This window comes from Trachurus japonicus, chromosome 16, assembly GCF_045865225.1.
Source record: "Trachurus japonicus isolate A0001 chromosome 16, Traja_1.0".
Taxonomy (NCBI): domain Eukaryota; kingdom Metazoa; phylum Chordata; class Actinopteri; order Carangiformes; family Carangidae; genus Trachurus; species Trachurus japonicus.
The window spans coordinates 13,218,263-13,495,649 of NC_140922.1; the positions used below are offsets into that span (position 1 = coordinate 13,218,263).

At 43.4% G+C, this 277,387-nt stretch overlaps 8 protein-coding genes and 1 long non-coding RNA gene across 18 annotated transcripts; 6 read left to right on the forward strand and 3 right to left on the reverse strand.

Moving 5' to 3' along the window:
• The first annotated feature begins 13,075 nt into the window (after positions 1 to 13,075).
• Positions 13,076 to 59,643, forward strand: erfl3 (Ets2 repressor factor like 3). The gene is made up of 5 exons (XM_085801656.1): positions 13,076 to 13,785; positions 46,278 to 46,512; positions 55,995 to 56,110; positions 56,290 to 57,455; positions 58,080 to 59,643. The coding sequence occupies exons 1-5, from the start codon at positions 13,764 to 13,766 to the stop codon at positions 58,758 to 58,760; spliced, it is 2,220 nt and encodes a 739-aa protein (XP_085657782.1). The 5' UTR covers positions 13,076 to 13,763; the 3' UTR covers positions 58,761 to 59,643.
• An 880-nt stretch (positions 59,644 to 60,523) lies between these two features.
• LOC146971985 (uncharacterized) lies at positions 60,524 to 60,731 on the forward strand. Its single transcript, XR_015037844.1, has 2 exons — positions 60,524 to 60,615; positions 60,647 to 60,731. It is a non-coding gene; the product is annotated as an uncharacterized LOC146971985 (long non-coding RNA).
• Positions 60,732 to 69,348: 8,617 nt separating this feature from the next.
• Positions 69,349 to 107,790, forward strand: cicb (capicua transcriptional repressor b). Of its 4 annotated transcripts, XM_085801660.1 has the most exons (22): positions 69,349 to 69,562; positions 75,772 to 79,807; positions 92,364 to 92,513; positions 92,669 to 92,843; positions 93,441 to 93,552; positions 93,655 to 93,837; positions 93,968 to 94,100; positions 94,201 to 94,373; positions 94,550 to 94,688; positions 95,334 to 95,431; positions 95,532 to 96,573; positions 96,698 to 96,837; positions 97,002 to 97,162; positions 99,782 to 99,972; positions 101,425 to 101,889; positions 102,005 to 102,162; positions 102,211 to 102,423; positions 102,528 to 102,685; positions 102,787 to 102,947; positions 103,596 to 103,730; positions 104,084 to 104,215; positions 105,584 to 107,790. In XM_085801660.1, the coding sequence occupies exons 2-22, from the start codon at positions 75,913 to 75,915 to the stop codon at positions 105,871 to 105,873; spliced, it is 8,304 nt and encodes a 2,767-aa protein (XP_085657786.1). In that variant the 5' UTR covers positions 69,349 to 69,562; positions 75,772 to 75,912; the 3' UTR covers positions 105,874 to 107,790. The 4 variants fall into 4 exon arrangements, with proteins under 4 accessions (XP_085657786.1, XP_085657783.1, XP_085657785.1 ...); XM_085801657.1 differs by having other exon boundaries at positions 102,005 to 102,423; XM_085801659.1 differs by having other exon boundaries at positions 102,005 to 102,423; positions 102,796 to 102,947.
• On the reverse strand, positions 107,763 to 114,934 carry znf526 (zinc finger protein 526). The gene is made up of 7 exons (XM_085801662.1): positions 114,435 to 114,934; positions 113,930 to 114,099; positions 113,049 to 113,144; positions 112,141 to 112,931; positions 111,732 to 111,867; positions 109,134 to 110,738; positions 107,763 to 108,566 (listed from the first exon to the last, which is right to left on the reverse strand). Exons 1-7 carry the CDS (start codon positions 114,745 to 114,747, stop codon positions 108,393 to 108,395), a joined length of 3,285 nt encoding a protein of 1,094 aa, XP_085657788.1. The 5' UTR covers positions 114,748 to 114,934; the 3' UTR covers positions 107,763 to 108,392.
• A 2,272-nt stretch (positions 114,935 to 117,206) lies between these two features.
• gsk3ab (glycogen synthase kinase 3 alpha b) lies at positions 117,207 to 133,696 on the forward strand. 2 transcript variants are annotated; one of them, XM_085801663.1, is made up of 11 exons: positions 117,207 to 117,272; positions 117,376 to 117,564; positions 123,551 to 123,735; positions 123,929 to 124,012; positions 125,384 to 125,494; positions 128,593 to 128,723; positions 128,990 to 129,194; positions 129,541 to 129,636; positions 130,001 to 130,187; positions 130,302 to 130,379; positions 130,753 to 133,696. In XM_085801663.1, exons 2-11 carry the CDS (start codon positions 117,387 to 117,389, stop codon positions 130,818 to 130,820), a joined length of 1,323 nt encoding a protein of 440 aa, XP_085657789.1. In that variant the 5' UTR covers positions 117,207 to 117,272; positions 117,376 to 117,386; the 3' UTR covers positions 130,821 to 133,696. The 2 variants fall into 2 exon arrangements, with proteins under 2 accessions (XP_085657789.1, XP_085657790.1); XM_085801664.1 differs by having other exon boundaries at positions 117,376 to 117,555; positions 123,548 to 123,735.
• Positions 133,697 to 138,851: 5,155 nt separating this feature from the next.
• znf574 (zinc finger protein 574) lies at positions 138,852 to 156,798 on the forward strand. 3 transcript variants are annotated; one of them, XM_085801665.1, is made up of 10 exons: positions 138,852 to 138,975; positions 142,361 to 142,518; positions 147,213 to 148,374; positions 148,470 to 148,684; positions 148,999 to 149,178; positions 149,470 to 149,558; positions 151,816 to 151,922; positions 153,644 to 153,792; positions 154,211 to 154,498; positions 155,746 to 156,798. In XM_085801665.1, exons 2-10 carry the CDS (start codon positions 142,363 to 142,365, stop codon positions 156,343 to 156,345), a joined length of 2,946 nt encoding a protein of 981 aa, XP_085657791.1. In that variant the 5' UTR covers positions 138,852 to 138,975; positions 142,361 to 142,362; the 3' UTR covers positions 156,346 to 156,798. The 3 variants fall into 3 exon arrangements, with proteins under 3 accessions (XP_085657791.1, XP_085657792.1, XP_085657793.1); XM_085801666.1 differs by having other exon boundaries at positions 151,816 to 151,910; XM_085801667.1 differs by having other exon boundaries at positions 147,213 to 148,359.
• A 15,141-nt stretch (positions 156,799 to 171,939) lies between these two features.
• grik5 (glutamate receptor, ionotropic, kainate 5) lies at positions 171,940 to 252,451 on the forward strand. 4 transcript variants are annotated; one of them, XM_085801671.1, is made up of 20 exons: positions 171,940 to 172,440; positions 219,157 to 219,318; positions 221,436 to 221,600; positions 224,538 to 224,635; positions 225,041 to 225,206; positions 228,793 to 228,971; positions 229,702 to 229,755; positions 230,625 to 230,783; positions 231,206 to 231,358; positions 232,529 to 232,633; positions 236,053 to 236,160; positions 238,899 to 239,102; positions 240,002 to 240,115; positions 240,710 to 240,819; positions 241,072 to 241,245; positions 242,881 to 243,046; positions 244,194 to 244,419; positions 247,063 to 247,191; positions 248,067 to 248,188; positions 249,520 to 250,651. In XM_085801671.1, exons 2-20 carry the CDS (start codon positions 219,207 to 219,209, stop codon positions 250,144 to 250,146), a joined length of 3,171 nt encoding a protein of 1,056 aa, XP_085657797.1. In that variant the 5' UTR covers positions 171,940 to 172,440; positions 219,157 to 219,206; the 3' UTR covers positions 250,147 to 250,651. The 4 variants fall into 4 exon arrangements, with proteins under 4 accessions (XP_085657797.1, XP_085657795.1, XP_085657794.1 ...); XM_085801669.1 differs by having other exon boundaries at positions 172,219 to 172,440; positions 248,067 to 248,233; positions 249,520 to 252,451; XM_085801668.1 differs by lacking the exon at positions 171,940 to 172,440 and adding an exon at positions 217,176 to 217,263 and having other exon boundaries at positions 248,067 to 248,233; positions 249,520 to 252,451.
• Positions 252,452 to 259,958: 7,507 nt separating this feature from the next.
• LOC146971991 (nectin 1a-like) lies at positions 259,959 to 263,349 on the reverse strand. The gene is made up of 6 exons (XM_085803325.1): positions 263,268 to 263,349; positions 262,668 to 263,009; positions 262,195 to 262,297; positions 261,260 to 261,291; positions 261,084 to 261,139; positions 259,959 to 260,931 (listed from the first exon to the last, which is right to left on the reverse strand). The coding sequence occupies exons 1-6, from the start codon at positions 263,332 to 263,334 to the stop codon at positions 260,800 to 260,802; spliced, it is 732 nt and encodes a 243-aa protein (XP_085659451.1). The 5' UTR covers positions 263,335 to 263,349; the 3' UTR covers positions 259,959 to 260,799.
• Positions 263,350 to 270,389: 7,040 nt separating this feature from the next.
• On the reverse strand, positions 270,390 to 271,830 carry LOC146971992 (cell adhesion molecule CEACAM6-like). Its single transcript, XM_085802478.1, has 4 exons — positions 271,733 to 271,830; positions 271,309 to 271,638; positions 270,756 to 271,031; positions 270,390 to 270,658 (listed from the first exon to the last, which is right to left on the reverse strand). The coding sequence occupies exons 1-4, from the start codon at positions 271,776 to 271,778 to the stop codon at positions 270,390 to 270,392; spliced, it is 921 nt and encodes a 306-aa protein (XP_085658604.1). The 5' UTR covers positions 271,779 to 271,830.
• Positions 271,831 to 277,387: the final 5,557 nt, after the last annotated feature.

Sequence of the window (277,387 nt, forward strand, 5' to 3'; positions counted from 1 at the left end):
ACAACAGAGGTGTTTTAAACAGACACAGTAATCATGATTTTCCATTTTCAACCTCGTCAAACCATTCATTGACCCCTTGGACCCATCAACCTGTTGCTCCACACAATTTCCGGTTTTCCTTTATATTTGCCACACGTTTACACGTGTGTTATAAAGCAGTAATTCAATTTTAATTAGTGTGAAGAATAAAAGGAAAGTGTTTCCAAGTGGTTCACTCAAGGCCTTTCCTAACAGCCACATAGTACTTCTATGTACCTCACAGTGTAGCCTATAGGACCTTTTACACAGCTTGTGCCAGGCAAAAATAATTAGCCTTATTCCATCTAACTCTTTGTATAAAAGGTGCCTAAATCTAAAATCACACCCTGGGGCGACAATATGCCGACTTGTTTGGTTCAGTGTAAACACGCAAAGTCTGCATCACAAGTGGTCTTTTTGGCAATACAGCAAGATCTCTAGATGAACACATATTTATTCATGCTGAAATCTTCTTTGACTAAGATACTCTCTAAAATTAATGAACGCCAGGACTTTTCCTTGACAGAATATTATTGTTATGCAACAGCAGCAATGAGTCAAAATGTCAGGGTATCTCAGGATGGTTGTTACAGTAGGAAACAAATTTCTCTCTGAGGCATTGAGGAGCATTATAAGTTTCTGTGTGCCGCTGTTAGCACTCTAAATGTTTGACATCACAAAGTTACTCTCCGTGACTGTAAAAGCAGACGATGGCACGAAGCAGGTAACTGGAGAGCAACATATCTGGTTAGGTGAGGAGTCAGTTAACACTGTAGTAATGCTGGACTGCGTTTGGAAGAATCCCAGTAAAGGTGGAACCGGCTACGAATAAGGCCTCAGTGTGTCAGTGGTACGAGAAGACAGAACGCCAGCTGTCAGCTTAACCAGGAACACTGCCAGTGTGTGTGTGTGTGTGTGTGTGTGCGTGCATGTGTGCGTGGTGCCAGTGAGAGACATTGCCAGCGGTGAAGTGCTGCTAGACAGATCTGGTTTCCCTGCCTGTGCAGCGGTGTGTACGTTTTGTTGTGTGAGCTACTGTTGCTTCACCCGTCGACCTCTTGCACTCTCTAAGAGCCACACATGGAGAGAGTGTTGGCGTATTTTACCCAAACTTTAGTGGATGCATTAAAGTACCTCTTCAGTCAGCGTTCAAGTAGCAGAAACTTCTGTATCCATACCAGTACAGTTATAGTCATTGACATAGGGCTGCAGCTAATTATGATTTTTTGAACTTTCGAATATTTGCACTTTTCAAATATTAGACAGTTGTGAAATATATGCAGATAATAGTGAGAAATGACGAGAACAACCGATGTCAATGTGGTTTAGTGGCTGAATAGCACCTATATGTTTTTGTTAGTTAAATTCCAGTAGATAAATTAATCAATTCATTGTTAAAACTACTTCTTCTTCTTTTTACAACTCTGGTGCATGGAAATGAATACATTATCATTGAAATAAAGGTACAGGAAGAGGTAAAAATGAACTTAGAGACAGTGATAGACATAAACAGTAGCTTAATGGACCCAGAAAGTGGTTTCAATACTTCAACTTGCCACAGTGATGCAACACCCCGGGACTCTGTGTCATCAAGGTCGGGTGTTAACAGAGGTGAAACAGGCTCTAAAACCTTTAAACAGAGAAGGCAGAGGAACACAGCGTCTTTCAGCCCAGCGTTATGTCACACTTTGAAAATCCTTGTCCTCAAAAATGAAAAAAAGAAAGAAAAAAGACTGCTTGAGCACGCACTGAGTTTTTTCGTGCCTCGTACTTTGCCTCTGCAGTTTACTGCATAAAGCACAAATAGATCATAATCTCTGACAAATTCTAAGGACAAGGACAACGTCATTGTTTTTACCTCTCTGTTGAAGTTTTGTTTTACTTTAGTTTTGCCAGAACTATTGATGGTCATTGCATCTCCCCCACCAATTGAAAGCTCACAATTCCTTCACAGCAATGTCTTTAAAGACACAAATGAATACATTTTTTTATTTCATCTAACAGCTTCCCTTGAATAGATCGACCTCGTCCTGCCAATAGCATTGTTATACAGTCATTTCATGGTGTGTGTGTGGTTAAATACATGAGGCAGGCATAGCTTCCTAAAGCTTTAGGTCTGGTTATGTCTCATTTTATTCTGTATGTTCTGTTCTTTCTGCCATCTTTGACTTCCTGTCATCTATTCAGTTGTAGTGAAGTGTTTACAATTTGGTGCTTCGGGGTAAATCTAGAACAATAGTGTAATCAGCTTCGCATAAATACACTGCAGCGACACTGTTGATACGTTTCACGGCTTCTGTTTTCATATATTTTCTGTCATCCCCTCTTTCTTCACTGTTAATAAAACACCAAAAGCCTGAATGGAGGCAGGATGCCAACACTCCACGGAAATTAACATCAGAGCGCTTTGGGAGAGATAAGGATGTGACAGTCATTTAGTACAAGTGCCTCCTCCATTTCTTCATCACAACAGTTTTATGGGAACTGTACGTCACTCAGAAACACACACGCACACCAACACATACCAACGCTGGGCACAGCAGGGAAGCCATCCGCCCCCTGAATGACACATCTCCCAGAGCTCCCACTGCCCGGAGAAACCCTCCATAACGCTCACACATTCTCCCTCTGCAGCTCCCCTCAGCATCACAGAGGAAGACTTAAACTTTCCTCTGTGATCTTCACAATAAATGTGTTGGGAGAGATGCAAGTAGCCTCTTGAAAAAGTTAGTGGGTATTGAATGTTGGACTTATTTAAAATACTCCAAAATCAAGTATGACCTTTCACACTTAACGAGAACACGGTTATTTTGTAAGTATTTGTACAGCTGAGTGTTACTGAGGCAGGGTTGTATGAGCAATCAAGCATGAAATATGCAAATTTTCAAAGTTTCAGATGAACAAAGCATCCTGGGAACATGCCAGCACATTAATTCAGCGTATTATATTTTGTTATTTATCCAGAGAGCTCAACTGCAAGTACATCGCCAGCCGCAGGACATTTTAACCACAGGTGAACAACCATGTTTTTGTTTTCACCTGTTTGGTGTTTAACTGACAGAACTTCAATCAGCTATGCACACTGAAAACTTTAAAGCTATTGGTGGTCTTGACAGTGTGAAAACAAGGCTAAGTGTAGGAAAATTCATCAAAGGATACAATGAAAACTGAATGTAACTGTGGCTGCTAATCGGAAAAAAAACAAAAAACAGCTGTTCATCAAACATCAGCTCTCATAGGTACAGCCCATAATACATCCATGGTACAGCCCTAAACGCTACACATGAGCATGCTAACATGCTTAGCAGGTACAAGATTCACCATGTTCCCAAACATGGATGATCCTATTAGCTTGAACATGATAATTAGTCCTCAACACAAACTACAGAAAGGGAAAGACGGTATTTGGACGCAAAACTGAAACAACAGTTTTTCAATTAATCATCAGGGGACCATGGATGTCATTACAAAATGTCATGGCAGTCCATCCTGTTAGCTGCGTCTGGACTGGTTGACATGACCCCCAATGCCATCCCTATAGACGAAAACCAGAAAACTTAAAGTAACTCGGACAGAAATGACGTTCATTTATTACAGTAAAGTAACATTTTGCGATAACACCATCAAAGTGATGCATCCCACCCCCAGCCAGTCAAATAGAAAGACAGATAGACAGATAACATGAGCCCAATATACCATATTAGAACGTCTCTGAATATACCCAACAAAGAGGTCAGTGTAAACCAGTGAGCCAAAACAATATGGCCACTCAAAGATGATGTGAATAATCTCAGCAAGTCTTATCTGATTGACTAATCAAATCAATTGAAGTGTTTCTGGGGATGCAGAAACATGAGGGACCCAGATGGGAAGTGCTTTTGTTCAGTGCTTTGTGAATGCGTTAAGAAAACAGTTGACCATGCAGTGCTTGAAAATAAGGTGAGTTTGTTTGGTTTATTTTGTACCAAACAACATAACCAAACAATATAACATCAGTATTGTATGATTGTGATATTAATTCACGGTTGAATTATCCTTAGTGTTTTAGGTTTGTCACTGTGTTGTGTCCCCAGAATCGCTCCCGGCCATCAGCGATGAGTAGCTGCCTCTGTTCCAAAGGTAGCATCCTGTCTGGCATGAGCTGCAGAAAATATCATGCTGGTCATAACATTTTGGCTCATCATTTTATAGGGCAGCTACAACAACTACTAAGACTGCAAGTTCATTCTTGACCTTGGAACCATAAAGCTTTTCAACCACATCTTTTGCAACAGAGTAATCAAGTCCAGTCAAAGAAGAGTCTAAGGTGAGGTTGAAAAAAGCAAGTGAGGTGATCTTGATTTTTCTGGCACCTTATGAAAATGTTTTGTCTTTGTCAACACTTCATAAAAGGAAATGCTGTCATCCCTCTATCAGATAATGAATGCACACAAACAATGTAGTTAAAATCCTACATGCAGCCAAAGTACAAATAATTAGTCGAACACTTGAATGATGTAAAACATGAGCGTCAAAACCACCACAATATACAATGGCACACACAGGTCAGAAAAAATGAATCAGTGCTACTGTATAACAGCAGCTCAGCTCCCACACTGTGAATGAGCCCACAGCGCGGCACCTCCACAAAGGGACCTACAGTACAGCAACGCAAAAACAATCACACGCGCACACACACAGGCAGGCAGGCGCATACGGGGAAAAAAATCCGACAAAGCAAAGGATGATGGTGATTATGACACATAGCTATGCCACCCACAGTGGTGCCTGTGCGAGGGCAGAGCACATCAAACTGAGCAAGTGTAACACATGCTCTGTGTCAGTCCTCCTCCCCTGCACTGGCATGTAATGTATGACACATAGCTGAACCACCTACAGGCCTGCTGTCTTCATGCCCAGCTGATGATGAGGTGGGGGGGTGGGGGGTGGGGGGACACTGAGGGTACCGGGTCCAAGGAGATTTGAGTTTCTGTCAAATCGTCCTCCGGGTGGAAGTGGGGGTAAAGTAAGTGTTGACACCCAGCTGTTGTGTTTGCTATGTGTCAGTGAGAGGGTGTAAAGGATTGTTTTGGTTGAATTAAATGTTTTGAACTTTAAAAATATCCCCACATATGACCTGGAGTGGGGGGCATGAGTGTACCGTTAAATGTCATCCTTTTGTTCCACACCCAAAGCCAAATGAGTATAGCTGTGTTTGAAACAAGCCTTGGGATGTTGTGTGGCTGCAGGGGCACTTCTCTGTATGTGGTTAGTGCGTAGTATTGGGTGGGTGGGTGGGGGTTGTGCAGGGGGGTTTAGTGGCTGGTGGCCAAGCACCTCTGGGTGATCCAATCTGAAGGGGGGGGGGGGTGACCCTGACTTACCCGGTGTGAGGATGACTAATTGAGGATGAGAGAGACGGGGCAAGAAGCTGGGGCTGTTGCTGGATCTGACCCAGACCTCTTCTGCACATACAGTACATGCCTCAAACACACACACACACACACACACACACACACACACACACACACACACACACACACACACACACACACACACACACACACACAAAAGTTAATCTAATTCTGGACTTGCTGTGACACATATGGATGAGAGAGGGGAGGAGAGAGGAATATTTGTACTGTACAGGGACGAAAGGTGAGGAATTCCGAATTTGTGCTCACATCCTTCATTGTAATGTTGTTATTTTTTACAATTTATCATTTAATTATCTCCAAAAAAAAGAAGTGATGACGGCTGCTGTGGACAACTCCCTCCATCAGTTTGTAACTAACTGACTTTTGTCTAGCACCATCAATCTTAAAATTAGACAATTCACGGACCAGTGAGGCATTAACTGGTGACATACAGTTAGCTACATATGTTTCCAACATTCGTTCATCAAATTTCCTGTACCATAGCGTACCGTGGTTATTTTCCAGTTAACTGATTTGCTGGATGATAATATTCTCAAGTGGCCGTACCTCAGAAACTCAAGTTACAATCATGGACCTAAAATCAACAAATGCAAACAAGAAACGCTTGTTATGCTGATGACATGGAGCAAAGATGCCATTGTTTTAGAGCTGTGTTTCTTTAAAACGGATGATTGTAGTGCTTCCTTACCTCTGATTTGGTCTCCACCAACCCCAGTGGCTTTTTGGCTGGCTAATTGCTCCATTAAGTTCACTGGCTAACTAGCTAGCTGGCTTAAAGTTGCTGAAAGGATTTGTGGAGCTGTGGGAAACTGTAGATACACCATCCTTTTTTTACAATCTAAAACCAGCGATAATGGCTGATTTGCATATTATTGAAAGTAATGTCTGATTGTTATCTGTAGCTGTTCCTTCCTCCTGTCACTCATGATGTTAAATATGAAAGCAACAGGTATAGCTGGGAGGAGGCAATGGTCTACTGAGAGCTTAATTGTTGCTCTCGCAATAAAGGTTGCCTCTCATTCATGCAAATGCAGCATAACTGAAATCAACCGACAGACAAGAGGAAGAAAAGAGAAATGTATGGTGACCCCAAGGCAATTGCACAAAGTGGAAGCAGGTGATGGCGCCGTAAGTCAAACGCAGCGGTTAAGACCGAGAAATTATTTAAATCAGAGATAAGGAAAGAAAACAGATAGGGATGGATGGGAGGAAGAGAGAGTGTGCACTCTGGTCACTGAAGGGGGGAGACGAGTGAAGAGGGGAAGAGGAAGCTCTGTGCTGTGCCAATAGGAAGAGTTTGTTCCTCAGTGAGATACAGGAGACAGTGTCAACACACACGCTGTGCTCAATATAGCTACTGTCACACGGCCAGGCATACCTCGCTCTCCTTTCCAGCCTGACACTTGCACCTTCCTTACCACCGGCTCCTGTCTTGCTCGCACAGACACACTGCCTCACCCACCTCATCCGAACAGGTTACATTCTTCCTTTCCCTCCTCTCAGTCGTCCTCCGCGGCCCCCGTCCATCAATGTCACGTCCCTGAAGCTAAATTAACTGATCTCCCCTTCCTTTGCTCTTTCTCCCCATCTCTCTCCCCTCACTCTCTGTATATATTACAGGCTTGACACCCTGCCAGACACTGGTTTAATATAACAGACATTCTCTGTGCCTTCCACCCCGCTCTCACATTACCCTCTCTTTCCAACTCCCACCACCCCACTTTCATATGGGCACTGGCCGCTTGCTTTTCCATACTTTACCCACCGCAAAAGGAGTTTTTTTTTTTTTTTTTTTTTAGTTGTTGTTCTTGAATAGCTCCCTCATTGCCATGGTAATCCAACAGAAAGAGAGTGTGGTTTTCTGTCTAGGGCCTTGTGGATGAAAATAGAAAGTCACAATGGTTTCTTTAAGTGGCCGTGAATCTAAGACATCAGTCAGTGGAAACTTGGAGTTGCCATGAAGAAGTTTGAAGTGTGTAAATGTGCGACTGTCGTGTGTACAAACGCAGACACATTTCCCTATTTCTCTTCTTCTTCCAGGTGGACTTCTCACTGCCTTCCTGTTGATGCCCCTCTTCCTCGTCTCACTTGTCCTCCAACGTCACCGCCCCGTCCCCCCACCCCCACCCCCCTCGCCCCTATTCCTTCCCTCCTCCTCCTCCTCCTCCTCCTCCACCGCCACCGCCACCACCTCACCGCTCGCTGTGGTAATCCCATTACTCATGTGCGAATACCAGCTGGGGAAGAGAAGGAGTGAGGGAGGGAGGGAGAATGTGGACAGAGGATAACTGTGTGGAGGCCTCGCGACCCAGCGAGACGGTTGGACATCCTGGACGTTTATTCAAACTGCTGTTGAGCAAAGGAGACCGAAAATGTTGACTGACATTACAAATTGTTTTACTGCAGTTTGAGAAGTGTTTTAAGGCAGACCCCTAATGACCCTATGAGGGGTAAGAAGGGGGGAAAAAACAGACAGAGAGACAGAGGGAGGGATATCTGGCTGTGTCTCTGACGGTTGGACTGGCAAGCTTGAAAATAAACAAGTTCTTTGATGACAAAGAACCCATTGACTCTCTTATTCCCTCTCTCTCTCCCACTCCTTATTCTCCACAGCTTTGCTCTCTTTTCCTCTCTCTCTCTCTGTCCTTTTTTCACTCTTGCCATTTCTAAGGGGTGAGGTTGGAGGGTGAGTGTGCTCTGTGTATGTGTTTGTGGGGTGGGGGGAGGCATTAACCGCCACCCTGCTGCACTTGTTGTTTCCCTCAGCTGCCGGCTTTTTCTTTCATCCGGTCTGCTCCCGCTCCTCATGCCTTTCATTCTAGCGACCCATCTTCCCTTCGCCTTTCTCTCCCAGTACTAGAAGTTCAACCTTTTTCTCCTCAAGGTTCCTCTCATGAAGAATTAAAGCTTGAACATGTTTTTAACTTTGCAGGCATTAACTACAGTACAATACAGTCTGAAGTTGATTATGTAAGATCATTCACTGGAAATCAAGTCAAACTTTACTGTAGCTGCTTGATAGACCGGGTGAATGAGAGAGAAACTGAGTGTGTGCATGTGCATGTCTATGTGCGTGTGCTGGTGACTTTGTTCACGTCACAAGTCATAATGAATCATCACATGCCCTATGTACATATTACACCTCTGTTGGTTGTTTAACGCCCCGTCCAGGAATTATAATCGTGCCCGGCTTCCAGTGATTGCTGAAATCAGCTTCTGCATGTACATGCATTGCATATGTGTGTGTGTGTGTGTGTGTGTGTGTGTGTGTGTGTGTGTGTGTGTGTGTGTGTGTGTGTGTGTGTGTGCACTGCCTGTGGTGGCACTGGTTAGTGGGCTACCACACCCATTGTCCATGGTAATTACACTGAGTCGAGCCATCTGTGTTATAGAGGCTCAGAGTAGAGGAGACCCGTATGTGTGCGTGTGTATTAATGCTGACTGGATGACATGTTATGCAGTTGCACCATTAAAAAGGAAATCTGTGTGGTTTTTGAGCTTCTGTACACTAACTTTTTTAACAGTTGTGACAGTCATATCGTCCAGTCTTACTTGGGATGACACATCACTTCGCTCATGTTAAGATGGAGCGGGGAGACGATGGGGGGTGGGTAGTGGTTTGAATCTATATAGGGAAGATATCTGGGGATGTTCACACCCGCACCCACCCAACTGTGAGCATTCACATACACACAAACACTCCAGTGACAAACTCTGCGCTCTCCCTTTCATTCTCTCCGTCTTTCTCTCCAGAGCGTCTGTCTGTCACTCTGATTAGGAACGGACAGAGTCACATAAAGCACCGAGTGGATGAAAAAGGGCGGGATGGGAGATAGAGGGAGTTACGGATGATGTGGAACCAATAGGACAAGGCTCCTCTGTGATACTCTCCATTTGTCAAGCACATCATCAGGCTCACTTGCCAAGTAATGGCCAAATGCATGTGACAATTTAAATAAATAATATGTGAAAAATCTTTGCTGCAGGTGTCAAGATTCACGTTCATACGCAGCCAAGACGTAGCTGTGAGAAATATGTTTCTGCAGCATAGAGACCCATTATGTTTCTGCGTGCTGCTTACAAATTAAATGAAGAACTGTTGGAAAGTTTAAAGTCATACTTGAAATGGTCCTGGGAGTTATGAAACAGCGGTCTCTGTTCTGGGTTGATTTGGGGATGGTGACAGAAGAAGATGCCTGTAATAAAAGTAACTGGATGCTATTTTTGCATAAGTTGGAGGTCTTTATTTCAGTTTTTTTTTTTTTATGTTAGCCACGGTGCCCAAAGACAATTTAACTTCCTGTCAGAAAGTCTGTCTTAGTATTTAGAGAGTTAATTCTAACTTTATTAAAGACAAATGCACTGCAAAAGTCACCATCTGGTAAGAAGAAACATGAAACAGACAGTACGTGCATCAAGTGAAAGACAAATATCCAGTTTTGTCTGCTGCGTGCTTCTATACCAGATGACAAGATCTTGGCATTTTCTAATTAAATTTGAAATCACAATTGTGTAGCTTCAGTTTTGACACAGGTATTCAGATGCAATAAGGAATCTTATTTATGAGATGCGGATAAAAAAACAACAACATATCTCTCAACATGAACTTGTAGCCTAAACTACTGAAGTATAATCAGCTTTGAAAATAGACACTGTTGATTCTTTTAATTGATTTGATTAATGAGTCCATCAACCTTGAGCTTGTAAAGGAAATAGTGAGTGATGAGCGTGAGCTGAGGGAAAAAGAGATGCAGGTATAACGGAGAGGTAGAGAGGATGTGGGGGAGGAACAAGAGGAGGTGTGAGAGTGAGGGAGGGTGGACGGACATATGGAGAGATGGGTGGTTAAAGACGACACGACGATAACGGACGGAGTAGGAGCAAAGAATGGGGGAGAGAAAACCGGAGAGGTGGATGAAAAGCATGAGCGAGGGAGGAGGAGAGGAGGAGGACACGGGTGGGCGAGAGGGAGGGTGTTGAGTGAAGCACTATGTTTATCAGTGTTCAGAATGTACTGTGCTGTAGATTTGTCTGTAAATGTCACCTCCTGTGCTTGAGTTTCAATAGAGTACGCTCACACAAGTCACAACAGGCACACGCATGCACACACTCACTCACATAAATACACAGAAATATCAAAGAGGAAAAGCCATTTGTCCACTCTGCACTTAATCGCTAAATCACACTTATTTGACTATGAGTTGGTTTTTTTTTTCCTCATCTCCTTCTGGAGCTTTTCCTCTTGTCCTCTCTTTGATTTCTTCTCTCTCATCTCTCCCTCTTTGTGAAGAACCCAGGGGATGCTGAAGAGCTCTTCACCACAGCCACAAATACAGACTTTGGGAAACATGGGGAAATGATAGATACGAGGTGGATACACACCAAACCAGGTGATAACACACCACGGCGACAAACAGAGGAACTGTCAGATTACCCTATTGTCAGCCTCTGTGTGAGAAAAGGAAAACATGCAGGCCTCTGCAGTGGCTTTCCTGCTCTGAAGAACAAGAAGACGAGGCATGTGGCAGTTTCCTGAGGGTTCAGCATCCAGTTCTAAGGGGTCTTTTTTATTTCTTCTTTTCCTACGGTCCAGTTTCTTATCAGGCAGAGCAGAGTGGGTTTCCTGAGCCTGACAGAGAATGGTCAGTGAAGGGAGCAGAAATCCTGTTCGTAAATCACACCAGAGGGACACTGCTGCTGTCAGGGGACTTTGTTTACTTTGTTTTTATTACTGCTGTCTTATCCTGTTGACAAGGCAGGGCAGCGGTGTGTGTCACTGATGTAACAACATGGTCAAAAAAAAAAAGCACAAAAACACACATAATGCCCCTCTCCACCTCGCAGCAGGTGCCACCGAACAAGAAAGCACAAAGGAGGAGATGCACTTCACCTCCCATGTATGACGCCACACCCACTCACATGCACACTCATAACACATGATGGCCCGATATCAGTGGCACAAGAGGAAGCAGAAGGTCAGTGTGTTGGAGGTGACAGGAAACACGTCTGGGCATGAGACCCTTTCGCACAATCAAACCACATCGAGCATCTGGACACATGACATGACTGTTTGTCTCTGAGCTCTGGGGTACTTGAGATGCACATGGACATACAGTACATAGTACGATGCACACACTGGATCATTGTACACGTGTGTGTGGGCTATATGTGTGTGTGTGTGTGTGTGTTTGATTGTGAGATTAAAAGCAAGATACAGCTGGTTGACTTCACCGTAAAAAAGAGGAAAGGGGAGTTGATGCTTCATGAGAAAGTGGCAGCAGAACAGGATGCAGGTTCATATTCAAATGAACCACACAGTCTTTTTTTTTTCTTTTTGTTTGTTTTATATGAAGAGGTTCTTGGTGTACATTACTTTGATCTGTAGCCCACGTATTTCAGAAGAAATTCAAATAAGGGTAAAAATGGTTGGTCTAGGGTTAGGGCTGCTGTGGCTGCCAAAATCAAGAACAGTGGCAAACTGTAAACAGTGGCATAGCAGTGCAGTAGTTTTACGACACTGTCTGGCACACTTGAATATTTCCACTTGAGGGGGAATTCTTTATGCATTTACAATTACAGTAACACTTAATGTGGAATTAACAAAGTAGTTATATATGGTATCATTAAGTAGGCTAGTCTACATCATGATGACATACTGCAGGCCTTGCTTGACATGCAAATGGGGACTGAAATATTAACAAAAAGTGATCAGTTATTTTGTCTGAGATATGGTCAAAAGTTTGCACACTGCTCTGGAGGTTTAAAGTTTTCACATTGCACGAACCATAGCTGGCCCTCAAAGTTAGTTAGCCTATGGTGTTAGCAATCATGTTGGCACATACACCAAACTGAGGCACAGAAAAACTTTTATTTTAGATGAATGTGAAAACAGTTTGTCTAGCATCAAACTGTCCTCTCTTTCATCACATGTTGTGTTCAGTGGGCTAAAGGTCCAAGTGATGTAACAACAAGCAAACCAAGTGCTCACATTAATAGTGAAACAGGTTTAGCTTGCTATAATCATCCCTCCAGGATTCCTCACTAATGCTCCAGTTTAAGACATTCAAAACTAATGACACATCATGTTTCAGTGTTCATTTGGGCAACTATTGTTTTCTTACACCTGGAAAAACACAGTAAGTCTGTCCTTTAAATAAAAGTTTGAACTTTTTTCTTTTAGTAGGCTACATTCTTCCCATCACTTAAAACAAATGTAGCACCTTGTGTTACACTTGATTTGATAAGGATAAGCAGTAATACTGAGTTTGAATTTCCTGTTTTATGTGTTAATCACAAAGTGACGCTTTCATATTCAATTTGCCAGTTTAATAAGTGTAATTATCCCAACATGAAGGGGCCTAATTAGAGCCATAACCCCAGATTGACGTAAACGGTCCGCCGTCAGCCGAGCCGCTCTCGCGCCTCTCTCGAATCGTAGGACTCGGATGTGACGTCACCACGGCAGCCCGCTGTGGCGGTCTCCAGGGCAACGCCGCGTGCTGCAGTGAAGCCAGCCCAGGCCCCGGCTCGTGGTGAGTGGGCGTGACTCGCCACGTTACCCCCCACCCCCCTCCTCCTCCTCCCCTCCCTCCCTCCCCGCCGCCCCTCCCTCTCTCCCGTCAGTGTGGGCGGGCCTCGCGCAGAAGAGAGCGAGCGAAACACGACACCCTGAGGACGGAGAGAGGCACGGGGGGAGGAGAGAGTAACACTGAGTGGTGTGAGAGTGAGTGGAGGACTAAAAAAAAAAAAAAGTCTGTAAAGAAAGAGAGGTTCCTCTCTCCAACGTTAATTTCTGTCAAAGAAGTAACGAAGCTTTGCGGCGGGGAGATGTCAAACAGCGGCGAAGATGCGGTCGAGGCGGAGTAAACAGCTCCCGGACAGTTAGCGAGAACTTGTGGAGCGGAGAGAAAGGCTGCTCGGCCGGGACGGTGGGACGGTTGGCCGTTTTTCCGCCGCAACTTGAGCAGATTTCAACGCTGCCAGTAACGGGACAAGAGACGAGGACCAGACAGCGAGGTCTCGACCGCTGAGCCCCGGTGGAAAGCGAGCCCTTTTCGGTCGGTTTGGTCGGTTGGCGGGGAGCCGGAGGGTGAAACGGACCGAGAGAGAGAGCGCGGCGGCTCGACAGAAGCGACGAGAGCCGCTGAAGCGGCAGCGACAAAAGTTTGCCGTGTGTCTTCACCTAGTTTTCCAGATCGGGAACTCGAGGCGAAGGAAGAGGCCGACCGAGAGACTGACTTTCCTTTCCACAAGCAACTTTGTGGGATTCACCCAGTTTGGTAAACTTTATCCACTCGCTGTCTGTCTCCAGCAGCTGAAGCAGAGAGAATGAAAACACCCGGAGATAGTGGTAAGTTTGCACGAATCATGCTGTGAATTTTTTTTTTCTAATCCACCATTGTCTTTTCTTGTTTACCTGCCGCGGTTGTTGTCGCCCAAGCTAACTGTGTCCACAGTGCTGATCAATTAACAAAGCTAGATAACTATCAGCAACCGAAAAAAAACAACAACTAGATAAAATTCAGTTTATTTTACGTTGCTCTCCTGATTAGTGCAATAGCCCATTGTTAATCAAGATAAGATAGTGAAATCTGGTGCAGCTTTAGTACTGTACTCCGATTCTAGAGGAAGTGGTTAAACTACTGTACAGTTGTTACAGCGACATCCTCTGTGTCACCCTGACAACCTAATTTCACCATCCAACACCTTTCAGAGAAGTGACTGAGAATCCTAGAAGCTGTGTGTGTCTATGTGTCTGTGTGTGTGTGTGTGTGTGTGTGTGTGGCTGAGAGATGTGGACGTGTTGATAAGTCTCTTGAAGACTTCTCCTCCTGCTGGTAGTGATGGTTGAGGTGATTGGACCCAGCCAGGTATGCATGGTGCAATCTGATATTAACCTAGTAATTGAGCATACGTTTGTCAGGTACTTGGCCTGTCAGCATGCTGAAGTGAGAGCAGGGGGGGGATTTCCAGTAGTCAGCTGAGGTGTGTGTGTCCGTCTGTGTGTGTGTGTCTAATTCCTGAAATGCTTGCATAAGTTTGTTCTTGCTCTTCTCTGTTAAAGCCACTGCAAATTTTCTGTAGAAAGGAGGAAGTGGAAGTACTTACCCTTTGTGCCAGCTATGCACTTTATTATTTCTTAGTGTCAGTAATGAACTATCTGCATGACACGGCAATTTCTTTTAAGTCACAATGAGTAGGCCTGCTTGGTTTGTTTCAGTTGACATAACTGATCTAACTGGAGCTCGTAAAAAAAGACGATTTTCATAGTCGATTAAGCAAAAACAATGGGAAATGCCAACTATTTGCATAATTCATCCTTTCAAATGAGGGGGTTTGCTAATTTACTGTGTCGTGGATAATTGAAAACTGAATATTTGACTTGTTGGAGAACAAAAAAAGTGTTTTTTATGTCACCTTCAGCAGATTAAAAGTCTTTATGCTCTGTAGTCCAATAGATTATTGAAACACCAAACAAACATGAGCCCTATAACAAGCTTTAAGCACATGGAACCTGTAGTGGATAACATCTTAAAGCACAGTCAATGATTGCGCATGGCCCACTGTGTAAAACAAAATATACATATTTAATGTTAAGTTGTGTTTCCTTCGGGAATAATGTGATGCCTTTCTAAGTACTTACTGGTAGGCATTTGGCATGGGGCCATGTGTGTGTGACCGACAAACTGTGTGGGACAAACTTTTCCACTTGGGATGTTCCCCTCCCCTCCCCCACCCTGTCCCCTCCTGACTCCCGCTGCACCCAGCCTCAGCCCCTCAGCCCTCCACATTCCTGCACACACACACCCACTCTCTACTAGCAGCAGCCCCGAGGAGAGGAGGCTGCCATGACATCACACACCGCATCCCACCACAAGTAGCCCTTTTATTACATCCAACTCAGTGTTTGTGGGGCAGCAGATAGCTTAAGCACTTCTGGGAAGGCACTAAAAATTGATTGCGCCAACGTTACGGGTTAAATGTATGCAGTCGGAGCGTGTTTGTGTTTTGTTGTCAGTTCAGTGAAGGTGAATAACTTTAACATTTCCTGCTTTACTGTGGTTTCTGGTGTTAAGTTAGTGTAAAACATGCGCTGCAATCTGATCAGTCTTATAAGATTCAACTTTTGTGATATTAGTTTCTTAATTAAACCATAAGATGTGAAAAGATTGTGAAAAGTGAAAAAAAATCACTATCTCCTTGACCTCCATTTAATTTTAATTAACCTAACTATTAAAATAACTGACTAATCATTTCAGATCAGATTATTTACCATGTAGAGAAGCAAAAAAAAAAAAAAAAAAGCTCCACATCTCTGTGGTGCCTCCAAGTTTCATCAAGTTATTTATCAGTTATCAAAATTACATTTGATCAATTCTATGTTAATTCACTAATCGATTAATCCTCTCAGACAGCAGTAGTTGGTAAACATAGCATCTCGGTCTTAGAGGCATTATCCAGCAACCGGCACCTTTAAATAGTTGAATTATTGAACTGGTTAATCTGTGTTGTTGTCCTGATCTGTCTGATCTCCTGCTGTTGCTGCGCTTGCAATCAGAACACAGGCTTTAACCCTTAACCTGTGTAGCTCCCATCATTTAGAGTGAACATACTTCAGTGGGATATGTCCAGGATAAAAAATGTAATCATCTCCCTTCCAGGATGTTTGGTGATGTAGGATTACATCCCATACGGTATATAAGCTGCTGCCTCTACGAACTTACCTCATTTTTCTCCATCACCGGACGCATCCTTTGCACTCCTGTTTTCCACAGTCACTTCATTAGCCCTAATAGATGATATGATTTCTGCCGAGATAGAGAACTGATGCGATGAAGCAGGAAATGGCAGGGTTATACTGCGTCTGTTGCTGCTGCTGACAGATCAGTGTTGGGTTTTGTTGTACGGTCGTAAAGTATCCGATTTAATTTTGGTTTCAATCACTGAGGTTTACCTGGTCTTTGTCACTGTTTGACAAGTCTGGGGGTTTGGTTGGAGAGGCAAAGTATTCGACAGGTTGCCTTAGTCAGCAGCAGCAGACAGCGAGGTGGTGGTTTGTCTGCACAACACAGTCACATATCCACCTCGCTGTGTCGCTCAAAGGTTGCGCTAATGATTGATTGAGCTCTATAGTCATTTGGATGTACACACACATTAATGACTGTACTTCTGTATGTCTCTTCTATACCCCCGCCACACACACACACACACAGCACTCTGGCTTTTGTGTTTCACCCGTTTTCCTCCATCCCTCCCCAAGGGTTACAATTTTTCTTCCACCACCTCTGTCTTTCTTTTCCCTCTCCCTCTCTCTCTCTCTCTCTGACGGGATAAGGACTGGTGTGTGTCTTTGTGTGATGGAATTGCATAGTGGGACCCCTGGCTCTGGAGTGGCCATTGTATGTGTGTGTGTGTGGAGTGTGGGACAATGGTGGGAGTGGGGCTGGCCCTGGGGCTGATTGTGTGTGGACTTGTGGGGCCAGGGACCTCTCATTGTACTCATAATGGTGCGGAGTAGCTCATAGTTTGGTGGTGCTTTTGACAAATGAAGAGACGGCACTTGTGTGTGTGTGTGTGTGTGAGAGAGAGAGAGTGTGTGTGACAGTGTGAAAGAAAAAGTGAGGTAAAAGCGGGCATCCTAGTCTATTTTTCATCAGTCACTCAGCTACTTAGTTTAATGATGGTTGTTGTTTTTCCTCTCTTTGTGCTGCGTGCTGTTTCCCCAGAGTGATTGACAAGCTATGGAGCTGTTATACCATCTATTCTCAATGCACACAGGCAGTCTGGCCTTATGATGTGGCAGGGCAGGAGACAAAAGGGTATATAGCTCGTGAGCAAAGGATTTTAAAAGGAAACATTTCACCTTTTCCCCGTGTGGGTTTATGTGTGTGATTGCAAGCATATGCTTTTCAATCTCAACACACAACCACTGTGATGATAAGCGCAGCGATTAGCCTTATCTGCGAAAACTCCCTCGCAGTGCTGACCACAGCAAAACCACTACCTCCCATTATCCCAATACAGTTTTACAACCGGGTTTATGGGACAGTTCCCTGCTGTGATCAGGCTCAGCCAACATGCTTAGGGCCTGAAACAGATGATGTTCCATAACAAAGCTGGTTATCTTCCATCTGAAAACGCAGGGAAATTAAATCAGGTGCCAAGAATTGACTTTGATTACTGGAGTGAACATATTGGGAGTTAGAGAACACTTAAGTGGACTGTGGACCAACACTGAATGCAGGGTTGCATTTACACACACATATACTGTGTGTATATATATATATATATATATATATATATAAATTTGCCAACACATTATTTTGATTTGGTGTCTTAAGTTGTAGAAAATGTTACATTATATTCAACTCAATAAAGATTGACTTTTTTAAAGCCACACAATGACATCTGCCATGCAGCGGTATAGCGTGGCTCACATTTCCGTGTCACCACAACCCTTCAGGAAAGTTTTGATATGGTCGTCTGTGATGCTAAGTTGACAAATGACTTCTGGTAGAGAGAGGCCTTCAGTTGTGGAAATGTCTGTATTTAGCCAGGAATGTGACCAAAGGGAACAATGTGCTCAGCCAGTCGACACTAATAGACCTCCCCACCATTAGTCCTGCGCCGCCCTTGACCAGGGAGATCAGGGAGACCACAGCCAACAAGGCAGCGTTACCCTTGGCGGCCCGGGTGCTTCTGACCGCTGCCCTGCGCCGCTCCTGGCCCATTACCCCCACCTCCACAGTCCCACGCATTAACCTCACATCTGAGCATCGGGTCCTATAGATTATCGACCTCTCAGACCTGTATGATCGGCCGCATGGCTGTGAAGTTACCCACTATAAAGAGCTCCATTTAAAGTTCACTTTCTAACGCAGCAGCAGCAGCAGCACATCTAAATGTTTCCTCGGGCCATATGCGTATATCTTTACTGTGAGTTGAGCCTAGTTTTACTGCAACGCTATTGGTTGTCGCCACAGCATGAACCCATATTGACTTTTATTGGTTATTGGTCAGGGATGGTAATGGTTAGGGATGAGCCTGGATGGGACGAACCGTTGATGGATAACTGTAACACTTTTGAGGAACGTATTTGTGAGTACAAATACACAGAAGACACACACACACACTGCTGCTTTTTATTGGAATTCTTGGACCTCCTACATTCCTGCTTAGAAGGTTAATAGTTGCCGGCTGTGTTGCATTACACATGAGGGGAAAACACAACAGTTACTATCTCTGCAAGCCCGCTCTGAACACACTCGCTCAGTGACTTGCAAAGGCATGCTTGCATTCATATCGACATTTTACTACTTCAGTATAAATCAAATGTACGGCACAATGCTATTAAAATACGGTAAAACCTATTATTAGAGAGAAGTTAGAGAAAAGAAAGTAGCTTTTTTTTTTTTTTAATTAACGCTAGCAGGCTCCAAAAACGTTGCACACACACCAAGGGTATCTTTTCTAACGGGTATCAGACTTCATGTTGAGAATGCGGTGGGGTGTGTTGGTGTGCATGGATTGACCTGCACTGTTCGGCAGCTGTTTGTGTTTGCGCGTGCATGTGTGTTGTAATGTAATATGGGGAGTTTACAGAGCTACATTGTTGTAGAGGTGACTCGGTGGGGCGCAGAGTGGCATGTCATTGTAAAAGAATATCAAGTGTGTATATGTAGGAGACAGAGTTTTCTGGGCGGGCAGCTGAGCTGTGTAACAGGTACTGCCTGTGAACAAAGTGCGTCTACGTCGGTGCTTGTGGGTATATGTATAAAAGCCTCTTGCTGACAACGGCGCCACTGAAACTGATCTGAGTCTGATGACATGCACGCGCACCAGCCGAAGATCAGGTAACTCTACACCTCTGATCCTTCCAGATGAGAGGTTTTATTTTGGATCCTCTCAACACAATGACCTGTCCTTTAGGTTCGAGCCTGGAGTGTCACCTCGTTGCTGGATGGAGTATAATCAGTGTGTAAGCTGTCAAGACCCCAACAGCATCTAGTCACTCAGCCAGTCAGTCACGAAGCCAACTCTTCCTCCGTCTCTCGTGCTAAGAGTGTGGGCCCCTGCACCACCTATAACCACACCACAGACACCTAGCTCGGCTTGGTGCACACACACGTGCACACACACACACACACACACACACACACACTCATGAAAGGTATAGTCGCCTGTAATCCGTAAGCGATGCTTCTGTATACCACTGTGACTGTTTTTGCCAACGGTAAAGGCTCGGCCCCGACTGGTCTTGTAATGTATACTTCTAATCTTCTTAGATTAACCTCAATAATACTGGTCATGCTGAGTCTCGCACACAGCGCGGTTGCTTATGTACACACCAGGCGGGGTTCGAAACAATAGGAAGGGATCGTCTATGTACTGTAAACAGAAGTAGTAAAAGTTGACTTGTAACTTCAAAAGACATTCAGATACTACACATGGCCATTCAGTAAGACTTTAAACCGGCAATCAGGCAGTTGGTGTAGGCAAGTCTTAGCCTGCTCTTGGTTTGCATAAAATTGTGTATATCTGTAGTAATAGTCATTAACAGTATCTGCAGTTTGGCAGATATTGATTTTGACACTGAAGTTTTCCGTGTTTTGTTTAGAAACTTCAGCAGAATGTTTAAACTTTGAAGTTTTAAAATATGTTGTATTTTATCTTGTTAATTGTAGAAGAAGAAGAGACAGACTTTGCCATTTATACACACTTACTTGAATGTAATCAGTGTGGGTGTCTATAAGTGTGTAAGTGTGACAGAGATTGCCTGTCCTGCTGCTACAGGCCCTTTGATTCCGGGAGGTGGTGAGTGGAGCTCCTAACCCCTCTCTAACCCCTTAAGTCCAGTGCAGTCAGCAGACACTCCCTGCAGAAAGGCAGCAGTGTTTGAATAGTTCCTCTGGCTATTTTTATCTGGGAATCTGCCTCTGTGCTGGACCCAGGGAGCCGGGGTGGAGGGCAAATATCTAATCTAATTTCAGACGATGGGAAGTCACCAAAAGGACTTCTGAGCCACTTTTGCATTGTGTCGATATTTTGTGCGCGTGTGTTTGTGTGGTTGGCTGTCGGGTATTGAAATGCTGGCTGGCGCCAAGTAAAACTTTCTCTCTTGTCACCCTCTTCCCCCTCCCGCACTCTCTCTCTCTCCCCCTCACCTCCCGCCCCCCTCCTCCTTCCCTCCACCCCATGTAAGGAATGCAAGATCACGTTTGCAGTTTTCTTTTCAACCAGTCTTTCCTCTTCCTCCGCCTGTCTGCCTTTCACTTTTACAGCTCTCTCGCTGTCTCTTTACCTCGTTTCACTCCGTCCCTCTCTCCGTGTTCAGACTTGTTCTCTTTTGTACGTCAGAGCACATTTTGAACTTTGAGCCAGCTCATCACAGTCCATGTATGTGAGTGAGAAAGTTATGTGCATTTTGAAAGGCAGGGCTTTGGCTGGGAATGCCATGTCAGCGGTAAAATGTGTGTCTTCGTGGGAACAGACTGTTCCAAACGTTTTTTGTCTTTTTTTTTTTTTTTTTAAAGAAAAAGATCGATTCTAGTGTGGTAAACTCTCACTGTGAATATTTTAGTGAATGGCTAGAAAGGCAGCTCTTTGATCATCTGAGCAACGGGGCTATTTGCAGGTGTGTTTACATACAGACACCACATAAATGTTAGTTAAATGGCACCCTGTCCTGTAGGGCTAACAGTAGCAGGCTGCGGTTGTGTGTGTGAGGAAAATAGATAAGTGGAAAGAGGACATCCTCTGCCTTTTATCAGTTGCAACTGCTTGATCTAATTTCAGCCTTCTGGGCAACCCCATACGTAAGCACTGTTCTTTTATACTTGAGATTTAGAAACACAAACCCACGGACTGTCTCAGCTTAAATTAGACCGAGCGATTGCTAATCTACCTCTTGTTTGTTTGAGTCACAGGCCCGTTGGCTGAATGCTGCTCTGTAGCTGGACTTGTGACCTCTGAGACGGATGAAGCCATCCTATGAAGTGTGTGTGTGTGTGTGTGAGAGAGGGAGTGAGACGTGGTGTTTTCATTTGGAGACACACATGCACATGTCCCTGTAGGCGAGTGAAACCTTTTTAAGCATCGATTGACCCTCCCATCCCACCATCCTCTCCTCCCTCTCACTATCGTTTCTGTGTCACCAATCCATGGACTAATACCCCAGTGGCAGCTCCTCTTCCATTAGCCTCCTCCTCCTCTTTCCTGCTCTCTCTTGCTTCATGTCACCCAACCCTTTTCTCTCTTTTTCATCGGACACCCTGATTTACCAGCCAACACGACTCGACGACCAGATTCAGAATGGTTGTCTGTTTTTTAAAATGGCTCAGATAGAGAAAGCAGTCAGACATACATGTATCAGCATTAGTTTGGTTGTTGGTGTTAATTTGTCAAAGAAGACCTGAAAACAAACAGGAGCTGAAAGTCCGATTATTAGACCACGTGTTAGTATAAAGTGCAAGCTTGCCTCAGTGCATGTAGCGCTGATGCATTGCATTGAAACATATGTTCACATGTACACAATTTAACAAACACAGAGGCCTGGACTCCTTCCAAGATGTTTGGTCACGGGCGGCAGGATGAAGTGCAGTGGATTGCACTCTCACAGCAGGACAAACATCTGATTATTTTTCCCACAGGCCATCGTCCTTTTAAATGCTCTTAAGACTTCCTTCCTCCAGGACGTTGGCATTTTCTTGGCTCTCCAGGTGTGTGTGTGCGCGTCTGAGTGTGTCTGTTTCTCTGCTTGTGTTTCTGTGTGAGCTGGCCTCAGAGAAACTGAATAATGCATTGGATCATTGGAAAGGTATTTATAGGAAAGCAGAGCGATTAAACTTTAATGACAAAGCTGGCCATCAGTGCTGCACATCATATAGCATATCGTCCTCCTAAACACGCACAAACACACACACAGAGGCTCGTCTCAGGGAGTTTGTCCATAAGCTAATGTGCCAGCCAGTTTCTTATGCTGTACCACTATCCACTCTTTTAGTGCCTTGACCCGTGCACATCCTCTAGTATTTTGAGACAGTTGTGGCAGTGGTCGTTCGCCGAGGTCCGAGTTAATAATTCATGTGTTAGTGTTGCATGTAGTCAAAGGCGGTGACAGAGTTTTGGGTAAACACCTGTAGGCTGCACCTCTTCTCTCTAGCTGAACAGTTTTACCGCGGTGGCTTCCTCTTTCACTAATCCTCAGTTGCACCACTGTCCTTTTACAAAACCGAACTTCCACCAGATTGGGGAGTTACACAGTGTGCAGACTGAACAGATTGCGCTTATGACTCGCCCCTGTCTCAACAGACATGCCGAAACTCCTCAATTAAAACCAGCTACACATGTTTGGCTGCAGCACCTATCTTCATACATACATCTAATTCTCTTCCGTCTCTCAGGAAATCCCTTAAACTTAAGCAGAATATAGTATGTGCATTTGTTCCATAATTGTTTAACCACAGGGGGACTGGGAGCATGAGCAGTGATCTTGAGGGATTACTTCGATTATTCAATATTATGTTATTCAGTATGATGATTTATTGCAGTTTTTTTAGTCAAAGACTTATGCAGCCTGTGTTTTTAGTTTGTGCGTTTGCTGCCTTTGATGATTATTTGTGTTTGTACATTTTCACGTCTGGCCATCAGTGAAGGAAAAAAAAAAACTTCAATTTACGCCCCTGGTCTATGACATCAAGGTTAAGCAGCTTGCCCAGCCCCCGCTGTCTGTGTGCATATGTGTGTGTGTGTGTGTGTGTGTGTGTGTGTGTGTGTGTGTGTGCCCCAGTGCTTCTGTACAGTAGCCCTGCCCTCAGTCACAATAGTTTTATCCATGTCCATTTTTAGCATCAGATGTGGCCCAGTGAAATTACATAACAACCAAGTAGTTGCGCACACACGCACACACAGTGATTGTTGTTTTAGGGGATTTAAGCTTTTGATGAAGAGAACAGTGAGCTAGATCCCCTGACCAGTCACAGGGTGAGAGGGAAAAGGAAAGTAGGGAAGAGTGGATCAAGAGCATGCAGAGGGATTTACAAAAGCATGAGGAAAGGAGGGAAAGATGACGAGCTAAATAGGGAGAGAACCAGAAAGCACGATGGAAGAAGAGGAAATGGTCAAAAGGGGCTTAGTTATTCAGCCTGGTAGATGGGCAGCGGAGCTCTTCAACCCACACTCATGTCACTAATTAAAACCAAATCTAGTTCATTTGTGTTGTGATTTTAACACGTAAAGCGTGTATGTCTCGGGTACTCTATGGCAGCGAAGAAACTCTATTTAAAGAGATGGAACATAAATCGTGAATGAGAAACGAAGGGGTGAGGAGTGGATGCACTCAAACAGATTTTATCAGCATATTTTCTGTAACATGGCGCGCATGGTTTTTAACTGCCAGCATGTGGATCCGTGGTAAATAACAATACTTTGTATATGTGTTACCCTGGAAACAAGGCATAAATGCAGCATTTTTCACCTGCCAAGACGTGTCAATCAAAATATTGTGCTCTTGACGACAGCCTACAGAGAGAACGCACAAAATAAATGAGAAAAAGTATAGTACCATAGCTGTAATTTTAAGGGACATGCTTTTGGACATATGCACATTAACACGCACGAGGGTCTTTGTAGTTTCTCACACACATGCACATAACATCTCTCACACACACACACACTCTAACACAGCGTAGCCCCCAGCTAGTATCCTCACTGTGTGAGTGGGTGTTGTGTTTGGCGGGTTATTGTGTTCGTCTGGCCCAAGTATTAGCCGGGTTCTGTGCAATACTCTCTCCCTTAGGTTAGTTATGAGAGGAGGCAAAGTAAAGAGGTGAATAGAGAATGTGTAACCTTGTTTCTCTAAATGATTTAGGGTTGGGCAATAAGTCACAACATTTTACCAAGATTATGTTTTGCATATAACCTGTCATTACTAGAATTTGGTTGGACTCCAAAACTACAAACAGGAATGTACTCTTGTAATACTGAATGAAGCCTCATCCGTGCATGTCTGCTGTGACAGTTTGATGTTTGTTTGATGTTTTTAGAAACAGAATTGGTGTTTTAGAAACACAAACCTTACCGCAAATAACCATATTAAAGATAATAGTTTGTGTTTACATCGAATGGAATAACCAGATTTTCTCTAGAAACATATAATTTCATTTAGGGCTGCAACTGCAACTAATAATGTTTTCTTTTGCATCCTTCAACCTTCCGACCAACCATTTTATGTATGAAATGTGAAAGAGATTTGCAGAATCCTCAGTTTGCCACGTTTGTACATGACAAAGAGAAAAAGCAGCAAATCCTGTCATTCGAGAAGCTGGAATCTGAGACGGTGGAGAAGTTTTTAATATTTCTTTAAAAAAAATGACTAACCAATCAATTTTCAAAATAGCTGGTGATTTCATTTACTGCTGATTGACAATTGTTTTAGCTCTAATTGCATTTACGTGTGCACTCAGTTGTGTCTCCACCGTGTGCACAGTATTAAAACAGACATCAGTTACATGTTACAGTGATTTCATAGATTGAGATTCAGATCTGCCTCTCTCCAGCATAATTTGACCAAGATAGCACAATTAAGATTCATTTGCAGTAATTGATATATTTCCTCAGTCCAATTACGCTGCGTTACCAGCAGTGCATGCGAGCGCTCTGATCTTGTGCATGTGTCTGACGTCGTGTTAGTATGTAGATCAGATTGTTATTGTGGAGGTGTAACTGTAAGCCGGTGTAGCTATGATTTCATGGGGAACCCCCGCGCTACCTTACACCTTGGACGGATGATCTGAGCCCTTTTGAATCCATGTGCGGGACAATACTCGGCCTGAATGCTGTCTTTATAATGTCTGTGTTGTAGTCTTTGTGTGTGAAATGTAACTGAGAGGTGTCACCATTGTATGTTCACCCACATGCACCCACATTCCCACCCATACACACACACACACACACACACACACACACACACACACACACACACACACACACACCAACAGTACGGTAGTGCCTCATGTTATGAGTTCCACCGAGCGGAGGTAATCGGTGTGTTTACACTCAGCTCTTACATAACACCTTTCAAGCAGTATACTGATGGAAGGGAGAAAGTTCATTGCTCGCCCTCTCTGCCAGTCAGTCTTTTATCTCTGTGAACGTACTTCCTTCCCCATGGCTCATTCATTTCTCTCTCTTTTCACTTCCTTCCTTGTTGTCCTCCTGTCTCTCTGTCTCTCCTCACACCTTTTATCTTTGTTGGTGGCGGACAGACCTGTGTCTCCCTGAACCCGTGGTTGTTGAATTATGTAAATGTTCATATCATGTTTCGTGAAGGTAGGACATTTCTTGAGATAACACCAGTAGTTGAAGGTGGACGTACAACTTCCTGTGCTTATCTTCAGCCGGTGTCCTTTGTCCCACTCTCAGGGGGCATGTGTCTGGCCATACCTGTCGCTTTCTAAAACTTGAAATGCAACATTCACACCAATTAAATGTGACGACTGACAACAAGCAGTGCTCGTGTGAGATAGGAGCCACCAAATATACTTCTTTCAATAGCGCTTTTTTTTTCTCCTCATTTGTTACATAACTGTTAGTGACACTTTTATATGAACGAGTGCAAGTGAATGTCTGCTGCTTTCAAGCAACCTTGCTTCTCCCCCTTCACAAACACAGCAGCTGGTTCACTTTGCTTTTGAGTGTGGTCATTGGATCAGGTCTACCTGGTCAGACAACAAGTTAAAACCCCTTAAGCCTCAATTATGATACTGTGTCCACTGCCTTACATTTACAGCACTGAACATTAAGCATAAAACTGTACATTGCACATTAAGACTGTGCTCTTTTGAAGCAGTTTGCATCGCGTTCATCACCGTGCATTGCCTTTCTGGCTCTGGCAGGCCCTTCAATCAGCAACGCAGCCCCACTCCCACCCCGAGAGGCCGTAATGAAACCAAGTTTAAATCTGTGATTGACATTAGATCGTGTAGTCTGGTTTTGTGTGTGGCAGGGGGCAGGGATGTGATAAACTGTGGCGGACTGGTCTCTGCCAGCGCAGAGCAGCTGTGTGTTTACTGCTGAGCTCATTGCCCAGTAGAGCGGATTGGCTACCATTGTTTAGGTCGGTGGCTGGCACCTTATGGTACAGTAAGGTTCATACAGCAGCAGCTGTGATGGAGCCTTGTCCTGGTGAAAGGTAAGATGCCTCAAGGCCCCCTCACACACCTCTGTAGCTCTGTCTCTTCATCTTTTTCTCTCTTGCTCTTCATTTCTGTATTTTGCTCTTCTCTCAAGTTACATCATCATCAGCCTTTCTCTCTCTCTCTCTCTCTCTCTTCCTCCCTCTCCCGGGCTCTTGCATAACGTCCAGCTTTATTTGCTCCAGCTGAGGATTCTAATCTTTCCCACGAGGCAAAGCGCGAGAGCAAACCAGGAGAGCAGAGAATAGGAGCAGGGCGAGGCGACCTTTCTGACCCGCCTGTGTGCACGGCCTCGTTAACACAGTCACTCCACCACATTAATGAGATCTGGAGCAGGGTTTTGTTTACAGGCACCAACAACAACACAAGCGTTAAGTGTATGTGTTTGTGTGCTTTGCTTGCAGTAGTAAAGATGGGTTTTTCATCATTTATGCCTCCGGTCTGTCATGTCAAGTGTGTCTGTGTGTCTGCTGGCGCGTGTGTCCCGCCCCCTGCTGCAGCGTCGTAGGTGCGTGGTCTCTCTTGGCAGCCCCATGGTAACTGGGGGATAAGCACTGATTATCTACACAACCTACATTAGGAGCATGTGTGCACACATGCACGCACACACATTTACATACACCTGGGGAGACCATGATTATCTGCACATTCCCCCATTGAAGCCAAATATGCTCATGTCAGTGAGACCATGCGCCGACTTGGCTCCGACCCAGGAAGACAGCATTATTATAATACATGCACACAAGCTTGTGAGTGGATGTGTGTGTGTGTGTGTGTGTGTGTATGTTGCAACTGCACATACTCCATGCAGTGTTCACTGAAGCAAATTGTTCTTCTCTGATTTCCCTCAATCTCACGCACACGCACACACATACAAACACACAGAGGCACAAAGACAGTATGCTGGCTGGCTGGCAGCGACGCCTGTGCGAGGTGAGTGTTACATAAGGCTGATCAACACTACCTAATCAGCTTTAGGAGACATGCTTAACAAGCTGACCAAGTGGGGTGGGGGGTGGGTAGCGGAGGAGAAAGAGCCAGGGAGCAGTTGAAGGGGCGCAAGACAAGGGCAAGGGCACAGGAGCAAGGCTTGATGGGAAAAAACACGAGGAACAACAGAGTGAGGGGCGAGAACGGTTGAGGGAAGACGAGAAGACGGTGACAGGCGGTGACACGGCATGTGTCTTTTGTCCCTGTTTACGATGAGATAAACACACGCACGCACATAAACACCCCGTGCTCTGCCCTCCATGTCCCCCCTCACAGCCCTTTACTATGACGCACAGCTGTGATTGCCAGGATCCTGTGTGTGTGTGTGTGTGTGTGTGTGTGTGAGTGCAGTGCACATTTGCACGCCTGTGTGCATGTCTGTAGCTTTTACATGTTGGACCTGTTGTGTCTCGTTGGACATTTTGGTTCTGTTCAGTCGAGATAAAGGAGGACGATGTCACAGCGCAGGTCTTTGTCAGGGACTTTTCACAGAGACACGTGTTGCCTTCTTCAGTCATAAACCTGATATTCTGTGTTCAACGTGATGAATGTTGAATTTACTGAATCAGCCAGCATGCGTTGTCGTCACTCTAATGACTCACTCCTCCAAACATCAGTCTTTCAGGTTTATGTGCTGGAAAATGAGTCAGTTACCTAGGAGAAGAACAAAGCCTTGTGGCGAGTTAATATTCAGGTTTATGAAGGTGTCAGATGGGAACTGTAAGTTTAATTGAATAAACAAAACCATTATTTTTGTACATCCAGCAAGTGATGATAAAGTTTTGGTCTCTTTTTGGCAAACTTTAAAGCATCTTTAAAAAGACTCCTGAAGAAAAGGAATGCGTTGCAGACTATAATCCCACAGTAAACACATTATTCTCTGAGATTTACTTTGTGTGCATCGCACTCCTTTTACTTGAGATTTGAATTCACTCGTGGTCAGCATGTGAAAACCACAGGCTGAGTGTCTCTTCCCTCTCTCTTTTGTTTTGGACTACAAATTATTCCCATTTGGATGATTGATGTTCATCAGAGAGAGCGAGCACGCTGCCTGCACATTCGTCTGTTCTCTTCGGGGCAAATTAAGCTAAATTATGATGTTTAGTTTATTTCATATTCTCTTTACTTGTGATGGCAGTTTATTGCTCTTGTGGTTGACCACTGCCAAGTAAATGTAGAGGAAAGCGCTCCGAGTCGAAATGACTGTATTTCAGTAATGATGAACATTCGCTCCAGTCGTGACTGTGACTCTGTCTTTACCCCGCTTGTTTTATACCTTTCCTTTTATTTCCTTTTCAGCACTCTTTTTCTTCTTCTTTCTTCTCTCTCCCTTTGACCTTTCTGAGTTTCCTTTCCCTCTCCTCTTAATCCCAAACACACACACACACACACACACACACACACACACACACACACACACACACACACACACACACACACACACACACACACACACACACACACACACACACCTCTTAAAGAATGACTAGCAGATGTAGACAGAGCTTTTTCCTTCATCTAAAATTAGCTGCGATAGAAGAATGGCAGGAAAGCGCACAGGGCTGGACGCACAAACGGGAGGGGTCTGGGTGGTGGGGGACTGATGGAGAAATAGACTAGAAGTGGAGGAAGGAATAGCTTGATGGGACTTGGTGAAGTAGTGTGTATTTTTGGTGCTGTTCACACACACTGCTGACGCACAGGAACCTCCCAGGGCACAGTCTATCGGCACCTCAGACTTTGAATGTGCATGCGCTGCTACGTAATGTTTAACAATTTTTGTGGGTGTGTGAACCAGTGTGAAATAAATTTAAAGAAGTGCCACCAAGGAGCAGCAGGGGTTTGCGTGACTGTTACCCCATTTTTATTCCTTTTTCATAAGCAGTTCTCTTTAATTTGTCAAAGTGTGTCTTGTAAAAGCTCTCACAGCCCCACTTCTGATCAGATCTGTCTGGTGAAGCTGTTAACAAGCAAAGACGACCTATTAGCTCCGCCACCATCATGATGCAATGCTGCTGTGAAACTTCCCAGCCCTAATTTTTTGTAATTACCCATCTATTAGCACCTTTTAAGCTGGATGTTGTCCACAGCTCCATGGCTGCTCTTCCCCCAAACAGCAGGAAGGTGTTAAGGACAACAGCACTGGTTGGTAAGCTGCCAGTGTCCCCTGTTCACCGAGCACCCAAGGGCCCGTTTACAAAACCAGGCCACCAGCCCTCTGCTTCACCCATCACTTATGTTCATCCCTCCCCGGATGATCACATCGTTTGCAAGGAGTTTACAAGCGTGTGTTTGATGGGAGCACAAAGACTTGATCAACAAGTGACACTTTTTTTCTTTTTCTTCTCCAAATATACAAGCACTGAAGGTGTATGTTTTAGTTCTGAAGAAAACCTGAATAACCTCTATACCTAATGCCTTTTTTTGTTTTTCAGAGTGTCTACGTGTATAGGCTACTTTTCTACCTTATACTCATCGTGAATATCTTGTGAACCTAAGCCATCACCAGCACAGTTAGCAGCTGAAGAGCTGTGAGAAAAACATGATTCCCCAGGGCTAGTCACCTATTCCACTATCACCTCTTGTCTGAACAACAGCACGCAACGCATAACAAGAGGCACACATGACACACACACACACACACACATAGTACAATCCACAGATTTCCCATTTGAGGATTGAGCTTTTGAAGATGAGTGTGAATATGTTTTCTGTGGGCCTGTTGTGTCTTAGGGATATCAATGGGAATTCTTGATGTTCAAGTAACATGTAAGATAAAATGAATTTATGTATTTCTGTCCACGAGTAAAATAACAGACTAATACTAAAAGCATTTATTGTAGATAGTCAGGTTAATGGAACCTCTACAAAGCTAAGTGGCACAGTAAAGGTTAGTAGAGGCATCTTTAGAAACATTAATGTGCATAGCACTTGAAACAGTTTGGCAGGGGATGAGAACAAAGCGTTTCTCTCACTTGTAGGTGTTAAATAGAGCCTACATATTTAAAACCTGATTGAAAAAAGCAACGGGGGCTACTGCTCAAAATTACAGTGCCCTGTACTACCCACATTGTAAATTTTAGTTTTTCATTTAAAATAGTAGAACAATAAAATGAGCCTTGAAGGATTTACCTGGAGCTGGTCCTGACTGACAGCAGCATTTAACACATATCAAAGTATCTCATGGCTTAACTAAGCATCTGACTGTGCTTTCATCATGTACCAGCAGGAACTTTGTCTCAGCTGAATATTTGAGTAGCTATTATCAATCAATCAAAATTTAAGTACCAAAACAGAGTTCACACACTACTTTTCATTCATCCAGAAGTTGGACCCACTTCATGTGTTGTTTCAATGAATGCACAACTCTGTTCAGTCCAATGTCAAAATACAATTTTAGATATAGAATAATACAAGCTGTACTATGCTGTATACTGCTGAAAGAAGTAATGACGATTCAATAGTTTGAATGTAAAATATGAATAACTTTTTACTTTTCTCCCGTCATAATTACTGCATCCACTAGAGGTAATCTAACAGTGGGTCGTAATAAGCAGCTTGCTTATATGACCTACCAAACTCTGATAATTAAACCATCGTCTGTTTTTTTCTTTTTCTTTTAAAGATACCCCGTATTGATGCAGCTCTAACATTTTTTTTTACTAAGTTACATATGGACAATGGAAATATTTATTAGAATGGAGTCCATAAATGTTGTTGCTGAATGAGCACACATAAATAAGGTAGGACTCTTGTTTATGTTACTGCTCCAACCAGAGCATTCAGTACAGTGGAAAGTTTAGTATAAATACTGTGATATAAATAGACATTTCTATCAAGTACATTGTGATCCTGGCTGTTTTATAGTAAAGAGATTGTTTGAACAAGAAGTAAGTTAAAAAAAAAAAAAGTGCAAACAATAATTGCCAAATTTTTTCTACTACCTCAGAAGGTTGCAGTCAACAAATGTCTAAATGTCTGGATACGGTTTAGTTGGTCACAGTTGCTGTTGTATGGCAACGTCCAGTTGCTATCAAGAAGGTAAACACTTGAACCAATGCCAATTATCTTGAATATAATGAGGCTATTTCTGGAAACGAGAAACGATGCATGGGAAGTTCACTAAATAGTGAATGACTTGAAGTTTTGCCACCTAGTTGACATCACCTGTCACCTGAAAAGGTGTGAAAATTCACTGTAGAGACAGTTGTGTTTGTTTCATATTGTGTTTTCATTTGAGCAAACGCTGGAGCTTCATGCTTTGAGATATTGAAAGTGACTACCACACTAACAAACAAACAGTGGGACCAAAATTTTTAAGAGTGCGACTAATAATTTTTCTAGGACGCACTGCCCGGGTGAAAATGTAAAGTTATTTCGCAAGCGCATCATCTCTCACATTACATCACATTATATGAAAGTTATGGAGAGCGAGGTGACGTTAAAGGCGACGCAATGAAAAATTTGGGTGCACCTAAAAAATGAAAGTTAGTCTGGAGCCCTGGAGCCTGAGCTTTCTTATCTTTTGTATCCATGCGTTTGTCTTACCTCTGTAATGTAGCAAACTTTGCAAAGGTAATGTGCTTTGCCAGAGAATCAAATAAGATTTTAACTGGAGCTGAAATGACAAGTCAATTAAACAGTCAACAGAAAATCAGCCAGCATTAATTTTGATAATCAGTTAATTATCGACTGTATCCACCTTTTATATGTCATGTAAACTGAATACCTCTAGGGCTGTTATAAAAAAAAAAGGTAAAGACAACTTGTGCCGGCCATTTTTCCCAATTTTTTGCAGACTCACTGACTAATGTAAAATGTAAACTATGATCCACCTCCCTGTTGACGCAGAGTGAACTGGGCATCTGGTCCAGAGGGTTCATCTCTCCCTAACTGCTCTGAAGGTTTTAAGTCATTTCAAGAAAAAAAAAAAACACTGTGCTATGACATTGATCTTTAAAAAAAAAAAAAAAACCAAGACCAGCTCCTTCTAAACTTTTAGACATGTGGTGTAAAGATCAGGTGTCACGCCGCTTTGTCTCTCACTTGCCATTGCGCATCCAAAATGTTAATCCACTGTGGAATGTGTCGGCTTCAGATGGTAGACAGCAGGCCTCCGCGTACGTGTGCTCATGACTCACTTGTCTTTTTTACTTTGTTTCATAACATTGTTTATTTCATAACATTGTAGGAAGAGGACAGGGGGAGAGAGAGAAAAAAAAATCACTAAACAAGTGCTCGCCGTCAAAGAGAGGGAGAGAGCGGCCTCGCTGAGCCTCCTGACGTGCAGCATGTTGTTCCCTTGGATCTCTGTTTAACACAGGCCGGGCTGCCAGCTTGTTGCAGGACGACCCGTGTGCACTGGTTTATACTGGAGGCTTGTTTGCCTTGAGCAGGCTCTGCTTTTGGAGATGATGAAAAAGCTGTCTTGTTCCCGTCCAAGGCTAGTGGACACACAAACACACACACACACTTTATGCACGCACACATTCGCTGTCATGTAGCGCAGAACTCTGTCTCCTGACGACTACCTGTTGCTGGCAGATTCGGCCTCCCCCTCCTCTTTCTCTCTCTCTCTCTCTGTGTGTCTCTTTTCTCTCGGCCGCTCGCTGCTGCCCTGCTCTTCCCTTTCTAATACATGGTCTATTTGAGTCTGTGTTCCAGGCTTGAAAGGATTAATTGCCGTTTATGCTTTATTTTTTTTGTTCTATTCGTTTCTGGGGGGGGTTATTTTTAGGCCTTAAGTGTCTGGTTGCTAGGAGACAGTGATAGGGAGAGAGAGAGAGGGAGAGAGAGGCAGGAGAATGGAGGAGAGTTTGCATTGTGAAGGCTGAATTACAAACACATTCACGCACTGAGTCAGCAGCACTGACGCACATGTTCACACACATAAATATACACACACGCACTTGCTGCTTTAGACTGTAGCTGTTATTGTGGACTTGTTTTTCTGATCCTGTATCTTTTCAGCAGGTCTGAGCTCTGTGTGCGTGTGTGTTGTGTCACTGTCATTTATGTATCTCTTGTTACCTGTGCACCAAAGTGAGTCTGTGATTATATCTACAGACGCAGGATGACAATGCTTCCTTCCTTATTGCACAAGGGTTCAATGAGTATGAAGTGATTTGAATCAAACTCGGTGGCCTTTGTTTTCACCAGATCTCAACCCAGTTGGAAACCTATCTGACGTGTGAGACACCGTTATTCACCATCACAGTAAATGTGGTATCCAGCCCTGAGACTTGCCAAGGAACAATCGCCACTTAGGCAATTACACACGCACGCACAGTCGCACACATACACATATACACTCTGAGAGCAACAGGTGTGTGCAGCGTTACATTCACACCATGTTTGAATCATTCTTCTCTGACATTTCTACATTTGTAGCCACTAACACAGTCTTTCATAAGCAGAACAAGTTATTATTATTATTCCTGTCTATTGCCTGAGTCGGTTTTCATTCTTTGATTCTAGCCAGATTTGTAGTGTTTATCAGAAGTGACATGCCTGACTGCACACATTCACACACGCACGCATTTACACTCAAACACATACAGGAAACAGATCTGTTGTTGTGGTGCATAACAGTTGCTAACATCCTGTCCCGCTATAGTGACACATTCCAGGAAACCACCTCCCAAAAGTGCCACCTGTCTCTTAGACACACACACACACACACACCTTTTCCGCCTCAGAGATAATTATTGGATCACGCCACATCAAATTTACTCCTGTGTGTCAGAGTTCGGTCTTTCACACACTGACCTTACAAATACACAGTGACGTCTGTAGCTGCTTTTTGTGGGTGATCACAGCTGGTCAAAGTCTGGGCAGTGCGGGCAAAATGATTGTGTTTTTTGTTGGTTGTGAATTAAAATATATAGAGTTGACTTGATATAGAAATAATATAATAATATAAATATAACATAATACACAAAAAAAAACACATAAAATCCTCACCTTTTTCAAATAGCTAACACCAAAAATGTTTGGCCATAATCATTTATAAATAGTGTCAGTTGGTTGCCTTAATTGTTTCCACTTTTAAAAAGTAAACTTGTGCAATAAAAGCCGAAATTATTGATTGAGTAAGCGATTAGGTGATAAACTGAAAAATAACCAGGAGCTATTTTGGAAATTGATTAATGGCTTCAGTTTCAGAGGCAAAAACAGTAAACCAATGCCAAACATTTATTGATCTCAGCTTTTCAAATGAGAAGATTTGCCAAGCTTTTGTTTTTGGTCTTACATCTCCGTAAACTGAATATTTCCAGGTTTTGAACTTGAAGATGACCAAACAAGTTTTTTTTTTTTTTTTAAGTGGTTGTGTGAGGCATTATTTTCATTCATAGACCGAAGAATAACCAGCAGATTGATGGATAACGAAACTGTTAGTAAATCCCTAATAGAGTTTTCAAAATGCACCTCATGTAGATATTGAGATAATGGCGTAACATTATTTCATTATCAGTGGCCATATCTCTGACCCTAATTGCTTTTACACACAGCGGTGCACACACAACTGACACGCTCTTTCAGGCAGCAGTGAGTGTGGGGCAGTGCGTTGTTGAACCAGAGGTGAAGTGTCAACTGCCAGTTCTCTGCCAAGCTGTTGGCTGCAGAAGTACATTAACACCAGAGTGCGAGGTGGGGAGGCAGAGAGACGGAGAAGAGAGGCGCCTGTGGCCTGTAACATGGTCGTGTTAGGCCTTAACAGCTTTCCCCTGAAAGTAACTTTGAAGGAAATCATGAAGTCTTCGAGGGGGAAAACGATGACCATGTATTTAAGTTTAGATGACAGTTTTTTTTCAGTTCATTTTTCAGCTGTTGATCAAGAGCAGCGGCTGCTACCCAACAAAAGAACCACTTCCCTAACCATATAAAGCCATATTCGAATGAAAGTGTGGTTAGCTAACTCTCTACGTTTATATAGGTTAGGGTTACAACATTCAGGTGCTTTCAGAGCCAGATTGAAGATATTCTCACACATTTCCCACGCCAGCAATACGTTTACTTGAGTTGGGCTAACAATGATTTACATTATGAACTAATCTGACCTTTATTTTCTCAATAATATGTTAATGGTCAAATCTATGAAAAGTCAAAGTGTCCATCACAATGTGTGAGAGCTCAGGGTGGCTTCAAATGGCCTGCTGCGTCTGTATATATATATATATATATAGAACGTCTCTGATATTTCTGACATATCTTTACATTTATTTAGTCATTGTGGTCTGGTGTGAGACATCGTCTTACCTGTTCTAATCTGTTAGCGCCTGCTAATAAAAGACACCACTTAATTTCAACAGCTAAAATTAAAGGTGTAAATGTTGGTCTCGGTCTTTGCACCGTGGCTTTATGCAACTGCAGCATGTAGAAGCTGTGTGTGTGTGTGTGTATGTGTGTGTATCTTAACCTGTGTATATTCTGAGGAGAGAGGTTAATGTCCCGGGAGCAGAGCGTCACTTTGGTGAGAGTAAATACACCTAACAGCGCCCTGAGAGCAACAAGACTCTTCTCTCACTGACACAATATTATTCTGCTGTTCTTAACACACTCTGGGGAACACACACACACACACTCTCTCCCACCAGGTGTGTTTATGAGAGTGATTACATAGAGAGAGGTTCAGTTGTCCAGCCCACCAGAGCACATCAGGTGCAGTGCCTGGGGGCTTTAAGTGTGTTGTGTGTGTGTGTGGACAGAGCTCAGTATTTCAGTTCACAGTGTGCTTGTCTTACATGCATTTGTGTCTGCCACTGACTTTTGCTCTCTTCAGTCGTGCACACAGCTATCCAGAAAAAGCTGGATAGGTGTGTGTGTGTGTGTGTGTGTGTGTGTTATTGTCTTTTCTCCGAGCTCACTTGTTGTGTGTACATGTTGCTAGTGCCACAGACCGTACAGTGTGTTAAGATGTCCCATGTGGTTAGGTACTACTGGGTTCTCACAGCCTAAGTCGAGCTGTCCCCAGCAGACTCCGTCTCCTTACAGACCAGGTGACCCCGCTCAGGTGATCAAATATTCATGAAGATAGTTTTTTATCTAGGGGTTAACTTTTTTTTTCTTTTCTTTTTTCTTTTCATTCTAAAATAAAACGACCACACTTATTTTGCAAAATTTAGCTCCATAGCTGCAAATGAGGTATTTAACATTCTGTGTTCAAGCACACATTTCAGGTGTTTCAGTGCTTATTGAAATTACCATAAAACTTCCTTCTTGTGTTGTCATGGTAGTGTTATATTATGCCCAAGATAGAAAGGTGGATGTACTAATTACATTACCACACAATGTGAAAATAACAAAAAAAAGAGAGTTTAAAATCTAATCTGTATTTTAATGTTGTATTTAAATTATTGCGTAGTGTCAGACTCCCATTCATTTTTAAGTATTTGTTGGTTAAATATGCAAAACCACTGGTGCAGCATTTAAAATGATGATCTTGGAAATACCAATCTGATGATCCATGATAAAATGCTGAATTAGTTGAGTGTCACCTTTCAGAGCCAACTCTGAGACACACATCGTCCACACACTTGCCTCAGATAATGGATGTTTAAACTTCCCAGTGTAGCAGTTGAGCTAGAGGACTAGATGTGGAGAGCTGCAGCGGACGAGCTCGTTCTGGAGGAGAGGATCCCTATGGACGTGGTGCAGGCCTCCTTTTTTTTCTCTCTCCCTCTCTCTCTCTCTCTCCCTTTCTGGCTCCTCCCTCCTCAATTTCCTGGAAAAGACGTCTGTCTGTTCACTGGAAGATGAGCTATACAGCACCGAGCTGAGAGACCAAACCGTTCATCTTACATCATGTCCTTCTCATTCTCTGCCCCACTTGTGTCCTCATCGCCTCCCCCCCTTCCTCCTTCAGCACTTCTGTACTTTCCCTCTTCTCCCCATCCATGTTGTGTGTTCTCTCGCACACTCTCTCTCTTGCTCTCCCACTGTTGAACAATAACCCCAGTGTGTGTGTGTGCGTGCGCGTGTGTTGCTATTTTTGGCCCCTACAAGGCCACAAAGCACTCTCTTCTCTCCTGCTCTTTCTCTGTTTCTCTCCTCTGCAGCTTTATGGTGAATGAGTGAGAGCCTATAGAAAATGTAGACTGTGTGGTGACCTCCAGGAATAGTTGAGCAGCCTGCGAGGCTTACATGTTTTTTGTGTGTGTTGTGTGTTTAACCCCTCCTGGCTCACAGGTGAGGCGAGCGGCACGTATAGGACCTCCAACAAGAACAAGGGTTAAAAATGAGTCTCTGGATTATTCACAATAACCCACATATCTCCGTAGGATTGTTTCCAAACCACTAAAATCTCCATGCTACGATTAAAAACCACATTGATTAGTCAAGTTGCCTAGTTATTCATCATCGTCCAACTCAAGTTGTACATATTCAAAGTTAAACCCGTGTGAAATTAAAATGGAAACTCAGATCGACAGTTATTCCTCTAATCTGCATCTCTTCTAGCGTTTTCATTGGTGGCGTTTTTTTAACATCCGAGCCCAGCGTTTCTCCTTGAACAGACATGAGCTAGCAAAGAAACACGCAGCCACATGTTGAAACATTTTTCTCACTCTTCCTTTTCTGTCCGAAAATCCACTTTTTAGGCAACAGCACAAAAATATACTCTCAAACCAAAGACTTGTGCTTTGTCTGGTTGGATCTGAAGCAATAAGTGGACAGATTTTTTTTTTTTATTGCCCAATTAATTGGCCATGTATTTTTTTTAATGAACAATAAAGTCAGAACCTCTAGGAAGTCAGATGTTGTTATTATTATTACATGTCAACCCATAGTCTATGATAGTAAATTCAGTATGAGTGCAGTTGACTATAACTGGTGCAGACAACCCAAGATGATTGAAGATCTTATCTTCAGTTTTCGAGAAATTGTGGTGCTTTTTTTTCTTTTTCTTTTTTGCTATTTTCTGACACAACAGTTGAGAGAATAATGGTCAGATACAGAAGAGATAAAGAAAAGTGTTGTACCTCTCTGAAGTTGCTTTTAAGAAGTCCCATTTTGATTTAAAAGTACCTTTTCATCCATTTTTCCCATCAATGTCTTTCTTATAACTTTCAGTAGTGTTTCTTCTGTCACTCTTGTCTGTCTCTCTGTGTCTCACTCCCTCGTCTTCCTCTAGTATTGGCCTAATGAATTTTTAATGGACTTGGTGGGAAGAGTCCAGACACTTTGGGATTCAGGCGAATGGGCTCTGATTACCCTCCTCCTCCTGCACATCCCACCCTCCTCTTTTCCTCCCTCCTCTCACTCTTACTTTCTCTGTCTCACCCTCTAAGTCTTTTATTATCCCTCCATCCCTCCCCTCCACCCCCGAGTCTTGTGTTTCTGTCTCCTCTGCTCGGCGCTTCAGGCGGTTTCACTCATCCAGGCGGCTGTGACAAAGACAAGGCTGAGTATACTTGTGTATGACTGTGCTATAGGCAAATGACTGACTGTCTCTCAATATTTAGTGCTTTTACAGACTCTCAGAGCCGACACCGACCTCGCACCCCCCTCACTCACCCACACACACTTGCACTGGTCGTTTCCCACATCCTTGCTAAAGCTGAGTTGGGTTAAAGTACTACGGTGCCAGCAACTGCCGCTAATGGCTGTTCAGAGGCCCTGGCCCTGTGTAAAAAACCCTGAGTCTGCAACTCCGCTGTTAGTTTGGCACAGGCCTGTCAGTTGATTTGCTGCTGAGTAGGGCTCGCAGTTTTGGGAATCTCTCCTCCTCTTTTCTCACTCTACTACTTTGTCAGACTGCCCGTCTGTCTCTGGCTCCTTCCCATCAGCACTCGCTCTCCTTGACACCTCAGCCCCAAAACATTTCTAACTGGTTGATAAATCTCCGTCTCCTAAAGATATCTATCTTCATAACTTCCAAATCGAAGCTGAGCTAAACTGTACTTCCTCCGATCATGGAGGCAGATCAAAGTATCCTTATCCCTCCTTCTGTCCACAGAACTTTTTTTCCCCCAGTTTCTTCTGTTTGCTTACCAGCAATCCTCTTCGTCTTTGCCTTTACTATTATGTTGCCTGTGTGCACAAACTGTGTCTTCCTTTTGCAGAGCTGAACTAGTGGTGAAAAACCTTAAATTGCCATATAGGATTTAATAGAAAAGTCAGGAATCATGACATTTAAAGAAGTGGAGCCCGAGAATGTTTGACATTTTTATTTGTTAGAAATGACAATTAAATAATTTAGTTGTTGCTTCAACTCTTAGATGTTTTCGCAATAGTGTTGTCAGAGGGGCCTTTGAGAGAACATAAGACAGACAAGACAATAGAAAGTGAAACAACAGATGAAATGAATTATGAACCTTAAGAAATGGGGCAGGAACTCGTATGAAACTGTGCCAAAGTGCAGCGTTCGTCCACAGGCAGACTGGAGCAACATCATCTGTTAGAGTTGCCCTCTATCCAGCTTCAACACTACATTATCTAATCTCAAGACTTTTTGTCTTTTTCACTGTCTTTCATTTCTCTTTCACTCTTTTCTCACTCACACACGCGCACACACCTCCAGTCCTGCACCTCCCCATCCCTCTTGTGTGATGTGAGACAGATTGGAGGTCAGTGTTGGAGACTGGTGTGCGGTGCTGCACATAGCTGGAATAGCAGCAGTGTTAGAAGTCTGCTAGGGGCCTGCCACCGAGATCACACAGAGGAAAGGAGGCATCCGCACTCCTAGAGGGAGGGGGGCGGAGAGAAGGAGGAGGAGGAGGAGGAGGGTGGGGGGGGGGTAAGCAATCTGACCTGGATGACAACAGACTACCAGACGAGCTATGATCTCATCGCTCCCTTAATCCCCCACTCCTCCCCCTCCCCCTCCTCCTCCTCCTCCTCCTCCTCCTCCTCCTTCCTTCCCTCCATCCATCCATCCACCCCCTCTCTCCTCTCCCACTCTTGCCATTGTCTGTCTTTCTCTCTCTTCCCACTCTTGTTTCCCCGGCCTCCCTCCCCCGTCTCTCTTTCTCCTACTTTCCTTTCTCTGTTCTCCGCATGTCCTAGTGCTCACCCCATCTCGTCTTGCCGTCTTCTCTTTCACACCACCCTGCCTCCCCCTCCTCCCTCCCTCTCTCCCATCGTCCTCCTCCTCCTCTTCGTCCCCTCAGCATCACTTTCTACCACCTGCCCCTCACTTGTCCCAACTCGCACACACACACACACACACACAGTTCTTGACGCACTTGCACTCTCTCGAGTGTCCCAGGGCAGAGATTAGGCGCACCCCTATCGTCAACCCTCCACACCAGCTACATTATTGATGCCGAGTCTGTCTATGTGTATGTATATGTGTGTGTGTGTGTGCGTGTGTGTGTAAGAGAGAGTGTGTGAGGCCTGTGCATGCTGTAATGGCTATCTGGTGTCTCTCCTGGGAGGGAGGGGCGTGACAGAGGAAAGGAGCCAAAGAGAGGGAGAGTCGAGGTCAGAGAGGTTAAGTGTGGTGGTGTGTGTGTGTGTGTGTGTGTGTGAGGGGGGGGGGGGCGTTAGGTCATGGATCTGCAGGCTCTTCTCCACTCTGTCTCTCTCATCTTTGTCTTCACACACACAAATTCCGAAAAAATTCCTGTATGAAAATTCTCCCGTTGGGTGCACGGGGCTGATTAAACGTGTGTGTGTGTGTGTGTGTTTGTGTGTGTGTGTGTGTGTGTGTGTGTGTGTGTGTGTGTGTGTGTGTGTGTGTGTGTGTGTGTGTGTGTGTGTGTGTGTGTGTGTGTGTGTGTGTGTGTGTGTGTGTGTGTGTGTGTGTGTGTGTGTGTGTGAGAGATAACTGATCCAGTGTGAGTCAGGACAGCTCAGCCTGGGTTGGACTCTGGGTGGAGAGAAGGACAAAGACACCTGTTCTTGCTCTCAGCATTCCTCTGAACATAATCCCTACCATCTCTCTCTCTCCCTCTTGCTCTCTCTCTCTCTCTCTCTCTCTCACACACACACACACACACACACGAGCGGTCACCAAACTTGCTGTAGCATTGTCCCCAATCTCAGTCTGCGCAGTGTGGTCTCTTTGATGTGAAGGTTTTGACAGGTAAACTGATGAGGTACACAAAGTACCCGTCACCATGACATGCATATGTACAGTACACACGCACGCACGCACACACCTGTGCACCACACTTGTGCCTCTGGTGGTCTACATAGTCTCTTTGGTATGCAGCTTGGCCGATGACAGTGACTCATGAGTCATTTCAGGTGGAGAATGTCCTCTTGCCTCCGTTCACACCCACAGCGCGGCTGCTGGTCCTCCAAGTATTTACAGGAGATCCATTACACTCGCTGACCTGAAATATGATGTGTGTGTATAATGTCCTCTGTGGTCTGTGCCAAAGTCAAAAAGATCATTACAGATGCGTCTTTACAGAAATACCCATGCACACAAAGTCAGTAGCTGCACAAATAATAGAAGCTTACAAGCTGGTAATGTTCTCTCTTTTATTTAATAATATCTTCCCCGTGTCCGTTTGATGAGCTTTGCTTGCTCATTTACATGCAGACAGTCACACACACCCGGTATAAACTCCCAGTACAAAACAGTCATCGACTGTTGGCCGCGGAGCAGCGTCAGTGGAGCAGTTGCCAGCTCAACAGAGGGTCAACAGTTAAGGTCCGGTCAGCATGACTCATTTATTCATCTCACATTGGGAATTTGACCAGCGACCTCTTGACTGGATTTGACACACATCCGTTTTATTTTTTCCAGTTTTGAGACATCTCAACATTGTGCACTGCAGCAGGAGTGTGTGTGTGTGTGTGTGTGTATGTGTAGGGGGGTGAGGTGCATGCTCAGCTGGGCCGGTGTGTTTATAAGAGACCCCGGTGTGTTCTTCTGTGATTATAGTTCATTCAGGTTCGCTCATGCCACAAGTGTCTGTTTGAATGTTTGAGAGACAAAGAGGAGGTGGAGGTGGAGGTGGAGGTGGGGGGGTGGGAAGAGAAAAAGGAAATGAAATGACAGTGAGTGTTGTTTCATTTGCATGGTAACTGCTACCTACATATGCATGTCTGGAAAGTCTGAGAAGTTACACAGACGACTGTTTATGCAGGGTTTTTTTTTTTTACATCCATGGTCATTTCACACATTTGTGATGTTTGTTATAAGCCACAATAATTTCAAAAAAGTAGCTGAGCTGCCTGTACAGCCTGTTTGTTGACTGCTATGGCCCACCTGCTGCTATCTGCATAATAGTCGATGCTGAATAAAATAAAAAAAAATCCTGTCTGGATTTTGGAGATGGAAAATGTGTAGGCAATCTTATGCATAGTTTGAGTGATAATCAGAAATCTTAATTTTGAATCAGAAAACGTCTTCAGAGGACGTGGGACAACTGAGTGATTCATTGACCGTGCCTCGCAAAAACACATCGCTGTGGAGGGAAACCAAGAAACGGTGGCGAGGAGGAATAGTTGGTAGCCTACGTTTTTAATGAGTAAGAAGACTGGAGGATAACTTTCCTTTCAGCCTATTTTTAACTTAAAACTAAAAACAAACCTGTCCCTGCTCGGTCCCTTAACACAACACTAGAGGCAAATTAGCAAAGAGGTAAACTGAATGTTGATGAGTGGCTCCAGTAGCAACACTCAATGTACAGATTCATAGATACAGAATCTGGCAGATGTCGCTATCAACATTATTTAGTGTTACGCAACAGTGACTAAACGGTAAGAGGCGGCTAGTGCGGCAGAGATTATCAGGGCTATCTATCTCCGCCTCAGGCTGTCATCCAGCAAATCCATTGACCGGCCTGCACGTCCATAATCTGATGATTTGGGCCTGTTTGTTTCCCAATCTCCAGCCCAGCCCTTCTCATTTCCTCTGCTGCCATTTGTATGCTGTGCAGTTAAACACATTGCAGGCACTGGGCTCAGTAGCCTTAAACAGAACGACTTGCATGCCCTTTCAAAGTAGGATATAACAGTTAAGTTAACCATTAAAGTGCACAACTGGAAACTCCTGTGCATTGTAGAACGATATCCCTGTCGTTAATACTAAATTCCTTTTTAATCAACATTGACAGTGTCACACCTGTCTTTTTTTTTTGAAAGTGTAGATTAAATTGTTTTGGTTGATTGCATTAGGTTATATTAAGGTTTTTGTAATATTAATCCTCCACAGGTCTAGATACACATGCACGTGAAAACTGTGAGGCTGCATTTTATTGTATTGCATTGCATCAATGAGGTAATTCCAGCCTTCTGGTTATTCAGTGTAATGCGACGCTTTGTATTATTTGCACTTAAAGTTATAAAGTAACATCAGCGGAACTCACAGGTATTAAATGTCCTGTACAGCGACACGTTAGCAGGGTGGATGCCATTTCCTTTGGTGACTCATCTCCTCACTTGTGCATTTATTAGTGCTCTGAAGATGATTGTGGACAAAATAAAAATCCAGCCCAGGCTATATCTGGCTGAATATTACACTGTTTTTGCTGTTGTTGCTGTTGTCGTGTCAGATTTTCTTGACCACCCAGGCAACAGAATGTTAGTGGGAGACTTGCACAAACATTTTCAAACATGCGCACTGGCACGTAAACTCTTTGAAAAACTTGTACATTTGGGCGCACACATGCTCACACAAACAGTCATATACCCACGCCCACAGTCTCATTCTGTGTCTCTTACTCGGCGTTTCCTTCGAGTGGCGGGTGGAGAGAGAGATGGAGGGATAGACAGGAGAGATGACTGGCCATGTTGTTTTCCTCCGGTCATAGGAAAGAGTGACTGCATGAGAGGAAAGAGGTGGAGGAGAGGTGGAAAGGTTTTTTCATGTGCCCCAACTGTTCCACGAAGCCCACTAACTCTACAACTTGTGCCGTTATAGTTTCAGTGTGCGTGTGCGTTTCCTGTGAATAGCTTCTGTGCTGTGGCGGTGACCTAATGACAGTAGAGGAATGTGGCCTGTATGTTGTTGGTATAGGCCTACTTTCATAAAAAAGAAAATGAACGTAAACAAAACAAAGTAAAGCAGACACATTGCTTTCAGTGTAAGATATTGTTTGAAGTGAAATAAAATGGACAAGTAGTGCATAATAATGTAGCATTCTTCAGGAACGTGCCATATTCACCTCAGCTTTGATGGTTGCATTTCTCCCACTTATGAGTTTTAGTTCTTCTCACTTGGGCTAATATCGGGACTTAAAGCAGGCCACTTGGGAACAGTTCAACTTTTCCTTCTCATCCATTCATTGGTGTTTTGGATATATGTTTGGAGTGATTATACTGTTGCAGGAACAGTGACCTGTGACTCATTTCATTCTGCGCTGTACAGATTCAAGGCAGCTGATGTGACTTACAAAAAAAGGGCTTTTTTATCACTCTGGAAGACATTTATTTCTGCATAGCAACATCTCAAGATGCATTTTAGCAAACTTTTCTTTTATTCTTAGTTGAAAGTGGTTCCTTCCTTTCTCTGTGGAGCCCGCTTTCATTGAGAAATGATCATTGTGTGCAAATAAACAATATTGTACGCAGATCTGTGGATGTCACTCTGTGTCAGTTTTCCTTGTTCTTTTTTTCTATCGTCTGAACTTCTATTCCATTCAATCTGTGGTAAAGTTTTATTTTGTAGTCACTTCCATGTAAATTACCTACAGTCTACAGTCCTAATAATCTAAGCAGCTGCTTGGCAATGCCGTTATAGCCTTTACCTTGAGCATGCTTTTATTATTATATCTCCTCAGAAAACTCTTCTCTCTTCTTTTTCTTGTCAGTGTCCAGTGTGGAGCACACGGTGATGCTGCGTACTTTTCTATTTACATAGGTTGAAAGACTGAGTAAAGACACCTGTGAGACAGATGAAGGCTCTTAGGTCTATTGAAGTATCATTGCAGTCATCTTATAAATACCATGTCAAACAGCCACCAATCAGATTGTCCAGGGCATTTTAGAGGACATTGGTAGAATAAGCTTCTTCTTTTTTTTGCTGTTTCTTTGTTTTATTATGTGGGAATATAAAGGCAAGTATGCATGACAAAAGCATTTAATTTCAACACTTTTCAGTGAGTGAAGAACAGGGCTTTGTTTCACTGAGGTGTAAAGCACGCCAGCACTTTTTTGGCCAACACTTTCTGGGCACCTAGATGGTCTTGTAAGATCAAGACAATTAAACACGTCAGGGCATGTTACAGTGCCTCTTCTGCTATTGTTTGCAGGATCTATTAAGCTTATTCACTCCGTCTTCTCTTTAACTTCCTCTTTCTCGCCACAGTGTCAATCCGTCCGACAAAAGAGAAAGTGCTTGTGAATAACCCACAAAAATTGTTCAAAGATCGACTGTGGAATGAAAGAGAAATGCAAAGACAGTGTTGGGGTTGGGAGTGAAAACAGCTATGTGCAATATGACGGAGAACACACTGACTAACTTCTGTATGTGACTCATACTTGACTAGACACTTCAAACCCTCTTTTTGCTTTTTGAACTCTCACATGAAACAGCTACAACCTCTGACTCTTAATTGTAATCCTATCTGTGCCTTTTCTCCTCCTCCCTTCCTTTTGAAGCAGTTTTCTATGGGCTGGATTTCTCTTCAGAGACAAAAAACGCCTCACCTCGGTTCAATCACTTCCCGAAAATATGCATTTTCAAATGAATAGACATGAAGCGTGTTTAGTTTACCGCTCCTGCCTCTCTAACCCTCCGCTCTCTATCTCTCTGGTTCAGGGTTCGCCTTCCCAGACTGGGCCTACAAGCCCGAGTCGAGCCCCGGGTCCAGGCAAATCCAGCTGTGGCACTTCATCCTGGAGCTGCTCAGGAAAGAGGAGTATCATGACGTCATCGCCTGGCAGGGGGACTACGGCGAGTTTGTCATCAAGGACCCAGACGAGGTGGCCCGACTGTGGGGGGCCAGGAAGTGTAAACCCCAAATGAACTACGATAAACTGAGCAGGGCGCTGAGGTATGATGATGACAGAGAAACCTGATGAATATACTTGTTTCTTTGTTTATCTGCATGTGGGAGTGTGTATTCATTCATAGTTAGCTTTGCTCGCTGTGGGGCCCAGCACATAAGCTGCGAGTGAGTCAAAGACCTTTTATGAATCAGCTTCTTTAGAGGTTAGAAAAGAGGCCAGGTCTTCTCTGAAACCAGGCCCGATGAGAGAGCTCGTAGCCACTCATCCAACATCATTATATGGACCTGTAGTCGTAGTGCGTCATCACATGGGCAGCAGACACAAACAGAGCAATAACGGCTACGTACGTTTCCCTATCTAGGGACATCAGTAGTACTGGCTTTCACCTTATGGACAGGGACTGTTTGCTCCTTTTTCTGATGAATCAAAAAGAGCTTGAAGTGAAAGGGAACTGCTTGAATGATGTTGTCTTTTTGTACCTTCAGTAAATGGTCAACAGTGTAGAGATAAAGAATATAAAGCAAGAGAATGATGAGGAACAAGAAGTAGAAAAGGTCCCTAACTACTACACGACCCACAAAACGTCCAATCTGTAGTTGATGCTTGGACCCATGTGCCACCAGGGAGCCAAACTTTCCTTTCTCTGAAGAAGTGAAATGGCTCTGCAAGGCCAAGGTGCAACAGCCAGCAGTGTTTTCACTGAGCTGCTGAAGTGAAGAGGAGTCTGAAGGTAGATCCATCCATCTGTTTACATTCTAAGTTAACCCTCACCTGCGTTCGTGAAGCCCTGAAGTGCCACTCTCAAAGTACTTAACAATTAAGCAAGACGCACTGCAATCTCCTCCGCAGTGGCAACGTGGTGTCTATATGTGAAAAGGATGTATGCACAGGTTGAGTGATCAGAGAGGTGGGTTTCTAGCTCCGGCTGATGTTTAGTGAATGAGGTTACTTACAACTCTTAAAACCACACGGACGCCTTTAAGGCCTCCTGTCATTGTAAAGAAACCAGCTGTAATCTAAACTGAGAATACCACCTGTGACCCTGGAAGCTGATTCCAGTTACAGCACCGACCTGCTGGAGGCATTTCATTCAGACCCACAGACACTGCAGCGTTGGCTCTCTGGCTCTGTTTCACCCAGACGTTCCATTTTAGTCATGCCTGCCTGCCTGCCTGCCCGGGCACTAATAGCACTTAACCAAGTCTATAATGCTGTTGCAAGACTGACCCCTAGCCACATGCCTTCACATGGTATTGACCTGGACAAGTTTAGCTACTGTTATGCTCCAAGTAGAGTTACAACACCGATCCCGTTTTGGCCGGTCTCACCTTTACACCTATTGGTTTAACTTATATCCTAACTCAGCCAAGCTCATTAGCATGTTACGACCGTGATCTGACACAGTTTTGGGAGTGACCAGCTTTAAATTGTAAATATTACATGAAAATATGACTCGTGCAATATTATCTGCTCGTCATTTATGTTGTATAAGTGACCATGGATCAGGATCCATCAGTCAGGTATTTTTGACATCACTCACCATCATGTACAAATGTTATGCCTTGCTTTAGACGCCTTTTCTACAGCTGCTCTGCTGACCCTCCAATCAGGGTTTCTTAAGTATGAGGTAAATCAAATTGAACTGACATGTCAGTAAAGGAAATTGCTTTAAGATCAACAAAATAGGGTATTGCGATGGAGAAAAATCCCATAAAAACAGATAAAATCTGAGCTACACAACAGATGCTTTCTATTGTGTTTGTGGTTTTGGTTTTCATAACCACACATTAGTTTACAATATTTCTGATTACAGAACGATGCATGTAATCGGTTCTGGGGCCATAACAGTGACATCCCTCGGCACATGAAAGTTTCATCATGAAGGCCGTCGGAGTATCCCAGGGGAACTCCTCTCAGCTGTGGGAACATCTCATCGACTTAGTTGCCAGTTTATTCTTTACACTCAAACAAGGCCACGATTAGGCTCCATAAGTCCTTTAAAGAAAGCCACATAGGCCATTGAGCGAGGTAAATGCATTGCCTTACTTAATTTAGGGGTGGGAGAGCTTATGTATGCTCATTTACGGCGGTGAGATTAAGATAACGTCCGTTACAGATGGGATCCTATGGGCGCAGAGGGAATTAACATTGACTACTAATATGTCCCTTCATGTGCTACATTCAGACTTGGAATTTCTGAATTAGAGAGAAAAACAATGTGGATGGGGACACTTGTGGTCAGGCTATGTATTTATAGCATGTCCATCCTCTAGAGCTGTCACAGATTTGGAGCTTAGGCTGCAGTAAGTGCTTATATATAGCGGGTCTTAGTGCCCTCTGATGGACCGGCCTGAGAACCTGATTATCAACAGGTTTTCTACAAAGGGTTTTCCCCTCTGGCACCGTTGTGTGTCCTCATTTAGCCTCGTCCAGCCAGGTCATCTCCCTCCTCCGTGTCTATAAACTGAACCGGGCCACTCCAGGTTCAGAGCCAGGACGACGGTCGACAAAACAAGCAACGCACCCGACGCACACGCCGACGCCGTCGCCTGATTTGACACCAGAGCCGTCGTCAGTCCACCTCGTTGCAAGAGAGACACTGAAATGAAGCCTCTCAAGATGTGCATCAATAGTAATGGGGCGAGAGGATTAATGACACTCAAGATTAATGAAGTTATAAAAGAGGCATGCAAACACACATGTGCTCAGTAACGGTGCCCATATGTAGCAAACTGTTGGATCGCAGGCGCCTCATATGGAGAAAACCTGGAGTCTGCTAATAATGGAGACCACAGTCAGCATGTGGCTATTAGCACACACACACATGCTCTTGTACTTGAAAAGGCCTGTCTGTTTTGAAGTGTTCTTTTTATCACTTAGCCTTTGTAATTATTATTTTTACCTCTATGATCCTATTCTTCCCTGTCTGCCGCGCACATGCTGGAAATTCCCTTCATCAAGACCGGTGGTGTGCATGTGTGTGTCTGTGCCTGTGTGTGTCTGTGCCTGTGTGTGTGTGTCGGCTTTCCGTCGAGGGGACACAGCCTCGGTCCATGCGTCATCTTGCCCTCCCGCTCCCACGGCCGCTGTGAAATTCCCACTCCTGTTGAGAGGATTACACTCAAACTGTGCAAGTGTGTGTTCATGTGCAAATGTGTGCGCGTCACTGTGCACGTGGAGCTGCTGCTGGATAATGAAAAAGAGAGGACTGTCACTTCCTGGTATTGTTTTTTAATTCATTACTAATTGATTTGTTCAGAGAAACACAACCAGCTAAAGTCATACACAGAGAGTTGACGACGTGTGTTGCCGTGTTGATGCAAATTCAGCTCTTTTCCAGTCATCACCCACCTTCAGCTTTGAGGGTCATTGCAGTTTGGCAGTTTTAGTGTGAGTAATGAACGATAGGCAGGATACAATCTTAGACCCTGAGCTGCATTTTAAATAAAGAGGGCTCATGTTGTAGGACAAGGAGGTAGAGCCTCTCCTCAGGTTGCCCCGTGCCACCACCAGCTCGCTCTCATAAACCAGACCTGTGCTGATCGGCAAAGGAGGCCGGGGGAAATGAAGCCTGTTGCCAATCAGTCCTCGCAGAGTGTTGCCTTAATGAGCCTAATCACGCTAAGAGGTCCCAGCTCTCGCAGACCTCCGCCCACCCCGTCCTCACAGTCAGGAGTCCACGTCGGCTCCAACATGGCGGTCAGAGGTCAGTGGGGGGAAACTGCCATGCACAGCTGGCAAAGATTAAAAACACAGCACATGTGCGCATACACACAAACGCACCATTGTACACACACAGACGCTCGCCCATGCATGCTTGCCTGCACACATGTTTGGAGTGTTTGCTTCATTTCCAACTTTCATTGAGCTGTGATGGGCTGCCACAGCTGGAAGATTGCCACCACAGAAAAACACAGAAAAAAAAAAAAGAGTGAAGATTCCTGGGAACTGTGAAGCTGTTTAAACAAAAACCAAAAAAAAAAAGATTTGTTTTATTCTCTGCTGAACCTACACAAGATCCCAGAGTATGATTATGTTCACTCACCCTGATATTCTGCAGCCATTTTAACCTGCTGCACTGACGCTGGCTCTGATGTGCACTGCACTTAACAATTAACCTTGTTGGCCACATCCACATTACATGCAACAGGAAATAGTGCTGCATATGCACACAGCATTACTCACTGAGCTGGCTGGGCCTGTTTAGAGGTCCGAAGGCCTCTCTCTCTCTCTCTCTCTCTCTCTCTCTCTCTCTCTCTCTCTCTCTCTCTCTCTCTCTCTCTCTCTCTCTCTCTCTCTCTCTCTCTCTCTCTCTCTCTCTCTCTCTCTCCCTCTCTCTCTCTGTGTAGCGGTGCATTGTATGGAAACACCCAGGGCCCAAGAGAAAGTGCAGAGGGAGCACCCAGGGACAGTACCACTGTATGACTTTGTGCTCAACCTATGTTTGTATGCATTGTCTTTCCATTGTCTCTATCTGCAGCATGTATGTGTAAGTGTGCATGAGCCTGTGTGTATGTGTGTGTGTGTGTCATTGTCCCTGACTGAATGAGGCCTTTATTTTCTATGAGGGAGGGATGCACACGAGCTGCGCACACATACGCACACACGCCAGATTGTGCTCGAGTACATATTTGCACCCACAAAGCATGTGACCAGTCCAATCGGACCCTGACCAGATCCTCTTCTTCACATACAAACACACATATATTCCATTCCCTCCCCCAAGTCACAACAAACACACTCACACACACACACACACACACACAGAGGCAGCATGTGACACCTTGCTTAATCATACCCGCAGTCCACATCCCTACACAAACACATTTTATTTCCTTTTTGAGACTGTAAACACTCATCAAACCCGGCTTTTACACAAAGCACTCTCACGTGTGCAACTTGAACACACGCACACACCTGAGTGTGAGCAGCTGGTGTGTGTACGTAGAGGAGGATCTGGCTGGGATGTGCGTGTGTATGTGTGTGTAACAGCCAATGCTGACGAAAGAGGTAGAAAATAAACACGGGGCTCATGGGGAGTATTGTAATCCCAACTTCCTGTCACAGTCAGCGCCTATTTACAGCCCAACAATAGGCAAAGCACAGGCTGTGCACGCACACACCAGCGGGTCGGTTCAATTCATTAATTCATTTTTAGCGCTGATGCGTGTGAGTGATACAGAGATGGATTGATGAGCTTGTACACATATCATATTATAGGTTACATTGTGCAGAAAGTTGGTCTTAATAGTGACTGAATACATTTAGTCACCCCAAAAAGTCTTGTTGAAAAAGTAGCATCGTATGATTTGTCAGGTTTGATATTCCTGTTCATGGAGTATAATGTTCATAGCAGTTCTGGAAACATTTTACTCCATGAAGTCATTTCTCAGGTATTAGAGCTGACAAACATGACTGTATAAGCTGTAAACAAACCCATAGGAAAGCCAAAGGTATGTGACACCTGAACAATCACCTGACTGCTCAGCTTTGTCGTCCTGTTAAAACCACTTTTAGCGACATTCCTGTGTTCTGGGATCTTCACAATCACTGTGACGCTACGCTACAACATTATATCCAATAGAGCCGGCAGAAAGAGCTATAAAAGTGAACTTTTTCAAATTAAATTTGCAATAAACAGTACTTTTCCTTTTATACGTTTTTGTGAGATTGCTTTGTCTGACATTTGACTTTGTTGTGTTAAATTAACAAATAGAAGGATTCGGGTGGAAAAAAAAGGGTTTATATTAGTTAAAGTAAGACAATAGAAAAAAGTTTTGATACTGCAGCCAAACATCAGACAATGTGCTGACACCAGAGTAAAACACACACTAATAAATCTTGACCCTGTGGTACTTTCCTGTAAATGTCTTTATATATTACTGAGGTGCTGTTTTGAAATGTCCATGTTCATTCACTGCCATTGAGCTGAGTTGCTGCACTCCCGTGTTTCCCTCTCTCTTCTTTGATCATAATGTTTTGGATCACAGCAGGTCTGTGTAATCGTAGCCTTAATCCTTGGCCTAGAATCACACACAGTAACAACTGAGTTGATAGAAAGCCTCCCCTCTGTTTCCCTGAAGGCTTTGCCTAAATCCATACTTGCATTGATTGTTCAATCTACTCTTTTGGTTAAACAGAGAAGCGGGATAAAGCTGCATCTTACTGGATGGTACACTTTGGGTGTGTGTGTGTGTGTGGGGGGGCATACATGTGTTTGAGTTTGCCTGAATGAGATGGCAGTTATAGAGTCAGGATATGGGAGAGGTGTGTGTATGTGTGTGTGTGTGTGTAAGGCCAGTGCGGTGGGCAGCTAAACACAGGCACTCAAAGAATCTCTTTCTTCTCTTTTGAAGTGAGTTCAAATGCTCTTCAAAGACCGTCTGCCCGTATGACGGCGCAGGAGGAGGAGGGGGGGGGGGGGGGGGGCATGGAGAAAGAATGGGTGACCATGTGCTCTAAACACAGCTTCAGTTACCATAGCTAGGATTACGCAAAGTTGTATGTTGTCCTCTTCCAACTATGCATTTCAACAGTCAGTGTATTAACTGTGTGTGTGTGTGTGTGTGTGTGTGTGTGTGTGCAGCCGAGCGCTCTGAAAATATGAGTTGGCTTCGCTCCCTACTTGTCCAGCAAGCCAGGGTCAGACAGATGTGTCAGCACAGTGATCTTATCAGAGATATTTATACACATATTCATACATCTTTTAAAGTCCACCTATCTAAACTAATGCATCAAACCCTGCTCTTGTCAAGGTTTTAATATTCGGTTCCTATTTGAGAGTCAAGTTGAACTGTCACTGGCACATGGCGATTCCATATGGTAGAAGACACTATATGAAGGCTGTAGCAATATTGTGAAAAGCCACTTAACGGGGCACAGTGCACCATTCTTTTTCTATGGGAAACTCCTAGTAACATAATAATAAAAAAAAAAGAGGAGGGGGTCAAAAGTTTAAAAAGATTTACATTTCCCCCCGAGGCTTGGCAGTGATTTGCAGAGAAAACTGACAACGTCAAAGTGGCGGAGCAGGAGCTTTAGCCTTCACCTGCTGTGGATAAGTTCCTTACTTAAGTTTCTGGGATCCTTCTTTTTTCAAAAGGCACTCGCCTTCACGGTCACAGATACAAAGAAAGATGAAGTGCTGCTTGGCACAAAGTCACGTAAACTAAAGGAGAAAACACTGTAGGCTGCTGCTTATTTACAGCGTTCGCTCACAGGCGACGCCGCTCACGAGTGACTAACAAAAAAGTGGCGGAGGCGACGCTGCGTAGTTGGTTTGGCTTCCTGCAGGTCTTCACAGTTACACTGCATTAGTTTTTAGATGGGCACAAGCAGCATGTCATGAAAATAGGCTTCCAACTACATTGCAACGATGGTGTCTCTGTGTGATAAACAATGTAAACTACTTTTAGACACGTGGGATGCTGTTTGTTTTTCTACCGTTGTAGTCTATTTTTATGTCGGAGCCTCGTGTGGGCCTTAGCGCAGCTTGTTGACTTTTCTATCATCAGCTAATTCGATCACAGTCCTGTTGTGGTTTTTAATTCTGCTCGACTTCCCGTCTGTCTCTGTCCGTCCCCTCGCCCTCCGCTGCTGCTCTCCCCTCCTTCCCCGGCCCTTGTGAGTGTCTCCCCTAGAGCAGAAATTACATGCTGCTTTGTGCTTGGCGTAAACAATGTTTTCAACAGTGCAGGCCTGTCCTGTCTCTCTCCCCTCCCTCTCTTTCTCTCTCACCCTCTCCCATCGCCTCAGGGGACGAGTGAGTGGGGGATAAAGAGGGGGAGGTGGATTGATCAGAGGAAGAGAGAAAGAGAGAGAGAGAGGTATCAGAAGGATAAAGGGAAGAGAGGGGGAGGGTTAAAGTGAAAAAGAGCAACAGTCTGTTCCCAGAGCAAAAACGGCCCAACAAGTCTGTGTAATAAGCATAATAAGGGGGGAGGTGGGTGAATGGCGACACCTCCCCACCACCAAACAGACAGACACACACGCACACACCACCGTCTGGATAACTACCATTCAGTGTAATGATAGTCGATGGGCTCTGATTAACTCAGCATTACCTACATCCCCTGAAGCCCCTATCTTTGCCAGCACACTTCACTTAACTCGTACCAGCAGACACATGCAGGAGGAAGAGAAAGCACAGCGTACGACGGCTATGAAAGCAGGTCGGCACGCAGACATGATGTGCAAAAGTGCAGTCTGGGTAAATCTTGTTTAATAGCCAGGGACGTGTGTCCAAGGGATAGGTGATGGTTTTGGTGGGCAAAGAGGTCAGGCTTGGTTTCTCCTTGACCGACAAACACAGCGTCTCTGTTCCTCTCTCTCCCTCTCTCTCTCCCTCACCCTCTCTCTCTATCTCTATCTCTCTCTCTCTCCCCCCTCCCGCTCTCTCCATCTACTCCTCTTCCCTTCACTCAGTCTCTCTTACTGTGTGAGGGTTGGCAGCCAGGGATCTAGAGGTTACATAAAGTGGATGTGGATCTGGGGAAGAAAGCAGAGAGATGTTACATAAAGAGCTGTAGCTGGACAAAGGTTAATAAAAATGGAGCCTTGTACTGTAGGCAGGAGCCATGGGAGAGAGAAAGCTTGAAAAAAAACACAGAGAGAGAGAGAGAGAGAGAGAGAATGGCCATTACATAAACAGATAAAGATGGGGTGAATTATTGGTGGCTTTGCTTTGGTGTTACATAAAGAGAGGGATCCATCTAGCAAAATGAAAGACAGAATGTGTTATTATGCGCGACACTCATCTGACAAAATCTGAACTTAAAAGACCCGAAAAGATGCATTTCTCTCATTCCCAGCCTTCTTTTAAACAGATGCACATTAGTGAAGGTGCCACACACACACACAGTCCATGCAAAGTAACACATGAGTCACATACACACACACACAACTGTCAAACATGCACACAACTGCTCACACACCCTTGTGCCCTTAAGATCCACACATATCTCAAAGTAGCCCCCACATTTGGCAACATACGTCCACCTCTGATCTCTTTAATTGTTTATCCCCACACACACACACACACAACATCACTGTGCTGCTCTGTAGATCGGTCCATCACTGCCTCTCATCTCTCTGTATCACACACACACACACACACACACACACACACACACACACCCGTCCTGTTCTGGGTCTGCTTTGTGCAAATGTCATACAACACTCTGTAATATCTATCATTAGATTGGGGGGTGGGGTTGGGGGGGCTCCTACTAGATGAAAGACTCATGCTTATTAAAGTGTGTGCCTGAGTGTGCAAGCTCATCTGTCACAGTCTCAGGACTTCAGGAAAAATATAATATTTTATAAAGAGTTGCATATTTTTAATTTAAATGTTTCAGTGTTGCTCCTGTGTTTATATCTCTCTGTGGTATACAGCAAAATCATGACATGATGTGTCAATACTGTTGTGTGTTTACTCTTGTCGTCATGTGTATTTGACATGTTTGAGCATAGTAACTGTTCCAAACAGCTTGAATTTTCACGTTTGTTTTATTCATTTTTTCCCTAGATACTACTACAACAAGAGGATCCTTCATAAGACCAAAGGCAAAAGGTTCACCTACAAATTCAACTTTAATAAACTGGTTCTGGTCAACTACCCCTTCATCGACATGGGCTCCACTGGTAAGCCTGTGTGTGTGTATATGTGTGTGTGTGCGTGCATGCTCACATATCTCCTAATCCTAAAGGGGGATAGCATGATTACATAGGATTATACAAGAGAACATTATATGTTATTTCTCAGTATTCTCCCTCTCTTCCCTCCCCCCCTTCTCCTCCCTCCCTTGTCTTGACGTCTCCAGGAAGCAGCGTCCCTCAGAGCGCCCCTCCTGTCCCCACCGGCGCCGGGACCCACTTCCGCTTCCCTCCCTCGACGCCCTCCGAGGTCCTCTCCCCCAACGAGGACCTGCGCAGCCCCGTCGGCATGTTCAGCTCGGTGGCGCGGCGGATGGCGCGCGGCTCCGTCAGCGACTGCAGCGACGGCACCTCCGTCAACTCGGAGATCGAGGAGGGCAACGCCGGAGCGGGAGAGGAGAGGGGAGAGAGGGGCGTGGGCGGAGGAGGGGGAGGAGGAGGACCCGGCGGCGGCGGCGGAGGAGGGGGAGGCGGCTACCGGAGCATCATCCACCCCCGTCTGTCTCATGAAACCCTGTTCCGCATGTACGGAGGGCCGGGCGCCCACCCGGGCTCCCGCGGCCCCGCAGGGCACCGGCTCCACACGGAGCCCCTGTCCCCCTTCCCGGTGTCTCCTCTGCCGGGACCGGGGGGCGCCGGCCTCCTGGCTCCGCCTCTGTCCCCGGCGCTCTCCATGACGCCCACATCCCACCTGACCTACACTCCCTCGCCCACCCTGTCCCCCATGCTCGGCTCCCACTTCTCCTTCAACCCCGAGGACATGAAGCGCTACCTGCAGGCCCACACCCAGTCGGTGTACAACTACGGCCTCAGCCCCAGAGCGTTCCTGCAGTACCCCAACATCGTCATCCCCCAGCCCCACCGGCCCACCACGGACAAGGCCGGCCTGAGCGGAGAGCGGGGAGCGGCCGAGAGAGCCGAGAGAGCGGCGACGGCCGGAGGAGAGAGGGGAAGCGAGCGGCACCACCATCCACCTCTGGGTCACTCCGCCCACCACCACCCGCACCCGCCCCACTCTGCCCACCCCCACCCCCACCCCCATTCCCATCCCATGCATCACCCCCTCCATCTGGGCGAGGAGCCGCCACACATGTCTCCCTTCAAGTTCAAGCTGCAGCCGCCGCCGCTGGGCAGGAAGCAGAGGGAGACTCAGGGCAAAGCCCGGCAGAGCTCGCTGTCCTCGGGCTCGGGGTCCGGGTCCATGTCATCTACCTCTGGCCTGGGGTCCTCACTGTCGTTTGGGAGCGACCTGAGTTCAGCAAGTGGCTCGGGCCTCATTTCTGCCTCCTCCTCAACACAGTCTCTAAATAGTGCAGGACTTCCCAAGATAAAGGTGAGACACACTGAGATCTGTGCTGTTGGTCTGTGCAGGGCAAATGTTTGACTTGAATCACATCACATGACTTTTTAACAAATAGTTTTCTAAAACATGCTTTTGGATTGTACATATGCTTGAATCATTAAAAGGGAAATGTACAGGTGCATCGCAATAAATTAGAATATCATGGAAAAGTCCATTTTCAGCAGTTCAAGTCAAATAGCCCCAACCAAGTATTGAGTGTATATAAATGGACAATACATACTTTTCAGATGGTCAACATTTCCATATTGAAAATGCTTATTCAAAATTTTTGTCATATTCAAACATTTTGAGATACTGAATTGTAGGTCTTCATTAAATCTAAGTATAATCATCACAATTTAAAGAAATTAGATAAATAAAGACATAAAGTGTTTTATATATAATGTATTAGTTTCATTTGTTGAATTGAATTACTGACATTAATGAACCTTTCTGTGATTTCCTACTTAATTGAGATGCACCTGTATATCTTAAAAATCACTGTTTCTTAAAACTTTGATGAACTAAAATGTTTTACACTCCAATTTAAGTGAGTTTCTCCATTTTTCGTTTTCCTCTTGTGTTCATTATTATCTGTGTTGCCTCCCCGTGCAGGTGGAGCCCATCTCTGACATAGAGTCGGAAGAAGAGGTGGAGGTGACTGACATCAGTGACGAGGACCCAGATGAAAGAGACGAAGAGTTTTTCTCCCCTCGCCACCCCAGAGCCCCCAACCACCACCACCACCACCACCACCACCACCTTGCTAACGGCTCGGCTGCACCGCAGCACCAACCCCACACTGACGAGGACCTGGACGAGGACGTCTTCAAAGCCCCCGCCCCTCCTCCGCCTGGCCTGATGCCCTTCTTTACCTCGCAGCACACACACTCCAACGTGCACCGCGTGCTGCCCACCCTCAAGAGCGAACCCATCGAGCCGGGGGAAAGCAACACGCCCCCGCCGCAGACGGGCTCGGGGGGAGCCCCGCAGACCAAGTGCATCCCCCTGAAGCTGCGCTTCAAGAGGCGCTGGAGCGAAGACCAGCGCATGGAGGCCTCGCAGGAGGAGTCGGACGACAAGAAAGTACGACCAGAGGAGGAGAGGGAGCGAGAGAGGCAAAGTAACGGACAAATGGAGACGGAGGAGGACGGGACAGGCAGTGGAGAGGGGGACAGTCCTCCGCCGCTGGCGTACGAGGGCTCTTTAACCACACCATTGGCCACACACCGGAGGGTGAGCGCAGAGCTGCATCGTGCCACCGCACAGCTGTCCCTGGAGAACAAAGACTGCTGATGAGACTCGCAGCCCAAACACTACTGCTCCAGTAGCACAGGAGGAGGTGCAGGAGTATGTAAATGGTTCCTCTGTAATCCCTCTCCCACACTGACAGACTAGATTCCTGAAACCTCCAGTGAGCTGAGAGCACAGTCCAACATACACACATGTAAAACCAACACCTCAATGACAGCCCAACTCCTGTTTTTGTCAGACCCCCCACCCCCACCTCCACCCCCACCAGTGCTCTGTCTGAATCAGGGCTTTTCTGGGACACATCCTCTGGGAGGAGGGACTCACTCAGACTCAGCCAACCCAGATTCAGTGACTGTACGTACGGGGGCTGACATCAAAGGGATGCTCCCTGACTCAACTTGGCCACGAGTTCACCTCCCACCAGGCCAGTGAAGCTCCAGATGCCCCTGTCCCAGTAGCACAGCTCCTGCCCTCAGCCCCCCCCCCCCACTCCCCTCCCCTCCCACCAGTAGTAGGATCAGCAGCCAGTTAACACTTTCCTCAGGGGACACACACTCCCTTTACAGCCCAGCAACACAACCAGGACGACATGCACACTCTCCCCTATGCTCCTTTTCCTAGAAGACGACAGGACTTTGACAAGTGCCTGTATCTACAACCCACAGCCCTGGAGTGACATGGAAGAGAGCCGAGACGGGAGAGTGTGAGGGGAGGAGGAGTTCTCATCCTTTAACTCATGAGACCTTTGCTGAAAAAAATCACAAGGACGGAAAGGAAAGTGCGTCTCGGACTGAAGCGTGGAGGCTGTCGCTGTTGTCTGACTGACTCTTAAATCTGGCCCACTCCACTCAGGGAAGCCTATTGCTGTATGTTTAGTGGATTCATGCACACAAACACAACGCAAAAAACAACAAAACAACAACAACAGTGAACGGGACTTGGGGACTATGGACACTAAACAGTGTTCACAGTGACGCGAGACCATCCACACACACACACACACACACACACAGACTTTGACTCTCTGGCACACTGTTCTCTCAGAGCTTATGACTTTTTTATAACCTTCCTTCTGTCTCTCTCCTGTCCTGCCCCTCTTTCTCTTGCGGACCACCTGTGGAAAGATCATGACTCCACTCACAGAAAAAAAAACAAAAAAACAACAACAACAGGAGAGTGAGGACAAGCTGCTGAGGGGACCACAAGGGGAAGGCAGCAGGGGGAGGAAGGATTTGAGGAGGGGGGACGGGGGACGGGGTCTCCAGTAACTTTTACCTAAACCTCCTCACCTCACCTGACATGGCTTGTACACTGAAAATAGTTTCCCTCAAGTCCCAGCAGCACAGACTCCTAGTTCACCAGCTATAGCTCCTCTTAACAATCATAGATAGTGTTAAACTAAACCAGCAAACACACACACACACACACACACACACACACATATTTGTACAACACTGCCTTTAGCTCTTAAACATGCTCCTCTCTGTCTGGACCTCCAGCTCTCCTTGTGGTGGTGTCATCCACAGGTCCTCAGTGTGTGAGACTGTCGGGCCTGTTAACTACACGAGTGTGAGAGCCCGAGGGAGCAGAGAACACACACACACGAACACACACAAACACACACTGCCTCTATATGCCTTGTTTTTATAGCATGTACAAAAGTGCAAACTGAGCTCTAATAACACACATGCAGACTATATCTTTATATATTCTAAATGAAATTATTATAGAAAAGTGAGATTTAAAAAAAAAAAAAAAAAAAAGAACCATAGCATTTAAAATGATATGATTGATTCAGGATTTTCTTTTGTAAGTGGATTATATTGAGCGGTCAGTGTCCCGCCACTCACCGAGTTATACAGTATGGAGAGGGGGTGGGCAGAATGAAGAGGGGAGGGTGGGGGTGGGAGGTTGGGTGGGTGGTCGAGGGTTCCGGGGGTTTTCTTGTAAATTTGTTTCATAGAAAAACAAGCCAGAGAAAAAACAGCACAGGCCAGTCCACCAGCAAGGTAACATGAATACAACATAACAGGACTTGAACAGACTGCTAATGATTCAGATGTGTGGTTCACTCTGCTCTTCACTTCATCCGCAGTAGCTTTGCCTCTCTGCTCTTTCCTGTCTGTACAGTCCAGCTCAGCTCATTTTGGGGGTGGGGGGGCTCTCCCCAGCCGGGGCTGTCCTGGCCCCAGGACCCCTATGTATGTATGTATGTATGTATGTATGTATGTATGTATGTGTGTGTGTGTGTGCGTGCGTGTGAGAGAGTGTGTGTGTGTGTGTGTGTGTGTGTGTGTGTGTGTGTGTGTGTGTGTGTGTGTGTGTGTGTGTGTGTGTGTGTGTGTGTGTGTGTGTGTGTGTGTGTGTGTGTGTGTGTGTGTGTGTGTGTGTGTGTGTGTGTGTGTGTGTGTGTGTGTGAGATAACTCATGATGGGTTATTAGTGTTGTAGTAATCCTATCTTTTCTCTAAGGCCAGTTAGCATAATGCTCCTAAATTCACAGCAGCTCTGGATTTGAGCAAAGGAGGGAGAGGGGAGGGGCTTAAAGGGGTTAATCATTATTGTTAGACAGCCCGAAACAGTCAGACACGTGACGCCCTGTCCTGAAACGCCCTCTCCTCAAGCTATGCACCCACACACACACACACTCTCACACTCATGTTTGTGATTATGTTTTCACGACCTGGAGCTTTTTTGTCTCTGCAGCCTGGTTATCCAGGCGTCTGATTGGTTAACGGAGCTCTGACCAGAGAGAGAGGCTTGTCCCCGCCCGCCTGGCCAGCGACAAGACGGATCTATAGCAGCGAACTGTGAGATAGATGGCCTCCAGGCAGTCTGTGTAGCTGAGCTGATCGAATTTCCTCATCAGACCCCTGTGGTCTGGACTGGAGCATGTCACAACACAAACACACGCACACACGCGCACACACACACACACACACTCCCACCAAGTCCTGTGTCTGTATTTGAACTGACAGCTGCCTTATTACTACTTTTCATATCTCAGCGGCGGATGAGGCATCAGTCCACCTGCTCTGCACTCTTTTCCCTCTTCTTCTTTCTGTTTCGTTTTGTCCCTCGCTCCGTTTCAGGCGTTGTCTGACTTCCTGCTAACAGCGCCGTGATCTGACTCAGTCATGATGTCGCGGGGTAAAAACAGATTGACTGGCGTTTGATTGTAACACAGGCTCTCTCTCAACCTCCACAGTCAAAGAGCAGTAGGCAAACAGCACAAAGATTACATTTCTCTATCAAAAGAATAAAAGTTCCTCAGTTTATTTTTTTGATGTCAATATTGCTATTGATTATTGTTGTTGTTGTTATTATTGTTCTCATTGGGTTATTTACCTCTCCTGGCATTATTACTATTCCATGGTTCTGTTAGCTGTTGCTTTTTATGTTGTGTACATCAATTTGGATGATGTGGAAACCCCCAAACTCCATTCCCTGTTTCAAACCTTCAACCCCCTGAACCAGAAAACCTTTTCCTGTCTTTAATTTTTACAAATGTAATATAACTAAAATGTGTAATATTAATTTTGATGCTGACAGACAAATAACACCGGGGACTGAGAGGGAAGAGCAGTGTCGGAGGATTTTATTTAGGGGCAGAGGGGAAGTGATTTTATCTTTTTTGTCATGTATTGTAATTTTTATTTTATAATGTTACCTTTTTTTCTCTCTCAGTCTTGTATATTTTTTCATTTTTTGGGCGGGGAGGAGGGGGGGGTTGTATCATTTTAAAAGAAGAAAAAAGATGTGTATTGTCTATCCTCTCCCTCTTTCAGTCTCTTCTTCTTTCGCCTCATCTCCCCCCTGCAGTTACATAACACTCAGATGGAGAGATGAGAGTTAATACCATGATGTAACATTGAATTTCTCCACTTCTTTCGTGTTTTTTTTTTTCAAACTTGTAATTAAGCTGTAATCAGGGTTAATTAAAACTGGTTAAAACCCAATATGAATCTCCTTGTTTGTTTATGACTGTCTCTCATGCACATCCATATTTGTAAATGACAGATAATCAGAGAGCGGAGTTTTATTACCAGGTTATTTGTAAACAAGGAGATTAACCCCTGACTTTTTGTCTAGTCAACAGCAAGCCGGCGGTTTTATGAGGCCGTTTGCTCTTTCAAGATCATTATAGATTACAATGAAAAACCAAAAGACCTTAAATGACACTGTCGTTTTCAGTAAGCACTTCTGAGAAGTGGTCTCCACACAGCTTCACTTTATAGGAGCAAATATCTTGATTTTCATCAACTTTAGTTATCAAAATGTTTAATTGTGTCACAATGACCTAATCAATGAGTCACCTAATCACTTCAGCTCTAGAGCACTGGCTGGTTGATTGCTGGGTCGGAAGAGTCGAAGCATAATTTGTTTTTGTTGAATATCAAAATTCAGTTCAACCTCTAAACCTGACTCATTAAAATGTTAGTGAAAACCAAAAGACAACACCAGACTATTTCCCAGCCGTAAGCACTGACGCCCTCCCCCCTGGTTGCCTGCCAACAGCCCATAGTCCAAATCATAACCTCATATAACCATTAAAGAAAAGCACTTTGTCTGCAGCACTGCCACCCACCCACCAGCTTCATGTTCACATATTGTCGGACTGAGATGTCACTTCCCGCTCTATTGTCATTTTTAATTTGATATTGTACAAAAGAGGACAAAGAAGAGGAAAAGGAGTCACTGCTCTCGAAGTGTGAGGAGAAACATTTAAAGTAAAAAAACAAAATGCGAGATGAAACTCAGCTCAGCCTCTGTACACACAGAAACATATTTACATAAATGTAAACAATAGAGAACTAACAAACAAAACAATGAACAAAATGACAATAACTTTTCACCATTATGTAAGTAAATAAAATAACTTGATAAATAAGTCTGCAGATTTTTGGTTCAGTCAAGTCCATTTATGTGTTATGCGAGTTGTTGAAAACTTAAATGATATTTCAAAATGATAGGAACAGTTTCATATGAAAAATCTTAATCCACTAAAGCTGAATCAACACCCAAACAACTAAATCAGTTTGTTCTTTGTGTTAATGGGGGATTTCTGGGCTGAAGGACTCAGATGAACTTCACATAGGATTTTACGCTGGAATCACTGTAGGCTAATCGCTTCACTGACGGTTCACGAAACTAAAATCTACTGAAACTTGTGGCTGTATCACGAGATAATTACTGTATGGTGGCAGCATTTCCTTCATTTCCAGGGAATTTAACCTTTTCTGGCCTCTGACAAGTCATTCAAATGACAGAGGAGAACATCACTGTGGTTGAACTCCTTGGGGTCATAGATGGTGTCTCAGTGTCTCAAGCAGACACTCGTTCATTTTAAACAGTCACTAGAGCCAATGAGGCTGGAAACCTCTGCATTAAAGCATTCATCCACACAGACACCTCTGTGCTCCTCATGTCAGTGTGTGATGTATGACTTCATGTAACCTGGTTTTACCTGCTCTGAACTTGGTCAGGGTCACTATATATATAAATACTGTGTGTGTGTGTGTACATAGAGATTCCTGGACCCCACTGTTGACACACCAGACATCCAGGTGCTCCATTCACAGCAGAAGAGAGAGAAAGAGAGAGAGAGAGGGACCACAGGAGCCACTGCGCTCTCTCACCTGTGCCACATCCCTCTCCTCTTGCTTCCTCCGAGCGCCTGCTTTCGCGGAAACCTGCGCTGAGCCTGCTCTCTTTTCCACACATAACCACAACCTGTGCATTGTGCAGACACTGCACAGCAAGAAGCCTTTGTTATTTTCACACACAGGAGTGTTGCATTCACTGTCACATTGACGGTACGCTGAAATACAGGAGGCCTGCTAGTAAGTTTACCACATCCTCCACCATACAGAGAAAAGCTGCACCGCACAGGAGTGATGCACTTTCACAGTGACGGCACTTTGTCACACTGAGCACAGACGAGTGTGTGTGCATGCATTGATGTGGTTTTGTTTGAAGCTCTGGTATACTTGTATTTCCTTTTTTCTCCTTCCTTCCCTCGCATCTTTCTGTTCAACCTACATGACCTCGTCTCATGTAGGCTGATCATGTCGGGCCCCTATGCGTCTCATTCAGGGGACTGAAATATCTGAGTGACCTGAGGTGAGAAGGGTGAACTTCGCTCAGTGACACAGGCTCAACATTGCTTTTATATAAGCCACTGGAACTTAACTGCTTCACTTTGCTTCCTCACTTTGGTCATTTTGCACTGACTGTCTCCCCCTGTTGTCAGAATACTTTACTGCACATGCTGCAGCTGCAAGTCGATAGGGATACAATATTTTCCATTTATTCGATTTACTTTGATATGTGAATATTTGACAGGGGGAAAAAAACTTGTATATGTTTAGTCATTTTAAACAAGGTTTCACCAGATAAAAGATGAGGCAACAATTACCAAATCACATTTCTATGTTTAAAGACATCAAAACAGAACAAATGTATGCTCGGTTATCAGTTTATAGGTAAACCTGTCTGAAACTAATGTAATCTAAGTTTCTGATGATCAGTTTTGGTTTTTGTCTCTGTCATATAGCTTACTGTCACTGAAATAAACAGGATTTACAAAACGATACAACACAATACAACTCGTCAGACACTACAGATTAACACTTGAACACAAACTAATTGTCATACTGAATAGTGTAAGCTATAGTTGAACCAATCTAATAATACCTAAAATGGCCACTGAGATACGTATGAAAAGCCATGTTGAATATGGAAGAGTGGTTGGGCTGGTTTGTGGGTGAGAATTTAATTTATGAACTGAAAGTTCACATAATTTGGTGTAGTAGTATAGAAGAGCACACTTGTATAGTTTATATCCTTATATACAGTTAATGAAACTATGTTAGCCGCAGAGCAACTCGTGTGCAAAACTGAAAGCAACATTTAAAAAATGAAACCTTGAATACTGATGTGATGAGCCTGAGGACTCCTGGTTAAAAAAAAAAAAAAAAAGTTTGGTAAGTGCTCGTTTTTTATCTTGTCTCTAACACAGACTCCTTTTTTCCTCCTTTCTTCCTGCCAGTCTTTCCTTGAGCCAGGTCCCAGGACACCTGTCCATAAGAGTCCTGTCTTCAGCTCCGGGACATGACGTGGACCCTGAGGAACAGCTGAGTGGTGTAAAGTTACTGTGAACATAAAGCACACAGAGCACAAGGGCCTACTGTTCTCCATACTGCAGCTTGTGCAGACGCCAGCTTCCACACAACTGCTGTTACAAGCTTTAATAACACTAGGAGATGTGCTCTCTGTCTTTTCAGACATATATCAGGGTCATGGGCCAAACTGCATCAGTGTGCAGTAGCTGCTCATGTTTCAGAATGACTCCATTCGTGAGCCATTGGTAGATTTCTGTCGTCATATCTCATGTGGTCCTTTTACTTTAGTGGTTTTATTTCCAGGTTTTATACCAGTGTGTGTGTTGGCAGCATTATCCGACTTTACCCTCACAGGCCTTAGCACTCAGGAAGCCAAGCTAGTGCTCTGCAACAGGAAAGTACAAATCTATTCAAACACTGATTAAAGCCACAATGACTGATGATTTGAAAAACCCTTAAATTAACTCTTAAAGACTCACAAGAAGCAGACAGACAACTCTGCTAATGTTTAGCAGATATCCTGTCTATAGTGTCAGCCATCTTAGTTTAGCCCATCATGCTAATATTTTCTAATTGGCACTAAACACAATGTAGAGGTGCAAGGAATATTGATAGTTTAGCAGGTAGTTGGTTGTCATCCCAAAAAGGATAAATTAGCATCTGAAACTAATTTAATTGAAATTCGTGAAGTAGTTCAGACATTTGACCTAAAACCACACATTTCAACTTGAGAGAGGTGCTGGGTTAAAAAGTTGGGGCATCACAGATGTGAGTTAAATTCATCATCGGGGATCCAGTTGTGTTGAGTCTTATTACAGTCCAGTATATTTGTTGAGATGTGTCACTGTGGACTGAGGTGGTGGACTGTCCAGTTTACCCTGCTATCGTTTGGGGGGGGGGGCTGAAACTGGTTTGTCTTTGCTGGATATTTAAATATCCAAGGCCTCATCTGATGACCTGTCTCTGTCACTGTTCTCCAAAGCTGTTTTCACAACCTTTCAGTCCTTTCAGCTTTCTATTTTCATCGCTTGTCTGATGGGGTTTGACGGGGCATGCGTGGTCTGAGTGGAGTGGGTGAGAGGTCAAGGTGAGGGGTCAGAGGTCAGAGGTCATGATAGTGTGAGCATCTGCTTTAAGGAACCCTGAGGTGAGAGACATTCCTGTTCAGGGGTCTGGCTTTTCATGGGGTTACTGTCAGTTTGGACTCAGTTTTACAGGCAAGAGTTATTTCACAGTGATTCTTCTGTGTTTTTGTCCGTTGTCGTCTCTGTACCGATGGCTGGGCTGTCGGCGGAGCCCAGCAGGAACGGAGGCCTCTGCTGGTGTTTGACTGACAGACCAGTGATGAGCGCACAGAGCGAGGGTGAAGGGTGAAGGCCAGAGGTCAGGATCCCATGGAGAGAGAGGGGAGAGTGGAGCTGGGGACACAGACTGAAGGGGGGTGGGGGACTTGCTAACGAGGTAGGGTGGTCCTAGTGGTGGCATGTAGGGAGAAGAGAGGAAGACTACGCTGGAAATAATGACCCAGAGTAGTGGTAGCTAGTGCAAGGCTACAGCCATCAATTAGCTTTCGTTAGCAATATAAAACATGAAGTCTCAGAAAATAGTAAAAAGTGACCATCACTATTGCCTGAGACCCACTTGAGTAGGAATATTCAAATATTTGGCATGTACCAGTGAACCATATTGCAAAGAAAACCCCTTTTATGACAAAATACATTCTCAGGATTGCTGCTAGTTTATGTTCTGTAATGTTTTGTTACAGAGCACTGGTTGATTTCAGGGGGTGGACCCCTGAGGATGTTAGACCTCTGTAAAACCAATGCATCTAGCTCTCATACAGCACCTTACGTTTGTTGGCAGCACAAAGTTATCAAGAAAGACATAATAAATTTACACCACCACCCAAAAATAGGAATGATTATTAGCTATACCAGTTCACAGCAAGTTTTTAAATGTGTGGGTTGCAGTACTGGAAAACGACCACTAGATGTCAATCTACATCAACATTTAATCAGCATCCTATCCTCTGCCTTCTTCTCTCTCACTCACACACAGAAAGTGTTAAACACGCTGTTACAAAATATACAGCTCCCTTTCAACCAATCAGGACTTCCCTCTGTTTTTAGATCTACACATCCCTTCTCTCCATCACTGAGGCCGAGTGGGAGATCAGCCTGCACGCATCACATCACACCGGCAGGGGACGCTGCTCCTGCGAGGTCCCGCACGGATGTCTGTCTCAGCATGAGTCTGGTCCTCTCTACTACATACGGAGCACAGATTATGTAATGTTTACTATTACGGCACTTTATCTATTTTTGCATGGTGGTGTGATCTGTCTTTTGAGATGCAGAGGTCAAAGGTCACAGCCTCACGGATACCCCTGTATCTGAGTTATCACACGTGCACGTAAAAGGCCCGTCTCACGCGCCATATGCACATCTTTTTTTCCCCCCAGTCAGGACTCAGCGCACCGGTTCGTCTTCACCACCGCTGCCTGCGAGTTGCAAACACGGGGTTAGCCGAGTTCACGCCAGACCACGCCCCCTCGGTCCAGCTGGTGGCAACACTCGTGATGACATCACCGCCGCGCGCGCCCATTGGCCCCGAGACGTCGCACACCTGTCCAATCGTCTGCCGGTGAGGTGACGTCAGCGGAGACCGGTCCCGTTCACTTCCAGCGGAGTGGGCGGGGCGGAGACGGTACCGACGTCAGAGCAAGCGGGATGCTGCGCCGCCATTGGCCGAGAGCGGTGAAAGTGAGCGTCTGTTGCTGAGAGAAAAGGGAGAGAGGGAGAGAGGGAGAGAGAGACGGAGTTTGGTGGCAAGTGGCGGCGGCTGCAGCGCAGAGGAGAAAAGTCGTCCAGTACCGAGACAAACTTTTTCAAACGTGCACCCACACGCTCATTTCTCTCCCGTGTGTAAGTCATTGTGTGTGCTCACTCTGTGTGCCTGAATGATGATGATGATGATGATGGTGGTGGTGGTGACACTAACACAGCGGCTGCAGCAGCAGCAGAGACACAGGAAGCCGTGTGACACAGAGCAGAAGTGGTGCCCACCACCGCATTGTGGTGCTTTAATCCTGCTGCACCAACTTCTTCTTGGACAGGCATAAGCGTTGATGCATTATCACCGTCTGCACAGGGATGGCACTTGTGCTGTCAATTATGGTAAACATACTCCTTTTCAGAAGGGGAGGGGGCATTTGTGCCTTTCTATTGGCTCCCGGCGATGTGCTCCCTCCCCTCGGCCCTCCCTCATGCTGTTCCTATGGTTCCCAAAGCTCTTATTGGATACTGTAAAGTTTGGGACAGGGCACCGGCTCGGCTCAGCATCCGCACCGCCATTGGCTGCGGCCGCACGTCCGTCAAACGCACTTTGACAGCCGGCCACGCCCACCGCGGTGTAGCGCCGCCTCTGATTGGCTACTGTACCTGTCAGCAAACTCTGATTGGTCAGCTCGCCCAGCTGTTAGTGGTTCATTCACCATTTTGTGACTGTAGTGGGAAAAGAAGACCGATAGTTTTTTATATCCTTGTTTGAGTTTCTGTGGGGGAAAGACATGTTTTGCGGAGGAAAAGTAAAGTGTGAGGCCGAACCGCACAGTCGTCACAGCCGACAGCCAACGGATGTTACCGGGAGTTGCGCGGGCCTCCTCGGCAGCAGAATAAGACCATAAATCTTTCTCTGGCGGAGGAAAAAAGCTCTGTTTGGGGTGAGTTGAAACTTAGTTAGCAAACGGCAGAGGAGCTCCACTGACACGGATTTTCCACTCGCAGTGGGCAGCGAGTTAGCACGAGACGAGTATCAACTGCCAACGGTCGGTCGCGTGCTCCGCTACCGTCCGAAGAAACGGAGTGACACCGAGGTAGAGAGAGAGAGAGGGAGAGAGAGAGGGGAGGGGTGAGGGTGTAACAGCCTAAAAACTTTCTCAAATGTTTTTACCGCAGTCCCACGGACGACGGAGAAACGTTTTAGCTTCCCGCGGGGTGGATATCACCACATCACGGTTAGTGTTGAGCACTTTTTCCTTGACCTTAGTTTTTTTCCCCGAGTTTAGCGCGGAGCAGCGCTGGCGTAGTAACAGAAAGAAGAGGAAAAAACAAAAAACAAGCGACCTATTTGCGGCATTGCAGCCCCCCAAAAATGTTTTTACCAATGGCCACGCGAGCTGCTTATTTTGTATTATTATTATTTGTGTTTATGAAATGGAGCCGGGGAGAAAATGGGAAAACAACACGAGAGCGTGTAACATCCCGTTTCCTTGTGGTCTGGCAGACGGTGTCATTATGTGGGTACTAGTAGTCTGCATCCGCTGCGTACTACGACTACTACAACCACCACCACCACTACTACTAACGTTACCGAGCTGCTTACTAGAGCGAAACACCGACACGGACAGATCGGTGCTTTTTTCCCAACTTGTTTAAAATCACACAGGCGGACTGTCACTCCACTGGCTCCATTAGGGAAGCCTCTCTGGAGTGGGTTGTGTGTGTGTGTGTGTGTGTGTGTACCTACTCCGGGCGCTGTAGTTGGATCATTTGCATGCCAAACACCGTTGTATGGAGAAGAATCAGGGCCCTGTCTGTAGTTGGGATATTAAAGCGTCACTTGAAACCGGTTGTTTGTGTTGTTTGTGTTACCGAGCAGCGTACAGCAGCAGCAGCAGCAGCGCAGACCGGCTGACTGCCTCGAGTCATAATACTCCTTTGACATTGTGTAGCGCCTCTCGTAGTACTCGCAGAGATCAGCGCACAGAAGCCGGGGATGCATTCGGTGTTTTCTCGGCTCTTCCCTCGCCGACACTCCACTTTTCCTGCACTGCGAGCCTGCAATCAGAGTCGCTTCACCCTTGACATCTCTGACTGGGCAGTTTTAAACAGTTCTGTCATTTTATGAAAGGCTGTATTTTAAGTGATAGGAATTTAATGCCTGGCTTTGACATAATTTTTATTTTTTATTTTTTGAAAGTGTCCTCATCTGTCCTGCAGATTTACACTGTGGCATGCATTCCTCATGTCTTCATCATCGCTCTTGTTTACAGCAGAAGACAAACCCCTGATGGTGTAGGCATCTTTGCATTGCTTGTAGAGCAGTTGGCCATTGATGTGGCATTGGCAGTTCTGCCATTTGGTCCCAAACAGGAGCAGTCACCCCTGATCTATGCTACAGCCTCCTGATCAATATGGGCCAGAATCATGCACAAATTCTAGGCCTCGATGTTTCTTTTTTTTTGATGGATATAATATCTTCAGAAAGATATGCCATCCACTAAACAGCTGCCAGAATTCATACTACGTCACAATGGATGCTCTTCAAAACAAGCGGGCACACACACACACACACTTCATCGCTCGTCGTACATACACACTCCTCTTGCTACACCTAAAATACCCTAACGAAATGTCTGTCTTTTACTTGTGTTATGTTGCCTGTACGATCACATCCCACTCACTCATGAGAGCACAAACCAAAGTGTGTGTGTGTATGCACGTGTAACAGAGAGCATGTACAGTTTTTTTTGTGTATCATGTGTTTTTTTTCCTGCTGTTTCATGTGTGAGTGTTTTCCCCGGTGACCCAGTTAAGGGCAAAGCCACCCTGCCATGCTGGAGTGGGCCACGGCAGGCTTCCCTATCATGGCCGCACTACAGCCTTCCTCTGTTGTACCATCGCACGTTCTTCTCTCTCCATCCCTGTCCTCGTCACTGCAGCCCTGCGCCCATACAGACACCCATAAAATGCTTTTAGGAGAGGGATGAGCTGCAGTGTGCCTGGTAACTACGTATACACTCACACTGACATATAGTGAAAATGCTCCGTCGAACAAGGTGCCACCTGAAGACAGCCGTGCACAGTCATATACCTTGTGGTCTATAAGCAGTTCAAATCCCTCACACACACACTCTGTGCCATGTTGCGGTGGGGCATAGGCGACATCCTCTACGACCGACTGAATGAAGTGGCATCGAGCTTGAGGTTTAGTGGGGTTGTACAGTCCAGTAATAAATACTGCACAACTACTTCCTCTTGTATAGTGTTGACATTAAGTTTAGATTTTCTTATGAATGACCATTTTTTGTTTGTGCGTTCTTGTGTGTGTGTGTGTGTGAGTGTGTTTGGCACATACGTGCACCCATTGTCCAGCAGGTAAAGAAATCACCAGTAAGGCTTTGTTTGCATGAAATTGTATATTTTTAATCTCAAAATTTATGAACGCTCAAAGTCATTTTTACAGGTCTTTTTTTACAGAAATACAAAAGTTATACTGGCTGGAGTGTAAGCTCCTGTGCGTGCGTGTGTGGACAAGTGTTTATATGGCGCAGTAAATGTGTGAGTGTGAGACAATATATAGGTCCAAGGGAGATTTTAACAGTGTATGCATGACTACACTGTAAATTCCAGGGAGAGCATTTAGTGTGTGTGTAAAGTTTGATGTTGCTATGCTGCGGAGGGGTGAGGGGTGAGGGGGGGTGGTTACTTTGTGCGTTCCTGTTCGTTTAATGGGTGAAGCAGCATCTTTTTAAGGAGGAGTTCAGTTCAACGCCATGGAGACGATGGCCGTCGATTATCTGTCTCTTCAGGATTTACAGTTGCTTTAGACCAGACCAGCAAATATCTTGCTCTCTAATGCTTGAAGGTGTAGACGTCTTGAATTGCCAAAATTATGACTGACTTCCTCTCCGCTTCATCTGGATTCGCCCCAGAGGACAACCAGGATTTTCACAATTCTTTTTATTTATTCCTTAATTTTTTTGGCCCTTGGCTTTAATGAACAACTTGATTTAAACTTTCTTTTGGCATCTTGGGTTGTAGCTAACACTAAAGAGTTGAAGGTCTGCAGTTTATATTCAATTAAGGGATATTTTTTGATCACACACTGTGTAATTCTTCTGATTTTTAGGGAGGAATTATGGGCTTATATTAGGACTATGTGAATGTTAAAATCCTGTTCCATTTATTATATGGTAGCACTGCAATTATAGATGCTTCCTGCATAAATTCATATACTTTTCCCTGTAATTTAGTACAACATATCTGGTGTTTTTGGCAACCTTGGTATTTTGTCTGGAATTTCAAATAGAATCCTGTGGATAAAATTATTGCTTGTCCACGTAACATGTGTTTCTGGATGGACTCACGTGGTTGAGGCTTTCATTGATTAATGAATTGTTTTAGGGAGGCTATAAGCCTTCACCAAATACTCAGTTCTGAAAGTGAAGATAGGTCAGTGTGTAATTCTGAGAGTCCACTGCTATCTACATGTTGTGCACACAGTCTGTTGTGCCGTCCGGTGCCTTCAAAGTTACAGAACGGGAATACACACACATGCCTGCCGATGGCTTATCAGCCAAAGCCTAGAGCATTTTGGGAGACCATGAGCATGACCAAACGCATTTTTCTATGCTAAGATCAGATCCTCACAAGTCATTCAGTTAACCAGTCAGTCGGCCAAGTGGCCCTGACTCCTTCCTGTCTCTTTCAGTGCACTACAGTACCAACACTCCCAGCCGAGGCCTCAGTGTGTACTCTAATGAAGGGGTACTTGGCCTGGTGCTGGTAGGATGTGCATTCCTGCACTAAGAGTTTTCTGTCTTTTTCCACTTTGTCTGGAATAGACGATTTACACATGTAATTTACAAAGATCTGCTGTAATTAGAGGGTGAGTGATGTAGTGGATGGTGTTTCACTTTATGTTCCTCTCTTTATTTTTATTTTTTATTTTTGTTGGCAATATGGCCTGTTATATGTCCCACAATATATATTTTTATTTAGCATTATAATATCCAATATTTTAGATTTTTTTCATACATTCATACAAGATAAAGTAAATAATCTCCAGTTGCAGACATCTTTTAATAAGACAGCACATATCAATAGGACATGGTCTTTCAAATGTTTGCATCTGCAGGAAGCAACACAGTCACAGTAGAGTGAGTAAATGCCAGATGTGAACCTACACACATAGTGCTACTGCAATTAAATACAAGCCAACAGTAACAAAGTACTGGTGTGGGTAGAGCTTACAGTCAGTCAGTTCATATTAGTAGTATGTAAATGTTGTTCATTTCCAGTCATTAACAATCACAAAGTACTGAAAATAAGGAATAATGAAATGATGATTCAGTAATGAAAATGAAAGCAAGTGTGTGTGTTTATACAGTAAATATTGTGAGAGGTTAGAGGTTAAAATGGAGAGTCAGCGACGAGTGTGTGAATGACTCGGGTTGTTTATTAGTCATTCAGGACCAGGAAGAGGTGATTTTCTGTACTGCAGGAAGTGGAGGTGGTGTGATACTGGCGTATGTTGGGGATTGTTTGCTACGGCAAGCAAACGGTTAATAGTAAGGTCACCTTATGTGTGTGTGTGTTTGTGTGACAAACTTTTCCAGTGTCTAGGACATGAAGTGTGAGTATATGCGTGCTGTACGAATTTGTCCATGTTGTCTTGTCTTTATTTGTGGGAATGCAGGCATTTGCACACGTTGGTGAGTTGCTGAGTTGCTGAGCTTAATCGAGGGAAGCACATATGCACAAGTGTGCATACGAGTGTGTGTGTGTGTGTGCGTTTGTGTGTGTGTGTGTGTGCGTTTGTGTGAGTGTGTGTGTGAGAGAGAGACTGTATTTAGCCTGTAATCTTGCATCAGTGAGTGTGCCTGATCCTGTGCCAGCCTTTTAATTTCTCTCATTTTGGGCGTATCTTACCATGGCAGATTATTCCAATTATATTGTCTTTTTTGCAGAACTGTGTGTGTACGTGTATGTTTGTGTGTGTGCGTGTGTGTGCGTGTCAGAGAGACAATGACAAAAAGGCAACTGGGAAAGACTGAGACATCGAGAAAGAGTGAGAGAGGTCCAGTGAGTGCGAGAATGACTGTGGAAATTCCCAGTGACTACACAAGAGCAGCCTATTTGAACAAACAGCCAACAGCCGCATACTCCTACCTCCTTCTCTCCTTTTCTTTCTGTCTCTCTCTCTCTCTCTCTCCCTCTCACTTATGTGTTGTAGGCTGACCTCACCCGGGCCACTGCCAGCCCTTTTCCTCCTGATGGAAGTCAAAATAAATGCCGTGCAGTTGTTGCGATCGCTAGTTGAACGTGGAGTATCAAGTCCATAATACATAGCATGAGAAAACTACACTGTCGCATGTCGAAGTATCTGGAGGGAGTACAGTGGAGAGATCAGTCGACCTGTAGTATCAGACTCAAGTGTGTGTGTGTGTGTGTGTGTGTGTGTGTGTGTGTGTGTGTGTGTGTGTGTGTGTGTGCGCCACATAGAGGGATCGAGGAGAAGCATTTTTGTCTCTGCATGCATTTAAAGAGATGTAGGCCTCATTAAAGGCAGACTGTAAGAGACAAATTGAAGCAAGTGACCTTGGATGTTTACGTTTCTTTCTTTCTTTCTTTCTTTCTTTCTTTCTTTCTTTCTTTCTTTCTTTCTTTCTTTCTTTCTTTCTTTCTTTCTTTCTTTCTTTCTTTCTTTCTTTCTTTCTTTCTTTCTTTCTGTCATGACAACCAAAACACAAACAGTTGTTTATTTAATTATATATAATATAGTATTTTCTAAGAAAAACACTCCTCCATGATTTTCATCATGCAGTAATTTTTATAAACATTTTTTGTCAGGTTTTAAAATGGTGGATAATTAATGTTCATTGTTGGAATTAAGATTTTATGTTTCCAGTACACAAACTTGCACTTACAGACAAGTACACACAAGCTTGCATGCTTGCATGCACACTGTAGTGAAGCAGGCAGACATGGAGGGTGAGTGAGAGCATACGGTAGATATTGAGTCGGTGTGATAGCCAGTGCAGAGTAGCATGCTTCCAGGTATGACGTCATTTTTATTCTCAGCGATTTTTGATTATGAAGATAATAAATGACCACCTGTCTTCTGCTTCTACCCCTTCCTTTCCAGACACTAACACAGAGGACAGAAGGACAGAGAAGGGGGTGACGAAAAAGCAGAGAGAAAGACAAAAAACAAAAGGAGTGCCTTAGAAGTGAAAGAAGAGGAGCGCCACACAATCTGCAGTACTTTGTGAATAGTGAAGAAGAGATGAGGCCAATAAAGAAACACAGAGGGCGTTCTCCGCCGCTAACTAGAGGCAGAGGGGGGAGAAGAAGAGGAGGCTCTCAGCCCCTCCAAGAGAAAGACCCCAAAAGAGTCAAGAGGGAGACGCTCGTCAAAACCACACAGCACACACCCAACGCTCCCTCCACACGCAAACAGAGTCTGCCCACAGCCACCAACTCCAATGAAGAACCAATCACAAACAGCAATAGCCCCACGGGGGAGGAGTCTACTGAGCCGAGGAAACCTGTGGAGTTTGTGGAGAAAGATGGGAAGACGGCAGAACAAAAGACGGACAGGGATAAGATTGTGGGCACGAATGGTAACAGTGCTATGTCCACTGATACTGTAGCATTTCCTACCTCTGCCCCAGCGCCACTCTCCACAGCTGCACCACCTCTGGCCGCCAGTCACAGCCCCGGTCTGGGCTCAGTCTCAAGTAGGAAAACAGCCACATTTAAGGCTCGTGTCCCCAAGAAGAAATATACATATGAGCACTTTGCAAACAATGCAAGTGCCCTGACTACCATTCCTACCTCCAGCCCTGCACTCATACACAACAGTTACTGCAATATTAACAGCAAAATTAGTGATAATGTGAACACATCCAATAATAACTTCAAGAGTAGTAACAGTATTAGTAATAAAAGCATTAGTATTAGCATCAATAGTAGTACTAACAGTAACACTACAAGTGGTATTAACAATATGACTAACAGTAGTAACAGTAGTGCTGGGAGCCATAGTACTTTTATTAATAGCAGTAATAGTAGAAGTAATAATTGCTCAGGTAATCAGCCATCAGTGCTAACTGTGGATAGTAAAGCTACACAAGCAAACCATTTTGTCTCCATGGACGATAGGGCCCTCAGGACAGCAAACTCCCAGGAAAAAGAGTCCCATTCTGGTGAAAACGAGTCAGACGGGGCCCCTAACTCAGTGCGCTCCTCGTCCACTGATACAGCCAGCGAGCACTCGGCCGACCTGGATGTGATGGAAGCAACAGGGCCAAGCCCTCACCCAAAAAACTGCCACATCCCAGCCCCCCTCCATAACTCACACCCAGAGGAGGCCAGTCTTTCAGGGGGGCTAGCTGAGGCTCTCGCCAAAGGCATGAAGAACCAGAGGGTCCTGGCCCGCCAGGTGAAGAGGACAACGGAGAGTGGGGCTGGGGCTGCAGGGGACAGAGGGGTCAAGGACAGAGACTCATGCCCCTTCCTGTCACCTGTGTTCAGACCGGGGGTAGTTCGCAGGGTGAGTGGGGGTACCGTCGATGTCCAGCTCCAAGGAGAGGAGACCCTTGTTAAATATCCGTTCCATGGTGGAACCGTGATGACATCATCATCATCATCAGGGGCCGATAGCACTGTGGAGTTTATTTTAGACGCACCTCCCCCTGGCATGGCACCTGTGGCTGTTGGGACCCGAGTGTGTGTGCCCTTTGGTGGAGAGGAGGGGGGTCCTCTGCTGTACAGAGAAGGGATTGTCACTCAGATGGACCCCCACCCTGGTGTTTCATTTCCCTATCAGGTGCTCTTGAACGAGGACAGAGAGACTCTGGGTGACGGAGGGGCGGCGGCGGAGGAGACGGAGAAAAGGACAGCTAACGGTAAAGCCGTGTGGGTCTCCCGACAGAGCCTGAGACTGCTCACCCCTCCCTGGGAAGTCCCACATTTGGACGGAGGGAGGGCAAAGGAGAGAGAACGGGAGAGGGAGAGGGAAGAGAGGGAGCGGAGGGAGGAGATGGAGGTAGAGAGGGAGGTGTGCCAGCTGAGCATTGGGATGGGGGTGCTGGGAGGGGGAGCGAGGTTGGGCCACGGTTTTGCACACGAAGGGGTCACAGGAGGGCATCCCTACGGAAACGTACACCCACCTCCTCCCCACTCCTCCACCGTGACGTCCAGTGCGGCCGTCAGCACAGTTCACGGCTGTGGAAACAACTACTCGGACAGAGAGAGACAGAAACAGCCAAACACTCCCGAGGAAGACGTCGAGGTGTCTCGTTTTAGCATGGGCCTCGCGGTCGCTCCTAAACCAGCGGCCGGGACGTCTCAGCAGAGGAACATCGTCTCCAAGTCCAGCGGCTACCCTCCCTCCTCCTCCCATCTCACCGTGGTGCGGGGTCTGGGACCTCCACACCTCTCCACCCTAGCTAGTCCTCAGCCGCCCCCCTCCCCTGCCTTACTGGGGTCTGAAATGAACAACACCACTCCAAACCTACCTCCATCCAAGACCACCCCCACCCAGACCCCTACTCCCACTTCCGGCGGGGGGTCCTCCTCTACCTCCTCTCGCTCTCGGACCCCCCTCTCGCTGGCTCAACAGAAGTACAAGAAGGGTGACGTGGTGTGCACCCCCAACGGTATCCGTAAGAAGTTCAACGGTAAGCAGTGGCGGAGGCTGTGCTCCAGGGAGGGCTGCATGAAGGAGTCCCAGCGCCGAGGGTACTGCTCCAGACACTTATCCATGAGGACCAAAGAGATGGAGGCGGCCGGGGGGGAGAGGGGAGGAGGGGGCAGCAGCTCAGGGACAGTCACCCCCTCTGACCTGAGAGGCAGAGCCAGTAGTGAGTTTGAATGGGACGACACGTCAAGAGAGAGCAGCGAGACCAGTAGCAGAGGAGACTCCAGGCCCCGTCTCGTCCTCCCCTCCCTGCTCCCCCCTGATCTGTCTTCACGCTTCGACTTCGACGAGTGTGAGGCCGCCACCATGCTCGTGTCGTTAGGGAGCTCTCGCTCCGGCACCCCCTCCTTTTCCCCCATCTCAAACCAGTCACCCTTCTCCCCTGCCCCCTCTCCCTCGCCCTCCCCGCTGTTCGGCTTCAGGCCGGCCAACTTCTCCCCCATCACCGCCTCCCCGGTCCTGCAGCACCGGAGGCACAGGCAGCCCAGTGGCACGGGGGGAGGAGGGGGAGGGGGCAGTAAAGCAGGAACCTCGGCTGGGGGGGCAGAAAGGGAGAGACACACTTCAGGCATCCAGCCCTCCTTCCACACCAACCTGACGTTTACCGTCCCCATGAGCCCCAGCAAACGGAAGCCAGACGCACCTCCTCCCCCGCCGCTCCTCTCACACCACCACGACTACACACCCAAGACGGAGTTGGACCAGGGGGACCTCAACTCTTTCAGGGTGCTGTCCCCCCAAACACCAGCTTCACATTCCCGTACGCACACACCCACCTTCCCCCGACCCAGAGGAGTGACCACCCCCTCCTCCAGCAGGCCCCCGTCCTCCACCGCCGTCTCTCCTCCTCCTCTACTGGTGTCTCCAACTCCTCCTTCACCACTCACCCCAGACGGAGGTGCTCGTCGCGTGGTCCCCGTTCCCCAGCAGGCTTTGCGGGACTCCCCTGTCATTGTGAGGAATCCCGAAGTCCCACTGGCAAAATTTACAGAATGTCCCCTGGGAAGAGGAGGAGGAGGAGGAGGAGGTGGAAACGAGGGAGGGGTAGATAACACAACATCTAAAGACATCGGCTTAACACCCCTCACCCCTCAGCCAATTTCTGGCCTTCAAGTTCCCGTCCCCATTAACGCTGCTACAGCCACAGTACCCAACGGCGCCGTCCTTTTACGAAGCCCAGGCCAAACTCTGGTGCTTGTGTCCCCGACACCTTCCTCCCTGCCCACCACTGACACCCCCGCAGCCCCCCTGCAGGCCCTGTCAGTTACTGTCAGCACCGCAGTCACAGCTCACGCTCCAAGTAGCACGGACAGCTCTGGGGACCGAGAGGAGAACAGGGGGACGGGGTTTGGGGGTGAGGTCCAGCAGCCAGTTCCTTGTCACCCCTCTCCCACGGCACTGCTGCCCTTGATCCTGCCAGCGGAAAGCCTTCACCCAGTCCCACGAAAGGACATCATCATGGGACGTCCTGGCACAGGTGAGAATTGCTTCATCAGAGTGGGGATATTTTGTGTGTGAGGTCACTGACTTTGATGGAAAGAGGAAAAACTTTGTCTTATTTTATGAATTAAACTGCAGTTATTTCCAGCCCATAACAGGACTTATGTGGAATAAGCATATTAAATGGTATATTATAGAAAATCTCCAAGCCATAATGAAAGAATGAAAAATAAACACCATTCTTTAAAAGGACTGTATCATGTTGACAAGAGAAAAACACAACAAAATAGATCATTAATATTTTATATTGCAGCTATTTAGAAAAGAAGAGTTGTTACACAAAATTGTCAAAAAGCTGGCTCTTTTTTTTTATTATTCACTACCAACATCACTGTTGATATGTTTTTTTTTTTTTAAAACATCACTCACATCAACCTTTATTCCTCCATGATATTTCAAAAGTCCAGCTCTGTATTTACAGATAAAAAATGAGGGGGAAATTTTCCTCTGTTATTTTAACAAATCCCCACTTGACCTCAAAGCAAGATTTTTACTTTTTTTTATTTTCTTGCAACATCCAGTAGTGTAGTATAAAGTGTTAAAGGCCACTCTTATTATCAGTAGAGTATACTCACTAAATTTCACTGTCATCAGAATCATCTCATAACTTTTAAAAAAAGGATATTTTCCTTGGTAGCTGTGTGACTTACACTGAGACGCACAGTGTCAACTCAGAATGGAGAGAGGAAACTCTTCACCGGCCTTGAGCTAGTGGGCTGACCAGACGTCTGCAGGACGATGGTGATGATTCTTTTCCTCCAGCACAGTGAATCCACAGAGAAACGCAGTGATTGTGCAGCAACGTCTTGAGGAACGTATCACAGGAGAGACAAAAAAAAATCATTCAGTTAATTCATCTGAATATAGTCGAAGTCGAACTGCGAGTGACATAAGTTTTAGAATAATGAGAAGACTATAAATCGAGCCTTACAAGTTTCTCTTTTTATTCCACACACACACACACACACACATGCGCACACACGCACACACACACACACAGATCGAGAAATCCTCTTAAATAAAATAGTAAATAGAAAGGACCTCGCTTAGTGATTTGTTTCTCTCTCTCTTTATATTTTTTTCTTATCATTAGATACCAGACAATCATTAATATACTGTATTGAATTTCCTTCATCAAATAAATCTAATTACAAGATAAACAATCAAAAAAAAGTATTAAACTGCTGTGTAATGTTTTTTAATAATTTTCTGTAATAACCTGTGTGAGAACAAATAACACCCACAGTGTGATAGAGGGTTAGAGTCACATGAACATGCCACAACCTGTGTGTGTTGATTCCCAGTCAAAGAAGCACCTGTTAGCCAACATGCTGTCGTCCCATATGGCTTCCTCTAATCGTCTGTCCACCACCCTCATGTCTGCTTGTAAACTAAATGCTAAAGCTGGTCATGTGACCCAAGTAAGCCCTGGAACAGGCTCCTGTGATTGACCAGGTCAGGACGAGTCTTGTTGGAATCACTGCCGGGGACGAAACAATGACTAAATTCACTAGTTAGCACACATTAAAGTTGGAATAATCCATGCCGTCCACCTCGACATCCCAGAGCAAAAGGAGCTTGTTTTTTTGTCTTTTTTTTGATGATCTTCACAAGATGACTATTTTATGTTGTGTATTATATAATATTTAAAGATTAACTCTATCATTATAAAGGCAACATTACAAAAGTAATAATTAATTTGTTGTCGGTTTGAATTTTAGATGCAAAGGAAAAAGAGACACATTAGCTGGCTGAAAAATTATTTCAATGCAATGGAGAGTGTGTAAGGGAGGGAGAGAGAGAGATTGTGTGCATGGAGAAAATGTATGCATGGGCATGCATGCGCTGGTGTTTTTGTGTTTTCTATAGGAATTAGACCGTATGTTATACAGGATTAGTTTTGTCGATATTGGAGAGTCCCTCTTATATACAAAGTCATTATAGACAGAAACGTCATGGCTGAGTGGTCACAGTCATACACTAACTACATACACAAGACACGTGGATTAATAATAGAAAGGAATGTGGAAGTTCGTTGAGAAAAACAAAAGCATTTTGAAGAAAAAGAAAATAAACTGAGGCATGAAGAGGAAGAAGTGTTACTAACAGCTTTGAATCAGTTCTACGCAAGAAATTAAGACAAAAGCTAAAGTGTGTATGGAACGTGTGGGCTAGATTTACAATATGTAGGCCAGTTATGGACTGTTTCCATTAACTTGTTTTTGATTTTGTGTTCGAAAGAGAGACAGAGAGAAAGAGAGAGAGAGAGAGAAATGGGGATTAGATCAGAAAGAGAATGAGGAATGAGGAATGGCACAGAGAGGATGGCAGTGTGGATGAAAAAAATACAGAATGTGGGGAAAAAGGAGAATTCAAAAGCAAGTTTTGCGTAAATCTTTAATTCATTTATTTACTGAAAAACTGACCAGCATGCCTATAATAAGTGTGCGTGTGTGTGAGTGCACGTGTGTGTGACTTCCTGACCCTAGCGACTGTTATCTCCTTACTCATACAAACTATTTCCGCTGACTCTTGCTGTGCATATGTTGTTCCAGTGTTTGTTTGTTTGTTAGTGACTCATGTAAAGATATAGTGGAACACGTTGTGGGTTGCGTTTTTGCCAGTACGGCTGAAGTGGTTTGATTTGAAGCGTGTGTCTTGTGTGTGTGTGCGCGCGTGTGTGTGTAAGAAATATGTTGTAAGTTTCAGTGTATCGTGTGGGTGTGTGAAGTATTCGTTTCTCAAGGTCCTGTGTGGGAACACGCTGTACTATAGTGTGTGTCAGTGCGTGTGTGTGTGTGTGTGTGACAGAGAGAGCATTATTCATCATCAGCTGAAAATAAGAGCCCACTTTTCAGTTGTGTGATATATGGACATATAGTATCAGTTAGTGTAATTCACTTCAGCAGCTCTCAGTGTGTTTGTACTTATCTCTGTGTGGACTTTCATGAGTGTGACAGAGAAGTGGACAGGAAAGGCAGCGCTGTCATTTTGAGTGTACGGTCCCTCCTCAGTCCCCCCCTTTTTTTTTTGCAGCTGAAAGGACGCTGAATGAATGAATAGCATCTCTTTGTGTGAGAGCATGCACTCTAGCCTGTGTGTGTGTGTGTGTGTGTGCATTTATTTCGAAGACCTTTGAGTGAGGAGCATATGTGGGTGTTTTCTGTAGTTAGAAAGGGTGTGTGAGCTTTTGCATATGGTCGTAGAAGAGTGTGAAATATGAGGGAAAGTAGGAAACACTGTGTGCATGTGTGTGCGTGTGTGTGCGCGTGCAATCACACGTATGTGATGTTTGTGATTTGCAAGTTTGTGTAGGTGTTGGTGTTTTCTTGTCAGCTTGTGAGAAATGAACAAACCCTAATCTGCCAATTATTCTTTATTCTTAAGGTGTGTTGTGTTTTTCAAATGACCTTAAAAACAGATAGTGCCAGAACATATTAGTATAAAAGTATTAAAAAATATTGGCAATAGTTTTAAAAACATAAATAAAACGGTACTCTACTCTGCATTTTGCAGAAATAATGCTGATACTCCTTGATCTTGAATTACAACTGTGTGCAACTTTGTGATAATTAATAGGGATGAATATTATTGTCAATGCACAAACAGTATCAGTATACATTTGATCATGTTTATTCCAAAACGATGACACATTTGATGTCATTCAGATTTCTGTTCATGTGAGGGTGGAGACACAAAAATCCTCACCGAATCCCGGACCATTGAGATTCTCCTACGTGGGTAACCAGCTCATCACTGATGATACATTGCACCTATTCAAGGGGTAGAAAAACTGTAGGTTATGTCAGGCTTTAAAATGAAATTATGATTTAACAGTCTACAGCCTAACAATGAGCTGAAGAATAAAATGTGAAAAGTAAATGTTTGGTATGTTCCTGTGGTCAGGTTGGAACTTTTATATTCTTGTTAAAAACAGGACAATTATAGGTTTATGTTTCAAATCCTTAACTAATATCGATCTGACACCTCGCAGATCATATGGTTAAGTGTAGATTTAATATGAAGGAAGACATAAGGCTGTGTGAGAGGTTAAACTGAATTTCATACAATTCATAGATAACACATGTGTTTTTATTAATTCACTTAGAAATCTGACGACAGACCCTTGGCTTAGTCAGGCCCCTCAAATGACAGTAACACACTTTACAGGCAACGCTGCATATCTTCTCTGTGAGCATGTGTTTTCCTACCTAAAAACATAACCAGTAAGTACATTTAATGTCTTTAATCTTCCCTGTAACTTCCTTTGAAAGTGTTGAAGGCAGAAAACTGTTGGCGACAAGGTGAAGGATGAGACCGATTTTTATGGTGTCACGTGTGCGTTGCATGCAGTGTGTGTATGAGACGGAGTAACCAAGCGTCAATCATTGAGTACCGGATATGATGTGTGAGCGCCAAACGTCTGTTGCCATGGCAACAAAGCAAACATCACACTGATGTAGCCTGTGTATAACACAATATTCACAAATAGAAATTGCAGCATGTGTGTATATGTCCGTGTGTGTGTGTGTGTGTGTGTGTGTGTGTGTGTGTGTGTGGAGGGGAGGGGGGAGTGTGTGTGTGTGTGTGTGTGTGTGTGTGTGTGTGTGTGTGTGTGTGTGTGTGTGTGTGGGGAGGGGGGAGTGGGGGGGGCACATGTATTCTTGTGTGACTTTCCACTGAGAGAGGAGGAACTTCACCGCGCTCACATGTGTTTACACACCAACACACCGTTGGCAGCTGCCTCTTATTCCGTCCTGGGTGTTTTAGTCAACATTCCCCGAAAACAGAAACGATCCTGGATAATCGGAGGGTTTCCTCTAAATTATTTAAACAGTGACTAAAGTGTTCCAGGTCACATATCTATTACACGCTCATATTTGCAGCCATTTCCAGACTTGTACTGTTTTTTTTTCTCATTTTGAAAAACAACTGCTGTTATTGTAAGCATTTATTTAGAGCATGTTTTCTTTTTTTTTACTGATAGTAAATAGATAGAGCAAAAACTTTTATCACTCTGGCTCAGTCCCTGTCCAGTCCACGAGGAAAGTGTGTATTGTTTCCTTTTTATAGAGTGGGCCAAGATGACTTTGATTTTGTATAGGTCTTAAATAGATGTTGTGTATTTGTTTGAAACACAGCCTTTTTCCGTGTGACCACGTATTCAAACTGCTCAGCATTTTACATACTGTGCTGCATGATTATGTTTGAGAGCAAATTATTATTTGCATGAGTGTTTCTTGAACAGAGCATCTCTTTTTTTATTCTTTTAGCATCTTGAATGAATATGCTCTCTTTTTCACCTTCAATCAACACTCAAAGTTTTTTTATGTTAACTATATCTTGTATGTCAGTGTTCCACTGTAACAAATGAATTGTAGCCAGATTGCAGTTTAGCCTTTCTATGTTATTAAGTTTTCTAAATTCTTTCTCTCTCTCTCTGTCTGTGTCGCTCACCCACACAAACATGCACACGCAGTTTGTGCAACACTGAGTAAACATGTCACACTCTCTTAAGTACACGTGAATACACTTTTCCCCAACCGTTATTTTGCACTTGGATACGTCTTTTTCTCTGCTTTCCCATCGTCCTCCATCTCATTTTTGATTTTTCTGTCTAACACATTATGACACATTTGTTTTAACCCTTTGCTCCATCGCATTGCAGTGGCTTCGCTTCCCCTCCTCTCTTCATCCTGGTCTACCCGGATACGGATACCCGGGAATAACATCCCCACTCCCTCCCGCCCCTGCTTTACGTAACGCTTAAAGCCCTGCATATCCTCCCTGGCCATGGCAACAACCACATCTGGATCACACAGCCATCTAGACTGGCACCATAGCACATGTGAAGCCCTCAAGACTTACCACAAAAGTCATATGCAACGATAATCCTATTTCCTATTGGGCAAAGCATACTTTGGGGAGATTCTCAAAATGCACTGGTGCAGTGGGACTCCTTAGTCTGAGGTGGGTCCAAGACTTTCACTGCACGCATGTAAAGTTAGAATCAGATTCGGCCTCTTTGGAGTCAACGTCGCACTCGCTTTCATTGTTCTTTCGAGATCGCAGTGTTCATGTGCTCCTCACATCCCAAAGTTTGGAATGAGTTTGTATTTTTGCTCAGGAATTTCTTTCCTCTGCTTCATCCCACTCTCCTCCTTCACTTTCCTTTCATCTCCAGCTCAGCAGTCACTGCACTGGTTTACTGAAGCTGCCTGTCTGTTAGCCATTTATCTGCAGACTAGTAGTGCCCCCAGATGGACGACCACATACATTACAAGTTCCCTCAGTGGGTGGAAGGATCTGGGTCTCCAAACGCTAGTCTCAAGTTTGTATTTGATGAATTTGACTCAATTGTAGGTATTCACTGTTATGAAGAGAGAGTAAATGAATCTGCATACGAGGCCACACAGTGTGAAGAGTGTTTTATGTTTCGGCAATGACTGATATATCCAATTCCCAATAATCGGTGCGTCATCCCTCTTAGTACTCGACGATGGAGCTGTCCTTTCGCAACATTGAACAAAATAAGTAAGATAAGTCGTACCAGTTTAATTAGACTTTAAGTGAAACTGTAACAAAGCCACAGGCCGATCTGGTGTCTTAAAAATCTCCTTTCTGGAGCACGCAAAGAGTTCCCTCTGTGTCAACATGCCAAGTAAAAACGGTGTAAAAATGATTGGTTAGGCTTATTTTTGATCCAATAGATGATGATGGTCAGTGGCAGACCGGTGACCACGGGCGACACAGGGACCTGTGCCCAACATAGCTGTTGCCATGGTAACTGCAAAGGACTGGTGGATCGAGTTATAATTGGACGGAGCAAATGGTGGGTTGTGGGAGGGAGAGACACAGAGCACAGGGGTAGAAGATGAATTAAGGGATGAGAGAGATGGGATGGGAGAGTGAGCAAAGGCGGTGCTCCGCCTGCATAGTGCCAGTGTAGGTAGCAGGAGGAGGAGGAGGAGGAGGAGGAGGAGGAGGAAAAGTTTCTTCGGCAAGGTCACGTGGCATTTGACAGATTTAATTGGGGGGGTAGAGACATGCATACATACGCACATTAAAGGCATGATGTCTGTAAGAGGAGACAGCCAATGAAAGCTGCTGAACACCTACACAGATACTGCACCGGCAGCAAGGAGAGATAGTTAAGCTTAGCTGAGGGGGAATTTCTCTTTTACTGTTTTTTTTAGCACTCTCTCTTTTACTCTTGCCAGTTCTCACCAGTTATCTCTGTTATATATGACTAAGCGCTAAAACTCTGTGGTTTCCCTTTGTCTACCTCTGTGAAACTTTACATGCATTGCACTGACAGATGTCCTTATCCCACATCCTTTAGTACTCAAATAGCTGTAGTGTGATGTTTAGTGATGTTTAGTATTGTTTCCGGAGAGACAAAAATACATTTAGACGAATGGGTTTGCAATATTTTGTTTTGAATCAGTCAAGTATTTTGGTACATGCGACGAGGACTGAGGGGAAAGCTCATTACTCTGCTCTGAATAATTGGTCAGATGTGGTTCATTACTAAGGGCTTGTAATGTTTACCCAGGGTTGTAACCACTGAGCAGCCACAGTAATCCCTCATCTCCACCCCTGCCCTCTTTCACCCTCTTTTCCTTTCAGCCAAGCTGTCCAACTCCCTCCCCTTAACACACTGTGTTTGCTGGATTGACTTGTTGAGAGCTCAGTGCAGTTGATAAGCCTTAATCTCTTACTCTTTCTGCTTGTCTCTTCTCCTAATGCCTATTAGTTTAACCCTTTCTAGAAACCCCATCCCTAGGCTTAGAAGAGGAGCGGACAGTCACCTCCATATTCTTTACATGACACAAGATGCTTTACTGGTGGTGCCAGCAGACTAAGAAGAGAGAGGCACATGAGAAATGAGTGACATGTTGAGGCGGAGCACAGGGACATCACACAGATGCTTCTTTTGTTTAAGCTGTCAGGATATCACTTTTTATCCCACTTTGTATTGTGTAGATAGGTGCACTGATCTAAATCTAGATTGTAACCAGGGCTGAATGAGTTAACTTTTTTTACTACTGAGGACAGCGGCTGCCAGTTGCTCTCACAACCTTATTGGTCAGTTCCCAAGCTCCCGATGAGCCGACTGGCTTGTAGTGGTAATTAAGTCTCTCTCCCAGTGTTGTGTTTGTCCTATATGGACACATTCATGACTTCTTGACTCGTGCATGTGTGAGGAGGAACCGTGTCATGTGTGCTGTGTTAAACTTACACAACATGGGTATCTTAAAATGTTGTCCCTTTGTCTGCCCCCCCCATCTCTGGCCCCCCACACCCTTCCTCCCTTTAAGAGAAGTTCTGTTTTCACAAGTTGTTTTCTCTCCACCCACCCACCCACCCACCTACCCTCCTCCATCCCTCCCTCCCTGCTTGCCTGCCTCTCCTGCCGAAATGACTCTCAGTCTATTTTTACCCTCTGGTCCTCTCCACTCTTAGCCTGTTCCACCCATTTTCCCTCTCTTTCTAACCACCCCTACTCTCCTGTTTTCAATTCTTTTCTTCTTCTCTGTCTCTCTCTCTCTCTCCCTCCGCTCTATGCCAGTGTTGCATCAGAACATTTAAAATTCTGTCTGGAGGAGGCACATTTGCATGATGGAGAGATGGAAAAATGTTTGGGGATTTGAAAGGGCTTTTTTATGGTGGAAAATTACATCACTTGCCACCCCACTGTTAGCTGTGGTACTAAAAGAAAAACATAACATTTCCCAAGAAACAATTTATTATCCCTCCCAGAAGTGAATATTGCTGATTTATTATGCAGTCAACATTTGGTGTTTGCATGAACCAACTTAGTAAAAAAAAACACTCCAATAGCAGGCAGCATGAGTGAATGGTGAATTACAGGTCTGATGGGTATAGATATGCATTGTCATCTTGACCTCAGAGCCCTTATCAACATCCTTCCCCCATGCAGATGGCATACAAGAGAGTCCAAAGGCAGCGTGGCAAACTGGCTCGCTAGCGCCCCCCCTGCATCGACTGGTCTTCATGGGTATTAAAGTTTGAGGCGAGCATTTGTAAGAGGGAGGGATCTCATCTAACTTCTGTTAGGTCATTGGTTGGCCTATATTTGAGTGTCGGCTTTCTATTCGTTCATTCACGTATCATTCAAGGTTTACTACGAATCCTGCACCAATGACATAACACTGGGGTGGGCTTGTTGAAAGAAACATCAAAATACCAACTTCTGAGGCGGAACTTGAACGCCACCCCGTGTTTACCTGCGTGTCTAGTAAAGTTACGAGCCGTCTCTTATTTATTAGTATTATGTGTCTGTGAAAAGTTGTGTTTCCGAGGTGAGAAGAAAAGCTGTTCTTGAGGCCGGGTGAAATTTGCATATGACTGGCATTCCAGCGCACACGCTGACCAATCAGGGCCCGCGGCGGGCAGATGACGAGTGGCTGCCTGGGCCAATGGGCGGGCGGAATCCGCTGAGGGAGGCGGGACAAGGCTGGGCGAGGTTGACAGGACGAGAAGGGGAGGGCGACGAGTACGGGGGATGGGGGGGGCCGCAGCCTAGTTTACAACAAGAGGAAGAGGGAGGGAAAGAGAAAGAAAGGGCCAAGGCTTGCGAGAGAGAGAGAACGAGGCAAAAATAAGGGAGTAAACTCGCACTGGGAGCCGTGGAGATGCGATACGAGGACTTTTCTAGGGCGAAACAACACTCGTAACTCCAGGTATCCTACACTTGCTGGACGGTGTGAGCGCCGATGTCGTCCGCACGAAGTGGCTAGCTAACCTGCTGCAGGCAGACGGACGGACCTCACCACGGCTTTAACCTAACCTACTGTATCGCTTCTTCTTAAAGCCCCCCCTCTCCACCCCTCGTCGGCTCCGGGGAACCTGGGGCATCTTCATCCAGCGTCTCTGCTGCTGCTGCTGCTGCCCTGAGAGCTTGTCCGAGGAGGAGGAGGAGAAATATCACAGAGATTCATCTCCCCCTTTCTCCTCGCCGAGTGCAGTCAGGACTACTCACCGTGCTGGCTTTCATCGCTGTGTTGTAGTCTCATCATCACCTTAGCTAGCTAACGTGAGGTTTAAGAGCAGATTGTCCAGGTGGGGAAGGAGGCAGAGAGGTATTACAGAGAAGAAGCTGAGCCACTAGCAGGTAGCAGGAGGGACGACAGTGTTTGTTTGCTCTGTTGATAATCGAGCTGATGGATAGCGGGCTTGTAAGCACAGGGTGATGGATGAATGCACCAGATTTACAGTCAACGACGTCTGCTTATGCGTAGTAAACAAGCATAAATCCAAGTTGGTCGCTCTCCCTTCAACGGTGATTTTTGTGTCTTGACAGGTGTTGGGTAAATCGTCAGGTCAGGACAGGTGCATGGTGCATTTCTCGGGGTCAAGTAATGGGAAAAACAAGTTAGTATTTGGGTGTAATGCACTTGTCATACAGCCCTCGCCGGATTCTTATTTTGGCAGCCATGTACATGTGAATACGCCTTTGTAGTTGAGACATGAGAACAATTGCGTTTCTTTTGCCTCTGTCTGTGCGGCTGGTGCACGACCAGGGGCGTTCCCGAGAGGTTGGTCCAATTTGGAGCGGTGCACTTGAGGCTCCGGCTGTTGCAAGACACAGCTAAATCAGAGTCTGTGGGCTCGTTATATAAATCATAACGCGTTGAAGTAGTTGGCGTTTGAGCAAGCAGTGCATACTTGGGACAAAAAGCTGTTTTTTGTTGTTGTTGGTTGTTGTTTTTTTTGACGCTGCTGCTCTTCCTCCAAGTTTAGACGTATCACCTCATCTCCCATCGCCCCTGTTTGCTTGTTGCAGTGCAGTTTAGGCTGATCGATACCCGGAGCCCTCGAAACACAGCAGCTCTTCAGCTGTTCGGCTCGGAGGCTTTATGTGCTTCTTAATACCTGGCCAGCCCACCTGTCTGCAGCCACGCTTTAACCGCAGACCGAGGTTTGACATGGCCCAGGGAGACTGCGTAGTTTCCGGGCGCATGTAGTAATCCAGGCCGCGGATGGGCGCGAGGCCTTGTTAACCCTTTCATGGCCGAGCTGCTGTAGTAATGTAAACAAACAGGGAGAGAGGGCATCGGGGGTAATTAGACCAAAGGGAGGAGGAACCTTTCCTACGATCATAATCATCTTTTCAGTGGGTCGTCTATACACTGTTGCATTCTTACAAATTTAACTTAAACTTTGTGTGTTGTTGTAATCGTTTATAGTACATTTTGTCCACCGATGTTTCATTTTTCCGTCTAAGTTGTTAGATTGCGGCATTTTTGCGAAACGGGGAGATGGACTCTACTTGACACACATTTCTTTCTTTTTTTTACTCGCATTTGGACTGAAAAATAATATAAGGATACCTCTCTATGCCACATCTATCTTCAAAGCCTCATGATGCAGTAATAATTGTGAATGTTGACTGCAACCTGTAGGGATGAAACGGACACAGACACCATTGAGCACTTGTCGACACCTGTGAGCTTCCAGACAATTTCAGCTCGAGATTTTGGTTTGAAAATGATTCCTCACCTGGATTTGTGAGTGTTGTAGAGGAGAGATTTTAAAGGGACATATCATCATCATCATCATCATCATTATCATTATTTTTATTATTATTATTATTTGTCTTTGGAGAAACAACAAGGATTTTATTCAACCATGTTCTCATCAGAGAATCCCCAGTATCTCCGCCAAGGATTAAGCATGTTTGGTTAGTCCATGTCACTTTCCTTACTTTCAATGAAAATACTGTGTCATTTTACTACTGTGTCATTTTGTACACATACAGGTCCAAGAGTCTGGGATTACTTGACTCCACTGTATTTCACCATTTCTTTAAGTAGGATAATGCATCCTTTAAGTGTTGAATTAACTCGAGAGAGATGCATTCTTTATCAAGAGTTGTTTTTTCGATAATGGAAAGAAAGATAATATCACTTAAACAGTCCCTTATTCAATTATGACCATTCAGTGTGTACCAGCTTCTGTTCTCTATCCAGTCTGCTGTTGAGCACAGAGAGTGCTTCGGTACATCTGCTGTTGTTAGAGTGATTTAACCAGTTAAGTGGTTAGAGGTGTGCTACAATGGCAGTACTGGGATTCTTGATCGTTCTCAAACTAGTACTGATATTGTTCTGTTCTGCCAGAATTTATTGCCTTCACCTCGTGCCACAGATGTAAAACAGCCCCTGGTCAGATGATCAGAATAAATGAGCCTGTAGTGCTCTGCATTGTCCTGTAACCTAAGCTCTGGGCTCTGGCCTTTGTCTGATTTTAGTATACTTAATTTGTAGCCTCATTAGTTAAAATGATTATCCATGTTCAAATAGCAAACTAATTATTAAAAAAAAGAAAGAAAAAAGATCAGAGTAGGAATGTATCTCTGTTGGTTGTGTTGCACTGAGAGCTCTGATTCCCCAAATAAGGAAATAGGCCTGATTCTCTTGAGTGTGATATCTGAGCAGGGGAACATGTTATGAAGTTATGGATATCAGATGGTGTTGGCTGTTAATAAGTAGTATTGTTTTTCTTTGCAGTGTGGACCAACGTAGAGCCCCGGTCAGTTCCAGTCTTCCCCTGGCATTCGTTGGTCCCTTTCCTGGCTCCAACCCAATCAGATGCTGCTTCTCAGCCAGGAGAGGGCCAGCACCCAGTCAACCACCCCCAAGCAGCCAGTCTGAAGACAGGTACTGAATACCTTATGGCTGACGTAATGACTGTAGAACATGCGCTATCACCAGTTTGATGTAACTTTCCTTTGATGTTTTAATGGTGTTTTGAATATCACATATTGTTTACTCTTCCCTCAGCAAATACGCATCTCTTTGTTGTTTTTCCTCAGAGTGTCAGGGGGTGGCAGCGCTGTCACAGGAGCCTGCAGAGGCACCTCCCACTGTAGAGAGAGGTCCCCCATCCCGGCCTCCCCCATCCACTGATGAGCTGCCTCCAGAGAAGGAAAAGGGCGATGCGGAGAGGGAGAGGCCTGACAGTGAGACGGAGAGTGATGTGGATGACCCGTCAGTGCAGCTTTCTTTCTTCTGTTTTGATAGTGACTTTGAGGTTGCACACACACACACAAAGGAGCACGCTGCCTATTTACCCTTATGTGTCAGCAGTGTCCATATAGAGCAGCAGTTATGTGTTTGTCCATATTTGTCCAAGTCAGCCTTCACAGTAATTTTCTGTGGTACTGTGTACCCACACATACAGTAAGAGAGTGTGATATTTTCTGTATCCTCGTGCTAATTTGGGCAGAAGAGCTCGGTGCCAGAACAAAGCAGATGGGAACAAAAGCATTCCATCTCTGAGCTCTATCACTATATGAAAGGCAGTGGCCAGGCTGTCAGCCATTGAAATGGATGAGCTATCTGCTGAATCTGCTAATGTATCTCATGAGAGATGAACTACTTGTGCTCTGTCTCTACATCTAAGAGACCTACAGTTCCATGGTACACGATACTTGATATAAAGTGGACAATTATTGAATGTTAAAACATCTCAAAGAGAAAGAGAAACTAGTACTAATGTGTAGGTTTGCATGTCCACATTGTTGTCCAGGAAGATTTCCTCTAAAGATAATAAAAAGAGGGCTGCTCTTCTTTGTCTCCTTCCAGCTTCCTCCCAGGAGTGGTACCAGAGCAGCCCCTCTCTATATCACCAGTAAAGCGACGCACTCAGTCCCTCAGTGCGCTGCCCAAAGATGGAGACAAGAGCAGCCCTGGAAAGGTAGTTGCATCGTTGCCCACACACAACATCAAAATTCTCACTGTTCTTTTTCATGAAATATTAAATCTAATATCTGTCTGTTTTTCTTGCTCACTTGCCCAGAGGGAAAAAGACCACATCCGGCGACCGATGAATGCCTTCATGATTTTCAGTAAGCGCCACAGAGCATTGGTGCACCAGCGGCATCCAAACCAGGACAACAGGACGGTCAGCAAGATTCTTGGGGAGTGGTGGTATGCTCTGGGACCCAAGGAGAAACAAAAGTACCATGATCTGGCCTTCCAGGTACACACAGATGCATTTGCAGACTAAAAGCCTCACAAAACTGCTTCGATGCCAACCTACAGATCATGTGTTATACTTCTGTCACCTTTTCACTTTTTCCACTCCTTCTTGTCCCCTCTCCTTGTCCCAGGTAAAAGAGGCTCACTTTAAGGCGCACCCAGACTGGAAATGGTGCAACAAAGACAGGAAGAAGTCCAGCTCTGAAGGTCGTGGGGTCCCAGGGGGCAAAGACATCAGAGAGAGAAGCATGTCTGAGTCCACAGGTTGGTTTCACAACAGACATGTACATCGATAACAGCAACATCCGTCATTTATAGCATTTTTATTGATTGCTATAACACTCCTCTGTTTGCCCCCTGACAGAGCCCCACTCTGTGGAGCTGAAGGGGGCTGGTCCAGGTCTGGTGTCTGAGAGGAGTACAGGAGAGGGTCATGTGGGCCAGCTTACCCGTCCTAGAGCCTTCTCTCAAAGTGCCATGCACAGCCTGGAGCGGAGTGACAGGGGCAACACACAGGCCCTGGCAGAGCTGGCACAGGTGAGACATTACAACAGCTCATGTGTTGATGTTGGCAGTAGGATGTTGGGCATTTGTCGGCGATAACACTTCTCACGTTTGAGATAAAAACACACACAACACAGACAAATTTAGTTCAAAGAAATTCCTGTTGTAAAAGCATCGGTGCTCTGTGGTGAAACACCTCCTGATTTCAGATGTGTGGCGATGGGGGCAGCCAGTTTTCAAGCCATGCCCCGCCTCTGTCACAGACCCAGCGGGGGGTCAGTGAGGACATGACCAGTGATGAGGAGCGCATGGTCATCTGTGAGGAGGAGGGAGATGATGATGTCATCGGTGAGAAATCAAGCTTACTCTTCTCATTAAGCAATACGCTCAATTAGAGAGATGTGTCAGTACACTTCACTGTGTCACTGACCGACCTGATACATTTCCTTACTACAGTGCATGTGGAAATCCCATTCAGTGTTACAGTATGGTTCTTGGGTCACAAGTAATATTTGATGTCAGATGTGTTGCTGCCCATGTGTCACTTTTCATAACAGACTGTGGCCAGTAATAACAATCAGCCCAGTGTGGGGAAAAAAACATTCACATCAGCCTACGACTTGTAATTCTGAACTGGGGGACATCTGGGAAATGGACATTTACATATTTTTTTCCCCCACTTAGTGAGAGGAACAACAGACATGAACAAACAGTGAGCGTGCCGGCTGGAAATGCTTCACTGTTGGCATTTACATTAAGATAAAAGCCATTATTGCCACAACAATTAATTCATCATCATCATTCATATCTGGCCGCTCTTGGAAATGAACTTGGACAAATATGTAACAAAACAAAAGTAGTTTATTACTTGTTGTGACTACTAGGTTAGTACACTGGAATGACACCCTAACTTTATGAGCCTTTCTTCCTTGTCTCATTCTGTCATCATTGCCTGAATGCAGTGTTAGTAGAGTATATTTTTATTTTCCACAGAGGACCCCTATCCTAGCAGTTCCATAGACCTCAAGTGTAAGGAGCGGGTGACTGACAGCGACAGCGATAACGGCTCTGGAGACGAAAATGATCGAAAGGTGACAGATTTGTCTTCTGTTATTTACCTTTCCAGTTGAACACATACAGGTTAATTTATCATTTAGAATGAAAAAAAATCATCTGTTTTATTTTTTTCAGAGAGTTTTTGCTCCAGTCATCTGCTCTACCGCGTCGTCATCTTCCTCACACCACACCCCTCATGGCAGAAGTGTCTCACTGTCCTCTTACCCCACCAGCAAGCGTTACGATGAGGGGAGATCAGGAGGGGGAGGGTTTTTAGATCACAGGAGGAAGGAAAGAGGAGATGGAGAGGCTAAGGACACATTTGGAGGAGATGGAGGTGGTGGAGGAGGAGGAGGAGGAGGAGTGCAAGCCTCCTCTCTCTTGCTCTCCTCTGGCCAGTCAGTCATTTCCACTTCTTTAGCCGGGGGGCCTCCATCCTTGTCGGTGGGTTCGCTGGGGGGTAACCCACTTCTGGGCGTCGGCGCAGTCAGGGTCGCCTCTACAGTGGTCACCAATGTGATGCGTCCTGTCATCAGCACGCCACTTCCCATCGCCAGCAAACCCAGAGATGGAGGCACTTCATCCAGCCCACATCCACCGGAGAGGAAGTCCCTGACGCCGCTGCAGCAGCACCAGACGCAGCTTCTGATTGGCTCGGGACCGGGGGGCGGGGCCACGGCAACAGGCGGTGGGTACTACTCTTCGTCATCACCTAATCCTGTAGGTGGAGGTGTGGGCCCAGGGGGTGTGGTGACTAATTATGTGTTAGGAGGGGCTCTGTCTGCTCAACCTGCTGTACAGCTCATCACCCCCTCCCCCCAGCCGCAGCCCCCCCAGCATCAAGTCCTTCCTTCCGCCGCCATTTCAGCGCCACACGGTCAAACCAACGGGCCCCTGCCTCTGCCCCTGCTTCAGCCCCAGTTCCTTCCTGCTTCCTCCCTCGCGCCCCCCGGGGGTAAGGCCATCACACAAGTTCAGTACATCCTGCCCACCCTACCTGCCAACACCAACCCCAAGAGTCCGCCTCAGCCGCTCAGCCAGCCAACCAGTATCTTCAACCTGCCCACAGCTCCACCCGCTCACATGTCCTTGGCCAACGGAAAGCAGCAGGGTGCAGGTTCACTGACGGGGTATTCGTCCAGCCCCACAGTGGGGGTCGTCAGCCCAGGAACTAGAGGTGAGAGCTTTGAATTAGCCGTCATGACGTCACAGCAAAGCAGAGCCATGGCAAGGCCTCGGATACATAAAGCTAATGTTCTGTGGTGACCCCTCCCTCCCCACCCTTTCTGTTGTTGTTTTAGTGCAAACACAATCTCCCGTGCTCCAGGGTAAAATGCTTGTTCCCATGGCAACAGTACGGACTGCGCAGGCCCCTGCCCAGCAGTTTCCCATCGTGGCTCCACCTCTTCCTGTCCAGAACGGTGCTCAGACGGGAAGCAAGGTCTGTGAGAATTTCACTGGAGACAAACTATAAATATTGTGTACATTTTGTTGATGAAGCCAAGGAAAAACAAACATGTAGCTTTACCACTTGTATTGCCAAATCATACATTTGTGTTTCTTCCCCACTTTTCCTTAATGGCCTTCTCTTTCCGTGTCTCATAGATCATTCAGATAGCACCCATGCCTGTGGTTCAGTCCCAGCTGCCTCAGGGCGGAGCAGTGCACCCTGGCAGCCCCTTCCCCGTAACAGTAGGCACAGCTGCTGTGGTGGCTCCAGGTTCAGCCCCCTCCCAAGCTGTGCTACTGCCACCAGCACCCACCAGGTATTAAATGACACGCAAAACAAACTGCACTGATATAATGAATGTAGATCTGTCTGTTTTTAACCTACAGCACTGCTTTTACATGCTTTTTCTTTTGCACTTGTACTGCTTAATGTAACTATAAGCATATATCTGGTCGATATCACCACCTTGATACTCGATAACAATGAGACTACAGATAAGTTTTCAATCATGAAAATTATTCTAAATTGGCTGCTTGAAGCTTTACTGTAATTGTCTGCTTCGAAAGTCTTTATTTTCATGAGACAAAACCCTCCTACCATCACTGCCACGGAAAGACTGAAAGGAACTTAACATGTTGGTATCACGTCTATAAAAAGTATTTATTCTGTCACGCTGCCGTTCTCAAGAAACTGTGTCTTATGTGATGATCTAAATGAGTGTAAAATATGCGTCTATTTAATGTGTGACTTATGATGCCCTCTGAAGACAGCTGGGTAATACATTTCATATGTTGGCTGAATTATCATTCCTTATGCGCAAGGAAATTAAATCTGTTTAATAGATTATTTTATAAATGAAATACTGTGAATGAACAAATTTAAGAAGAGAAGAGTAAGATCAGATGTTCATGGTGTTCTCTTCACATTTCAGGTGAGAATATTTGTAACGGTGTGTTTATTTTTTTTTTCTTCCTTGAGGATTTATTTTATCTAGCAGTGCAGGGGAACATAGCGAAATAAAAATCCTCCTTGGCAAATTCCATTGACTAGATTACCAGCACATTTGGCCTAAATTTTCAGCTTCATTCAGTTCAAGGATTCTTCAGGAAATCCAGCAAAATGCTTACCGCAAAAAATACAACAGATTTGTACAGCAGGTACAAGGCTGGGTCAAGCTACAGAGAATCTGCTCTTTGCTTAGGGGAGAGTAGGATTGCACAGCACTCTCTGACACCCACCTCCAGGTCTTGTGATTGGTCAAAATGTCATTTAACATGAATGTAGAAACATCACCTGGCTGCCAGCACATTCTACACTGATTACATTGATAACTAATTGAACATATAAAGTAAACGAAATGAGGATGTATGTTTACTCTTCTATGTTAACAGCAATGTCTACTAATTCATTCTTGTTTTGTGCTATGTCATGGCGAGGAGGGAAAAGGGGATTTCAGCGTTTGCTTACTGCTTGGGTACTGCTGCTCTGTTGATAACATTCGTGTTGTAAGCTGACATGTAACGCTTCATGCTGGAGACTGTTTGAAAGCTTAAAAGCCATTTCTTTAACAGCGAGATGAACCCAACACTGTTACAGATCAGATGTCTGAAAAGGGACTATAAACAAATTACAGAATGCCCCAGAAAAGGTTGACTCAGCCCTGACGAACAGGCACCCAATTCACGAACATATGCCAGCCTTACTCATCCCAGCCTGGGCTTCTGTTAATCTTGGTAGTTGCTCATTTATTGTCAGTATTTCTTTTCTCGTATGAATTAAATCTGACTGATGGCTTCCATGAAAAAACATAAATGCTTGGGAGAGATAAATGGTTTAGTGGTGCTCTCAACTCATGTGCTAATGTTTGAAAAGGTAAAACCAGGATTAAGCTGGATTGTTGGTTCACTGCTCTGCTTTATGTTGAAGCAAGGTTGTTTTTTCGTTTTTGTACTGTTGGGAGCCATTAAATGGGACAGGGCAAACAATTTAAACTGACTTCACCCTAAAACTAGTAAACATCACTTAAACAGAAGATAATCTCCCAGCAACAATTTTGGACTTAAATAAACTGTGAGTGTGCAAGGAAAGTGTGATAGAAAGCACTCAGAAGTGTTTACATGACAATTTTCACCCACTAGATGTTGAAACAGAATGAAAAAGCTTTTCAGATGGGGCAGTGTATTCTTGAAGTTTTAAACAAAACGGTTGTATTTTCAGTGGGTGTTTTTTATGTGGTTATTGGTGGAATAAAAAGCTCAATTTAGACACAAATAAGCAACAGACCAAGCTCGTGCTGATCAGTGTTGAACAGTTGTTCATTAAAATAAACATCTTTTCCTTGTAGTTTATGAAGTGAAGTAACTCAAGGCACATACTGGTACTTGACTAAAAGTTAAAATGGCATAAATAAAACCAAACAGCATGAAGTTGTGTTGCGGTCCGGATTTCTTAAAAGCATAGCGAGCAGTCGGCATGAGAAACAAAAACTCCAGCAGGGGTGCAGCTGTAGCAGTGCAGCTCTATTCTGGATGTGTTAGTCATGCTGCTGGTGGCCCAAGTTGCCTCTGCCTGCCACCCCCACACTACCTCTCAGCTTCTAACACACAACCACACACACACACACACAGCACTAGTCATCCAGTACTGCTCTCTGTGATGTACACTCAACCACTGACCCCCACCCCCCACCCCCCTCTGCAGCACTTCTCTTTTTGTCTTCCTCTTTCTTTCTAATCATGTCTGTTCCCATCATTTTTATTCTGCCTCGTTATTATACTTTAACACCCTCTGTCACTGCTGCTGCACCTTTCTCGACATTTTTCATTACAAAAATGTCATCCACTCCTTCCCGTGTCTCCCTTGGCCTTCGTCATCTTTATTTTTATTCCTCATTTTCATTTTCTCCCCTCTAATCACCTCTCCTGCTCCTGTCCAGGATCACCTATGTCCAGTCCACTCCAGGGGTCCCATCCACTCTGCCTCTGGTCTCCACGGCAACAGGCTCTTCCCCCACCCAGCAAGCTCTGCCAGTGCCTGGATCTGCATATGTTCCCTCGCCCCTAGCAACACTCGGGTTTACAGCTATCGCACCACCTGGACAGACACTGGTTCAGCCACTGATTGCAGGTCCGATGGTTTCTCCGCTTCTGTCCCTCATATGCTAATTTTTCGTTTGTTAACTAATGTATTACATTAGCTCAATGATGGGAGACTTTAGACAAGTCCGACTCAAGCTAAAATATTTGGCCTCTTGACACATGTTGAAGTTAGTTAGCTAGATATCGATGTAAATACGAGGCTCATTTAAATCACAATGAATATGAACTGAAAACATCTCATCCGGTGCCCACATGAAGACAAATTCTATGCCAAAGTATTCTGCTTTTATTAAGAATATATAGTATATTCAGTGGTAAATAACACTTGTTAAAGTGAATTGGCTTAGCAATTGGTCCACACAAAATAAACATTTTTATATTATTTATAGCTATTTTAGGGCATTTTTGCCTTTATTTCGATAGCAACAGTAAAGAGAGACAGTGAGATGAAAATCAGGGAGAGAAAGGGGATGATGCGCAGCACAGGGCCACAGCTCAGACTCCAGCATTAGTTTAGTTTAGTTTATTGTTTATTTGTTGAGGACAGTGCACATTCATGGACAGTTAACGCCGTGGCATCCTGTAAGTGTGCCGGATTTAGCTTCAAGCTAATTTCCATCCGCAGTCCTCACATAAAATAAAACAGACAGACATATCACAGAGCACAAGTAATGATAACAATAATAATTACAATGGAAGAGAGTAAAGTGCAGGGTCTTGCCAATTTAACTTCACCTGTCGACGTCAGAATGTTTGTCCCAAGGTTACACAACTATGTTTTGTTTTCCATTATCTTTCAGAAAGGGTTTCACTACCATCTAAGGTTTGTTTTTGTTGCAACTTCCCCGTTTTCTTTGGGCTTTGCACTGTGGGAAAATAGTTTCCTTCAACAGAGATCAATAACAGATAAATTACATTTATACATGAGCAACTATTGTATTAAATACTCTGCAAATTCAAACAGTTTCAATACAAACATTTTAGCACCTTTGACCAAATTCTGTTCCATGAATTTATAAATGACATCTGCCAGTGTTTATTGTGTGTGGATAACCTGTCAATTACAGCTTTCAAAGTTAAGCAGTGAACATGTATTTTTGCATATTAGCTTTTTGAGAAGCAACTTCACATAAGCAACTTTAAGGGGGAAAAAAATCTGCCCCTAAAAATTAATTTAATATCTTGAATCAATTATGACATGAAGAAAAAATCCGAAAAATATGTCTTGCACCTGTTAAACACCGAGCATCCAATTCAGCAGAACATTGCTGGAACAACTGGCCTGTAGTTCAACCACTTTAATCACTGATCCCTGAACAGCAGCATCCACAATCGGCTCCGGACAGAACACGTATACGAACATGTGCTTTGAAAAAGTCTTTGAGATTCACAGGGACAAATCTGGGCTGATGGTGGTGTTATGTTAATTGGCAACAGAGAAGAAATGTGGACGTTTATTCATCCTGTCTCCTTCATCCAGGTCAGCCACCGCTCCTAGCCACAGCTCAGTCTCCGCAGCCCTCCACCTCAGCCCCTGCCTCCGGCTCCGCGGGCCAGATAGTCACCGCCATCTACCCTCCTTCACCTAGCGTCACTATGGCAACAGGGGTGGTCTCCATGACAGCGGTGCCCCCCAGCGTGGTCTATTCCGTCTCCAGCCCCTCCAGCGCTTCCCCTCACATCCTGCCCAAGCACACGGCAACACCCGCCACAATCGCACACCCACATCCGGACAGACAGGCGGACAGGCACCTGCCGCTGGACAGAGCCGCAGAGCGACAAGCAGAGCGGCAGGCGGAGAGGCAGACAGAGCTGCTGACACATTCGGAAAGACAGCTTGAGAGGCAGATGCAGACCTCCAGCAGTAGCAGCTCAGTGGCACCTCCCAGTGGCCCAGCTGTGTCCATAAGGCCCTGCAGTCCTCCGCTCCAAATCCAAACACCTGGTGCGGCTGCATGTTTTTGTTATTCACGACAGTAACACTGTTTTAATCTACAGCGAATTATTCCTTTATTATTTTTTTATTCATTTTATCTCTCTGTCCTTTCTCCGTCCTGCAGGCAGCACGCCAGGTACACCCAAATTAACCCAGCTCCCAGTCAGGACCCCTCAGAAAGTGAAGGCAACGGTGGCAAACATTCCTGTGGGCAGCTACGAAGGGGGAGGAAGAGGAAAAGAGAGAGAACGGGAAAAGGACAGGGAGCGAGAGAGGGAGCGAGAGAGGGAACGAGAGAGGGAGCGGGAGAGGGAGCGAGAGAGGGAGCGGGAGAGGGAACGAGAGCGGGAGAAGGAGAGAGAGCGGGAAAGGGATGCGGCGGCCAACAGTCACTTCTCCTTCGACGCTGAGCCGGCGGGGCAGACGGCGTCTCCATCGACACATCCTGCTGAGGAGCCGCCGTCCTCGGACAGACCCCCGGAGAGCTCCGGTGCAGCCGACTTCTCGGACACGCGGACCAGGGAAAGCACAACAGCCAAAGAGGTGAGAGGGCGATCGCATAGTCAGAAAAACAACCTAGCTTTTGTTGACACACGCACCAGATCTTTGACGTTGTTTAAAATGCTTCAATTTGATTTTCTGCACAGCCTGGATGGAAGGAGTCGCTCCCCTCCTCTCCGCTCCCTCCTCCATCCGCCACAGAACCTGCTCTGCCTCCCCCACAGACTGACAAAGACGGTCCTGCGCCCAAAAAGGTTAAAGCCCGCCCACCACCTCTAAAGAAGACTTTTGACTCTGTGGACAAGTGAGTTAACACCTTTCTTCTTCATCTTTTATGTAAGGTCAGAGAAATCTTTTGGTGGCCAGTGTGTATATACTCTGTATTTTGTGTTTGTGCGTGTGTTGGTCTGGCAGGGTGCTCTCGGAGGTGTATTTTGAGGAGCGCTTTGCCGAGCTGCCAGAGTTTCGGCCAGAGGAAGTTTTGCCTTCACCCACCCTGCAGAGTCTGGCCACTTCACCCCGTGCTATTTTGGGCAGCTATCGTCGCAAGAGGAAGAACTCCACAGGTCTCACTCACCTTTATTGTTGTTGATCTGACTAAATGCTTTCAGATTTGTGTCCTTAATTGCACTGGAAAATAATTAACTGCCAAATATCTCAAATCATCAAGTGAAGATTATGAATTGAAGATGTTAAATCAAACTGTTAAATGTCAACATGTGCTCAAAGATATTGTGACAAGCATGTTTTTGTGTTTCTGACATCTTTTAAATCGACTTGAGCCAGTAATAAGCAGTTTAATCAGTAATGACAATAATTGATAGTTGCAGGCCTAGTTGCAGTAACTTGTCATGGATGCATGAACGTTTGGTGAAAAGTAGTTATTCATTGTATTTATCAAAACAAAGTGCTGTGATTACGATTATACTGTTTATTGATTCTAGATGTGACAGATTACAATTATACAACTACAATTATAGTTGTTTTATTGTTAAAAGGAAAATGGGCCACGCCTTCACAGCACTTCACTAGTTTTATTGATCACTCACTGTAGCATTTGGTGCTACAAGCCACATTTACCCGTTCACACACACATCCACCATTAACAATGGTGTCTGAATGCGTCATTCACACATTAAATGTATGTTTCCTCCTTTGCACATTATGTTGGAGGTTTTAAAATAAAATTGTCTTTTGTGTGTTCGTGCCTCTAGATTTGGACTCGGCCACTGACGAACAAGTCTCTCCTAAAAGAAAAAGCCGGCGGCGCTCGAGCTGCAGCTCAGAGCCCAACACGCCTAAAAGTGCCGCCAAGTGTGAGGGAGACATCTTCACCTTTGACAGAGCAGGTAACGAACAGAGAAGAGCAAGCGCTACTACTCAGACAGGCTGTTACATTTTGTTCTGGGCAGGATGTATATAATAGCAGCATAGGATGCGGGGTTGTGTTGAAGGAGAGCTCTTGTTGGTGTTTCTTTTTTTAGTGCTGGCACTGTGCTTTCACTGAAATGTTCTCTGCTGTTTTGCCTCTGTGAAACTTTCAAAACTATATTTTTTACTGTTATTCCGTTACTTTAACCCCAGTGAGAATCTACCACACATAATATTTTTAAAATGATCATCTTCAATTAAAAATAATTAACCCCCCGTGATAGTTGTTTTGGAATTTCAACCACTCCTGTCTGTTTTTGCCCTCTCCCAGCCCCCGATGGGGAAGACATCCTGGCAGAACTGGAGTTTGATAAGGTGCCGTACTCCTCCCTGCGCCGAACACTGGACCAGAGGAGAGCACTGGTCATGCAGCTGTTCCAGGAGCAGGGCTTCTTTCCATCAGGTGAGTCACAAGCATAGGTGTCAGATACGTAGACGTGGCGCTGCACAGCTGTAGCCTCTGTGTATGTGTTTTATAAAAACATTGTCGATCTTCCTCTCAATTGTTGATACTCGACCTTTAATTCAATAATCATTATGAATGAGGATGAGTATATAGTGCTTAATGTTTAGCCTATAGCCTATCCAAAATGTCACTGTTTTCAAAGATTAAAGTTTCGGACATGCCTATTTGGAGCACAGCTGCTGACAGATGTGCAGCTGACAGTAACAGTTTCCTCATCACTAAACCTGGGCCACCATCCGATCCTCCCATTGCTCACATCGTGAGGACGGAACAAAGTCTCTTCGACGTACATAGGCCTCCGTATATTCGGTGTTTTTCCTCTCCTCAACTGTCTCATTTCAGTTTTTGCTGGTGCGCACCAGGTGTTTCTCTCGCACTTGCTCATTCTCGATCGGCATTTCAATTAATTTTATATGAAAATAAAAACTGTGAGCAGTGACCACAGCTGGCCTCCCGCTTGTCGCACCCCACCTGTCACGTCTCTATGAGCAGAGATGTGAGAGTGTATGTAACCTAATGTAGCCTATATTAGTGTTTAGGGGTGTCCCCGACCAAGAATTTGCATAATTAAATCTGACTTGTCAGATTTTGCCTTTAGTCGACTAATCGTTGAATCATGTTGTTTTTTCCTGTCACACATCTTTGGCGTCGTGTTGGGTTGTGAGCGCGCACAACACGCATCACTGTCTGTCTTTTGGGGACGGCGATGAGTGTTTGAGTTAGTGCTGTGAATTAATGAGTGTGTATGGTGAATGAAAACTTTGTCAACAAGGAAAATAGGGTCGCGCACAGTGTCCAATCACTTACAAAGTTTTTTGTAAGTGTGTGTGTCACTCAGTTAAATCTTGTGAATTAAACTTCGGCCCAAATTCAATTTACCTCCAATGAAGGGAAATATGAACCTTTTCTCTCCCTCTGACCCAGCCGTAACAGAACAGCACCTTCTCGGTACCGGGGCCTCCTCATGGACAGATTAATCACTGCTGTGCTGATGTTTGTATCAAAATAGGCCGATAACTAATTATTTCAAAACAAAGAAATTCTATGTAGCAGTGAGCACCCCCATAGAGTCAGAATGGTACAGTCTTTTTTTCATAACCACACTTTGCTATGAGTTGAATCATAATTTTACCCAGCATGCCTCAAAACATCATATGGTTATTGTCTCCAGCACTTTCCAGAATAAACTGACGCCCTTGGACACAAGACTGCACACTCTATTGTATACAAGTATTTTCAGAACAAGTGGCCATTTACTATTATTATTATTTTTCTTTTTAAATGTTCCTTTCTTGTTGCTTCCAGCTCATGCCACCGCAGCCTTCCAGACGAGATACTCCGACATATTTCCCACCAAGGTGTGTCTGCAGCTGAAGATCAGGGAGGTCCGGCAGAAGATCATGCAGACGGCTGCCCCCTCTGATGCCTCTGCTTTTGGCAACGCTGACTCAGCGATGTCCCTCCCTGGACCGTCTGGGTCCCAGTCAGGAGAAGGATCTGGGAAAGGAGGTGGAGAACTGCAGGATGAAGAGGTGGAGCAGGGGACAGACATAAGCCCAGAGGAAACTCGGGACTCACAGGACTCTTGCAGATGAGGGATGCTGACTAATTAGATTGACCAATCAGTGACTGTTGCCGTCACTCCTTTTCGCTCTCCCTACATACTTTCACAATTTTTTTTAAAGCCACTCTCTTTGCTTTCCTGTTCACATCCTGATTTCTTTTTATCTTCAGCAGCCAACTTTGAGAGTGAAAGATGTTTGTATGCAATGTTGGGACTTTTTTTTTTTTTTAATTTGTGGCCATTGTACCAAAAAAGAACATGTGAAAAACCAGTGGCACAAGAAACTACCACAACACAGGCACACACCCTGCAAACTCTTAAATCCCACACTTGAATTAGCACTCTGTATTAATCACCTTGCAGGAAGCTCCCATTGATGCCAGTGAACGAAGGACCATTGTGTACAGCTGCACTCATTTGCCTCAGAAGAAGAAAGGGTTCTTGTTTTGGACGGAGAGACCTGCTTAACCCATTCTGAGACGGTGAAAAGTCGGCAGTTAAAAAAAAAGAGAGAAAAAAAGGATGTTATGTTTTGATATTTGTTTTTAACAGGGTTAGCTGAGTAAAAAGCAGTATGTTTTCTGCTTGAGGAACAACCTGTATGTAGACTCAACTGTTGTAAGCTTGTTTCTTGTTTCTGCTGACACTCGAGGGCTGGGCCCTCAACAGCTGGAAACCATTTGATTTGACAAGAGCACTCGTTGCTATGGACCTGGAACGATGTTTTTTTTTTCTTTTCTTCTCCATTTCACTGCTCACATGTAGACCTTCAGGAGAGGTCTACCAGGAGTGACTGAAAAATCGACTGAAATGTTAGTGGACTTCTGGCAGTGCCATCATTCCTGCAATCACCTGTCTGGCCAAGTCCTCATTTCTCACGACTGACCTGAGCACACGCCAGTAGGTAGGAACCAAGCATTCCTGTGCCTCTCATTCGCTAGCCATGAAGGAAAGAGGTGGGTCAGAGTCAACGGGCACATCCTGGCTCTTTGTTGTAGAGGTCAGGCTGTTCAGGCCTTAATCCTCTATTGCCAAGCAGTTTTATTAACTTTTTTTTTTTTTAAAGATTTGATTTGTATTTAAAATGGTCATATTCAGTTCGTTGTTGTAGTATTCCTATGGTTATTGTTATTACTCCTATCATTGCAGTGGATCCTGGTCCTTGGTTCTGCTTTCATTGCTGGCAGATGTTTTCCTTCTTTTCTGCCAGCTGTTGATTGCTTTTACCAGTTTTTTATATAGTTTTAAATGCAGGTGAGAGAAGCTGTTCCACACCTGTACAGTTCCTCCATTGTAGTCTTCCCTTGACTGGCCGCTCACCTCAGCAAGGACCTGTGGTGCAGTTATTTTTACGATTCATTTCAAAGAGGAAGACAAACTCAACGTGGACCTTTATATTCTTTCGACAGTAATAAGCAGTATGTTTTTTCGACAACCTTGTATGCCTCTCTGTCCCTCGCTAAGTTTGACTCTATAGCCTCTACACTTGTACATCTCCTTCCTCCACCTCTTTCCTTCCCTCCTTCCTCCCTTTGTCACTTTATTGCTCTCTCCAGACCTCCTTTTCAGACAGATGGAGAGAAAACTGGGGTAAGTGAGAGGAGGGTAATGAATCAAAGAGAGCTGGTAGGATATAATACTGGTTGTGTCTTTGTGCAAGACTTGGTTGTGTTGTAAATAATTACTCTAGAGTCAGTAGACTCATTATATTATTGATAAGGAAAAATCTGTCATTGAACATAAGTTGACTTTTAAGACACCATTAAAAACACATGAAATGGAAAAACAATAATAAATATGGCTATTAATGTTTTTGTGTTATACTCCTTGTTTTGCTGTTCCAGTATGCAAGAGGGGAATTTATATGAATAATTTAAGTTTGTAACTGTATCTTTCAGTATGCAAATAAAAATAGGTGTTCAATTAAAGTGATTTTATTGCCGGAAAATGTGAAAAATTGGTTTTCCTTCAGCAGAAAAAATAGATTTTTTGTTTTTTAATCCAGCCCCTTCAAATGTAACAGCAGCTGCTAAAAACAAGGTTCACATTATTTTTTCAATGTACAGCAGTGACTCTGGATATGTGAAATTTAATTTAATCATCTTGAAAAAAACATTTATTGATTCCACTTATTTACATCAGCATACTATGTCTCAAAAGTAAACAGACCAAACCTTTAAACAGTGTGTGTGGGGGGGAGAAAATCACATCCCTCTTGTATAAATGACAAATTGAATCATACAAATGTCATGAGGCACAACCAATGGTCCTTATAATGAATGTCATATTAACTTTAGAATGTATTTCAACACATTTTTAACACTGATCCCACTCACAGCTTTGTAAAAGAGGGAAGTTGACAGACTTTGGTGTGTTTGCTGAACTTAATAACAGATTTTCGACATTTCAGCATTCTTGCTCCAGTAAATTATTACAGAAGACCGACTCCTCACCCTCACAGTAGTCGACTAGTCTTTGTTTCAGTCTGTATTAAGACTCTTCCGCTCAGCAGTAGCTCAAATTGTAGTTTCTTCTGACTGGTGCTCGTCCTCAGAGGAGCTGCAGTCCTTCCACAGCCACAGTGTCCATGGCCAGGCTGTTCTCCAGAGCCGTGTGATAGATCTCCAAGGCCTGCTCCAGAGGCAGCGCCCCTCCCTCACTCGTCTCAATGATGGCGATGGTCTCCCCGAACTCGTTACACATTATAGTAGGAGTGCCCTGTGTCTGAAAGGAGAAACACAACTCGGGAGTAAGTTCACTTGACAGCAGAGAATGGGTACACAAACACATTTACAGGTGCTGAGGGGAACTATGCAAGTCTGCTTGCTTTTCCTCTGTTTTGCTAACCCTCCTCTCAGCCATGTGCATTTGTTTACAACGAAGCCGGCGAAAAATCAATACAAGGAGTGGTGGATAAAGTTATATAACATACACAAGGTTACGACGTGTATGTTTGTATAGTCATAACCAAAAGATTACGGGTTACGGAGCGCGTTTGTGTTGCAGTGTCGCAGAGACGAGAGCTGGGACACCGAGGCGGCGGCCAGGTACAACACTGATGTTGCAAGGTTGGTTTTCAGCCGTGAGACGCCAGGTGGAAGGCAGAGAGCCTCCGTTCTCACTCGTAACAAGTCACAAGTCATGTAGTTAACTATCACAATTACTCCAGAGCTTTTTAATTAAGGTAAAAATGTGGCATAGCCACGGGAGAAATCCTGCTTAGTTCCTCTTTAAATTAATTACCCCAAATAGTTGATTAATGCTTCAGTACATATGTAAGTTCGCTCTAACCTGCTGGAGATCTGAGGCTTGGATCTGGATGAGGTGAGGCTGCCCGTTGGCCAGTTCCACCGCTGAGGCGTCCACCACTGCCACGGCAGAGCTGGTTTCCATGGCAGCTTGAGCGGCGGCCTCCTCGTCCAGCCTCTGCTGCCTGGCGTGGGTCTTCTTGTGGTTCCTCAGGTTGGAGAAGGTCTTGAAGGCTTTGCCGCACAGAGGACAAACGTGCGGCCGCTCGCCGGTGTGCGTTCGCCGGTGCTCAGCCAGGTGCATACTCTGGATGAAACCCTTTCCGCACACCTCGCAGCGGAACGGCCGCTCCCCCGAGTGCGTCCGCAAGTGCTCTCGCAGGTGAGTGTTTTGACGGAAGCGTTTGCCGCACACTTGGCAGGGGAACGGGCGCTCGCCGGTGTGGACTCGCTGGTGTAGTGCAACCCCGGAGGAAGACACAAACTGTTTTCCACAGACAGGACACTGGTGGGCTTTAGGTCGTTTTGCCACGGTGCAGCGCGGTCGCCCGGGGCCCAAGGCAAAGTGGCTCAGTCTGTGAAGTCGAAGGTTGGCCGGAGAGTTGAGCTTCTTTCCACAGATGTTGCAATCGAGACCCCCACGCACAAGACCGGTTGAATCCCCTGATTCCGTCTCTGCTGCTGCTGCGGAGGTGGAGGGCTCTGAGGTCGGGTCTTTGCCCGGCGCTGCCTGGTCGTTGGTCTCGGCGGCTGCCTGAACCAAGGTCGGGTGCTGCTCCATACAGTGGCTGTCTCGTTGCTTCCTGCTCAGGAAGCCGGCCTCGCAGTGAGGGCACGAGAAGGGGGCCGGAGCCCCCGGGTGCTGCGTGTAGCGATGTGCGGCCAACCTGGCGGGCCAGCGGAAGGTGGCGGGGCAGTCCGGGCAGCACAGGGTCGCGGCGTTGGAGTGCAGCAGGCTGTGCTGGCGGAGGTTGGACGACTGCGAGAAGGAGCGGTGGCAGACGTCGCAGCGGTACGGGCGCACGCCGGAGTGGATGAGGTTGTGTCTCATTAAATTGGCGAGAGACGAGAAGGTTTTGCCGCAGTCAGAGCACTGAAAGGGCCTCTCGCCGGTGTGTGTCCGTATGTGGTTGCGCACGTGGATCTGCTTCTTGAAAGACTTGCCGCAGATTCCGCAGACAAAGCGCCGCTCGGTGACGTGGGACTTGCGTCGATGCTGAGTCAGCTGCAGCTGGGAGGGAAAGGTCTTGGGGCACGAACGACAGGGAAAAGCTCCTTTGTCCGACGCTGCAGCAGCCTCCGTCGAGCCGCCAGAGCTGGACGCAACTCCGGCATCAGTGTCGTCCGGGGGAGCAGTGTCTGTGGCTGAGCCAGACTTGGCGGCGTCCTCCACCTGCTGCGGGTCTTCAGCGTTATCATCGACTGAGGTAGACACCTCCATGTTGTCCCCCGCCCCTTTCCCCTCCACTTTGCCTCCTTCCCCTTTAACCTGAGAACTCTGCGTCGGAGCTTCTTCCAGATTCTCCAACTCTTCCTCTGTGAGAGGAGCCATCAGGTTGGTTTCTGTCTGAGCGTTGGGATTCCTCTTTTCTCTTGCTCTCTGAAGGATGGCAAGTGCTGAGGGAGATGCTCTCCTTGGAGCCGATACCTAGAGACAACAATAGGCACATGTTCTATTATTATGGCGCTTTTCCACTACACTTTCACGGCACGGCTCGGCAAAGGTGCTTTTCCACTACAGCTGAGTCCTTCTAGCCCCTCCTCAGCGGGGGCGGGGTCAGCACGGGGGTGATCGCGGAGGCGATCGCAGGGCCGCATTGTCCGTCTCTCTTTTTTCGACCCGCTCGTCAGCTCCAAACTCACTCGTCTGCATCTCAATTACGGACCACAACGTGGTTTTACACACAGCAACATTTAACTCGGGTGAAGGAATAACAACAGCCTCGGTACAGATCGGGGGTCGCTGTTGCCGCTCGGGTTTGATTCTCATGCTGGACGTAGCGCTCGGTCTTCCAGTGACAACGCTCTGCCCAATCAGTGGAAGGCAGTCGGCTGACGTCACGTTATAGTATTGCTTCGGCTCGCTTGGAACCAGGGCCGAGGAGGTACTAAAATAGTACCTGGTACCAGGTACTAGGGCTAGTGGAAAAGCAAGAAAAGCGGGCCGTGCCGTGCCGTGCCGCGCTAGTGGAAAAGCGCCATTAAACCGTCATGCTTAGGGCTGGGTGTCGCTACTGATTTACTGAATTGATTTGATTCAGATTCACAAGATTCGATATTGATTCATTTTAGAGATATTGCAGTTCTACTACCAATTTGCTTAGTTATTAAAGGGATTTTCACAAAACTAATGTTGCAAATTGTACAAAGAAGGAACTCTCTAATCTGGTGTATTACAAAAGAAAAATCTTCATGTTTTCATTAAATTGACTGACAAGCAGTTACATTCATGCACATTTATTTACCATGACCCACTCCAGAAGTAAACGGTGCAATGACATACATTAAAAGATCAATGTAAGGATTTTATGAATCAATATCAGATCTTTCAAATGAAGATCGATATGAATCGAAAAATCGATTTTTTAAACCCAGCCCTAGTCATGCTAATAACTTGGAGATGCATACGCTAACTAACTACCGTAAAGGGAGTGGCGGGTGCGACAGATGTGTCACGGTTGAGGTGGGTGCGACGGTGGTAGAGGTACTTGGTCAAGTTGGTGAAGGTTTTGTTGCAGAACTGACACTTGTGCAGGGGGTCTGCAGTGTGGGACTTCCTGCAAGAAACCAGATGAAACAAACAGACAAACTATCAGATGGTGTGTCCCACATCAGAGTCCAGGAGGTGGTGGTGGTTAAGTTAGGTTGGGTTAGGTTTAAGTTTAACTTTATTCATCCCTGAGGGGGATTTCATTTGCCACAGCAGCATAATATAAAAGAGAAACAGGGCATTATGAATAATAAATAAATATATACCATGAACTATATAAAATGTAAAAATATGGAATACATAATGCATACGAGACAAGTGGCGTCTCGTAGCCTCCTACCTGTGCATGATGAGAGTCATCTCAGTGGTGAAGCCGTTGCCACAGTCCACACACAGGTACCTGGCTACGCCTGAATGTGTGCGCATGTGCGTCTGCAGCGACGTCGCCTTCTTGAACACCTTGCCGCACTCGGGGCACTCGTGCGTGCCCTGCTCGTGCACGCGTTTGTGAGCAGCCAGCCGGTTCACGGAGGTGAAGGTACGGTTGCAGAGCTCGCATTGCTGCGGCTTGGCCCACACCGTTTCTTTCTTCTCTGCCACTCGAACCCTGACCTCCTCCACCCTCTCCGCAGCCTCCTCCCTCCCCCGTGCCTCTTCGAAGCCACTCATGACTCCCGACTCTCCGCTCTCTTTGTCCTGGCCCAGGAAATGCTCCCCCTGGTGCTGGAGGAAGTCCTCGGGAGTTTGGAAGAGAAGGGAGCACTCCGAGCACTCGTAAGGGTGGATGACCACCACCTCCGTAGTCTGCTGCTGCTGCTGCTGCTCCTGGACGGAGGGAGCCAACCTCAACTCCAGTCTCTGGACGCCGTTCTCCATGACGCCCAGCTTTGCCGATGAGCCTCGGGCGGCGGTGGGCATTAGAGGGGGCAGCTTGGAGCGGCGCTGGGTGGGGACGGTGCAATTGTCTGCCAGAGCTTGAGCTGTGAGAATCTGCAGGTGCATGGTGGCGGAGCCGGGGGTCGGTGTCACGGGAGGCAGCAGGGCGGAGCGGGAGGAGGCACCAGCTTTGATGGAGGACTGACGTTTCTTGTTCTGTCGTTGTTGCTGCTGCTGCTGCTGCTGGGCGAGGACCTGGAAATGACACAGCAATATATTACAAAAAAAAACTTACAATGGTGAAACCCTGAATCCATTCATCTAGTCCTCAAAGTTGTGGCTCTGTGGCGAGGCGTTTCCACTCCTTAATACCTGTGCCAAGATCTCCCCGGCCTGTTGCTCACTCAGCACGTAGTTCTGAATACTGGTCAGTGGCGTGACGGTGCCATCGGGCTGCAGCACGTACTCCTGTTGCAAGTGCAAAAAAACCACGCAATGATTAACGCAATGATACAAAGTAAATAAGTGATTGTTTTTCATTTAGAATATTAGATACTGAAACATGACTGTCTCTTTTGTTTTAATGGATTATCAGATGCTCTGGAGACTTGAGGTCTGTGCTTTGGCCTGATCCAAACTACACACACTTTGACAGTGTAGCTGTTTGAACACCGTCTACAGTAAACGGGCATGACCCCCAAGGTCATGAATCTGAGTTCAGACAAAGTTGTGAGTGCAATTTAAATGTCCCCGTCACCCAGAGAGGTCTCCTGAAGTGCTTGCTTTAGGGTTTGTAGGAAAACATCACCAGAAACTAGTTCTACCTCTGACTGATCTCAGTAGTTTTAACTGAGTTGAGCTCTGCACACATGAATGACTCAACTCCGCAATGTTCAGAGATTAAATGTGAAAATAAAAATGGAGTTCAGATAATAGGATATATAAGAAGCTAAACAAAGTCTTGTATTTAGGATGTGAATGAGTGTGTGTAACACGGCCTGCTTTATCTCTCTCAGTGCGTAATTACATGGTGTAAATACAACAACACTAATTTCACCGGGCGGCTGACAGAACAACTGTTATTGTTTTAAGCAACCTCCACTGAATGACCCGTTGGTGCTGCATCAGCACATGGATGACTTTGCTGAGGAAGTGCAATTCATCATTTATTAAACTATTAATAACAAAAAGACTTAAGTACACAATAGTAAACAATGAAATACTGATTAGTCTTTGTGTGTTTGATCTCTCACCGTGGGCTCCGTGTTGCTGTGTGTGCTGCTCCTGCTGTGGGTCCTCCGGTGCTCCAGCCACGTCTCGGGGGAGTCGAACAGAGCCAGACAGTCGAGACACTGGTACTGGACCGGTCCTGACAACTGAGCTTCAGACCTGGCCTCCTCTGTCTCCATGACTTCGCACAGCTCTAGTGGGGGGGGAAAAAAACAGTTGCACGCAATCACATCGAGTGTTGTTGTTTTAACCCGACAGCTACGCAACTGGGCAAAATGCTGAATGCCCATGTCAATTGTGAAGGAAACAACCTGACAATTGAGTTAGTGTAATGAGTCTGTAGTTGGCTTTATTGAGAGCTGTTTGTTTCCTCTCATATGGCTTGCATTATTACATCACACAAATGGATTTCCACATCCATTCACTTACAATTTAAAAAAAAGCCTCATCTCTGCAGTACATTATTAATATCTCAACACACTCCCCGTTTCTCACACTTGCTCAAAACACACATGAGCCTTGCCTCACCTTGTTGCTCCACCTCCATCCCAGCCTCCCTCATGTGCATCTCCTGGTGCTGCAGCAGCTCCTCGGGGTTCACCAGGAGGGTCCCACACTCCAGACACTGGTACTGCTGGGTTTGCCCCAACTCGGGGATGCCGTGGAGGGTCATGCCCTCCCCCACCTCCCCTTCTCCCTCTCCCTCTCCTCCAGTGTGGATCTGTTGGTGAATCAGCACATCCTCCAGGGTGTTGAAGAGCTGGTGGCACTCACTGCACATGTACTGGTGCTCCACATAAACACCTTCCGCCTCCTCTTCCTGCTGCTGTTGCTCGGCCATACTGGCACTGTGTGTGTGTGTGTGTGTGTGTGTGTGTGTGTGTGTGTGTGTGTGTGTGTGTGTGTGTGTGTGTGTGTGTGCTGTCTTATGTGGACTGTGAGTGTCCCATGAAAAGGGGATGATATGAGGCTGGCAAGAGTTAAAAGCGACACCACTGTTGAATGCAGACTTCTTTTTTCATCCGATCACACCTGTGGCAAACAAAACATCACAGTCACCACATGCAACACCGGGTAGCATCGGTACATACATCAGCAGTTCTGTAGTAGCCATAAAAATGCTTCAATATGATGCTATTATATTCATACTTCACAGTAAGAGCAGCACAGTCCACACAGATTGATTGTGGATCAATCCCGCGCACAAAATGTGTTGATTTTAAGCCTGTAGCCAGGTGGAGGCCCTGTGCTGCTAACCATGCGACCACTGTTGAGCACGACCTATCTGACCATTGTGTGATTTTGCTCCAGTATATGATGTCTATCTTTGTTTACAGTGTGATGGCACATGGAGAGCTGTTGGCGGCGCTCCCTCTGATACTGCAGACCTGTTTCTCGACACCGCGGTTTCCTGACAGCGGCTGCCCGGTTCGTCGGGCGGTCCGTCAGGCGGCGCTACCCACTTTTCCCCGCAGCTCTCAGGCTGCGACGACGACGGGCCCTTCTTTCCCTCCTCTCTCTTACCTCTCATTCACTCCCGTTGGACGAGCCCTCGTGCAGCCATCTCCCCCCGGTTCACGGAGGCGCGTGCCTTTCTTTGTCGGCCCCTCGTCCACGACCGCGGCGTGGAAATGGAAAAAACGGAAACGTGTCTGTGGGGGAAATTACATTTCAAAGCGTGTAATGATACGTTTACCCGCCGATCGCCTCCATTCTTGTGTTAGGAAGCCCCGCCCAATGCGGTAGCCTCGGCGTTTCAAGGTCTGTGATTGGACAGGCTGGCTGTCAATCATATACCGCGTTTTCCTGATGGGAATTGTAGTTTTTTCTGTCAATGCATATAATATAATGTGTTGTTAATTATGACACATGAATTCATTTTATTTATGAATCTTGTTAAAATTAGGTTTTTGGAGTGCTGTCTGTCTTTTTTCCAAATAAGTTTACTTGCATCTTGATACACCATTTTACAAAGTAATGTAAAACGTATAGAGTAAATGTGATTGATTATATGTGTACTACATGAATGACTGTATTTGACATGTTTTTTATTCATATTAAATGAAATAATAGATATGCAGTTTAAATTGTATCAACTAGATATGGAAAGGATTATTAATGCCCATGGTTACATAAACTGACTGTAAGTATTATACAACTGATAAGGTAGAAAAATGTCTGTCCATCTGGCTGTAGGGGAACCAGACTAGATGTTTGAAATAGCATTTGCAGATAGATCATTTCAGAGAACAGCAGTTTATTAAGGACATGTAGCTAAAACTAATGCAGTACAGTATTGTAAGAAAGAATTTATGGTCATGAAGACTTCAGTGTGTTGATTTAACATGGTCATTTTGTGGGATGCAGTTAATCGTACTGTTGAAAATAAGTGACAACCTACTATTTCACCACCACATATTAATAACAGGCACACAACACATTTAATTGCCAAAATGAAGATGAATGACTGAGCACCTGTTCAGAACAATTTCAATAAATAAGCTGTTGAATAAGTGTGTGTGGTTCCAGACTAACTTTTTTGTACTAGGAGCACAAGCAGAAAATTTAGCGGCATACACAGTAAATCCACTTGCAAAGTAAATATTCACATTTCTTTTTTATTCATGATCCTCACACACATTGGCCTGACAGATTCCAGATACTCTAAGTCGCCCCTTTCACATTTCACCAGTGCAAGGTTCCTACATATTTGAAATTTCCAAATTCCATACTTTTTCCAGACCATAATTTCCAGATTTGTCGGTAAAAAAATTCAAATAATTTGTGATATTTGAGTAAATAGTTGTGCATTATATAATAAAAGTCATGCAATTAATCATTTGTTTTCATTATTCTGAATGTGTATGCCATTATGTAACTAGCTATAGGTACAATAGTGCATACAAAAATAAACCAGATAACTTCAGATAAGACCAAACCCAGATAAGTATTAAGATAAATATATTTCCATACAATAATTTACATTTTCCATACTTTTCCAGACCTGGAAATGTATCAAATAAAATTCCATACTTTCCATACTTGCGTAGGAACCCTGCCAGTGTTAAAAAAAAAAAAAGAGAGAGAGAGAGAGAGGAAAATTTACTGGTTGTATGTGCACAAGTAGATGAAAATTTTACTCGCACTGTCTCAAATTTTAGGGGCAAAACGCACCCATTCAGGAGCAGTCTGCACTGGAGCTGAACTGAGCGTGATGAGGAATTGAAGGAATTGAATCGCTGGACAACTCAGTTTCCCGTCAGCCCCTGCGAGCTTTACGTCGTTTTGCGTCAACTCCCCAGTCCCCCCACCATCAACGTTCTACAGAGGAAGAAAGGGGGAGACGGGCAGCCTGTACAGAACGCTGTAAGTGTAGTTTTTACTTGTGTCGGGTATTAAAATACACATAGATAGCTTAAACCTCTGCCGGTCTGGCTGCTAATAACACCCAACCTTGCCCCGGCTTTAGTTCACACAAATATGAGCGGCAGCGGGCGGCCCAGGGCCAGCTCATTCGCTGAGCCTCCCGGAGCTCCTGGATCCGCTGCAGCCGGTGCCGGATCAGCGGTCGCCGGCGGAAGCTCGACAGGAAAAACTGGGGCTTCACAAGCCACTGGAAGCAGCTCGACGGGCTTTGGGAAACTGCCTAGTGAGTATTGTTTGACATTTCTGCCACTAGCCCAGTGTACGTGTTACTGTAAAGGGACGGTTCGTGCGTCAATGTAGAAGAAATGTGTCGGAGAGTGTTTAATCTCGATCGTTGCCGCGAAGCTAACCTTAGCTGGTTAGCTCGCTGCACTTAGCTGTCCGGCTAACGTTAGCCGTGTTTTTCACTAAGGAGCCGCTGCGACCAAGGGCTTTTATCGCACAGCTAACACCGTCGGTTGCTGGGATTGGCAACTCAAGAACAAGCGCCGATATTTCGACATTAAATAAGGTTGTGTCAATTTTTCGGCAACGTTACCCAGTCGTTATTATTGCACTGTAACCCAAGGAGAGAGCTGATGTTAGCCGACGCTCCGATATATCAGTCATTAATATCAGATGCGGGAGCTAGGTAGCTTGCTAACGTTAGTACAGAGGAGGCTGAAAATGACCAGGGTTAACTTCTAGACGTCGTCCAAGTACAGATCAATCTTTACCAAAGTAGGGTAACGTTAGTGTACAGTGGGCTAGCCTGAATACATGGTAATTATTTTCAGTCGAATTTCCCCAAATTACTAAGTTCCAGCTGCTTATTAACTAACAAATATTGACCCTACCTTGCTGTTATCCAACTGTTTGTCCGGGCAACTACATATATGCAAACGTAAAAGCATCTATACGTTGTTTTAGACAGTTGGTCCAATATCCATCTCAGGTTATCTTTAATATCAGGAAAGTGAAAATGTACTTGTTTTATGTAATAGAAACAGTGTGGCACCTCTGTCTTTGGACTGTTGCCTGTGAATGTGTGAGTCACCACCCTCAGGTGGAAGAAGTTCTTAATTATAATGCATTTTTCTACACCATCATCAGAAGGTGTACAAAAAAAGAAGCTTTCATCACCTTAAGTAAACTATCTATGATTATGCCGATGGTTGAAAATGCTCACTTACCACACCATTTTGATGATTGCACTGTAAATCCTGGTTGGACAACAGCAAAGTCCTCCCAGTTGGTTTTGCTGATGTGATGACAAGAACTTGCAGAATGCTCAGGGGTCATGTAGCTCTGCAGCAGTGGCACTTGGCTGAAGATCTGAAGGTTTAAACAGAGGTGTGCATAAAGGCAGACTGCAGGACACCAAAGGAAATCGCTTGATTCAAATAACATTATTATAACAGGGTTGAAAAACTGGAGTTGCTTGGGGACCCAACAATAAAATAATACTCAGCTTGATCAATAACGGAGAGTTACAACAAGTGACCAAGAGGGAAAGATTAAAAATAAAAATGTATATAAGTAGCTGTGCAAAAAATGCTCTGCTGATATTAGCACTTGCAGTCATCGCCAGTAGACGTGATATGGCTCATTTACACGCATTGCTTTTAAATGCTAGATGACCTTTTCACTTATTCAGTTTTCTACAATATTTCAGTCTTGGTCTCCAGAATCCACTGAATTCAGGGGCAGCATTGTTTTTGTGTCAGGTGCCCTGGACCTTGCAGAAACCTAAACAAAAGTGTTGTTTTACATTAACAGTGCATGAACACTTGTGGAGGCAAAGTGGGTGGCAGCATCTGGCCTTTCATAAATCTATCTATATTATCATTTTCATATTTTGCCTCAACTGGATAGTTGATGACATAACCACTGGTGCCAGTCCTACCAAGAGAACTGGTGATTTGTTTCCATTTGTGTTTTGCCTATTTTATGTCCCCATAACCTCCTAAAGATGCATTGTAGTGAACTGAGTAGGTGATCACGACAAACAAACAAATACATTTTCATCAATTTTCTTCATTCCTATATCATAGTGAAGCATTATACCAAGTCTGTGATGATGATCACAACTGGCTCTTGCCTGGCTGTCACTCGCACTGCGTCAGAGGATATTTGCATAAAGTTTAGCCTTTCTCCTTTCCTCCCCTCTAGTGTGTAGTATGCGTTCTTTGAGTCTGCTGAGCTCGTGGCCCAAAGGCAGGTCTCATGTACAGTATGTGTGAACGGCCAGTAAGCTGTCTAAATATGAAAAGAAAACTCAATCTCTACCTTTTGGCCTTTTGTCCAAATTATCATGGCTGTTTTTACACCAAAACTAAGCCCTTTGGAGTGGATAAATCTAAAAACCCCAGGCTCAAATTTTAATGTTCATTTGAAAAGTAGAGCTTTTCCAAAAGGAAGATGTCTGACTGTTCAGGCATCGTCAGGTGCTGTGTAGTAGTAGCATTGCTATACTCTGCCAATTCTGCCAGTCACAATATCCAGGTTGTCATTAACCTATCTTAACTGTTGTTTAACACATGTAATAGTGATTTGATTGATGATTTCACTAACCGTTCTTTATTGACAGGTAGCATTAAAAATACATGACTGAATCACTATTTCATGCTCATTCACTTGTCCTACACCATAACCAAAAACATATGTCACTGAGGACAACTGAAAAACGGTACAAGTGATCAGTGAGAGCAGGTGGAACAAGAAATTGCTTATCCGTTTAGGCCAGTCAAGGCCTGTGTGGATAGTTGCCACGACAAATGCAAAATGATTACATTTGGCTAAACAAACATTAGTTGTACATTCAGTCTGACCCCCAAACCGTTACACATGTACCATAGTCTAAAACAACTGACTGTACAAGAAATTGAATACAGAGTGATCAGATTAGAATAGGAGCATAAATTCAACCATTTGTCACTTGGGGCTATTGGCACATTGCAGTGTTAACCTAACCCTAAAAATATGGTTCAATATTTCGCCCCCTAATTTCTGTTCTTGTGTGGGGTCATGCATGACAGACCATGTTAATGTCATCAGTTTTGACTTGTGTCTGACAACCATTTCAAAAGTATTAAGCTACTTAAGTTGGACCTGGGGGCCATTATATATCGTTACACCTTTTAAAATCCCAGTTGACTCCATCCAGCCTTCAACTCCTGGTCCTACACACACCTGTATTATTAGTAGCGTGGTAAATCGTTGAGAGAAAAGATGCATTGGTGCAGATCCAGTGACACCAACTTTAAATATAACCCATCCACATTAAATACATTTTCTCATCAATGTCATTGCGAAATTCAGTATTTGATTGGGCCTCAACAAAATATTTTGTGCCATACAGGCTTCTCGTTTTTTACATAGAAAAATATTAGTTACTATTATAGTAGAAATATAGTTATCATATTCAGAAATAAGATACAAAGCTTCCTTTGTAAGTCATACAGGTGGAAGATTTGCAGTATTGCAGCAGGAAAATGACAAATCAGATACATAATAATATAATGATAATATAATATGCACAATATATCCTGTACAAAATTGTATTCTAAATGTGCCATGCGTCTATAAATACCCTGGGCTGAGGAAAATAGTTGAGTCTGTACATTGCAAGAGCGCCATCTTGAGTCTGGGTGTCACAATAGGAGCATTAACTGTAAACTGTTGTGAATTGTGTACTCTTCCCGTCAGCAAACGTATAGACCACTGATGGAGTTATCTGTGATGCCTGTGATTTGTTACTGGTCAATTGATGCATCCTCCACTGAGCCTCCTCAGTAGTGGGTGTGTAGACGGGTGATGGATTAAAAGCCACACCCAGTGTAAATCCATTAGTATACACAATCAGGCCAGGTGCCATTATAAATCCCATAGGTCACTAATGGTGAAATACTAGTTGTAATTTATCTTGCATTTGCTGATTATTGTATCACGTTAAAAGTGTGCTTGGGTTTTACATTCACCAAAAAGCTCCAAGCTAATTACCTGTAAGTGTGGGTGTGTTGAAAGTCACTTTGCCCATCCCTTTTCTCTGACTCATCAGACTTGCACTGACGTATCAGAAACCAAAGCTCTGCACTGACAGCTGGGCAGAGTGCTCATCTGTGCATTCATTATTCAAGGGACTATCATGCCACAGCTGCTTCATATTTAATGTGGACCCCCCCCCCTAATCTTAACTTGTTTAAGAAGAGAGAAAGTGATGCTAAAAGGAAACACAGAGGAGCAGTGTATTTTGGAGCTGGAACACAGGAATGTGCAGGACCCACACAGTGACTGATCTCAAAAGCTAAATATTTCCTGCTGACCTGAGGGTAGAGATCAGATCTAGGCCAATCATGTGGATACGCTATCGGCTGCTGTTGACAGTTAACCTTGAAAAAGGTTTTTGTGGAAAACTGCCAAAAAAAGAAAAAGTGTATATTTGTTGTCTATCACTGATAATCAATTGGGGATAAAACATTTAATTTTAAACTTTATTTGAAATTATAACAGGTTTTCTTTTGCAGACGGAAATGGCAGGTGTTTGTGCCAAATTATGTTTTTTTTTTTGTTTGTTTATTTGTTTTTTGTCAGTTTATGGGAGAGACATAAATGCCTCATTGTTTGACTCCATTTTGAGACTTAGAGACCGACAAGAGATCAGGAGGGGTCCTGTTGAGACAGGCGAAGTGAGCAAGCCCAGGAAAATGGTAGCACTTCTGGGTGTGCTACTGTCCGCACAATTTCATCACAGGCTCTGACAAGCCTTTTGGCAATGGCCCTCTTTATTTTACTCCTCTTCCCCTCTCAGAGTCGTCGCTTCTGGTGTCGATTTGTCAAATCATTCTTGACCCAACACGTGCACGTGGAAAACACTGAGCAGCTACTTGACCCTAACTAGAGTGGCGGTTACAGTTACACCGTGAGCATCTCACTCTGCTTGATTTCCACCAGGTCAAATATTAGCCTGACACTGTTTAAAACATACAGTACATTGTTTTATTCTATGGAAAATCTTCTTTCTTTTATCAGTGCTCCATCTTTCATTTGACCCTTAAACTATGATGTGATCATATATGTGTGTGTATATATATATATATATATATATATTCTTTTTTTTTTACAGGGTCACTTGGCCAGTAGAACCTAATGGGTTTGACTTGTGTTATAATTAATCAAATCCAACCATCTTTTGAATTGATATAGCGGAAATCTGAAGCAGGGAAAATGTTCATCACATCACAACTGGTGTTTCTTGTTTAGAAGTTTAACCTCACACTGGTATGTTAGAAGACTTACTTTCATTTATTGCAGACTTCCATTATACTTTATATCATTTTCTTCCTAAACTACTTTACCTATGTGTTCTGAAACCTTCCTTACACCACAATCACCTGTTAGTATTGTAGCCCTTTAAAGAAAGTTCAATAGCAGCTACATCACCTATAACACTCAATTTGAAATATATACAACTGTGGTATGAACTTACATAATGGCAGAATATATATAGCATGTGATATTAACAGGAAAAAAAAGAGAAGACCAACTACAAGCGTGTGCTTAACTGACTCATGCTGAGATTACATCAATGCATCCGTGGGGCATGTGTATATTATTGGAACGGGTTAGGGGGGTAATTGAGATTGAAGTGGTGCAAGCGAAGCAAAAAATCTGGCTTCAAGGGAAACAGAAACTAATTTAATTGATAAATTTATCTGGTAATTACATTAGCGATGTTGTACTTTATGTGATGTGTTTGGAGTACATTTGGAGACTAATTGTGACAGCAGATTATTGAACTGAGACAGCAGTCTGACTCTGGTTGAACTTTAGCTGACCTGCATCATATGTGTGTCTCATGTATTTCGACTAGTCTGGCCCAGGGGAGCAGGGGAGAGTGTTGTGTGTGAAGTATCAGGAGCTCATTATCTGACAGTGCAGTGTGTCTGGGGAACCACCACATAGGTCACAACCATTAGAACAAGGAAGGAGAGCTTGTTGATGATTAGCTTCTCTCTGTCAGGGACACTGGTTCAAAAGCCCAACGGTGTGTTGGTGGATTTCTTACATATCTAAACATAACTCCATCCAGGAAAAATACTATTGCTTATTTCACCACAGTATATTTATAAAATAGATAGAGAACTACGGTAAATCTCTCGAGGGACTTTTTTTTTTTTTTTTTTTTACTATTTCTGAATCTCTCTGACAAGATGTACTTGTGCTTTCATTCACAGGAGACAGTGGCAAAGTGACGACAGTGGTAGCCACACCTGGCCAGGGCCCTGATCGCCCACAGGAAGTGTCCTACACAGACATAAAGGTTATAGGAAATGGCTCCTTTGGAGTGGTCTATCAGGCTCGCCTCATCGACAGCCAGGAGATGGTGGCAATTAAGAAGGTGCTCCAAGACAAGAGGTTTAAGGTATGTTTAGACAGAGGCACTCAGATAATTACAGTATAGCAAAGTACTATTGTCCAAATAAGAGTGTTTTATCTGCAGAACAGAAACGGTTGTTTTTGGTGTATGTAAATGTTCATTAGTTAATATTATAATTAGTTAACTGTACTTCTTCTGCAATTCACATTGTGGTTTTCTCTTTCATTCATCATTACAGAATAGGGAGCTGCAAATTATGAGGAAACTGGACCACTGCAACATTGTGAGGCTGCGTTATTTCTTCTACTCCAGTGGTGAGAAGGTGTGTATAGTACGAATCAAGTTTCCAGATGGAGCACTCTGCCTCCACACCCAGCCATTTTTATGGTGCATGCATCAAGGATGATTCATAGACATGTCCTGGACTAGTACAACTATGTCTGTATTGTAACATAAAGTCAGATACTTGAACTGAGTTACTCAGGTCATTGTGGAGGTTTTGCTTTTCTGCTAAATGTATCTGCATCTGAAGCACAAGTTATATCACCTTAAATTGAAAAGGAAGAAAGGTTAATGAACAGTCTCAGCAAATAGTAGAGTTAATGGATTTGTGAATCACTGACCAATTACCTTTTCCTTAACTTCTGATCTCTGACTTTATAAACAAGAAAATGTGTCTCTGAATTCCTTAGATCAAATTATTGTCACCACTCATTATGTAAAAAGTTAGAATTCATCCATCATGTTTCAGCATTAGAGATTTTATGGTTTATGAAAGCGCTTTTCCACTCACGGTACGGCTCGGTTTTAGGTGCTTTTCAATTACAGCTGAGTTCTTAATAGTACCTCCTCAGCGGGGGCGGGGTCGTCATATCACGGCGGCTGTGGCCGTGTCGTCTGGCTCTCTTTTTTCGATCCTCTCGTCAGCTCTGAACTCGCTTGTCTGCACCTCAATCACAGACCACAGCCTGGTTTTCCATGCAGCAGTCATTTATCTCGCATGAAAGAACAACAACAGTCTCAATACAAATCAGTGGTCACTGTTGTTGGTGTGTTTTTAAAATTAGCAGGTTAGATTCTCATGTCAGAAGTCGCACTCATGACTCTTCCAGTGACAACGATCTGGCCAATCAGTGGAAGGCAGACGATTGATGTCATGTTTTAGTATCGCTTCGGCTTGCTTGGAACCCGGGCTGAGGCGTTACCAAAAAAGTACCAGGTACCAGGTACTAGTGGAAAACCGAAAAAAAACAAGTAGAGCCGCGCCGTGCTGTGCCGTACCGCACTAGTGGAAAAGCGCCATAAATTAACATTGCCGTTGGTGTCATTGAACATGAATATTCTCCTCTGCATTTGAGTCAAGCAGGGCTTTCATTATACTTTTGCAGTGTTTACTATAACAGTCTAATTATTTCTTTTTACTTTCATAATGGCTCATGTCGTGTATAATTGTTTATATGGTTAGGATTATTTATTGAGTCATTGTTTACAGCAAATATTAATTTAAGTGGATGTAAAGGATAAGCATTTCTTTCTTATTTCCTCTTATTGTTTCAGTTGTATAGCTAACAGCTGCAGTAACTTTTTTTTTTCTTCTTCTTACTTTTATACCTTGTATAAACGGCACATTTTAGGCTCATTTGTTGCGTAGGTTATGCTGCCTTAACGACTTGCTTTTGTTCCTTCTTTCCAGAAAGATGAGGTGTATTTGAATCTGGTGCTGGACTATGTCCCTGAAACAGTGTACAGGGTGGCTCGGCATTTCAACAAGGCCAAGACTACCATCCCCATCATCTATGTTAAGGTGGGTAGGCACAAAAACACACACAAAACACTGTGTGCTCCTGGGTGTTTTCCTTTGCTGTTCTCACCACACCACTCAAGTTCATCTATTTAGGGATGACACACTACATGTCTGCATACATCACAAGTGAAATGTGCAGAACATCATCTGTAAATCATCATTGTCTGGCCTGTCCAACCACAGGTGCACAGGAGGTTGTGTTTTCACCCATGCCTGTTTATTTAACAGCTGGGTATGGAATTTTAGTCGGCATTGTCTGCAAGTGATGTGGGATTGATACATCTGAAATGCATTGTAGCTTTAACTCAGAACGCTGTATTCATTAGTTTTTGGGAAGCCTTGACTTGCCCTGACAAACAACATCGCCTTCATGTGCTGCCTTTCTGGGAAACAGTCAGAAGACAAACAGATCATGTATAAACTGTCAGAGAGGCATCTGCTTTACAAGTCGGAGAATTGTTCATCTTGAAACATAAATCTGTGCTCTTTTTGAAGTATGCTATCGTAAATATTTAATTCTAAAATGATGAGACTTGTAAGTAGTCCTCTGCAGCTCTGAAATGGGATATAGCCAATAATTTCACCAAGACAAATAGGTCTGATTTGTACCAGGGCTGTACGTTAACTTTTTGAGCACATAGCACTGGTTCTACAGAGGGTGATCATTTTGAAGCACAGGCTGGAAAAGTTGTAGCACAGGTATTATAAAAATGCTCGTTACAACCTCTAAAAACAATAAGTAGTGAATTTCATCACTAAAACACACTGCAAAAGGAAATTAATGCATATTATGCAACCAAAAGACTGACACCTAATGCTTTGTTACTAATGGACATTAGAAATAAGTCAATGTCCAACTTTTTAATCATAAACTCCTATAGGTATTAGAATCAATGTTAACAGCTGCGTTCATTCCTTTCCATCACAACTCTGCAGGCGTCTGTAGTGGCCATATTGTCAGGGCTAAAATGTGTCAGAGACCAACAAGGCTTCAGGAGGAACATGTGAGATTTGAATAGTAAATGCAAACCATTAGTATAAAGGCAGATAGCCTACAGCAATAATATTATATGCACAATGAAATGTGTAGTCTACTGATGTACTTCAACAAAGTAAAATAGGAGCAGGAAGAGAAATTGGTAATAAAAAGGATGCAATCTAGCTATAGGATACACTTCAACCTTCATCACAGGCTTTTTGTGAATGGAGAACTTTGTCCTCCTGAAGCTGCCGTACATCTGACAGTTCACCACATGAAACATTCGCAGTTGCGGACACAGTTTACAGCGACTCGTCTGATAGTCACTGTCAGCGACACTGTCAGATTGTCCCACTCTTTGTCTATGAAAAAAAACACCAGCGAGTTTGATCCGATCACGGGAAGAGTGGGACAGCCCTTTACAGAATACCAGTGCGATGATGCTGCATTCAATACAACTCGGCAACACGGGTCAAACCCGTCCTGTACTGGTTCAAACCGGGACCCTTTTTAGAGAGTGAATGTTGCCATCTCTTCAACTCATGGCCTCCATTCAGAGAAAACACACACACAAGCGACTCGCAAAGCTGCCGCACGCGTGCTACAACAAATTAATTAATTGCACAGACATTTTTTATAATAGCACGTGCGTAAATATGTCGCTCGCCCTGTGTACTATTTATACTTTTTTCATAGGTAACCCCAGATAATAAAAGGTATAAGATTTGAATATTTCATCTTCATCTTTTGATTTTAGTCTCCTGGGTTTTTGTGCAATTTTTTACTTTTTATTTGATAGAAACTGAAGGAGAATTTTTGTTCAATAATTGCCTGTGGAGGTAATAAACAACCGAGTATTTTCCCGTTTGTTTTTCACAGACAGCGTACTGTTTAAGGGTTATGAAAGCAAAAAGGGAAAGATGGCCCCACGGGAATTAACGTGTTTGCAACACACTCGGTTCCCTGTCTTAAAGGGTGCTCATTTCAGGAAGAGTGTTTGTGTGTTTACTGTGTCTGCAGAAGCAGAGAGGACATTATAGCTGTCTCATGGCCCATTTCCCTACCTCAGCCCTGCTGCTCCCCCGTGGCTTTGAGATGCATACTGATCTCTCCCTCTTTCCTCTCCTCTGTCATCCCTCCTTCCTCCGGCGACACACTTCAATCACAGCGTGTCCCAGTCTCCTTCTTTTCCCCATCCTTGCCCTGCGGGTCTCATGTTTTTATCATGTCTCTCATTGTCTCCCCTCCTTCCTCACCCATCTCCCATCTCTTCCCCCTCTCTTTCTCTCTTGCTCTCTCTGCACCCTTTTCAACCATCATCTCTCATGCCTCAGTCATCTTGTCTTTAATCATTTTGTAATCTGTAGCCGGCCTGCTGTCACTGCATCATGTGGGTAATAATGATGATAATGGTGATGATGATGGTGGTTTCATATTAAGATGCTTACAGTCTGCATTCCACAGACACACTAAATGGGGGCAGACTAGGATGTGTAGTCAAATGTGAAACAGGGGTTGGATTAGGGCGGTTACACATCTTCAGGGAGTTTTTTTTTCTACCCTTTTGTTGTTTGATGCAGCATGCAGGGTCATGTTTCTAAATGAAAACACAAGATGTTTTTGTTTTTTTAATGCATGTGCACAAACACCAAATCATGGACCATTATAAATGAGTGTGTACTCATAAAATAAAGATATTTTTCTTTTTTCCTATGACTCAGTAGAGGGGTCCTGTAGGTGACTCGACCTACGCTGAGGTCACTTGAGGTCACCCAAGACCAGCAGTCTCAGAACGAGTAACCTGACACTTGAAATGTCATCGTAACTAATACTCAAATGTAATTGGTTGATTCAACCATCCAGTTACTGCCACGTATCTGTGTCTAGGTTGCATTAATTTGACAATTGATTGAATTTGAAAATTATCCTAGAAAACACTGTAAATGTGCTAATTCTAGGATGTTTTTCCCTACTGGTTTTCCATTATTCTCTCATATTTTGTCTGATAGGATCATGAAATGGAAATTAAATTGTTATTAATCTTCCAATATGTGTGTGATCCTGTTGAGAAAAGACTGGCGGGCATTATTCCAACCCTCTCTGTCCCCCCTACCCTCAGGTGTACATGTACCAGCTGTTCCGCAGTCTGGCTTATATCCATTCCCAGGGCGTGTGTCACAGAGACATCAAGCCCCAGAACCTCCTTGTGGACCCAGAGACGGCCATCCTCAAACTCTGTGACTTTGGCAGGTCAGTAACAGACACCGCCTCTGAACATGTCTGCCTGTTCTCCATTGTGGTAACTGTCTGTCTCAGTATGCACCGTCTCTTCCTCAAGTCTTAACTTTTCCCTTCTATGATAGTCACATGATCTTCGTACCTTTCTGTTTTAGTCACTTACATGCAGCATTTTTTTTAAAACCAACACACTGAGAATGTAAAGGCTTCTTTTGACCGCCGCTCTCCTCTTCAGCTGTCTGATTTTCTGCCTCGCTTTCTCATCTACCACCTTCTAGTGCTAAGCAGCTTGTTCGAGGGGAGCCAAATGTGTCCTATATCTGCTCACGGTACTATCGTGCCCCAGAGCTCATCTTTGGTGCCACCGACTACACATCCAACATTGACATCTGGTCGGCCGGCTGTGTGCTGGCTGAGCTGCTGCTGGGCCAGCCCATCTTCCCTGGGGACAGTGGTGTGGACCAGCTAGTAGAGATCATCAAGGTACAGTGAAGATACTATAAGCAGTGCAGGAAAACCAGCTAATGGCACAAGCCTCGAGATGAAACAAGACATGGTATTAAGATTGGTAGTGAAACCTGTTTTGGCACAGCCTGACCTTGCAATGTCGCTGTCTGTTTGGGTTTTACAATCGAGTCATTACTTGGGACTAACCAACTATGGAAAAAGAGACAGACTGAAACTGGTTAATAAAGTGTTTGGCTAACAAATGGAGAGCAGTCGATAAGAGTGACAATCACCCCTCCTCCCTGTTGTTCACAGGCATGAAGGACATGGCTATAATTGTGATTAATTTGAGTGAATATTTACGTTTCACCTTGTTTGTCAGGTTCTGGGGACACCAACAAGGGAGCAGATCCGGGAGATGAACCCAAACTACACAGAGTTCAAATTCCCACAGATCAAAGCACACCCTTGGACAAAGGTATGTTCATTTTGTTGGAGTTGATTAAATGCTGCATGAAAACCATGCAGTCTCTCGCTGAGTTTGTAGTATTTATGGATATTAAAACAACTTGTTTGCTCTTTACTAGATAGGAAATATGTCACAAGAATAAATAAACAAGAATGGGACCCAGCTTGTACAAAACAGATTTTGGAAGGTTTATGTAAATAGACTTAGTCTTTTGTTTTCAAAATGGTATCAACACTTTTTTTTGCAATCCTCATATTTTTGGAAGAATAGCTCTTGAATTTACATAAACACAAATTCCTGGTGGGACCGACTCTCTCCCTGTATTAACACACTAAACACTAAATTGCAGTGTTTACTTTCTCCGTTCCATCAGGTGTTTAAACCCCGAACCCCACCAGAGGCCATTGCCCTCTGCTCTCGACTGCTGGAATACACGCCGGTGACCCGGCTCTCACCTCTGGAGGCATGTGCACACGCCTTCTTCGATGAACTGCGCCAGCCCAACACCCGCCTGCCCAGCGGACGAGAACTGCCGCTCCTCTTCAACTTCAGTCCCGTTGGTCAGTTTGTGTCCTGGGCTTAAATCTGTACAGTGTATCACATATATTTGACCTTTGATGACTTTCACTTCATGTGCAATTAAACATTTTACTTGTCTTTGTTTGCCCTTTCAGAGCTGTCTATCCAGCCCCAGTTGAACTCCACGCTCATTCCTCCTCACGCTCGCGCACAGACATCACCTGCCTCACACGGTAAGATTGGCTCCATGAAATCCTTCTCCTTTTGATGCTACAGTTTTCTTTGAAAGAGATATTGCTTTATTTATTAATTTAATAGCAGTTGTTATTGTGCGGTCTGTATTTTGGCCCATAGGAAATTAAAAACATTCTGATGCTGACCTGTATACCTGTTGTCCAAATACTTATTGCCAATAGACTTAATATCTCATCATTATGAATATCACCCAGAACTGTTATAGAAACACATTTTAGTCAATTCATAGATGGTTTGAAACAGTGAAATGTATTCTTTGATTATTATTTAATGTAATTATTTATCTCAAAGGCTGAGCTTGGTGAGATTTATTTCGGCAGTAACAACTGTATTCCCTCTCTCCCCCTGCAGAGGGCAGTGTGTCAGACAGTACCGCCCAGCCCAGCTCAGCACCCGGATCCATCAACAACAGCACCTGAGCATCCATCCCTCTGTCATCCTTTCTTTTTTTGTCTTCCCCCGTTTTCCATTTCTCTCCTCTGCTCTTCTCCCTCTCAACCTTCCTCTTGGCTCCAAACCTTTTAAAATAGAAAAAAAAAAAACTATACACACCCACATAAACACTCAGCATTGCTATTTACCCTGAATGTTAACCATTTCCAATAGAGAGCTATTTCTGTGGCTGCTAGCTTCAGGAGGATGTGGGTTGTTTTAAGGAGGTTTAGGTAGCCACGCTTGGGCTTGATATAAGCTGCAGTTCTGAGTCCAGGGTGGCTGGTGTCTGGCCTGTTAGAATAAAGAAACACCACATTGGATGGGTAGGATGTTTGGGAGATGAGGAGGGGGTTGTACATGTTGTGTGGATTTTCTGTATTATAATCAACATTTGACTTTTATCCCCTTTTATGTTCTTTTTATTTGTATTAGCTAATTTTAAGTGTGGCCGTGGTGCCATTGAACGGGGTTTCGATTGGCTATGGACTTGAGAATGAGGGCCGCATGTTAGGCCTGGCTAATATTGACAATCATCCTTAGTAGGGACAAAAATGGCACACTTGGACTGTACATAGTGTTTGATCGTACAACCTACTGTGTAGACTGGTGGCTTTTCTGTCATTTTTCTACCCCCAAACTCTTCTCAAGTATTGTCAGTTCGCCCGGCCCAGCGGTGAACGAATGTGAATAATTTTTTTAAAAACTCCCAGTTTGATACCAGACAGAAAACATTGGCTAATTTATGTCATTTTAGATAAGAGGTGGTTTTAAATTTTATTACAAAGCAGGGCACCACAGCCTGTCTTTACTCTTTTTCTTTTTGAATAGCTCCTCAACTGCCTTTTATGTGAATGAGAGGGAGCTTTATATGAGCAGAGTGCACACACCTTCAGTTTCTTCAGTATAAGCTCATAGTTGTCATGTTGGTTAAGCTGGAAACCAAGCGTTTCACGTTGATTCTTGAGTAAGTATTGCACATCTCCAAAGGGAGTAGAGGGGAAGCAAAGGGGTGAGTTATGTGTACTGTCCAGCTGCGAACATAACCTCACACGGAGGGAGCCGTTGGTGTGGGGCTCCATTTGCATCTAATACCGAAGCCTCAATGTCTCAAATGTCATAAACACAGTAGCCAAGCACTGTAGGGCGGACCGTCGGCTCATTAATTATGTCACTTTTCATGATGTTACGTTTCATATCAGCTTGATTATGTCAAAAGATGTGACGTCAGGCGCAGAGGGTACAGAGAGGCTGCTGCTCACCTGGCTAGTCGGTGTCATTTCGGCTACTATATACAGTTACTGTTTGTGCAGGAGGAAGACTCTGTGAATGAATTTTGTTTGCTGTGTCTAAGAGATTTGTTAAGACCCTCTTCGCCCCCCACCCCCTCCCAAACAGCCTGCCTTCGACGCTCATATCATGTTCTTTGCATCCCGCAGTGGTGTTAGGAACTGATCTGGACTGATTCACGCAGCCTAGCGGTCCACTGTCGGCATGGACTCGTTTCTTTCTTCCACCAAGCAAACGTGCATGTTCAGCCCAAGATGACCACACTATATTACTTCCACTAATATCAGTAATAATCTGACCAGAAAACGATGCTCAAACCCCTGGAACCCAACAGCTTTTGGAGCCTCCCCCGATTCCTCTTTGCTCTCATCCCTCTGCCTTCTGCTTCCCTCTTTCCTCTTCCTTTTTTTCACTGCTAAACTGTAAATATCAAGTATCTTTTATTTTATTTTGTTATTTTTGTTATTATTGTTATTCTATTGTTGATCTTGTAATTTTTTTTTTCTCTAGTAGACCGGTGCAGCAGCGGCCGGACTGTTTATCCTCAGTCGCAGTCTGTAAATACGATTTCATTTCAGTCCCTGGTTCACAAGGGGAAAAACAGAACAAAATGTTTCATTTTAATTCTCTCTCCCTCCACTTCTCTCTTCACAACTTTCCCTCTTCCCCCATAAATGTTGTCATAACTGTTTTATTTATTGTATTGTGTTTTTTGGGGGGTGGGAGTGGGGGAATCTTTTCTTTTCCACATGGGTGGTAAAAATTTAGGGATTTGTTTGTTTTGTTTTTTTTTTTGTTTTAAATTCCAAATTTCAGTCTCGTAATGATGTCACATGCAAAACGATTTCACATCCAAGATACTGTACTCAGATCCAGATGTTGGAGTGTGCTGTTCAATCAGTGTGGACACAGCTGCACGTTGGCCAACAGGTCAAACTCCAGTTTTCCATTTAACTTCAATGTGAAGGGAATGTTACAAACCTCTGGATCTATGGGGTTGTGGTGTTGGGAGGGAGCGTGGATCACTGTGTGTTTGTGTGTGCGTGTGTGTGAGTGTCGTGTGTGTGTGTGTGTGTGTGTCTTTGTCTGGAGGAGAGGAGAAAAATCGATCTGTCCATTGACATGTATCATCTCCTATGTCCAACCGTCTCCTGTGTTCCCTCGCTGTGAGTCTTATGAGTGTAACGGGTTTGACCTGTTGATTGTGTGTATGTTTCACAAATTCTTTGTGAGTCTTTTGAGCACAGCTGCAGGGAATGTATGTGTGTGTATGTGTGTGCGTGCGTGTGTTAGCAAAGCATGGACATTATTCTCTGTATTTTCCTAAATGAAGAGCTGACTTAATGTGCTGTTTCATGTTTTTTTTTGTTTCCATCTTCTGATCTGTCACACTTAGTTTTTAATTTGCTGTGACCCTGCTCTTTTATCACCCTTGTCTGAGGGGAAAAATGTCACTGTTGGGAACAGAACGGTTGGATAAAGGAGATGACGAACAGCGAGGAATGGAGGGAGAGAGACAGTTTTTGTTTGTTGGTATAAATAATTAAACTCATTAATAAAGTGATGAAACTGTTCCTGTCTCACATTCATGATTCCCGAATAAATGCTGTTTTTACACAATAAAAGTGTTGATAAATGTAATAGAGACTAAGTGGGGATGCACCATGAAGCACAACTGTAAGATACATGAGTTCTTCAGCTTTGTCCTCACTGGCCTGAAAGACTGCAGAAACTGGATTTTTAAAACCATTCAATAATGTGTTTTTGTTGAAGGTCCAGGTAGTTAATCATTAGCGATGCATCGATAAGAGGGTTTTAGGACTGATAGTGATAGAGCTAATCTGATTGACCTGATCATGAGCCGCTCTGCTAGTGTTAGTCTGGTTGCTGAGGTACCAGGGAGTGTTTTAAGATTGCTTGGTTTTTATTGTGAAACACTATATCATTACAATATTACGTCAGCTGCTCACATTTCACGTGTCCATTGGCTTCAGCATAGAGAGTGAGAGGAAAAGTGGATCAATATGGGCCAAGCAGCTTCATTTTGTGCCGTGTCCTTGTAGCAGGTTAGTCCTGCCATGCTGCAATAAGCATTCTTTGCTTTCTTAAGAGTATTTCTCTTCTTTTCAACTACAGTTCACAAAGTGCAAAAGAGGCCTGGAGATATTGTTGTGTGGTTCTGGCTGATAAAACTGAGCCATCCTTCAGATCTGGTGAAAATGACTGATGCATCTTGCATTTTTCCTCTTCCTGCTGGCAAGTCAGGATGCAATCTGTTTTCAGTCAAACATGTGAGGAGGCTAAGAGCAAGTTTACATTCAGCTTTTCTTTTTTCTTGCTCTGGCTAGTTGTACCTCCCACTTCACCCAATTTCTAAGCTACTTTTAATGACATACAATTATCCCCTTTCTCCTACAAAAAACACCCGTACTTATACTGAATATTAAGTAGGGTGAATGTAATGCACTGATGTTGGTGTAGCATTCAGAATAACCCAAACATTATTGACTTGCTTATCATGCATGAGTCAAAGGGATTAATGAAATAAAGCACTGTGAGTCGGGTGCAGTGGTGAACTCTGGAAAAGACCAGTAGGATGATGAAATCAGAGTGGTTGTTATGGGAACCATGCTATTGCAAATGTCAGTGAAAATGTTTTTTTGACCTTGACTGATGAAATCCTACACAGTTCTGACTGTATCAGGCACGTGAGGAGGGATGAAGGGTGTGTGGGGTCCTGGGCTGGTTCTGACAGTTAACATGCTGCTACTGATTTGACTCGATGGTACATATCAGTGACACCCTGCCTCCGCCTTTGTCTCCGACGTGTAGCCTCACTTTTGTTTCAAGTTATCAGAGCATCGCGTTGCATTCAGGTCTCATTTGGCTCCGTGACTTCAAGGACCCTCAGCATGCAGCTCAAACACGGCTGAATATCTTCACAGCTGCCTAACAAGGAGCGAGGAAGTCTCTCCCACACAACTGTCTCAAAGCAATTCCGATTTCTCATTCAGACAAGAATCTGCTGTTCACTGCTGTAAAAGAGGAGCAGGATTTAATGAAGTCTCAGGGTGTCCATGAACTTTCTTCTTTCGTCTTCTTCTGTGTTCACTAGAAAATATTTATAGGCTCTGGCAGAACCTTTGCTGCCCAGCGCTTAACTAAAATTCCTTGGTTACCTGAAGCCTGCCCCTCAGGTTCAGCACAGCTAAATTAATTCCTTGTCCTTGTGTGACCTGGCTCAGTCTTTGGTCTCTATTCATAATCATGAAGTCGAGTCTTAACACAGACATGTGAAATTAGACTCTGTGATCATTTCTGAAGAAATATTTGGCTTTAGAAAATATTAATGCACTTGTTGGGTTTAGAAAGTTTTGGCAGTGCAGTGTGATCGAAACATAGGCAAAAGAAACCTGTGATATTTCCTGACTTGTGTTGGTTTTTGATAAGATAGTCCTTTATGTTTTCTGCAAGTGTTATATTCCTGCCCGACAAAGACAACGGCGTTAGGCTACAGAAGTAAATGACTGCATCATTTCTATCTGTCTGAATAATTAAAATCAATTTTGCAATTTTATACTATTGTTTTGAACATGTCTTAACCACACCAAGTATCACATCAGTCCTCTGCTTACATGTGGTTTAGCTGTTTTGAATTGGTTTAGCTGCTATCTTGTTTCATTTTGTCAAAACATATTAAATTTGAATCTATCTTCTAACAAAGCTCTCGTGGGATCTTAGAATTTTATGCCTCTTTCAATTTAAGGAGAACAAGCAACGTGAGTGTTATTTTTTTTTCAACAAAAGTGTGAATTCTAGTTTCTCCATGTGATAAGTCCCAAAATGATTGTGTGTGGAACAGCTAAATGGACCTCAAAGTGAGATTGTTTTTTAAAACTACAGTTGCACACATTCATTATCCTTTTTTCCACCTTAGCACAACAGCAGTAAGTTTCAAGAGGAAGAGGTAGATGAGAGGAAAGGAAGAGAAAAAAGTAGAAAGATCCTGAATAATCAATGCTGCATGACAGGACAGCCCTCCTCTCCAAGGACCTACCTGCCTCCGAACCATAACCTTCAATGAAAACACGTCTGCTAAGTCTTCATCATGGTGATATAATATGTCAAGGTTGAATAACATTACTCTTCTACGCTGTGTTGAGATTGTAAAGTTTCTATGGAGCCTGAGTGGCCCCGGCCCCTCTGGCTGAACGCCCGGTCGGCTCTTTAATACCATTTGGAGTCAGGTTAAGCAGTCTGGAGGAGCCGCTCATCTTCTCAATCAGCCAATGGAGCACATCGAGGCACTGTGTAATTCTGGGAAATGTGTGGAGTGGGCTAGTCTATACTTTGACTGACCTCTGTATATAATACTTGATGTAGCAGAATGGAGGTTCTGTACAGCCTGCACTTACTCCGAGGGTAAATCTGATAAGTGTTATAAAGTGTAGATTTAATAAACCTCTCAAGTGCAGTTGAAGTCATATCAGACAGTTATTGCTGTCAATGTGTAAAAAAGGTGGAAAAAGACAGCAATTATGTTGTTTATTGCAAACGGAAACATTTGACTCAGTACTCTGCTTAGAAGTGGTGCTCAGAGTGCTGAATGACCATGTTTGACTTACACAGGCAAGTGTTCAAAAACTGTACAAATAGGCCTAATAGACTCTGCTCCACCTATGACACGTTCAATGCACCGTAATACACACAGAGTTTGACACTGTAGGCCTCAACACTGCACTACACAGTTGTAATTATAATCTGGTTTAATTTCTGCTTAATTTTGATTACACAGCATATTTCGCGTAGTGTGTTGTTTTGTTTGAAACCTATGCAGTTTTAACCTTAAAGCAGAAAGCGGAATATTTGTGTTAATATAAGTCTTAAATAGTTATATCTTCCGACGGCAATCACTTACATAGAGTGTTTGGTCCGAAACACGGGTCTGTCAGTCACTCTGCTCTGCTGTAAGCCGAGGAGAAAACGTCTTGTATACTTCCTTGTATCCTACAAGCTTTATCCAATGAGGAGAGAGAACGGCATGAAGGGCTGTGTGTGCAGCCAAGGGATGCGCGTGAATGTGGTGATATAGGGATGAGGACCAATAGATCCATGACGAGGGCGGGGGCTGCTAACTAACGAAGTTAGCCAAAACGACCGGATCGCTTACTTCTGCTTTAACCCATATACATCTTTGATGTATTAGTGATTCGTGTTATCTTAAGAAATTGGTGATGACCGTCTTGTGTTCAGCAGGACTGACTGATACGCCTATAATAATGAAGCCATCTTATGTAGCCTATATTATTACTTATTTGTAAAATAAGGCTTTGTGCTGCCTACAACGGTAAAATTAAATGTCAAGACCTGTATCTATCTTTCGCTTACCATACAAGAATGAAAGCTGAAGAAAGTTCTTAACTTAAGAAACAGGAGTTTCATGGAGGCATCAGATGGGTCCCAGATTCATTCTGCAGTGTGACGAGTCCAAACAGTTACAGGAAGAACAAGGAGTCCTGCAACAGATGGCCTCGCCCCCACAGACCCCTGATCCCAACATCATGGAGTCAGTCTGGGATTACAGAAGAGACAGAAGTCACCAACACAGAGGGACAGAGGAACAGTGGTAAAGGTCTCCAAGATGCTCTTGGCAACTATAGGGTCTACAGTTGCCATCTTGAAGAAATCTGAGCATAAGTGTAGAACTGGGGTCACATCATATTCGATCCAGTTGTTTTCTGTCCACTAGATTCTGTGTGTACATGTTCGTTAATTGATGTAGGCCTATAAAATAGGCATAGCTTTATTTTGGAAAAAAATCCTAATTTTAATCTTAGCATAGAGCAGAAAATTAAAGTGCAGAGGAGTCGAGTGAGGGCTGTGTCAGAAAATTGAGGGCCAAGTAGGCAAAAGAACAAAATAATAACTGTAGGCAAGGCTTATATTCTATATTTTCCAAGGTTGGCTCATCAATAAATCAGGCATCGAACCCCAAAAGCTCCAGGTTACTGCATATCATTTATATTCAAATAAATCACTTGACTGCAAATGGTTCGACATTGTGTAACGGATCCTCCATTTTGGCACCCTGATCTGTACACTGACCGTCAATTTTGAATCTTTGTTTTTGTTTATAGTGGTGCTCATTTACCCGTTTAGCCCCTAACCCTAACTAATATCTAATTGGGCCAATTACATAACATTTTAGTAATCCACTGAGAAATCAAGACAGCCTATAGCTATATGAATTAGGCTAAGTTATGTAATTAAGAATAAGAAGTGAAAAGAATAAACTGGCCATGTGCTCTTTGCAAGAATCTGAAAGCCAAAAGAAAACTCAGAGTTGTCCCAGAATCAAGGTCCACTCACTGAGAAAAAAGTAGGCCTAATGCACTCACATGGCCTGATCTGCACACACACACACACACACACACACACACACACACACACACACACACACACACACACACACACACACACACACACACACACAATCTATAAAGGCTGAAACCAAAGTTTATTTTCATGAATAATGGGTCTGGCAAATATTTAGTTTGAAAATGAATTGATTCATGAAATATCAGAAAACAGCTGTTGACGACTCCAAAACCAGAGAAAAGCACGCCCACCCTTATTACCGGAGCAGGTAAGTAGCCTAGTATTGACCCGCTGGCTCGGCTGCAGCACCGCGGCTGCCGCGCTTTACACGTCGAACTCTGTCAGTCTGATGTGAACTCGCTTCCCATTGGCTCATGCAGTGACCGGCTCAGCCAATCAGACGCAGCGTTCTAACATGCAAAAAAAAAGCTGAAGTTGTTGTCCTATTTCCTCAACGGGCAACCTCCGACTCTGGTGAGTTATGGTGAATTAAATATACTTCTTTTGCATTAATGTTACTTTTTCGGCGCTAGATTGGACGGTGATGTGAATGTACGGAGGATTTCAACGGGGGGAGACAGCTAATGTTAACTTTTAGTCTGTCGCCGCCATTATACCACCGAAGAAGCGTATCCCGCCCTCCTTCTCGGTCTTTTCTTCTTCTTCTTCTCCTCCTTCTCCTCCTTGCTACCAGACAGTAAAGCCCCGTTGGCCGGCCGGGCTGGTAAACCGTGTTCAGTCGCTAGCCCACCTGTCTTCGACGCCTGCTACCGAGGAGCATCTTTAAACAGCTGTTTTATTAGCTCCCTCGCTAGCTCCGGAGCTAACTACCACGCCGCGGACTCGTTAGCTTTGCCCGAAAAATGGCTATCGTTGCTGCATGTTAGCAACGCCACACTGGGTAGAGATAATTCAGACGGCTAACTAACGAGCTGCTGCTAGTCGTTAGCCGCTAGCCACCCTGTCTCGGGTCAGACCCCGAGCTAAATGGCCACAGTGGTTTAAACGAGTTTGTTATTGGGTGACTAATAGACTGGTGCACTCGTGGGGCAACGTCGGGGTGACATTGCCCCTGCAGTAAACAGCCGAGTGCTGCTGCTGGTTTGCGTGAGGTCATCCCCCATTGTAGATGTCACAGATTAGCATTCATGGCGTTGAGGGAAATGTTGTGTGTACTGTGTGCTGCTGTCCACTAATAAATGCGTGGAGGGAGGGAGGGCAGGATGCAACTGCTGCCGCTTGCAAATAAAAGCGGGCAGGAGGGTCGCAGGCTGGATTAACGTCCTGTGGTCGAGGGCCTGGTGTGAAAACTTTGATCTGGTCCTCAGCTTGACCCCTGCTACATGCGACAGTGTCATTCATTTTTCAGACATGTATTTGAGGAAGTGAGTACTACAAAGTCGAGACTTGACCAACATTAGGATTTGAAACTCCAGGGCAGCTGATCGGAGTTAGTTTAATCAACTCTGACTTCTGTGAATGGAAAAATAAAACATCAATGGACCTCAGATACTACAACTCATCATGGCAACAGTTGAATAAAGAGCAGAGGCTCCGTTTGAATTCAGTGGAGCCAGAGAGAATATGACAGAATACGTGTGACAGAGTGCATTCATCTTCAATACATGGAGGCAGCAGCAGTGAAAGACCCTCAGGCTATGTCAACATTAAGCTGCCCAGATTCAAAAATGGTGTTTTCATGCTAAAACAACATGTATACACACACACCAGGCGTTTAAGCCTGTTTCAGCAATTGACTTGTATTTATATGAAAATGTCAAAAAGGATGATTGTCCTTTTACCGGGCATGGCATACTTTTTTACAGCATACTGTCTCAGTTTTCAGATTTTGTTTAAGAAAACAATAAAATACCGAGCTACTGCCACCATCTGTTTGTTCACTGATACAGCAGTGTTTCAACAAAGCTCTGTTTTCCCAGCACACATTAAAATGCCAAGTTGGCATTTTTAGATTTACACACTATGGAGACTGTTTTGGAAAAGCACAGTTTTCAAGGGAGAAAAAAAACTGCATATAGTCAGGATGTAGGGGTAATGCAGATGAGTTTATGAAGTTAGCTGCCTGAGTGTTAACATGGCCTCAGCTGGAGAGGAGAAAAGAATCAGAGTTAATACTATTGTGTTTTATTCTGCGTAGTCCCCTAGACCACATTATTGAATTTTCGTAATGATGATACATTTCTGGGATCCACCTGTTTGTTAGATAGTCTTTTAATTCAGCTTTAACCAATTGGGACAAAGTGTTTCTGGCAGGAGGATAAGAAGATACAGACTGCGCAGATACGACACAGGTTTATAGACTTTTGATGCAACCTTGTAGACTGGCTCAGTAAAAACCTAAAGATTATGGTGATTTTACAGCTGAAAAATAATTGAGGTTATATATTGACATTTTGATAACAATATTTCAACAGGTAGTAGATTTCAAAACATGAACTGAAATGGTGTTGACACCAAATTCACGAAGGTTGTGATGTCCGGTTTTTGTTTTAACTTTCAAAATAAAAGTTTAAATTAAATATCTAGTCATTTTTGAAGTTGCAGGTGGTGGTGTTGTGCATTTAATTTGTCTGATCTTTTGTCCATCTCAGTTAGGGGAGGCTAAATAAGTGTTGCTACGTATATTTAAAACTTTACTCAACATCTCCCATGAAAAGACTCAAAACAACAGAACAGAATTGGCTGCAAGGATTAGTCAGTTAATCGTTGACAGAAAACTGCTCTTCATTCATTTGTTAACTGAATAATCATTTTAGTCATTTTTAAGCAAAAATGGCAGTTGTTTTTCTGATATATGGTTTTCATGCTCCTCGTTGACATAAATTATAGTAAACTGTAAGAATGCATTCTGGTTCACCAGTGAGACAAATACTGGGTAAATATAGGGGCCATTTTCTGCTATTATTTGGTATTTCATAGACAAAGTGAATAATGAAAAAATGATTGCCAGATGAATCAATAATGAAAACTGAAATGCCGCCCCATTGAGCTCATGCATTTGCCAATACCAAACAATATGTTTAAAAATGCCCTGTCTTACAATGTTGAATAAAGTGACACGAGTGGTCCCCTGTGATCAATCCCTCCACCATGTCCTCACTCACGTTCACTGTCCCTCTGCTGTATATTCACTGAATAACAAGGTGCAGTAGATTCACCAAAGCCTAGAGTGACCAGCTGTTTTAAGATATTGTGTTTTTTGGAGAAAATCAAAAATCACTTCAAATAATTATATCATTATGAGCATCGTTAGGAGAGACACAGGCGGCTGGGCAATGAAAAGAAAGAGAGACAATTTAAACGTGGGTTGGTTGTTTTTCTTTTCATTTGACCTTTTAAAGGATTCCCTAACCCCCCCAAAAAATACACTACACAAATGTCACACTAATGTCGTTCAAGTGTGTTGAATATCTTTCAGTGTGATTCTTTTATTTGTAAGGGTATATGCTCTGACTGGTACCCAGTGAGTGAGGAGAATTGCAGATATTGTGTTTTTGATTGTAGTATACATTCAGCAGCAGCATGACCAAAAATGATAATTATTAGTCCAGGCTCAGCGCATGGTGAGTCATCTTGGCAACCCCAGAGTTAGCCTCCTGGCACTGGAGTCCAAGCTGTTGTCTTGATAATATATGCAGGCACTTCTTTTCATCAGGAGAGGGCAATGTTCACAACCTATCTTGAAGGCAGGATCGGCATCTGTATAAGGCTCACGTTGCCATATTACTTTGGTATTCAAAGCATGTTGAGTTTTGTGAACTATTTCACCTTTTATCTAAATCAGACTTGAAATGCTGCTTCTCTTATGAAATGTTTTTGATTTCTTATCCCCTCGCAGCGATGGAGGGTTCGTCAGTGTACATGTGCTTCCCCTGCTACCAAGAGTTCAATACCCTGGAAGAGGTGCTCCAGCACCAGTTGACGTGCACTGCTGAGGATGAACAGGCAGACACGTCGGGAGCCACCGCTGTCACTGTTCCAGTGCTACAGGCTCAGGTAAAGACTGGCACGGTCATCAGTATCTCCCTTCATCATTTGATTTGTACCTGGGTGTTTTCAGTGCAAAAATAGATCAATACAGTGATGGTGTGGCCTGGGCAGAGAAAAAACCAGCAGTGTGATCGAGCAAAAGCCTCTAAATCATGCTTATAGAATGACATTGAAATGACCAGTTAAAATTTAGTCATAAATTGACCATGCTCCGGTTCTCATCGTAGTAATGATGGCATTCATCAGAGCACTTATCAGAACATTAAGTTGTTTGTAATGATTTACTGACTCATTTCAAGACGCTGCTCTAGATTTATGTCTGATTTAGGTTTATGCTGATGTCATATTTTTAACCACAGAGTAACGAGTTAGGCTTTTGTAGTTCGATGGTGGTCGTTATTAGTTTTTTATGGTAATGTAATTGTTACTTGACTTGCACCTCTTTAATTTTTATTTAACGAGGCAAAAGACTAAAGAGATTTACAATAAAATGTCCTTTTGAAGAGAAAGCAGGCCACAAGGGCGGCATTAAAACATTGCTACAGCAGTTACAGGAATGATATAGCTAGTTGGTGAAGCAGCAGTCACGAGCTGTGAAAGAGGGCAGACGGCAAGATGGATAAACACACGAGACTTAAATGATCTAATATAACGTAAAAACGGCTCATTATTTATTTTAGTGTACAGTGCATGTGTGAATCGTCATATACCATTTGTCAGGTTGAATCCCCCTGTTTCAATTCACACTACAATACATGTTTGTACGTGTAGACTTCAAACGTTTTCTCTGATAAGTTGACAGTGGGTGTGTTTCAAGGCCGGCAGATTATTCAACCTGTTTTTTTTTTTTTTTAGCTTAAGTACTTAAGTGCCACCTGGACTTGCTTTCTTTCTAGCATAATGGCAAAATAACACATTAGCACGTTGTTTATCAGACTAATGAGTCACTTGTGAGGCAAACAGGTGGAACAGGCAAAAAGGTGCTAGTGCTGAAATTGGATTGATTATGGATTCTAGAGATCTGCTTGCTTTTTAACCTACGGTAACTTCTTATTTTACAATAGACAACACTGCATGGGTTTTATGTTTGATGGGCTGTGATGAACTGGCGCTTATATATCAGAGTTTCTAGTTGTCGTGCACAGGATTTGTTGAGTCGAAGCAGATGAGCCTGCTTAGTGAAGAGGTTGTTTTTGGTCACGTAATACAACACAATAGCAACATGGTTATGAGAAACACAAGTACTGCATTTTAATAAATCACAGTGCATTAAAACAGGCACGATGAAGAGTGGAGGAGAGGGACATGTGATAAAGGTCCCAGGCCACATTTACATGTTTTGCAGCGAGGCCAGCTGAATCACCAGAATGTTCCTCATGCTTCAGTAAAACTAAACAAAAAAAAAACATTGTCTTTTTGGGATAGGGTTATCCCCTTTGCTTCTTTGAAAGTCTGCTAGTTGTCATTTTTCTGCATATTCCCTCCGGGCAGTAAATGTATGCTTCTGTATGTTAATTCTGTTGTATTTTCATTGTTTGGCTTGTGCATTGGCGAAGCCTGTGCATTTTTACATAATGCATTGTGTTCAGTATTTGCTCTTTTAGTATTTGTCTCCTGTTTTGTATTTATATATCTGGCGTACATTTCATCAAAATGCTGAACTCTATTAATTCAGAGTTCCATGCCATCTGAATTGCAGAGTTTGAATGTTGTGTAAGAGGCCGATTTATTCTGTTTAACTTTGACATATTCAGCTGAGTCTTGGTGCGACTTGCGACTTTTTTTTCTTCTTTCTCGTGCCTCTCTCCTGACAGCTTCAGAAAGCCCCCCAGGGTTAAAAGCAGTCATTGGCCCTCGTTTAGCAGTAGGGCATGGCTGTCTGAGCTTGTGCCCAGACTTCCATCCTTACAGTCTTCAACACGCGTCCATAAAACACAGCAACACTCATGACAGACAGATTGCATCCCCAGTTGCCAGGGGGAAGAGAAGCATGAGGGATGCATCAGTCAGTGCCACCCTTTCTCCTGATGTATCGCTCATTGGCCTTCTCATAGATGAATCAGTTGGAGAAACACTATAAAACCTACATGCCTTATGGCCTCCTGGCCTCTGCTTTGCCATAAGATGGTTCATTGCAAGCCACCCCACTTCATTAGCGAGAGTATTATAATTTCAGTGACTGCATTATATGACATTGATAGAAAACAATGGCTGCTTATGTCTCAAATGGATACAGAGAGCTCTTTTAACACGTCTGTACTCATTTCTCAGATGAGTGATTGAATTCACTGAGTGTAATTCGCACTTCATTATTCCTCTGCGCCGGCGACAGCCCTGGCCGGAGGCATTATGTTTTTGGGCTGTCTGTCTGCCCTATTCTCCCGAATGCAATACTTCAGCTTCACCTTTCGGATTCTTTTTTTCAAATGTGGTACAAATGTTCATTTGGACTCAAAGATGAACTGATTAGATTTTGGTGGCCAAAGGTCGAAAGTCATTGTGGCCTCACAAAAGACGTGTTTAGCCATAACTCAAGAACTGATGCGCTAGTGATGACAGAATTTCACACACGTCTGGGACTGTTGGACTGAAATGATGAAGTGATGACATTTTATATCCTGAAGGTCAAAGCACGACTGTGACATCACAACATTCTGCAATAACCAATACTTAACGCCATATATGCTGAATACATTTGTATGTATCTGGACGGACACGGATTTAAACTGCGACTTGACTGATTGGTCATGACTGGAGTCCTACAACCCCGAGGCAGTGTCTGCTGTGTCTGAGTGAGAAGGTCAAACAGTAAAGGAAAATGTTACAGAGATGTCATTGTCTCCTCAATACCGTCCACTAAACAAGTCAAACTTTACCTTTTTTAGAGATCGGGTTCATCAGGAGTACACCTGCTCTGACTTCATACATTCACCCCTTCATGTCCTTTTCTGACCAAAGTCTGACTGGGCTACTATCTGCAAACTTCCTTATCGGTACTGTTCACTAAAGATATGCACATCACATACACAATAGAATCATTAGAGGCTTCAAGTAGTATTATTATGGTAGTAGGATGCCTGCCTGAAAACTAAAGCTCTCAGTAAAAAAAGTGTGCATGTCAAAAAACATTTCATTAGGACCAAATCTCTAACCATGTTCATTTGTACAAAAAAAGGTGTGTCTAGTGGGCACTGGGCAGTGCAGACAAAGCACCAACACCAATTAACATTTGTACAGTGTGAAAAGGGTTCTTCTTAAAGTAGATCTGCTCATTAGAAGAATTGCAAGTTAACATTGTCTTGATATATATGAAGATCTGCACTTTCATAACTAAAACCCGTTTTATATGAAACCCCACTTGGCTGGGTTCAGTTGTTTTGGTGAGTCAGTGTTTGTGAATGACATGGCTGTTATGAACAGAAGACAGACACTTGTTCTTTCTACTAATACTTCTTTCTGGTATTATTTTCTCTTTTATTTTTTAATAATGTGCAACCTTATCTCCAGTGCAGTGCCAGAGATGGACTGATAGACTGCTTTTGTTTGTCAGGTTTTTTTTGTGCTGTATCCGGGAAGCATGCCAGTTTTGTAACTCCCAAGAACTGTGGAGGAAAATTTTTACAGAAATAAATATTGTTTGGTCTTTTGACTTGGTGTAAAGTTGCAAGAACATTTATAGATTCCTGTGCATGTGTACAAATAACGCTTAAGTATAGTCCAATCGTGTCCTTTGTTGACTAGATTGTACACAAGGCTGTTGATGACGAGTTCTCCACTGTGTTGGGCTGTAGTAGCGGATGAAAAGCTTTCTTTACATTCCTGGCCATAAATCTAATTGTTGACTAATGCTGACATAGTACACCATTAGAGGCCATACTTTAGAACTAACAATGTTATTTCTGTTCACTCGTTATAAAAAAAAATATGCCCAGCATTGCTAGAAGGCTGTCACTAAAGAAAATAACTGTAAAGCAACTTGTTCTTCATCTGTGAGGAGCAAATCACTAACTGATGCCTTTACTGATCATTTTGTTCTATAGATAAAATGAACTAATCAAGCAAACCACTTCAGATTTACTTCAATTTAAAGTGGTAGCATAGATGCAAGAAGACGGCATTTTAGTTTATTCACACTTGGGAAGCACAACAAATAATGCTTGACAGACCATTAGCTAAACCTTTAATTTCGCAAATGCCTACAGGATAAGAATTTAAGAAAACAGCTTTAGCTTTAAAATAAATTGCGAAACTAAAAATAAAGCAAGCTGCAAGTAATTATTGACGTGTTGGACTGTTTTGAGTGAGGCAGTTTCAGACGTCTTTAACCTTGGCCCGTGATGTTTTGTTTTTATCATCTGAATGGACAGGAGGAGCTAATGTAAAACCCTGTGGAGCGACCCAGTCAACCTTTGATAGCTATCACCCAGGCCGAGGCCTTATCTTGGTGGTCTGGAGCTCTCAGAGGAGCCTTGGCTCTAAACACATGCTGCACTAATTGACCTCAGTATCCCAACACTGAATTCTCATTCCTCATCTGCCAAGACAGAATAAAATTAAAGGAAAAACACTGCAGGTTGAATTGGCCAGAGATGGCCCTTTGATTAGTTTTACACAGTCGTTTTGTTTGTACACAGAAATAAAAGAACATGTGAAGTGTTGAAGATGATCTGTGATTTTTCTCTCCTTGCTTGTCTTTGCAGCAAAAGGTGATAAATATAGCAAGGACAGTTACAGTCCCACAGATAGAAGTCCAAGCAGGACACTCTGTGCAATTTGAAAAGACTATACTCAAACAGGCTGCAGATAGCGCAAAGGCGCCATCGGACCAGCCCAGGATCCTCTACCAGTGCGGGGACTGTGATGAACTTTTCAAGAGCCTGGACCTTTGGCAGCAGCACCGTAAAGAAGAGTCATGTCAGCAGTCTGCCTCCGGGAGCAAGTCAAACCCTGATTCACAACCTGAGGCAGACACGTCCGTAGCTCAGAGCCCCACTTCAACTTTAAATCCAGATGAGTCTTTTCCCTCAACGAGTGAAATAAGCAAAAGCCTTAAGCCAGAACCGGTGGAGACACTTGTAGAAGAAGAGAGGGAGCAGGTTACCGAGACCCCTGCAGCTCAGAGCTCTGATCCTCCTGTGTCTGAAGCGGCCTCTTCCACCCCTGATCCGGAGGATTCGCCTCCCAGGAGACGAGGGGCAAACAAAAAGCCCAAGCCTGAACCGGTGCTCCTGTGCGTGGACTGCGGCTCGTGCTTCGGCCTGGTGTCTGAACTAGTGGCCCACCGCAAGACCCAGCACGGCTTCGAGGAGGCTCTGCACCGCTGCTCCGTGTGCGGGGAGAGCTTTCTAAACACCACGCTTTTTCTTTACCACCGCAAGCAACACAGACAGCAAGGCGAGGAAAGGATAGTGGTGTTTTCTGAAGCCACACAGACAGAGGGAGTTTGCGCTCAGAGCAACGGGACTGGCAAGCAGGAGCAGGACGCCACTCCCTGCTCCGCGTCTACCTTCACGCAGCCCGAGGTGTTTCTGTGCACCCAGTGCGGGCAGAGCTTCAGCACCGACGGAGGCCTGGCTGCCCATCGTAAGCAGAAACACGGCTTGAAGGAGCCACTGCACAGCTGTTCCCATTGCGGCGTTAGTTTCATGAACACCACCCAGTACCTGTACCATCGCCGGGAGCACCGCCTCACATCGGGGACAGAGGAGAAGGAGGAAGCTGAAAGTGGCGGCGAAGCAGCCACCACTGAACCTCACAGCTCAAAGCGACTGCTCTCCCCTTCCGCCAGCGATTCGGGTTCACCCCTACCTAAGAGAGGAAGACCCTCCTTCAGGATCGTGAGTGGAGGTAATGCACTTAAAGGTAAGTGAATTAATGGTCTTTAAAAAAAAAGAAAGAAAGAGCCATTTATCGCCGGGTGTTTTAGCATTAATGGACTGTTTTGTTGTCATCGTCAGGAAACAAGGGTTCAGGCACCAAAGAGGAAATGGAGGGCAGCACTGCAGCGGATTCAGAGAACACCAACCATCCGCCGCCTGTTAAGCTCCTGCAGGACTGGGCCCGCACACCGTTACCCCATGTTTGCCCTTACTGTGGCAAAACCTTCACCCGTCGCGTCTTCCTCCGCACCCATGTGTACAGCCACACCGGAGAGAAGCTCTTCACGTGCAAGGTGCCAATCAAAATCGAATCAAAATGTGTCCTTTCTCCAGTCTGGGGGATAATATGCTTTGATGTAAATGTCTTTTATGTCGCGTAGTTGACATTGACGAGATGATGTAATGCTTTGAAGGGGAGGCAGACGCAATTTGAACCTCCAACCTCATTATATTTGACAGATTTTCCAGCGTGTCTGCACAGTGGAAATTGATTTAAAAAATTGTAATTTGATCACATTTAGTTATATTTCATTCATTACCTTGCAGGAGTTGTTTAAAACTGTTGTTACTTTATCTAAGACATTAATCTTGATTATTGTTGTTGTAGGTGTGCCCGAAGTCCTTCACTAACTCCCAGAGCCTGCTGCGCCACAGCATGAACCACACAGGCAGCAAGCCCTTCAGCTGCGATGCTTGTGGCAAAAACTTCTCCCAGGCCTCCACCCTGAAGAGACACAAGCGCATTCACAACGCGGCAAAGCCTCAACGCAAGCGTGGACGGAAACCGGTACACTTGCCTACTATTGTTTACTTGGGATATATCGTCTGTGATAGTCAACATGAAATGAAATGATTAAAGAGTCACCTGGATGTCAGTAGTCAGTTTGTTAGTAGGTGTCACACTTTGGACATGGTAGATATATATATATATATATATATATATATATATATATACATATTATGAAATAGAAACACTGGAATTCATCATTTCCAAATGAAGAGGAAGGGTATTTTTTCGTGGATAACCTGCACAGATTTCCCTTTTTCCTTGACCTTGAATTCTGTGTCTTCTATGCAGGTGTGTGGTTTGGACAGTGAAGGAGCTCCCCTCGCGTGTCCTCAATGCCCCTCACGGTTCAACACGGAGGATCAGCTTAACCACCACAAGTAATAACACTTTAACATTTGTTTTTAGCATCTTTTCTTTGTAGGAGTGTAGGTAGAAATGACAAAAACACATCAGACGAATCTCAACATGTAAAATCAACCCAGACATTACGTAAAGCAGAAGTAAGCGGAATGTTTGTGTTAATACAAGTCTTAAATAGTTATATCTTCCGACAGCAATCAGTGTTTGGTCCGAAACACGGGTCTGTCAGTCGCTCTGCTGTAAGCTGAGGAGAAAACTTTCCTTGTATCCTACAACCTTTATCCAATGAGGAGAGAGAACGGCATAAAGGGGCGGTCCTCTCTGTGTGTGCAGCCAAGGGATGCGCTTACTTCTGCTTTAAAACTCTTGGTTCCAAACAGGATTTAGATAACCCACCTCTGCTACGAGCTGTAGTAGCCGAGCCGTGTCCGACTACTGAGCGAGATCTTAAACTCATGTAGCCGACACACTTACTGAGATGTCTGGGTGCCCTTGAGCCTCGACCACATGATTGGCAGACGGAGGCCCAGTAAATTAAGATAACGATAACTCAGGATGGAGCATGGTCCTGCCCCAACCTGGTTATGTGTATTTTATTGGTTTTCCTAAATTGGATATGAAATACAACATAGTAAGCTAAAAGCATTGGCTTCAGGCTACCGTTTTGAAGTTGTATGCTTTTACCTGCAGGACAGTGATCAGGAACAAGGTTATATTGTTCATTTACTTGCACTACACTAGTGCTGGTCTTGAAACGGACAAAAAAACAACCAGTGGCCTGTTGTGTGGAAGCAAGGTTTTGGTCAATTTCTGCTGTTCTATATCTGGGCCCCAAAGCTATCAGTATTATGGCTTATCAGTGACTCTGTTGATTATATTTTTAATGAGTTGTTTGGTCTTAAAAATGCCATAAAATGGAGGGAAGTGCACATCTTAGGATGCCACCAGACAAGTCCAAAACCCAAGGATAATTAATTTTGACAGAATAATGTCAACTCAAGGTCTGGAGCTTTCAGTGGTGTGTCCCAGTCCTTGTGAGCAGATGTTTACTTATTTATTGCTTATTTGCCGGAGCAGACCTTGAGTTTGGATTGTTTTCTTCATTTCCAAGGTCAAGAATGAATTTCCAGGGTAAAGATATTCAGTTTCCAGTTGGAGAGCATCTTTTTCATCATCGTTAGAAAAGCTGGAACAAGTCCATAATGAGCTGATGGTTTGGCTCTAGTCAGAGTAATTCCCCTGTATTACTTTATTGTACAGTGTAAACTTACCCACCTACTAATACTGTAGCCTACAGCATCTGCACTACTTGTTAAAGAACATCTGGCTGGAAAGAGAAGTGACCCTGACTGAAATTTTAATTCTCCCATCCACCTCAGGGTCAGCCCTCCTTGAAATATTGATTTCTATTGTCTATTTAACAGGGAATAGTTACAGCCTGAACTCTTGTTCAGACCTTGAGAGGTCCTTGCGCATCACCTCTGGCCTTCTGCTTTACTTTAAGTGATGTGTGTAGTTGAATACTTCAGCCATAATAATACAAGTTGGAGTACATACATAATACATACTCTTGTATGTATGTAATATTTAGTGGATCAGATTTTTAATAACTTCAACATCATTCCTGTTTGCTCTAATTATGACAAGCTGCCCAAAGAGCCAGTGTGTGTGTGTGTGTGTGTGTGTGTTTATTTCCCCCCATGCTGTGAAAGCAGGCCTGATGCAGCATTAGGTGAATACATCCTAACACTTCTCTCCTCCCCTAAGGCTATATCCAGCGTAACGTTATGCAATGGATAAATATAGTCTTTCATGTCCTCACTCTGACTCCTCCCAGTTTACTGCTGTTCTTTTATCTCCACCCTTTATACACTCAGCTAATACCCCTTATTTAACCTGAAGCACAGCTAAGCACATACTTGCTGGCAATCCTCCCACAAGTCACATATAGGGCAGCAGCATGAAACTAAAACATGACTTTTTCCACCTTTTATTAAGGTTTATTATACGTCTATGAATTTAGGGGGGCTCTTTTTTAGTCTGAAATGTGTATTGGGTTGCATAAATATTCTATTCCACTAAACACATGTGGTCACTGCACATAGTACTTCTGAGGCGCATGTTTCTGCCCTGAACATATTTGTGTTAAAAATATTTTGAGTTTGAGACTTGTCTTGTTGTCTATCAGCGGTGGTAACAGTGTATGGTTGACTTGTCTTACTTTGTTGTGTTTGTGTTCTTACTTGAATATGTTCTTCTTCCTTGTTTAAACAGACTGCTTCACACCAGCCACCCATTTCCTTGCCCAGAATGTGGAGAGGCCTTCACGCGCAGGAAAGACCTCGACATGCACTCACTCACTCATCAAGGTGAGGACTCAGGTCAGAAAACTGCATGTCTCTTACTGAACAAACCTCTGGACGGGGGGCGTTCATTTTTTTGTCATTTAATGTTTTGTTATCTGTCATTCTATGCCACATGTCCTAGGACCTTGTCACCAGTTCATGTCTTTTGAATGTTTCCATGCATGACCAAGTGTGAGTGTGTTTAAGAGGATCACAGATCACAAGCATGTGCACTTTGTTGTAATGGAAATGAATCAGATATGATGCTCTTATCAGCACAACATTCAACAAATTACTATTGATTAATGCAAAGTTGGCGATAAATGTTTCCATTAAGTTGCCTGGGTGGCCTGTCTTGTTTATTTACAAACATACATCCATGTTGTGTATGCATTGTTCCTCCAATGCATTAGGTCAATGACTTTCCATTGATCTGGAGGGTGGAGGTAAATGAATTAGGTCAACATGTTGACACTTCATCTTAATCAGGAAGCCGTTGGCACGGCAACCTCATTAGTAAAGCCTGAATAGTCTGTGTGCATCAGGGGTCAGAGGTACGAGGCTCCTCTGAGAGAGATGATTGGAGAGATTGATCCATTGATCAGTCCAGGGCCATAGGCTGAGATTGTTGTTATTAAAGGTTTAATTAGAGGGTCCCAGTGGGGAGGGGAGTGGGTCGCTCCCACTGGGATAGACGGTACAGATGGTTAGCAGATTGCAAGATGTTGGCGTGACGACCCGTGGACGTACTGATGAACCATCAGTGTCAGCATTTTCCCAGCCAGGTTTTCAAGATCAACCCAAGTGAGAGTGGGGTTTTCTTCGCCAAAATAAAACCAGGCCACCAGCTGATCAGACCCAGAACGATGAATGAGCTGCTTAGGTCTTTGACAGAAAATTAATGTGCAACAGTTTTTAGAATCAGTGAATCAATTAAATCAATTTTCAGGCAAAAAGTCACAAATTCTGCTGGTTCTGAGTTCTCAGTTGCGAGGATGTGCTGTGTTTCTCAGTTTTATGCCACTGGAGGATTTAATATTTTTAGGTTTTGGCACAGAAAACGATGCAACATGAGCTCATCTTGTCACAGTCCAAATGATTAATCATTTATTGAGAGGGTGACCGGCTGAATCAATTTAATACTGAAAATGACTCTTTGTTGTGAATAATTATTCTATAAACCAGAGAAAATTTGTTTGACTATTTGTCTTTCAATAGACTCTTCAATTAATCAACTGCAGCACACATTTTGAGCTGTAATGCTTTTAGGAAGAGGGTGTGTTGCCAATAGCAACAATGATGGCATCGTTCCTTTAAAGTACCCTGTGGACTGACTGTGACAGCGTGACCATGAACCGACATAAGCAACACCTGCACCCTCAAACAAGAGCATTAATTTATTTATGTTTTTTGTGAAAAAGAATCATTGTCTTTTCCACATCTTAACATGTTGTGTACATTTTGAAGCTGAAGTCTCCCCGTTTGTTCATATTATGAGCACTCGTCGAGGGCAATTAAAATCTAATGATGTTTGTTTACACTTGAAAACTGGCTGCCTTTTACTTTTGGGCACTGCTGCCCATCACCAGCCATTTCTGTGTGCACCAGCTGTCACTGCACCACTATTGGAATAACAGCCAGTAATCAACAAGCTCAAATCAGCCATCAGATATTAGCCTGGCACAGTCAGCAGCTATTTGATGTATTAGGACAGAATATGATCACCTGTCTAACACGTTGACACTGCTCCGTCACAGACCGGCAGCCGGCGTCGTGCCCTCACTGTTCATCGCAGTTTGTGAACCAGTCGGTGCTGGAAATCCACCTGCAGCGTTGTCCCACCACTGACGAGGAGAAGAACACCGGACGTGGACGGGGTCAAGGCCGGGGACGCTGCACTGGACAGGTTGGAAGCACAAACACTCTGTGAATGTCTTTGGGATTGATAAGGAAAACAGAGTGAGAGATTGCTCATCTTAAGTGACGGATGTGTTTTTAACGAGAATGACTTGACAAGTACTTACAATTTTATGTGATGTTTTTATGTATTTCTTTTCACTTTTGTAAAATGATTTTTGGCATTGTGCCTTTATTGGGTAGCTGACATTCTAGACCACCTGAAAACATAGGGACAGAGAGAAGCGGGTGACATCTAACAAAGGTCTCCAGGCCTCATTTAAGTGTGACGCTGTGTTTGCGTCACATTTGGACCAGACACCGACCTTTTCTCTTCTCATTAATACCCCGTCCCATTTTCAGCTCCTTATTTCATAGTTTGTCCGACTGCCATCTCACTTTCTTTTGTGTCGGTCATCCTCCCTCAGATTGAGTGTGACCTATGTGGCCACCGTTGCATGACCCAGGAGGGCCTCGACCTCCATCGGTTGTCCCACACGGGCCAGACGCCTCTCAAATGCCCGGTGAGGCCTTGCCGCCGCCGATTTACCTCCAACAGCGCCCTGGAGGAGCATGTGCTGGCGCATTTCCAGGGAACACTCAGCAAGTCCAAATCCCGACCCCGCTTCAGATGCGAGATTTGCCAGAAGGATTTCGCCTATAATTCCACCTTCGCTGTTCACATGAGGACACATACTGATGAAAGGCCCTTTGAGGTAAGAAGCAGGATGCTGGGTGTGTGTGTGTGTGTGTGTGTGCGCGCATAAAGAGGGGAATCTTTCTGACCGTCTAAATCATATTTTGTCGTTTTACACGAGGCTTTCAGACACTTAAACATCTGTATTTCAAATTGAAATCCAGCACAGTCTCGCCCGCCACCATGACACCCGTTCATAGCTGTGGCCATCTCCCTGGTTTCAGACCACGGCCATTTGTGCAGTGTGTGTCCTGCGGGTGTTTCCTCCCTCCCTGTGTACCTGTGATTAATGGCAGGGCTGAGTTAGGGCCTGTCAGCTCCCCTCTGTGCCTGTTACTATTCTGGGACTCTCTCCCTCTCCCCCTGCTTCTCTGGTGACGAGGCAGGACATCAACTATAGACCCACCCAAGCCCATCACAGCACATCGGACTGTAGAAATTGATTTCATGTTTGTTGCTTTGAGCCGTATCTCTCACACATGTGAAAGACTGAGGGTGAAGGAACGTCGGTCACAAACACAGAGCCGGTTATAGGGATGAATTTTAACTCAAAACAAATACACTATAGTACACTACTGTTTCAGTCTGGGTGTCTCCAGTGGGAGTAAAAAAAAAGCACAACAAAGGCACTCTGTTTTAGTGCTATTAGTTTAATTAAATATGTAGTTATAGTTCATTGTCTGCACTCAGGTGGGAGCAGTCAGAAAACAATGATATGGTATAAGGAAACGTACAACCATGGAATTTACTTTATCAAGAAATTGTGTAGGTCTCACTGGAGACATTTTTCTTTTTGTCCACCAGTAATTGTTAAAATTGGATGGCTTTCTTTGTATTTTATGACAGTACACTGGCTTTGTACTGCCAGTCACACATAAAAAATACATTAATCTCTCTTAAATTGTAGTGGAGATCATCTATATATATATAAATTCATATAAATTCTGATGCTCTAGAGACGGTATTAATTATGTGAAAATCTTCTGGGAATTAATTGACAAACACTTGTCGTTTCTGTTACTTTCTATCTGTCTTATTCCGCCTGTCTTCTCTCACACCCTCTTCTCTCTGCTCCTCCACTATCCGAAGTGCTGCATCTGCAGAAAAGTATAAAGAGAGGTCTCAGAAAATATTAATTGCAGTCGAGTTTGTGCGCTGACACTGCTGTGAACATAACTGTACTTTTCTGCCACCCTCTTACCTTCCCTATATTTTGTGAACTTCCCCTTCCCCACACTTCCCCATTTCCCCCCACCCCTCCACCAGTGCACCACATGTGGCAAGCGTTTCCGCCAGCTGCCCCACCTGCAGGACCACGAGCGCATCCACAGCGGCCTGCGGCCTTTCTGCTGCTGGATTTGCGGTAAGAGCTTCAGCGTGGCTGCCCGTCTCACGGAGCACGCCCGCACCCACAGCGGCGAAAAGCCCTACCCCTGCCCCCAGTGCCCCGCCGCCTTCCGCTCTCGTTCCAACCTGGACAAACACTTCCGGCTACACGGAGACCTGCCTTTGGAAACCGCTGAGCAGGTGGCACAAGCGGCCGAGGCCGCCCAGGTCCAGAAGGTCCTGGAGGGGGCCAAAGTACTGTCTTCTCTGGCCACCACAGGAGACATTGACGCTGGCACAGTGCAGACCATATACGTACTGCAGGGGGGCGAAGGAGGCACAGAGACGGTCATGATCCCATCCGATCAGCTCAGTGGCATGGAGGGAGCCTCACAGGTCGTCATCCTGCCCTCCTCTGTCCTGGGAGCTCAGGGCATTACTGTTCCCACTATCTCAATGGATGGAAACGAAATCACCATGGTGGAGACGGGCCAGTCACCGCAGCATACCATCGAGTTCATTGTGGAGGAGACTGTGTGATTAGATTATCGTGTGAAGGACAACATGATGATAGACAACATGTGAATGATTCATTGATAATATAGATTGTTGTTGGAGTGAGAATTTGATAACTGAAGGATTCACAATATAAATTTTCTGTTAATAGTTTGATAGGTTTTCAAGCCAGTTTAAACAAAAGTCCCATCCTGTGAATAAATACTGTTTTACCACTTCCTGAGCTGAAAATGATTTTAATATCATAGTTGAAACTGTATAAAATCTAGTGAGCTAAAGGTTGATGGACAGAGGAAATGCTCAGAACAGGAGAATGTACCCTAAACTAGTCTTTCAAACTGATTAAAAAAAAGGTTGTAAAACTGGCCCTCCATTCTATATAGATGTGCATTTACAGCGTTTATTTATTAGCGGGAGACTAAGGGTGGCCCATGAAATGTCTTCTGCTTTCTTTATAATAAAACGCTTCAGCTTTCACATCCGCAAGCGTCCATCATTTTATAAGGTGGATGACATGAGGGCATTGCCCCCATCCCATCAGATGAGATGGACTTTATAGGTCCTGCTGTAAATTGCCACTTGTGCCTTTTGACAAACAATATGAGGTCGTCTGCTGAGAAATATACAGACCCATCGAGCAGCAGTCGGTGTACAGCCTCTCAAACCGCTTTGTTTCTGTGTCTCATACACACTAATGTTAGTGGAAGGCAAAATGAAGAGGAATTGTGTGTATAGATCAACCCTAATGCTTCAATAATTTGTAGGACATAATGTTATTGATTGATTTTGTGCTGTAATTAAATACAGTAATGGGAACGGTGAGATTTATGATGATTTAGCTGAAGTACAGAATTATGCAGTGGCAAGTAGTGTAATGAAATTATCCAGCACTTGCTGTATAGTTATCAAAAATAATGATCCTATTTGTGTCTGAATGGGAAGAGGCATAATATGATATAAGTTTTGCCAGCGCTGCAGTGGCCCATTATAGTCTTCTAAAACGCAGTTTATGGCTGTCTCCCACCCAGTGATTGCTGACAGGGGTTTTGAAACCACACACACACACACACACAGGCACTCAGTCTTAGTTTGTTTTCATGTCATGGAGGGAGAAATGCTGATGATTGTGCAGAGAACTGAAATGGGAAAAATGGCAGCATTTTCTGCAGAGTGAGAAGCATATCAGGAAATAGAGGGCTCCCGAGGAGCAAAAAGAAGCCAGTGCCAAGAATTTAGCTGCTCTTCATTGCTTTTCTGAGAGTCAACGGGCAACCAGTCAATAAATACATGTTTTTTTTCCTTCCAAGCAAATCTTGAGAGCTGATATTGTGGTGAAGTGCCGTTTATCATACCTGCCGCCCCAGCACTGAACCCACAAACACACACAACAAACACACAGATGTGTAATGAAATTGTAGATGGCCGCGATGAAATCATGAGACTTGTATGCTCCAGGGACGCCGTCTGACTGGAGCATAATGGTCTTTTTGCTGTACAGACGGCAGTATATTTCTGTCTGTCTTCATTCCTCAGCTCAGGCTCTTTGTTCTGTGTTTTTGACAACCAAAGAAAAACAGATTCTCCCATTGTAATGTACAGTCTTTAAACATGATTTTAATATATACTTGCACTAGAAGTGAGATTTTAATGTCATTTTGACGGCCCTAATAAGCTTGATCGTCTTGATTGTCAAACGGCGAATGTACAGCTTGGAGTTGTCCAGTCCGACTAAAAATGCTTCTGCATCTGTAAATGCATCTCTAGGGTAGACAATGTAATTGTTACTGAAAGACAAATACAGTTGATTCCAGATGTGTTTATTTAAAGGGATAGTTCAACATTTTGGCAAATTGGCCCATTGCCATAATCCCTATAGTCATAGCAGTAGGTTTGTTACCTTTATTTGTCTGTGCAAGCTATTTTTAGAACGGCGGAGCAGAGCCGCGAGTTGCTCAGAGTAATGCTACGGAGGCTTATGGGATTTCTTAGTTTCCCTCATCAAACTCATCAAATACACAATCCAACAACTCCAAAGCGCTCACATGGACAAGTTGTGACCTGCACATTCACCAAAGGGCCAATTTGCCAAAATGTTGAACTATCCCTTTAAAGGGGAACATACAGAAATGGCAATGCAATCACACCTTCAACAAGTAATGTAACCACTGGGACTGCTGTGTTAATAATATGTAAAAACGAACAAACAAAACATTTACATGAAATGTCAGTTCTTACATTCAGAAGGTGCCTGATGAAAAATAATGAAACAGAATAGACCAGACAAACAAAGCTGACTGATCCTTTGTCAAAACTTAAATTGAATCATTAATACATGACCTTACACCTTATTACACAAAATAGTCTGTTTCTCAATGCTACAATAAAGTGTTAAAACGGTGGCTTATTTAGTGATTACAACAATAACCAAAAATTAGAAATTTCCAAGGGGTACCACTGGAAAAAAAAACTGAATGGCTCATTTATTTTGCACCTTATTGATGAAAAATGCACACAAGCCAATATAAAATAAATGATTTACAATCATGCATGTGCAAGCTGAGATGAATATAAACCACTGTATGCGTGCATGTGCAATAGTTTTTGCAATTATGTATTTAAATTATTCATGAATTTGTAGGCTTGAGAAGCAGGCAGTGAAAAGAAGGTTTTATCTTTTAATACAAGGAAATGAAATGGACAATTATGCAGATACATGATCGGGGCCAATATAAGCATATGATTTACGAATCCTTGCTACAAATGAAAAAATGGAACAACAAGCACACACAGTAGGTGCTCTTACCCTGGGCATCCCTTTGATTCTCACCTCTTTTTATATCATAAACACTAAAAATACCCAAGTGACCCTCAGGAGAAAATGTGCATATTCAGCTCTCACAGCAGTAAACTCGCTGACATCACAGTGTCCCGTGCAGGTGGAGGACACCAGGAGTTCTGTTTTTGGCTTACACCTCCAGGTAAGAAGAGTCACACACCATCTATGATGTGGATACACGGGTTTAGAGCAATTACAGGTTGCTTTGAATTTTAAGATAAGATCATTTTTTGTGGCTTGTAACATAATAAGTAAGTATTTTTCTTTAGGATGCTTTTCTATTAGCTTATGTTTCTACATTTCAAATATCCATGTGGGAAGTATTTTATGATTAATTGTTTTCAGCCATTTCGACCATTTGTCCATTAGTTTATCAATTTTGATGTTATGCATCCATTACTTTTAGCTACACTCAACCTCAACGATTTTAAACCATTTCAACAATTCCAAGTCCATTGCTTAGCTTTTTTTTAAACATTTATTCATTACTTGTAGTTAATTATTTTAAATTGTTGCACTCCAACTGGATTTCCATTATCTTTAACTATTTCAGCCATTTATCCATTTATTTTAGCTTACAACTCCGACTATTAATCCTTTACCTAGAGCCGTTTCAACCATTCATCTATTACTTATTTCAATGTTAAAGCTCCATCACTAATTAAACCTATTACCCATTACTTTGAGCCATTTCACCCATTTAAATGCTATCCTTTAAGTATTTCATTCAAGTATCCAATATTTTAGTTAACTGCTTTAACTTCTCTAGGCTCAGCTAGTCATTGCTCACTCTCAACCACCCAGTGTGTTAAAGCTGGCTGTGTATTTTCATATGGTCATCCTGGAGACGTCTGTGGCTGGGGGATCATGTTTTCAATTCTTGCGAACCAGATATGTCGGGAACGCCTTGGGGGAACGTCTTTAAATTTGGTACAAATGTTCACTTAACCTCAAGGCTCAGCTGAGTCGATTTGGTGGTCAAAGGTCAAGGTGATGTCTGTCTCATTCCTGTGATTGTGATATCTCAGGAATACCTGGGGGGAATTGACACAAATGTTACCTTGGACCCAAGGATGAAGTTATTAGATTTTGGTGGTTACAGGTCACTGTGATTTCACCCCTCTTATGGCCATAACTCAAGAATTCGCATAGTAATGTTCTGCAAACACATTTGTGGTCATATTCAGTGCTGTTGGTGAAGAAGCAAGGGGAGAGAGATTGACCATACTTCCTGCAACTTCACTGACTGGCGCAGTCATACCACTGTGAAGCGGTACGTCTGGACTTTTCTGCATTTTCTGTCCTTCCTCTCTCTTAAGTGAAATGTTTTGTTCGTATTTTAATGCCTCCATGCTTGTGACAGCTGTGGAAGGGGGTGTTATGTTCCGGTTATCCGTTCATGGTGTTCTTATTAACATGATATCTAATGCCCCCAAGGTAATTTGAAGAAATACAGTGAGTGCATTTCTTCAAATTTTACACAAATGTTCACATATAATCAAGAATGAACTGATCAGATTTTCGCCGTGAAAAGTCAAGATCACTGTCACCTCAAAAGCATTATAATTATGATGAAATACACTTAATACCCTTGATTAATTTCCTACTTTTAGTCCCCACAACATATAAATGAGTAATGCTAAATTAGTTTATGTTTAATTAGGGTAGATATAGAATTGAAATTAAATAAAATTTTGTCTTTTATATTTAATTCTGCCCGATAATATCATTAATGGATTTCTTTAGTTCATTTCATTTAACCAAATTTGGTTATTCTGAAAAGTTGATCTTATTCAATTAATTTAATTCAATTTCAAATTAATTTCACTCAATTCAACTCAGTGAATTAATCTGGTAAAGTAAATGGGATTCATTTAAAAAAATTTAATCGGTTTCATTCAGATAATGTAATCTAATATTTAGCAGCATTTACTATTTTCACTGCATACATTTACTTTAATCTAAATAAATTGATGGATTTAATTTTCTTTCCACATACCCCTGGGTTTCAAATACCCCTTCCTGGGATTCAATGGTCTAAAGTGATGTCTGAAATAACTCAGTCTGCAATATGGTCTTCCAGAGTGAGTAAGTGAAGGACTACAAAATCAGTCAGTAAAAAATATAGTTTACACTATCCTGGAGGTCCATTATAGTATACCACTGGAAATAAGATATATATAAAAATATGTAGACAAATACAGTGCATGTCTATACAATCACACTAACCACTGATCTCCTTAATCTCATGGTTTGTTGAAGGCATTTGGCTGTTGGAGGCTTTTTAAAGCTTTGTTTCCAGGGTAACTTGTAACTTTTATAATTATATAGTAACAGCATTATCTTTCCACTCATATGTGACAGGTCTTCAATGAGCAGTCCTGATAGATTGATAGCTGTACTATGTATGCACAAACTGCTTTAACTGCATTTAATTATTTGCTTCTGAAATTGATAGCTAAAGTAATAATACAGTGTATATTTATGAGGAATACAATATAAATATCACAGCAAAAACTTGCATACAGTAGTAATACAACAGGAGGAGGAAAATATCATAAATCATGTTAAGGTCAAAGTAATGTATGTGCAGTGCTACAGAGTGCATCCCTGCAAGAAAAATGATGATGGTTTTCATATAGGGATACAGCCATATTTTATTAAATTATATTTAAATCTACACCACTGCAGATGTATGCTTCATCTTGAATGACAATGGTGACTGGTTGTGTGTTGTAGGGTACATGATTGTCAAAATTGTGCATCCCTAATTCATATATATACTTTAGCTGCCAAAGGCTAATACTAATGCCAATATTCCTCTGTTTTACACATCCCTCTGATTGAAATAATGTCAACACAGCAGCATCATGATTAAACAGTAGATTTTTCCCACCCTTGAGTACTACATATTCACCAGTGCTGCCTGGTGGTTTAAAATGAAAGCATAAACATTTGGGCTTTCTATTGTTTACTTTATAGCATTAAAAATTAATGTAGTCTATTCCAGCGTTTCATTCTATTTGCTGCGCTTTACAACTGACATTAGAGTAAATTATATGCATTAATGTAGTTCGAGCTTTTCCGTCCTAATTGAAAAACATCTCACTTCTATTCTGATACTCTGTCTTGAAAAATAAAGTCTGAGTTAGGGGGCGTGCAAAAACATGATGTAGTTCTTTGTATTTGACTAAGTGGGCACACTTATGCAAACTTACTCTGTCGGCTACAGCTGACTTCCCAGCTCTATTATCATATTGTAGTTATTAATGTATGATTGACCTATTTAAGTAATGGTATACATTTATCATTCTCTATGCCTTGTGATTACGTATTTATTGCTTGCACATGCTTCTGCTCCACCCTCTGTCCTTCTCTTATTTTCATTTTCTCCTTTTTCTCTCTTTCCCTCTCCTTTTTTTAACACCATTACTCCCTCGTTCTGTCTCTCTCTGTCTTCCCCCCTGCGACATAGCCTCTGTCTCTCTCTTTGCTGAGGTGGCTATACCTGCTGTGACTTTGACAAAGTGGTCTCCATGCGTGTAGTGGTGTATTTCTCACTCCTGTGTGTGTGTGTCTGTGTGCGTGTGTGTGTGAGTGAGTGCGTGTGTGCGTCGGTGTGCAAATGCAAAGGTGTTGGTGTGTGTGCACGTGCTGCTTGGTACATTTTTGTTTGCAAATTTGACTGTTGCATCTGTATAATGTGCACATTGAATACATGCAGCATGTATTTGTGTGAAAGCGAGAGAGCACACTGCAGCATATGAGCACCTACGTGTACTGCTTATGTCATACTATACTCCTCTGATTTGTCCTCCATTATCTCTCACTTTTTTCATCCCTTGCTCTCTTTTTCACCTTGTTTCTCCCTGTGCTCTTCTTCTCCCATACTCCCCCTCACCCTTCCCACCTCCCTCCGCTTGTCTCCTCCCTCTCTGTCCCCTCCCTCATGTTTCCTCCGTCCTCTCTCTCTCTCTCTCTCTCTCATTGATAGTGAAGCATATGTGACTAGAATACTGAAGAGCTAATCATTATTCCACGAGCAGAGCGCAGTGCTCGGGCAGAATGTCAATTCGCCCCCCTCCCTCTGTCTTCCACTCCCTCTCCCTCCCCTGTTTTGCATGCTTTCCAAGCAATAGTTAACACGGAAGCTTCTACGAAGAGAAAAGTGAGGGAACACTCTCCCAAATACACATTCGCAATTGCAAATGCTGGACTCTTAACACCTGCAGCTAAGTGTGTGTGCGATGGTTGACTAAGGTTTACATTTGTGCTGTGGATGGTATTTGGAGAGTGTGTGATACATAGTTGTTATGTAAAAGCGCTCCATATCAATTTGTCAAGAGCAAAGTGGTGTGGGATGGAGATGAGAGAGAGACAGCTGTTGAATGCATATTTAGAGAAAGGAGGGAGACTGAAATAGAGAGTGACAGCAGATTTTCAGAGGACACAATGGGGCCTAAAACACCAGAAATATTAAGTCAAATTGCCCTGATGCATTTCTGCATGTTGGATTATCAATATACTATAGCATGTATATAGTACAAACAGAAAAAGACTAAGGTATTATTTGCAGACATGCTACCTCACAGAGCAGATTCAGTGTCACCCAGTCATGCTGAAAACCAAGAGAGGGGTAAATTAGACCAGAGGTAAATTAAACAACAGACACACACTGGGACTGCAGGCGTGTGTCAGTGTGTGTGATTGAATGGGAGAGACAGCACACGGAGACTCCTCCTGACTTCCTGAAAACTGCAGCTGTGGGTCACAGCCAGGGGTAACGCTGTGTACGCAGCCCTCTCAACCCTCCGAGTCACACACACATAGTCACCACGTGCACAGAGCCTAAATAAAGGATTTTAGATCTGCGAGTCGGTTGGGGTGCAGATACAGTCATATCCAAATGTCCACATAGACACACATACACACGTAGAATAAAAAAATGCCATGGCCTAAGGGAGCCGCTGGCGTGACATGGCTGCAGTCTAATAGGCTCAAGCACGAGTGAGTAATAGGTGTTCCAGCACTGTCCGCCCACTGGACAAAGACATCTTGAGATGCACATAATTTTATGAGATGCAAAGTGAATAGGTGAAAACATGATGAAGCACGGGGTGGGGGGGCTGTTTGAGACCAAAGTAGAGGAGACAGCTCAGCATTGTCACATACTATGTTTGCTTCCCTGTTTGATTAGGGGACAACTTTGTGGACGAACCAGAGCTGATGTATCCAAGGGCTCAAATCAGAGGGTATTAGTCAATACGGGAGACACAAATAGGCCCTAACTTTACATTAGGCCACTGCATATATGCAACATTTGTGCTCAGACTGGAGCACTGCCGATGAATTAGTAATTGACACTTGGCAGATTTAGATGTAATTTTGTCAAATTAAAATCTAACAGCAATGTTGCAACCAAACACCTGTTTTAAAAATGATTTGAAGCATAATTTACAAATATCACTGCGAGGCACCACAGTGTTGTCAGTAGCAATTAAAGAGCCACCTCATGCACAGAGTGACAAAATCAATGATTCAACACACTGTGGTGAGTTTAATAGCCTTGGAGGACATGAAATGTTAAGGGAGCTGCAAGGTTAAGAAAAAGATCCATATTGAAAAGGCTACTTGGACCGACCAGGGCACCAGTGAGGAACAAAGGCATCATAAGGCCAACGTGCCAGTCTCGTTAGGGGGGATGAGACAGCGTGGCGTGTTCGAAGTGGGATATGGGAGTGAGGCAGTGACATCATATAGTGTTAGCCGCTTCCTCTGGAGACTGCTGTCCGCTTGCAGTGGGCTCACGCTGTTGTGTAGTTGTGCCTTATATGAGTGAACATTATAAATAGTGAGGAGGGTGTCAGCTCCATTCAACAGAGTCCCGCATGAAGTGTCAGGGTGCTCTGGTGAGAGGACAGATGATTTTCAGTACAGTATGTGTGCATGTGTTCACCCAGTGGTGGAAGAAGGACTCATTTACTTTACTTGAAAAATATACTCCGTCACAAGCAGCCTAAGTCCAGTATCTAAATTTTATTTAAGTAAAAGCTCTAGCAGCAAAGTAGTAATAAAAGTATGCGGAATGGCTCTTTGTAGAGAAGTATAGTACACTTACAGTATATGCATTAATATGTTAACAGCATTTTCATTCTGGAGAGATAATCCTAATTACTTTATATTTAGTGGGGGAAAATTATAAAAAGGCATCGTGCATTTCAGGATGATCACACACATTAAGCATTTTGCTGGTCGGTGTGATGACCGTACACTGCAACATCCCAGATACTGACCCAGGGCCTTTTGTTGGATCCCTCTCCTCATTTCCTGTCATCTCTGGTTGTGGGCTGTGTGGTAAAGGTATAAAATGAGAAGAAATCCTAATCTCAAAAATGATCAGTAACTGTTGCTGCCAGATACATTTACTGGGGGTACAACATTTCCCTCTGAAATGTGGTGGTATAAAATACAAACGCCTCAGAATGACTCAGACATGTATAGTTCTTGACTAATGCACTTAGGTACATTGCACCACACTGCATGCCTGCATGCATGTTTGATGTAACACCATGCTGTGATAGGATTTATGTCTATGTGTGTGTGTGTGTGCGTTTACTTCTCCTTCCCCCGCTTGCATTTGTGCATATCAGTGACATTATGTCAATATGTGCCTCAGTATGTGAGCCCAGATGTGTGTTTACATCTGATCCTGCCGGGCATGTGGGTATAGTACTATGTGTGTGCAGGTACGTATATGTTTATGTGAATGACAGTGCGTGATGTGTGTCATAGGCTATGAGGGGAGTAACGTGGTGGTGTGATAGTGTTTGTCACCCTGAGCATGTAGCCATGTCAAACTCTGTCAGGGTAGTTTACCCTGGCTGGGGGTGCAACACATCCCCATGATTACTTGCTCTACCCCTCTCTCTCTCTCTCTCTCTCTGGTGGTGCGTGTATGTGTGTCTGTTTCAGATAGTGTGTGTGTGTGTGTGTGTGTGTGTTTTCTTCATGGCCAGTTTTTTTATTTATTTTGCCTTTCCCCTTATTTCAAATGCTTATCACAAAGACTGACAGAGAGAAGAGAGAGATTGGTTTGAGAGAAGGGTGAGTTGATATTCATCTTTGAGAAAAATACCTAGGAGGGAGAGAGAGAGAAAGAGAGATAGAGAGAGAGTAAAGGAGTGGGTGTTGGGAAGGAGGAGGAAGGGAGGGAGGAGAGTGGGAGGGTGCAGAGAGAGAGAGAGAGAGAGAGAGCGAGAGAGAGCTGATTAGATTGGAGAAAGCCAAGGAGGTATGGGTATACTATTGAGCAAGGGGAGAGACAGAGCGGAGAGACACAGAGGGGAGGGTGACTAAGTGAACGCCGCTTGCCGTCGCGTGTCGCTGAATCACAGTGAAGTCCACAGGCAGGCGGACAGATTGGACCTGAATCAACAAATGGATACAGAAAAACTGGATGTACACTGCACATGAGGGAGGAATTTAGGGAGGACGGAGCCTGCCTTCATATCCTTCATTATCTCTGCATCAGATACTGCTGAGAGGAACCCACGGGGAGGGAAAGGAAAACAGCGGACAACTCATTTCTCTCTAACACCCTTGGAAGCAGAGGAGCTGTGAGCAAGAATAGAGTCGACTGTGGGACTGGCTGGGATTGAATATATACCCAGTAAGTATTTGTATAGGCTGTGAATGCCAATGTGTGAGCCTGTGTGTGTGTGTGAGTGGATTGATCCCTCTGGCTTATGCTCTGCCTCTGATGCTTTTTTTATGAAGAAAGAGAAAAGGGAGAAAATAAGAGAGGGAGTAGGGAATGCAAATGCACTTGTGCTGCAATGTCTCCTCTATTGTGTTATGCTGTTTGCATCACTAGACAGCTTTTCCCCCTGATTTAAACAACTACCCCAGACTTGACTCTGTGTGTTTGTGTCTTTTCCTCCACAGTGCCGGTGTGTGTGTGTGTATGTGAGCGTGTGTGTGTGTGTATGTGTGTGTGAGAGAGAGCTGATAATAGCAGCCCCATTGGTATTCAGTGGAGGGAGCTCCAGGATCTCGCTGCGCCTTTCCCCAGGATGGGATCACAGAGCAGGGATTGTGCTCGCCTGTGGAGAGCCCACTGAAATGGGTGAGTGTCCGTCCTTCTCTTCCTCCTTTTTCCCCCTCTCTCCATTCTCTTTCACCTCTCCTTTTCTTGTTTCTTAGATCTCTCTGTCTGCCGCCTCTTCTTCAGTCTGCAGTTGTGTCCAGAGCGTTTTTCGCCCTTCGTTTCCTCGTGTCTCTCAGCCACTCAACCTGTCCGACCCACCCACCTCCCTCCCTACCACTCCCCCCACCTGTTTCCCTCCATCCCTCCTTCTGTCCTCTTTTCATCCAGCATCCACCGGTCCTCAGCCCCACACATCCCCAACCAGACATGACCAGGCCTGTCCGGTTTGATGGATTTGGATAAAATCTAAATGGCTCACTTCAATTTGTTGCTTCTCTCCCCTCTCTCATCCTCCCCCCCCCAAAAAACTCCCTCTTTGGCTCTCTCTTTCTTGCTCTTCCTCACTTTGGCTGTGTCACCCCTCCCCCCTCCTCGCCTCCATCCCTGTCTCGGTCTCTTCAAGCTCCTCTCTACATTCTGTTTGAATTCACACCGAAGACGTTTGAGTCTCTTGCCCGACACGGGCAATGAATGGAGGTGCTGTGGATGTTTGTGTGTGTGTGTGTGTGTGTGGAAGGATTGCTATTTCTGTGCCTGTGTCAATCATTTTTTACAGCCTTTCATGCGTGTGCGTCTGTGACACAATGCAGAGAGGGCAGAGGTGTGTGTTCAGCCTCAGTGTGTGGGATTGGAGGAACAGAGGGTTATGCAGTAGATCAATGTGTTTAATTGCTTCGGGCATGACAGCTGTGACACATATGTACGCGCACACACACACACACACTCACACTGACACACAGTCGTGCACGCTATCACTTGTTTTACACGTACCTCTGTCTTTGCACTCCTTGCTGACATACCTTCTGCACACCAATTCACACCCACCTACATCTTTTCACACCTGCGACACAATAGCACACTAATGGTGCCAACAAAGGATACATGCACACACACACACTCTTAGCAGACACTGAGCGCTAACCCAAGTAGTGACCCAACACACACACACACACACACACACATGGTCTCATCCTAAATGGTCCTATGAGGATATGGGTGTCACAGGAGGGTCATATCTATCCACACAGCAGTATTGATTGGAGCTGATACACAGAATGGCCTCCAATGTTTCATCTTAAAAGGGCCATCATCTCACTGGAGAGAGGAACAAGGCACAAACCTCTGTAATGATTTTGTTTTGCTCTGGTAAAAGAGACAGTTTGGACACCCACTTTTAAAGAAACACACGCTCCCTCCCTTTTCTGTTCCGAATTAAGAAGGTCCTTGTCGCTGTGAGCTTTTTGATTAGTATTCAGACATGACTTTTATATATTCAACAGGTGCAAACTGTTGCATGGTAACAGAGGTGCCTACCTGTAACTAAGATTTGACATAATAGTGCTATTTTTAGATTTAGGCGAACCATTTGAGAAAAGGCTGCTATGATTTATTAGGAAAGGAAGAAAAAAAAAGAGAAAGAAACTCAACAGGCATCTGTCGACGCTCAGGCCAACATTAGTTTTGCCATCAGTCATCTGCGCACAAACCTGTCTGTCTGTTAGTTCGGAGGAATGTAAGAATATGTCTTGGCACAGTGCAGCGAGATACATAAATGTGACGATTTTTGCTGTGTGGAGCTGAAAACATGATCAAAGAATAAGCTAAATCTGATCAGTTGTGACTCTCAGGAGGTACACATTTTTTGTTTACGTACAGAAAATCCAAGAGAGCACAATTAAATGCCAGCGCTGTGACGTGTCAGCTGCTTCAGAAGCTGTCTCAAAACACTTACAGATTTCAACAGTCTTTGTACTGCTCCCAAATCTGAAATCAGATTGTGAAGCGATGTGCAAATTGGGGTTTGTTGCAAACTGAGGATGTTACAAGTTCAGACTTTTTCATCTCTTTCTCTTTATTTTTCATTTGCCATAGGACTGCAAAAAAAATGAGAACGAAGAATAAACCTAAAAAACACATTTGCAAGTGTTTGTGTGATAAAGGAGTAATTGAGAACTAAACGCTTCTGTTCAATAAAAGATTTTTTCTGACATACTGTAACAGTAATTGTGCAAGCAAAATACATTATTTTCAAAAATATTAAATGAAAGTAAGTAAAACGTGAAGTGATAAACAAAAAGCGGAACATAAATAACTTTGCTGGTTGCTGTCTCGCCTCAGTCACAGGTCGACATCACTGTACGACAGCTGTACTTCACATAGTCAGCCGAAAATTCACAGACATCGTCGTCCATCTGGGGTGTGAAAAATGCCTCCTCCCATTACTCATGGTTGTGTGTCCTAATTATCCATTCAGCATGGCTCACTAGTTTTCTCCTTTTCACGTTAGCAAAGAAAAGAACAACAATAGCGCGCGCAACGGTTCAGACAGTGTTTTCTACACTACGGATTCTGAATAAGAACAGATCATTACAGACTGAATATTGAATTTTCTCCTGTTGAAACACAAGTTTGAATACATATGGACTAAAAGTGACAGGCAGGGTGCTCATCAGATAACAACGTCTGCTTGTCTACCTGACCGTTGCTCCGAGCCTGGACTGCAGCCCTCCACCCGCCTCAGGCACATTCACCAGTCAGGGGTCTCTCTCTGCCCTTCAGCCTGCTCCCTCACATGCATCTTGTCTCGGCTACTGCGGTGCATGTGATGGACAGCTAACTTTGGAATTGAAAAGAAAGACAGCAGAAATGATTGGATGAAAGCAGGAGAGGTGCAGATGTAAAATTGGATGGAGGGAGCAGAGGAGAAATGTGATGGGGGTGGGTGGGGGTGGGAGGGGGGTGAAGATGAGCTTGTTGGGGGAGAGTGAGAGGATCAAATCATAGAGTGAGTGGAGAGGAGGAAGGAGCAAACAAGCAGCAAAGTCGGAGGAAGAGTGACAAGGACGGAATAGACAGCAGGACGACAGGCAGGGTGGAGTGTGACAAGGAGGAGAATGACGTACGCGATAAGGCAGAGTGACACAAATGTCACCATGCTAACCTTTCATGCACTCTCCCTCTCTCTCCTCTCTACTTTGCCTCTGTTCTCCCTCTCCTCCCAGATCCGAAGCCGCGCAGAGATGCACACCAAATGGGCAGCATGGAAGCTGGCTCACACCCTCCAGCGACTCGCTCTCCACACCTAACTGCCTCCACCGTCTCCCGGCATCAGCTTGAGCCATCCCAGCCAGGGCCGAGGCTGCAGAGTTGAGGCTGGACAGGCCAGAGCACGACACCAGAAGCCGCCCCCCCACAGGAATATCACCGGACGTGGAGGAGAGAAGGACACGAGTCGACTCACCGCAAACCAATCAACCTGTTGAGCGTACAGCTGAGCTTCTCGGACTTCACCAGAAATGAAATAGGCCGTAGTGATGCTTGAGCAATGGTATGGAGCTTTTGGACACATCCGGATTTATCGACCGGATATCCTTTCGATATTACGACACCTTTGTGCACACCTCAGAGCCGGGCCACTTTTTCAGATTGGCTTGTGGGCAAAAGCGAGTAATTGAAAATCCCCCCTCCAGAGGCTCTCTGTTCTGATTTTGCGTGGGGGAGGAGGGCTTACATATATATATATATATATATTTTTTTTTTTTCTTCTTCTTTTTAAATGAACAATTTCAAAAGCCCCCTCTCTTTATCCCACATTTTCCTCCTCTTTCTTTTTCACCATCTTTTTCACACATTGCGGAAAAATACATTATGAAGCAGCACCATTCTTCTTCATCCTCCCTCTGTGACGGAGAGTGAAGAGGGACAGACTGTCCAGAATAGATAACGAGCACCGAGACTGGCACTGAGAAGAGGGGAAGGAGAAAGAAAGAGCAGAAAATAGACAGAGACAGGTAGAGAAGGGAAGACAAGTAGCAAGAAAAATAGAGAATTAACTGGGATTGTTTGAAATCCTCTATGAGATTTACAGTGTCTGTCTAATTCGTCTGTGCGGTGTTGGAGGCTAGTTAGCGCAATGGGCTTGGGAAGGGTTAAGAGTTACACCAGGGGGGGCACTTGAGCAGCAGAGTAGGGTTATGTCCCCCCCTCACCCCTCCTGCTGCACCTGCCTGGTCTGTTTCTTAGTATTTGGCAGGAAGACAGACTGAGAGATGGCCTGGTAAACAGACAGCTATACTGAATGACAGACAAGCTCTGAGGCTGGTAAGACAGACAGACAGACAGGAAGACACAGCCTATTCCAAGTGTCAGGCACAGAGCCAGGCAGACATCCAGTGCGGGCACAGTAAACAGTGCTCGATTCATTGTCATTCTATGCAGTGTGTGAGGGAAAGACGGAGGGAAGGAAAGAAAGCTGAGACGGAGAGAAAGAAGAGGAGCATCCCTGTGTTTGTAGCTTCTGGAGGATCTCACTACCTCTGCATCCACTTCAGTCACTACTGTGGCAAACAGTGAGAGAGAAAAAGAGGCGGGGAGGGAGGGGGCTGTTACTAGAAAGGAAATACAGGTTGGAGAAAGAGAGGGAGAGGGGGGAGGCAGGCAGAGAAACAGAGGGAGAGAGCAGGTGTCGAAAATCCTCCCCTTCATCTGCTTGTCATTTACTCCTTTATGTTCTCTCGTCGTCTGGCGAGGTGATTGGTTTTTCTGACGCCGGCTTTCCTCTGCTCATAGGCCCTGCGCAATCCTGAGGAAAACAAGAGGCGGGCAGACAGAGGAAAGCAGAGAAAAAAGACAGCATAAAAAAGAACAAGTGGAGCCCTGTTTTGATTGACTAATTTCCCCCTTTTTTTTCTTCTTATTTGTCAAGGTGGGCTCTTGTTATTTATTTTTTTCTACAAGTAAGAGATATAAGGAAGAAAAACACTGGCCCAGCCAATCCCTCATTCTTCATGTACACAGAATTGAATCACTCCTTTTATCAACTGTTGATTTTTTCTCTTGCCTTTTTCTTAAGAGGTTTTTTTTCTCCGCCCGAGTATAAACACTGGAATCCTATAGATTCCCTCTATATGTCCTGACGTCCCCGGTGACACAGTGTGAACCCCTTTGACTCCTCCACGACGTCCCCCTCCTTGGCTGAAGTGCTAAAACCCTGTGGTCTCAGATCTCAACGCCTGTGTTGACTCACTACTACAGCGATAATATGGCACAGTGCTTCTGATACCATCTGATTCATTCTGTAAGTAGGACTCTCTCTCTCTCTGTCTCTGTCTCTCTCTCTCTTCTTGTGTGTGTGTGTGTGTCTGTGTGTGTGTATGTATATATGTGCTAACATGTGCGCCGCATGACATTAGTGTGCATTCAGCTCATGTATGCAGAAACACAGACGCGGTCCGACTTTCTGCAGTGTTGGTTTTATGGTGTCTTCACAGTGGATTTGCTTTCCTGTGCTTACTGTGCTCCAGGCAATTTGAGCATGTGTGAGTGCGTGTGTGCGTTTGTCAGTGTGTGTGTGTGTGTGTGTGTGTGTGTGTCTGCCAAAGAATGAGATTTTGATCTTACAGCCAAGCTTACAACAGCATCAGAGTGGTGTCAGAAAGAGGCAAAGGAGGTGCCTCTTTGTGTGTGTGTGTACGCCTACATATTGGTCCTGAGGTTAATTTGAACTAATTAGTGGTGAGTATTTTTTGCTTCTCAGAGCAGTTTTTGGTTCTGTGTCAGTGTACTTGCATTCATTAGGGTGAGATGGAAAGGGGATGGGGGGCTGAAACTGAAGAGGGTGAACCAGCTAATGAGAATGACTCTGATTCCCCGACTAGTTCTTTGTTGCCTCCGTTTCTCGTCTAATGCCCTGAGCATTACGCCCTGGCTGCATATCATCTCAGCCTCCTTTATCTCTCTGTGTGTTGCCATGGATGAAACCCTATATGGAGACCTAGACTCCACAATGTCCTGCATATTACGGAGCCCATCTATCTCCGTGGACACATCCACATCTTTATACACTCCCACAGTCACCAGGCCCTGCACCGGGAGACGCTCAATCAAGATAGTCCCTTCAAACAGACCAATGAACTGTGAATAACGCCATTACACAAACTCCCAGCTCAGAGCATTACAGAGACAGAAAGATTGGAAGGGTGGAAAAAAAAAGCGAGACAGAGGGAGGCTGAAAAACATTATGGAGATAGAAGAACAAGAGCAGAAGGCGGGATGAGAGAGGAAACAGAGAGTGTGAGACAGAAAGCAACAGAGAGGAGGACACATAGAGGAGGGAGGGTGAGAAACAGAGGGGGAAAAAGGGAGTGTGTGGGTCTAGAGGGGCTGCGGAGCAGGAAAAGACCTCTGCTCCATGGGAACACTCTGATGGGCTTAGCAAGGCCCCGCTTTGTTCACACTGTTGGTCAGCCACTCAGCATTAAGATTACTAAATAATACGATTACTGCAGCTGCACACTGATAACACGCTGCTGCCGATCCCCTTTGTCACTGTCAGAAAACCCAGAGAAGAGAGGAGGAGTGGCAATGCGATGGCATCAAAGGCACGACGGCGCTGACTACACTGCGCGGTCACAAGGGCCCATGCTTCACAACATGGCTTCTCCGCTTGTGGCTGAGCTGAAGTGGAAAAGAGTTGCCGTGACTTTTCATGTGATGAGTGGCCATAAACAACTAGATACAGGGGGGAATGGGGGGAATAGCGCTAACCACAGTTTTCTCCTCAAATGGATGATCGATAATGTGCCATAAATTTGGACTTGTCTTATCTTTTTTTTCCCCCCAGTAGTTAATGTTGCACTGTCAGCTCCGCAAGGAACTAAAGAGCAAGCAAACAAGGAAACCTCCTAGTATATTATCAGCTTTCACGTGTGTAAACATAAACCAAGCGACTCTTGGTGAGACTCCTGCCCCTTATCTTGATGTTTTACTCCGCATCCTCTGGGTGGGCTATTTGTTTCATGTTCCTGTGCTTGACAGCTTTGACACAGATTCCTGCCAAGTTGACCTTGCAGTTTAAAGTGTAATAAAAGCTGAATTCCCAGGCAATGTTGCACATCAATACGTGTTCTCCTGGTAGCTGATAAATGGTCTTCCACCCCTCCAGAGAGGGCAAAAACAAGCAGGCAGCAGAAAGTGCTGTCCAGTCCTGCTCAGCAGAAGTAAAGTACAACCAACCGGACTAATGTCGGGGTTGGGCTTGTCTCCACCCCCCTCCTATGCTATATGAAATATTTCCACTCTCTTCTCAGCAGGAGCTACCATGAGCCTGCCGAGCTAAATATTAGCTTGGAGCAGGAGAAAGAAAAGATGCGTTTAGCATGTGATAGCGTAGTGTAAGAATAACAAACCGGAGCTGAGGGGCACAAAACGAAATCAATGAATGATGACACACGGCACAAACATGCAGCTTAAAACAGCCCTGAACCGCTTCAAGTTGGCAACCGTTCCTTTCAGTTTGTGTTTCTGGGCAGCGCGTTTGTCATACGTATACTGGAGGTTTCATGTACATGTCACTGAGTGTATTTGCTTCAGTGAGATCAAATGAACTTTGACCCCAGACCCTCCCAGCTGAGCCCCATGGTCACAAAATAACCGTATGAGTCACCCCGCGCAACTAGTACAGCTCCAGTCAGAAAGCATCCATGTTGAAACGCATGCACTCTGCTCAGTGAGTCCAGACATGCAGAAACAGAAGGGCAATATTGAGATGATGTGCCAAATTATCAGTTACGTGTTCTGTGTCATTTGGGCCCCCCCTCTTTTTCTTAAGTGCTTTTCACAGCAGCAGTATGCTGAGTTGGTACAGTACGCTCCAATCATCTCACTCCACTTGGTCAAAATTGTGGCAGAAATGCACATGGTTCATGAGATAATCTTTTGCGTTTAGTTTCCGAGCTTCCCATTGCCCCTGTTTGCACCAGTTAGGTCCTTTCAGATCAGTGAACCCATCATCCCTCAGGGTTAGATCTTCTAATCGCTGGCTCAGATTTTTATTTTCTGGTTCCACTTCTGGTTTTGCCCGATGAAAAAAAGAAAGTTCTGTGATAATTTTCCTCTCATATTATCATTTAAGAAAAAACGGCATCATTTGCATTGTTTTGCATCATTAATCTTTTTACAGTTCTTTAGCGTGAACATCTGTTCTTTCTTCAAAGGTGGTCAGCAGCTGTAATTTCCTTGGCTGTGCTGGAATTGTTTCATTTATAGCTCAAGCAGGAGGCGCAGATAATTGTCAGACTGGCATCAACGCAGGATCCATCATTTCCCTGTCAAGTTGGCGTCGTGATTGGCTTCTGCTATTCTGCCCCATGATGCCTCTTGCGTGACAGTTCACCCCTGAAGTGCCTCAGACAGCTCCTTCTCCAGAGCGAGCAAGGCTAATTTGAGATATGAGATCTCTTCTAACACTGAGCAGCACTTCAGTTTCCTCTGCCTTCAATCCTCCGCCGCTTGACCACCAGCGCGAGGCACTGCAGCCTGCACTAAACCTTTGCTCCTCATTGCCTAATGGAGCACAAAAAATGGCCCTGTTTGCTTAGTCGTTTGTCCACTCCTGCTTGCTTCAGGCTAGTTGGCCTTGGGGGAAAGATTGAGTGAGTGAGTGTGCGTGTATGTGTGTGTGTGTGTGTGTGTGTGTGTGCGCGAGAGAGAGGAGGGTGACAAGAAATGGACATTAGGACACACATGCCCTTTCCATAATGTGCTCCCAGCTGGGCTGTTTGGATGGCCATAAAGTGAATGCCGCTAATGGCCTCTCAGTTAATGGAGTCATTAAGATTGGATTGCAAGAAGATAAAAGCAATGCGTATAATGTGTGCGAACCGGGTGGAAGTGTTATCGTTTGTATACATGTACTGTTACTTAAATGGCTTTGTGTATTTCTAGCTATTTAGTAGCCACTCTCAGGACAACATGAAGGGTGGCAGTGACACTCTTCAGCATTAGCATTAGCAGAAAAGGTCAGTATTCTGTCAGTGTAATTGTAACACAGTCTGAGGCTCAGGTGATCAGCGCCGGCCCGTCCTAATCAGCCGGCTGGCGGGGGCTCAGAAAGTCACAGCTATAATGTTTCACTGCTAGATTGCTGCTGCCTTGTGCGAGTGTGTAAGTGACAAAGGCTGATACATCATGATAAGAGGTCACTCCAGGACTTCTCCCTGAGAAAATGTGGCAAGGCTGCCCAAAAGCATTGTGGGTAGTGTTGCGTGTTGTTTTTGGTGGTGGTATGATTGCTCATTAAGCCTATGTCAATTTCTTGAGGGTTTGCTTATGTCACTGTCCTCATCATGTTTTAAGTGTCAGCTGCGGTTGTTACAGCTCATCTCATTCACTTGTTGTATCCAGGGAAATGCAGCCTTTAATGCACCACAGAGCTGCTTCCTGCTGGCAGCTATAACCTCAAATCACACAATCAAATCATTTAAGCAGAGCAGAAAATGCTTATTTTAATAATTAAGTCCAACAGAGTCAATAGTGCTAAACTTTGTGAGCATTTACACCAACTCTGTAAAGTTGCCCATCTACTACCCTGCTCCAAAAGGTTAGCCTCATGGGTAATAACCATGTTTTTCTTTTTAACAGTGTAAATCCACATATATCAGAAGATCAAAAAATAAATTTCATTGTGAAAGAGTACACCTTTAATCTAATCTGTTAGCCCATAGCTGGAAAATAGATTCTCAGCAGGGGGTGTCATAGTGCAATCACTGACCACACCTGTCTGCAGACTCCTGGAGAGGCCTGAGGTTTCGTGCTGCAACGTAAGAAAAACTTGTTTAATTGCCTTGTTATGTCATTTTGATAGAGAATGGTGACGGGATATTTCAGCGGCGACTGTTCGTGTCAGAGATTTGATTTTGGTAGGTCACGGCGGTTGTAAATTATAATATATTGAAATTACATGTGTGGTAAGCTTTTACATTCTGACTACAGTATAAGGGAGTAAGTCTTTGGTTAGCCTACAGTATGAGCTGAAGTACTCTGTTAGCAGCCTTGTACTGTTCATCCACTCTGTTACTATCTACATAACTGCTTTTGTGTGTAGAAATTGTTCAAAAGTCATTCAGGTAACAGCATCGCCAGCCTTGGTCTAGTGAGTCTATTTTACATGTTAATGTTTCTCTGCTGCTCCCGCTGAGCGGCAGTTTGGCTCACAGTGTAATAATGGCACTCATCATGATATCTACAGGTATCGCCTCTTCTCTGAAGCTGATCATTAATACACGTTGGACTGGCTGCACTCGTCTCTTGAATGTTTTGCCTTAACAACAAGGAGAGTCTTGTTCACTAAGATGGCTTCTGAGCTCCCTCTCTCTCTCTTGCTCTTCGTGCGTTGCCTGGTTTTGTTTATTTGGTCCACCCTCAATGACTCCAACACAATTACTTTCGCAAGAGAAGAACTGCTGAACACCCGACAGTCCACTCCACACCCATCTTCACGAATGCAGAAAGATTCACAGAGATTTTGGGCGAAGGAGACGCAGGCAGCAGGGACTTCATCACCCCCCCCCCCTCGTCCATTCACCTGGAGAATCTCTGTTCTCTAGCCAACAAAATGGATGAGCTGCTGCTCATCAACAGGACAAACTCTGGCTTTTCACGCCCGGCTGCCTTATGCTTCATTGTGCATTGTGTTTAAGTACATTGAGAGCCACTGGAAACCAGTCACAGTCGTTGTATGCACAAACATACTTGGCCAATAAAACTGATTTTTGACCATACTGAGTGTGGTTTAGCACCTCCTCCATAGTATTTGCAAGCAATTGTTGTCAATTGTGTAATATACGTATACCAGTGCCAAACCTGCGCTGTTGAATGTTGTCTCCTCTCCCAGTATCAATGAATATGCCACAAAATACACAACCCCAAAACACAGTTTTAAAAAGAGTAGCTCGACATACACCATCACGTAATGAAGCAAAAACATAAAGCAAAACAAATATTTTTCTCTTCAATGATGTCATTAAAAACACCTTTATAGCCATACTAGTGTACCTGAATTTATAATAATTCTTCTTCATATGTTTCTTGTTTAGGTTTGCATGCTTTGTCAATAGACCACACTTTCTCAAAATGAACAGTTTATAATACACTGTAATTTATTCCAGAAATCAAACAAACAAAAAATGATTCTTCATACAAAATACACATTTAACATCACTAATGAGATGAGATGTCCATGAAAAATGTCTCACTTAAAGACCAGGCATATTCACAAGTCTTTTACAAGTCGCATAATCTCACTGTCAAACCGTGACATCCATAATTTAAAACAAGAACAATTTAAAACAGACCCATGCAGTTTTTTGTCTTAGTAATTGCCCACGTGTGTGTGTCACTGTACTTAAATAAAATCACCCACTTGAGAGTTTACATGAATATAGAAATTGTTCAGTATCATATCTTACCACTCTAATGATATTTTCAACTTGGTCAGCTCATACGTCAGCCTCTCTTAGCCTGCTCCCATCTTTCACCATCTTTCATTAACACCTGCACACAGCCCGTCTTGTGGTCTTCTGATCCTTTGCTTGTTAAATTATGATGCCGTGTTTGCTTCGCAATCATGAGGCTTCATTCTTCAACACTTCCATGTTTTACCCTGTGTCTTGTTGTGAGTCCACAACACTGGTATTGTGCGATAGTGAGTCAAGAGCCTGTAATCAGCTCCACCAATCAGAAGTATTAACATGCCAGTCAGTTCCAGCTCAGCTGGCTCAGTCCACATAGCGATGCAGCAGGTGATTATGGGCTACTGCCTGATTTTAAACTGCTGAATATTTAATTGATTCAATCAAACATAATACTCCAATGGGCCCACATCAAGTCATAAACTGAATTTTAAAAAATACAACAGATGTGATTAATTAACTCGTTTGTGGGGGTTATGGGCTTTAGATTTGGGCTCAAAAAAATATGGCAACATTTTTTTTCTGCTGAGTCAACACTTGGCAGGGATGACAACCCCCCACCACTGCCCCCTGCTGCAACCACACACACAGACATGTCGTGAAACAGTACAACGTTATCTGCATCGCTGCCTTTTTGAGGTATAACTTTCAGATTAGCTCAGATGTAAAAGGGTAGCCTGTGAATAATGTTAAGTTCAGACACCCTGGGAAAGAAGTGTTGACTGTAATTAAGCTCAGGTGGAGGTGTGCGTGACATAAAGTAAGAATGCTTTCCTAAAGGAAAGTAAATCTTTAAACGGTTTGACACTTTCCTGAGGGCGATAGCGCTCTACTTCACTTAAGCTAAACAATAGCGGCACATATTCCAAGAGACTCAGGGAAGAATAAAAAAGAATTTCTTGTCTCTGGTTCAGCAGTAGCCTACTTGATGTAATCCAAGTGTTTGACCAGTGTTTATTTAACTTTAGATATATTCACTTGCACAGGAATCAAGTGTAAAGCTTGAGTAATTCATCTCGTGCTTGTCTTTGTATTTCTTTTCTGCGGCAACTTTGCACCAAACCCAGAAAAAGCAAAAGCCACATGCGTGTACATGCTGAGCTGTTTTTGGACACAAGGAGATTGACGAGGTTTTGTTTGTGTTTCTGCTTGTGTGAGCTTATTGTATGTCTGCTGTCTATACATGAACATCTGATGTAGTCCATGTGTGTGTATGTGTGTGTTTATGCATACCATGCTTGCATGTGTGATATGAATGTTGCGGGGGCGTTTTCTGCCGTCATGATGACTGAGTAATCTGTCAAGATGAGAGCCATATTGTGCTGTTCATGTGTCTATATAATGCCTTTGAGTTACATACGTGATGGAGAGCAGTAAATGGGTGGGGGGAGGGAGGGGAGCACGGGCTGCGTGGTTGGGGTTCGCTTTCTGCCGATGCCATGGCTAGTGCTGGTGTGAGGTGGATGCCAGAATCAATGTATTTCGCACAAGTGAAGCCGTGGTCATGCTGAGAGACACAGAGGATTTCAGACTGCTCATGAGACAGTCTTTGATCCAGGCTGAGAGAGCATAAACTCTTCTGATTCACACAGGCGATACCAGCCTATTAACACCTGCAGTCAGCACAGCTGAGGCTGACTGAGTTGAGCACAGACTAGAGTAGAAAATAATACAAGAAAGTCAGCAGGATAATTTGGGACACAACATATTGTGTGCCTTACTTAAAAGCTGTGAGAGTCAAGCTGTTCAGGATTGGGTATTAGTAAGCAAATTCAGGATTAGGAATAGGCTCTAACAATAATGTAACAGGTGCTATACTGACTTTTATTTTATTTACGGCATCTAAATTCACAATAAGTGACATTTATTTTCCGTTCAGGCACAGCAGAAACAAGCTGTAAAAACAACGCTGAAATATTATCGGGCCACCAATTTTATATGACATACACGTAAGCAAACAGTTACATGTTTAAACACCGAGTAATTATCACAGGGAATTAGTCACCTGGCCACCTGATGAATTAAAGACCTATGTTCAATCTCTTTTAGCCGTTTTTTCCCCCCTCCACCAACTCCCGAGGGAGGTATCCAGATCTTTAGCTGTTAAATGCTCCACTGTGTTTCACCAGCAAGTGACTAAATTTATCTGTCTGCCATTTGGTGCTGAGCAGGTAGCTTACAATGGAGTTTTAATGCTTCTTAGTTGAAAACAGCCATGAGCTGAATCTGGGAACGACCCTGATAAAAGCTATAACACTGAGCCAAACAGCAAAAGCCAATACAAGGAGCTGAAAAATGCTACAGCGCTATTTTGACTATTTACTGCAAACAACCACTTTCACATTACACGGGTGCATCATTAATGATAATAAAAATCTTGACAATGTAAGATTTTTGTCCTGTTATCTTATTTTAATCTAGTGGAAATCCAAGTCAGGTAATTAGCAGATATGTGTTGTTTCCCCAGTGTTTACCTGACAATATCAGACCTTTACGACAAACAAACAACAAAAAAACACAGCCATCATTTGCCCTGCCTGAAGATTCACGTAACCTCACCTCCTGATATCTCCACTTTCCAATTTCACCATCTAGTCTCAATGGGACATAATCAGTCACTCGCAGTTGGCCTGTGGCACTTGCTGGTGATATTCTGTCGACAATAATAACAACAGGGCCCCATAAGGGGATAACCTGCCTTATTGCTCAATGGATTTACATACAGCAGGTAATCATTCTGACCGCAGGCTATGTGTGACTGATGGCGTGTGTCAGCACTGTACATGCAGCCTTTGTTTTCATTTGGCAATCAGGCATGTCAGGCCATGCCACTGCAGAGATCAATGTACCGTTTGGATGATTGTTATGCGCGTGATTGTCAGTGTGTGTGTGTGTTGTGCGTAATTCACCTAAATGCTTACCTGTGGGCCATCATCTTCGCTGCCTCAGTGTATCCATCTCACTCAGTGTTGGTGTGAAGCAGTGAATACATAGGGCTCCTTTTGAGGGGGAATCACATCATTAAAATAGCAACCTGATTTACTCTCCCACAATATTACAGTAAGACACTGTTGTACTATAATCCATTTAAAAAAAGACTAAGTCAGAAATGTGTTAATAAAGGGAAGGGTGTGTGTATAACCATATCCTCCAAGGCTTCTCTCGTGAGGGGATGTTGGAGGCAGATGGGAGGAGGTGAGTGGGGGGGAGAGGAGATAGGAAGCGATAGCTCAGCAGAAAGGAGTAAAGTCCTCTGGTGGCTGGCTAATCTGCCAGGCTTAAGGTAGCTGGTTTTCTCCGTGCCCTCGTGGAGAAAGGGGGAAGCTCTCCTGGACTCACCTTTCAAGCTGCCTGGGCCACAGCCACGGGGGGAAACCCAAACACATTGATTAGCCGTCAGGAGAGGTGGTGGATGGGTGGCAATGGCAGGTGGGGAGGGGGGGGCTCCACCTCCACCTCCACCTCCACAGACCACCTCATCCAGCTCAGGCCACCGCTTTCTCACGGGAACATAAGGGGCACGGCAAGGAGGAGGTTGAGGATGGAAGGGGAGCAGTCAAGAACGAGGAAAGGCGAGGAGGGTGTGCTGAGCGGGAACAGTCAACAAAAAGAAAGACAGGAATCAAACAAACAGGCGAGCACAGAACAGCCGTGTTTTGTTTTGCTCTGATCATAAGCCAAAATCTGGGAGCGTGCGTGTGCACAAGTCGGCTTGCGTGTGTCTGCTTGTGTGTGTTCTCGTGTTAGCGCATATGTGTGTGTGTGTGTGTGCATGGCAGCTGCTGAGTTGCTGTGTTTATCTGTGTGAAAGCTTTACGGTAAATAAAGCTTGAGTCCTGGCAGGGAGACAGGTGCAGCAGGCTGGGCCAAAGGAGAGCTACTGTAACTCAGGAGGAGAGGGAGAGCGAGAGGAGGAGAGCAACTGTCTCCAAAGTGCCAACCGGACAATCTTTTGAAGTGGCCCATATTGGCATATGATGAATAAACATGAGCAATGTTTGCTTTCGAGCAAAGCAAGGCTGAAGGTGTGAGGCTCATTAGAGACCGTGAGGCCATGTTGATAAAAGAACTGTGGCCGTGATCATTTACTGCACCGGAAAGCCCTCCAAGTTCATCTGCTACTATTTATCATTTTAACCCTTATGTTCGTCTAATCATGCATGCACTGATGAGAAGGAATGGAGGAGCTAATTAAAAAGAAAATTCCACAAAGCTGAAGAGCACCATGTAGACATGAAAACATCTAAGATCATCTCCTGTACTTTATTATCTATTCATTGCCCAGTATTTCAAAATTACCAACCAATTATGTTGTCAGCTATCTAATGATACTATTTTGTCAGCACATTTATTAAGAAAACCATTATAATAATCTCTAGAGTTTCACTGTAATGCCATTTGGTAACGAGAGGTTTTACATTTTTCAGTTGCCGGAAACAAACTGATGATAATGTCTATTGCGGCTGATAATGATCGTGCAAATTACATAACTCTCTCAGCACTTTCACTCCAAATCATAACTCATCTATAGGAACTTGGAATATTAACCCAGTGCTCCCCCAAGGCTGAGAATATGAACCAGCACCTTATAAGCCAGTGCAGCCCGGTGCAGCGGTGGTGTGATTAGAAACCCTGCCTGGCAAACTGCTAATGCATTCACTGGAGTTTGATAGCCTCCAGTATGGCAGGCTGCTGGTTATGAATAACCCTGTGCATAACCGACCCTCCCCCTCATATCACACAGGGTGAAATGCACAGTTCTCACTGCCGAATTTCTATCAGTGTTTTAGGTGGTGCACTTTAAGTTTTTTTTTTGTCTAGCTAAGTGAATACATGTCAGAGCACGAGGTTCATCTGAAAGCATTAGGGGAATCAGTAACAGCCCTTAAGTCTTTCTGAGGCGGATCGGGGTGGAGATTAAACAACATCGGTTAAAGGGAGACGGGAGGGGAAATGTGTTTTGGTCTTATAGGCATCTGACAGCTCCTCCATAATAGTGACCTAATCCGTTTTATACAGTTTGTGTCTGTCTGTCTTATTTTTCCTACTCACATGGGCAACATCCAGACACACAAACACAGCTGTACTGCATGCCTGCAGGGACAAAGAAAGGACAAACACACACACGCACCTACACACTTATGTGTGCAGACACGTGCATTCATAAACACTTAACACATTCACAAAAAAGTAGCCTGCACAAACCCTCTTCTTACCATTTGTGGCTGAACTGATTCATAGTCTTTGAACTGTTAATAATAATTCCTTGACATGTTTCATCATTTCAACTTGACATCTGTCAAAACTGCTCAGGCTGTCGTCACCAAATAAATGCTGCCCCCCTCCCAGGACCTTTGCCAGGAAGTATTACTTCAAGACATGCTATAGGCTGAGGTGCTAAAGCCTAGCGTGTGGCTATTCCTAGCCCGACATTACGAGCTCGTAACTGACTCATTATAAGTGCTAATGACAGGTGTCCCTCCATGTTTGGTTTGCTGTATGGAAATGCTGCCAAGTGCCTGCCACCACTAGCGTCAGACCCTGCGGTGTGCAAAGCATTCTGTAGGATGACGTGCCTTATCTTCTGCCGTGCACTTGTTCAACTCATTAAAAATTAATTGATATGTGACATTTGATATCCATTGTTGAATCACTTTAATGACATTGATGTGACAGACTCGATTTAGCCAGTTAGGCTGCAGCTGAGTGAGAAGTCCCTCCTATCGTTATCTTCTTCATCTCTCCCTGTGATTGCACAGACCAATTAAAACGGATTAACCCCCCATCCAGCTCAGCCCTCTCTGCAGCCGTATTGTTGTCATTTACAGAGCATCATGGCTGCCCCGGCTCACTCTTTGTTTTTCGCTCCACTCTCTTGGGGGCTGTCGAAAGTAATAATTGTGTTTCTTGCTGTGTGATAATGCGGTGCTCTCTGTTCCTTTCTGGTCTGTATTGAAATCTCGATCCTGTCCCTCTGCAGTGGCTATCTCCCTCTGTATCTGAAGAACTGATGGTATCTCCCTCCCCCTGTGAATTTCCCCCTCTCCAGTTGAATTATCCATTCTACCCTCATTGCTCTTTTTCTCAACTTTCAATATTTTCCTCTCTGGGTTCCCCTATCTTCCTCCTTTAACTCTCCTTCTCTGTCACTACGTTTCCTCCATCTTGCTCACTCTGTCTTACTCTCCTCCTTCTTTCTCCTCCTCTGTCAAATTCACTTTTGCCTCTTATCGGTCCACCTCAATCGCACTCCTCTGTCTCACTTGAGTGTTACTCGGTATCCTGAAGACGCTTTGCATGTCTCTGGTCAGGAAGCATCAGAGTGTAACTTGCTAAATTGGAACGTTATGGTGAGGAAACACACACACACATGAGAAACCCTTGAGTTAATGGACAATTTACCTCACCTCATTGTTATTGCCTTTACATTCATTAAGCCCCTTCTGCTCTCTCCTCTGCCTCTCTTTATCTTTCTCCCACTCGCTCCTTTATTCCCTCACTCTCTGCTATCGCTCTCTCTGCCCTGGTTGTCTTCATCCTAAAAGCCTGGCTGCGTTCTTCTTCTCGTGCCCTACCTACTGTACTGTATGTTTCCTGTGGCTCTGCTGTTTCCCTTCCCTCTCTTCTGCTCTCCTCTCTGCCCACCAACCCCCCCACCCCCCAGGCAGGCACCCACCCTCTGGCTTCAGCTGTCCAGCCCGGTTCTTGGAGTAAATGGTGAAATAATGGTAACAGCCAGCCATAAATCAACCCAATTGAAAAACATCACCATTAGAGTCTCCCTCTCTTTCCCTCCCTCATCTGCTCTTTTCTGTGCCCTTCACCTTTGTTCCAGGAGGGAGCGAGGGAGGGAAAGATGACTATTAGCAAGTGTTGTGGGGGAAAACAGAGGCTTCCAGAGGAGGTGAAGGATAATGAAAAATAAATGCAGCGCATACGTTACTCTGTGTGTGCGCGTATGTTTGTGTGTTTGCCAACTCCAGAGAGTGAGATCCAGTCTTTAAGCTGTTACTGGTATGTGGATGCTATGTGCTCTGTCTTGACCCGAAGCTTAGAGGAGAAGGCTCATGTGGAAGGAAGAATATCCTTGTGTCAGCACATCCGCAATCCGTTTCTCTCTCTCTCTCTCTTTCGTGTGTGTGTGTGTGTGTGTGCATGGCCAGGCATGTATTACAGGCTTAAGGGAGGGAAGAGAAAAAATGCGTCACAGTGAGGGAGAGATAGCGCGAAATGGCAAGAAGAAGAAGAAATGATAGCGAGAGATATACACAGGCAGAGTGCATGATTGTAGTAAGAAATTTGCAACATTGGGTGGTGGGTGAAGCAGTGCGTTAAATGCGATACGACACACGGACAAGCATATTGTAGACACAAAAATTCATCTATTCTCATTCATAGAAGACAAATGCATTGACACAGAAACACATCCCTGCACACATATTTAGTTACAGCAGCTGATTGCAGGCTACAGTGCGTTGTTCAGACTTTATTGGACCAATAAGCGTCAGACAGAGGACTGTCTGGGTTTTGGTTGCTGTGGTGATGCTTGCCAAGATGCATGGCTGAGAGCAGTGCCACCGAGGTGTTTACGTCCCTTGCTCGAATTAAAGTGCAAATACTCCATAACTAACCACATTCGTGAGTTTCAGATGCCTTACCTTTATGTTTAATTCATCCAAATGACATGTTATTTCCACCTGCGTCTGCTGAGATGTGGCAGTACGAGCCATAGGTTTGGTGTTGTTCACCCAGGTTGTGAGAAATCAATCGTTGAGATTACTGCCTCCATCCCAAAAGCTGTATAGCTGTCCTGAATCTTGCGACTCACAACCATGAAATATTTCTTTGAAAAATTCAGCAGCAAACTGTCTTTTCAGAAACGTCTTTACAAAGCATCTTTTCAGAAACAGAGTCCCGGTTACTCTCCACAGGCTGCACTGTTCTCACTGGAACCTTTCTTCTTTTCCCAAGAAATCGTCTCTATGGAGTTTTTTCATGAAATCTGGATGAACTGTCTCTTTTTATTAAAACTATAGTTGTTATATTAACAAAAATATACTTGAAGTTCAAAAAGTAAAAGCACTTGATATGGAAAAATGTGAACCTTTTAGACATTGCTATATTGTTGGATTAACAAGTGCAGCAGTAAGTTAGATTTAATTTGAGTGTCGGATACCTGCCTGTTACATAAATGAAAATTTAATATTTGAAGTGAAACATAAAATGAATAAAAAATCAATAAACAGCTGAGAAAAAAATGCACCCAAAAATGCACACTGTAAGTATTCATGCATGCACTGTATGCTTGCGCTCACACTTGACTGAGCCACACGTGCCGTGACACATCTTGACAGATACACACCCATCCACACATCCTTATAGACTCACAGCGCAAAGGCCACGCTGCACAGAGGTGCTGACGGCTGTCATGTTAATATGCCGAGGAGGCTGGAGGATCGGGTTGTTACCAGCAGGATGAGTTGGAGGCGCGGAGAGGAGAGTGAGGAGGAAGGTGGTGTGTGGGGAGAGGGAAAACTTTCATTCTTGAATCATTTATTCAGCTCTTTTACAACAAGTGACATCTACTCCCGAAGAATGATTAAGTGAACAAAAAGCCTTTTATTTATCTTTGTACTGTATTTCAGGCAGAGAAGGTCATCATACTTTTACAGGATACACGGTGGGCAGGACAGAGTAATAATTCAGTTTTATTGATTATGAACTTCCACATTCTGGTGATAGTAACATATTGTGTTATTGCTAAATAAAAACCCACACCTGAGTGAACGTCCATTGTCCAGTCACAATTAAGCTATTGTAACAAGGCACGACAGGAGTGTGAAGCTTCACGTTTATCCATATGAGGAAGTTCACATGAGGCTGTAAGGAGAGGTACCCTATACCCTGTATAATGTATACAAATATATAAGCATTAGTATGTCTGGATAATAAGATTACAGTAGTGATATCATATCATTAGTATTAGACTATATTATTTTGTGGGTTTTATAGGCAATGCTGCAAAGTGGCCCATTCAGTTGCCACACTGCAGTCTCATAGTACTATAATGTTAGTGCTTTATCGAAAGTTCGCACTCCAGCAGCCCCAGTCAAACTCACTACCCCAGACAGCATTATGGCTGCCCAACCTTGTCTCCCAGAATTAATGTTTCTGCTGCCTAGAAGTAAACTGCAATAGATAACACATTTTGTAGAAAACATAATTGTTGGCTGGATTATGTCATTTAAAATGGGTTGTTTGAATGAATGAAGTGGTACAGTTAATAACAGTGGTGGACATGATGTGGTCAGGGTGCATACCTGTCACACCAGAGAGTGAGGTTCAGAATCAAGTTGGTTTACGCAACAACAATGATTTAGTCAAGGGTAAGGATAGATTGTGATGGTTTATTTTTTATTTTTTTGGGTAAAATGTGAGTGTAAAACATGTTGTGTCTTTTTTTTGTGAGAGCCTAAATACGAAGAAGTGGTCATTAAATTGAGGTCATTAAATGATGTTGATGAAATAATTATTACGTTTTGTTTAACATAGTTATACTATAAAAACAAGGGGATAAAGTTAAAAAAAACAAAAAAAACAGCACTTCTGCTTGCTCATTATGCCCCACCCACCACTGCCGTTGCATGCTGGACAGGTGAAGAAAGCGTGTGTGAGGCTGATCAGTGGCGGACACAGTGGAGAGACAGGTTTGAACCTCAGTCAGACTGAGGAGATTGTTGTGCTTTCAAATCGGCAATGAAAAGATGCACCAGAGCAGTTAAGTGCAGCTGTAGCTGTAGCGGTTATTTAGTTTGATAGCTTGTAACTGGCAGTGGATGTGCTAATGCAAACTGTTGCTCTCTGTGCTGACAAGGTTTCAGTGACTGGTGAAAGTGCAATGTGTATCAAGATGGTTATCATCAGAGACTCAGCCTCATGTCAGAGCCATGACTCAGGTGAGAAGTCTGTTGTGTGGGTCAGGATGGTAACTTTATGTATGTGTGTGATGTTTGTTAGCTAGTACGTGGCTGACACTGTGTGTGTAACTGTAAGTGGCTGTGCTAATGGAAACTCTGGCTCTGTATGTTGACAGTGTGCAGCCCTATCGCTCTCATCCCTGCAGTCCCATCTGATTGGCTCCTTAGGGATGTGATGTATGAAATCCTGTCTGTTTGTATCTGTTCTTTATGAGACTGTCATTGCTTGCTGACTGTTTCTTTCGTTCATGATATACCTTTTTATCTGTTATATAAAAGACATCTACTGTATTGGACATACTAACAAGGTTGTCACTTTATTTTCATTGGAAGGGGTCTCTACAGTAAATACATAAATAACAACAACCTCATGATGATTAAATTAAAAATCTAGTTGCAGTAATGTTGCGTAGCCTCAGTCCTTTGGCAAGATGCTATGTATGTGTCCTGTCAGTGGCCATCAAGTTGATATCGAAGACTCCATCTATAACACAACACTTATCTGTGTGTGGTTTTTAAAATTCCTCTGCATTTTACTGGTTTTAAAATATAGAGATTGTCTTCCCCAGGAGAAAAAAAAACTTCAGAGCCTCTTTCAGACGATCCACAAAAAAAGAGATAAAATCCTTTGGCAGCCATAGGCATATGACTCTTCTCTGTCAGGGGCAAAGGGTCTCAGGGAGGCTTTGACACAACGCTGGGCTTTAACAAGAAGGATCACGGCTCATTTTATATTTGTTATGGATAGTTAATATCAGTGTCTGTTAACTGTGACTGCAGGGATTCTTTAACCTTAACCAAGTTGCTGTTTCTTTTAACCGTCATGACAAAGGACTGCTAATATATACAGTATATATAAAAAATGTAATCATTTTTAAGCCATTATCTTTCATTAAGCCTAACCAAGTGACTTTTCTCTCTCCACTAATCACAGCTTAACCAGAGTGATATAGGTACTGCTTTATTTTTGCAACAGAAATGACAATATGAAAACATAAAAATGAGAAACCTGCTTTTCTATTGGCAACAAGAACTTTGAATGATCTGTTTTCACCGTCATGACTAATGCGTATAATATATGCTCTGCAAAACCAGAAAACTGCAAAGACATTTTTTTCTGTCAGCTGCATCATATGCAACATGAATAAACAGAGGTATGGATGGAATAGAGGCCCTGCTATGTAAATGGTAGTGGATGCGGCGAGTGGTTGATGAGCTGAAGATGGGGGTGTGTGGATGGGGGGAACGAGGAAGAGAGGGACATGGGGAGTTAGGGAGGGACAGAAGGAGGCTACACAGGATGAGGGAGGGGAGAGGAGTCAAGAGTGGTATGGCAAGAGGGGATGTTGATGATAGGATGGAGAGGCACAGGGCAGGGGGAAGGGTGGAGACGTGTTGCGAAGGAGTGGGGAAAAGGGCGGAGGGATTGTTGGAAGGAAGGAAAGGAGGGGGAACTGTCCTCCATCCAGCAGGAGTGTGGTCTTCACTGGCCCCTGCGGCACTGTCTTCCCAATCTCCATCCCTTAATCAAGAGGAAGAACAAAGATATGCATGTTATTAAAAATCAGGCCCGTCAAAGGGAGCAAGGGAGCAGGGGAAAGAGAGAGAAATAAATAAATAATGGCATAGTAGAGTATAAATATAGTGATATCCTCCAGGCATGTTCTATCTATCGCTCTTTTTTCCTCGGCCATGAAGGAATTCTTCTCTCTCTTTCGCCTCTCTCTTTTAAATAAAAGTGAAATGGTGTTGATTTTCATTGTCTGCCTTCCCCATGTCTCCATGTCCCATCTCTATTTTACCGCCGACTGCCCATCTCTTTTTTCCCCTCTCTAATTTCTACGTTCTGTGACTGGCTCTGTCTCACTGTCTTATTAGCTTTATTCTCATTCCCCTGTCTCTCACCTGGTCCTCATTTTTCTCTCACGCTCGCCCACCCCCTCCTCTATCACACCCTTATTTTGTGTGATGTCAGGCTAATCACTCTGCCACTGTTTCTCTCGGTGACTCTCTTCCTCTCTGTGGTGTGAAAGTGATTATGGTGGATGGTGCATTATGTGCTTTGTGGTGTGTCTGCAAGAGTGCGTGTGTGTGGGAATGATGATGATGGTATTTTGAGAGACAGGTGAAAAGTGAGGCACGGGGCGCGGCTACAGACAGAGGCGTCAGTGTGTCATCTTTTATCAGCAGTATTTAATAGCAGATGTGTTACCCAAGTGTAATTTGCGGCTCGATGTGGAATTATACAATATTTACAGCGCAGGATAATTAGAGGGCTGCAGTCGGCTATCACAGTGTCACTGAGGACACGGACAGTCTTAATTACATGTCGCATGTTTGGATTTAGTCAGACGTTAATATTTGATCTAAATCCAGTAGACAAATCTGTCTATGCAGTAATAGAACAATGAGGCTAAAGCGGTGTCCCAGTTCCACGCTATACATCATTTCTAAGCTGGTTTTGAATATGTTATTATGTGTTCACTCTGGGAAAAGTGAGAAAGAAGTGTATTCAAAATAGTCCCATCACACTGAAGAACTCTTGATTTTTGAGTGTCTGTTGATGTACACTGTTGTCTCACAATGCAAAAGGCACAAAGGAAACGGAGGCGTTGCTCATGTGTTGCATCACATCCATATCCTTTTAGCCAGAAAGAGAAAAAAGTAAATTGACTGCTGGTATACTAACAACAAAACCAATATACTACGACAGTTAGTATATAACACACACTGTGTCCAATTAGTGTTTAATGGGGTTGTCGCTTTTAAAAACAAAAGTTTGAACAAATGAGAATGAACATGAAATTCGTTCAAATTAACAACTCAGGAATGATCCCAGCAGGAGCACAAGGCATGCACTGTTGCACTTTAGTACTGACTGTCTTAATTCAAAGAAATCATGGCAGATCTAGCATTTAATTTTTCTCAATTTTAAATAGCAATTTAAATTTTGAACAATGAGAATGACACTCCTAGTCTGTGAAGCTGTACAGATAAGATACATTCGGCAACTTTGCTATGTTTTCATGTTCTCACTGTTGTTGCGGCAGTTGTTTTAATTTGACCTAATGCTGGAGTCAGATGAAAGGTCGTAATGTCACATACATAGTTTGTCTAAATTTTTGGTGGCTATTTCAGTCTCAGCTTTGTCAGATAACAGCACTATTAAAAGAAACAGCCCTCTCCATTCATCTACATATGTTGGCTCAGTGGCTTTGCCAGCACAGAGGACTCTGGCTAAAGGATGCAGGGTCGTCGCAAAAATGTTGAACCTGGCTCAACTTTTGCTGCAATGCGATGCGGCATCATCATCGGGCACGATGGTGTGTTTGGGCACTCAGAACATGTTCCTTTTAGATTACTGTAATGTTACTGTCATATTTTGGCCACGCAAGCACTGACATGAAGGATAAAACAACTGCTGCAGTGATAACTTTACAGTTACAGTAAAATCCTCTTTCACACTGTGATACAGTGCTCGCAGCCCTTTGCATTTTTTAAGGCTGGTCTATTTTTCATCTGAAAGCTAAGCAATGGCTTTCTGTAGAGATCAGATATTGTTACCAGAGACATTATCGTACTGGCACATAGCATACTAATACCAACAACACCTACATCCTAATCCTCTTGAATCCAAAACCTTCAACTTCTTTTATAGGGTTCATAATGTTCTGTCGTCTCCAACAAAAGAATTCATTGGCAGACTGTAGTTACAGAGCGGTTGTGTTGGATGACACATTATACCAGACAGGTGTTCATGTTATTGTGTTGAACCCTGTATTTGCCATTATATAAGTCCAAAGCAGTCACTTACCCCACCTTCTCCCTCTTTTCTCTATATTGTTATAAAAATATGACCACACAGAGATGCTGTTGACCAGTTTGACCTCCTTTGAACTCCTCATTTGTTATCATTTATGAGCTTAAAGTGATTCTGGGTCAGTATTTGAACTCTGAAAGCGCATAAACTGAGCTCTCTCTCCTGCTGACCCGTTTAGCTCTCTCTCTCTCTTGCTCTCTCTCTTTCTCCCTATTATACTCTCTCACACACACAACACACAAAAATGTACCTGCATGACACAAACGATTTATTCTAATATATAAACGGTCTGCCAACTCCTGCCCAATTTTCCAGCACCATTCATGATTTTCTTTTCTATGACAAATGGAACATTTATAAGACAAGAAATAAGCAGATTGCAGGAAAAACCAGTCAGATTCCTAGTTTCCACCACTGTTAGGCCCAGGTGCTGGACATGATTGGTTTCCTAATCGGTAAGCTGGCTTGAGACACATTGAGGATATGGGACCACCTGGGTGTGTGTATGTGCACATGTGTTTCATGGCCTATTTGACAGCAGTATGTGTATGTGTGGGAGAGAGTAGGTGCGCATCGCCCTTGGTTGTGCTCATTAGGCCATTATGAGGATGGTGTGTGCTCATTACAGAGTCAAGATTTGCGAGAGCCGTCGTGGTATCGAACATAAAGTCACCCGGGAAGACAACAAAGAATGTGCAGCACATGATTTGTCCTCTTGTACCATCAGTGGTAGGAACGTGTGTTGAGATCAAAGACCACAGGAGTTAAATCAAGCTGCCATTGCCTCTGAGGCCAATTCAGAAATGATATATATGAGCAGGGAAACTTGAGAAGCTGTGCTCTGAAATTAAGAAAACCTGATTCAAAATCACGTTGACGTCTGTAACACCATCACCATATTACATCCCTGTTTTTAGGGACCATAAATGAAGACAGTTTTCCCTTCCCACTGGCCAAAGAATATTTTATTTTCAAGGAATAGTTCAATATTTTAGAAAATACACTTTTCTTTTGAGAGTTAGGTGGGAAGATCATGCCTGTTTGCTGATATGGAGCTAGAGTGTGGGCTTTGTGGTTAAATGGTTGCCAAGATTGGAAACTGGAGGAACAGATTGCCGAGCAAGTTCAATTTACGTCCAATTCATTTCACACCCCCTAATTAACATGGATCTTGTTTGTTAAATTTATAAACAAACTGAAATCTATAAATGACAAGTTGTATCCTAAAACCGTTCCTCTAAAGGTTACCATCCTGATAGACTGAGGCTATTCCAGTGTCGATCTAACAGACTTGTCATGGCTATAATGTCTTCAAACTATAATGAAGGAGGAGGAGGAAACTGTTGAACACGAATGCCAACAAAAGAACGGATCAACTGTATCATGAAGGGCTAAATTCAAAGAGCAAGGGCTGTAACAGATTCTCATTTATCTTGGCGTGTCTATAATAAGCATGTTTTACTGTTTCAGAAAGACAGGCGAAAGAGACTCTGAACGAGAGATTGCATTGATTTATAGAGGCCGGTAGAACATCAGCTAACCCCAATGTCTCGTCAGGTTATTCGATTCTCTGTTGAACCTTCAACTACTATTTAGAAATCCAAAGACAGCCCATTACATGTTAATGTCTCCGTTAGTTTTTCTGAAGTGGTCTTGGTGGTGATTTAGAGAGTTATTGTCCCATTAAGTGTAATATTTAGGCTTAAATTAGAGTTTCTCCTCTCAGCACTATTTCAGCTCTAAACAGGTGCCATGTCAACACCGACATTTCGAATTTTTGGATTTGGTGTTTTATTCCAGCAAGTGATAAAGACTCTGGGGTTTAAAATCTTCCATCAGACACTGTTTTGTGATGTTACAAACACTAATCTCCTGGTTTTCTTCAGTGAAGCAGTCCAGCCAATCGCTACCTTCTGTCTCTCTCTCTCTGATTCCAGCAGTAGCTGCTTGGCAAACAGTGGATGTGTCCTCCTTGCAGACGAGACTAATGCATGGAAGACAAAACATACTGTATCTGCGAGTCAAAGAGAGCTTGATTTGTGTGGGCGACAGCATTCCCCAATTTACCTTTTGTGTTTGCTTAATAAAATAATTTCATCCGCTAAATATATATAAGCCTGGATTATAATATATGATACAGAATCAAATGCAAAGACCTCATGCTGTGCACACACACAAACACACACACACACACACACTGGTGCATTTGCTCATCTTTCTGTTCATTGTCCCTCACCTGATGAGCGTGTTTACATAGTGGTGCTGAGATCCCCGTGGTTTGCTGATGTTCCATCATAGCGTTCCCTCTCACTGAGCTGGCACTTCGCCACAGGGCTGGTCACGCTCATAAAGACCCTTTGAACTGAATCGAATCGACTCGAGACATGCGGAGAAAGGGGGAGGAGAAGTAAAAAACAGAAAGAGAAATGGAATTAGGAACGAAGACGGAAAGAAAGAGAGAGATAATGAAAGGTTTTGGCCTCCAGGTATAGGACCTACAAAGGTACAAATGTATGGGTTTCACACTTTTTTTCCCTCAGTTGCCCATGCTTACATTGATAATTAAAGGCTAGGCAGGCTAGATAAAGCCAGATGACGTCTTTAGATAATTCTTGTTTCAACCTTCATTTTGATTTTTAAGGTCGTACTTGAGGGGCATTTGACATCCTGACATTTGACATTTAAAGAAGTGGGTAGTGGACTTCACTCTGGCATTTATTAGTTTTTTTCTGGACAGTACTTTGAAGATAAAATGTGAAGCGAGAGAAATGTGACACAGGCCTGTTTTGAACCCATTTCTGGCTTTCGGGTCAGCACTGGATCATTGCCAGCCTTCACGTTACGTATGTCCTGCTCTCCAGTTACTCCACATCTCTAACTATTTCTCCAATGACAACGGAAGTCTTCAAATTTCAAAGACTTGATGTTGTATAACCCTGTCATCCATTTCAAATCTGTCAAAGGATCCCGTACAACCCACCTCGCCCACGTCCTGTGAAAAATCTGGCAAATATATTCTTAGAGATCAATGCTGATGAGCTTATTTGGAACCAGGTTCCACATTAGCAAAAAGGCTATCATAAGAACCAGACTGACTGTCAATCAAACAGTCAATTATGGCACAACAAGACATCCACGAGCAGGATGAAACCTACTGGCTGTGTGCATTAGTTACTGTACCAGTGATGAAGCAATGTGACATCTTGTGTGTGGGCCTGCGGCAGCTTCGGGCCTGCAGAGGCTGTCTAGTCCGACTAATGAGGATGGAGAGAGAGGTCAGAGATGATAGCCAATCTAAATAAGGACCTTGATATGACTTTAACACTGTGTCAGAGTGTGTCACAGTGTATGTGTGTGTGTGCTCGGAGGTAATGTCCTCCCACCTTCCTGCTGTTATGTTATGACTAGCGTCCTCGCTCTGAGCCCACTGTCAACAGGAGGTGTCATCCATGCAGCTCAGCCATCAGCGCACTGCTGGCTGCATTCTGAGCACTGACAGCGATGGGCATACCTACACACACACACACACACACACACACACACACACACACACATACAGTTGCATATCTTATGTCCTCTTTATTAGGCATTCTGCAAGCACAGACAAATACAGGACATGCACATGTTCCCACGTGCACACACTTGTCAGTTCTCTCACTGGCCATTGGTGAGTGTCCATGTTATGCAAACTCATAATAAAACACTGTCAGAAACTGTGAGTGTGTGTCAGCTCACCTGACAGGAACAGAGGGCCGTCTTCCTCGCTCACTGTATCCCATTTTCCCTCTCCCTAACCTCATCCATCCATTCCGAGGAACAATCTTTACCACAGCGCTTAAATTCAACTGAAGTTGACGCGCACTCATTTAACATTGACACATTTCTTGCTTCTGTCTCTCTTCTCTCTTTCTCATCTAGTGATTCTGCTGCACCTTACCACTGTTGGATTTTGAATGGATAAAAGCTGCATTTTTTTTTAATTTTTTTTTTTTTACAAAATTATAAAACAGTTGCCAGGATACACTGGACATGTAATTGCTTACTTGAAATTGTGTTTTTTTTAAGAAGTCTATAATTTTCCTGGCTCAGCGGGACTCTGAATGAAAGCATGCCTGTCTAACGTGGCATGCGGAGAACTATTTTGGCGTGCTATCTATGCTTTAATACGGGGCTTAGCAGCCACAGTGGAGTTGTTAAGCAGTATTGTAGCTGAATGTTAACCAATACTTTAATGCCAACAGGCCTCATTGTGAGTGTAGCTGTCAGGAAGAACAGGAACTAAGCTCCACACTGGGGCCTGTTTCATACACACACCGGATGAGCAGCTGATGAAAAAGACAGCATCTTGCAGAAGAACACAAGCGACATATGAGCAATTCCAAGAGTTGTTGAATATAATTCTGAGGTTGGGAGGTAAAGCATTTGGAAATTTGGTGTTGAGGCTCATTTTTTTTGATCATACATTTGAGTGTGGGCTGTCGCAAACATTCTGTAACATCTCTTTGGTGTGCCAGTGTTTACGGTACGCTGGCAGATAACACTGTAGGCGTGTATGTTTCAGTTTTCCCTATGAAGTGTGTGCTCACTTCTCTGAATCTGAATAATGAAGTTACAATTCTATAAATCCATATGCTACCTTCTTGGCTGCCCCAACAGCTTGTATATAGTTTTGTCAGCTGTTGTTGTTGTTTTTAGCCTGTGGGCCCTTGTGATGGGATCATTTAAGACTTATTTGCTTCAATGATAGCAAGAGTGACACATCCCTTTATGTGTCTGTATATGGAGCGGTGTACGGGGACTTCACTTTGTCACATTTAGAGCCATCTCACCTAGCGGCCCCGTCCTTTGAAGGCATTTCTTGCCGCATGACTGGTTTTACTGCACAATAGATGACTTGTTTTAAGTTGTTTCCACAGCTGCAGGAATGTGATTGTTTCTGAGGCTCTTGACACAGAAGCCATAATGAAAGAGAGCTGTTTTATTTTTTTATTTTTTTGTGAAGTACTGCTTCTCATATAATGGTTTAATTCAGGCAGGAATGGAATTTGCAGCGTGTACGGATGCAAGACCCACTGGTCAATCATAGCAACTCACATAGCAACAAGGCCTGCGTAGGACAACTGAAATAGATGAGATGAATCAGAAGCAGTCTTTTACTGCTGGCACACTTTATCTCCTGGCCATGACAACGGCTTTGTGATCACACTGTTTGTCCATTCATTCTACAGAGGAAAACATTTCCAAGAAAAACATAGCGGACAATAAGAGTCTAATCAGGGGTTGGAATAACTCGAATGAAAAATATGTAACTGCAACATCATTGTGTCTGTCTGAGGGTGTTGCCTTCGCTCCTGCACTTGCAGCGATGCCCCTGGTCCATTTGTACATTCCTGATTGCTGGCCATGCGTACAGATGTTGCGGCTGATGGTTTTTGACCTGGCCACATGGCGAGTGTATGGTGCGCGTCTCCCGTCTATTACTCCACAGCCCGAAGTGAAACCTGAGGGTAACCTTCATACAGTGATGAGAGTTCACACAGCTCACTGGAGCCTCGGGTTGGTGACACAGACGCAGCATATAAGCAAACAGACACACTTGTGTGGTCAGAGAAGGGCACACGTTCGCACACTAACACAGATGGACACGCACAATGTGTTCACAACCTGTTCAGTCACCCTCACGCAGTCCAGAAGCATCCCTCGTTGGCTTTTTCTAGATGGGGTCGGCATGTCTACGAGCTCACCCCAAATGAAGGGGAAGTGGGGGAGATGAGTGTGTGAATGTGCATGTGTGTGTGTGTGTGTGTGTGTGTGTGTGCAGCACGCTGTAGGGCTTTGTTTGTGTGTTAGGCCCGACTCCTGCATCACTCATTCCAGCACGACACATCAAAACGATGGGAGTCGACGCTGCTGCCCGCTGACCATATATGGGTCTTCCTGCATCATCCAGGCTCTGGTTTAGCCCATTAGAGAAAGTAGGACAGAGCCGGGTCCTGATGACCATATTTGGCCGGGTGCTGTGTCCCCTGCAGCCATCTTGCCTGCCTCCACCGCATGCTGCCAGGGCACTGCTGCTCAGCTTCTTCCCTCTTGTTGTCTATCCCTGTTTCTTCTTTTTTTTTTTCTTCCCCCCTTCCTCTCCTCCTCTATACCACCAGAACAAAATCCCCCTCTTGGTTGCTCTTTCTGCACATTCTGCTCCTTATCACTCCTTTCCCCTCCTCCTCCTCCTCTCCTGCTCATCCTGTTACTGCACTGTTTTGTCTTTTCTCCCCAAACCCGCTTCTTCCGCTCATCCTCCTTCTCCCCGCTTCACCCATCTTTACTGCTTCCTTTGTTCTTTCCCTTCTCATTACTTCCTGTGTTCCCCTTTCCTGCCTTATCCTTCCCCAGCAGGAAGCTGTGTGCATCCAGGTTTACTCCACTGACTGTGTGTACGTGAAGCTGGGTCTTCTGGCCCCTGGCCTATTGTGGCTCCATCCCTGTGTTCCTAATCAGCCCTGCTGCACGATGCACATGTGTTTGCAAATTCATTAACTTACGCACATCCACACCCACACACACACACACCTTTATTATGTATGAGTCCATGAGAGTGTTAAGCCTACATGTGCACACCCAAGTGTTTGTTAATACACTTCCACACACACTCAGTTTGTAGGAGCACTTTAATACTCTCACACACACGCAAACACACACTCCCTCCACCTCCTGGCAGCGGGTTTGATCGCCTGGAAAATGAATACTAAACGCGGGGCAAAATGGCTGGCAGGGATCACCTTGGCTGCATGCAGCTCACCGCCTGCCTGATGCAGGCATGAAACTGGAGCACCTCCACACCTATCTCCCTACTCAGATATTCTTGGGCTGCTCTCCTTGGTGGGGAGACACAAAGTGAGAGTTGGCCTTTGTTTGTAATTTGGTGAGAGGAGAGGTGCTCCTGCTGTGCCCTGGCTGTAGCGTTCCCTCGGAGCCCTGAGCCTCTCTTCTCTCTCTCGCCGCCTCTCAGACTGGAAGGTAACGCACCAGGCAATGTGCAGAGGTCTCGACAGCTGATACACACCACTGTACACACTCACAAGCACGCACAAACATCGATATTCAGTATAGGCTCTCGTAAATCCACAAGAGAGCATACACACACACGCAGGCAAGCAGAAACTATTTCATTTCCCCAACGCTTAGAATCAAAGGAGCAGGAGTAGCTTGCTGAGGACTGGGCCAACTAGGAGCAGGTCTTCCCATGGCTGGAGGGATCCAGACACACAAACACAAACACAGGCCCGGTACGAAAGTTGAATGTTTTCCCATGGTTTTAAAATGATCTCTTTGTGGGAGTACATCACTATTGATTTAAGTGTGATTTTTATAACCACAGACCTGCAGATAGTCATTCATAAAATACTATCTACTGTATTTTTTTCAGAATTATTACATTTCTGACTGTGTTATGTTCTAACACCTTTAATATAAAACCAATTTCTCTGTCTTTGAGGTGGAACAGACGTATCAAATCATTTGAAGATAACTTCCCTTTATATGTTTGAGTACGGGACCATTTGCGTGTATGAGAGAATTTATAGTCCTGAGCAGAGGATTTTACCGTGTGTGGTGCAGCCATTTTTGATGTTGTTTTACTCGCTTGAGCCGTAGAAGCATCATTCTTGGACATTTAGCTGTAATGTGGTTGCTGTCTTCTGCACTGAATGCTCCACCTGTTGAATATTGTGCTGCACTCCGACTTAAGCTGCATGTCTGATGAATCCACTTGTTAAACAGATTTTTCACTCAGCTGAACTGTAATCTGCCAATTTAATACACACAGTGGAACGAAACTGCAGCAGGAATTGATCCAGTTTTATTACCATAATAATGCCATCTCAAGGTTTGCCTTTGCATGGTGGCTTTCATGAAGTTTGCACACGGCATCTTTGTCGAATCGCATATGAGCATCACCGGTGATACACAAGCACACATTTTGTGAAAATACTGGGCTGCCACAAGGTTTTGGACAGAACACCAGCCAATATCTGGATTGCTGGTATTAAATCCTACTCGGTACCCCTCCTCTAAAAGCAGAGTAGAAAAAGGTTAGAGTCCTTTCACAGCGAGAGGGAGACGGATTAAGGCCCTTACCGTAGTGTATTGTGTGTGTTTTATGTCTGCATGTGTGTGGCAGGAGAGTAGCATGGCTACTTGGATGGAGTGTTTACAATACAGCCATGTCGGTGTGTTTATATGCGATTATGAGTCTTTTTATGTACATGAGATGTGTTCGTAGCACGGTGGGAGTGTGTTTGTGTCCGAGTGTGTGTGTGTGTGTGTGTTTTGTGAGTGGGTAGTGTTTGCCTCCGTTATCAATCCGGGCCAGACGACAGAAGCCCTTTAGCGGAGAGTTAGTTCAGTTTAGCATGAAGATGAGGTTTGTTGGCCCGGGTGTGCCAGCATTACTTTGCCCAGTGTACTCCTGCTTCTATGTGTGTCAATGAGTGTGCGCTATTGTGTATTGTGTATTTGTGTTTGTGTGCTTGTGTGCTTGTGTGTGTGTGTGTGTGTGTGTGTGTGTGGTTTTTGATGTCAGCTGGTGGCTGCTACTGTTTGCAGATGTGAGCGTTAGGTAATCACAAAACACAATCACTCTGGTCTATTCCTGAACCTCTGCCATTATATATAGCATTCTCCTCTTCCACCCACAACCTCTCACCATTTTTCTCTCTCTCACACACATTCTCTTTTTTTCCTCTCTATTTTCCATCTCTCCTCTGCCTCTGCCTCTGCCACTCCTCATCTCTGTCCTCCATCTCCTACTCCCACACTCACTCTATCTCTGTGTTTTGTTATATATTACTGCTCTCTGTTGTTTGTCTCCGGTCTCTGGACATTTTTCTTGTCATCTCTCTTTTTTCCCCTGTTCCCTCACCCGCTGCCCCCGAGCCCTACACTCCCCATCAGTAACACTTCCCACCTCCCCCAGCCTCTCTGCACTTCTCCTCCCTCCTCACCCTACAGCATCCCTTCTTTACCCTTGCTGTGCTCCTCTTCCTCTCTTTTTTTTGTGCCTTCCATCACATGTGTGCACGCTGTCAGAGGGGGAGTATTGATTGCACGCTTGGCTGACAGGCACAGTAATGGACGACTTGGGGTGTGTGTGTCTGTGAGTGCGTGTGTGTTTATGTGTGTGTGTCGTGGAGGGGGTGGTGGTGTTTAAGCAACAGTCCTGGCAATAACTCACCTGACCAAGCGGACGGCCGCCGGGCAGGCAGGCGGAGTGAGAGGTGCTGCAGCACGCAGCACAAGTTGACAGGCTGCATTTGAAAGCAACCGAGCCAAATATAGGGCAACTTTTAAATCACACCCTATTTCTTCCTCGGGGGAACTCATTTTCGATCACATGCACCATGTGAAAACAAAACACCGGACGAGTAAATTCAGGAACTGCAGCCACTAGTCTCCCTTGCCGTCATATAATATTGTTTTACATTTATCTCCGACATGCAGGAAATCAAAAGTGCTGCTTAAAAAAAAAAAAAAACAGCACGCTTTGTTGTTGCCAATTCCTGAGCCATGCTCCTCAATAATCACCACTGCAGCATGGACAGCAACACACTGCAAGACATACATTGCAGTTAAAATGCTAATATGGGCGATTCAATTAAAGCTATCTCTTTTCCATCGCCCATAACACCGTTTTGTGGCTTTTTGTGTCCACTCTTTTATGGATTATTATGGAAAAAGAGAGTCGGTTTCTATTCTCTCAGGCAGTTTTTGGACATTGTCATAATGATTGCAGAGCTTTATGCTGCAGCTCCTTTTCCAGTGGAATAGCTTTTGTTTCATGGTGCTGATCTAATAGAGAGAGCCTTGATATTTGGGTTCAGGCCGGAGAGGCTACTATACTACAAATACTGTACACACACACACACACACATAGTATATATATTTATATAAGCCAAATTCCAGTACATCTGCCGCATACCAATGGCCTAATTATGTGATTTCTATACACACCAACAGAACGCAGCAACAGAAATGTGTGTTACTACAGTAAACACAACCAAACACACTTAAGTGTTATCATCACTCCCGCTGTCTTAATTTGCAGCACGTACACTACATAAATACATACTTATACACATGAAATCAGACTGTGTGCGTATATAGCATGTTAAATTAGTATTCACTATTCAGCAGTTGAAAGATAAAGCTTTTAAGCATGAAAACGGTGATATTACACCACAGATAGTAATTCAAATAAATAAGCAATTGAATAAACAACATAGCCCTCATACATAATTAAGTTAAAGCTGACCTAGATCAAGTAACGTGAATGAGTGATTCTAATTTCAGATGCCAGTAGTAAGCTGTATGAAAAAATGAATGTGGATATTCATAATGCTGTAGTAAGTCTTGGAACTTCTAAGGCTAATGTACCATGGGCTAACAAGATGTATTATGCATTTATTCACCAGTGCTTGGTACTGATTTACTGAACAATGGAGCAAACAAATGCTAATCCAGCATTAAATATGGTGCTGTTGCATAAATATTCTAACAGACATTGCTTTTAGCATATGCTACCATCTATTAGCATAGAGCCCGCGGAGGGATAACCAACAATTTAGCATGAGAAAGCAGAACTGAATGTAGAGCAGCTGTGTTTGACCACTGAATGACGAACTGGATCACTAAATTGACCTTGTGAAGGTTACACGCTGGTCATTTGAGACTCGCACACACAGACGCAGAAACATGCACGCACGGCACGCACAGGCTGAAAGTGACCTGCTTTTTTTTTCTCACCATCACAATTAAGCACAGTGGCACTTTAAAAGATCTATCACCTGGTATTTGCAGTAGGCTATATCTGTTTCAGATGTTGAAGGGGTCTTAAATGCACATTTTTGAGAAATAATATGCAACATTCACCTTGATTTAGCCCTGAATACCTGATCTTGCTCTAGGTGATCTTGACTCCTCTGGAAGCTTGGGGCGGTGCTGAGTGGGGGGAGAGAGCGGGGGGGGGCAGGAGAGGTGTGTGTGTGTGTGTCTGTAGGGGGTCATCATGGCTGACGGAAACCAACAAGTGAGGCTGTATTCAAAACCCCATACTATACTGCTAGTAGCCTACGTACTGATTTGGACAAAATGCAGTATGTAGTATACAGTATGCAAACAAAAGCAAAATTTGCAGTACGCGAAAAATTCCTCGATGTCAGACTGATTTGGAAAGTATGCACCTGACCAGTCTACATTGTGTAGGCCTACTGCAACCTACAATTCGATGTGCCTCTAACCCTAACCAAAGAAGGTTTAAAATAGTGAAGTATCTTTCTATCTTTCTATTTTATCTAAAACAAAATTTATTGCAGACTGGTCGGTTCATTGTAAAACATTTATTTATTGATGTAAATCTGGTGATTTCTGAATGTAGGCTACAGAGCCCCGAGGCAGCGCTGCTCCTCTGTCCAATACACCGAAGCTTCACTTTTCATTCAAACAAACTATGCGACTGCCACAATTGTTAGATTTCATCAATGAGACCAACATTTATCTCCTAAAAAGAATTTAACTAGCCGGCGGTAAACCTCTAAACCTCTGTAAGTTAATTAGCGATCGTTTTCTCCCCTGGGATGATGACGCAGGCTGGCCGGCCGAGCACCTCAGGAGACGCAGCTGCTGCCTCTTTGATGTCCCGGTCGCTGCTCACGCAGGTGGAGCTTCACTTCTCCGAAAAACATCGGAGTTAACTTCTAAACAGCCGTCAATTGGATAAAATTGGGGATCTAAACTTTCTGACATGAAAAAATATTAAAACTTAATAAGGTGACGTACAGTAATAACTACTACGTGCTACAGCAAGAAAAATAAAACAGCTTTTCTCCTGTTTTACAGCTCCGGTACCGGTTGCATTCTGGGAAACTTGTATATTGTATAGGCTACTGCCGTGTGAACGGCATGGGAGTGGTTTCCCCCCCTGGCCCCTCCTTGGCTTCTTACTGACGTCAACGACAAGCCCAATTGGAAATCGCGTTTTTTTCCCCCTGCTGGTGAATTCATGGGGAAGGAGGCGAGAGTGAAGTTCTTTTCCCGGAAAACATGTCAGCTATTGTTAGTGACAGAGAAGATTGAGGTATACCTGCAACAACCTGAAAAAATAGATTTTCAGGTGATGGATCCTTTAACTTCTTTTTATATTTCAGTGGCTCTTCTGTGGTGTGGCAGCTTTCCTGCTCAGCTCAAACACGCTTTGGTTGAGCAGCTGATCTGTCCTGCTGGTGAGGAACATTAATATTGACTTACAGATAGAATCAAACCCCAAATAGCAAGAAATTATTCATCATTTGTCAGATGCACTGCTTTTGATCATCTGAGCTGTTGTCATGCTTCAGACCCCTGGCCTCCAGTGTGCTGCTGCTGACCTTGGGCTGAATCCCATCATACCATGTTAAGATGAACTACATGGTGAAGTTAACAGCTTATTTCTTAAAAACACAACCCCAGCAGCTGAGCACGATAAGATATTCACCTGATACTCCAGGAGAATATTAGAGATTTGTACACAACAAAACACTGTCTTTGACCTTCTTTTTAGTAGCTAGGCAAAATCTGTACCGAAATAGTGTTTCTTTATTGATTCTACTCCTTTCATTTCTTCCTTGTGTACGTATTGAAACGTTATATACAGTCCAGTGATTTGTAGCAGGTTGCAAAAAATGTCTAATTTCCATCTCCTGGACAGGGTGAAATTTGCACATTTGTCGCATTACCCTGAAATGTGATGTTCTCATCAGCAACAGTAAAAAGCGTCCTTATCCCCAAAGCATTGCAGCAAAACTTGTGTTCATTAATCATACTAAGTGGTTGAATCCTCAAAAAGTCCTCACTCTTGCTTCATGCATGATGTCCTTTTTGTTTCTCAACTGGGCCTGAGAGGTACAGAGAAGGAGAAAATGCCTTTTGCCCAGGGCGCCTGAAAACAATTTGAGAATGCTGTTGTCGGCAATGCATCTAGCACAGATGGATACACAAATAAAAAGCTTTTAATGCAAAACTGATGCACAGCAACATTTCCAAAGTGCCCAGCCACTCCATATTTCTGTATTTTGCTGAATCTCGCTGCTCCTCGTCTCTCCCCTCTCCCCTCTCCAGTCACTCCCTATCAGGTCTAATTGTGTGATGTCTCGTCTTGAGCGGAGATGACCAATTTTAGACTCAGTCATGGGTGACAGAATTATACAACATCTTGAGGAGCCACGCAACATATTCGGGCAAACTGTGAAATAAATTTTAGCGGAGTCAGATTCTGATAAATGCCAACCCTTCGCCCCCGGTTAGACTACATCTAAAAACCTAATAATATGATGAATTTGATCTGATTAATATGTACATATTAATGCATAATGTACAATGATAATCTGAAACAAGCAGCTACGATAGAACATATGCACAGCCTCGGGATAAGTATAATAAAATATGGTTGGATGAGAGCAGTTCTTCATGGACAGTATTTAAATACAGATATTGAAATTAATATGCTCTGTGGGCTTATACAGTAAAATTGAAAAACCGAGTAATGCTGATGGAATCATTTGATTAACAGGATAATTTATGGCATAACACCAACAGAATACTGAAAAGTCATTATGCTCCGTCCGTCGCCTCCTCCAGCAACGTGGCATTTTCTGTGCTTTTGAGCAACTCCACAATCTAAGGCAAAGGACATTATTAAAAAAATATTTTACTGGCATTTCCAGTGTGCTGGGCATTGCACAATGAAGGACAATGTGGGGGTGGTGGTGGTGGTGGTGGTGGTGGGGGGTGGGGGGGGTGACATCCTCCAAGGTCACAAGCTATATACCCATGTTGTTTCTGACATGAGACACAATGAAGAGGAAAGCAGATCCCTAGGTGCTTCATTGTGTTATGCTATTGCTTTTGTGACCTTTTTAATATGGATGATGCTGTTTCTCTTTCTGTTTTAATGAAATTGCTCATAAATAATTTGATCAATTATATACAGCCACCAGCAGTGCCCCTACTCAAGGATAAGAAGTAGTTACCTTCATTTACTTGAAGGTAGGCCACTATATTCAGAAGGAGTTTTTGTTTTTCCTGCTGTAGTGATATGGAGACCATATTAAGACCTAGACTCAAGACTGTCACTGAGTCAACACAGATTGGCGCTGTCTCAAGTCTCATGGCATTATTCATGGCTTATATTCACCATCTGGCACTAATGCAAACTTCTCATCTATTTTCGCAGCAGCATCAAAAGTAAAATGTATTTTTCATGCATTTATCCCAAGGCACAGTCCTCAACACAACCAGAAAACAATGTCAGATGAAGCAACATGAAGTAAACAAGATAATTACTACATTTGTATTCATTAGATTAAATTATTTTTTCATCTACTGCCTAGCGTCTACTTAACTAATAAATGTATTACAGTAACAGATGAAGAAACAATTGAATATATGAAGTGTCTGTTTCAGCCTGGAGGTAGAGCTGGACAGCAAGTGCTCACAAATGGCCATTACTGCTGCCGACTGTTATTGTTAGTTTGAAATAGTCATCCCGTCTGATCATTTCAATGATCAAGTTGAATGTCTGTTCATGAAGAGACATTTACTGGAAACTCGTAATGATGTTCTCATATTATTGTATTGATTCTCTGAATGCCTCTCATAATACCTGCAACGATCACTCTCACCGATCTCTTTGTGAAATGGTGTAAATGAAAGAGAAGTGGCAGAAATCCTCTGAAAAGACAAACTGAACGATTTAGCTTTTTTAACTGGATCTTTAACCCTGAATTTCCACATTAGCACTTGACAGTTTAACTCTACGGGAGAGTGTGGTCATTCTTCTCCCAGATTGAGAACCGTGTCTTGCTGTACATATTTTGGTCTTTTGCATAGTTGTTTTGCATAGTTGCAAGTGAATTCTTTTTCAGATGTTGTACTGAGTCTGAGAAGTGCAGTCAGACAGAATTTGTCTCTTGCTCCGGGCAGCTGAAAACAAACCGAATTTGAGCATGCTGCTTTCTGCAGAGCAAATTAGCACAGACCGTAACACAAACCATGTAAACTTGAAACACAAGAGCACTTTTCACAACACTCAGTTGCCCCTTTATTTTCATGATTTGTTTTGGGTTTTATTATGTCTCTCTCCCCTCTCCCCCTGGTTGCTCTTGATCAGCGCCGATAGTGCGATGGCTCGTCCAGATGACCGATTTTAGATGTAGTCGTGGGTGACAGAATTACACAACAATCTGAGTGGACACGCAACATGTCCTAGTCATACAGTGCAAGCGCCCGAGTCAGGCGCAGCATGCACACTTGCTCCCAGTCACGTAGCAAAACCACATTCTCATTGTTTCTGCCTCTCGCTACCAGAGACCGGTCGGAAACACACACTGCAGCAGCGACGAGGCCCCGCCCCACATGACCAGTGGGCTCTGACTCCTCCATCTCTCATTTACCTGTTCCATCACCATCTCTCTCTCTCTCCTCTCTCTCTTTCTCTTTCTGTCTCCCTCACCCTCCTCCCCACTCCCACTCCCTCCTCCTCTCATCCTCAACTCTGTTGCCACGGCAGCAAAACCTGACAATGAGAGAGAGAGATAGAGAGAGAGAGAGAAAGAGAGCGAAAGAGAGAGAGAGAGGGAGCAAATGCCATCTGAGTCATTTAAACCACAACCTGTGTATGTGTGTTGGATATGTTTGTGTACATCTCTACGTATCTGTTGTCTCTGTCTGTCTGTGTGTGTGTGTGTGTGTGTGTGTGTGGCGCGGCGCGTGGGTGTCTAAGTGGGAGAGCTGTGTGGAGTCGGTTCATCGGTTCATCACAGAGCCATGGCTGTGCTAAAGCAAACATTCTACCTTTGTTTGCCTCACAGCATATAGCAGCGTTTGTTTCCGCTTTCCATTTCATCTAACGTGTAAATATCTTGTCGTAGTGAAGCAATATTTCCCTCACAAGCTCCCAGTGATTCACACACGTCTGCTGTTGCGAGGCCATTGTGCTCTGACTGATGGAACAAACTAAACTTCTGACCCCAGAGTGTTCGCGTGATGTGACGTAGTATTTTCAGCATCTGTCAGCGGAAACATAAAGAAGATCTTGCTGTCTGAGGTCACGACGCCTCTACGATGAGTCAAGTCAAGTCAGATTTGTATCGTATGTGGAGACCGATAAAGCATACAAATGTCTCAATGGGCTCCACAGACTCATGCCATTGGTATCATGCTCTCTAAGAAGACAAGAAAAAAACTATTCACACACAAAAACTCTTTAACACATACGCATGGGGAAAAGAAAAGAAGCCTCAGGAGAGGCAGCTGGTGAAGTGGTTCGGAAAAGACATCTAAAAAAAAAAGAAAAAAAAAGCAGTGAAACAGTGAAAATTCAAAACACAGGGGACTTGAAGTCCAACAATGGGATTATAATAAGTCAAAAAGTATGGACCAATGCTGTTACAGTCTATAAATCCTATAACTAAACCCATACCAGCCATTTAAAATGAAAGGGAAAATGTTTCATATCCATCCACATGATAGTTAACGCTGATTTAAACTGACAGCGCTCTGCTCTCACTCAGACATTGTTCTCTTAGCAGCGCCGTGTATAATACACTCTTATATTTCCAAGGCTTTTGTTCTGAATGCAGATTTTAGCAAACAAGCCAGGGGGCGAGTGAGTTCAAGGAGAGCTTCCTAATTGTGATTAAACTGCTTTGCTTACATGTAATCTGCAGCTGCAACAGGTGGGATCCATGTCGACAGCTAGTGACACCGAGCAGCACATCTATTTGTAAACAGCTTCTGGAGAATGCAGCGCTCTGGGCTTCACCCCCATGCTGCCCTACCCCTCCAGCCCTGCACCGATCAGATCAGCAGGCGGTACAGTACATATGCAATGCAGGAAAGGCTGAGATGCAAACTCACCACCGGCATGTACAGTGGGTACTAGTTTCATTTGGATGGTTTCACGCGAGATTCACGCGTGAGTCACGGGAGGCTCACGCGGATTTTTTGTGGAGGAGTAATTGTGTTTTCACCAGAAGCTGCAATGTTCCCAAACAACCGCCAGGTGGCATCTGTGAGCAGCAGATCGCCTCTATAAGAGAGCAGCACGGAGCAGTGAACACGAATGGGGAATGCAATATAATAATAATACAGTATAGTTTTTCAATTAGAAAAATGTAACGACGGCAGCTATACGTCTCACTCTCTTTTATCGATCCTCTCGTCAGCTCCAAACACACCCATCTGCACCGCGATTATGGACCACAGCGTGGTTTTCCACACAGCAGTTAGGCCTAATTAACTCAGTGGGCGATGCTGCCGGTGTGTTTTTAAAATGAGCCAACTACTGTACAGTAGTGTTCATTCCCCACCTTGTTTGACTGAGAGTGTAGCTGGATGATTTCTCATGAATGAACGGGCAATAGCCTATGTCACTTTCGGGCTGGGCGATAAAACAGGATATCCTGAAATAACTTTCCCTCGATAGAAATAGGCTACAAGATGTGTGGATATAGGTTTCATTCATCCATGTTTTGACAGACAACACAAACAACCAGTGGCGGGGACGGACTGGCCATAGGGCAATATGGGCAAATGCCACAGCAGCCGCGACCAAAGATGCAGCCGTGCTGATGTGACCGCAAAAAAAAAAAGTCAGTCGGGGTCAGCTGGTTTACAGCCGGCCGACTCTGAAACACTCGAGACACAATAACATTAGTAACGCAAGAAAGGTATAGTTCACTTAGTAGAGCAGCTCTCACTATAAGCAAAGATTTTATTTCAGTCTGGGATGCCAACGTGCAGTTTTAGTGAACAATGCATTTTCTCTTATCATCATTATTATGATCACTGATAGGCTATATGTGCGGCTATACCGTAGCCTATGTGTGTTTGTGTAATGCAGGGGTGCTTTAAAAAAAACACAGTTGTCTGGACAGTAGGCATTTTTCTCACAACCGACCTCAAAAGCGAGGGCAGGTCCGCCGAAGCATCATTCCGGTGTTGTCTGTCCACAGAGCACATGGCTACTTAATTATGCACGTGCTGACCATATATGGTTGTGCTGATGCATTCTGGGGGTGGAATATGAGGTGTGTTCATGTCCGCACCATTCTTGGGTCCGGTGTGATTTATCAATGGAATATTGCGGAGAGTTGTACGTACGCACAGCTTGATCAGTGTTTCCCACAGAAAAAATAAATAGGCTAAATAAATAAATAAATGTGTCCACGTCTCGTGTGTTAACGTGCGGTGCGCCGCACGCGAGAGAGGCAGCAGGTTGAGAGGCTGACTGGCGGAGATGAGAGCTGGTGAAACGCTAACATGATTATTTAAAACACCATCTCTGATCTCTGCCTGCACATAGACAGACACAGGTTCACATACAGACAGGGGCGCACGGCAAATGCAGCTGCAGCGCTATTAAACTAGAGCAACAGCAACTCTCATATTTAAATTGTGTTTTTATATTGATTTCATATATTTCACTGATTGCAATTAGGCTATAGAATGCTAGTGTGTGTTTCATTGAAAGCAGGCTAGGTGAAAATCGCTACAGTGGGGTTTATATGCAGCGGTCTGTAGGACCAGCTTAACAGACACATCAGCGACACATTAGCACCTTCATTTATCTCTGATCAATAGGTGTGCTTGTGGATACTTCAGCCCTGCCCCCCACAGAACTTCACACAGCTGTTCAGTCAGCTTAGAAAAACCGGTTCTTACAGTAGCTACCTCTCCTCACACTTTTCATAAGCCGGAGGACAAAACTGTAGGCTTCATTGTTTCGTTTCATTTCGTTAAGTGAAAATCATCTCTGAATTATGGAACTAAAAATAAAATAGGCCTATCTTTAAAAAAAGCCTAATAGCCTAATTGCATTATTTTTATTCAAATGTGACTGAGACCTTTATCTACCTGGGTAACATGAATAAATATCCTGTTTTGTTTTTTTCTGGAAACGGTATAGGCTATGTAACGTGACCGCGGCACTCTCTCCCCCCTCTCTCCCTCCCGAATTGGGCATATTATGATAAATATAACTGTAGATGAAAACAATAATTGAAGAAAAAAATAAGCTATTGTCGGCCCGAGGTATAAATGCCCAGAAATCGAATGTTTCATTTGTGTAAGTTGTAAGCTTCAGAAACCATCACACATGGAAAAGTCACGGACTGAGAGACCTGTAGTCATTTACGTAAGAAAAACACAAACGTCTGTGTGAGACCATCTTATCTCAAGGAAATTTAAATCGAATGCAACTGTAACTTGTAAGAGGTGAAACGTCTTCCTAGACGAATAACCAAGTCCAGTTGCATTCGATTTAAATTTCCTTGAGATAACTATGACCGGGAGTCCGGGACAAATGAGAATATTCACAGGTTTAGTGCATGTGCACACGCCGGCCGGAGTCACTCGCAACAATGTAGCTTTCCCTCGATTAAAGTAGTTCTGTCATCTCCCACTTTGTACCGGATAAGAGACAGCACCCGACAGATATGCTAAATGTTTGGATGCAACAAAATCAGCATCTAATCTGTCCCTTCAAGAGCAGCTGCTGACAGATGTGCATTATTGCTCCGCTCGTGAGTCCAGCAGCATCGGGTCCAGGCTGCTGGCACGGACCCGCGGTCGTGGGCTATGAGTGGATTGTTACATTCACCAGAACTTGCAGAACTCAAACTACTCAAACTTGGAGCCACCCAGCCAGGCTACAGGAGAGATCAAAAATATGCAGGGGCCCCCCAAAAGGCTGAGAACCACTGATGAACGTAGGCTACTGTAACCACTGTGAAACAATAAAACAACAACATTGATCTGATTGACCGGCGTAGCGGTCCCTCTCTCCATTCACTCTCTAGCTCTCTCGACCACAGCTGCAAATGAAGTACCTATGGCCTATGAACAGCGCCACTCTCCATTGCAGCTACGTTGTGGTCAAACGTGGAATTACCCCAAAATCTTTTGAGCTGCATCTCAGTACGATGCTTCCACCTAGTGGCTACAGTGTGACCTACAATTTCACGCAACGCGTGAATCACGCGTTACGTGAGGGAAACGTCCAAATGAAACTAGTACCCACTGTATAAACAAAACAACGAGCGGACATGCACTGACGTAGAGAAAACAAAGATACATGCTCATATGCGTAAGCAAACACACACAGAGAATGTTCTTTGAACCCTCCTCAAGAGCTGGTGTGTGTGTGTGTGTGTGTGTACACACAGTTATAGTGGATGCTTGTGTGTGTATGTTTGTACGTGACATACTCAGATGTGACAGTGTCACAGGAACACGGTGGTTCCCCAAGCAGGCGGTGTCACTGACTGAGGGCCTCTTTGTCAAGGAGAACACCGGGAAGAATTTATCCATGTCCAATGAATGGAGGGAGAGGGAGAGGGAGAGGTGGGTGGGGGTTGGAGGGGGGGGGGGTGGACTGTAACAGAGAAAGTGCACTGTCGAGATTGAGGAGAGCGGTGAGAGCAAAGATAGGGAGAGAGAAGAGAGAGGTCAGTAAAGAGACAGGGGTATAGAGTGTTCCTGAGGAAAAGAGACAAAATAGATAGAGGCTGAGTGAGAAGAGATACAGAGGTGGGAGAGGATGGAGAGAGAGAGGGAGAGAGAGAGAGAGAGGTGAAAATGAGAGATTATGGTGTCTGCTGCCCTGCTGAGGAGGGACAAGGTGAAAACATATAGGAAGTAGGCGGGAGTAACAGCGAGAGACAAGACTGGACTTAACACAGGGTTGGACACATGAATGCTCTAATATTTATCATGACAGGGCATTTTTATTTATAGTGTTTATTCTACATATGAATATGGGGCAGAGATACGAACGCAATCACAGTCCTACAGTAGGGCGACTGACACCAAACTACACATTTACTTTATTTACTTTATTTATTTACATAATAGACAGTGCTTTCATTCCTGTTGTACTGGAGCTTAATTTAATATGTTTCCCCTCATTGTAATAATTGCCACACACTTAAAATCACACTTTCCCAGGGCCCAAGGGGACATCATCAACTAGCTTGTTTTATTCGAGCATCAGCTACAACCCAAAGAGATTACATTTACAGTCATATAAAAAAGAGAAAAGCTACAAATTAGTCTTTTGAATAGCAAATGTCTGGCATTCTGTCTTCATAAAAGATTTATATTATATTTCATCGATGGTCAAATTGTTGATTATTTGATCAGTTGTCTGTCAGATCTGTATTTGGAATCATGTTCGTATCGAACGGTTCTGTGACACTTGATTCATGTCAAGTGTTCAGTGTTAGTCATAGGGTGCGAATGCAGTTTAAAAACTCGAATCACACTCTTTCCCTGACTGTATCCATCCAGAGACAAAGTGCAGTCTGGTAATAAGTTCTGTTTTGAGAGGTGGAGATTGTACCAGATTGTGTTTGGAGGCTGCACTTTGTGATGTTGCTGTATTGGACTGCACTACATTGTACCGAAGTGGGAGGAGCTGCTCTCAGAAACAAACATTCAACACCAGAAGCTTCACAATGGTTGTGTTTGTTGCACCTCTGTTGTATTGAATTGCATTATTTGGTATCGCTATTTGTGTTATTGCGTCCACCCCCCTTTATATGACTTAGTTTGCATTTAGAATAGTTTTAAGATATGGAGCGTTTACTTTTTTATTCCATATGGCCAAGCTAATGTAACCTTTTACCCACCGTTCTGCATTCACGTAAACATTTTCAAAAATCTCATTTGAGATATACTGTATGTACCAGCGCCCTGGCAGAGCAACATCACATGAATAAGTCATATTTGCTTGCAATGTTGAACCTCACCTTAATGTTGGACATGCCACAAATCTGAATTCTCAAAAGACTGTATCACTGAGAATTAAGCGAGGCAATACAAAAGCCAAAAACAAGGTGAAGATAAAACCCTGCAAAATGCAAATACTGAATCAAAAGGGATAGCAGGAACAGAGAGACAGGACTATAGAGAGGAGGATAAAGGTAAAACAGGAGAGAAAGGCAGAGATGGCGTGATTACAGAGGTACATGACAGAGGAGAGGACAGGGAGCCGGTGTGAATGGGTGCAAACTAAAAATGCTGAGTCAATGCAACCAAAGAACATGTGCTGCTGCTCTGATATTAGATGCAGACACAAAGTACTAAACACTTAATCCTACAAAAAGCCAAAAGAGGTGATTTCAGGGTCCTCTGTATTTTTCCAGCCCCACTGCCACTCCTTGTAAACACACAGACACACACACAGACACACTGCCCCGACCTCCCCGCTCATTCTGTCCAGAGGTTAACAAATGTCCTGACTCTCTGCGCTCACTCGGCCCAGCTCTCCCCAGCAGACGCTGCTCTAGTCAACAATGACTACAGTACTAATTGTGACAAGACCCAGCAAAATAACACGTCTGTCCCATAATGACTGGCGGACGGTACAGCCTTCTTAAATCCACAGTCACTGAAGCCGTTCCACTTGTAAATTCAATTATGGGAATGATTCATCCTTTCATTATGATAACTGTCAGATTTTCTTGTGTCATACAATAAGGCAGAGGGGGAAAAAACAAATGATTCGCCAGCCCCTCTATCAACACCCTTCTCCTCTCCTTCTCCTCTCCTTCTCCTCATCCCTCCCTCAAGCTGCTTTTCTCCATCCGAGTTCTGTTTTGTCTTCCTCCACATCCCCCTCTTCTTCCACTCCTCCCCTGCTATCGCTCATCCTGCTTCCTCTGCCTTAGTCTCCGTTCATCCTCTCCTCATCTGCCTGGGGGTGTGAGGCGAGATAGCGTTCCCTTGTTTTCTGATTTTCTCCATATCCCCTCTCCTCCCTCCCTCCCTCCCTCCCTCCCTCCCTCCTTCCCTACATCCCAGTCCGGCCCTCCCTTTGCCTCCCTTGCCCACCCCCCCGTCCCCCTCCCCCTTCTCCCCTCTCACTCTCTCTAGATAATTAAGATCTCTGATTTTACGGTTTTCTCTTTCATAATAGGCACTGCAGACACTATAAGCAAGCCGCCAAGTCTTCAAATACACACGCGCACACACACACACACACACACACACACACACACACACACACACACAAATATGCATATGCCTTCATACACACTAAGATGAATGCATGCACCAAACAGCTAAATCTCCAACTGGGATGAATGTCCCCTCTCTCACCCCCTCTTCTCCCACTGCCTCTGCCTCTCTCTCTTTTCTACACTTTCCTGTACACACACGCACAAACACACACACACACACACACACACACACACACACACACACGTATACACAGACAAGTTAGGATATTTATGTATTTTTGCTTTTGTGTATTTCTCGGTGATGCCAACATGCAGGGTGACTTACAGCAGGGTGCAGTATGAAAGCGAGTGAGGGGGGCTAGAAGCAGTGTTCTCTGTACAGCTCAGACTAGTCTGGCTCCGCTCGGCCCGCTCGCTGCTCCAGCTCCCTGCAGACTGACACCCGACTGCTACAGGGACTCAGCCATGTACTACTACAGCAACAGAGCACGAACAGCAGCCAGACACACAGTCCTCGCAGATTAAACACGGCAATAGTATCTGACTATTTTCTCTCTCTTTTCTCTGTATTCCATGACTCCCCCCACCTTATTCCTCCACATTATAGCAACTCATTTTCTTTTCCTCTCTTGCAGTGGTGGAACATGTAATAAAAAAAGATGGATTTTTTTTTTAATGAATAGAAGTATAAGGGAATATTATCTAATATCCAACGCTGTCAAACCTACTCATCTTGGCAAGCATTTTAATCAGGTAGTCTGATTGAAATCAAGAGCCTTTGACATTGATAGTCAGTCTGCCACAAGAACAGAGTGTCAACAATCAAAACACTGAATAGCAAAGCTGTAAAGTCTCAAAGGACAATTAGATTATCTAGCTCACATAGAGGTTAGGTTGTTCTGTACATTTGGGATATTTAAGATTATGTAGATATCAAATTGTGTTATAGGGTTGAAATGAGAAGCAGTTTTAAGCTTCAGTAGTGGAGCTACAGAGATAAATGTCCTGAGATAATTATCCTTTCTTGTCAGTAAGGACATATACTGAAAAAAAGAGAATATCAAGTATGATCATTACTGTAATAATAAGGCATCAGACAATATGAGAAACGGAGATGAATATGTGTATATACATATATATATTTATAATTCATCATTATTTTACAATGAATGAATCATATTTTGTTATGCATTTTGAAGGATAACTAGTGGCTGTGGTGGACTAGAAACCACAATATTTCCCTCTGAAATGTAGTGGCGCAAAAGTATAAGCTAATACAAACCCTGAGTGCAGCACTTGAGTAAATGTACTTTCCACCACTGCACTTCTGTCTTTCCATCTCTATCCTGTGCTGCGTCTCTCTTTCTGCAGAAACACTTTCCAATCTCTTCTCTCTGTATTCAATTTTGTACTTTTATTCCCTCATCGTCCCCAGCCCATTCCCGCTGCTTCTTTTTCTCTCTCTTTCTCCTTACTTCTATCACAGCTTTCCATCTCCTCCCTCCCCCCGCGCCTCCTCCTTCTCTTCAGAGTATAGATGCTTTAATCTTCTCTGTCTAATGCTGTCAATAGCTCTCAATAACAATGAAATAGCACCGGTTCCATCCCATCATTGATGAAGGCATAGCCTCAGTTAGGATCTTATTCGTCATCATGGCAATCTGCTTCTTGGTAATAGCCAATCAGATGGCTCCTGTGAAATGCAGCGTTCCCATGATAGGTTCCCCATTGTTTTGATTGACTGCACCTGAGGGCCCGCCACTTTAGCTGGGCTCGATCAATACGCCATCACACTCACACGAGGTAAGCGCATGCCCATATGTGCGCTGGAATAAACACACATGTCCGGACACCAAACACACACTTTGGTAAGGAGTAAATTGAGAAAGAGACCACTGGTGTGGGAGGCGAACAGAATACAGTAGTAACAGCCAGCAGAAAGGGGTACTGTGCAACACAATGGGACGCTGTGTGACAGCAGTTTGCCATATCTCACTGTGTGGACTGAATAATCAGCTCTTTTTATGAGTCTTTCTGTTGTTCGTATGCACTGTTATACACATGCTTACAGAAAAGACAACTGAATGAGTGGCCTGATACTTTTTGATGCAGTAATTATCTATTGGCACTTCAGCATATGGTGTTAAAAGAATGAAAAAAAAAAACCATCCTCCCCCACTGTGTGCCTGTTATTCTATGTTGTGTCACACATACAGATGGCCTTACATAAGCCCTGCCTGTTTTCGCTTTGAGCTGCCGTAACCATAATGAGAACAACATGGCCATTTTCACAGTATGGCGCATGCTATTAGTATTACAAACATGTCCGTGCACATGTTTGCTCACCCTCTGACAGAACAAACCCGAGTGTAGGAGACATGTAAAGTGAGAATGAAAGAAAGGGAGGGCAGTGACTGCATAGAGGGTAGAGAGAAAAAAGGCTGGTTTATGACAGATGAGGACGATTCAAAGCAAAGGGTCGCCAATTTTTTGATGCGCTTTAATCAAAGACAAGAAAGTGTGTGAAAGGTGAGTGGGTAAAAAAAAAGGCAAAGTGATGATCTCAAAGTGAAAGAAAAAGCAGTGATGGAGGCAGAGGGATGTTCAGTCAACATAGTGACCGACGAGCCACATCATCTGCAGCTTTGATGTACACGCGAGTGTTTGCACAAACACACAACATCAACTCATTTCCTTCCCTCGCATGCGCTTGTTCAGGTCAAGGGTCAGTCTTCTAGCTCTCCAACACCTTCTCTGTTAACAGCTGCAGGGGTCAATTGAGGGTCATGAACCGAGTCTTGCAGCTGTCCGTCAGACCTGTCTAGAGCTCAGACCAGTGAACCAGACATCTGAAACATTCCCAGGTCAACGTCCCCACTCCACCGTGACCACCGTCCCCCAGCGCCACCCCTCCCTCAATCTCCCTGCCTGTCTATCACACAACACTCCTTCTCTTCTCTGTCTTCATCCCTCCCTTCATCTCTCTATCCTTTCATGCTGCCTTGTCATGTTGTCAGTCAGAGCAAGGCTCTGTCACTCCTGGAGAGGGCTGCTTAGCACCAGCGGAGCTCAGTTCAGCTCTCTTGATGTGCTTTTTGTTGTGTGTGTGTGTGTTTTGTGTCTGTTCAGAGGTGGGGGTGGTGGGTAGGTTATGGAAAACATGAGTGAGTACAGACATGTGTGGGCGTATTGTATATGGCTGTGCATGTGTTCGAGGCAGTTGTCGTTAGAATACTATTCACTAATGTCTGTAGTATGCGACTGTGTATTAGTGTGTTTGCATTGTGTATATGTACAGTATGTATGAGTGTGCACAGTGTGAATGTGTATGAGTGAATACGCGGTGACATGAGCCAGTTGTGAAGGTTTTCTTTGAAACGCCTCTTCCTTTCAAGGCTGAATACTGTCACTTCCAAACAGCAGGCTTTCCATGGGAGACATAAATAGAGATGTGTGTACTGTATTTCATTATGAGACAGGCTGTAAGCACGGGACTGGACTGCCCTTTGTGATATGACAGTGAACATCTTCATAGTATGAAAGTCTATTCTATGTGCTGTCAAATTAAAAGGTGCACAGAAATGACAGAGCGAGCTGGAGATAAGCCGCAGGATGACAATTTGAAGAAGACATCTTGTGCCGAGACAGTGGTTTGTGTGTCCTCTGTAACACGCAGTTTGTCTTCCACTCCTGCAGGTGGTGGTACAGGCAGCCAGCAGACCATTCTCCATGAGGAGCAGTAGAAGATGCCGGCTCTGCCAGCACTGCTGCTGTCAATACACTTCCTCTCCTTCCTGCTAGTCACCATGCCGCCACGCTCCCTCAGTCAGGCCCCCCTGCTCTCCTCCGTCCGTATGGGTGAGTTGCCAGCCATCCCTCCATCCCTACCTCACCTGGGTCAAAAAGTTACTCTTTGGACTGTACAGTAAGATACATGAGGACAGGACAGTATTGTAAATCTGAAATAGCATAAATAACTTACCTGTTGTTATTTCAGTACAAACTTAGTATAAAAGTTTCAGTACAAACTTGGTATAAAAATGCCCCCCTTTTACTCACCCTTAAAGGTGATTGACAGATACAAGGTTTTCCCAGAGGGTTTGTTGTAGTTTCTAGATTTCATTTTCACCTTACAACCTTCATCATAGGTGTTTGATAGGTGTGCAATAGTCCCTCTATAAATTGGCAATACTCAGCGGATCTCCCAGATTCAGACATGAGAATACACCTTGCCAACCATGAATATAAGTACAAAATGTAAAATATCTTCAGAAATGAATTCAAATGAACGTATTTTGTGTCATGAAAATATTTTGATAAAATGTCCAAGGTTAGGCTATTGTCTAAAATAAGATTAAAAAACAATACTTGCACAAGGTCTTCTAAGTTTGAGTCATTTTTTACAATTGCAGATTTCAGCTCTCTCCAATGGTTTTCAATGTGATTTGGGCCAGGATTCATTTCATTGTTGGACAGTTTTAAATGGTCCATCTACTCCGTTTCAACCATTCTTTTGTGCTGCTGTATGTGTGCTCTGGGTTGTTATTCTGCTGAAAGACCCTAGACCTCCACCTCATACCTAGTTCCCCAACACTGGGTAACACATTTTGCTCTAAAATGCCTTGGTAATCTTCTGATTTCATCATTCCTTTGATACACTCTGTGCCTCCAGCACCAGAGGCAGCAAAGCGGCCCCAAAGCACGATAGATCCTCCACCATGTCTTACTCTAGGTGGGCTGTTCTTTTCCTCATGGACTTCATTTTGTCACCTATAGATAAACTGATGCACTGCAATCAAAGACAGCTCTGCCTTAGTCTCATCTGTCCATGGAACATTATCCCAGAAAGACTGTGGCTTGTCTTCTTGATGTAGTTTGTGCTGTATGGTACAGGCTGAAACCACCGCTCCAGATTGCTCCAGATCAGCCTGAAGCTCTTTAGATGTCTTGTGGCCCCCCCTCCACCATCCCCCCCCTCGTACAGTCTGCTCCAGGCCTCAGACTCCTTTCACTGGGTTTCTTCTTACCGCCACATCATGGAGTCATCGGAACAGTTTTATGATTGCGAAACTTCTTGGCTATTGTCTTGTAGACCTTGTAGGAAATGTTTTTTGATAAAGCATTTCTGTTGCTCTTGTTTTTGCTGTTATATGCAGCACAATCAAACATCATTGGTTTACTCAGCACTGACAAATGACATTTATTTGATTTTTAATTTTGCTTTATGAATCATTTTGAATATATCAGAAAGGTGCCAATCATTCTGATCAATATGTTAAGATTGCCTTATAATACAGATTTGGTTAATTTGCATTTATTTCGGAAGATATGGGGACGCCAATAATCTCAACCCGGACTGTAATTTAAAATGTCAAAATGACAACCAGTAAATTCAGATACTGGCAGATCACCAATCATATACTGTATCACCCACCTCAATATACTTATTTTCCTTGGTGATTTGGTTTAATCAAATTATTGCATATCATCAGTAAGATGCCTTCCTTCTTTAAAGGACTAGTTCAGCATTTTGGGAAATATTCTTATTTTCTTTCTGGAAAAGATCAATATTTCATGTCTGAACAGCATCAGCAGCCCATTAGTTCAGCCAGGTTGTCTGTATTGCTTCTAGTGTTTATGCTAAACTAAATTAATTGTCTTGTCTGTGGGTTCACATTTAACAGCTTCTTGCTTTACATATTTACAAACATGTTTTACTGCTCCTTTTTTTTGGATTTCATACCCCTTACAACATTAATTCCTTACATTGCTTTTCCAGTCAGACTTTATGATTCCTCCCATCAGCCCCACTGTTCTTCCCATATACATTCATACAAGCATGGGCAACACTATTAACCAATCATCCACCTCTCACACTCCTGCTAATCTCTTTCTCCTGTTCATCCCCTCTCCCGGTGCCGTCCATCTTCTCTCCTCTGCTTCACCTGTCTCCTCTTCCCTCTCTGCCTCTCCAGCGGCAATCCTGGATGACCAGTCTGTGTGTGGGCGTGGAGAGCGGCTGGCGCTGGCCCTGGCCAGGGAGAACATCAACAGTGTGATGGAGGGTCCGGCCCGAGCCCGAGTGGAGGTGGACATATATGAGCTGCAAAAAGACTCCCAGTACGACACTACCGACACCAGTGAGTGGAGCTGATGCACATGAGAGAAGAACAGGAGAGTAGATTCGCACAACCCCAGGGTGATGAAATCCCCTAAATCCATTAGAGTCCAATAGACCATAATGTCTACTACAGACAAAAAGCGACCACTAAAAATACCAGCAGATATCATTAGTAACATTAATGTCAATAGTGACTTCAACAGAGTAGAAAAGTACAGTAGCCCACTAAATACTGCTGATTTTAATCCAAAACACTCAAGATAAAATATATATATATATGTGTGTTTTGGAAGCAAAACCCTCAAATGATGACTAGAATGACAAAACACCACCACTTTCATGTGATTAGGAACCAGTAAGAGCTCGTGCAGATTACTTTACATGTCATTAGAGACCAGTAATGGGCCACTAAGCCTGTCTCATTAAAAACAGCGGACCAGTGCCCTCCAGTAACAGCTGGAACTGGCTACAGTGCAGACAAAAACAAATCATCAAATACTAACACAGATCAGCGGTGCAGGCCAGCAGAAAGCAGCACCATACCAAAGAGGCTGCCCCATTAAATTTGTATTGATACGCAGACTTAAAACAGAATGTTTGGAGTCTGTAAAGACAGAAGATGTACGGCTGAATTCAGCCACAGAGGAGACACAGACTCCCTGCTCCTATTCTGATAGGTCAGTGACCCTGCCACAAGCTACTGGCAAAATGTCTGTGTGTGCTTGAGAAGGGTTGTGTACATATGTGCATGCTTGAGTTACAGGCCTATGTGTATGTGTGTGTCTTTCTGTGTGTGTGTGTGTGTGTGTGTGTGTGTGTGTCCTTGACCGATGGGCAGGAGACTCTGACAGGCGTGTTTGCTTGCAGTGTTTTTTTGGTCTCTGGATCAGAGAGCTCATCATCTTACAGCTACGGCTGTTTGAGGCACGCTTGCATGCACACACCCAAGCAAGAACACACACATGCACAGGCATTTATACATGCACGCAGGCACGCAGGCATGCACACACACACACATCATTTTCTGCAGAATAAACACGGGCACACACACACAGACAATGACAGAAACTGAGGAGAACTAATTGGGATGAATTAAAATACCAACCTAATATACCAGAAAGAACATAACTTCCTCACTGTCAGAGCACACAACGCTGTGAAATCACCAGACTTACTCCTGCTGTATCTATGACAACATTTTTCAGGTGGGTAGACAGGACACATTGTCAAAGAAAATAAAACCCAGTGCTTATCAAAGAGAGGCTGTACAAAAACATTTTAATTACATTTCTCTGTAAGCTGAAAGAGGTTGGAGCACAATCCAGCTTCTGCCTGTGAAGGATACTGGTCAGCAGCAGATGTTTGATTTTAAAGGAGTAGTTTAACATCTAAGGAAAAACGCTCATTTGCTTTTCTCTTGCCGAGACATGGATTACACTCCACTAACATATCTGGAGGTGGATGTGCGACTACAGCCTGCAGCTGGTTAGCTTAGCATGAAGGCTGGAAAAGAAGAATGGTGAACCCAGCTCTGTCCAAGTGGGAAAAAAATCACCTACCATCCCTTTTAAGATTTATTTATTACTGTAACATATTAAAGATGCCAATTTACTGTGTTATGTGTGGGACTTTTTCTTCTGGTAAAAACTGCTGTATGGTTGTTGCATAGATTAAAAAAGCGAAATATGATGTGTTCATTAGTGAGCTTTAGACAAGGTGGTAGACAGATTTTATTACATCTGGACTGAGCCAGGCCAGCTGTTTCCCTCCTGTTCCCAGTCTTACGCCATGCTAACCTAACTGGTTCCTTCCTAGCTGTAGATTCATAATTATCGCATAGACATGAGACATTGATCCTCTCGTTTAACTCACGCCAAGAAAGCAAATGAGCATATTTCCCAAAATGTCGAAGCATTCCTTAAAGCGTTTCCAAGTTTCTTTTTGGTGGGTTTCTGTGTATGGCTGTTGATCAGTGACTCAGACTGCAGGCTGCTCAGTTAGTCAAGTAAAAGGGAGACGATGAACATAATCTGACCTGTTTCAAGTAAAAACAAAAAACACCCCGCCCCAAAAAACAAACAAAAAAAACAACAACTTTAGATCCTGACATGAAGGTTTTTGATTTTAAAAAAGAGGCATAATTTATTCATGAATCACTTTTTTGACCAAACCAAAAAACAGAAACAGAAACCTCAAACAGAAGAACTATAATAATGAAGATTAAAACCGAGTTAAACAAGGTTATGGACAAATGAAAAGTCCATTACACTTTTTTTTTTCAAGTTTTAAAATGGATGCATTTCTGCATTTCCGCTTGAACACACACAGTATACCTATATATGAACATAATCTGCATTTTGCTTGAATATATTATGAACTCAGAGATGGTGTTGACTTCAGTCATTCCTCAGCCAAGAAATCAGTAAATTAATATTATAATATAATTTCATGAATAGTTAATGTAATGTGCAAAACTGTTTTTCCAATATTGTCCCTTGCAAAAAGGGTAATCATGCAAAAAAGGTGACAACCAATTTGCCAACATCGTCCTGATGCCAGAGATATAATTAGAGCAAAATGTCTTAAAGATTATTAAAATCATTAAAAATGACTGTCTTAACAAGTGAATAATAGCAGGAGGCAACCTGTGGGCTGCCCTGCTGTAGTCCTTGGTGTATTTATCTCAAAATAAATCTGATTATAATGAGATACATTGTGCTCCCACAATAGACTGAGTGGTTAAAGTGAAACCATAATGCGTCCTCTGAGTTTTTGCTGCATTTTAAATTTCCATGCTTTCCCCCCCTGAATGCAGCTCTGTTTGCCAGCTCTGTGCTGCCATCAAAATGAAGCGGAGGAAAGATCTGTTTGTTTGTGTGTGTGAGTGTATGTGTGTGGGTTTGTGTGTGTACATATTCAGTGTTTATTTTATCTTTTTTTCCTTTTTTCCTTTCAGTGTGTCAGATTCTACCCAAAGGCGTCGTCTCTGTGATAGGTCCCGCCTCCAGCCCCGCCTCCGGTTCTACTGTCAGTCACATATGTGGAGAAAAAGAGGTGAGTGTGGAAGATAAACACACAAATAGGTACAAATCTGTGCACAGCTCCCTCTCGCTGACTGTCCTCCTTCCTACCCACACAGTTGTCATGATGAATGTATCTAGAGATTTGGTTTTCCTTGCCTATTGAGTTTCTTCTCATATAATTAACCACCATCCACTTTTCGTTTCTCCATTGTTTCTCTTCTCCTTTCTTCCCTTAGCCTTTTATCCTTAGGTCTCTGTTCTCTGCCTCTGCCTCTTTTCTTATCTCTCTTTTCACCCTCTAGCCTCTTTAATGGATCTTCCTTATTCACTGTTTTTCCCTGTTGTGTGTGTGTTTGGAGAGGACTTAATCAAGACACATTAGTTTTTCTTGCCTCCCTTATTGTTTCTCTTCTCTGTTTTCCTTTTTTATGTACAGATCCCTCATGTGAAGATTGGTCCTGAGGAAACTCCTCGCTTGCCGTACCTGCGCTTCGCTTCTGTCACTCTGTACCCTAGCAACGAGGACCTGAGTCTGGCCATAGCAGCCATCTTGCGCTCGTTCAGTTACCCATCAGCCAGCCTGGTCTGCGCCAAGGCTGAGTGTGAGTACTCCTTGTGTAGTTATTGACTTAGTAATGTGGATGTGTTTGTGTTTAGGTGGTGGGTGTAAATGCATCAGTTGTGTCCTTCTGAACTTGTTTACCTAATGTATGTGTGTGTTTCTGTGTACTAATGCCTCTGTGGGCGTGTTGGCACGTTCACAGTGTTTGGGCGGACGTGACGGTTGCCGTCGGACACTCATTTTGACAGTCTGGTCATGTAGTTCGGTCTGTTGTCACGGCCTTCCTATTTATTACTCATGCCCTCACACTCTGTCTCTTATCCACCTCAGAGGGTTGTTAGCCCAAACCAATTTAATAAATATTTTTGTTTGAAATGCTTTCCAGTATTGGAAGAACTTAGAGGACATTTGATTTAACTTGCCTGGCACTCAGAGAACTTTAACATCACCAGGGATTCCTGGCTTAGTCACCAGCCCTCTTTATTTTCATTTTGAAAGAGTGTGTTATTGATCTATTATGCACTCCCCAATTGAGAGCTGCAAGAATTAAAGGGTTTGGTGGAACGGTGGCTGGAGTATTTAAACAGGGCTTTGTGAATATGACAGAGTAGTACACTATGTACTATAGGAGATGGTAAAAGTGTATCCACTGAATGATCGGCCGCCTCTTGTCGTTTCCTGAATGAAATGAATGAGCAGGGATGAGTTGTCGTGCAGCTGTTGACTGCTCAGACCAGTCATGTAGAACCGCACAAGACCTGAAGGGCAATTAGGTAACGAGTAAGAGCGACCACTGAAGTCTGAACACTTCTAATGGCCGTGTGAAAAGGGTAGATTTTGACAAACAAAAAGCTGTGACATTATGAAAAATTGATTCAATCACGGAGATGCTTTCATTATCTCTCCCGCAGTTAGCCTGTCGTCCCACACTTTCCTGAAAGTAAGCCGAATTCCTTGCGGGCTTGTCATTTCATTGAACTAAAAGCGCTTTGAAATGGCATCAGACATCTTCCTCCACTTTTGATCATCGGTTGAACGGGTAGATAGCAGCCTTGTCTTCCATCAAGCTCTTCCTCCCGTAAGAATAGGAGGCAACAGACCAGCCTGCTGGTCCGGCCCAAGACACGCAGCTTCTACTGCTGGAGAGACGGAGGGATGCATGTGTGTGTGTGTTTGTGTGTAGTATATTTGGCTTGAAGGTGATCTTTACAAGGTTATCACACTCACAGACTCTGACCCACTTGGCTGCGTTATCTATCGCCATGGAGCTGGTTGCCATGGCTGCAGAATAGGTGCTAACTGCCACTCAACAGACTTGTTCAACACTCTGAATGACCGTGTGTGTGTGTCTTGTGTGTGTGTGTGTATTGCTGCCTCTGTGTGTACTGTACTTCTATACATGTGAGTGGGTTTTCGGATGCTCGTAGGCTTTTGTGTGTGTGTGTGTGTGTGTGTGTGTCTGCGTGTGTGCGCCTCTACAGAGGTTCAACATCAGACAATGTTTACCACCAGCTCACTTGTTTTATTCATCTTGTTTACCCCAGTGTAGAGTGGTGCGTTCAAGTGAAGTAGACATCCGCTCTTTTTTGTCAGCGAGGCGAGTAATGTGTGAAGTCACACATTTCATTGACACCACCATCACTACCATCACGCCACCACGCACGCACACATCCTAATTAAGTAACGAATTTAGCAACTGGTCATTTTTTGCAACCGTCTGTTAATGGGATTAATCTAATTTTTCCCTCTTTTAGCTTGCGCAAGTAGCAGTTCATAGATATTCAGTTAAGCGAGGGAGTCGTCAGAGATTTTGGGTCACTACCGACGTATCCGACTCTCGCTACGTCTGGGTCACAACGTGCCATGTGAGCCTAATTCCATTATGCAGTTTTCATGAGATGGATGAGGTTAAGGACAGAGAGGGGGAGAGACTGAGCACAAAGAGGAGGAGACGGTGGCGGCGTAAGAGCGAGATGGATAAAGACAGAGAGAGGTAACTGGAGCACAGGGCTAAGACGAGAGAGATAGAGAGGTTAGAGCTTATGTGCAAGAGAGAGAGAGAGAATGTGAAAGCAGGAGAGTGAGAGAGGGGAGGAGAGGAAGCTGTAAAGTGCATTGATTTTTTTTTTCTTTCCCCCCTCCTTCCTCAAACTAATTAAAGTTTTGGCCTGGTTCAGTGATTACCCCACTGCTTACAGAGGCTTTCTCCTGCTGAAGGGCTCTGTGCGCTACCTCTCCCTTCCTCCTCTCTCCCCTTCCCCTCCATCCCCCAGATGCCTGCCCCACCACCTATTTACATAGCTAGGGGAGATTTACTATGGAATTACAGTTAGGAAGCAGCAGGGTAGACTTTCTAGTAAAGACTCGTTCCACGCACAGTGTCAAGTGAGTCTTGACTGCCATTGGTTATACTCATTTTCAAGAGGAATTCGCTTGAAGTGGGTGAATTGTCTCAAGTACTGTATTTCACTCTTTCTGCTCCTGCAGTTGTGTTTCTTTGTCTGTCCATTTTTTTTTACCAGAGGTTAGCAGAATCCCACTTTACCAGTTTGGTTATTTAATTTCAAAGTCTTTAGTTGTTTTTTGAACACATACTATTTCACTCAGAGCACCCAAAGACCTGAAAAGGAATCACCAAAGGATAACACACACAAAGTGAATTACAACACGCTCAAAAACGTATCATTCTGTTAATAGAAAATGTTTAGACATTTGTCTTGCTGATTGGCTGATGGAGACCATGAATTTCGTAGCATATCTAAAACCTATCCGGGGATGTTAGGCCTGTGTACAAAGATTAATTTCAATGGAGGATGACTCACAGGCACTTATGTCATGAGTTATGGTGATCAAGTTTTATTTTGTCATGTTAATGTAGCACCAGCCAGACACACTATAAGAGACACAAAATTGTTATTCAAAGCAGAGTTTTTTTTTTTTACAAGGAGGGTATGTTTAAAACATTTTTTGGCTCATCCAAATATTTTATGGACCAGAGCTGGTTCAGATTGGATGAAATTTTTAGGAGTGACATTAAAGAGGAAAAATAAGTGAGGCGATATGTGTGCTTATAAAATCTAATGACAGACACTCAGACAGATAGTTAAAAAGAAAGCTTTCATACATATGGACTTTACTCAAATTAAAGAAATGCTACAGAGTATCTGCTCTCAGTGTCTGTAGGGAAATGTTGAAAAATATGTTTAAAATGTCTCTATGTGTTATGAGAGATATTACAGTCAAATAATAAAGTTCTGTGTAAATGACCGCATGATAGCGGTACCTACACTAAAACTAATCACTGCTCCTAACTCTTCCTTAAATTACACAAGCTGTCAGGAGAGGACTGAATAGAAAACCTCCTTGGCAGAGGTCACAGGAGATAAAAAAAAGTCCTAGTGTGGGAAGCAGTGAATACAGACACACTAGCCTCCATATTAAATTATGTTTAATTTCCTGGAGATTCAGACAAACCATCAATCATGCAAATGACACAAATATGTGGCCCTCTGAGGAAGAATCACGAGTTTCACGGGTCCTGCTGAGCTTATACTTAAGAAATATGAGTTATGTCTACTGATACAGACATTGATATGCAATCCGACTCTGCTGTGGCTTTGCCTCAGGCCTGCTGAGATTGGAGGAACTGGTCCGCCGCTTTCTCATCTCTCGGGAGACGCTGTCAATCAGGATGCTGGATGACAACCTGGACCCCACGCCGCTGCTGAAGGAGATCCGTGACGACAAAGTGGCCACCATCATCATCGACGCCAATGCTTCTGTCTCCTATCTCATCCTTAAGAAGGTCAGGTTTCAAGGATCTATTCGCTCTTCAGAACCACCCACGCAGCGTTTGAAGTTTCTGTTGTACACAATACATACTGTGACACTCAAGTTGAACGCTTTTCCCTCTTATACATCCATATGGGAAATTCAGGCGTATGAAGAACTTACCATCTGTAAGATAATAAGGCAACTCCTTTTAAAGCTCCACAGGCTACACATTTGTTGTTGTAACAGAATTAACATCTATTTTTACCTTCCCTGTCCTCCGGAGCAGCAGAGTGAACAATATTTCTGCATATCTGCCAGCAACAATCACTTACACTCTTAAGAAAGTATTTGACAAAAGAACATCTTTTGCTGGGATGCAGTGCAGATGTTACCCAGGCTTGTTCTGATTCATGGTACGGCCTGTAATGCCGATAGCCAGCCCAGTGAGTCACAGTTTGAATGCGTATGGGATGTTTTCACTGGGCGCACATTCGCCCTCAGCGAAATGTCCTAGTGCTAGCCTGATGATGTAAAACTGTGATTAACGTATGCTCCCTCTCTCTACCCCACATTCTCTCCTGTACTTTGTCCCCCAACTGTCTCCTTTTGCTCTCCGCCTCTCGATAACTCCCCTCCTTTGCCCTGACCCCCCCTCCCCCCATCAATCTTTCTCCATCTTCCGTTATTCTCTCCACATCCTGCATTCCACCTGCCTCGTCTTTACTTTTTCATCCTCTTCTCTCGTTCTCTTTGTCCTACAGGCATCAGAGCTGGGGATGACATCAGCGTTTTACAAGTACATCCTCACCACCATGGTAAGAGCGAACCAGTCCTTCCCCCTTCCTGTCTTCCGTCTTCTGTTCCTCCATGTTCACTTTTTCTCCCTCTGCCCCGCTGCTCCTCCTCCTCTCCCGTCCCTTTACGAGCGAGCAAAGGTGCTAAGGCGGAGAAAGTATTCGATAAAGGGAGAAGAGAGAGGTGACGGAGAGAGAATAAAGGGAGAGGAGATGAAGGATGGGGAAAAGGAAGGAGAGAGAGGAGGAGGAGGAGGGGGTCTGAGAAACGAACATACTGTACGAAGATGTGGAAGTGCAGAGGAGGATGGCAAAAAGAAAAAGGGGTCTGAGGTGAAGGTGATGACAGACGTGATGTGCCCTTTTTCTTCTGCCACCCGCCACCTCCTCTATGCTTCCGGTGTTTTCATCTGCCTCTTTGATATACTCCCCTCCCTTTCCACCATTTGAATTAATGTGTCACTTTATGCCGTGTTCCTGATTTTTATTTTTTATTTTTTTCTTCTCCCCTCTCCGCCCTCTGTGCGTGATGTTCTCTTGTGCTTCAGATGCGTGTGTGTGTGTATTTCTGTGAAAAGCTACAGGAGTCATTTCCATCAACCTATCTTTGCCCTGTATGACTATTTTTTCCCTTTTCCGAGCTGTCCATATTCTTTTTTTCCTCCCTCCATCACAGATTAGATGCTGTCACTCCCCATAGCCTCTCCTTTTCTTTATCACACTCATTTTTGCACAGTATTTTTCTTCTGAGCTGAGATTTGATTCACTGTCAACATTGTCACTTACCTGAATTTTCTGTTTCTCTCTGCAAACATCCTCTGCGCTTCTCTTCCCCCTCTTCATCTTCGTCTTCCCCCTCCTCTCTTCTTCTTTTTCTCCTCCTCCTCCAGGACTTCCCCCTCCTGAGACTGGATGATATCGTGGATGAACAGTCCAATATTGTGGGATTCTCCATGTTTAACACTACGCATCCGTTTTATTTGGAGTTCATCCGGAGCCTCAACCTCTCGTGGAGGGAGGGCTGTGACCTAACTTACCCCGGCCCTGCGGTCAGTCTCTTGGACACATGGGTGCTCATGCGTGCACGCATTCAGGAGTAATTTTTACAGCTTTGTTTGCATGCCACGAAACATTAAGCTTCTTTATTCCTCACGCTGATTCATGAAGCAGTTAAAGAGATTCAGCTAGTCTTTTGCTTGTATTTAATGGGTATTGATGTATCCATCTGTGTTTCCTCCCCACTGGTTTACTCATACCTCACATCTATTCTCTCTCCCCTCTAATTTTCCCTGCCTCCCTCCATCCCTGTTAACCATTTAATCGTTTGCTCTTGTGCCTCTCTCCTCTTTCCTCATTGCATCTTCTCCCTTGACTCCATGTCTTTTTTCCCTGTGTTTCCATCCCTCCCCCCTTTTTTCTGACTTCACCCCCTTTGCTACCTCTCGTGTTTCCTCCCCCCTTCTTCCCACAGCTCTCGTCAGCACTGATGTTTGATGCGGTGCATGTGGTGGTGGGGGCGGTGAGGGAATTGAACCGCAGCCAGGAAATCGGAGTGAAGCCGCTCAGCTGCACCTCACCTCAGATCTGGCAACATGGGACCAGCCTCATGAACTACCTGCGCATGGTAAACGTTTGATAAATCTGCATGAGTGCAATCACCTCATTATGTTATTGGCCATTCGCACCAACATGCACATGCATATGCGAACAGCATCAGCAGTATAAGTGAAATATGCTTAATTTAATATCTTTAAATGTCCACACACAGACAGAACATGCACAGTGACTGACAGATTACACACAAAATAATGGAAAATACTTAATATGAGAGTTTAGTGACTTAGTGGATTAACAGATAAGGAACTATCCATTGTTTTTGTTCAATTAATCAATGAAGCTTTTGTCATTTTTCAAGCAAGTAATCTTAACATTTCTCAGCTCCATATAGACAAAACATTGACAAAATAATAACGATTTAAATCAAACAGTATAAAAACATGTAGATAAATTGAAAGATAATAATCAACGGCAATAATAATGTGTAGTATCAGCCTTACAGTAAATGATCTGTCTTGTCTTACTGTTTTTGATTTATAATCATAGAGGCAGGAATTGTCATATCTCAAATAGTTGTCAGGAAGCAGAACTGTAGTTGATTAATATTCCTCAATTGATTTATTGATTAATTAAGACAGTTCAGCTGCATTCTGTATCATCCTCATCCTGTGTTGCATGTAACCTCTGTCTCTCGTTGTTCTTTGTCATCTTCCATCTCCGGTCGTCTGTGTGTTTCTCTCATCGACGACCTGTTGTCAAGGCAGCCCAAGCCCCATCTCTCATTGCCTCCGCCCCACCGGCCCGACATCTGTCTTTGTTAGTCAACATCATGGTGTGCTCCATCTTCAGCACCGTGCCATTCATCATAGATCTCGCTAACTGTGCCAGCACCTGTGGTTTGGAGAGGCAGCGCCGAGCTGTGAGGCGCAGGTCTGACTCTTATTAGGGAGCTGTTGACACTCTCTGCTGCTCTGTCTGAGCCTCTCACTCACTCACTTTCTCCTAGTTGATCTGAAACTGATCATCCCTGTCTGGTCCGGCCTCAGACACTTCCTCTGTCCCTCCTGCTCTTTTTTTCCGCTTTGTCTTTCACTCTGTCTTTCCTCCTAATCACTGTTGATAGTATCTGTGTGAGGAAGAAGAAGCGTTTGTCTTATATAGCAGACTGCTTGTATTTACTTATCCAACTCACTCTCTCATCTCTCCTCGTCTTCTATTCTCTTCATCTGCCTGCCAGGTGGAGTACGATGGTCTGACAGGGCGTGTGGAGTTCAACAGCAAAGGTCAAAGGACCAACTACACCCTGCGGATACTGGAGAAACACAGAGGAGGCCACAAAGAGGTCAGGAGTCACCTGCTATCATGCAGCAGCCAGGTCACATGGCCTACGGGCTTTGGGGTAGTTATAGGTCACCTGTCTGATTTCACAACGCCGGGGGATGTGTTTAACACTAAGGTCAGCCTCATCACAAACTCCCCTGATAGCAGCCGCGTATCTTCACTTTGTGACGTTGGTTTGAGACGTTTCACCAGACGACACAGGAGTGTAACCTGCAATCGGATGTGGGTCGTGTGGTGGTTTTTAACATTCGTGCTAGCTGAAGGCAACTGGAATACATTGACTGCCTGTGTAGTTCATCAATAGACATTCAAATGCTAAGCTCTGGGCTGTAGTTTGTAGATTTGTGTGTCACTGCCCCCGATGTCTTGTTGTTGTTTTTGTTTTATTTAGCCAGGACCTTGTTTTTTCTCAGCTGGATGTTGACTTGATATTTTCTAATTTGGAAAATTCATTTTTTTTTTTATTCATGTTTGATTTATTGTCTTTCCATGGCTGGAAATAATGACAGAAATTTGTAGAAATCAGTGTTTGCAACTGGCTCATTGCAAAGTAAACCTTCAGACAGACCCTACAGTACATATCTATTCAGCCTACAGTATATGTAATATCACATTGAGTCTTTAAGGAGTTATTTTGTCGTGTCGTGTGGAGCTGGGGTTGCTCCAGGCTTAGTTTTGATTTGTATTTGAAATTGGTCTACACTTGAACGGAGCTAGAGATTTCTTCTAGTATGCTTGTTCCTTTTTAGCAATGCCCTGCAGTTTCTTCTTCTTCTTTTTTTTATTGTACATATTTAGACCTCAGCCAGAGATGTAGGCCCCAGTCTAACAACCACTTGGGCACTACCACCTTTTAGTATAATTGTGTTGTCATAATATCTTCTCACATTGTGTTGAATTACAAAATCATGTTTGTATGAATTGTTACAATAACATCAAGGTCAATAATTAAAAAGAAATACAAGTGCAGTGATAATTACAGATTACATGCAATTGTAAACAACACTCACTAAGCTTTTGGTAGGAAAACCATATCAACACTCCCTTTGCTTTTTGTGGCATTCACCCCCTGAAGATGTTGGAAGCTTTCCTCTGAGATTCTGCTCCATGTTGACATGACTGCATCACATCATTTATGCAGATTTGTCAGCTGCACATTCATGCTGCCAGTATCCTGCTCTACCACATCCCCGAGGTATACTGCTGGATTCAGATCAGTTTTTTGGGGAAGTCCACTGAACTCTTTGCCATGTTCCTGAGATGACTTTTGCTCTGTGACATGGGGGCATCAGCATGCAGGAAGCAGCCATTAGAAGATGGTTAATTGTGGCCATTACGGGATGCACATGGTCGGCAAGAATACTCAGTTCATCCGTGGTGTTCAAATGAAGATTGATGTGTGTTAAGGGACCCAAAGTGGGCCAGGAAAACATTCCCAACAGCATCGAACCAACACCACCAGCCTGGACTGTTGGCACAAGGCATGTTGGGTCCGTGTACTCGTGTTGACACCAAATTCTGACTCACTCACCAGAAATCAAGATTTACTGTTATCAGGCTACCTTTTCCAGGCTTTAACTGTCAAGTTGTGGTTATGACTTCTGCACTTGACTGAGAAGAGTGGAACGTGGTATGGTGTGCTGCTGTTGTAGCTCATCCACCTCAAGGTTCAACATCTTGTCCATTCAGAGATGCTTCTTTTCCACTCACCACAGTAGTGAAGAGTGGTAACCTTAGTTACCGTAGCCTTTCTGTCAGCTCCAATCAGCTTGGCCATCTCCTCTGACGACCACTCTCATCAACAAGGAGTTTCCATCTACAGAACTGTCACTCACTGGAGGTTTTCTGTCTTTCACACCAGTCTGAGTAAAAACTCCTGAGACGTGTGTCAAAATCCCAGGAGATCATCGGTTTCAGCACTGCCCAGACCAACCTTTATACCTTTATCTTAATCTAATACACATGCACTTCTGCTACATGATTGGCTGATTGGATTGCATGATTAAGCAAGTGTACAGATTCCTGATAAAGTGTAAATAGCAAGTCGTAAACTTGTCAGTAATGTCAGTTTCAATAAAATCATTTTTTTGCTAATAATTAATACTATAGGCTGTAAAAGGGTCACTTTCACAGACATAACAGTCGTGGTCTTAGACTGCGTGAGACATTATTTTGTTTAACTTTTCATTCAACACATAAATTCCTTTTCTTTCATTTGCCTGGACCAGACCTTTCCTGTTAGCCTGTGTTTATTTTTTAAACTATCTGTCATAAGCCACACCACATTTGTTAAGGGCAGTTGGACAATCTGTTGAACCAAATAAGATGTCGACAGACCCAGCCAACGAGGTGTTTAGCACCATTTTGGTGCATTATTCTCCCATTGACGGCTCCTCCAATGAACAAGGTGAGGGAAGATTGGGATCAAAATACATTTCCCCGGCATTTCAAGATTAAATGAAGCAGAAGTACACACATCACTGCAGATCCAGACTGAGGGAACTGTGTTGCGGTTCATTGACTGGAGGAAACACAGTCTCTTCACCTTCCCTTAATATGTCTTCTTGGGCTCTAATGCAGGCCATCTGCATGCCATGTTAACACTAAATGCCACCCGATAACCACAGCTGAATCCAAACTACGTCTCACTGTGAGACTTACCTTGTGATAATTAACATTTTAACTCTGTCCACCTCTCCTCACAGCAGCACCCACACCGCAAAGAGGCTGTGGTGGTTTATGTGAAAAAAAGCCCACTCTTAAATGTCAGGGCAGGATAAAGAGTGTCATAGAAAAACTGTGATTCTGTCTGAGGAGTCGTTACCTCTCCTCTGACCTATTGAAAGATGTACAGTAATATCTTCCAGAGAAATGCCTCTGCAAGCTGCGCTTCCACCTATGCACACTGCTTAGGTCATAATCACACATTTATATACCTAAGCGACTTTACTGTCTCCATAAAAAGGAAATATGAGCTGTTTTTTGTGCAATTTAAGAAAGGTATAAGCAAAGGAAAATAGACATACCAATAAAGCTCCTTATCATGGATGCTTTTCATTACCTTCTTTGCAATCTTGTCCCAGCTCATTGCTCTGCTTGTAAACATCAGTTTTTCTGTTATAGTGCTGCGTGGTACTGCAGATTTGTCTGTGGCTCCAATGGGAACAATTAAATCAATCAATTTGTTTATACAGTATGTAAAAATATGGATGCCAAAGCAAAGTATAAAATATTAAACATGTAAAGGCACTCTATGAAATAAATCGATAGGGTTAATGTACTCACTGCAATACTTGCTTTCTATAGACGATGTTCATCCTGCCGCAACAGTAAAACAGTTGCAGTGAAGTTAGAGCTTAACAGTACATTACTTATCCCACAATAGCCATTGATTTTCTCTCACTTTCTCTTCTCTACTAGATCGGGATCTGGTACTCCAACAACACCCTGATAATGAATTCCACCAGCCTGGATATTAATGTCTCGGAGACGCTGGCAAACAAGACCCTCATTGTCACCACCATACTGGTAAGGTCGCACCTCTTCTGCCGACCGCCACGCAAGTGAGGTCAGAGTTGTTTTTGTGTTACTGTGCAGCCTGTGCTGCAGCTCACGCTGTGTTGTGGTCTGTATCTGCTAATTCTGCTGTCACTGGAGCTGTCATAGAAACTGACAGAGCACTGAGAGAGACATGTTGTTAAATTCAAACTGGCAAAGTCCTGGTTCCCTGATCATGTTGAAATATGGGAAGTTGTCTCCTTCTGGTTTCCATATGAGTAATATCTTCTCAGAAAATCAATAAATCTCTTGCGTGATGCTGCTCCATCATCTTCAGGTTGAATTGGATGTGTAAAAACAACCTGATCCGGTAAATCCCCTGCACCACAATATGCTATAATACATCATCACACTGACAATTCATTTTACAAGACAGCAAATATCTTAAATAGGATAATCCCTAAAAACATAAACTAGTGCAAAACGGTGGAACAAAAGAGCAGTCCCACATGTTTTCTGTTGTGGCAAGCGTATATATATGTTTTGCAGCCAACCAAGCTGGTGTTCCACCTTCTCCTAAGATAAGTTTACCCTTGATTGTGCAGTGGGGGATTTCTACACATGTGATTCAAGCTTTGTGAAGGGATTCTTCCTTTGGCTCAGTGTGTTTGGTGCACTCAGTGAAGAAGATTACAGTGAGAACAGCGCTGGTCTTCTCTTCATATCCAGGTCTATTTCAGTGGCCAGACTGTGGTCACAGAGCGTTTTCTTTTTTGCTATTATCTAATTCTGCATTTTGCACCAGCCTTGTTACGTCTTTTTAAAGGAGTACTTCAGCCATTTAGTGCTGGACATCCATAACAGCCGCGCTGTCTCACAAGAGACCGATTACAAAAATGGTCTAAATTGATTCTACCAAGGCCGAGATATCCTACATTATGTTGGGTAAGCTCCAAAAAAGCTGAATTGTATGACTCCCATGATGCATCTCTGTATGGTCATTTTGTTACTGTCTCACTGCCATGTCTTTAAAACTCAGTACTGGCAGTTTACAGGCTGTCCAGCACATCTGTTAACAGACTGACTGTACATGCGCTATGATTAGATGTCACTCCCTCCAGGAAATTCACAGCACAGTGCTCCTTTCGTTAGTGATTTCATTGTCTTATTTGCTCTTCAGTCAATATCATAGATAACCTGTTGCAATACATGACTGTATCCTCAGTAAGCACAAAGTTGTTTCAAACACAAATTGTAGAAACCTTATGATAAACATGCATATTCAAACAAACAATACATGCATAAACATACCTTGTTGGTAGCACACAACCAAGAGGGTCCATTTGAACAAACATAACATTGAAATCTATTGCAGAGGATAAAACTGATCCTGCTTCGTGTGTCATCTTGGAGGAAATTGCAGTTGCAATTGAAAACTAACTGTGTCCTTGTGCAGCATAGAATGTCAATGTACTTCCTTCGTTTCTGCATCGTGTGAATACAAAACAATCCAAGAGAATAAATCATAATCATCAATAACATGTGCAGAAAAGTGATTGCAGCTCTGTCTCAGATTTTGTTTTTTGAGCTAGGTTTTGACATTTTTGGTCAATTCTAATGTCATTTAATTTTTACATTCTCAAAAACACCTTATCTCGGAAGCCGTGTTTAGGTATTAATGTCCTTGTACTGCACAGCATTGTATGTTTCTAAGAAAATGTACAAAATGCAGATAGTGGAAAAGAAGCTACTGAGAATAAAAGAAGGAATGGCAGTTTTCAGTCATTGTCATAGACCCAAAACGGTATGTGGGGAGGCTAGTTGCAACATAAATGTACATGCAGAGAGCTTAATATGAGGTTATTTGGAGTACAAAGTACCAATATCCCACCATCCTCCCCTCCACAGATAAATACATAGTCAAAGGCATTATTTTACCTCTAGGAGAAAAACAAAGACATGGGGTCTTCCCTTATTATCTCTACTTCTATGAGTTCCAGGCTCTAAAATATTGATTGGTTTTCTCTAGGCTCATTTTATTATAGCCCATTAATGCAAGCTATGTTCTTTGCTATCAGGCCTCATTGTGGAAAAAGGCATTAACGATGATAGAGGCTACAGTAGAGTGGTTTCAGTTTATATTCCAAAAATGTAAAAGGAGAAGAAAATAACAACCTCAAACTTTATTGAAAATGATGTGCAAATTATGCACTTGAAATGAAATGATTAAAACTATTATCCCTGAACTGAAAACATCTACAGTAGGTGTCTACTGTTGATTTCATTGTGTGCTGTATATGTGTGAATACTTTTAAAATCTTTCATCAGAATGTGAGAAGGCCATTTTGGATACCTCTCATTCCTGCTCATACAACTCGTCGTAACTTGGCGCAGAGACTGTACCTTTAAAGTAGTCAGTAATTTTGTGATGTCACACTGCACTGTATAGTTACTGCCCTCAGCCATGTGAGCATGTCCAACCCTGACATACCTTTTGGTCTTTTACATTTATGAACAACACAGCACCAAAGAAAAGAAAAGAAAAGCCAGAACAAATATTGCAGCATTTTATCCCAATTTTGTCTGTCTTATTTTGTTAGCATTTGCCATCAGAAACTGACATAAAATGCATAGAGAGAGAAGATGGGAAACTATACTGAGATGTAAAAAATGTTTTAGAAATTAATTGATAATCTGTGCTTGAACTAAATAGTCATCAAATAGTCATTGTGTTAGATTAAGACTTTTTATGTGTCCCCCATGTTCAGGAGAATCCGTATGTGATGCGTAAGGACAACTACCAGGATTTCCAGGGCAACGACCAGTATGAGGGCTTCTGCGTTGACATGCTCCGGGAGCTGGCAGACATCTTGAAATTCTCCTTCAAGATCAAGCTGGTGGATGATGGGCTGTATGGGGCTCCAGAGCCCAACGGCTCTTGGACGGGCATGGTTGGAGAGCTAATCAACAGGGTGAGTACCCTCTGTCTCACACACATACCAGAAAGGCAGAAATATTCTCACATTTTCTAACCACTGTCTCTACAAACTTAAAACACACACACACACACACTGATGTAAGCACAAACCCACCCACACTCACGCTGTAGCCCCAAACCACAACTCTGCTGTAACTTCCCATGTCTCAAATTGCCCTCAGAGGGGAGTGAGACTCTTATCTAGGACAAAAGCTGACTTGATAATTCCCCAAAAGAGAGTGGTAGCACTGCCTAAAATTGTCTGCACCATCTTTCCTCGCAGTAAGCCATCCCTATCCCAGCCTGTCCCCCCTCTCTCTCCCCATGTCCAGGCCTAGTGCGCCTCTGACAGACACTGTGGTTGAAGCAGGCTAATGAGAGTCCCTCTCTGCTTAATTAACATACGGTACACTTCAATTACCAGACTGTGGTCCCTGTGTGGGGCCAGCCACACTGGTGCTCCCCCAGCTCTCCACGCTTTCTCTCCCTCCCTCCCCTCCCCACTGCCTGATCACTCAGCTCTAATTAGCAGCCCATGTTCATCAATTAGCTTTTAATGGAAGAGATGGGGGGGGAGGCAAAGCAACCAGAGACCCGCAAGGTTTTATACAGGTGGAAAGACCATCCACCCAGTGCTTACTTGCAATTAGCCTCATTTAGACGTGAATAATGTGTGTGTGTGCCAGAGGGAAAGAGACAGAGTGCACGTCTATATGTGCATAGTCAAACTTTTCATGTTTCGTTCTGTGGTACACCCAATGCGGCATCAGATATCTTTCTTTTTTTAAACCGTTACCTGACCACTTGTCGTTCTGCTCCACTCCCACTCACTGTCTTTCTCTCACCCCCTCTATTATCTATCCATCTGCCTATCTATGTTTGTCAATCTTACAGAAAGCAGACCTGGCTGTGGCGGGCTTCACCATCACATCAGAGAGAGAGAAAGTTATCGACTTCTCTAAGCCGTTCATGACCCTGGGGATCAGCATCTTGTACAGAGTTCAGCTGGTGAGGCTGTTATCTAGGGCTGTGGGGCGCCCGCTGGGTGATACTCGCCACAGATCTTGTATTGGATTTAATTTTCTTTTGTTTGCGCTGCTTTTAAGCCAACACAGCCCTACAGGAGAACGATATGCAACACTTGTCAGACCAAGCTTAAGGAATCAGACTGCTTGTTGCATAAGAGTTGATCTCATCTTTTGAAACTGTGGATTGTTTTTGTGTAGTCTGCTGCATTCACTGTGTCCACTGTGAAAATTTATAGGTGTAATTTAAATTTCTCAATAAGTCAGTGCTCTGTAACTGGGTAACTGTGGCAGCTTTACATTGCTAATGAGGTTTTGGGTCTAAGCCAAGTATGCTTCAGCATTAGGCATTGTGAAACAGAGCGTTTATGGATTGTAGCATTAGCGTATCAAAGCACTGCAGACTTACAGAGAGAGTGCAGTGAAGGACACTGCCCTCCTGTGGTGCAAAAGGAACATTTGCTGACTACTAAGACATGACACCTTTTCTAACACAGTGTACCTTCCTCTCTGTCTGTCACTGTCTGTCTCTTTTTCTTTGATGTCCCATTTCTTTTCTTCTTTCTCTTTGTGCCAGGGTCGGAAGCCAGGCTACTTCTCCTTCCTCGACCCCTTCTCTCCAGCCGTCTGGCTCTTCATGCTGCTCGCCTACCTGGCTGTCAGCTGTGTGCTCTTCCTGGCTGCAAGGTCGGTACATTACATCACACACTGTACTGATAATCTGCAGCTCACATCTGTGCTCTATCACCATTTATCTTGTTAAACACAGGTTGCCTGTCACACATATTGGAATTTCTTTACCTCATACAACCTCCTGCAGATGGTTTGACAAGGATCACATGACTGATTGATGGTGACTTGAATGATATGACAGAAGAACATTACTGTACTGTAGTCTGACCTCAAGGTCGTTCCCCTGCACCCTTGTTTTCCCACCAGGCTGAGCCCCTACGAGTGGTACAACCCTCACCCGTGTCTGCGAGAGCGCAGGGACATGCTGGAGAACCAGTACACCCTGGGAAACAGCCTGTGGTTCCCTGTTGGAGGCTTCATGCAGCAGGGATCAGAGATAATGCCCAGAGCGCTGTCTACCAGATGTGTTAGTGGGGTGTGGTAAGTCACAGAATAGCGGAGTGTATTTGTGTGCTGGACAGTTTAAAACTCCTCTATTGTTACCTTCACTTGGATGTTTCACTTTTTTTTGCAGAACGATGTATGTTTGACACAGGAACGCTGTTTTTATATTCATACACAAACAGGAGGAAAGCCCATCTTAAATCTAGTTGCAGGGCTGACTTACGATCGGTATGCTGTACCAACTTTAAGTCCAACATGCATCTTTACACCATTAAATGTGGAAAGTGGATGCCTTCAGCACACACTGGCACACCATCCTTTCAGTGAGGAGAGGAGAGATTGAGAGATTGTGAGTCAAGTGATAAAAACTTTGCACATAAAAAATAGATTATTTTTCAGTGAGGGAGAAGAACTCCATGTGCCTTAAAAAAGGTAAAGTTTATTGTATTATCCTGTTGAAAACCTTGTCAGACACACATTATTATTCACAGAGGAATATTTTTATGTATCTCCAAGCATTATTGCAGGAGACTGTCAAACGTATCCTTATGTTAAATGCTGCTTTATGAAGCTGTATTCAATATGCATGTTGGCATAATGATAATGATGCAAACAAAGAAATGCTGAAGGGTGGAAACAGTAATGTTAAAATATTAATACAATAGTAATAAAACTGTAATATAATAAAATAAAAACACATTGATAAATGGGTTAGTACAGTGAAATTACAGGTAATACAGATTGCGCCACAATTGCAAAACGCTGCTTTAGCCCCTGTAGACATGTGCTTTAAAGTAAATTGGCCAGTTCATTTCCTAATCGAAAACCTGCATTTTTCCTTAAGCTTGCTTCTTTAGTGCATCTGCAACGTAAGATAATGACATTTACTTTTTTTTGTTTCAGGCATATAGCTGACACCTCGCTCATAAGTTTCAGTGTCTAACCACCAGCTCCTTATGCAAACAATGAAAAATGCTAAACTCACAGAAATACTAGCCTGATGATATTCCTGTGGCAACGGAGTGACTGTGAAAGAGACATGTGCTGAGAGAGAAATAATAATCGCTAAGAGCAAAGGAGATAAAGGGTAGAGGAAGACAGGAAGAGCAAATTACACTGAGTTGAGCAAGATATGGAATAGGGGTTATTATTAAGTGTAGTGAGTACATGATGTTCTTCTCTAGGAAAGTTTTCAGACATGCAGAAAATGTCATAAGAGACCTCCATCCTTATAGTTGTTGGTGTGTTATCTATGGTAATATGATAGTAGTTATGGTGAGATAATATAAAAATTGAGAACATTTCTTTGTACTGTTTATAATGAGGTATTAATCATAACATATCAGAGAACTTGCCAGAGTTGCTCTGTGGATTTAGACAGCCTCAGATAACTCTTCATGTTATCCCAGACTGACTCCATGATGTTGAGATCAGTTGCTCCAGACCATCTGTTGGGGAACTCTTTGTTGTTCTTGTCTCTGAAGAACGCTCTTTATGATTGCGGCTGTATGTCTGGGCTCCTTTTCAAGCTGCAAAATGAATTAGGAACTGATCAGACACCTTTCTGATGGTATTCCATGATGATCTGAACATCTAAAGTGCCTAAAGCCCTTATGCGGTACAGTATGTATATTGATAATATGTTTAAACATGATCTCTCATGTCTCATAGGTGGGCGTTCACGCTGATCATCATCTCCTCCTACACGGCCAACCTGGCCGCCTTTCTGACCGTCCAGAGGATGGAGGTTCCCATCGAGTCCCCGGACGACCTGGCTGACCAGACCAACATTGAGTATGGCACCATACATGGAGGGAGCACCATGACCTTCTTCATGGTAAGATACGCTGCAAATGAGGATCTGATTTGTCTAAGGTTTAAGTTTTTTGAATGGTTATACATCTGTGGTTAAAAGTTTGTATAGATGTTAAACTATGCTGTCAACTGTGACGACAATCTCAACAATCTGACAATTTCATGAAACTCCTTTACAGGAACTAAGATGACCAAGTTTTTATGTTTGTGTGATTTAGTCTTTATGCCTGGGCCTGGAGTTAATGGTTCTCCTCATATTTGCTAGTTTATCTCTGAGTTCCTCCATTGTTTTCTTTATGGCTGTTTGTGTTTGTGTTAAGAGGCTGGCTGCCTGTGTTTGCTTATGAGAGCGCTTCCGGCATCTGTGTTGGCATCTGTGTTTGTCATAGAGCGTGCGCGTGTATGTGTGTGCGTTTTGTCTTTGTGTGTAGGTGTGTTTGCGTGTGGGAGAGTGTGTAGGTGAATGTTTGTTCTTGTTTTTTGAAATGTATGTATTTGTTGATCAAGGTGCATGTATGGGGAATGGCTACATGCCAACTTGCGAGTGTGTGTGTGTTTTACATTCTCCTGGTGAGTGGTCTATGTTTTCCTACATAAGCCAGTTTCAATGCTACAGTACATTACCCCACTCAATGCCTAATCCACACACACACCCCCACACACACACACATACTTACAATGCACACAGATGCCACCCTCCGTACACACAATACACAGAGATGCAACATGTAATTGTACACTTCAAACACTTAATCCTGTTTTAGAGCTTGCCATGTTTTGCTAAGTGCTGAACCACCTCCTGTGTTGATTTACCCCCATCTGTATGAAAGGTGATGCATCAGCTATGCCATGAGCGAATAATCTGTTGCCTTGATTCACCTTGCTCTCTTTCTCTCTCCTTTTTCTCTCTATATGCCATTGATGTTTTACTCTGCTTGTCATTATTCACACTGGATTTTCCGATCTACATGTATTTCCCCTCCTGTTTGTCTAAGTTGCATCTCTCTCTCTCTCTCCTGCTCTCTTCCGTTCTTTTTTCCCTTTTGTTTTTTTCAGCCTTCATTTTGATTTCTGCTTCAGAGGCAGACACTAGGACGTGTTGGGAGGCTCATGCAGTCAGAAGTAGTCAGTGTTCATATTTCTGTTGTTGTCTTCTGGTTCTTCTGCAGAACTCTCGTTACCAGACCTACCAGCGGATGTGGAACTACATGAACTCCAAGCAGCCCAGTGTATTTGTGAAAAGCACAGAGGAGGGCATCGCCCGTGTGCTCAACTCCAAGTATGCCTTCCTGATGGAGAGCACCATGAATGAATACCACCGCGGCCTCAACTGCAATCTCACACAGATAGGAGGCCTGCTGGACACCAAGGGCTACGGCATTGGCATGCCACTGGGTAATAATACGAACACATGACTGCTCAAACAAATCATACTTTAGAAAGTTTAACTATATTTAATAATATAATAGTTACCAAATTTGATTAGTCATTTAGATTTTTTTAAAGTTACCTTTTGAGGCATTTTTATGCCTTTATTTGATAGGACAGTGAAGTCAAACAGGCCAGCAGTAAGAGAGAGTAGGGGAATAAGATGTGGGAAGATTGTCTCAGTGGGGAGTCAAGCCGGCGATCACTGCGTCAAGTCATGCCAACATGGGATGCGCCCAACGGCGCATTGTTACATTTTGAACTCTATTATGTAATACCATCAAGTAACATACTGAAACAAGTTGTTAGGGCCTCCCTAGGTCAACAAAGACTCATGAGGCCGTTGCAATATACTGTAAAAGGACGCCACACACAAGTTGCAGAACGAATGAAAGTGTTTTATATTGACAAATTATAATGCACAAAAGAAAATCATAAACAAAAAGAGGGAATGGGGGTCCCATAGAAACACCAAGAAATGAAAAACATTTGATACAATATTATGATAATAAATACACAAGTCTTTGAGAAGTGAAAAACTGATATTATACTGATAATATTGATTAAATCTGGGTTATTAAGCTTTCAGGCTAGAATAAAAATCACCCTTCGTCTTTTTTGCTTTTGCAGACTTACCTGAAGGTGTAAGGCCGAGACTGGTCTCATCAGGGGCTCAGAGATCACTGACGGTCACAGTAGCTGTCATGCTTTTCATTAGACTCATGATTTATCAATGAAGGTCTGAAGTCAACCAGACAACCTGCAATAGGAAACCACAAATAGTTTTTAGTTCCAAACACTGCTGCAGTATTTTGTTGTAGCTGTGGCATAGCTTGTAAATGAGGGCAACAGAATAGGATGTAGCAATTATTAAAGTGGGAACACATAAATTATGTTTGGTTTTTGAGTTCCACATCTAATATTTGAAGAAAACATCGACAAAGCAGTATCTGTGAGATATTTCTTAAGCTTACAGCAAAGATGAGAAATAATCTTAGAGCATGTTAAAGCAGTGGCCCCCAGCCCTCTGTGTTTGTGATCCATTAATATGAAGCAACATCTACTTGCAGCCACCCATCACAGGGTGCATACAGTACTGCATGTTTGAACTTTGTTAAATCAAAGAGTGACTTTTTCTCATTAGACTGTTCCATTTGAGGCCCAGAGAGATAAACACAGCACGCACAGTATACATGCAAGAAGTAAAAGAAAGTTTGGAGAAAGTCTGAAAACTAAACAAAAAAAATCCATAGCAGAATTTTGATTTTTTTACTCCCCACCCCGGTAATCACCCCACACCTCCCTTGTGGATGTCCTGACCTCTAGACCAGGAACCACTGTGTTAAAGGATTGATGTTGTTCTTGCATTCAGGTTCTTGAGCTTTGAGTATCTTCGGAAACATGTCAGACACCCAGCACTGATCTTGGTTACAAATGCTATTGAGTTTTTGTGATTGTAGTAGCTGAAAACAATAACACTGCAATGCACAAGGAGTCCAAATCACACCTGTGGGGTAAAGAGACAGAGGCAGATTTTCAACACTAAAGTTAAGATGAGAACAATTCTAGTGCATTATGCGTTATAGATATAAACATGTTTGTAATGGTCAGATGTACTGTGGTTAAAATTACATGTAATACTTAAAGTGGGAAAAAGGCCTTAAGATCAAAGTTGAGTTTCTTTACAGAAACTGGACTCTTGCAATCCTGAAATAGCCAAGGACACAATCATTATTCTAGGAGCTATTCACAGTTGAGAGTGAAGTAGGTCACCTATAGCCCCAGTGACCTCTTTGAGCAGTAAGGTGGGTACTGAAAGTCCTGGCAGAGACACTGGCATCCTGTGTACAGGCATGTTCGACAGAGGGCAGGGTGTGTTAATATTGTGCATCTAAAACTCTGAACCCTCATCAAGAAATAGGATAATAACTCCTTAACTGGAAGAGGCATAAACATCTACATGAGATAAATTTTGCTAAACGGGCACGTCCAACTGCATATCAGAAACACAGTAGGAGGTGGAATTTACTCAGAGTGCAGTAGATGCTCGTGGACATGGGTGGTCTGGGTCTGTATTGTGGAGGGGGGGAATGAATATTTCTGAAATGGTGATGATTTAGAGTCTCTTACAGAGGATAAAAGCAGTTGGATCAGGTGATGATTAGGACAGTTTACCATGCTTTTTTAGAAGTTTATTTTAAGGAGATAGGATTTAAAAATGCTTCTTGTTATGGAAGTTGTCGTGCAACTGAGATTTTTTTTTGGTGTACTGGCCCTTTAAATTTTCCTCGCTTTCTCTACTGTATCTTGTACTAACATGCTTCACATGCTGCCTGACCAGCAGCTGTACCACTGGGCTCTGGCTTGATGTAATCTTCCTCTTTATCTCTCACTAATCCTCTCTTTATTCTCGCCATAAGATCACTCATAGGCATCTCTCAGCCGCCACACTTTCTGATTCCTTCGCCTTTTCTCTTACATTTTCCTCATTTCATGTTTTTCTCCTCTTCTGAAATAATCCCTCTCTCGACTGAGCTCTTTTTTTTCTTTACTGCACCTTTTCCACCCGCCGCCACTTGCTCTTATCCTCGCCTTCTTGTCATTTGCCAGGGTCTCCGTTCAGAGATGAGATCACGCTGGCCATCCTCCAGCTGCAGGAGAATAACAGGCTGGAGATACTGAAGAGGAGGTGGTGGGAGGGAGGCCAATGTCCCAAAGAGGAGGACCACCGTGCCAAGGGTCAGTTAACCGCAGCTGCCTGTCTCCACTCCCTTCTTTTCACTAATGCCCACAGTAATAGTCTCCTCACTCCCTGCTACAGTCCAGCTAATGGCTAATGCCTAACCTAATGTCCTTGTGAAGGGTGCTTTGCACAATTTACATTCCTAAATGTAGGTGATGTGTAATGGGAATTCTATTAGAGCGCATTTGTTTACCTATGCATGTGCAAGAGTTTATGGGCAAGTGTTATGGGTGCCTGCATAAATGACAAAGACAATGAAAATGCGTCAGCATTTATGCCGCTGCCGTCAGATGAAAATCTCTTTTAAAAATGGTTTTAATAACTGGAGGAAAAACTTTTTCAGCATTACTGTGTCATCTCTACAATCTCACAATTCTGGCAATCGACTCACTCAACCGCTTATTCACAGGTCATTTAGATTATGCAGGTATATCTGTTTTGTTTAATCTGTACAAAAAACTAAGTGTAAAAACGGAGAAGTTGAAGTTCTCAGGAAGTTTCTGCCTCTGGCCAAGAAGTAATTTCAGCACATAACCCCTCGTAAACCCAAAACTTAATTAGTGAGCTGTAGCAGTGCTGTGAAGCTGAATGTGTTACCTTAGGACAGAGCCAGGCTAACTGTTTGCAGTCTTTAAGCAGCTGCTGTTTCTGACTTTGAATTTGTTGATCTTCTCATCTAAGCATTTCTCCCAAGCTGTTGAACTGTTCCTTTAATCAAGCTCCTCGAGAGCCACAGGAATCATGATGCAGATTTCACAGGCTGTGTAATAATACTCCTCGTAACAAGTAAATCTTTGACATGTAAAACCTCCCTTCCAGGAGCGTTTATGCTTGTGTGTGCTGTGGTTTGTCCCCTGTGGCCCTCTCTCAGGTCTGGGCATGGAGAACATTGGGGGCATCTTCGTGGTGCTGATCTGTGGCCTCATCATTGCCGTGTTTGTGGCCATAATGGAGTTTGTGTGGTCGACACGCCGCTCGGCAGAGACCGATGAGGTATGCCCCCATACCTGCCCTCGCCGACCCCACAGACACACCCCAGTAGGTTCCCATGGCATCCCGCCAACCCTTTTGATTATGTTGTTTTGTGTATATACTGCGTGTTTGTGCGTGAGAGTGGGTAGATTTTATTCAGCTTTTGCCTCCATTGGTATGCGTTTGTTTATGTGTCGCTGTAACTTCTGAGGGTCGATGTGTTATGCGCATGTGAGATGACAGGAATGTTGAAAGTGCAGCACTGAACTGCTGTTGTGTCCAAAAATGATAGAAACAAAAAGCAAATAGGGAGTTTGATTTCACTTTGCATGCCTTGCCTGTCTTGAAGTCATTGTGCCTTATTAGTGTTTGGTGTTTAACACTATGGCAGTTAAGTGTTTGTGAGCTAAACTTGATGGTACGGATAAGCAATATTGAGAAATGCCAATATTTGCTTGCATAAAGAAGTAGTGTGATCTTTTTCCCTGGCATTAAATGTCATGATGTATCTTCTTTTACATGCCTCACATGTACGCTGGTATTCTTCGTTTCCATTCTTGGATTACTTCTTCCCATCTCACTGTGCGTCTCCCTCTATCTCTCTCTTTCTCTCTCTCTCAAACACACACATACCTCCTGTCATTCGGCCATCAGTGTTTGTTCTCCGATAATGAGTACTGTTTCTGTCTATGTGAGCACACAACTTTTTTATTATGATTTCAGTGAGAATGCTGTTTGTCTGTAGTTGGACATGTTGATGCATTTTGTTCATCGTGTGTGAAAATTACAGTAGTCATGCTGTTGGAATGATTAAAAAGATTTATGGGTGTGTGTGTGAAGGCGTGCCAAGTTGATGTATTGCGTGAGTGTGCCTTTGTAAATGTGCACCTGAGTTTGCAGGCCTGCCTGTCCGTTCATAGTGCATAGTGCCATAATGAATTGCCCATAAACTAAACAACATTTTGGTGTTTTGTGTGTTTGGATTGTAATAACTCTCTCTGCTCCTTGGATATTCTCCCATCTCTATCCATCTCCACATCCTTCCCCATCACCTCCTCTCTTTTGTTTCCACACCATCCCTCCATTTGTTGATCTCTGTGCCTTCGCTTCTCCTGCGACTCTTTCGTTAACCATGCCTTACTGTGTCTTGTTCCCTCTTTTGGTTTTTTGCTTTTCCTTTCTTTTTTTTGTTTCCCCTTCGCTCTCCTCTATTTATGTACTGCCTTACCACCGTCTTGTTCTGCTGCCTGCCTACTTTGTGTCTGTGGCGCCCCTCCTCCCTTTTCCTCCCCCCCCTTCCCTTTTTCTTCCCGTCCGTCTTTCCTTCTTTCCTCCCTCCTTTTCCCCTCCAGGTGTCTGTCTGTCAGGAGATGATCACAGAGTTCCGAAACGCCGTCTCCTGTAAGAAGAGCTCCCGCATGCGGCGTCGGCGGCCCCTCAGCAGCTCAGCGGCCCTACGCCATCCCACGCGCATCGCTCTGGGGGCCCCTCGGCCCCTGCGCCTGGTGCGGGAGATGCGCCTTAGCAACGGCAAGCTCTACAGCGGAGCGGGCCCCCTGACGGGCGGAGCTGGAGGTGGAGCAGGGGGAACGGGGCCGTCGGAGCTTGGCCCTGGACCGCAGCGGATCCTAGACGATCCGCTGGGAGCCAACACCACCCCTCCCCCGCCAGCCCCCACCCCCGTGATGCTGCCCGCCCGCAGCTGCACCCATGTGAGGATCTGCCAGGAGTGCCGGAGGATCCAGAATCTGAGATCAGGCAGTAGTATAGGGTCGACCTCAACGAGAATACCACCCTCATCGGCGCCGCTGCCCAGGCTACCCCCACCCCCGCCCCCATCCTCATCCAACACAGACAGTGAGGGCGGCGGGGGGCCCAGCCCACGGCGGCTACATCACAGCCCCCCGCCGCACACCCCCCGGCCCATCCCACCTCCACAGAGCAGCAACACCACAGACCTACTGGTGGACCAGGACTGAGACCAGAGGCAGGGGGTGGGGTGAGGGGTGAGGGGGGGGGGCGCAGGGAGCCAGTGATGTGACTGAGGGACGTTTGTGCTGCTGAGACAAACAGTCGACATTAGAGGGAGAGATGGAGAGGAAAATAAAGTTGAACTCCGGAGAGAGAAACAACATTTGAATGGAGAGTAAAGAGAAAAAAACTGTCTCTGTTTCGCCAGTGGAGCTCGAGGTTTAACAAATACAGAACTGGCTACGATCAGTGAAAGCGTCTGTAATCGGCTCTGAAGAACAGGTCAGTCTGGACAAATGTGAAAGGAAATGCACATGATCAGGTGAAGGTTTCCATTGGCTTCCCTTTTCTCTCCTTCCTCCCCTCTCACTTCACCTTTAGATCTGAGGGCGCTGGTTTCCTTCTACAGACACTTCCCTGGAAGCCGACCGCCCCTCTAGTAAAATGAAGCCTTGTGTTGGAGGACATACCGTATCCGTATGTGATTTAAAACAGCAACTAAAAGACTTCCAGAGAATTATTTCCTGTTTTTTCTTTTCTTTTATTGTCTTTATTGTTTTGTTACCATTGTTCTAAGTGGGAATTACAGAGTTAAATACAGACTATGTGTGACAATATGGTGGATTATAACATACTAAGAAACTTGACTACGGTTTATTTTGCTCAAGAGTTTTGTGTCCCTCCCTGTGCCCCATAGCTGCTTTTCGGGTGGTACCAGGGAAAGTGCGGATAAAATGACTGCAAGATAACATAATAACGCAAACAATAGCAGAGGAAACTGTCGGCCTGCCTGTCTTTACACTGTGTGTGTATGTATGTAAAAATTTGTGCTTCCTGTTAGTCTGTCTGTAACTACTCAAAGCGAGGAGTACCATGTACCCAGCAACAGCACCCTTCTACTAATGTTAGATAATCAGACGACCACAAAAAGGGAGAGAGGAAGAGAGGGGGAGAGAGGGCTTTGAAATGTGAAATTAATGTCCCTCGTTATCCTGGGTAATGCTTGCCAAGCCTTTACTTCTTTTTCACCTCTGTTCACACAGCGTAGAAGAGATAGTGAGAGCGGGTAAGGCAGAGCCAGAGCGGAACGATGGAGAGGAACAGAAAGAGAGGCAACAGAAAGAACGTAAGGACACTACAGGATTTGAATGAGAAATCCCAAACTGAACTACATCCATTATTAGATCTGTCCTGATCTGTTAATTCTGGGCATCTTTTAAGGGGCTTGTTAATGCGCCAGCAGGCTGTAGCTGCAGCTTCCTCCGTTCTCTCTGTTTAACAGACAGACTTGGCTGTACACAGTAGAGGCTCCTGCCAGAGTGATAGACTCAACACAGCCTTGTCAATACTGTGTCAAGCTTTTGATCGCCTAATTACTCCCCTCGGAGGCTGGGGACTCATTCAGGAGGTGGTTGAACACAGGAGAACATGCTGATAAATAGATTTAGAGGAAATACATGTTTTTCACTCCGGCTGGGTAGAGATTCTGGTCTCTTTTAATTATGTTGTTATTGTTACACCCAATGTTGTGCGAAAGTCCCAATGAAAACAACCTAAACATTACAGTAGGATTAACTACGGTACTTAAAGGAGTGTACTGGTGGATTTGCATATTTAACCATTTCACTTTGAATGTGTGTACACCTCACATTACTGCCCTTTAGATCCAACACACTGAACACGATGCTGTCATACCAAGTAATTATGGTATTACTGTACTGTATGTCTCAATAGACTTGCATTACCTAACCCATCACTGTGAGTGTTTATATATTTTTTGATGTCAGTGAATCCAATATAAAGACTGAAATGAAATTGAATTAAGTCAGTCTGAGTAATAAGCAGCCAAAGGCTCATATAATGTATCGAACACACACTGAAGCAGCAACACTGCAGAGGGTGACATGTACATTCACTACCATGTACATACAGTAAACACTGCTGTTTGTTTTGAGTCAGTCCCAAATGCCACCCTGTTCTCATATTTACATACAAGCATATTAATCCACAACTGAAATGAGTCCCCTACAGATCCACTATTAACTCCTGTTTGAGTAATGTTTGTTAAAATCAACAGAGCTCAGCTGTTTTTTTTTCAAATGACACTATATGTTATATATTCATAATGTCTGCAGTGATTGTTGGTTTAGTTCTCTTTTTTTTTTTTTAGAATTACAAAAATATACAATACCACCAACCACCACTGCACACATTAAATAGGTCAGATCAGTTTTATGCATGTATTCACACTGAATGCATGACACATGAACGATTACTGCAGCAGACAATTCCCTTTAGTTTCCTCATATCAAACTTGTCCACTTAGTATTGTGTGGTCTGCTGCTTTGTTTTCTGTTGTGCTTTGTACCAGCAGAAGCAAATCCAAGTATGTTCAACAGTCTAGTCAGGATCATCTTTTCATTACTTCATCGAGAGATGTAAGATCTACCCCAGATATGATCATATGTGACATCGTTATCATGTGCTGCATTAGCATTTTCTGCAGGTCACTGACTCATCAGTTGTCTCTGTGTTTATTAATTCTGTTACCCAATCAGTTCCCAATACTCCTGAATTAGCAACTCACAACCTACTGAAGAAGAGTGTGGTTCTATAGGCATGGTTACTTATAGTTTTTGAACAGTAGTTTCAAAAACCCTCTCTGTTTGGTGCATTCATGGAAATACTGATTTACGAGATTTGCCAGTCCTTCCACAGTTTGACCTCCTGACAACAGAGATTAGTGTCATTCTTTTCAGGTGCTAATTCTCAGCTCTCCAAAGTCAGAGTTCCCTATAACCTGAAAACATCAATATTTTTTGTTTACTCTTTTTTTTCACCTAAAACAGAAAGATTGTGGCACAAATTGTTGTTCTAACTTCTATGCAGCCATGGTGTTACCAGCTGCCTTTTCCCCTGTGACCGAGGCTTCAGGAAATCATCTGAGATTGACTCAAACTGCAGGAGTATGCCAGTGCAGCAACAAGGACAGAGATCCCTGATCCATATTCAGCAGTAATACAAAGGTTGCACGCTAACATGCAAAACCACCAATACAGCCCTTTACAAATCCCTTGAAAAATGCAGGCATTGTTGTTTAGGCTAGTATTGCATTGCTGTGTAAAATTATGCATTTTGCAGTGAAGCTGATTTCTCGACCCCATTGTGTTCCAGATAGTGAATGATAACATTGTTTGCACATATTATACCGTTTCCCTGAACGATGGGCGTCAGCAGAAGCAGCCCTGGATTTGGTATGTTTCTTTTTTCTCTGTTTACTTCTGCTTTTGTGTCCAGGATGCTGACAAGACAACACGAACAGAAACATACCAGCTTGTTTCACTATCGCTGTGGGGAGACACCCATATACATAATGTATTCCCCAGCCCCTATACCACCACAACGAAATCAAAGTTAAACCTTGTTGTAACCTGAACCTGAAAATCAAGTCTTGTCCTTCAAAAAAGAGTCTCTATACACAGGGACAAGTTCTTTTGTCCTTATGGTGACAAGAGCTGCACAAAAGTCCACATACAGTACACCCATATATATACACACACAGTCATAGGACACTTCTGGGGACCTTGAATGGAGTCATATTTATGTTCTGTGGATTTCCCCTAAGAATAATCACTCCTCACCCTAAACCTGAACTTTACCTTAAACATTGACCCAAAAATTAGCTTTCTGCCTGATATAACTGGGATTTTTATTCTGAAGTTTGTCCTCAGAGATAGCCTAAGAAAGACTCACATACACACTCCAACAAAAATGCACTCTGGTACTTCACAACTAAATTTCCCTAAGACCTAAGGCTGGTTGTTTTTGTTGTTTTCATATTGTTCTCGGAGTCTCTTTTTCTTGTTGTCTTTGGTTTGTTCTGTATGTGAATTCACAAAACTTAAGAAGTGACAGCACCATATAGCTATCAAGTTGCTATCAACAGCTTTAAACCATTGGCTGAAAGCATTTGTTATCTGCAGAGCATTATTGTGGAGGGTCAAGAGACGGGTACAATCCCTGACTCTAGTGTGAATATTAAAGGGAAGGGAGGGTCACAAAACAAATTCAGACGGGGTGTCTGAGTGGTCACTCAACAAAACAAACCTTTTCATTTACTTTGTGTTCTTTTCTTTGATATTTTTTCATATTTCTATACTAGTGCTAAATGGATTATTAAAACTGATGATGAATATTATGATTAAATTGTTGTTATTATTCCTATTGAGGAGCGAGAGGTTCTATAGTGTGCTTGTGGGTGGAGGGTGGGCAGTGGGAGGCTTTGGGATGAAGGTGCAATGATGTTCTTCAGAGAGATCGCCCAGTTGTTCAAACCTATAGACACACAAAACTTCTTTTGGAATAAAAATATTGAAACAGTCAGTAGTAACACGTGTCTTTAATTTTCAAGTGGAAAATACCCTAAAACTGCACAGTTTGACGTGTAGTTTGACATATTTTTCATAATCTAATTAAAACAGGGAGGGGATCAAGCAAGGGATCAAAGCCCATGAAGTCACAAGCTTCAAAGAGGTAATGTGATGATTAATGTGATCAGGAAATAAGAAATAAAGATGATGAAGCTCTGATGGACACATTTAAATTACATTTCAAACAAATGTCTTCACTGTGCACTTTACCATAGTTTTCTTGAATTACTGATTGTGAACAGAACTAATATCAAAGCACAATAAACAGAAATGAATCAACCGACGAGTTAGTATTTTTACACACCTAAAATATATTTTCTGCTGACAACACAGACTCGGGTTGCAATAGATTTCTTAGGCTCTGATTTTCAATAAAAATGAATGAAACACAGCAAAATGGAGACAGTTTTACCCAGCAGACAACTGATGGTTATAACAGCAACTCTGCAAACCAGGTCACCTTTTGTTGGTCTAATAAAGAATTTAATGAGGATTGTGACTCTATCATGGCACAGACACAACAATGGAATAAGCACTCACTCCACTACATCATGATGTCATTCTTGTTTGTTTCAAGCTGCGGAAGGTAGATTTGAGGAATTAGACAGAATTGCGAGAGAACAAGCTCTTGAGTAACTTTTCGCCAGCTCTGTTGTTTATCTTGGTTGCTAAAATTAGGTTCCACAGTCAAAATATAATATTTGTTGCCAGTTTGTTTGAAGCTAAATATTAAATAATAAGGTAAATTTAATAATAAATGTAATCAAAAAACGAATATGTCACCCAACAACCTCAAACAATACAGTACATTAATTAGTCAATAAACTGGTTGACACATTCATCCATTATGGCATTGTGTATTTTGACTCGACCACATAATCTGCACCTGACAATAGTTTGGGTAACATGAGCTAAAAAGTACAACCAAAAGTATCAAATCATCAGCATCAAATTTCTAGATCATTATTCTAGATCTGTAAGAGCAACTGACAGAACAAGGAAGTAAAAGTCAAAGTATTGAGAGTTTGACTGATGATCTGTTGGTGCTGTTCTTTCATTAAATTATTTGACAATAAGAAAAATAGAGGGCAACACTAGCTTTGGACAATAATATGAATTATTGACAGTTGACAGGATGTGATGAGCTGAATTTGTATCAATTTATTTTAGAAAAACATTCTGTATCTTTTTTTTTAACCACTTGACTGCACATCTCTCTCTTTTTTGTGTCGCCAGTGGTTAACCATCATCTTGGAGCGTATGTTACATCTTGATCATGGATGGTCTCTGTGAGGGTGTACAGTAGCATCTCTGAGTGGTTTGCACTTGGCGCCAGAGTAGATCAGGCCATGTGAGGCAGAGGAGACTCTGTTTCATAATCCACAGTTGTTATCATCAAGTTGTTTGGCTGCATTGTGCATCAGGACAACAACCATCAAACTAACCAATGTCTTTCATCGACAATTTAAAGCTGTAACCTCAAACTGACTCTGTGCTCACCTCCTCTCTTTCAGTCACACAACACTGGACCAGATGTATCTGGAAGAGAGAGTAGCTTTAGTAGAGGGAACTGAAACAAACACAGGTTGAATTAATAAAATGGAAATGTTCAGAAATAAACAGGGGACACATTTTTTCTCTCACCAGTGCAAACATGGTGCTTGTCTGAGGAATCACGTCTGAGTAAAATAAATGCCATCATTAGTTTATGGAACGTGATTACATGTTTTCAGTGGAGGATTTTCTCCCGATTCATACCCTCTACGTATATAGTTAAGCATATACTTTTATAAACCAATAAATCATGAATAAAAGAAGAGCACAATCCGGCATCTGCAGTGATACTGAAGAGGATAAAGTTTTAATTTTTGATCAAACATGTTTAATAAACGCATGATAAATGATCAAATCTTCTCACTGTTGTGACAGGAGTCTGCTGTTGGACAGCTCGTCTACTTCTACACAAATAACAAATCTGATACACACTCACACTCACTTAGGATAGCTAGACACACCTTATTCTGGTGATAATGACATAAGCTGTAGCTGCCATGGTCACTATAATCAGCACCATGGCTGTCAACCTTCGTACTGTAGTATGTGCATCAGCTCTGCATGTTCTCGGAGATGAAACAGATGTTGTGTTTAGTGATGTGATGTCAAAATTATATATAAGCTCACATTGATATCACCCCGGAAATTCAATGATAAATTCTGACGCTGTATTTGTGAAGAATGAATATAGATTAAATGGTAAGGACAGATTTAATAGACATTACAGGTGTAATATTTTGGCAGGCGTTACAGCCCCCCTAGGGACACCGTAGTCTCCCACCAGATTGAAGTGTGTATCCCAAGATGGTGGAATAAACAATACAAGCAGATAAATAGTGTCAATTACAGTTTATTATAAGTTCAGTTTAGCCAGTGGACAAGATAGAAATATTACAACTGGGCCATTCTCATTTTGAATTTTGTTAGAAAGAAAGTTTGGTCTTACCAGGCAAAATGAGATAAATCAACTACAGGCTGTGGACAAAATACAGATACAAATAAAGTGAACTTTCTTGTTGTAAATTAAAAACTTGAGACTATAAATAAATAAATGAGATATAAGACATAAGCATGAGCTTATTCAGTCCCAGTGTCACCTGTTGACCAAACCGATTTTAGTAGGCTATGTAATTTGTTTGTTTGTGTTCCTTGTTTTTCAAGCCCTATCACATGAAGTAAGATCAAGGTTCCTTTTTTTTTCCAACTGTCACAAACAAGTGAATTGGTTAGGCCAGAGGCAACCAAATAGAAAAAAAATGCAAAAAACAAAAAACATACCATGCTGCAGTAGAACAGCGACCTCATGTGGTCGAAAGGTGATAATGTAGAGAAACCCTTGAGCTGTTGAATACATGTCCTCTAGTAGAATAGTGTTGATTGACCAAACTGCTGCATGATTATATGCTAATATGCTAAAAAGCACTGATTGAGTAATTTTGTTGAGATATTGACTCAACTTTGATAAAAACAAACAAACAGACAAAAAACAAAACAAAACTATTAGCATCTCCTGATCGGTTCGCAAACCTTTTACTGTACAAAGTTTGAGGCAGTCTTACAGGTGTAATTAAGACTAATTCACTGGGATGTTTTAATACTCAGTTTGTAGTGAAAAAAAAAAAAATAATAATACTGCACCAACAACTGTACCAACTGTACCTTCTGAAAATAAAAAGGCCAATGGCCACAGCTATAGTAACACAGCAAGAGAGGGGGTGGGGGGCTATTCTGTGTGGCTGAGTTATTTGGGCTGTTGACCGCTGCACTGGGGTTTGAACAAAACAAGCATTTTCCATATGGAGCATATGGAGCTCATACTTTGGGGAGTTGGTGATTTCTCACTATTTTCTCTAATTTCATGGATTAAAAATATATGCAAAATAATTAAAATATGTTTTAGTTGCAGCCTTAATGATCCTCTCACATGACTCTCAGTGGTTATGGTGACAAAAATGATGTGTCAACGTTTTCTTAGAAGCTGCTGTCTTTACAACATTCAAACAAATCTCTTATGGTCACCATATCCAATAATGAAATGAAGGGAGAATGAACTGCACTCTGGCCTGCACACAGAGTGTACATTGTAAAAGCTTGTTTTAGCTCCATGTGTGGTACTGCACATCAAAATGTTTTGAACAACCCAAATGTGATCCTTATTTTTAATCAAGGAAATGCAAGCTCAGCAAGGTGCAGACGCTCTTCTCTAAATGAGCCATGTTTAAATCTCCAACTGTTCCCAGCTATCTTACCTTCATCAGGATGGTGTTTCCTTTACCCTCAATTATGGGTGGAGTTCATTTCCTTAAGATTTCATACAACAGCTCTAGTGGAACGGACTGTACTGTCTGAAAAGCAGAACATCACAGGAAAGAGAGAAAGCCAAGATTTTATAAATCTTGTGGCAATGGAACAATTGTCATGAATTTAACTAGTGGTGAAAATGTATGCACCAGATATGCTCATGTAAGCAGAAGTAATAGCAGCAACACTTCTCTTTTGTTGGACATCAGGATATGAGGAAGTTTTATGCATGTGGTGCTGAAAGTAAATTTGTAAAATGTTGATGTAAGTGCAACACAGCTTTTATCCGCACGTAATTGAACTGTACTGCTGTGTCCACTTCACCCTGTTTACTGTTTGGCATTTACACAACAACTAACAAGAGCAAAGAGACACTAAGCAAACACAAACCGATGTAGGAGGACTGTAAAACAATGCAAAGTGACCGTCCCTGTGTGCTCTGAGGAGACTATTTCTGTAGACCGTTCTGAGTCTTCAAGCTCCTGATTTTAGTGTCAATATTTGCCTGTGTAAAGGTGATATATTTACTCCTGGCAGTAAATATATTGATAGCTTTTCTCAAATACTGCTGTTTGTAGGGTCTCTTCATTCTTCAGTCAGTTCCACATCCAATGCTGTCTCTACTTTATAAATGAGATATTTTCTAAGTGTCGCCATGGCGTGTCCTCTGAGTGACCTTTTAAGAGTCTTCTTTCTTGATCTAATTTTGATATAACATCCTTGCATTTTTCTTTAGTCTGTTTTTCTTGTTAAGTCAGATTTGTGTATTAAATACCTTCTTTGCACCACCAGCCTTCATGACTGTCTGGGTCCAATGCGCTCCAAAGGCAACAACTTTTTTAATGCAAAAAAGTGTCTCTTCTGTGCGTCTGCTTTTTGAGTGAAACATTTCCTGCACTTTTTTCTTTTTTAATCTTGCTCCTGAGTAGGGCGATATGTAGATATGGAAAGCCTGTCACACTGCACTCCCATGAAGCAGCATTTGTCATATCTTTCTCATCTATTTCCTGCCATGACAGAAGTTTGTGTGAGAGAGACAAGGAACTGCTGATTGATAAGTTCTCGGAACATGCAAATCTTTATTAAGCAACCAACAAAGCAACCAACAGCCAACAAAGATACATTCTTTAGAAAAGGTTGAGGTAATACAAAGAATTGTGTCACTTCTGTCTACAGGACTGGTAATTTATATCACAGTGATTTATAAACACATTTCAAAAAGCACCTAGACTTTTTGCGCCCCAATCCCATCACATGAAAAAAAAACAAGATAATTTTAAGGCTTTCAAATGTTTAGACAGCAAAGAGCTGATTATGTTTTCACATGTTCTGACAACATGGTAAAGGTGACAGATAATATCTCACACCCACAAAATGTCACTGCCGGAAAATACAGTTTCAAAACCACCAGGTGGGTTTCACCTCTCAAGCTATTTTTCAAACTACTGTATATTTTCTCACCCTCACCCTCCTCACGTGAGGCGTGCTTAGTCGGACTGCGGCACCCACATTCACATGACTGACATCAACCCTTTTTTACCGTACAAACATTTACATCAGCACTGACATGCCATTCTGGTTCAAACTTAGTTCTCCATTTGTGCAACTTCCCACTTCCTTGTCTTTCTATCTCTGTGCTTTAATGGCTACCGAAGGAGGAAGAGGAACTCTGTGGGATGCAATCTCTGACAGCACGGGGAGTAGGATTGTGAGGGCAGACACATTGAAATGCAGGCTCAAGTTTGAAAGACAAAAATAGTTTGAAAGTTTTTGTTGTTGTTGTTAGATTGTAGTGGAAATTAGTGCAGTTCAAGTGTTTTTTCCCCAGACCTTTCATCCTTCAACCTCACCAATTCAAAAGGTGACTTTAGTTTATAAACACTTTATAACTAAATTCTAACCCAAACCTTCCTAACTTTACTTACAAGACTAAAAACATTCCCATCATCCCATCATCCATCCAGCTGCTACTATTCTGTTTTACATGCCAACCACCACAGTGAATGGTAAGCATTATACCTGCTTAACATCACAGCTTCAGAGCCACTAGCATGGCCATATACTGTACACCTAGTCTTGTTATATAACGGCTACACTGTATAAAACGATTCTAACTGCTAACAAAAGCTCTGGTAAATCTGTTAAAACTGTTATGTCTCTTATGTTGTTGTGAGGCTATACAGTATGTGAAACACACATCCCGTTTGCACAGACCAATTTAAATAAAGAAACAAAAAATAATGTGAGAAAGTAAAAAGAAGGTGCAGGTGATCTACTGATATATGTCTGAATATACTGATTTTACAAAACATTACCACATTAAATGCAATTTGCATACAGCAGCTTTAAAAGCCTTTAAAAGTCTCTTTTTCATTCTCATGTTGGGGGCTGACCCACAACAACCTTGGCGTATGTAACATCAGCATACATGGTGTCTGTGTGTTCATTATTTGACGAGGGAGTCACATCTCTGAATGGTTTGAACTTGACATCAGAGTAGACCACATCCTGTGAGTGAGAGAGAGAGAGAGAGAGAGAGAACTAAAATGTAGTGACACACTTGTTTATTTGTATCATCATCCCGTTGCTATCCTAAAACAACAATCATCTCTCCTTCTTATCTCGCTTTAAACTTAAATTCTAACCACCTCTGAGCTCACCTGATCTCTTACAGTGATAGATGGCCTGGACGCATCCGTCGGCGTACCCCTTGTATCTGGGACAGAGAGACTTTATTCAAGGCAACTGAACACCAACAAAAGATTTAAAGTATTTTTTTTATAAAAGATTAAACAGACTGTTGTGGAAAAGCAGGGTGAAGGTGTTCTGTTCTCACCTATGAAGATGTGTCTGACTGAAGAATCATGCCTGAGTCAAGGAATCAAAAGTTCTGCAATTAGTTTTTCTTGCCAGGAATTAACTCTCAGGTTTTTAAGGAACTTAAGGCTAAAACTGATTATTCTTTTAATTACTGATACATAAATCTGCTGATTCTGACTGATCAATTGTTAAGTCTATTAGATTAAAAAAAAAAATCTTTTGTCTTGTTTTGTTCAATTCAATGTCCATATTCAGAAATATTATAAAATGGTGTAAAACAAAGAAGACAGCAACATTTCTATCTCAATTTAAGAAGCTGCACAGACAACTGACAAAAGTTTTAAAAACACTTGTTAATTTTCTGACGAACAACTAATCAGTAAATTAACTAATCAATTCACCTCTACGAGACATGGATGAATTGGACTATTAATTCAAAACATGTTTGCAACGATGGAGGGTAAAAAATCTTGGTCAAATCTATGAATATAGAATTTAGTGAGAAGATCTTTAATTCAGAAAAATATTTGAATAAAATAAAAACAAATAAAGAAAAAAAATTATATGACCAACAACAACAAAAAACATTAAGTGTAGTTTTGCATATGCACACATGGCTTGTGGCCATGTGGTCTGTTCTCTTTTCCTTTTACTACAGTTTTTCCTGTAACTGGTCACCCATTGGTCCACCCATATATGTATAAATATATATACAGGAACTCTATATCTACAGTATACTGTATATATATACATATAGATATAGACCGATGGGTGACCACAAAATCCAATAACCGTAACCGTCAACATGAAGAACTTATTATGTATTAAAGAATGATTAATGCTGATATATTACTGACATCTTATGATGTAAGAGTCTTGATTACGGGAAGATGTTTCTTTTTACGGCTTGTGCGAGTACTCCTACACAAAATACACATCTGCGACACACACCTTCTGATAAAGATCAAGTAAGCAATGGCTGCCATGATCCCAACCAACAGAATGACAGCAATCACTATAGCAGAAACCTCCCCTGGTGATAACGGCATCTGTTCTGGGAATAGAAACATGACTGTGTCAATCATATGAAAGTATTTTTTGAGCTCTTGCAGTTATTTGAGACCAGTAACAGATTAATAGTGTTTTCATTTTGTACAATAAAGTATGGGTAAGAACAGTCCAGTATATAAGGTATCTATTGTTCCCATTTAATTACCTTGTTACTCTAAATTGATCAGTGATGGAGAGAGTGAGGTTAAACTAGATCTAACTAATAATCTAATCTAATATGAAACGTCTCCCCAATTTTAAGTCATTATGGCAACATGGAATTTCTCATCAGCTTTTTGCTTAGTGGTCAGGCATCAAGTCTACACTTTAACTATCTACAGCAGCAGTTTGTGTAAAACACTTTATATACTCACCTCGAATAACAAGATTAGTTGTTCCCTCAAAAGCACCAAGAGGGAAGGTTGTCATGCTGCACATGTAGGACCCAGCATCTGTCATTTCAACACCTTTAATGATCAGTGATTGTTCATCAGGTGCCACTCTCTCCTTCAGAGGAGAGTCAGGAATATTTTCTCCATGCAGGCTATTAACAACAATGATGGTGATTGGCTCTCCGTGTGGTTGCAGGAGTCTCCACTGACTCTGTGTAATATTGACATTTAGTGATCCTTGGATGAATTCACATGGCAGGGTGACATCTTGGCCGATGTATCCAGTCACTTCAGGCAAGAAGTTCAGGTGCTGAGCCTCTTGAACTAGAAAAAAAAATGACATGGAGGGCGGTTTGGTTAAAATCTTATTTCACTATTTTACTGTCTGTAACTGTGCGGGTCAATTAAGGCAGAATTTTAACAACTGAAGTTAAACAAAAGTGATCCTAATGGTTTCAAATCATTTTAAAAATTACCCACCTCTGATTATTCTACATGAACAGGTACAAATCTGCATTGTATTCAAATAAATAAATAAATAAAATCAAGTAGAAGTACAGTAAAAGTTTGAAACACTCTTACCTGGTAGTAGTACTGTGATGAAAATCAACTTCAGCAGCATGAAAGGTGAATTGCTGCAAGCTTTCATTGTGAACAACTAGGCTACAACTGGTGGAGAAAATAAAAATAGAACCTTATAATACAGTAGGCTACAATAAAATAGTCAGGTTAGGTACGTTAGGCTACTGTTAGACTACTGTGAGTCACATTAATTTAAAACAGCAACTAGCATAAAGTGGCAGCTTTAGAAACTATCACCATTTTTGTAGCTGCAAGCTATCAGCTTTCACATCAACATGCAGGAAACTTACAGAGCAACACGATTCACACTCTGTGCTCCAGCTGCCGAAAACACAGAAAGACGAGAAGCAATGTCTCAAGATTTGTGACGCTGTGTCTCACGGACAGAAAAAAAAAAATACAAATCTGAACAGGAACAGTCTGGAGTTGTCAACACGCAATCTGCAACAGCAGCAATGCAACACCAGTGACTGATACACTACTGATAAAAACAGTGCTGAGTTGTGAGTCCACATACCTGAACATCCACACATAAAACAAAGAAAAAAAGAAAAGACATCAACATTAGAGGTGCGTATACGTAGCTCCACGTGTGTGTGACTCAACACGTGAATTAAACTGTCCACCACAGCAGGACAGAGAAGGAGGCGTCCATGTTTGAGGCTTTAACCAGGAATGAAACTCTGTCCAAACTCTTTGAAGGGTCACTTCTCTCCTCAGTGTTGGAGGAGTGTGATTCATCAACCCGCATTAGTCACACAGTGCTCTCTTCTTGTGGCCGGTTTACCAGGCAGGGTAACAGTGACATCGTGTGGTCAAATTATAGTACTGTCTATTACACGTGCTGAAAGGCTGAAACCTGTGCCTTTTCTGAATCACGCTCAATCACGCCCTCAGATCATATCAGTTGGGTGTTGAAAGTAGGCTGTCGCAAAGGGGAAATTAAAGAACAAAAGAAGACTATTGCATGCCAGATATTTCAGTGCCGTTTGTGAGTGATGACAAACTACAAACACAAACATGACTTGAATGAGATTAAATAAAAATTGCTACAAATTAGTCCAAATGAGCCTTAAAATGAAAACGTAGGCTAATGTTTAATCTGATGTTCTTCTGTTAATACATGTAATGCTTAGGATATACAGTTGTATGTGCTATAAATGTAGCACTTGAACAAGTCTGAGAATTATGCTTCATTATTTACAAGTGCATAGTCATTAAGTCAGATAATAATGTTAGTCTCTGAAAAAAAGTGGAAATTGTAATGATAATGTCATATTAGAAGTTCACTTTTGTAGATAGTAGGCAGATTGATTGAACATTTGATTTTTCATTTCAACATCCTCATAAATACGAGAATCAGTGAAGATAACAAAAAGAGAGAAAGAGAACAGGGTTACAATTTACAAATTTCCTATATGCATCAAATGGAAGGGGAAAGTATAGCCTCTGTAAATGTGTGCTAATCCACAATCTCTCTGATTTATTTGGAAAATCCTATTATTGATAATATTTTTAATCAGATCTTGAGAAGTGATTCCTTCTCTGACAAAATGAGAGTAAAACAGTGCTCAACTGTCTTTGCTCTGTGGGTGGTGGTTTGTGGATGTGCTTCATGGTTGACTTTCACATCACTTTCTGTGTCTGCACCCGCAGGGGTTTAAGGGGGGTCAAATTATGATGAATGTTGTATAAAAACTTTGGTTGTAATATGAAACTCACTTATGTAAATCATGATGAAATGGAGGTGAAAGACCCAGGGCTGCAACAAACATGATGGCAACAACTGTTCAGGCCCCTGCAGAGGATAGGGAGAACGTGGTCTGGATTAACATGACATTTTTATTTTAACATCGACTTTTTCTTACTTGTACTTGCACTAGTGAGGCATGGTGATTGTGTGTGCTTGCTTGCCTCTTCACTCATTTAATTTATTCCAGTGACTGATTCTTCTTCAGATGTGTTTGGAATAATCCTTATTTATGACATGGTTTCACCTGACAGTGTTTATCGTCATTATGCTGTGGGTTCATTCATCTGTACTGAATTTTAATGTGGGCATTAATATCTTACCCTCAAATTCAGGATTATTGATTTTTAATTTCCATCATGACTGAGAAGATACAGCTACTTTATTTTGATGTATGTGGCTGCAGCGTTGATTCTTTAGATAGCTGCAGCCCCCTGTGTTATTGCAGTTTGCTCCGTTTCCACAGTATCCAGCTTCATGTAGACCCACATTCACATATGCAATAACTCAGTTTCACACATTTATTACCATGTGGTGTAGACTGTCAGTCAAAAGAGCTCAGCTCACTTCAGCTGACAGTGTTAGTTGAGATTCTGGATGATACCACTGTTGAAGAAACAAAAGAGCATACAGCAGAACAGGGCATTAATTTAAGGCCTCGCACCAGTGACTACATGTCAAACCTCCTGAGGGAAACTGAATCTCAGAAAAGTGATGTATGATTATCTCCACCAATCAGAGTCACCGGCTAAATTAGTCCCAGGTGTTCAACAGGCTAATCGGGTCAGGGATGAAAAGCTTTGCCTGTTTCAGTTGGTCAATCTCAGCTTGTTGCCTGCATCTAAATTACCGGTCTGCAAGGCAAGTCAGGAAAATGCATGTAAAATGTTTCCATACTATTACCCAGGGGGCAAAGCAAAAAAACGGACACGGAGCGTTGTAAAAGGTTTGACACCAGAAATGATATCTAGGAACTTCAAGGATTAAAACCTGGGTGGACAACCCGGTCAACTAGCTGCTGGAAAGATACAGGGGGCTAAAACCCCTTTCTGGGGTCATTTTGCTGGTGAAATGATGTAAATGCAAATATTTAGGTACTACAATGGCATAAATAGTCATACAACTATAAAATTTGGCAGAGAGTATCTTGACACATAGGGGGAGGCAGGAAAAAAAGATTCTGGGGTTTGCTGCAACTCAATTTTAAGATATCACCCTCAACATCCCAAAAAAGACCAAAAAAAGTACTGTTCGTCTGACAAATTCTCATGAAAATAATTATTTTTCAGCACCTTATGGAGAATATCTATGCTTAACATGTATATAGAAAATTTCCTTAATTCATAAGCTTCCATTTGAGTCCAAGGTAGCCTTTCTATCTCAAAAGCCCCACTTGCTGTGGCCAACGGTCTTCTCTATCTATCTGTTCACTTTGGGGAGACCAGAAATAGAATGGTTTCTGATCAGGCCAGTTAACATGTAGTTTTTCACAATAGGTGTTGCATTGTTTGGAGACAGCCTGTAGCTTTCCAGTAGCTAGTAGAAAAGCTATCTTGGACTCAAATGGAAGCTTATGAATTGAGGAAATTTTCTATATATATGTTAAGCATAGATATTCTCCATAAACTGCTGAAAAATAATAATTTTCATGAGAATTTGTCAGGCGAACAGTACTTTTTTTGGTCTTTTTTGGGATGTTGGGGGTGATATCTTAAAATTGAGTTGCAGCAAACCCCAGAATCTTTTTTTAATGCCTCCCCTTATGTGTCAAGATACTCTCTGCCAAATTTTATAGTTGTATGACTACTTATATTTGCATTTACATCATTTCGCCAGCAAAATGAGCCCAGAAAGGGGTTTTGGTGTCAAACCTTTTACAACGCTCCGTGTCCGTTTTTCAAAAAACTGGGATTTTGCCCCCTGGGTATATACTGTTCTGTGTCTTTGTCAAGCGTTAAGAGAGCTAAAAAAAAAAGTTATTATATTGATTGATTGATTGATTGATTGATTGATTGATTGATTTTCACACACATATCATCAGAAAAAATCTTACAAACATATTAACATCACTGTAATGGCTGGGTGTGTAAAAAAGGGGTCACCCCAAGGAAGCTGCTTAAAGCTCATAACAGGGGGCTCAATTTCTCACAGACACACTTAACACAACAGACATTAAATACAACAACACACTAAAGGACAGACACACAACAGACATTCCCAGCATTCAAATGCAACTTTGTATGTGAGGGGAAAAAAAGAAACAAGTCAAGACATACTATAGCAGTTAGGGGCAGCATTGGAGCACAGGGTAACATCGATGAGAGGAAACACAGCACTGGTACACTGAATTACCCACATACATGATCAATCAAACATACAATAGTTGTTTCTTAAGTTTTTCTTAAAGATTGAAACACAGTGTGACATTTTTAGAGTGTCATTAAGCTCATTCCAAATCTGTGGTCCTCTCTACACACAGCTGAAACTGGTGAATTTTAGCTTTCGCCTTCTTCCTGTGATGAGGTGTTTGTTTCTAGTGCTATAGGTGTGCAGAGGTTGGACTGAGGTCATACAGTTTATGATTGAGTTTATGCACATTGATACATAATCTCAGCATTTTGGAGGTAGTTACTGTATAATCAGTATGCTTCAAAAGATTAAAGCGATGGAAGAGTGGTCTGGTGGGAGAATTATAGTCGGACCATGATAAGGCACGTATGATTTTCTTCTGGAGAATCTCTAAATTTTTAATGTAAGTAGGGAATTTGTTGCACCATATGACATTACAATAATTTACATCAGGGTCGAATAAGGTTTTGTATAGGGTGAGAAGTGCAGAAAGTGGGATAAAAAGCCTCATCTTGAAAAACAAACCAACATATTTGGACAATTTTTTTAATAGACCATGTTGTTTGAAATTGAGAGATTTGTCGATCAGGATCCCCAGAAATTTTGTGGAGCTAACTTTAGGAATGTTCTGTCCGTTTATTTTAGGACAGATGTGATCAGTATCGGTTTGTTTTTTGTTGGGAGGAAACATTATATAATTTGTTTTGCTGATATTAAGAGACAGTTTATTATTATGTTATTGTTGTTTTTATTTATTTATTTTCTCAAATATGTACTGTATGAGTTGAAAATCTCCATGTATGGAACAAATAAAAGTGAAATGTTTAACAGAGAGAAAAGGAGAAAAATACAACAGTGTGGTCAATGGAAACTCATTTTTAGCACTGTTGATCTTCCTGTCACCCAAAAGGGGAAGTCTGAGTTTTACACAACAGCTGCCAGGAAAAAAAGCAGTCACATATACGTATGTGCTAAAATATTTCACTGCGTTGTCATGGATTTAGGCCTCCAGACATTTTAACAAGGCTACAGTAGCCTGTGTCATCATGGCTGGACTGGAACACATCATAGGTGAGTATGCTGATTTCAGGCCTTTATCTGTTTGCTTCTCTCCTTCTTTCTGTGCTCAAGAATACAGTAAGTGGAATTTGCTGAATTTCCTATTATGCTGTTCTCATTTATATATTTTTTGTTTTTGTTGTCAGACAATATTGTGTGTCCACAATGCACAGGTTAAAGGAAACCACAATGTGGATTGCACCATGAGAGGTGGTCTCAATGAACCAACTATGCACCTTTTTTATACATAGTTTCTAAATCACTGACATAAAATTATTTACACCAATTCATTTTGAAAGAACAGCAACCGATGAGGAAAATCCAACTCAGTCATGTGACATATACCTGACCAATCATGGAATTATGATCACTCAGTAAGTCAATCTCAGATATCAGACTGACGTGTTCCACCTCTCTCGAGAAACTCCCTCTCTACAAATGACCATGACCCTTAAAACCTTCAAGGTTTCATCTTTGTCATTGCTTGTTATATATTTGATGAGCACACAGATTTGTATTTTGTAGGACATACAGTCTTTTATTTGCCCTCATACATTCACATGTTAGGAATACATAAAAACACGAGATATAACAATCCTGTAAGCATATCTATAATGTAATGATGGCAGTATACTCTGACATTTTCTGTGGTTATTTCCATATGCATTTACACAAATGTATTTAATTTCAAATCAACGGATTTCTCACAAGCTGGTTGTTCAAAGTCACTTGGTTCATGACAATATTTCATGTAGTAGGTTCTCTGGTTGATCAGGATCTTCAATTGTGAGCAAAACACACCAGCCACAGAGCAATCTGAAAAAAAAACAAACATAAACCGATGAAAATTAAGATAACAATAACAAAGACGAAATGTAAAAACATAATGCAAATATGAGCAGTAAGACATAAAAGTTACCACTTTACAGTTTTTTGCTGACATGCATTGGTCCATACTGAATCTACTTTTTCAAAACTCTTAACACAGTCTGACTCTGCATCACCGCTAGTTAACTTCCAAAAGTCTTTCTCACAAACAAAACTCTTCACATCAAAATAAGCTCATCTCTTTACAACACTCACTGGCAACAAGTGTCACTCAGGATGCTCTTCTGTAGCTGGCCACATATTTTCGTCAACATCAGCAAACCAGGCAGAGAATGCAGCAGAGTGGTGGAACGTGACATTATCCCACACAACAAGTGTTGTGTTTCTTAACCTTTGACCTCTCTCCCCTGCTGCAAAAAGTTGATTATGGAGGTCCTCTACCAAGGAAATGAATCTCTCTGTAGAGTACGGTTCAATGAGAGGTTTGTACAAAACCAAACCATCATGACAGAGGGCTACATTGTAATGGTCACCTGGGCAGGCTTTCAACTGAAAACTGCACTCAGCTGTGTTTGAAATTATTATTCTTTCATTTTATTGTGAATATTTTGATATGATTTTCTGTAGATTTCAATGTGGCTGCACAACCATCATTCTGTTTGTGTGTAATGTTTTGAAAAATATGAAAAATGAAAAATATGCTGCAAGACTCTGGTGTTTTGCAGGTGGTGGAGTAGTAACTGAGAAAAGAGTTAATGTATTTTGGCGACTGAATACATTGTGTGTGAAAGCAATGAATAGTGATTCACACTTTGCTCCAGATACAGTAGACTTCTGTTTTTGAGACTGTGTGAAGAATTTTGACGGTGTGACTTCAGTTTTGACCATGCAGCCCTTGTTAGCAATTGAAAAAAAAAAATCAACAACAACACAGTAAATGGTCGTATCTCACCTGGTACTTCCTCTTACATTAGCCCTCCTAGAGTCAGTGCACTGACCACCAATGCTGAAAACGACCAGCAGGAAGCAGTGCAGGACGCTTCACAGAGCAAAGAGGACAATAATCAGCATCACTTGAAAGGTCACTTGGCTTCAAGATGACTTATACTACAGTATGATATTTAAGAAAATTAAATTCATGCATCATCATTTTTACCTCTTAGATTTAGAACTGTAGAGTTTTCCTGCATGGTCACCATGTTTCTGGCGGTGCAGGTGTAATTCCCTGTGTTTTCTGCCTCCAAACTCTCTATGATATACATAGAGTTATTAACATACGTCTCATTGCTGTTGAACATCCAGCTGAAGTTTGCTGGTGGGACCGAGTCTGCTATGCACTGCAGTATCACCCTCTGGCCAGGTTGGGCAGCTGATGGTCCAATAATTGATATGTTATATGGTCCAACTGCACGAAGAACAAAGTTTTCAACACAAACAATTGTCATTTTACGTTCTTTCTTAGTAATATTATTTTTGCAGGGCCTGTAGTGAACAGTACTCACAGTTGACAGTCAGCTTATGGGCTGGGGTCATGGTGCTGACTGGGTTGCTGACTCGACACTGGTAGGTGCCATGGTTGGAGAAGTGAACAGGTTGTATGGACATTGTCCTGTTGTCTGAGGAGAAGCTGAGTCGGCTGCTGGGATGCAGAGGCCAACCATCCTTCATCCAGATTCTGGTGCTGATGGAGCCGGAGGCCTCACAGGTGAGGTTGACAGAGCTTTTATCTTCTATCAGGATGTCTGCGGGGCTGCGGATGGTGGCTCCTGTTATCAGAGCTGGCAGAAAGCAAACAGCATCCATCCACTGAAACCTGATGTAAAATCTTGCACATTTTTTGATCAATTGAAAAAATGCTGCAGGAAACACCATGTCACATTTCGTAGATTTTGCTGTGATAACAACTGAACAATCAGTATCATCATTACATTGATATTTATGTCTAAATTACATATAATATAAATAACATCAGTAATTTTATCTGCCAAAAACGTACAGGACATCAGACACAATATTTTGACAATTATTATAACACCACTACCACAGAGCACCCACCATACACATTCAGATTGGTCTTTCCTTGTTTCTGCAGCCCTTTGTCTGCTATGATGGTCACAGTGTACTCCCCACTGTCTTGGAGCACCAGGTTTCTGAGCTCCAGGGCTCCCGTAGCTCGGTCTAATGAGATCCTGCCGTCATATCCATCCCCTGTCACGTTGCTGCTGGTGGAAGTGATGATGTTCCCCCCTTTGAAGTTCCAGCCGACGGAGAGATATGGAGTCTCAGGAGGTAAGAGAGTGGTGGTGAACTTCACTGTGCTTGCCACAGCGCCATTCAAGGGTCCTGGGGGTAAGATACCCTCACTCACACAAATACCCAAGTAACCTATTGAAGAGATTAAGAGCAGCATTAAAACACTGGAGCTATTATTCCAGTGTGGTCCTAATGTTCAGTATGTGACATCTGAATTTAACCCTACCTGACAGAGTGAGCATCACAGCAGCTCCGAACATCCTTGTGTCCATAGTGAGCAATGACTTATGTAACGTTGTCTCAGAGTTGTCTCCAAAACCAAAAACAGAGGGAGACAGGTGCTCCTGCTCTTTTATTGTCACACACCCACAGCACTGGGCTGACTCGGTAATAAAAAGCACTAACAGTGTTTTTACGATGCCACTGTGTACATATACACCAAAATGCCTGCAAGCATCTTAGTTCAGTCAAGAGTTGCAATATAGACTCAGCTTGAGGGGACTTGTTTTCTTTGGAGACCTGTCCAAATCCATTTTGCTCTTGATTTCTGACAGAAATAAAAATAATGCCATTTCTGTAAGTCATACCTCCATAGGGATTAGCTTTCAGTACAATTATGAAGGAAAAAGAAACAATTATGTTTTATCAATCAGCAAATAAGAAAAGAAAAATCGCAACTATCTAACGCATAGATCAATGCATCATTTTGTTGTTTATAATTAAAGAAATTCACAATCAAATTATGAAAGTTTATATATACAGTATGATGCTGTATTGATGCTGTAGAAACCAACATGATCATAGACAACCTGATTTCATAATATTAACCTTGAAGAGCTAAAAACACAATATCTCTAATTCAGTTTTGAGTGCTCTTCTGCTTTTCTGTGTTATCATTAAAGCATTTGATCAATGTTTGCTGTGTGGTGTCCCTGAATCAGTTGTGCATTAATTTATCAACAGATGTTTATCCTCAAGCTGGGGTCTCTGGGATGCAGAATGATCACTTATAAGACTCATCACAAGTAAAATAACATTTAAATTGTATTGTATGCATCTGAGAGTATCACAGGAGAGTAGATGTGTCAATAGAAATGTGTATTACATCATGCACGTGCACAGAGGTCTGAGTCATGGTGGTGGTGGAGTGCTGTGCACCAGGTTTATGAGCTCTCTGGTAAGTGGTTTTGGTCTCTGGTGTTTGAGAAGCAGCAGCGACCCATAGCATTCCTCGAGAAGGAGGATCAAAGACGTCCAGGAGACACTGAGCCTCCTTCACAGACAGTTGGCTTCACTGTCTGAATTTTAAATTAAAGAATCATGAAAAGAAAATATATTTCTTATCTCAATGTTTGAATTTATTATTGCTGTTTTCTGATTTAAGCAAATTGAGGCCTGCCTTTAAGGATACAGTGACACAACCATCAAATCAGCTGGAACAATGAGGTATTGACAGTGTGTCACATGTGACACGTGAATGTACAGTGCAGTGCAGGGGGTGAAACGTCAGTCAGGGATGTGTCACCAACATATACAACATGTGTCAGTGTACTCAGCCTTTGCAGTCAGACTGTGATGGAGTTTATGTTGGCCATTGGGTATTTAGTGATAAATATAGTAGAGCAATCAGTCAGTCAGATTGAATATTGCATTTGTACAGGTGCTGTTCTGTAAGTGACCCCACATTTATACAAAGCTGAATTTATAACTTAAGTTCAACAAAGACACAAGTTTAATGTGATATGAAATGCATTCTCCCACATTGAGTCATACTACAAAAGTGTAGTTTTATGAGCTCTGTGGGCTATTTTCAAGGTCTATAAATATGTCACAGTAAATCTACTGTAAGGTAAATGGAGGGCATTGTTTAACAGACAGTTTACAAAAACTGGCAACAGTGTCAGTTTTAAGTTTCTGTAATGCTGAAAAAGCACTCACTGTTTTAAGATTGTTCAGGACATTATAGAAGTATTATTTTATTATTATACTAACTTTTCACAGCAGAGATGAAGAAAATCTGACAAAAATAAATGTGTTTTCTTGCCACAAGTTCTCGCATCATTTCCACATTTTTACTGGTTCAGAGAAAAACATGATAGCTACAGATACATGTTTTAACAAAATTCAAAATCCAAGAAATTATAACTAAGTAGTTTTGAGATGTCCAGTTACAAATTTCATAGCAAGTGATGTTTTCTTTCTTTCTGGATACATTCTTTTTATTTTCTCTCTCTTTGCTGTTAAAACATCTCTCACAACATCTCTCATGTGAAATTAGATGGAAAAAAAAAACTTGAATACTTGATACTTGAATTGTTTAGTATTACAAAAACAATTTAAGTATCAACAAGATTTCAACCACAAGAGGCTGAAATTCATCCCCACAACCCAAATTATGTAAAAGCTTTAATTTTTCCTTGGATGATTTTTTATTTCGCCATGCAGTACACACACACACACACACACACACACACACACACACACACACACACACACACACACACACACACACACACACACACACACACACACACACATAACATAATTGCTCTGTTTCTTCTTCAGCAATGGCTTTTACTAGAATTGCTTAAAGGGATAGTTCAACATTTTGGCAAATTGGTCCATTTCCATAGTCCCATCCCTATAGTTTTAGGAGTAGGTTTGTTTCCTTTATTTGTAAGTGCAAGCTATTTTTAGAACGGCGGAGCCGAGCGGCGAGCTGCTCAGATCTATGCTACGGAGGCTAATGGGATTTGTTGGTTTCCCTCATCAGACTCATCAAATACACAATCCAACAACTCTTGTGGACAAGTTGTTACCTGCACATTCACCACGCTATGGAATGTTACGACACAGAGATGGTTTCGAGGCAAATGCAGAGACTGCCTCCCGAAAAACTGCCCCCGACGGGAACGTGCATCAGTGGTTTTGCATGAATTTACCTCGAAAACAACTCTGTCTCCTTACGTTGTGGAGTTGTTGGATTGTGTATTTGTATTTGATGAGTTCGATGAGGGAAACCAAGAAATCCCATGAGCCTCCGTAGCGTAGCTCTGAGCAGCTTGCGGCTCTGCTCTGCTGTTCTAAAAATAGCTTGCACCGACAATTAAAGGTAACAAACCTACTGCTATGACTATAGGGATTATGGCAATGGGCCAATTTGCCAAAATATTGAACTATCCCTTTAAGGGTGTGAAGGGAAGATGGTATAAAGAAAGTGTCCACATGGGGAATAAACATGTGGAGTGGATCATACTTAACCCAAGTTTTTAACCCAAGTAACAATTTCATTGTACTGTATTTATTGCTTCACTTAACTTATTCATTTTTTTCTTTGTTTTTATTTTAACCCTTTCTTCTGGAAAACCTTGGCGACACACATGCACAGGAACTGCATGCCCTCATACAGGCACACAGAGAAAGTCAATGAGAAAAAAATGCAAGCGACAGTGAGAGCTGGATTATTTTTTTCAAAGATAAAAAAAAGCAAAATTACACAAACTTCAGATAAACTTGGAAAAACAATCAATGAAACAAACAAACAAACAAAATATATTTTAGCTGATATAAGAAGGACAACATCTTGACAAAAACTTAATTTTGTGACAATGATTTGCCAATGTTGTCTACTGTGTGTCTGATTTTGATGAAAGGTTAAAATACGCTTAGATCTTTCAACTGAGTTGACCTGTAACCTCCACAGAAAGTGGCTACCGCCAGGCCTTATCTGTTGGTTGTTAAATGAGTTAATATTTTACAGCTGAGAAAAGCTACTGTTTTGTATCTGAGAAAGACCTCTTTGATAACAAATTACATCACCTGGATGACATTAATGAAACATGACAGCACTAAGTATTGTGTTGACCTAAATGTAAAATTTTAAATGTAGCTATTTCATTTCTTTTTAGTCTGTCTGTGTGCTTCTTATACAGTCTCGTCTACTTTTGATGGTTTATTGGTATTGTGTGTTACCAGTTTGACTCATTTAAGGTTTCCTTAGGTGGGCCTATTGTTTTTTTTCATAAATTATAATTATGTAACTTGTTATTATATAATTATAACATGCAGAGAAGCATAAATCAAGCGTAGCGGTAGTTCTGGCAGGCCATGACGTCAAGCTCTAATCAGCACAGCGTAGCTGTCATCACCGGTGCAGATCAGCTGATGGCTCAGCTGACTCCCCGTGGCCGCTTCCTATTGGGGAACTGCATTCAGAGCGCGCTATTTAAACTGCTCTAGTCCGACGTCACCTCCCTTGCTGCTGCTTCTTCCTCTGCCGGCTTTTTGCAACCCACCTCCACCCCAGCTCCTCCTGTCATTGTTCATGTTGGTTGCTCTGCTCTGTCTGGGTTTTCTTTGCTGCTGTGCTCCCTGCTTATGCCGTTCATGATGGCTCGTGAAGGGCAGGGAGGTGCTCTTCCTGCCTCAGGCTTTCCACGCAAGTGCGTGGAAGAGCAGGGGGTCCCAGAACAGTACCATACTGCCAAATAAAACTTGTGCAAGTAAATAAATATTATTTTGACATAGTGGTCCTGACAGAATTATGAATTGATTGCAGGTGTGCAAAAATGTTTTGTTTTTTTTGTAGAGGCTGGCTCAAGTGTTCACTTTTGTATGTATATGGATACATTTGAAATTTAGTTGAAAATTCATATCACCAGAGATGGAACATGATTTCATTGCAAAAGTAATCCAGTGGTTACTGAGATATTTCACCCTGACAGGAGTTTTAGAGAGACTCACATGTATTATCATGCAACAACATACCAAATATCAGCATGTTAACTTTTTAATTTTGCTCACTAAATGTGTAATCATTACAAAGCAAGTGTTCCTATATACATTATTTTAATATTATTTTGGCAAACAACAAGTCCAGTCAGTACGTAGTGTAAGAATATAGTGATAATACTTTATAAACTCCTGTAAATTAAATTGTCTTCAGTGAATCACATCAATAACACTTTGCTTGCTGTCCTTTATGTAGTGGTCATGTTTATTGTTTTTGTAATGAAGAAAAATCAAAGATGTACATTCATGAATATAGGTTTGTTAAAACTGAATCATGGTCCTAGATGGTCCTGACAGGCCGACAATCATCATTAAGTGTGTGTGTAAAATGCATACGCTAAGAATGTATTACAATATGCTTAGAAAAAAAACCTATATACTATATGGTACTGTACTATTGTTGCTCTGTCAGAATGTCAAAATGGAAAATGTTTGCAGAAAACTTAATAGGTGACAACACAAAAATATCAGGTCTGATAAATCAGTAATTGTGTTGTGGTGATCCTCTGCCTCCAAGTGGCCTCGAAATATCACTGCATTGTGATTCATCAGTCTTTTTGAAAACAACCTAAAGGGAGAAAAGGTGATGGTGAGTAATTGTTAGTCTGTAGTAGTTACACAACTGTGTCTACCATTTTTAATGAATCAGAATAATGAAATTAAAACCTAACGTACAGGAAAGATCACTAAATTCATTTTACATATTCATGTTCTCATATATTTTCTCCTCTTGTTCTGTAAGAAATATTGTTGACGGATTGTCTACAGTATGATTGTGATGTATACATATGGTAGTCTGGTGACATTAGATCAAATCACAACTTACCAGTGTCCTCTGGTGGAGGATCTTTGTTATTTCTAAAGGTATTGTAAAAAATATGGCCAGTTACATCTGAGTTATAATTATAACAAATATGTTTTCTTTAATTCAGTGAAAAAGATTCCTACATACTATAAACATAGAGCTGAGCCCTTACCTTTGCTGCAGATCCATCCCTCCTTGACCTTTAAGTCGACCTATATTGTGCCTGTAAAAGCAAGAAAGCGGAATGCCAAAAAATATTACATTACAAACATGTATTAAAAAAAT

Bases quoted from the DNA above. Each gene is read 5' to 3' on its own strand.
- znf526 (XM_085801662.1), bottom strand. From the start codon at position 114,747: ATGGCCGAGCAACAGCAGCAGGAAGAGGAGGCGGAAGGTGTTTATGTG. The intron at 114,100-114,434 runs GTGAGGCAAGGC...CCCCCCCACTAG, and splicing joins GATGGAGGTGGAGCAACAAG to AGCTGTGCGAAGTCATGGAG. The intron at 108,567-109,133 runs GTTAGAGCGAAC...TTCTCCTTTCAG, and splicing joins AAGCCTCAGATCTCCAGCAG to ACACAGGGCACTCCTACTAT.
- LOC146971991 (XM_085803325.1), bottom strand. From the start codon at position 263,334: ATGAAAGCTTGCAGCAATTCACCTTTCATGCTGCTGAAGTTGATTTTC. The intron at 263,010-263,267 runs GTAAGAGTGTTT...TTTTTTTTCTAG, and splicing joins CATCACAGTACTACTACCAG to TTCAAGAGGCTCAGCACCTG. The intron at 261,140-261,259 runs GTGAGAACAGAA...TCTCTGTCCCAG, and splicing joins AGTCAGACACATCTTCATAG to ATACAAGGGGTACGCCGACG.
- LOC146971992 (XM_085802478.1), bottom strand. From the start codon at position 271,778: ATGGACACAAGGATGTTCGGAGCTGCTGTGATGCTCACTCTGTCAG. The intron at 271,639-271,732 runs GTAGGGTTAAAT...TCTCTTCAATAG, and splicing joins TGTGATGCTCACTCTGTCAG to GTTACTTGGGTATTTGTGTG. The intron at 271,032-271,308 runs GTGGGTGCTCTG...GCTTTCTGCCAG, and splicing joins GACCAATCTGAATGTGTATG to CTCTGATAACAGGAGCCACC.
- cicb (XM_085801657.1), top strand. From the start codon at position 75,913: ATGAGGCCAATAAAGAAACACAGAGGGCGTTCTCCGCCGCTAACTAGA. The intron at 94,689-95,333 runs GTGAGAAATCAA...TATTTTCCACAG, and splicing joins GGGAGATGATGATGTCATCG to AGGACCCCTATCCTAGCAGT. The intron at 97,163-99,781 runs GTATTAAATGAC...GCTCCTGTCCAG, and splicing joins CTGCCACCAGCACCCACCAG to GATCACCTATGTCCAGTCCA.
- znf574 (XM_085801665.1), top strand. From the start codon at position 142,363: ATGGAGGGTTCGTCAGTGTACATGTGCTTCCCCTGCTACCAAGAGTTC. The intron at 148,375-148,469 runs GTAAGTGAATTA...TGTCATCGTCAG, and splicing joins TGGAGGTAATGCACTTAAAG to GAAACAAGGGTTCAGGCACC. The intron at 149,179-149,469 runs GTACACTTGCCT...TCTTCTATGCAG, and splicing joins GCAAGCGTGGACGGAAACCG to GTGTGTGGTTTGGACAGTGA.
- gsk3ab (XM_085801663.1), top strand. From the start codon at position 117,387: ATGAGCGGCAGCGGGCGGCCCAGGGCCAGCTCATTCGCTGAGCCTCCC. The intron at 129,637-130,000 runs GTATGTTCATTT...CCGTTCCATCAG, and splicing joins AAGCACACCCTTGGACAAAG to GTGTTTAAACCCCGAACCCC. The intron at 130,380-130,752 runs GTAAGATTGGCT...CTCCCCCTGCAG, and splicing joins GACATCACCTGCCTCACACG to AGGGCAGTGTGTCAGACAGT.
- grik5 (XM_085801669.1), top strand. From the start codon at position 219,207: ATGCCGGCTCTGCCAGCACTGCTGCTGTCAATACACTTCCTCTCCTTC. The intron at 240,820-241,071 runs GTCGGTACATTA...TTTTCCCACCAG, and splicing joins GTGCTCTTCCTGGCTGCAAG to GCTGAGCCCCTACGAGTGGT. The intron at 248,234-249,519 runs GTAGGTTCCCAT...TTTCCCCTCCAG, and splicing joins GACCCCACAGACACACCCCA to GTGTCTGTCTGTCAGGAGAT.
- erfl3 (XM_085801656.1), top strand. From the start codon at position 13,764: ATGAAAACACCCGGAGATAGTG. The intron at 56,111-56,289 runs GTAAGCCTGTGT...TGACGTCTCCAG, and splicing joins CATCGACATGGGCTCCACTG to GAAGCAGCGTCCCTCAGAGC. The intron at 57,456-58,079 runs GTGAGACACACT...CTCCCCGTGCAG, and splicing joins CAGGACTTCCCAAGATAAAG to GTGGAGCCCATCTCTGACAT.